Source organism: Pelodiscus sinensis, chromosome 1 (assembly GCF_049634645.1).
Source record: "Pelodiscus sinensis isolate JC-2024 chromosome 1, ASM4963464v1, whole genome shotgun sequence".
Lineage (NCBI taxonomy): Eukaryota > Metazoa > Chordata > Testudines > Trionychidae > Pelodiscus > Pelodiscus sinensis.
The window spans coordinates 264,581,376-264,869,733 of record NC_134711.1 but is presented as its reverse complement, the minus strand read 5'-3'; the positions used below and the strand labels follow the sequence as shown (position 1 = coordinate 264,869,733).

General features: G+C 43.0%; 1 protein-coding gene across 4 annotated transcripts; it reads right to left on the bottom strand.

Moving 5' to 3' along the window:
- Positions 1-128,806: 128,806 nt before the first annotated feature.
- On the bottom strand, positions 128,807-230,501 carry RBM26 (RNA binding motif protein 26). 4 transcript variants are annotated; one of them, XM_075918835.1, is made up of 22 exons: positions 230,102-230,499; positions 213,276-213,394; positions 205,831-205,967; positions 204,585-204,673; positions 203,473-203,690; positions 200,257-200,517; positions 196,458-196,697; positions 194,739-194,879; positions 194,204-194,344; positions 192,079-192,190; positions 191,306-191,465; positions 185,839-186,003; positions 183,168-183,299; positions 178,782-178,853; positions 177,408-177,536; positions 174,400-174,474; positions 171,533-171,703; positions 166,169-166,273; positions 152,140-152,349; positions 147,510-147,596; positions 141,652-141,765; positions 128,807-130,845 (listed from the first exon to the last, which is right to left on the bottom strand). In XM_075918835.1, the coding sequence occupies exons 1-22, from the start codon at positions 230,170-230,172 to the stop codon at positions 130,756-130,758; spliced, it is 3,039 nt and encodes a 1,012-aa protein (XP_075774950.1). In that variant the 5' UTR covers positions 230,173-230,499; the 3' UTR covers positions 128,807-130,755. The 4 variants fall into 4 exon arrangements, 3 of the variants coding, with proteins under 3 accessions (XP_075774950.1, XP_075774951.1, XP_075774952.1); XM_075918836.1 differs by lacking the exon at positions 166,169-166,273 and having other exon boundaries at positions 129,927-130,845; positions 230,102-230,501; XM_075918837.1 differs by lacking the exon at positions 177,408-177,536 and having other exon boundaries at positions 129,927-130,845.
- Between the last annotated feature and the right edge of the window lie 57,857 nt (positions 230,502-288,358).

Sequence of the window (288,358 nt, the reverse complement as noted above, 5' to 3'; positions counted from 1 at the left end):
ACTGCAAGTGCTCAGCCTCTTTTTGAATGTAGGTCTATATGCCTCTTCATCTGGGATGATTACTGACTGCAAATAAGGTGGCACTATGAGGATAGAGTAGGCACCGCAGCCTTCCCCTCTTTCAAGGGCATTTGTACTTCTGAAATCAAGATAGGACATAGTCTTGGGATTGAAGATGGATCCTGTCGGGCTTTATGAGGCAACTCATCAATGGCCGGGAAACAGATCATACAACAATGGTCACAATCACTTTGTAAAGAAGGAAAACCACTGACATTTCCCTTTGCCAGAATCTGTATCAACTTGGAATGATAAGGAGGCCATTAAATTGCAGTTTGGTATGCATAATAATAACATTTCCCCTTAGTTTCATCTTACCTATTAGCTGGCCAGCCTGCAATGATCCAACTTCAGTTCTTGTGATCACCTCATCCAGAGCCAACGAGAATTCATTGCAAAACCTCAGTCTGGATGCAGCAACAACTTGAACCAATGGGGACAAGTTACAGTCCAAGAGAAGGGACAATCTTCTTCCTACCTGGAGATGAAAGATGGCACTTCTTATTACTGGCACCATTTGAATAGTAGGTGCTCTGATACTAAGGTGATGGGTAAGAGTATAAAGCCCTAGACAAGGTCTATCTATAATCCCAAGACTATGGCCTATCTTCATTTCAGGAGTACAAATGCCTTTGAAAGGGGGCAAAGCTGTCGTGCTACTATCTCCCGATAGTGCCACCTTCTTGCAATCAGTAATCATCCCAGTTGAAACCCCAGGTAATTTACAAACTAGTATAATCTGTATTGGTTAGGACTGTAATTTTATCATCTATATTCATGTAAATTCTAGTGTGGATGCAGTTCCACTGACTTAATGGTATATTATACTGGAATATTTTATTCACCTTCCTGAAAGTGAGTAATCTATAAAGTCACCTTTATACTGATATGACTGCATCAAGACTAGAGGGATGTGTGAGAGAGAATTTGTTGTGTTGCTTTAACTCTGCTGAAATAGTTCAAGCATTACAATTATTGTGTGTAGACAAAAAAGAGGAACACACTAGCTTTCAGATAGACTCTCAAGTTTGGCCAGCTTTCTGTTGTGTTCCAGGTACATCCATTTTCTGACAATAAAACATAGGGTTAGTTGTTTTATTCCTTGCAGAAGTTGCAGCTCATCTGTAGCCTGGAAGAAGAAAAGGCAGGCTCAATAGGTGTGCTTCTGCATTTAAAATGTAGGTCAAACCACTTATATTTTAAGAGAGACAGGGGCGTGAGAGTGCAAGGGAGTTAGGGTTTTTAGCCAATCAAGGATATTTTGTATAGAATATATAACTTGATAACTTTATGAATTGAAAATATTTTGGGGGAAGGGACAGAAGGGGAGATTTGCATTTGTGCTGACAACTTTTGAATCAAATTTAGTCCAATGGGATTTGAAACCGCTGAGATATTAAACCTCAAAAGAGGGATTTATAACAGAAAGGCTGACAGAACTTTAATTATAGCCAGTGGCACTTTAAGCATACTTAAATGTACTACGTTTTCATAAGGACATTATAAAAGCCAAAGGGATAGCGGTCACAGATTAAATTGTGCTGGAGTAACCATTGGACTATCTAAGCCTTTGGGCCATTTTTAGGCTGATGTTGGCCTAACTACAGATAAGAAGTCAAGTAGCTGAGAATCTAGATGATATCAAAGTACTAAAAAGACATCCTCACTTTTTTTTCATATTTATTATCCTCGTGCATATTTTTAAAAAGTTATGTGAATTTGGTATTCTTGTTTTGGGATGTACTGGACTCTTGTTTCACAAAAATATTAACAAACCTCTTTGTAGAATGGGAGATCAAGAACTCATATTGTCTATCTCCATGGCCTTTTTCTAGGTCAAATGGTATTTAACAGGGAAAGAGTGGTTGGATGGCCACAAACGTCCTGCTTACCTCTGAGAGAAAGGGAGCCATGGCAGGGCTACCAAATACAAGAGTGTTACATGAGAGTATGACATTCAGCAGAGCTGCATATTGGCTTTACACTTGACATTTTTGTGTATACTCTGGCAAATACGGTTTCCCAAAAGTAACACATAGGAAACAGATTCAAGTAGGCAGTGGGTCTAGTAATGAAGCATGGGAATGGGAATCGGGTGATATAGATGTAGTTCCAGCTCTGCCACTGACATGTAGTGCAGCTATGGGACGATTATGTAAGGCTATATGGGTATGTCTACACTGCCACCCTAGTTCGAACTAGGGTGGCTAAGGTAGGCATTCAAAGTTGCAAATGAAGCCCGGGATTTAAATATCCCGGGCTTCATTTGCATCTTGCTGGGTGCCGCCATTTTTAAATCCCCGTTAGTGCGGACTCTGTGCCCGTGGCTACACGCGGCACGGAGTAGGTAGTTCGAATTAGGCTCTCTAATTCGAACTACTGTTACTCCTCGTGGAACAAGGTGTACCGGTAGTTCAAATTAGAGAGCCTAATTCGAACTACCTACTCCGTGCCACGTGTAGCCGCGGGAACAGAGTCCGCACTAACGGGGATTTAAAAATGGCAGCACCCAGCAAGATGCAAATGAAGCCCAGGATATTTAAATCCCGGGCTTCATTTGCAACTTTGAATGCCTACATTAGCCACCCTAGTTCGAACTAGGGTGGTAGTGTAGACATACCCTATGGGTGCAAAAGGAGGGGAAAGTGTGACAGGAGCTCTTTCAGCAAAGATGCAAACTTTGGGTTAGCCATATACTAGGATTCTGTGTACCTATGCTTTAGGCTCTACATGTCCCTGCCTTACTTGCAAAGATTCTGTATATCTACCATACTGCATAAGGCAATGCAGAATCGTCTTCTTTACAACTTGGAAAACAAAAGCACAGAGCTTAATTTATTTGCTCATGATCCCACCGTGAGTGGCAGAATGAGGAATAAAACTCATCTCTCCCTGGTTCCTTTTCCTATACTATAACCCAATGTTTCTCAGCCTTTCCAGGTTGGCTACCTCTTATTCAAAATCACAAATTTTCACAACCTCCTCCCCTTTACATTTACTATAAAAGTAACAATTTAAAAAATGCATTGTTCCTACAGTAGCAATGATAAGCTAATATCATGTATTTGTGTGTGCTTTGAAAGGTTGACAAAGAATATATGAAGGATACTGATGTACAAGTTGAGGAACTCTGATATAACCATTAGACCACACTGCATACTTTTTACTGTACTTTGGCAAGTGTGTGAATGAGTCATGGGCATTGAAGTATGGGATTCTGTAAAGGAGTGGGTTGGAAAGCACAGGAAGATCTTGAAGAATTATTAACTCATATAAGAAAGAATTCCTATAGAAAGGTAAGGGGGAAATGACTGAGATTGAAAACAGCAAGCAGCTGGGCTCCACTTCATCAGCAGAATGGGAGAATCCCTAACAAGCATGCAAACTTTTAAAGAAAAACCTCAGGGTTTAGTTTAGTTCCAAAAGAATCACATCTCTATTCCTCCCTCCTCCACACCCTATGGTTGGCTCACCCACTTATAATGGTGGACAGACAGAAACAGATTATGTTTGTGGAAGGATGGAAACTCAAAAAGTTACTGTACAGGCCTCTCTAAAATGTTGTTTCCTCTTTCCAAACAAAACACTCTGTAGACGGTGCTGCATTTGAAGTAATAAAAAACCGTTTTTTTTTATTTCCATTGATTCACTTTGCATACATCAAATAACATTTTACAGCACACTGTTGTGCTGATGTAGATAGTAGAAAAGCACTAAGCATAATGTATAGGCCATGCAGAGTGATTTATTGAACTGGTTGGTTGGTGAAAAAAATAAGCAAAGGGCTAATCTGATTTATGATTCTAATTTTGTTTGGTCACAGTGTTACTTGCCTTTTTGTAGTACAAAAAGGATTAACATGAACGATAAACTTCAAAGAATCATTACTTCTAGCTTTTGTAAGAGAGCTCAAATCAAGTACTTAATTATAAAATTTTAAATCTATGATTTCCATAAATGTTATCATTTACTGTGTAGGCCCTGTTAAGAAGAGTCTTCTGAATATCAGCATAATATAAATGATCACAATAAATATCATAATGCAGGAAGCAAAAATAGAAATCCAACCTGTCCCCAAAATAGGGAAACACATGTATATACGTTATTGTGTACCTTAGCCTTCATAAAATTGTGATACCCAGTAACACAAACAAATGCAAATTCTGTCCAGAATAGGTAGCATTCTCTGAGCATTAACTGAGATAAAGTAAGGACTGCAGTTTTCCTCCAGAAATCAATGTCCTAGTGTAAGAATAAGATTTTGTAGTTATCTACAATAATAACCCCAACATTCTTATTAAGGAGACAAGCACAATATATTAACTTTTTACAATTATCAATCTCACAGTTTTTGTTATGTAAGTAAATTGTAATAGAGGTGTAGTGGATTCACAGTTCAACAACAGGTATGGTCAGTATTTAGAGACTAATATCTCTACTTACCTCATACTCCCAGGGTTTTCAATCTCCAGTACGAACAAGAAAGCATATTGAATAAAGAGCTTCTAAGGAATCTTCTTTCTACAAATAATAAAAGGATAACTTACTTTACAATACAAACCATTACGCTGTCAATTGACATGCATTACTGCCTGCAATTAATGCAGCCCAGGATTAACATGTTAAATTTTTTAATGCATTAATCGCAGGTGTTAATGTTGCACTGCCCCTTTGAAGTACCACTGTAGTGCTTCAAAGGGGCAGTGCAACGCAGAGCCCAGGATCAGTTGGGGACTCCCTAGTTGACCCCATGCTCCACTGCCCCTTTGAAATGCGCAGAGGTGGCATTTCAAAGGAGCAGCCACCTCACAGCTGAGCTGGGGATCAGCTCTGCAGCAGCTGCCCCTTAGAAATGCTGCCTCCATGTGTTTCAAAGAGGCAGTGGACCCTGAGGTCAGCTGGGGACTCTGCAGCTGATCTTGGGCTCTTCACAGCATTTCCCCAGAACCCAGAATCAGCTGCATGGAGCCCAGGATTAGCTGGGGAGTCCCCAGCTGACCCTGAGCTCCAGGACTGCCCCTTTGAAATGCACACATATATCTAGGAGAGCGAGCAACACTGTAATTGTCACATCCCCCCCCCCCCACACACACACACAGAGGTGGGCATGGCAAGTTCAAAAATCAAGACAGACCTAAAAACCTGCAGTAGAATCCTTTTTGGCCCCAAAATAAAGATTGTTTTTACAAACTTAGGCAGCCTTCCCTATGACTCCTAACTTCCAGTGCTGCAACAACATGTCAGACAGCCCCTGGGAATGAAATCCTGCATTAGCTACAGAGCAGCAGCAGGACAATCTTCCATGTGCACTGCCTTGCCAGCATTCCTCAGGCCTGATCAGGGTGGGGACATGGACAGGCTGGGGGCAGACATTTCCCACCAGGGCGAGGGAAGGAGAGGTAACAAGATAACGGGAGTGGCCTTGTTTCTTTCTCTAACTCTCCAGCTGCCTCTCCCTAGTTCTTCCCCTTTTCAGACCCGCCACCTTCATATTCCTCTGCTTCAGTCCCTCCTTAATTCCAGTTTACCCTCCCTACTACTAACTGCTGCATCATTTAATATAGGGTCTATACCAAAACTTCTTGCTCTGGTAATTTATTGCATTAAGTCACATTCCATAGCACTGCTCTAAATTAATATAGCAGAGAGACAAAGGATGTGAGGCAATATCGTTGATTGGACCAATTTCTGTTGATGAGAGAAACAAGCTTTTGAACCACCCAGAGCTCTTCTTTGGCTCTGGAAAACACTCACCTTGTCTCTCTGACATCCCTGGCTACAACTACATTGCCTACACTAACGCAGCAGGTCTGCATTAGGGGTTTGCACTGTGATAATTATATCAGTGCCCCCCACATTCTCACATCCAAAGAATATGGTCATCACGCTAGAGCAGGGACCTGGACAAGAAACTATGGAGAAACAGGAACATGTGAGGAGGACTGAAGGTGAAGCCGTGCAAGAAAACAAGGAGGCAGGAAGGAGCTAACTGGTGTATGAGGATATTAATAATGCCAGATTGAAGGAATACAGAGAATGTAGAAGCCATGAGTAAACAAGAGAGGGCTGGAGGAGACTACAACGGTGCAGCAAACCTTCTTCAGAAAAACAAAGTCCATAGTATTTATTGTTAATACCTCAGTACATTGAAAAGTGTATTTACCTCTTTTCCTTGTGGTGCTTTAATGAACATTGTCCTATAGGATTGCTTTATAACACTAGTTAGTTTCATTTGGTGGCCCCTAGTTCTTTAATAACTTTTCCTTATTAACTTTCTCCACACCACTCATGATTTTATATACCTCTATCACAGCGTTTTGCAAACTATGGGTTGCAGTCCGGTACCGGGCCATGGGGAAAAAATAACAGGCTTCAGCGTGGCTGCCGGTAGGGGAGCAGAGCAGGGAGGGCTGGAAGGAGGTGGTGGCGGGGGGAAGGGAGAACCGGCTGCCGGGAAGAAGGGTTAGGGGCAGCGGGGCTGTCCCGCGAAGATCAGGGCAGGCGGTTGGGTGGCCGGCGGAAGCAGGATTAGGGGTAGCAGGGCTGTCCCATGGAGATCCAGGTGGGCGGGAGGGTGGGCAGTGGAAGCAGGGTTGGAGGCAGCGGCGCTGTCCCGTGGAGATCCAGGCTGGTGGGCGGCAGAAGCAGGGTTGGCGGCAATGGGACTGTCCCGCGGAGATGAGGGGGGCAGGCTGGCAGGTGGTGGAAGGAGGGTTGGAGGCAGTGGGGCTGTCCAGCAGAAATCGGGGAGGGCAGGCGGCGGAACCAGGGTGGGACAGGGGGTCGGGGGTCCTGGCCAGGGGAGAACAGGAGGAAGAGGACGATAGACCCATCTACAGGAAGCAGGGCTGGATGGGGGCAGCTGGGTTGGTGAGGGGGGGTCATCGGGGGAGCGGAGCTGACCGGGGGAGATTGGTGGGAGGTGGGGGGAACTGGCCGCCGGAAGCAGGGCTGGACGGGGGCAGCAGGGCTTGACTGGGAGATTGGGAGAAGTCTGTGTGGGGGGGAGAGAATGGGACTGACCTGGGCACATGCAGACCCTGGCAGAGGAGTGAGTCTGCCTGGGGATTCCATTTTGCCCCCCCCCCCCATACCCTCACTCGAGTAGTTGCGAACTGCCTGGCAGGTAGGCACACTCAGGCAGCATGAGCACATCTACCAGCCAGACAGTTCGCAGCTAAGGACGGATACACCTAATTATAATAAAACTTACCTAATTAGAAAATACTAGACATTTTATATGTCTGGTAATTTCTAATTTGTTTCTCAGACAAAACCCTCAAATATCAGATTGTCCGGTACAAAACCGGACACCTGGCAACCCTATCCCTCCTTGCACACTCCCTCCTGGACAGCTACCCTACCCCCAGTCTGCTCCTGCTCCCACCTCCTGGAGTGCCCATGCAGCGCTGGGTCCCCCAAGCCCTGGCTCAGGCTGGGTGGAGGATGCATCTGAGTGAAAACTGAAAATTTATTCATTTTTCATTCTTTTTTTGTGTGTGTTAATATTTTTGGGCTGCAAAAAACAGTACTAAAAAAACCAGGTTCCAACTAAAGTAAAAAGTTTGGGAAACCCTGATCTAGCCAGCTTTCTATTCATCTTACAGTCCATTTATCCAATCCATATTCCCTTAACTTGCTGGCAAGAATATTGTGGGAGACTGTATCAAAAGCTTTGCTAACACTGGCATTGGGGCTTTGGGAGGCCCAGAAACAACTTATTTGAATATTCATTTTGTTTAATGAATATGCAAATATGCAAATGAATGTACTGGTCCTCCAAACGCTCATGAATGGATTTACTGGTCCCCGTGTCAAAAAGTTTGGGAACCCCTGCTCTATCATATTCCCCCTTAATCTCCTCTTTTCCAATCTGAAAAGTCCCAGTCTCTTTAATCTCTCTTCATATGGGATCTGTTCCAAACCCCTAATCATTTTAGTTGCCCTTCTATGAACCTTTCTTAATGCCAGTATATCTTTTTTGAGATGAGCCCACATATGTATGCAGTATTCCAGATGTGGGCATACCATGGATTTATATAAGGGCAATACGATATTCTCCATCTTATTCTCTATCCCTCTTTTAATGATTCCTAACATCCTGTTTGCTTTTTTTAACTGCCTCTACACACTGTGTGGACGTCTTCTGAGAACTATCCATGATGACTCCAAGATCTCTTTCCTGATTAGTTATAGCTAAATTAGGCCCATCATATTATATGTATAGTTGGGGTTATTTTTCCCAATGTACATTACTTTACATTTATTCATATTAAATTTCATTTGCCATTTTGTTGCCCAGTCACTTAGTTTGGTGAGATCTTTTTGAAGTTCTTCACAGTCTCCTTTGGTCTTAACTACCTTGAACAGTTTAGTATCGTCTGCAAACTTTGCCACCTCACTGTTTACCCCTTTCTCCAGAACATTTATGAATACGTTGAATAGGATTGATTCTAGGACTAACCCTTGGGGAACACCACTAGTTACCTCTCTCCATTCTGAAAATTTACTATTTATTCCTATCCTTTGTTTCCTGTCTTTTAACCAATTCTCATCCATGAAAGGATCTTCCCTCTTATCCCATGACAACTTAATTTACGTAAGAACCTTTGGTGAAGGACCTTGTCAAAGGCTTTCTGGAAATCTAAGTACACTATATCTACTGGATCCCCCTTGTCCATGTTTGTTGACCCCTTCAAAGAACTCTAATAGATTAGTAAGACATGATTTCCCTTTACTGAAACCATGTTGACTTTTGCCCAACAAATTATGTTCTTCTACGTGTCTGACAATTTTATTCTTTTCTATTGTTTCAACTAATCCATACACCGTGTATTTCTGTGCGTACTCCTCTGTGGCTTTGGAAGACCTTGTGCTAAGTCTTCTTCAATGTATTGTTGCACATTTTCTCATTTCTTTCATCTAAATGTCAATTCTATTTTTGCATTTCAGCATATTTCATCAAAGTAATTATTCCTTACTCCCTTTTAAATTCTTAGTTTGCATATCAAGTATTTGTCTCATTTCAGAGAACTCCTTGAAACTTGTTCATAAAAATGAAGACATCTTTAATATTTACTGTTCACAACTTAGTACATTGCAGAATACCACCTTCCATTGTGGTGTCTGAACAAACATCCTCCCTTTAGAATTGCTTTTTCACATGTTAATGACTTCCTCAGAGATGTCTGTGTCTTGGCAGATTTGTCAATCAGTATTATATTTATACAGATACAACATCAAACACTATAAATTTACATGACAAATAGAACTCATATCAAGCAGTTACAGAAGTCAGATTTCTCAATCATCAGGCCTTATAATGGAAAAAAATCTACAAATATTCATTCAAATGCAAATGAGAATTTTAAATCAACCTTATTCATGACCCATTTGTATTTGATTTCCTTGAGCATTAAAACACTCAAGCAAAGATTCATGAAATACATATTCCCAATTACACAAATATTCATCAAAAGCAAATTTTTACATGAATATAAGATTACACAATATGCATTGTATTGGTTATTTACATGATCATCCAATCAGTGACCAGAAAAAAATATTTAATTACCACTGTAATTAAAATACATCATGAATTTTGAAGGGGATATTCACGTGTAACATTTGTAATTGCTGCTGTGTTGGCTAGCTACTTTAGTCATTAAATAAGAGAACAGAAACAATAGTATCAGATATAGCTAATTAGACAACAGTGGGAATTTTGGAATTGCAAATAATCACAATGAACTGCCAAAAACAATCTCTATAGATTAAATTATTAACTCAAGAAATCTGTGATCTGTTCATTGAAGAGTCATGAAAAAGTAAAAAGAGAAATTCATGAGATAATTCATTTTAATTGCTGCCTTTCTGAGAGTTGAAGTTAGCAGCAGCCAGGGCTAGGTTCAATATCTAGAAGCTCATTTTCAGCAATACAACACAAAACTGGATTGAGCCTCAACCCAGTAACCTGGGAAATTACACAGCACATTATGGGGAAAATGTCACTAGCAGGATTCATAAACATGACATCTAGTCAATGTACTTTTGCTTCCGGTCCTTAAGTCCAAGCAACCAAAGTTTATTTAATATGCCCTTCCTTTCTCCCTCCACCAAACCCTGCTCACAGTTGTCCTTGGTTGGTGAAAACCCAGAGTTCAGAATCTGTGAATCTGTGTAAGCACCAGGCTCTGTGTCCATGCCCTGTTTTTAGCATCAGCTGCCTTTCTCTCTATACCACTGCTCTTTGCTCCACTCTACCCACTGCCCTGCTAGCCACTCACCCCTCTCTCTGCTGGCTGCACCACTCTGCAGTTTGTGGAATGTCTTGAGGTCCTACCACATATCACTGTCCTTAGAGATTTCAGATGTCAGTGGGAGGCTCACTACTAATGCAAATTGAGCATTTTCTTCCATGAGACACTATCCCGAAGCAGGGCTAATGCCTAGGCTTGTTTATCAGGGATTTCAGCTACATGGACAACTAGGCTCTCAGTTGAGTCTCAGAGGGTGTGTCTACACAGAAAAGTTATTTCCGAATAATGGCCGTTATTCCGAAATAAGTATGCGAACGTCTACATAGCCATTCCATTATTTTGAAATAACGGACAGCTTATTCCAACTTCTGTAAATCTCATTCTACAAAGAATAATGCCTATTCCAAAATAGCTATTTCGAAATAAGGCATGTGTAGATGCTCCATTTCTGCTATTTCAAAATAGCCATTCTGAGTTATTCCTCCCTGGTGCTTCCTGGGGCTTTACATCGAAATAGCACATCTACATTAGGGAAGCCTGCCTCGGACTAATTTTGAGGATTCCCTGCAGTGTAGACATTCTATTTCAAAATAAGCTATTTCAGAATAACTATTCCAGAATAGCTTATTCTGAAATAACTGTGCAGTGTAGATGTAGCCTCAGTTGCCTTTTTTATTAAACATTGGAGAGAGGGAAGGTCAAATGGTATCTTGGACAGGGCCCACACCACCAGGTACAACTACCTTTCCCCGCCCTTTCTCAACACCAGTGAGCTTTGGCACCCCTGTCCCCTGCCTAGTGAGTGTAATTTAGTTGAGGGCGAATCCTTCAATCAGAATCATTTGCCAACAGCAGTTCTGCCTGCATACAACATGGGTAACAACCCTTTGATAACCCTTCTCCAATAACAAACAGACTAGGGATAACCCCAGCCAAAAGTGCTCATTTGGTCAAAGCAGCCTCATTATGCTGAGCACCAGGAAGGCTGCATCCATGCAAACAAGGTTAGCACCTGAAGTCCTCTTCCTCAGCCTCAGCTCATCACTAGGTATCAGAGAGAGCTCATTCAGCCCCTACTGCCATAGTTATAGGAATGGACCTGAACTAAAACCCCATATCAGAACATTCTTGTACTTTAGGAAACTTCTGATATAAAACCCACCTCTTCCTTCAAGGCTTCATGAGGACTACTCAACTGATTTTAGGGACCACAATTAGTAAAATAGGACTAGCTAGCTGTAGAAAAGATATGTATGTTTGTTTACTCCAGTGCAAGAAATACAAAATTGTTATATTAGTTTTGATGGAATATAGTTAAAACTGCTAAGATAACCCAGACACTGTTCAACATAAAGCAGTTTTAAACAACATTCAGGGGTTGATATACAGAGACCTCAGCCTGCTCAATATCATGGTAAACACACCAAAAATCCTTTTAATCTTTTATTGAAGATACAGAAAAGAAGGAAAAACAGTTAAAGCATTTGACATGTAAAATATTAAATAAGGTTTTTATTTCAATAATAATCCTTGTTACCTTTCTTTCTAGTAGTAGAGAGCTTTCAAAAGGGAAAAAAAGCCTTTTTAACAGTCTCTAAGGGCATGTCTAACCTGCCCCATATTTAGACTATGGGGGTTTGAATTGCAAGAGGAACCCAAAGTGTTCTGTTGCAACTCTCTCATGTGGTTGTTGTGGGTGAGGACTTTAAGATCCCTAGCTTGCACTATGTCTTACTAGATACATACAGGCAGTCCCCGGCTTACGTACAAGATAGGGACTGTAGGTTTGTTCTTAAGTTGAATTTGTATGTAAGTCGGAACTGGCCTCCAGATTCAGCCGCTGCTGAAACTGACCAGCGGCTGACTACAGGAAGCCCGAGGCAGAGTTGCTCTGCCCTGGGCTGCCTGGAATCAGCCGCTGATCAGTTTCAACAGCAGCTGAATCTGGACGCCTAGGACAGAGCAGCTGGGGCGCTGCCGGGTAGGTCCCCGCAGGGGCGGCGCTGCGGGGACCAACCGGGCAGCACCCCAGCTGCTCTGTCCCAGGTGTCCCCAAGTCAGGCGCTGCTGAAACTGATCAGCAGCTGATTCCAGGAAGCCCGGGGCAGAGCAACTCTGCCTCGGGCTTCCTGTAGTCAGCCGCTGGTCAGTTTAAGCAGCGGCTGACTTGGGGACACCTGGGGAAGAGCAGCTGGGGTGCTGCCTGGTTGGTCCAGTAGCGCCGAGGAGCGGCGCTGCAGAACCAACCCAGCAGCCCCAGCTGCTCTACCCCAGGCAAGAAAAGCCTGGTCTGCTGGGGGGAGCACTAGCTGCGCCCCCCAGCAGACCAGGGAAACCCGGACGGCGGGACCGCGGAGATGCGTCGCGGTCCCACCCGCATCCTCCCCAGCTTTGCTCCGTGTCTCCCTAGTCTGCTGGGGGGTCTCCAGGAAGACGAGGAGCAAAGCGGCGGAGGGGCTCGGGCAGCCGGGCAGCCCAGGCGCGCCTGAGCTGTCCCGCTGCCGGCTTCCCCCGAGGCTTTGCAAAGCCGCGGAGGGGCTGGGGCTGCGGTGCAGCCCAGGCGTGCCTGGGCTGTCCTGCTGCCGGCTTCCCCCGAGGCTTTGCAAAGCCGGGAAGCCCAGGCACTCGGGGGAAGCCGGCAGCGGGACAGCCCAGGCGCGCCTGGGCTTCCCAGCAGCCCCAGCCCCTCCGCGGCTTTGCAAAGCCTCCGGGGAAGCCGGCAGCAGGACAGCCCAGGTGCGCCTGGGCTGCCCGGCTGCCCGAGCCCCTCCGTGGCTTTGCTCCGCGTCTTCCTGGTCTGCAGACCAGGGAGATACGGAGCAGCTTTTCTCGCCCCGGAGTACACAGGCGGCGGGACCATGAGGTCCCGCAGTCCATGTCCTCCGGGGCGAGAAAAGCCCAATTCATAACTGTGGATCTGACATAAGTCGGATCCGCGTACGTCGGGGACTGCCTGTATAAGTTTGTGCCCATAATGTCCCTATGGGAAAGTAACAGAACCACACTTGGGTATGCACTGCTATTCACACTCCAGATTCTGAACTTGTCAAGGCTCCTTCTCCACTCTGGCACGATAAATGCAGAAGTGGGGGCCCACAAAAGTACCCCAAAACCTTATCTTCCAGGCTTTGGTAAAACCTTTCCCTCAAAATCTTAACCTAGATTTTGGGGATAAAAACTCCGTTGCCACCACCCAAGTAATGATAAGAAAATGAGGGGAGACATCACTTGGGAAATCTCACCTCTAAAGTACAAACCAGGACACAAAAATTAACCAATACCAGGTTAAGAAAAAGAAAAGAGAAAGAACTTTTATCATCACCACAATATTCCTGTTGCAAGCATAATGACTGGACGGTAATGTCACAAAGTAATATACTCACGGGGAATTCCACCATGGGCCCAAACTTAGCTGTAAAGGAGATCCATACCCATTTTAAATACACAGACATCAGAACCCATTTCCCAAACCATAAAACAATAAAACCTAACGAATTTATCTAAACTTTACCCTACTTACAGAAGAGTGAAGAGTCTATTCTTGGAGGGAGATATTCTGTCTGACTCCCTCAGTAGCTGGAGAGAAAACTCTCAGGACAAAGGAGGGAAACCCAAAAATTCCTTTTTCCTAGTTTGAAATTCCTATCTACCTTCCTATTGTCTGAATCTACATGACTTAGGTAAGGTTGACCCCTTAGTTTCCAGGCTGCTGGCTAACCCTCATGATCATGACAAAACTGATGGGCAGTTTAGACATGCTCTTAATCACTCTTTTTTTTGGAGAACAAAGAAATTAGTTGACATGGGTTGGAGTTGTCATTATTCCTGTTAAAATCAAAGCCCTTTGCTAGGAGGACAAAAAAAGACAAAGATAGAAAATGTAGCTTCTGTGTCCAGTGCTGACCTTTACTCACAACCTCACTGCTGGAAAAATACATGCCCAGCATACAGGTTTTAACAAGCCACTTAGGGACGTAGCACACTTGTACCCATTGGGCTGTTTAGGGTGTTGCATTTAGCTGCCTTTCTAGCCACAGGCCTGTAAGAGTGTCATAACACATACAGGGTCACTGGCTCAGCCAGACCATTATGAAACAGAAGGCAAAAGGAGACATGGAATCAAAAGAAATAAGGTTGAGACAGAAAAGGACACATGGGGTATGTCTACACAGCAAAGTTATTTCTAAATAACTTTACTAGCATCTACACAGCCAAACCGCTATTTCAAAATTAATTTGAAATAGCAGAGCACTTATTTAGAATTTGGTAAACCTCATTCCACAAGGAATAATGCCAAATTTGAAATCGCAAATTCAAAATAAGCGCTGTTTAGACACTTATTTCGAAATAGGGGGCTTCCAGTCCTTCCTAGGTGCCCTGCTGGCCACTCTGAGCCAAACCAGGAAACCTGCTCTCCTCCCCTCCCCCCCAGCCCTGGAGCCCTTAAAGGGGTAGACTCTTGCCACAGTGCCTGTGCCAGCTGCAAGCCTGCCAGCACAGATCCAGCAGTCGCTGCTCCTGGCCCAGCATGAGCCCAGCAACCCACTGGCACCTAGACCTCCACCACTCCCCAGGAGCAGTCTGGCAGCTCCCAGGAGCCTGCCAGTGTCTGCAAAAGGCGGGCACTTTCCTGGTCCAGGGCGGAGATCATGGAACTCATTCAGATTTGGAGGGAGGCCTCCAATGTCCATGATCTCCACACTAGACAGAGGAACGTGGCCATCTATGGGCAGATGGCTGCCAGCCTGGCCACCAAAGACCACATGTGCACCCAGGAGCAGGTGCGCATGAAAATAAAGGAGCTGCGGCAGGCCTATGCCAGGGACACAGGGGCCAGCTCCCAAACAGGGGCTGACCCAGACCTGTGTCCCTATTATGATTCCCTGGACCGTATCCTGGGGGGGCAGACAGTCCGTGCCCCCTAGGTGGTCATTGACCTTGGGGCAGAGGGTCCTGACTAGGGCATAGAGGAGGAGGAGGAGGAGGACGACGATGATGGCCAGGAGTCACAGGAGACTGGAGGGAGCGTGGCACTCACCCAGGACCCCTGAGGCATCACAGCAGCCATATCACCAGTGTCGTCCGAGGCCTCCGTGATATGTGAGTGCCATCACTGTCCCCTTATGTGGGGGTGGGGGGAGAAGGAGACCAGGGACCGCACATGTGGGCATTGCTGACCACTTCTCTTGCTTCTCCACAGCTGCAACAGCTGCGAGTGCAGGGCTCACCACCCCGCCCAGGACATCCTCCCGCATCCGGGCCAGCAGGGTGACCCGGAACCAGGAGGAGTACCAGCGGCAGCACCTGGGGATCCCGTGAAGGCAGGTCTGCATCCTGGAGCACTGGGTGCATGAAGACCTGAAGCTGCAGCGGGAGAGCTGGTGGAAGCTCCTTGCCCAGGGCCGTGCCATCTGCGACCACCTGCAGACCCTGGTGCAGAGATTGGTGCCTCTTGCTGCTCCAGCCCCTGTTGCCGCCCCAGCTATCGCTCCTCCTCCCACTCCTGCTCCCCGTCCCGCCTCTTCCTCCCCACACGCCCCACCTTCCATACCTGCTCCTCCCTGGGGATGCTGAGGCCCCTGCACCCGCAGTGCTGGGAGACAGGTGGACCAGCAAGACCCCCAATCCTGAGCTTCCCCTCCCCCTTCCTCCCCTTGCCTCTCCCTTCCAGCTCCCTCCTCCCAGGTTTACCCCTCCCCTTTCCCACCCGCTTGCCTCCCCTCTCCCGCCCTCATTCCCTCCCCACCCCAGTTATGTTCAATAAAGAGAGTTTGTTTTTGGCAACACATGTGTTTTTATTTTACATCAGGAAAGAGAATTAGGGAGGGGAAAATGGAAGGACGTGAGAGTGGAATAAGGCACAAGGCCCCAGTGGGACACACCAGGGAGACTTCACTCCTCCGTCTGGAAGCTTTCCCGCAGGGCCTCCCGGATACCGACAGCCCCCTGATGGGCCTCCCAGCTGGCAGCCATGCGGGGCTGCACGTACAGGCCAGCCAAGTGGTCAGCCTCTGCCATCCAGCCTGGCAGAAAAGCCTCCCCCTTCCTTTCACGCAAATTGTGCAGCACACAGCACGCTGCCACCACATGAGGAATATTCCTCTCAGAGACGTCCAGGCGGGCAAAGAGGCATCTAAATTGGGCCTTCAGCCGGCCGAAGGCACCTTCCACCACAAAGCAGGCCCTGCTGAGCCTGGCATTAAAGGCCTGCTGGGAGTGGTAGAGGTATTCCGTGTAGGGCTTCATGAGCCAGGGTTGTAGGCCACATCCCCCACATCCCCGACCAGGCACACAGGCATGTCCACGTCCCTGACCCTGATGTGGTGGTCAAGGAAGAAAGTCCCGGCGTGCAGCCTCTGGCACACGGAGGAGTTGCGGTACACCCACGCGTCATGTGCTTTGCTGGACCAGCCCACATTAATGTCCAGGAAGCGGCCCCAGTGGTCAGACACAGCCTGTAGGGTGACTGAGAAGTATCCCTTCTGGTTTATGTAGAGGGAGACCTGGTGGTCCGGGGCATGCATGGGGATGTGTGTCCTGTCAATTGCCCCCCGCAGTTGGGGAAGCCCAGGACACCAAAGCTTTTGATGACCACGTCCACATCAGTGAGGCAGATGACTCTGCGGAGCAGCTCTCTGTTGATGGCCTTGACCACTTGCAGAGAGACGCTCAAAATCAAGAGTCACTGGGGTGCCAGGGTGGCTGACAGTGCTCCTTCCCCACCACTGCCCTGCACCCTCTCCCCAGGAGCAACCCCCCTTGCAATCCTGGCCACCGCGGGCAGTCTGTAGTGTGGCTGGGACAGAACAAACCCTCTTGGGGAGGGGACTTGCACCACCTCCCCCCTTTTCCCTGGGGCAGCTCATCCCCTCCTTGCCCCACACCCCCCCAGGCACAGTGTCTAGAGACTGCCATACCTGCATGAGCACTGCTCTGATGGCGGATCTCCTTATGCCAAATTGGTTCCCCACGGATCGGTTGCTTTCCGGCATGGAGAGCTTCCATAGGGCGAAGGCCACACACTTGTGGAAGGGAATGGCGGGCCTTATGTGCGTGTTCCGTCGTCGCAAAGCAGGGGCGAGCCACTCACAGAGCTAAAGGAAGGTGTCCTTCTTCATCCTGAAGTTCTGGGTCCATTGTTGGTCTCCCCAGCGCTCCAGGACAATGTGGTCCTACCAGTCCTTGCTGGTGTCCAGGCGCCAGATGCAGTGGGGCCCACTGGTGTCCAGGCACTGCTGCTGCTCCTCCACAGCCCCTAGGAGGGTCCAGAAGAGGGCCTGGGGTTTGGGCTGCAGCAGATGCTGCGAGGCAGACTCCAGCAATTGCTGCCAGGCTTGCAGCAAGACATCCAAAATGAGAACCAGAGTGCCCAGGTGTAGCTCTGGCTCCATGGTGCTGAGTGCTGAGGTGTCCCGAGGCAGGGCAACCAAAGCAGGCAGAGACAAAAATGCTTTGTTGTCCCTCAGCAAGGTAGGCAAGCAAGCAGGGAAACCTGAGAACCGGCTCTCCAGGGGGGTCCCTTTAAGCACAAGCCTCAGATAGCCTCAGGCAGCAGCCCCACAAAGTAACTACTGACCTGATGCCCGACTGGAACTGGTTTCAGCTGGCCTTAAATGCAATTCAGCATCCAATCAGTGTGGATGCACTATTTCGAAATAGAAAAGTGCTATTTCGAAATGCATTTTGTGTGTAGATGTGTTAATGTAGACGTACCCATGAGGAAAGGGGGTCTGATAAAATCTCACATCTGTGGTGGGAGTTGGGACTCAGGTGAAGGTGATGATACCGTCTTAGTCTCTCTCTGGCTCAGTTGAATCAGGGCATCTCTCGGGTTTAGAACAAAGAGGGCCCAATGTCACCGGAGGTTTTAGTGAAAGCAGGCAAGACAATAAAGCTTACTGCATAGCTGCTTCTTCAACTAATTTTTCCATTTTTTTCTTTTTGTTTTTTGAGGGTTTTGTTTTTTGTTTTTTGTTTTGTTTTTGCTAAGAACCCCAGAAATATGTAATGTCATGAGCTTTTGTGGGTAAAACACACTTTATCAGATGAGCTGGAGTGGAAATAACAGAACCAATATAAGCACCAGTTCTACAATTGATAGGTACTTCCCCCGGATCTTCTCCCCCTGTCCTTATAAATATCTTGGTTCTGTTATTCCACTCCAATTCATCTGATGAAGTGGGTTTTACCCACGAAAGGTCATGACACTACTTTTTTTTATTAGTCTCTAAGGCTACGTCTATACTGCAATGCTATTTTGGGATATCCCAAAATAGCTATCCTGCACCTTCACAGCAAGCCCGTTATTTCGGGATCACTATTCGAATATCCCTGTAAACTTCATTCCACAAGGAGTAAGGTATGTTTTGGAATAGCGGGTTGTTTTGAAATTTGGCACTGTGTAGTCAGTGCAAAATTACGAAATAAGTTATTTCAAAATAAGGATGAAATAAGCTCAAATTGCGTATCTTATTTTGAATGAAGGTGCAGTGTAAACGTAGTTTAAGTTGCCACAGGACTATTCATTTTTAAAGTTACAGACAAACACGTCTACCCTTCAGACTTCTCACCACTATAGGAGATGAGACACATCCATTCTGAGTTAATTAGTACTGTTGTCAGAGTCCCATCTCTGTATTTTTTTTTTTATTTTCTGCTCAGCATCTGAGGAATTAAGTTTTACCTTATGAAAGTTTTAGTCTTAAGTACCACTGGACTCCTTGTTATTTATCAATAGGTCCCTATACATACACCTGGAACACACCACTATTTATTCCTACCCTTTGTTTCCTATCTTTTAAGTGGCAATGTTTTCAGGATCATCTAATGATCCTTCAGTTATCTGAATGACCAGCCTTTTGTTATCTTAATTACCCTGCCTCCCTTTGCTTATAAACAAGCTCCCTGTACTAAAGGCAAAGCTGGAGGCAGCACAAGCCCTGTGACAGGTAAGACCTGTGTCTGGGGAATGTGCTTTAAGCAGACTTCAAGAATGAATTTCCAGGGTTCAAACTTCAGGAGAGCTACATAACCCTCTAGCTCCCTCCCCAATGGCATTCCTGTTTCTCACCCAATTCTGCCTTCCTCCCAGAGCACCTCCTCTCGTCACTCTTCCTTGTCCCTCTGTGCACCTCCTGTATGCCGTGGAACAGCTAATCCTTGTGGGCAGCAGGTGGGAGGCACTGGAAGGAAGGGCGAGAGGAGCTGATTTTCTAGGCTGCTGGTGAGTGGGAGGCACTGGGAAGGAGAGGGGGAGCTAGCTGTCAGTGGGTACCAAGCACCCACTAATTGTTTTCCATGTGTGCTCTGGGCTGGAGCACCCACAGAGTCACTTTGCTTATGTATGCCTCATAGGCATGTGCAGGTCATTTCATTAGGGTGTACACCCAAATAATTTTTTTAAACGTACTTTGACCCCCCCATTAGCCACACCCCTGACCATGTTAACCATGCCTCCTGCCCCCCATTGGCCACACCTCTGGAGGTAATACTCTCCTGGAAAGATGGACACATTACCAGAAGTAAAAGGTGTCATGTGACCCTTCCTCTAAGGATTTTTCCCAACATCCTCTTACCAATAGGGATTAGTTTGCCCCCCCCCCAAACTCCCATCATGCAACTATCCTGCAGTTGCATTACCCCAATGTGTGTGACATTAACTTAGGGGCAGAGGGGCTGGGAGAAGTGTTCCCTCTAAGAGTTTCCTCCCATGAGCAGAATGAATTTTGTGTTGTACACCAGTACTGAGTTCATGTGGCTTGTTTGCATGTGCCACTGTGGCACCCACGTTATTAATAAATATCTCATAAACCTCTACCTTTTCCCTCTGCTGCCATGTCTCCTCCCCTTGCTCGATCAGCTCCCCTGGTGCCCCCTGCCCCCCAACTTCTCACCCTCCTTTGCTGTCTTGACTCCTGCCCTTCTCACTGCCCTCAGCCTTCCTGAGACCTGCCCCCTCCACTAGTCCTTCACTCCCCCTGTACCCAATCTTCCAGTAGCCCCACTCTGATCATGTGAGCTACCCCTCCTCCTCATCCCCTCTCCTAACACCTCCCTCTACACACCTGCCCTGGCCCCTCCCCTGCAGGTGTCTGCCTTTCTGCTTCACCCCAGAATCCTCTGGAACCTGAACCTTCCCTTACCCCTGCACCCTCCTGCTGCCTCCCCCTTCCCTCACTGCCCTTGCCCCCTTTTTCCCTGATGCCCATCCCCTCACCACCCTCTGCCCCCATTCCCCGCATGCCCGTGCCCTCACACATGCCTTGCTCTATCCCCGCCTTTCTCATGCCCACCTCTCCTTTCAAGCCTCCCAGCAGCTCCCCCTCCCCCTCTAACCACCAATGCACTCTAGAAGTAATAGGAATTGTCTAGCACAAAGAAGAAGAAATATTAACACATAAACCAAGGTAAAACTTTGGGATATTAAGAGAAATTACTTTAAAAGGAGGATATTAACTGATAGTTGGGGCTAATAATGAAGTACAATCCTTTTGATGAAAGAAGGGTTATGTCTACACTGCAGAGTTTTTCCAGGATACAAGAGGTACCCCAGAGAAGCTCTGCTATGTCCAAGGAATATGTCTGCTTTTCCAAAAAAAAAAAAAAATTCAGAAAAGCAGATGCATTTTCCAGCATCCCTGTAAACCTCAGACTACGAGGAAGAAGGGATGTTCCAAAAGAAGGGTTTTTTCCCCGACAATTTGGCCCCAAGTAGATGGGCCAAATGACAGAAAAGCCTCTTTCGGAAGAAAAGCAGAAAAAAGATACACAAATTGTGGTTCACAATTTGCGTATCTTTTTCCGACTTTTCTTTGTAGTATAGACATAGCCAAACTTAAAATGCCTCCGATAAGGGAAGCATTAAAGACCTTCATTATGCGCCCTTGCCATCTACTGGATACCAATGGAAGCATCAGAGAAACTAAACGTTGAAATCTGAGCACTGGCCTGGCATGTTTACAGAATGAATGAACCAGAGGGTGGCCCCCTCCAACGAGCTCTGCAATTAGGGCAGCTGGAAACTGAGGTCACCATGCTCCCTGCAGAGATGACTGAACCTGAAACAAGATGCTGCAGAACTGTGAGTGCAACGGACCCCCAGACCAGCAGTGTGGAAAAGGTCTCTTCACCATCCCAGGGATCAGAGAGTAAGTAGTAGAGGTGAGATTTCATTTCAGAGACCGTATTTCTCTTTCTATTCATTAACAAACAATGGTCAGTTATCTTCCTGACTATGCCTTCTCCAGTGATACCTCACACAGCCATCATTTCAATTTTAATTCCTTTATACTTCCAATCAATTGGCTTCAGAGATTGGAAACAATTGTTTTAAGCAATTGCTTTCAATATTCCAAACCTGACACTTTCGGACCAATCTAGTGAAAGACACGTAACCACACTCTTCAGAAGGCCTTACCAACTAGTTCATCCTGGGAAGTTCCATAAATGTGCTAGATACTAAAGCATGGGAATCACTGATCATGAGTAAATGCAATAAAAACGTGTAGTAATTTTCATTGTTCTTGATATAAGTACTGAGCTTCAACTCTAGGTCAATGATAACTGCATGCAAGGCTATAGTGTATGTATAGTAGATACTATTCATTGTGCCTACATTTGAGTGGTGAAATGCTGACTATATATTAATGTAGTTCTGAGCAAATTAATAAATTGTTGGTTGGTGAAGAATAAGCAAGTGTCCTGATGGAAGAAATGTTGTTCAAATTAAAAGTTGACCTGAAAAGAATCGTAATGGAGTCTATTATATACTGACAATCGTAGTTTGTTAGATTTTAAAGCTGACACCTAGTAGCAAATGTATACGTTGACCCCCCTTTCATGCTGACACAGGTTCCACTCTCTCTGCCAATGGCTTACCGAGGCCCACAGCTTAACGTATGTAGAAAAAGATCTAAAATTGGTCCAAAATGGAAAAAGACGACTTTATTAATAACTGTTCCAGTAACTCCGCCTTTTCCATCATTTCCATTCTGCTATGTCAGACTTCATACTTCTCTACCATTTGTAATTGTCCACCCTTTTAGAAAGTTTCTAGATGATAAATCACTCAATGTCTGCAGGGATTTTCCTACTACCCCTGCATCCTATGCTAAATTCTATAGAAAGCTTAAAATCTACCTGTAAGCAGAATAACTTTCCCTACTATATTTCATAGTTCTTTGGGATAAATCCTACTGGTTTCATCCCTATTCAATTTTGTAGGATTTTTCCAGAAGGAAATTTAAAACAAAAATGCTTATGGCCATAAACAAATGACTGTAATGGCCAAGAATGCCTTCATACACTCATCAGAAAACAGATCTATGCGTGCACCATAGGATTCCAGATAAAAAATTGGAGGTATAGATTCGATTGATTCTCTTATACCACCACCTACCCCAAAAAATTTCAAAATACCCTATAAGGTGTGGTCTCACACTTTTTCTAAAGACAAAATTCTAAATTAAATTTCTCAGTGACTTTTTTTTTATCTGAAACCATTATTTTAGAATATGAGGTATCCTCCATTTTGCAAGGAATGAGGTGGAATCCTGCCCCCTCTTCACCTTTTTGAATGAAGTTTTTCTTTTGTTATTTCAATGACCATGAAGGTTTTCATTGAAAAAAGTGGCTGTTGTCAAAACTGTTTTTCTAAGAAAAATTGTGTCAAAGAAAATTTCAACCAGCTCTCATTGCTAGTTTTTAACTTTCTCTGAGGTATCAGGATCAGGTAACAGCAGGATACATAAAGTCAATAGTCTTCTCTGCTATGGTAAATTTGATGCTTCACTGAACACTTTGGTGCATAACAAAGCTCTTCCTTTTCTTAACTAACCGCACACATCTCATTCTTGAGCTTTAATTCAAAACTAGTCAGAAAGTGTCTACCTTCTCCCATGCGCTTGAAGGAAGGAATATTACCTCTCTAACCCCCTTAAAGGACCATTAAACAATCAGCAAAGAAGATTTCCAAATAATGTTTCTCCTTGTCCCCTACAGCTATGCAAATGATCTTTTTTATAACACTTTTCAATCTAATTGACACTTGTAATAAAATTCTGCCTGTACTGATCAATGTTACTTTAGAGTCATCTCATTCTGTCCCTTTTACAGGGTGCCCTTCAGTTCAAATGTCTTCCAGACTATGGAGGTTATAAGATTCTGCCACCAGAAACTGGGGGTTACTTCTTGTTTTCTAGATTGTATTGCACAATTTGGAGAAATGTTTAATGAGAAAATAGATTCCATATATTGTGGAAACACCATCAGGAGCTCAACATGCTAACTTAATCCAAACTATACCACGTTTTGAAATAGACAAATCTGGTCCCCCTGCTGTTCCTTAAGCAAATTCTGGCTTTATTTGGGGCACTTTTCTTGGAGTCCTCACACTATATTACCTATCAAAATAATGACATTAACTACTGAAATATACATCAACTGTAAATGGGCTCTACTAAGCAAACTGAATATTGGTCACCCCAAAATAGCTATATCGTCATTTGCAAATGTGTATTAATTAGTCTATGCACAACAGACCATCACAGCCTTTTACAAGAACATTGCAGAAGTCTTCTAAATGGAAACAATCTAAAATTTGCAGCCTGGAAAACCCTTTAAGCATCAGAAATAAACTGCATGAGAAGGGACCCAACACATAAGTTACCTGGAAACTGGTGTATTACTTCCCCCTTTCCACTCTACAGGGAAGCGTAACCTGCATATCAAGAGAACCCCACACATCACCCTTCTCAACCTGCACAATCTATACCTACTAAGGGAATAAGAAGATGGTAGAGGGTCATAGACCATACTTAAGCAGTGGAGATTATTTAAAAAACAACAGGTTTTCCCACGTGACTTTTAAAATTATTTTTATCAAAAATATATTTTTAATGAAAAACCAAAAATTGAAGTAAAAAATATTGTTTTTCAAGTGAATTCAATGAGTGTGTCTACACAGAAATGTAATCCCAAGATTAGTAGGATTCATGTCAGCTAAACTTGGGCTAGAGAACCCAGGACTAGAGCAGCTACACTGTTGTTAACCATAGGTTAAGAATCTTCTAACCCAGGCTCAGTCTTGAGGTACTGGCATCCATGCTGCAGCACGCAGACTGGAATCATATCAACTATATCCCAGACTTCTTAGCGCCCACCCAAAAATGTGGCCACTTGAGCCTGTTACCAAGAGCCTCTATGGGAAAACTCTATTGCCCACCCTTACATTACAGAAAGGTTGCACAGCTTGCCAATGCAATGGTTAGGTCAGTGAGCACCCAGCTACCTGAGCCAGCGGTATAGAGGAAGCTCTTTTTCTTGTGCTTTCATCTGTGTCAGGTAAAAGGCAGAGCTTCCAAGCGGTGGTGGTGAACATGCTGGGAGTGTTTTCTGACCCACCAAAGCCTTCAGTAATATGAGTCACTCCAACAGCTCTCTGCACAGCTCTTTCCTTCTCCTGTAGCCACAATTCCTTTTCCGGGAACTGCAAAACAACTGCAAAACTCCTCCTACTACACTGAAACCCTGTCTTCAAGCTGTGCAGCCAGCCTAAGCCTTTCCCTTCATCAGGTCTTTCCTCAAATCTGGAGTTCCTCAGTCTTTGGCACTCGACATTCTTGTTGGCCCTGTCCAGTATGAACGTATGTTCATCACGGAAACACTTCCTCTTGGAACAGTCCATGCAGGTGCGCTGAACCAGGCTTCTGCTGCAGTTGTGAGCAAGCTGCGGCTGCTCAGCAGCCAGTAGAGGTCAAGAGGCCTGGAACAGGACAAGACATGGAGAAGGGGTGGAGAACCTTTCTTGTGTTGGGGGCCACTGACCCACAGAAAAATCAGTCGGGGGCTGCACATAAGTGAGAAACAAACAAAAACCCACCCCTCACCAGTGTGGGCTGCATCTGATCTCGGGCCTTAGGTACCCCACTCCTGACACAGTGAGTCATTATCTCAAAGAACTCACTGCAGGAGCATAAAGCAATCCATGTGGAATTTCAGGAACATAAAATGACACGTTTACACACTAAATTCCAGTATAATGTGAGAAGGCTGCTTCAGACAATGGAGCTCCCTGGGCACATCTTGCTGAATCACTACAAAAGGGATGTGGGCAGAGTGGTAAATTAAAAATGCAAAGCTTCTTTTTAGATTTTTGAAAAAAAATCAAACTATTGAGACCATCTCAATAGGCATGGGAAGGAAGTGCTGCTATTCATTGCTGTGCTACAAAAGCTTTTTCTATGATTTCAGGCCTTCCACATTTTGGAGGATGTAACAGTTCTTCTGGTGCCTTACTAGCAAAGGAAGATGTTATTCCAAACTGCTGATGGGAAACAGAATGCAACAGAAGCATTCAAATGTACAGTCCATTTCAGTTAGAATAGTCTGGGCAGCCTTGAGGTGACAAATTAATTTCTCCCCAATATGATTCTGGTTTGCAATTTTGTCAAGAAATGTGCTGAGTGCTGTGGAGTTCTTGATGTCTGCATGCAGCCATGACAGGCTAAGTCATACGGAAGCTTAACGCAGCATCCTGTGGAGCCCTTCATGAATTCTGACCCGATCCTGTATGTTGATAGCTGCAAACTTTTCCTGAAGTAGGAGCACTAGATAGGCATCATGTTTTGGGGAAGAGCATATTTTCCAGGGCCACATCGGCAGCCAACCTACTCACACCACTCACAGATGAGTGAGATGTTGCAAGAAGTACATACCTCCCACAGATCAGAGTTAATATACAGTATTAACTGTGATAAATAAGTAAAAACATAGGTATAAAAATGTTGCTAGTTCTTTTTCAGGGCTCAAAGTTTGGCTGAATGTGTTAATTTTTAACTGTATTCTACTACTTTTCGGCTAACACTGCTGCAATGTATCTAACATCACTTCTCAGCCATCAGACTGTTAGCAAAGCACGTTAAGTATAACAGTAGAGACATACGGTAAAGTAAGTAAAAAAAGCTTGTGTGTAAGTAATGGAGCTTAAATTCTTAATTTAAAATACATATATTTATTTACTCACTGAGTAAGTGAACTCCAACAAAATGAATTTGTAATACATTCCTGTCTAGTTTTATTAGGATTTGTGCTGTATATGTAATGGAGAAATAAAGAAAATATATTGCAACATCAACCAAGATTATTCACATACATAAACTTCTATGTATCTGTTCAAGCTGCAGAGAGAATGTACTGGAAAGCATATTACAACAAGCAGAAAAGACTGTTTAACCTTTCAGACAAATCTAAACAATAAATGTCAAAAGGAAAACTGTCAAATATTTTGCTCGCATTTCTCCTGCATCATAAAATGTTCTGTCTTGTTTAAACAATTATGAGCACTCCCTAGCACCTTGCTGCAGAGTACCACACAGAGATTTGGTAAAAATAATGTACGAGTTATGAACGCGTTACAGACCAAATGCTTAGCCATAACTCAAAATGGTTGTAACTCGGAGCCCATTGAGTTACATTGGACTGCACTGTTTGTAAGCGCAGGTCGCGTTCATAACAAGGAGCCCGCATTTATGACTGCTTTGGTCGTAAGTGTGGATGGTTGTAAGTCGAGGTGGCCATAAGTTGGGGACCAGCTGTATTCCCAAAATAACCTATAGCAGAAAATGGCCATAAACAATAATTTGCATGCCATTTCAGTTTTCCTCTAGTATGCATTTACAGATGTCTTCCATGTAACTCTATCCAAAGGCTTGGTGTATGCAAATTGCTTTGCAGAAAACTATTTTTAAAGTTTTTTTTTTTTAACTAGAAATTTGTGAAAGGACTTACAAATAAGAGAAAACTGAAAATTAGAGAGAGCAAGAGAGAGAGCGAAAGAAAGAGCACACTGCTGTGGACCACAGTTGAACTCAGGTGTGTGTCCCACACTCATGGCCCAGCAAACCTGCCCCCTTCATGTGTGGTACAGCCAGTGCCATCCTAGGTGGGTTCGGAGCCTGGGACTACCATCCAGTGGATGAGGTACAGGACCCGGGCACCTCCCATGCCACAGACCCTGCTCCGCTCCACCCTTTCCCTCAACTCCCACTCCTGCCTTGCCCCCTTGCCAAAGCCCCCCTCCCAGGAGCAGAGCAAGCTGGGGCATTACCAGTGGGCCTGGCGTGGAGCAGCAGCAAGGGTTCACACTACCCCTACCCCTCCCACACACACAGCAGCAAAAGCCAGTGCACCCAAGCAGCTTGCTATGCTTCCTTCCCCCGACACCTTTTTCCAGCCACTGCACTGCACTTCTCCACTTCTCTGCAGCAGGTGGAGCCGGGGTGCTCTGCTTCCTGCTGCTGCTGCTATGAAGCTGAGTGCAGTGGGCTGGGAGAGGGCGGCTGGACATGGCAGGGCGGAGCAGGCTGCCTGGTTGCTCAAGCTCCTGCCACCATAATGAGTGCGGGTGGGCTGGGCCCCTGCTACCACCCCGTGCCAGGTTCCTTGGTAATCTGCAAGCCACCCTGGAACTGATCCATAGGACTTTTGAGGCAGCTGCAGTGCCCCTCCCCCCGTCCCAAAGTACTGGTCCCACTAGCACTGAACCCTCTGCGGCAGTGTGAAGGAAGGTGTAAGATTTGCCTCTTAGTGAATAAAATGCTGTATTTAAGTTCTGTGGTCAGTCTTTTATTTACCCTAGTTTATATGATGGTATCATGAGCTGCATTGTATTGTATTGTATTGTATTGTATTGTATTGTATTGTATTGTATTGTATTGTATTGTATTCTTGGATCTGGACTTCTAATACTCCAGTCTTCTGAGGAAGTGTGTTGTACGCATGAAAGCTCATGATACCATCTACATGTTTTGTTAGTCTTTAAGGTGCTGCTAGACAATTTGTTGTTTTTTAGGTTTTTCCAGTTACAGACTAAGGGTATGTCTATACTAGCCCCCTAGTTCGAACATGGAGTAACAGTTAATTCAAACTAAGGACTTAGTTCGAATTGCTGTTTCACTGCTGCGTGTAGCCGTGGGCAGTTAGTCCGGACTAATGTAATTTAAAAATGGCGACTGAATGGGAACATGCAAATAAAGCCCGGGAATATTTAAATCCAGGGCTTCATTTGCAACTTCGAATGCCTACATTAGCCTCCCTAGTTCGAACTAGGGGGCTATTGTAGACATACCCTAACTCAACTACCCCTCTGAAACCCAGTTTATATGCTTGGTGAAAAACCTATTGAATTCAACAAAAAAGATTCTTGCTGATTACAGCAATATTTGGATCAGGCCTTATTATTTTTCTCTTATTACAGTTGATGAGGGTTTTACCAGCCATCTGGGTTGTTATTTTTATAGCAGATATTGATTAAATGGATGATATGGCCCATGAAAGGAGCTAGATTTGCAAGCCTGTGTGGGAAGGTGTGAAAGTTCCACCACCGTGACTTGGAGAGTTATTCAACCATCTGGAGGGTTGTGCAAGGTCTCAGTCTATTCAGCCACTGGCCTCTTTGCTAAGTTCAATAGTAGAAGGGTCAAAAGTTTAAAATGTTAATGAGCAATTGAAAAAGGTCTCCCTCCCATTTTTCTGACAGCTTTAAGGATTATTTCTTTTACATACAATGACATAGTAGTGCTGAGCACATTCGAGGGAACGAACCCCTCTCCCCATAGAGCTTACAGTCTACCACCTCTCTATAGGGGTACGTCTAGACTACAGGCTTTTGTCGACAGACGCTTTGTCGACAGATACTGTCGACAAAGCGTCTGTCGACAAAGAGCATCTAGACTACATCCAGTTCCGTCGACAAAGCAGGCAGCTTTGTCGACATGAGAGTGTAGGCACAAAGGACAGTGTAGATGCAATAACACTTTCTGTCGACAGAACTCTGTCGACAAAAGGCGTTTTTCCTCGTAGAATGAGGTTTACCACCGTCAACAAAACTGTAGTGTAGATGCAGGTACAGTTTTGTCGATAAAAGGCCACTTTTGTCGACAAAACCCTGTGGTCTAGACACACCTTAGGTGTTTATGCACACCCACTGTTAATTACAGTGAGAAATGAGAGACCACCAACTCATTTCTCATGGACCATTGAACAGCCAATTCGATGGCAGCAAAATGTTCTGAATTCTTTTGCCAGTCCTCTAAGACATTTAGTCCCCTTTTTATCTGGTTTTTATATCCAAAATCTTCAGGTTTACTACATTGTGATATCCCGTCTCACTAAATACAACTTGATTTGAGCTAGTTCGTGTTCCTTTACAAGGAGAGAGACGAGACAGCTATGGCAGCAGGGACTCGTATTTTGGCCTGTGAACAAGCCATGGACATGCAAAGACCTACTGATGGGAAATGGGAAAATTTACTGAAATATAAACATTGAGGGGAGAGAAATGTCTAAGCAGCAGGTGTTTCTAGGTTGTTCCTGTCCCAGTAAATGCTCACCAAGGCTCCATTCCAAAGTTATTCTCTTCCTGAGGTTTCCCTCTATTGTTAAATGCCACCACAACATAAACCTTAAAGATAATATACAGCCTCAGCTTTTCCTTGAACTCATCCGTTAGTAAAGATTCTCTCCTGCGTTCTGTCTCTGTCTCTAATTTTCTATGCCTTCAAGAGATACTCAGATCCATTTCATACTCTGAGATTGCAACTAATAGGACACACTAGGGCTGATACCACAACAGATCCACAAATCAGAATGATTGTGTTTTACACCCATTCTTCACCAATGTATATGATTTCACACAGTGCAAAGCAGTGGAAAATCCATCTTGCACTCTAAAGGCTTCTTTAGAAGATAGTCATTGAGATCCTGAATACACTAGGAAAAAAGTTGAGGAAAAAATAATTAGTTGTTTTTTCTAAACTTGCCAACCCAAAAGTAATTTAGGATAAGCTAAATTCAGCATTATTGCAGGCAAGGGCATGTTATTCCATTGAAGCCAATGAGAGCTGCACTCATTAATTCCAGGTCTGAATTTGGCTCAGATCTGCCTGAACTGCTGCAGTCCTCAGTTTCCTCCCATTTGTCCCATCTCATTGCTGCTTAAACTAGTTCAGCTCCATTGGGTTTAGCAGCATTTTAAAATATAGTTATTTTCTGAGAAGAAGAAAGTCCGGAGAGTAGCTGGGCTAGCAGAAAAGCCTAATCAAGACTTGGGCAGGGGCAGGGGGAGATTCTCAGGTTTCAAAATAATAAGAGTTCACTGATATAGAATGTTTTTGAAGTGGTTTCCTTGTTTTCTGACATCTCCACAAGCTCACCGGTAGACAAATGAAGGGATTCTGAATGAAAAAATTGTGACTGTTTGAAAAGCACAGTATTCTTCTGTTCTGAGATTTCTCTGTGGGCATTGCCCAGAAGTGAAGGGAATTCCTAGACTCCACGTGCACACCACTCACATCAATTATTTAAATAAACTTCAAATGAGGTTCAACACTCTAAAATATATTTATTTGCACAGAAGAAGATTGCTGTACGGTGCCTTTGAAGCTGCAGCCATCTGCTCCTTTGAAAAGAAGGATACTACCATGGCATTTACCACCTTTTAATGTACAGATCAGGCTCATTAGTGGTTCACTAATTAGTGTGCACAATTCATCAAGCATGACATGCACACTACACCTAATACATTGTTGTCAAATCTGTATCTGAAACGTGTCCTGAAGATATCATTGGAAAACTATCAGAAACTCATTGATCATTAATATGTTTGCATGATGAAAGTATGGCAGGTGTACAAAATTATGAATATGAGCTAGACGTATTTTGTATAATGTCAAGAATGCATAAGTACCTTAGGTAATGTGTTTGTCAGACAGAGATAATTAAGGCACATTTATATAATTTTAAAAAGCCATCAACTGATTATAAGCCTCTGAACTTCAAATGATAAATAACTGTCTCAACTGATTGCATACAATGTTATTGTATTATGAAAGTATCAAGTAACTAATGTCTTTTAAGTAGCACCAGAAATGTATACTCACCTGGGTATTCCTGGTTTCTTAGATTAATATTCAATTTTAAACTTTAGCAGATTTTACTATGAATGCTCATTCTTAGATGCTAGAGGATTAGGGCTCCAGGTAGCTCAATTTAAAGCAGGCATATTGAAAACTTTCCTTCCTAGCAACCTTCCTCCTCTCCTCCACTAATTTTCCTCCTCAGGCAGCTGCCTCATAGATAACTGTTGATGCTGAATTTTAATATCAAAACAAAGTTGGGAGTTAATAACTTTCCCTTAATCAAGTGTTTCAGCATTAAAAATTCTGACTTCCCCCTCTTCTCACCCCAAAGCTTCCAACTCAGCATTTTTACAAATTGTGAACATGTCCTAATCTGAGATTTTGGCATCATTGCAACACTCTCCTCTTGCACTTAGCCTGTGAAACCTGGCTAGCATATGCCCTTCAATGAAGCTCCAGGATAAAATCATGGTGTATGGAGTACAAAGCTATTGTATCAAACAATGTAAACACTGCAATTGTAAGAATCATCTTCTCATGTTTAATTTGATAAACACTAGTTTCAAATCTCCTTTGCTTGTGAGCACGTTTAGATCATTTGGGGTATGTCTACACTACAGCGTTATTTCAAAATAACGCATCTACACACAAAATGCATTTCGAAATAGCATTTTGCTATTTTGAAATAGTGTGTCCACACTGAGTGGACTCTGAATTGCATTTAAGGCTGGCTGGAACCAGTTCCAGCAGGGCACCAGGTCAAGACTAACTGTTGCTGTTGCCTGAGGCTATCTGAGATCTGTGCTTAAAGGGACCCCCCCCCCCCCCGAAAGCCAGTTCTCAGGTTTCCCTGCTTGCTTGCCTACCTTGATGAGGGACAGCAAAGCATTTTGTCTCTGAGTACTCTGGTTGCCCTCACTCGGGACACCACAGCAACATGGAGCCAGAGCTGCCCCTGGGCACTCCAGTGCTTCTCTTGGATGCGTTGCTGCGAGCCTGGCTGCACTTTCTGCAGGCTGCTATCCGGGAGGCCCATTGGGGGCTGTCAGTATTCAGGAGGCCCTGTGGGAGAGCTTCCACTCTGAGGAGCACTAAGAGCCTCCCTGGTGTCTCCCGCTGGAGGCTTGTGCCTCATTCCTCCCTCACGACCTTCCACTTACCCCTCCCTAACCTCCTTCCTGATGTCAAATAAAATACACGTATTTTCATGAACACAAACTCTCTTTATTTAACAAAACTGGGGGGAGGGGGATGAAACTCTGGTGAGACTGGGGAAAGGAGGTGGGAGAGGGGAGAAGAGAGGGTGGAAGAGGGGAGGAGGAAACCTGGGAGGAGAGAGCAATTCTTAGAGAACAATTCTTAGAGAGCTACTCTTGTTAGTCCTAATAGCAACATACAAAAACCTGTAGGGGAACACTTCAAACTCCCTGGACACACAATTGCAGATCTAAAGGTAGCCATCCTGCAGCAAAAAAACTTCAGGACCAGACTTCAAAGAGAAACTGCTGAGCTACAGTTCATCTTCAAGTTTGACATACTCAGCTCTGGACTAAACAAAGACTGTGAATGGCTCGCTATCTACAAAAGCAGCTTCTTCTCTCTTGGAATTCACACCTCCAGATCAGCTACTAGAAGTGGGCCTCATCCTCCCTGATTGGATCCACCTCATCATCTCCAGCCTGATTCTGGCCTGCATATTTATACCTGCCTCCAGAAATTTCCACTACATGCATCTGACGAAGTGGGTCTTTGCCCATGAAAGCTTATGCTCCTACACTTCAGTTAGTCTATAAGGTGCCACAGGACTCCTCGCCGCTTTTACAGATTCAGACTAACACGGCTACCTCTCTGATCCTTGTTAGTCTGTATCTGCAAAAACAAGGAGTCCTGTGCCACCTTAAAGACTAATATTTTGTAGGGCACAGGTTTTCATGGGTAAAAACCACTTTGTCAGATGTATGGAAATCACCGAGGTTGGGATGGATATTATATATACTAGCATATCGAGAGAAGGAAGAAAATTGCAGTTGTAGCGCAATAACAATTCTATGTCCTTATTCAGTCCTAATTTGTTAAATTTTCAGATTAATTGCAGCTCTGCTGTTTCTCTTTGTAGCCTGATTTTGAAGGTTTTTGTAAAAGGATAGCTACTTTTAAATCTGTTTCTAAGTGTCTAGGAAGGCTAAAGTGTTTTCCTACTCGTTTTTATATGTGACCTTTTTTGCTATCTGATTTGTGGCCATTTAACCTTTAGCACAAAGATAGTCCATTTGGCCAATATACATAACATAGCTGGCACATGATGGCATATTCATGCCTTCCCATCAACAGCTGGGAGTGAGTCACATCCTACCCTGACTGAATAAGCCTTGTTGACACTGATTAGTTATTGTATAGTATTCATCTAAACATGCCAATAACATTTTTCATAAACTTGAATTGATTGTAAGTCAACTTGAGAGTAAATGTGAACTAATTAGCATGAGGTATTTTAAAATAAATTGAATGGATGGGGAAAATCTATTTAATTAAACACCTGTTTGCTAAATGAGGTTGGTCTCATGTGATAGCAAGCCTGCAAGGTTAGATGGACTCCAGGTGAATGGTCTCTTATCTACTGACTTCTTGTTAACAATCAAGATGGGATTCCAGAGTCTTGTATATTCTTACTTTTTCAGTGACAATGCTTATGTCTTTGGACTGAAAGACCATACCACTCTTTATAAACTATTTGTGACTATCAGTCTCTGCAGCACAATACTTGGAAATAGAACTGGTTGAATAATGGACAAATTCACTACAGGTGATCCCCAACTTACAACTGCCCAACTTACGACGCCCCACATTTATGACCATTTTTTTCATGAGATAACTCCTAAAACTATCCTACATCTGCAGCTCACCTTTACGACGACGTACGACGCAGACTCCATGTGTCATCCCAAAACAGGAAATGCACAAAGTCAGTCACACCTGCCAGCCTGCAACTGCTGCTTGAATTGCGCAGGTCTCTGCCACATCTGTCTTCACTTTTTAGTTATTTTTGTGCAATATTTGAACTATTTAGTTTAGTTTTCCTCTATTTCTGTAGTCAATTTTGGTATTTTTAGGGTATGAAATGGGTCTCCACAAATGGAACTGCCATTTATAATATTGCGCCTATGGGAAATAAGGGTTCGACTTACGACGGCTTGACTTAAGATGGTTCTCCAGGAATCAATTAGGTTGTAAGTCTGGGGTTCGCCTGTATAAGCATTATTCACAACAAAATCCACTGGTACATATAGAATTGCCTGCTTGAGTTTTATTGAGCTAACCCAAGGTGTGGAGAAAACTAAAACTTATGGCACACAGCAAAATGAGATGAAAGATTAACAGGATGTGCTAACGGGAAGTAAGATTTATATTCAGAGATTTTTAAGGCTAAAAGGGATCAACATGACCATTTAGTCTGACCTTCTCCTTAATACAAGCCAAAGAATCTCACCCATTAATCTCTGTGTCAAGACCATGATTTCTGTTTTAACTATACCTCCTCTTTTGAAAAAATATCCAGTCGAGATTTAAAGGCATCATGAGATAGAGAAAGATGTGGGAATGGGATTTTCTGTTCTTCCATCAGAAGTGGGCAAGAATTAAAATCTGGAACAACAAAGCAGGACGCTACAAATAAGAGAGAAAAAGTTCTGCAGGTCTCACTCACAACAGGCATTCAGGAGCCACACAGAGTAAAAGACAACTGAATTCAAACAAGTTACAAGATCAGGATGAAGGCATTTAAAGAAAAATAAAATGGCTTCTATGAAAACACAAGAGGAATTAATCCACATTGCTAGGATCTCAGAACATTTAAATTTGTAGGTTTAATTATATTTTTTGTAAATCTGATTTCCGATATACAATATTAGGCCTTGGTGGGGGGAGCTTTCTGAAATATATCCAGAAATAACAAGAGAGAGACCTTTGGGAAAGGTTACTGCTTCTTCATTCCTGAAAACAGTCTGAGGAACTTGATGTTTTATTTCCCTATAAAATACTCTTTTAAAAGTGTGATGATGTATGACTGAAACATGACCATTTATATAATTCGTATTGCCACTGTTAAGGTGTGTCTACACTGCACCATTATTTCAATATAACTAGCATTATTTCAAAATAACAATGTGAGTGTCTACACGGTCATTCCATTATTTTGAAATAATTTTGAAATAATGGACAGCTTATTCTGAAATAGCTATTTCTAAGTAAGGTGTGTGTAGATGCTCCACTGCTGCTATTTTGAAATAGCCCCTCACCAGCACCATGCTAAGGATACATCTATACTGTAACACAATTTCAAAATAACTAGTGCTATTCCGAAATAACCTAGTCTGTGTCTACACAGCAGGCAGTTATTTCAAAATAGTGTCAAAATGCTGTCAAGCTGGAGGGCTTCTTACTCTGGGTACATCTACACACCAACATTATTTTGAAATAACTAGCATTATTCTGAAATAACTTAGTGCATGTCTACACAGCCAGCAGTTATTTCGAAATAATGTCGAAATACTGTCAAGCTGGAAGACTACTTACTCCAACTCCTGTAACCCTCCTTGTACGAGGAGTAAGGGAAGTTGGAGGAAGAGTGCTCTATTTTGAAAAAAGTGCCGTGTAGATGCTCTAAATTTCAAAATAAGCTACACAATTGACATAGTTCAATTTGCATAGCTTATTTTGAGGTAGGCCCTGCTGTGTAGATGCACTCTCTGACTCCTGTAATCCTCATTGCACAAAGAATAAGGGAAGTCAGAGGAAGAGTGCTCTGTTTCAAAATAAGTGCTGTGTAGATGCTCCCTATGTCAAAATAAGCTAATTCTAAATAAGCTACGCAATTAACACAGCTCAATTTGCATAGATTATTTTGAGTTAAGCCCTGCAGTGTAGATTCACTCTAAGTTATTCCTCCCCAATGCCTCCTGGGGCTCTAAATTGAGATAGCACGTTTACATTAGGGAAGCCTGTCTCGGACTAATTTTGATGCTTCCCTGCAGTGTAGATGTGATATTTAAAAAATAGCTATTTTGGAGTATTTCTTCCGGAATAGCTTATTTTGAAATAAGTATGCAGTACAGACATACCCTCAGATAACTGCAACAAGTCTTATACAAAGTATGTCATGGAAGGTATCATGTATCATCTGCATATTAAAAATTACAAATATTGACTATATAGTTGTATTTTAAACGTGTTTGCTCCTGTGGTAATATCCACAAGGTAATTTACATCCAATTTGACCAGCAAATGGCAAACAAACCATTCAAGTTGATAGCCCATCAAAGAAATCTCACAGCAAGACACAGAAGTCTGTGTCCACCTGGTGAGCCGCTTCTTGGACACCTTCACCAGAATATGGGTAATGGCTACTTCTACGAATAATCAAGGGCATGTGACTAGTTCATGTGACCCTGGACTCCACCATGTGCCTATAATTTCCCACAAACTAAAACTGAGAGCAGCCCCTCCACATTTTCCATTGTCTCCTTCCTGTTCTGATCTCTGGACTGACACTAAAAGGAGCTTTCCAACCAATGCATTAAGGACCTTCCAGTCTTTTGGGGATTACCAGAGACACTTTATAAACCAGCAGTTTATTCCATTATTGATACAAACCAGAACTTTGCAATGATTGTACGTATATGATTTATTTTACCATTTTATCTCGCTCTCTCTTTTTTTCTTATAAATAGACCTTTAGATGTTAGATACTAAAGGACTGGCAACAATATGATTATTGGATAAGATCTGAGTTATATATTGACCAGGCTGTGTGGCTGATCTCTTGGGATTAGAAGGATCCTTTGTTTGACAAAAATGTTTTCAGATAACCACTCGTCATTAAGTTCTGTGTCTGGGTGGTGAAACAAGGCTGGGATGTTTAGGGAGACTGCAGTGTGGACTTCCCATCAATGAGGGTGGTGACACAGATATTTACTTTTCTTTCTGGCATGGTATCATATATATAGTAGCCCAATGTCTGTGACTCTGTAATGCTGTAGCGTTACGAGTCACCTCTGGGGGGTGCTGTTGCCTCACGCCATGGCGCTCGGCTGAGTTCTGCACCGCTCAGCTGGGCCACCGCGGAGGAGCAAGCGGCACAAGCGTCGTTTGGGCCCCACGGTCCCCATGCAGCTGCTTGCACCGCTTGCTCCCTCTCAGCGGCCCAGCTGAGTGGCACAGAACTCAGCAGAGTGCCACAGTGGGAAGGGAAGGGGAAGGGGGTGGGGCGGTGACTTACACAGCCAGGGGGCAGGGCTTGGCCGTGTACATCACCCCCTCACCCCCTTTCGTCTCCCGCCATGGCGCTCGGCTGAGTTCTGCACCACTTACCCGGGCCACCACTGGGGAGTCCAAACGGCCACTTGCTCTGCTTGCTCCCCCGTGGCAGCCCAGCTGAACAGTGCAGAACTCAGCCGAGTGCCACAGCGGGAGGGGAAAGGGACAGGGTGGTGACGTACATGGCCCTGTCTCCTGGCCATGTACGTCACTGGGGTAGGGTAAAAAAAAAAGGACACACTTGATCCGGAGCGGGATGGGGGAGGGACTGGCCGAGAGAAGAGTGGGGCTGGCTGACAGGAGGTGGGTGGAGGTGGGAAGCAGAGCTGAGGGGGAGGTCAGAGGCAGTGTAGCTGGCCAGGGGAGAATGGGTGAGGGGCAGCCGGCGGGAAGCTAAGCTGGTCAGGGGTGGGAGTCGGGGTCAGCGAGGCTGGCTGTGGTAAACCGGGAGGAGGAACTGGCTGGTGGGGGGCGGGGAGCCGGACTCACTCGGGAACATGCAGATCCCAGGGTGCTGCCTGCCCTGCTAATGTTCCCAGCGAAGCAAATCCAGTTGCGGCTCCAGCACATGCTGGAACAGCGCTCAGGAGCAGGGTCAGAGCTTCCCCTGCTTCCCAGAGGCAACTAGAGGCTCCCAGTGCTGATCACGCCCTGCCTTCCAGCCACTCCCCCGTCTGGTGCCCAACCAGAAAATACCGGACATTGTACATGTCCGGTATTTTCTGATTTTTTTTACCGGACAGAGGGCCTGAAAACCGGACTGTCCGGTAGAAAACTGGACACCTGGCAACCCTACACATCACTGCCCCGCCCTCTTTCCCTCCCACCATGGTGCTTGGCTGAGTTCTGCGCCGCTCAGCTGGGCCGCTGCGAGGGAACCCAAATGGCTGCTTGCCCCGCTTGCTTCCCCGCGGCGGCCCAGCTGAGTGGCGCAGAATTCAGCCGAGCACCACGGCACAAGGCGAAGGGTGGTGGGGCAGTGATGTACATGTCCAGGGGGTGGGGCCTGGATGAGCGTGCATCCTCGACAGAGGAGAGCAGAGAGAGAGAGAGCGGCAGGAGGGGGAGAAGAGAAAGAAAGAGACGGAGAGAGAGGCAGAAGGCGGAGGAGAGCTGAGAGGGGGGAAGGCAGTAAGAAGAGGGGGGAGAGAGAGAGAGAGAGAGATGGAGCGAGAGACTGGAGGCTCAGGAGAGAAGACCGATGTGGATGAGAGACCTGAAAATCCCATTTTATGACGGGCTAATTGGCTAGTATCTAATAATAGAATAATCACCAGTTTGGAGTAATCCTATCTATGTTTCAGAAGTTTGAATCTGGTATTCTCAGCTGTGCCCCAGTGAGACATGGTGACAAAGAGCTGCTGGATTGGTAAGACAGGATGAATTCCCAGAGCCACAGTAATGATGACACATACCCAGATTACACTACCATACTTGCTTTTAAGAGACATGATATGCGAAGACAAAATGTTGGCCTTTTTTCAGTATAATATCCAGCTAGTGAACAAAGGAGAACATATTTATGCTCAATTCTATTGAAAACATGAAAAGTACTAAAGCCAAGAAAGACCAAGCAAAAGAGATTATCAAGGCTTCTTTGGAAAGAAGAAACCACAATGGATTAATCCTGTTCACCAATGGGTCTTATATTTTTATTAAATTGATCCTGCATTGCTCTGAAGGGAGGTAACCCCCCCCCCCACCTCTGTGTGTTGTTTGGGGGAGACCAGAGGATCTGGCCTAGCAGAACAGGGTGGTGGGGAACCCCAAAGAGCAGGAAGGTGGGAATCAGTGGCATGATCAGCACACCAGGAGATAACCCTAGGGAACTGTTATGGACTTAACCTGTCACACTCAGCATCTTCCAGGAGGCTCTTGCCACCTCCGTTTTTAAACATTGTCATAATGTATACTTTCCCCACAGTGCAAAAATATGCACTCACTCTCTGTGTTAATCAGGAGTCAGTGTAGGTGAACACAGCACTGACATCCTCATGAGTTCCAAGTTAAAGAGACAAGCTAAAAAAAATCATGACACTGGCTTATCACATTTTAAAACATGTAGGCTACAACGTCTACACTGGCATGAATTTCCAAAAATGCTTTTAACGGAAAAGTTTTCCATTAAAAGCATTTTCGGAAAAGCGCATCTAGATTGGCAGGATGCTTTTCCGCAAAAGCACTTTTTGCGGAAAAGCGTCTGTGGCCAAGCTAGATATGGTTTCCGCAAAAAAGCCCCGATCGCCATTTTCGCTTTTTTGCGGAAAACAGTACTATGCTGTCTACACTGGCCCTTTTGGGCAAAAGTCTTTCGGAAAAAGACTTTTGCCTGAACAGGAGCAGCATAGTTTTTCCGGAAAAGCACTGATGATTTTACATGAGATCGTCAGTGCTTTTCCGGAAATTCAACTGGCCAGTGTAGACAGCCGTTACTTGCGCCAGCTTGCTTATCTGGTACATCGTACGAACTTTCCAAAATCCTAACTTTGTCTTTGTTTTGGTGTTCAAAACCTCTATCATCCTGTCAGTGGCTTCCACAAAGTGGCTTCACCACTGACATTCACCCCTTGAGGAGACCCTAAAGGTCCATCACACCTGTTCGTGAAAGTTTTCTTTGTTGCTGTTTCCGTAACCCCAAATGTTTCGTAGGACAGGGTGGTTAGCCCTGTGCCAAACCCCCAACCTGGAGGACCAGGGAAGAATAATCAGAATATTTTGGCCAAATAAAATTTCCAACGAAGATCTACTGTCTCAGTGTAAACAAGAAGACATGGCCACTATAATTATGAAAAGACGCTGGCAATGGATAGGTCATGTGTTACGAAGAGAGGACGGATCTATTACGAAAATTGCACTCCACTGGAAACCAGATGGGAAGAGAAAGAGAGGAAGACAAAAAACAACCTGGCGCCAAACGGTAGAACAAGAATTAAAAGACCATCATCACACTTGGGGAACAATAGGCGCTTTGGCCTGCGACCGACAGAAGTGGAAGGATTTTATTGCTGCCCTATGCGCCATTGGCGTAACGGGCAGTAAGTAAGTAAGTAAGTATAGACAGCCAGTCTAGACACAGCCATGAAGTTTGGCATACTTTTTATTTACTTTCTGGAGTTTGAGCCTTCAGTGGGCACTCACATCAGGGTTTCAAAGTTTTCTCTACAAATCTGAGAACTAGAAACTTTACAAAATTAATATTTAAAAAATGTAAATTCACATTATGTGATCTCATGATCCCAGCAGCTGAGGCTTTAAGAAAAACATCAACAATGGCAAAAAGTTGTAAGAGATGGCAACACTGTTATAATTTCTATATATCAGATCTGATTAGTAGGATCAGACTCAACCCCTAATGATAAAAGTGGCCAAAGAGTGTTCTACCTACCTGTCTCAGAACAGTGTCATGGATGCTGTTTAACTATAACTGCTATTTGTCCATTTAATTTGGGCTGTTTTTTTCTTACACTCTCTGTGATGGGGTACATTTGTCCCACATTAGACTGAGAAGGGTTAACTCAATATTGTGGGCTGAGGAAGCCATACTCTCTCAATTCCACTGGGAATGCTCCAAGTGCACTAACCTAAAAGAGAGTAGCTCAGTTCAGTCGGGATTGACTGGAAAGGAAGGACACACGCTGAAGGTTCCAGTTGGGGATCAACGAGCACCGTGGGAGTTGGAGATGCTGCAACCAAGGCAGATGCCAGGGTTCTCACAGAGGCTCTGCAGAGCCCAGAGTTGCTGGGAACAGTTCAGACCAGGGAACCCAGAAACAGTAGAGATGCCTAGACCTCAGCAATAGGAACTGTGGTAAGAAATACCCCAGGGAAATGAGAGAGTAGCCCAGTTAGTGAACCAGAACTTTGAGACAGTGTGTTTTGGTTGGACTCCCCCCATTCCCAACCCCCTGATGACTCAGTGGCATGTGCTCTTGCTATTATCAGGGCCCTGGGCTGGGCCAGGTAGAGAGAGAGGCCTTGGGACCTACATTCCCTGTAAGCTGCATGACTACACAGCCACACAGCTTTTAACAAGCCCCTCATAAAGGCTCAGAGCTCCCGCACAAGCAAGGAGCTCAGTTGAGTGGCAGCTCTGAGCAGCTTCAAACAGAGCTGCCTGCTTGAAAAAGAAGAGAGGGGAGTTTAGAGAGTCCCATCTGCATGAGGAGAGGAGGCAGAGGCAGAAACCCAGCACTGTCCTTGAGCTTCCCAGGCTGGGAAAGGGGGAGGGGAGAAGCTGACTGCATGGAATATGTGGGGGAAAGAGAGGATAAGTGGGTGTTGACATTGGGGTGAGGTGGAAATTGAGACTTTGTGCTGCATCTTCTGGGGTGAGGTAGAGGAGGGGGTGGAGAGTTTCTGCTACGTCCTGTCATTCCCAGCTGGGCTTTTGGTGCCTGCAAGTCTGAGACGCAGGATTTTATTCCAGCCCCTAGCTAGGCTGGGGGGAGGAGATTGCATGGGATAGGTGGGGGAAAGGAGATAGGTGGGTGCTTGTATCTGTGCACTGAGGTGGAGGTGAGGGGGAGCTTGTTTGGGGTGTCCTCATGATTCACTTGCTGCAGTCCAAATTGCAGTCCTCTCTGTCCCTCTGGGTTGGAGGGCAGGGGAAAGCAGGCCGCATGGGGTGTGTGTGTGCTGGGATATTTGATTGATTACATATCAAACAAAATTTACATAGGTGTTAATGGCTACAGGAACCCCCAGAATTTCTGACAATCCCTGACAAGCCATTCAGGCAGAGGGAGTCAGTTTAGACGATGGGTGGTCTGTCCAGACACGTGGCATGGTTACTTCTCTCTGGGAGTGTGCTAACTGCTCACAGAGGATCTGTGCTTTCAACAATGCGCTGCACCACTTGAGTCTGTATCATGAGGTTTTCTGCCTATAGATGGGCATGGTCACACTGGTCACAGACATTTAGGAACTGCTGATCAGAGGGCAGCCTTCCCTTCTTGTCATCTATGAAGGACCTGGCAGGGGGAGTTAAGTTGATCTGGGCAAATTGTCAGGGCTGAGCCATGGGCACCCTGATCAGCTACCAAGTTGCAGTCAGGGAATGAGCAGCAGGGTCAGGGTCAAGCTAGGTTAGGCTAGTCAGGGTGAGGCAGCAAGTTGCAGAAAGAAGGGTTGGGATCAAAGTGGGTCAGGATATCGGGGAGTCAGGATCAAGGCACCAGGTTACCAGCTGGCACTTCGCAGAGGGAGACACAGACCAGAATCAGAAGCCAAAGTTTAGGGTCCCATCTAGACAAGATCTGGAGCGGAAGCCAGCAGGACATGTGAGCCATGGCTCAGCTAGCCCCTCATGATGGCTTCCTACTTTATATACTAGCATGAGCCACACAGTGGGCTGAGGGGGACTACCACTGCGGCACCCGCTTCACAGTGTCATTCAGAAGAAATCCAGCCTAAGTTTCCAATGGCTATGGGGAGTATCAATCACCCAAAACCCCAATAGTCTCAGGTTATAATCCCATAGGTTCTAGCAGAGATGGTGCCAAAATGGGAATATGCAAGTACTGTCTCTTTCTCCCTCCCGCTCCCCCCCACACAGCAGGGGAACCTCATTTCTGCAGACCATCCACTATTTCCTGCAAATTGCTGAGAATCACAGGCCTGTACAGCAGGATACTCTTAACCACCTTGGAAGTTGTCATCCAAGTGTGTCCCACTGTGAGTTCACCTGCTCTGAACTGATTTCTCACTGACCATCAGCAATCAAGTGTTGCAAAAGACAAATTATGATCACTACTAGCTTTTCCACTGCCATTGCCATTCTCCTTCTGCTGCCCCTGCACTGGAGGATTGGGGCGAGCTCAGCATTTTCACATTTGAAAGTATTGCAGTCCATGTTTATCATCTCAAGCCTTCATTACAGTGTAGTCCCACCACTCAATGCCTGTTTCTCAGGCCCAGAAGCGCTGTGGGCAGTTGCTCTGTAAATGCCAGCAGCAAGTCAGCATTTGTATTTACCGAGTCAATCATCCATTCATCATCCTCAAGCCATCATCTTTCTCACCATGCCACTGGGCACAGTGGTCCTAATCATTGAAGTGCTGCAGCAACAGGAGTAGTTGTACATCCTGTATTAGGAATGGTCTTGAAAATTGTCCTGAGCTATGCAGGGTCCATATTTCTGTCAGAGAGTGGAGACTGTAAAATGGTGTGCACCACTGTGGACTTTTTTTAAATGGCATGAAAATTATGGGATGCAATAAGCATTATTGGGGGGACCAAGTGGGATTGTGGAAACCTGATGTCTAGTTCCCAGAAATGGATGGATCAATAGCTGGGTTTCCACAAAGCACTGCAAAAAATGTTCCACAAGGCATTGCGCCAGGTGGCAGCACAGAGCACATTGACATAGCCAGCTAGGATATACCACATTTTCTACGCAATAGAGTATACATTCAGTGTCAGTGCAGGAAGCTATGTGTGCATGTGCCCCTCGCGATATACAAAAGTCAGCAGTTTAAGCCAACGGAACTTATGTTGACCAAATTTTATACTATGGAAACACCCCCTATTGTTATAGGCACACCATCTTCCCGAACTAAGTTAGCTACAGGGACAGAAGCCCCTTTTCATCAAAATAGCTGTATTGACCCTGAGGGGCTTTGTTGGCATAACTATGTCAGTCAAGGGTATGTTTTTTCACACCCTAATTGATGTAATTATGCCAACAGAACTTAAGCGTAGACCAAACCTAAGACTGAAAATAGGAACTAATTAGTGGTGCTTAAACAAGCATTAATTGACTTAACTGTTCATATTTTCTGGTTTTTCCAGTTTGTTGTAGTGAGATGCTGTCTAGCAAACTTATTTCTAAGTTAACAAATGCAGTGCATGGACATTTAATGTAGTTTCTGGGGCTGTGGGTATGTTTCATTTTTCTCTCTTGATTATTTGGTTATTAAGCTTTCCCTGGTCCCGTGTGCTTGAACACTCATCTGCTGTTTCAATCTAAACCTGAAGTCTCTCCCTCTCATTTATACCATCATTTGTGGGCGCTTCCAGATGTTGATGAGTAGGCACATCAACCGCATGTAATGCAAACATATCACTCATTCAAATAATTGCTAATGTATTTAAATCACAGCTGAGGAGTTTAGGCAATTAAAGACACACTTAATAACCCTACTCTGCATGAAATCAGCAAGCACATTTTTAAATATTCAGTGATTTAATATACTTGCAACAGACACTTTGAGGGCTAGGTTCTCTCCTCTGTGAACATGGATTTATGCACATAACTCCCATTAAAGTTAATGGAGTTACACCGATTAAACCCTTCACCAAGCAAAGAATTTAGCTTCTTACAGGCTATTCAGTACTAGAGGGTGACTATCACTTCATTCAAGTGATAGTGTGTTTAGAATATGAAAATGGGAATTAGCATTGCTCCTATACATACTTTTACCACTGCTTCAGTGAGACATTTTGAACACATTACTTCACCTTGCTGTACCTCAGTTTACCCATTTATACAATGGGTACTACAATACTTTTACCTGCTTTGTAAGCATACTGCGATGCTTAGTGTTTGTAAAGCTATTTGAGTTATTTGAAAAGTGTGCAGAGGAAGGGTTAGGCTGGTAGCCTAGGATATGAGAAGCCTTGATGCAATTCCTCTGCCCCCTCTCCGCCAACTTCCTATGTGACCTGAGTAAATCACTGTCAGCTATCTCTACCTAAGCTCCTAACCTGTAAGATGTGGTGGTAAGAGCACTTACCTACCCAAACAGGTGTGGTTGGGAGTATAAATACATTACAGATTGTTCAGAGCTCAGGTAATATGGTAATGAAAGTTATGAACAAAATTCCCATGTATAGTCACTTTTATCTGAGCATCTCAGTGCAAAAGGCTATATATTATTATGATCATTGTAGCCTAGATATAAACAGACTCATGACTATTTTTGCTTGTGCTTTGACCACCTAATCCATGGATGAGAACACAACATGAATTAGTGTTGTGCAGTCTTTAGAAAACAGTGCTTCTTGGGTAATTACTTAGTCAAGATGGGTTTGTTTGTTTGTTTTTGGTTACTTTTTATGTGAAAGTAGCTGTGTGGCATTCCCCTGCCTCTTCCCCCAGCTACATTTCAGGGGACTTATGTAAGCAAGAACACACTGATCCAGAAATAATCTTAGAGAAGTAAGTAATTTTTCAGGACACTGTGATACTGAATACCATCCAGGGAGAAACTCCGTTAGCACCTGAAGTGATTATACATTTATGGGAGTGAGTGTTAAGTCAAACTGGATTACCTACAGAGAGCTGGAAACATTACTGAAACTATGAGATAGATGAGCACACCTGATCAGTGTGAATTACTGCACGCACAGAATTATTATACTTTCACAGGAAAACACATATCTGTATCTTATAATATTTGAATACAGTTAAGGAAAGAGTGTTACTTTAATTTAGAGTATACAGCTACTGACTTTCTGTGGCTCCCTAGGAATCTTTAGTTATGGAGCTCTTACCTATGAAAGTGGCTGCCACACTGGAATATTTGTAACCTTTAATAATAATCCCTTCCCATCTCTCTACTGTCAATAAGTTCAATGACACTAGACTGCCACATAAATGGAAACACATTTAAGATAAACTTAAAAAAAAAACTTACTACAAGTAAACTATAGAACTCAATGTCACTAGATAACAAATGAGGCTAGGACCTTATTAATCCAAAAAAGGATTAAATGTGTAAATAGACAAAAAAACAGCCACAATTACAATAGAAATCATAACCATACATATGAAATGTAGTGTGGATGCTCTATTTCGAAATAAGCAATTCCAGAAGATATCTTCCAGAACAGCCTTTTTCAAAATAAGCTTGCAGTGTAGATAACAAGAATTTTAAAAAAAAGATTTCCCTTTCTTTGGGCTTTTTATTAATACTTGTCTTGCCACACAAGTATTATGGCTGATCAAATTAGCCCAACCATTTCTCCACTGTTTTTCATCTGTCACTAAAGAAAGAGATATTAATTCTCTGAAAACGCTCAATGACAGGCAGGAGTCACTATTCTGTATCCAATTCTGGTCATCCAGTCTCAAAAAGGACTTGGAGGAACTGGAAAAGGTTCAGAGAAAATCAGCAAAGGTGATTAAGAGTATGGAATAGCTTCCATACATGGAAGGGCTAAAAAGATTTCAGCTATTTATCTTGGCACAGAGATAATTAAGGGGGGGGGGGGGGTTACAAGAGAGGCCTACAAAATCAAGGCATGGGAAAAGTAAACAGAGAAGTGTTTCCTCTCTCTCACAAAATGACTGATCACCTGGAAACAGGTTTGATATAAACAAATAGTACTTTTTCCATATAATGCACAATTTACATGTTGAACGTACTGATATGGGATCTGATGGACAAAAATACAAACAGGATAAAAAAGAACTAGATAAGTTACAGAAAATAGGTCCATAAATGGCTCTTAGCCAGGATCTCTGATTATCAATAACTGAGCAGGGAAGACATGGATTGATCACTCCAAGTTCCTGTTTTGCAGAGGTGAAAGCAAGTGGGTGCACACCCTGGTGCACAGAGCTAGCTTTTGCCACAGTTCAGCCAACAGGGAGCTATTTAAAGAGCTGGCAGGGACCCGAGTTGCAATACGACAGTACCGGTAAGAAATTTTAAATTACTTTCATTGCTACTGTTCTGTTCACTGCCACTGAAGCAATGAGACAGACTACTGTCAGACAGGATACTATGCTAGAAGATCAATTAGTGTGACTCAATATGGCATTTATGTTCTTATGGTTATAGAAGTCTTTATGTTTTAGGACCTAATCCAACTAACACATAGGGATTATGAAGAAATGTGCTGAATAGACCAATGGATTAAAATCTAATACCTATTTTAAAAATAATAACCTAAAATATTTTTGAGGCACATAGCCCAAAAGGATTACACAGTTTACAGAAATAAATGACCCAAATTCAATCTTTAGGAACATACAAGTAGATAATGTTTGTGGTTTTGTGTATTTACATATATATTGTTAGAAAACAACAATGTAACCAAATGATTCCTGTTTATAATGTATTCATCTCTCACAGAAGTGTATTGCAAATCACCTGTGACTAATAGAAAGCAATTATCTTATGTTAATCAGTATAGCTAATCACCAGTGATGCTTGGGAAATAAGTCTATTTGGAAGTCTCTATGATTGTCTTTTGTTCACCCAATGGCTCTGAACTATGAAGAGAAGCCTGGAACTATATAAAGACCATTGAAATCTGATGCTTTTTCTCTCAGATCTACTTACGCTTCATCAGAAGAAGTTTGAGTCAGAAGACTGGGATCTCCAAACCTCATTGGATTCACCCTGAATATGGACATTGCATTATATAACCTATGGACTAATTATGTAAGAATTCTTTGCAACTACAAAGCTCAACATCTGTTCTATGAATGTGACCTCAGAGCTGTATCCACGTGTGTGTGCTGATCTCTTTTAACCAATACTCACTTTCTCTCTTTCCTTTTTTTAATAAATTTTAGTTTGGCAATAAGTGTGTATTTGGGGCAAGGACTTGGGAACAATTTATATAGTGGTAGTGCTAAAAGTAATTGAAGCAAAAAGTAAACCCCATATATGAAGGAAACCACTTCAAGCCACTACAACCACCAGACGTGGCCCGAGGTGGGCTGCCGGTAGCTGGCACCCCAGGCGGAATGCGCGATCGGCACCCCCATGCCCTACGTGGAATGCGCGATCAGTATCCCCACCTCCACTGCTCTCAATGGTGACTTCATCATTGGGCACCCTGTTTAATGTGGAGCCCTAGGTGATGGCCGAGTCCGCCTATACACATGGGCCGCCCCTGACACCCACAGACTATAGTCCCAGCACCTGTGATTGGGGTAAGATCTGAAATATTCATTAACCTGGGAGGTAATGTGTGTGTGATCCTTTGGAGTTGGTCGAACTTTCTTATATGACGAATAAGATCTTCAGTGATTCTCATATTTGACTTGAGTGTCTGGGTGGAGAGAACTAAGGCTGGGTTGCTTTAAGGGAACTCTGTTGCTGGCTTCCAGGCAACCAGTAAGGTATTTCAGAAGCTGTTTTGTGCTGGGTTGGCAAAGCTAAGTATTGGAATATCTACCAGCTTTGGGGGATGACTCCCCCATTCTTTGCAATGCACCCTAACTCAGTGACCTCAGTTGGCTCCGCTGCAGTCCCAACCACAATAATGTATGGATTAAAATCTAATACCTAGATTAAAAATTCTAACAGAAAAGGTGAGCCACTTTGAACAAACTCATAGCTGGAAATCAATAAGACTAATGGGACTTGGTGTGAGCTGGCATCTGGTCTGCCAGTGTGGCACTCACATCCTGAGCAGGCCTTCTAACTACAGGGCAAAAGGCTACAAAGGAGGCATCAGCAACACCATCACCTACAGTTGTATTACACATGAGGCATGATCCTATAGCTGTGCTGTGAGCGTGCCTGCCAGGCTGGGGCCCACAGGCAAGAGGACACCTAACTTAAAGATCCTGCTGCAGTGAGAGTTAGATGCAAGGGATTCGGATGTATGCAGCTGTGCATATGCCCGCTGGCAGAAATTCTGGCACCTCGGATCTTTAGGAATCTGCTAAAGCAGCTGAGTAGGGGAGTTCGGAAGATTCAAATTTTGGAATTAGGACTCTAGGGAGGCAGTCAGGCACCTAAATCTCTTTGTGAAACTATCCTTGTTCACCTCATGAGGGCACATATAAACTACATGTCAGAGAGGGGGGATTCGAAAAAGGGTGTGCATATCTTCTTCTGATCTCACTTTGAAAGAGGATTTTTCAAAAGTGAAAGTAGTCTGGATGCGTTTTTTTCCAGAAAAAACCCTTTTTCGAAAAAAACCACATAAACCTCCTTTTATAAGGAAGAGCAGTTTTTTCGAAAAAGAGGTTTAAAAAAAACCACATCCAGACTACTTTCACTTTCGAAAGATCCTCTTTCGAAAGTGAGATCGGAAGATATGCAAATTCCTACGGAATTTGTGTATCCTCTTTTGAAAATTCTACTTAGTCTAGACATAACCTAAGTGATAAGATCAGTCTCATACAGTAGCTCTTTTCTAACTTCTCTCACAACTGGATCAGCTCTCACCCATATTGGTTTTAAGTATACACCTGCGTCTCCTAACTTCTAATCTGAGCAATACAAATTAGCTTGTAACAATTCCCGGTAGATTCAGCTACTAAAATACTATATTAATGCCACCTGAGGCCTACCTCCACAAAAAAGGATCTTTTAAACACAGTACTGCTCCCCTCAAACACTAGACATGACCAGCACCGAGGGGAATTTTCAAAGTCAGCCTTCCCAAAGGAAGAACTAAAGCAAACAGTCCAAGTCACTGAGTTCTCTTTCAAATGCAGAAAATGTCCTTGTGGAAGAGTAGTGCGTATTTTATGTTTTAAACAGCTAAACCTTTCTCATCCTGAAAATCTACAGCCATCTGAAGAACTACCAATTCGGTCTCTAAGGTTAAAAAAAAACCCTGCAATCTTTCATGAATCATTTAAAAATGTAGGGATTTAGATATCAAATTGCACTGTAACCACAGAAACGTTATCCCATTTCCATGTTTTGAGTGCCTATGAAGAAATGCATTTACCAACAAGCAATTACCAAGTGATCATAGTGTAATTACCTGCTGGAAGATTCTTCAGATAGGACACAGGAGGCCTAATTTACTGCTTTCCTAAATGAATACAATTCCACTGAAGTCAATGGAGTTGAACCCATTTATACCAGCAGCAAGTTTGATGCCAGGAACTCTCCTATTCTAACAGCACCAGGCACTTCTTGGTGATCAATGACACAAGGAATCTTTGGTTAGTGGACCCTTCAGAAAAAGGGGCAGAACTGAACTCACAAGCACAGGCTTTACAGCTCATAGATTCCTCTGATTTTAAATCCCCCTTCTTTCAAAGGAGGAGGAATAGCTCAGTGGTTTGAGCATTGGCCTGCTAAACCCAGGATTGTGAGCTCAATCCTTGAAGGGGGCACTGAGGGCTCTGGGGCAAATCTGTCAGGGATAGTACTTGCTGCTGCGGTGAGGGCAGGGGACTGGACTTGATGACCTCTCAACTCAAGGTCCCTTCCACTTCTGTGAGATAGGTATATCTCCATATATTTAAAAGGTATATGAATAGGCTGTAGGAGTAGGAAAAATACATATTATGGGAGCACTCAAAGACCCCAAAGCGTTTGGGAGCCCATTGTGCTGGACTAACACAGAAAAGAAACAATCCCCACCCTGGATTTTTTTCATTACTTTTATGGTACAATTACAACAGAAAGTAATGACCTCTGCACCATCAAACACAATGTCGCAATCCAAGTGTTTAAAGTACTAGTATAAGCACAAGTTACTAAATACAATGACAATGGCCCCCAACATGGCTCCTCAGCAGGTTTAAATGCAGGACCTGCAGTATAAAAAAAACATTGGTTCTACCACTTGAGTTTAAAAAGTGCCTTCTCAGTTGTAGCAGAGGTAGGCTCTCTATACTTTCTGTGGGTCAACCACAAAGAGGGCACAGGATATTAGCCAATGTATAACGAAACACATCCTTGCAGAAAGTACCTGCAGTCCAAATCTGAATTTTCATTGACTGAAGTATCTTTTCCAAGGTTTTCTTAATCTTCTGGTTGTTAAGGTCTTTTAGTTTAATCCAATCCAGCCCTTCACTTCATTGACCACTGCCTTCAATCCATCAGTGATGCCACTGAATTCCCATTAATCCACTACTCCCAGCATAGTCCTTTATGCTCTCACGTACCAACCCCACGTAAATGGAAAACTCTCCATTTTATCATCCTTCGACTCCCCTTAGAAACTCTGTGATGCCTGCAGAACAATGCCAGTTTATTATAGTTAAGGCAGGTGTCCAGATACATTGTGAATAGTGTGAATACGCTGGTACCTCACCCTGTCCAACCCCACCCATTTGGTTCACCCAGAAATCATGTCCTTATTAGCTTAGACATAGTAAGCTCGTTAAGACAGAGACTGATTTGCATGACACCTATATAGAGCTAGTGCAATGAGCAAGGGTCCCAGGTTGGTTGTAATTGTTGATGGCACCCAGAGAACATTTAAGGGAAACCCCTGAGGCCTTGTGCTTTAGGGGGAGCCCTAAGCTTCAGAGGAATCATGGGTAGAGGCGGGGCTATGGTGCTGGCAGCAGCAAAGGACCCAACCAGACACTGCCCCACTCTGTTCCACCCTGCTGGCTCCTGGCATCACTTGTGGGAGAAGGGAGAAGCTAGAAAGAGGTGGAGTGGGGAGGTTGGGGGAAGAGATGGAATGGGAGCAGAGCAGGAGAGGAAGAGGAGGGGTGGAGTGGAGCAGGGGAGGAAAAAACCAAACTGAGGCCAGGTCACTCATTGCTAATGGTGCCAGGCCCCTGCTATTCATCCCAGGCTACCCTGAACCCTGCTTTTCCCTGAAGCACAGGGCCCCCCAAAGCACAAGGTCCAGGGCAGTTGCCCGGGTCTTTCCTATGGACAGGATGACTATAAGCCCAAACATTGATGCCACGTTTCTAAATATTGGTGGAGCACAGGCACCAGGGGTCCATATACCTCGCCACCTATGGCAATGAGACTGTTAGACACGATTAGTAAGAAAAGTAAGAGTAATTACCCACCAGCTGAGCTCATGCAGCAGGGGGTATTTTAAGTTCTTTCAAAAGGTGGCATCACTGCCATGCTAGTGCATCTTGCCTAAGAGGAACTCTAGTGATGTCAGCCTCTTTTTGTCCTGGGGTCTAAGGCTGCAGCTTGACACACTATCCCTGAACCACTGGGCAGACTGAAAATGTCATTACAATCATTACAATTGGCTGACACTTTACTTACCATTTTGTTAGTTGTAGTGAGAAAAGGGCTTTCAGAGGCTGCTTCAGCAATAATGGAATCTTTTCCAGAAAGGGCACCATATCATGGCACAGTTGCTACTTTTATGGTTTGAATTTGTTCTTATACAATCAGCCTCACCTCAGTCCCTGTAAAAATCATGGAGGGGATCCTCAAGGAATCAGTTTTGAAGCACTTGGAAGAGAGGAAAGTGATCTGGAATAGTTAACATGGATTCACCAAGGCAAGTCATGCCTGACCAACCTGACTGCCTTCTATGAAGAAGTAACTGGCGCTGTGAACATGGGAAAGTCAGTGGATGTGATATACCTTGACTTTAGCAAGGCTTTTGATACAGTCTGCCACAGTATTCTTTCCAGCAAGTTAAGGAAGTATGAATGCGATAAATGGACTGTAAGCTGGATAGAAAGCTGGCTAGACTGTCAGTCCCAAAGGGTAGTGATCAATAGCTCGATGGCAGGTTGGCAGTCGATTTCTAGCACAGTGCCCCAAAGATGGGTTCTAGGACCGGTTTTGTTCAAAATCTTTATTAATGACATGCATGAGGGGATGGATTGTATTCTCTGAAAGTTCAGAGATGACACTAAGTTAGGGGGAGAGGTAGAGATGTTGGAGGTTAGGTGTAGGGTCCAGAGTGACCTAGACAAATTGGAGTATTGAACCTCCTCAGATTTCTTTTGGCCCAACAAGGACAAGTGTAGAGTTCTGCACTTAGGATGGAAGAATCCCAAGTACTGCTACATGAGAACATAAGAACAGCCGTACTGGATCATACCAAAGGTCCATCAAGCCCAATATCCTGTCTGCCGACAGTGGCCAGTGACCAGGTGCCCCAGAGGGAGTGGACCGACAACAATGATCAAGCAATTTGTCTCCTGCCATCCTTCTCCAGCCTTTAACAAACAGAGGCCAGAGATACTATTCCTTACCCCCTGGCTAATAGACTTTTATGTACTTAACCTCCATGTATTTATCTAGCTCTTTTTTAAACTCTGATATAGTCCTAGTCTTCACAGCCTCCTCTGGCAAGGAGTTCCACAGTTGACTGTGAACTGTGTGAAGAAGAACTTTCTTTTATTAGTTTTAATCCTCCTACGCACCAATTTCATATAGTGTCCTCTAGTTCTCCTATTATGGGAACTAATAAATAACTTTTCTTTATTCACCCTCTCCACACCACTCATGATTTTATAGACCTCTATCATATCCCCCCTCAGTCTCCTCTTTTCTAAACTAAAAAAATCCCAGTCTCTTTAGCCTCTCTTCATATGGGACCCGTTCCAAACCACTAATCATTTAGTTGCCCTTTTCTGAACCTTTTCTAATGCCAAAATATCTTTTCTGAGGTGAGGAGACCACATCTGTACGCAGTATTCAAGATGTGGGAGTACTGTAGTTTTATATAGGGGCAGTAAGATATTCTTTGTCTTATTTTCTATCCCTTTTTAAATAATTCCTAGCATCCTATTTGCTTTTTTGACTGCCGCTGCACACTGCGTGGACATCTTCAGAGAGCTGTCCATGATAACTCCAGGATCTCTTTCCTGATTAGTTGTAGCCAAATTAGCCCCCATCATATTGTATGTATAGTTGGGGTTATTTTTTCCAATCTCCATTACTTTACACTTATCCACATTAAAATTCATTTGCCATTCTGTTGCCCAATCAGTCAGTTTGGTGAGATCTTTTTGATGTTCTTCACCTGGAGGTGAATGCCTGGCTGCGAAGATGGTGTCACCAGGAGGGCTTCGGCTTCCTTGACCACAGGGTGCTCTTCCAGGAAGGACTGCTTGGCAGAGATGGAGTTCACCTTTCCAGGAGTGGGAAGGCCTTGTTTGGACACAGACTGGCTAACCTTGTGAGGAGGGCTTTAAACTAGGTTCGACGGGGACAGGTGAGCAAAGCCCACAGGTAAGTGCTGAATGTGTGGGACTGGGAGATGGGTTGGAAACGGGGGGGACTACGGCCTATAATGGCAAGGAGAAAGGAGGGTCAGGGCACAACAGGGAGGCAAGATCAAATCAGTATCTTAGATGCCTATATACAAATGCGAGAAGTATGGGTAATAAGCAGGAAGAACTGGAATTGCTAACCAATAAATACAACTATGATATCATTGGTATTACAGAAACCTGGTGGGATGGGACGCATGATTGGAATGTTGGTATGGAAGGGTACAGCTTGCTCAGGAAGGACAGACAGGGAAAAAAGGAAGAAGGGGTTGCCTTGTATATTAAAAATGTACACACTTGGACTGAAGTGGAGATGAACGTAGGAGATAGCTGTGTAGAGAGTCTCTGGGTTAAGCTGAAAGGAGTAAAAAATGAGGGTGATGTCATGCTAGGAGTCTACTACAGACCACCTAGCCAGGTGGAAGAGGTGGATGAGGCCTTTTTTAAATAATTAACAAAACTATCCAAAGCCCAAGATTTGGTGGAGATGGGGGACTTCAACTATCCAGACATATGTTGGGAAACTAACACAGCGGGGCACAGGCTATCCGATAAGTTTCTGGACTGCATTGGAGATAACTTTCTGTTTCAGAAGGTTGAAAAAGCTACCAGAGGAGAAGCTGTTCTGGATTTGATTTTAACAAATAGGGAGGAACTAGTTGAGAACTTGAAAGTGGAAGACAGTATGGGGGACAGCGATCATGAAATAATAGAGTTCATGATCTTAAGGAAAGGTAGAAGGGAGACCAGCACAATTGAGGTAATGGATTTCAGGAAGGCAGATTTTGATAAGCTCAGAGAACTTGTAGGTAAGGTCCCATGGGAAGCAAGACTGAAGGAAAAACAACTGAGGAGAGTTGGAAGTATTTCAAAGGGACGTTGTTAAGGGCCCAAAAGCAAACAATTCCGCTGTGTAGGAAAGATAGAAAATATGGCAAAAGACCAGCTTGGCTTAACAAGGAGATCTTGCATGATCTCAAAATAAAAAAGGAGTCATATAAAAAATGGAAACTAGGACAACTAACAAAGGATGAATATAGGCAAGCAACACGGGAATGCAGGGGCAAGATTAGAAAGGGAAAGGCACAAAATGAGATCAAACTAGCTACAGACATAAAGGGAAACAAGAAGACCTTTTATAAATACATTAAAAGCAAGAGGAAGACCAAGGACAGGGTAGGCCCACTGCTCAGTGAGGAGGGAGAAGCAGTAACAGGAAACTTGGAAATGGCGGAGATGCTCAATGACTTCTTTGTTTTGGTCTTCACCGAGAAGTCTGGAGGTGTGCCTAACGTAGTGAATACAAGCAGAGAGAGGGTAAGTTTAGAAGATAGGATACACAAAGAACAAGTTAAAAATCACTTAGGAAAGTTAGATGTCAGCAAGTCACCAGGTCCTGATGAAATGCATCCCAGGATACTCAAGGAGCTGATAGAGGAGGTATCTGAGCCTTTAGCTATGATCTTTGAAAAATCATGGCAGACAGGGGAGATTCCAGAAGACTGGAAAAGGGCAAATATTGTGCCCATCTATAAAAAGGGGAATAAGAACAACCCAAGAAACTACAGACCGGTCAGTTTAACGTCTGTCCCAGGGAAGATAATGGAGCAGGTAATTAAGGAAATCATATGCAAACACTTGGAAGGTAATAAAGTGATAGGGAATAGCCAGCATGGGTTTGTGAAGAACAAGTCATGCCAAACTAATCTGATAGCTTTCTTTGATAAGATAACGAGCCTTGTGGATAAGGGAGAAGTGGTGGATGTCATATACCTAGACTTTAGTAAGGCATTTGACACGGTCTCGCATGATATTCTTATTGATAAACTAGGCAAATATAACTTAGATAGGGCCATGATAAGGTGGGTGCATAATTGGCTGGATAACCGTAGTCAGAGAGTTGTTGTTAACGGTGCTAAATCCTGCTGGAAAGGGATAACAAGTGGAGTTCCGCAAGGGTCTGTTTTGGGACCCGTACTGTTCAATATCTTCATCAATGATGTAGATATTGGGATAGAGAGTACGCTTATTAAGTTTGCAGATGATACCAAACTGGGTGGGGTTGCGACTTCTTTGGAGGATAGGGACATAATTCAAAATGACCTTAGCAAGTTAGAGAAATGGTCAGAGGTAAACAGGATGAGGTTTAATAAAGAGAAATGCAAAGTGCTCCACTTAGGAAGGAACAATCAGTTCCATACATACAAGATGGGAAGCGACTGTCTAGGAAGGAGCATGGCGGAAAGGGATCTAGGGGTCATAGTGGACCACAAGTTGAATATGAGTCAACAGTATGATGCTGTTGCAAAAAAAGCAAATATGATTCTAGGTTGCATCAACAGGTATGTTGTAAGCAAAACTCGTGAAGTCATTCTGCCGCTCTACTCTGTACTAGTTAGGCCTCAGCTGGAGTACTGTGTCCAGTTCTGGGCGCCACATTTCAAGAAAGATGTGGAGAAATTGGAAAGGGTACAGAGAAGAGCGACAAGAATGATTAAAGGTCTAGAGAACATGACCTATGAAGCCAGGCTTCATGAACTGTGCTTGTTTAGTTTGGAAAAAAGAAGATTAAGGGGGGACATGATAGCGGTTTTCAAATATCTAAAAGGGTGTCACAAGAAGGAAGGAAAAAATTAGTTCCTCTTGGTTACTGAGGACAGGACAAGGAGTAATGGGCTTGAAGTGCAGCAAGGGAGGTTTAGATTGGACATTAGGAAAAAATTCCTAATTGTCAGGGTGGTCAAATATTGGAATAAATTGCCAAGGGAGGTGGTGGAATCTCCCTCTCTGGAGATATTTAAGAACAGGTTAGACAGACATCTGTCAGGGATGGTGTAGACGGAGCTTGGTCCTGCCTTGAGGGCGGGGGGCTGGACTCAATGACCTCTCGAGGTCCCTTCCAGTCCTATGATTCTATAGTCTGCTTTGGTTTTGACTATCTTGAACAGTTTAGTATCGTCCGCAAACTTTGCCACCTCACTGCTCTCCCCTTTCTCTAGATCATTTATGAATAAGTTGATTAGAATTGGTCCTAGGACTGACCCTTGGGGGAAACCACTAGTTACATCTCTCCATTCTGAAAATTTACCATTTATTCAAAGACTTTGTTTTCTGTAGGGGACTGTAGGGGACTGACTGGCTAAGCAGCAGTTTGGCAGAAAAAGATCTAGGGATTACAGTGGATGAGAAGATGGATATGAGTCAACAGTGTGGAATATTAGGGTGCATTTGGAGGAGCATTGCCAGAAGATCTAGAGAAGTGATTATTCCCCTTTATTCGGCAGTGGTGGGGCCTCATCTGGAGTATGCATACAATTCTGGGCCCCCCATAACAGAAAGGATGTAGACGCACTGGAAAGAGTCCAGTGGAGGGCAACCAAAATTATGAAGGGGCTGGAACATATGACCTACAAGGAGAGGCTCAAAGATTTGGGCTTGTTTAGTTTGCAGAAGAGTGAGGGAGGGGATTTAATAGCAGCCTTTAACAATCTGAAGGGAGGTTCCAAAGAGGATGGAGAAAGGCTGTTCTCAGAGGTGACAGGTGGCAGAACAAGGAGCAATGATCTCAACTTGCAGTGGGGGAGGACTAGGTTAGATATTAGGAAAAACTATTTCAGTAGGAGGTTGGTTACGTAGGAGGGTGGTTACCTAGATGTTTTTAAGCCATGGCTTGACAAACCCCTGGCTGGGATGATTTAGTTGATGTTGGTCTTGCTTTGGGCAGGGGGCTGGACTCAATGACCTCCTGAGGTCTCTTCCAGCCCTAGGATTCTAGAATTCTATAGGATTCCTGCATTCTCCCAGTGCCAAACTGAAAGCTATTACCTATAGCTTCATTTTTAAAATATAAGCCAAGCAATATCATCTTCATATTAATTTGTTCAATACTTCGGACACATTGGGAAGAAGATATCTCAGGTGAGTGTCACAGTCTCAGTGAGATGAACATAACCAAACAAGTTCCACTTTGCCATTCTATAGGAGTTGTGGGTATCTTCATCACTTACCCTTAGTACCCTTACTTTACACTTTGAACCAAGCTGTGCCCTGGTCTTTGGAAAGGTGCATGCTGAGATGGGTACAACAGGGTACATGGGGGTCAGGCCTTCTTTTTTCAGCTCATGCTTAGGCACTAGCCAACATAAAGATAGTGGGGGGAAAGGAAGGAGTTGGTGACACCATGATCCCACTGCCCTTTCTGCAGCATTCAGGTGAATCACCCACAGAGGGCAGTGCATGCTGTGAACTATTCCAAGAGTGGTGTGCCAGGCACATTCCTCTGCCCTCTTGGTGATAGTGTGCCTAGTGCAGGATCCATCTCAAACAATTCTTCAGTGTACCCACAATGTTCTATGTCTCCACTGTTCAACCTGATCCTACGCTGGTGCTCACAGTGATATGTTCAAGCCCCAGAGGTGGATCCAAATTTCCAAAATTGCAAAGTTCCAGAGGTTTAGACATGAGGGTTTGAATCAGGCCCGTTTCTGATTTTCAGCCTTGGACATAACCCAGCAAAAATGAAAGGGAAGAAATGAACCAGATTGTTCCCTGACATGGAGATACCTGAACAGGAAACTCCCAAAGTTGCAAAATGTCCACCAGATTTTCCTCTCAGAGAGTGGGAACAGGAAAGGGATTAACCCATAGAGCTCAGAAGAGCTGGAGGACATCAGGGAAAATCTATGGAGACTCCCTTTGCCTCCTTGCTGTCTCCCAATCCCCTTTGTTCCTGACTAGATGGAACATGTCCAAATGGCTCTCTGCAAGGTACCAAAGAGTTCATTTAGATTAATTGATTCCAAAGCTAGAAGAGACCAGTGTAATCAACTAGTCTAGCCTCCTGTACAGACCATGAAACTTCCCAAATTATACTTAAATACCATTGACACTTGAGATACAATCCCCTTTATTCCACCTAGGCAAGTTGGGATCTGCATGTGAATTCAGATTGGGTCGGGAAGGTTCCAGGCCAGTGTCTCAAGGTCTTAAATGCAAATACATTTGGTGCCAGTATTTTCATTTATAAACTTTAGGTACTAGACGGAGTAATCCAGAAACCTACAGTGTTCGGTCCTTTAATCCTATGACCAAGAGAATCCCTTAGTTTCCCTAGCCACTAAGTAGAAGTTTGAAAATGTTGCTTCCTTCACATCTATATCCCCGGAGCAAAATTAACTTACCCCTCTCTCTTGTAGATAAAACTGGAGAAAATGCGAAAAGCAAGTGATGTAGTGCTTGGGGAAACAGGGAAAGGGGATGTTAAAAACTGATATCTTATTCCCAAAGAAACAATATGAACTCCACCAAGCAGAAAAATGTGCATATGCGACTCTTAATTCATACTAAGCTATTTGTCATTTATAGTATTTTCTTTATAAGATACAGAAACCAAACTCAGTAGATAAACCAACAATATTTTATCTCAGAATGTTGTTTACAATGAAAAATAATAGGGGGGAGGGCGTAGAAAACCAGTTAAAGATTAATTGGGCACACTCTCCGAAGTTTATATCATGTTTGATTGTGGAAGCAATTTATTTTAATTTATATATTTCACTCTTCTGAAAGCTTATCTTACTTAATCCCTGGTGTAGTAAAAGAAGTCTAGGGTAAAATTTTTACAAGTGCCTAAACAATTTAGGATTCTAACATTGATTGACTTTCAGTGACATTCGGGTTGGATATAACTCCTCAGGTGGACCTAGTATGAAGAATAAAAGTAACATTATTCTACTATTATTAGTACTGGAATAAAGTCATTTTTATTCTGGGATAGCATCCACATGTGGTGTTATACTAGCATAGCTATGTGAATATATTTATTCCAATACATAGTTTTTTATGTATTTCCCCCATGTAGACAAGTCTTTAGATTGCCTTTTGAAAATGAGACTTAGGGACTTTTGAAAATCTTACCTTAGTGTCTAGTGGTCAAACTAGAAGACTGAAAACCAGCTGTCCTAAATTCTATCTGTAATACAAACATCCCACTCTCCCTACCTTTAATATCAGCAATTCACAGACACTTACCTTCCTTCCTCCCCCTTCCCACCCCCCCGCATCCTCCTTCTGTTCTGCAATGTGATTTGTCCTTTTCATATTTGTTCATTTTTTTAAATTGTATCCTTTGGTATATATGGTTGTGACTACTTTCTTCCACTATTTGATCTGAGGAAGTGGGTCTGGCCCACGAAAGCTCATCATCTAATAAACCATCTTGTTAGTCTTTAAAGTGCTACATTGTCCTGCATTTTGCTTCAACTACCCCAGACTAACACGGCTACATTTCTATCACTATTCTACATGCAAGGCACTACATTTAGCCGTTTGGAATGGAAATCCATCAACCATATGAAGAAACTCGCACAGATACAGACAGACATCATCTTTCTATCCAAGTGCAAGAAAATGGACATCGTACCCAAAGGACTGAAAGTGAACAATCCACTAAGATCAACATACTTCACTGACTACAGTGAAAGACTCTGCCTCACACTATCCAAGAAATTAAGAAACCACCTGATAAGTATTTTATACAAGAAACAGAAAACCATCAAGAATGACATTTCTAACTTAGATCGTCTCATCTCAAGACAAACATCCACACCGACTGACACCTTGCAAGACTTTTGTTCCACCAGACAAGAAATCTACTATACACACTTCTATTCCCTACAACAAAGAAAAGACAATAAATTTTCTAACCTGCTCCATACCACTGGCTACAACAGCAACTGCCTCAACCCACCGAATAATATTGTTAACCTCTCCAGCTACAAACTCAATCCAGCAGAAGAGTCTGTCTTGTCCCGGGGTCTCTCTTTCTGCCCCACGTCCCCCACAAACTGGATACAATTTTGTGGTGACCTTGAGGCTTTTTTTCGCCGCCTCCGTCTCCGAGAATATTTCCAAACCACCACTGAACATCAATCTGATCTACCAGATCCCCCCTACCAACACCAAAGGAAAAATAATTCTATATGGACTCCCCCTGACGGTCGGAATTACAATCTGGATTTCTATATACACAGCTTCCGCAACAACGCACAGACTGACATTATTCACAAACGACAACAAGAGACACACAATCTTAGCCGCGCTGAACACCATGCCATCCAGAGTCTCAAAAACAACCTGGACATTGTAATCAAACCAGCTGACAAAGGGGGTGCTGTGGTCATTATGAATAAGGCCGACTATAACCAGGAGGCAACCAGACAACTCTCGAACACCACATTTTACAAACCTCTCCCCTCTGATCCCACCTTGGACTACCAAAAGAAACTACACTGTCTCCTTAAAAGCCTCCCCACAGCTACTCGGGAACAAATCCTCACAGAATCACCTTCTGACCCCCAACCAGGATTGTTCTATCTACTTCCCAAGATCCATAAACCTGGGCACCCCGGACGTCCCATCATCTCTGGTATTGGCACGCTCACTACTGGTCTATCCAGCTATGTAGACACTCTTCTCAAACCCTTCGTAACCAATACCCCCAGCTATCTCCGAGACACTACTGACTTCCTAAGGAAATTACAAAACATCGATAACCTCCCCAATAATACCATCCTTGCCACCATGGATGTAGAAGCTCTATATACCAACATCCCACATGAAGACGGATTACAAGCAATTAGAAACACTATCCCAGAGGACACTACTACCAACCTGATAGCAGACCTATGTAACTTTGTTCTCACCCACAATTATTTCCGGTTTGAGAACAACTTATACCTCCAGATCAGCGGCACAGCCATGGGTACACGCATGGCCCCACAGTATGCTAACATCTTTATGGCTGACCTAGAACAACGTTTCCTCAACTCCCGTCCCCTTTCACCCCTCCTCTACCTACGGTACATCGATGACATCTTTATGATCTGGACACATGGCCAAGAAACACTGGAGATATTCCACAGAGATTTCAACAACCTACACCCCACCATCAACCTCAGCCTGGACCATTCTACACGAGAGATCCACTTCCTGGACACCACCGTACAAATCAACAATGGAAAATTAGACACCACTCTCTACAGAAAACCCACTGACTCATACAGTTACCTACATGCATCCAGCTCCCATCCAGAACACACCACACGATCCATCGTCTATAGCCAAGCCCTTCGATACAACCGCATCTGCTCTAACCCCACTGACAGAGACCAGAAGCTTCAGGATCTCTACCAAGCATTTATAAATCTCAACTACCCACCCAGAGAAACAAAAAAGCAAATTGAAAGAGCCAGACGAATACCTAGAAACCATCTACTTCAAGACAGACCCAAGAAAACCAACAATAGAACACCACTTGTCATCACCTACAACCCCCAACTTAAACCTGTCCAACACATTATCAAGAAACTACAGCCTATATTGGAACAGGATACCATACTCAAAGAGGCTCTGGGAGACAGACCCATAGTCTCCTATAGACAACCACCTAACCTCAAGATGATTCTTACCAACCACCACAGGACATACCACACTAATACCAACCCTGGTACCTTCCCTTGCAACAAACCCCGTTGCCAGCTTTGTCCACATATTCATTCTGCTGATACCATTATTGGACCTAACCAAGTGAGTTATAAGATCAAGAACACATATTCCTGCGCATCCAGAAATATAATCTACGCTATCATGTGCCGAAAGTGTCCGTCTGCTATGTACATTGGACAAACATCTCAGACACTTCGCCAAAGGATTAATGCCCACAAAACAGATATTAGACAAGATCACAAAGAGAAAACAGTTTCTTGCCACTTTAACCAGAAAGGACACTCTCTAAATGACTTAGCCACCTGCATTCTGCTACAAAGACCTTTTACATCTGCACTTGAAAGGGAATCCTCTGAACTGTCATTCATGTTAAAATTCGACACTTACCACCAGGGACTTAACAAGTCTTTGAACTTTCTCACCCATTATCAAGACAGTTTCCCCAATTATCACCTGTAATACCATTAACTCACAAACATCCCACTCTCCCTACCTTTAATATCAGCAATTCACAGACACTTACCTTCCTTCCTCCCCCTTCCCACCCCCCCGCATCCTCCTTCTGTTCTGCAATGTGATTTGTCCTTTTCATATTTGTTCATTTTTTTAAATTGTATCCTTTGGTATATATGGTTGTGACTACTTTCTTCCACTATTTGATCTGAGGAAGTGGGTCTGGCCCACGAAAGCTCATCATCTAATAAACCATCTTGTTAGTCTTTAAAGTGCTACATTGTCCTGCATTTTGCTTAACCTCTTAATCTAATTTTGAAGATGAGAAAACTAAGGGTAAGAACACCTACCTCAAAGGGATGGTAACAATTAATGAACTAGATTCTTAATGGATATAAATCAAAGTTGTTCTATGAAATTCCACAGAGCTAAGAATTTGGACTAATCTTTTCAAAGGACTAACAACATCATACATGGTACAACACGACAGATTATAATACGGATTAATATCACTGCACTTCAAAAACTTGTTTCTCAAGTACTTCTGATCTACAGAATAAAAATTGATGCTACTTTTTCCTATGAGGGTTTATTTTCTCTTCAGTTTTCAGATTTGTTTTTTTATAGAAAAGGCAAAAGTACTTTTTCAGTAAATTTTGAAGAAAAGAAAAAACCCCATAAAAACATTTTTTGTAAAATGAACAATCAACATTTTCCAGTCAAATTTAATTTCAGGCTTTTGTGTAAAAAAATGTGACTTGAAGGTATTAAAATTCTAGATGTTTCTTTCAGCAAGTTATCTTTACCTCCAAAGCATCTTGCCACAAGAGCTTATTATAGGAACTGTCATTTGGAAAATTCCCAAGCATCATTGATTAAAGTGTCATAAGAATGACCATACTAGGTCAGACCAAAGGTCCATCCAGTCCAGTATCTTGTCTGCCGACAGTGGCTGATACTAGGTGCACCAGAGGGAGTGAACAGAACAGGTAATCATCGAGCAATCCCCTCCCCTGTCACCCATTCCCAGCCTCTGACAAACAGAGGCAAGGGACACCATTCTGACCCATACTGGCTAAAAAGCACTTCCTTTGCAGAGTTCTTTGCAGTGTTTTTCATTTTCTGCAACTTACTGCTTTCTACTGGTGTATGAATTCCTATTTGAGTTTGGCAACACCCATATCTACATATTAAAATCTTTGCAATATATTTGTATTAGGTATACATTATTTCCTTTTTTTTTTTTTTTTTTTTTTTTGGAGCTCAGTCCTGAAAGGCTTTTATGTGTGAGGTTCCCATCCAACCCACAGAAGGTTTGGAGCTCAAGGTCTAGGCTCTGTTTTCTTAGTGGTCATTTGCCTTCTTTTCTTCCTCTCATCTTTGTGCCTTATTTAGCAGCCTTAGGTACCTGAAATAGCCTCCATGACACCAAAAACCTTCTTTCTTCAAGAAACTTCTTCAAGACCATCTTCTTGGATACCTTGTGTAATCCCCACAGGCAGAATCAAACCGGGGACTTCTAGAACTTAGTGCATGAGCTTCTATCAAATGAGCTAAAAGCCAGCTGGCTCTTAGCAAATGCTGGAGAGCAGACACATTATTCTCTCTGTAAGTGGTATCAGATGCACTAGATGAGATGGTACCCCACACCCAGTAGGTGTGAGAGTAACACTTGCAATCCATTAGACCTTTTCTCTTGTATATTTTTAAAGCACCATGCATGATTATAGTGTTATTCTAATGCCAAGAAAAAAGTGCATGAAGAGTTCAACTCCCTGTTTTCAGCTATATTTGGTTTGTGTGTGCACTTATTTGAATAACAGGCATAACATTGCTCTTTGGAAAGTTTATTTTAAAGCCTAATATTTTTTTCTTCGAACTTCTTCATGTGGAGCAACCTATAATTTGGTACTGCTGAGAACACATATGGAGTACTAGGTCCAGGTCTGGGCCCCCCATTACAGAAAGGATGTGGACGCATTGGAGAGGGTCCAGTGTAGGGCAATAAAAATGAGTAGGGGGCTATATAGCACATGACCTACAAGGAGAGGCTGAGGGATTTGGGCTTGTTTAGTCTGCAGAAGAGAAGAGGGAGGGTGGATTTGATAGCAGCCTTCAACTTCCTGAAGGGAGGTTTTTAAGAGGAGAGTCTCCTTTCTGAGAGGTGACAGATGGCAGAATGAGGAGCAATGGTCTCAAATTGCAGTGGGGAAGGTCTAGATTGGATATTAGGAAAAAATATTTCACTAGGAGGGTGGCTACTTAGGGAGGTGGTGGAATCTCCATTCCTTGAGGTTTTTAAGTCCCAGCTTGACAAACCCCTGGCTGGGATGATCTAATTGGGGTTGGTCCTGCTTTGGGTGGGAGATTGGACTCAATTGCTGGCACTTAACATTAAAAGGTTGTAAAACAGTTTTTAAACTAAGGGATGGGGGAAAGCCAACAGGTGTTGAGGAGTACCTGGATCGGACAGAGACATCCCTAAGGGGAGGGTCTATTAATAGAAATTCTCTATGGTCTAGTAAGGAGGAGAGGATGGAAGATGATATAGTATGGGTAAAATCAGATGAGAAACAGTCAAATAAAAACAGTGTCATTCAAACACATCAGGAAATGGCAGACAGCTAAATACAGTAAAACTCCAATTGTCCAGCATCCAGTGGTCCAGCACTCCCAATAATCCAACACCAGCTGGAACCCAGAAATGCTCTGGCCAGCCAGACAATTGGAGCTGTTGGTGGGGAACGGCGCAGCGAGGGGCAAACCCTCCACTGTTTTGGAGGAAGGCAGGGGAAGCCCTGCGCTGCCACTGAGAGTTTCTGGAAGGGGAGCGGGCTTCCCACCCCTCAGACTGCAGTAGTTATCGCCGAGCAGGGGGTGTGAGGGACAGTGCTGCGGGACCAAGCCGGCAGCACCCCAGCTGCTCTGCTCCACTGCCTGTCCACCGCTCATCAGTTTCAGCCACTTCCCCACGTCCGCCACTGCCGCTGCTGAAACTGACGAGCAGCAGACAAGCAGCAGAGCAGAGCAGCTGGGGTGCTGCTGGGTTGGTCCCGCAGCACTGCCCCTCACCCCCCTGCTCGGTGCCTGGCAGCACCCCAGCTGCTCTGCTCCGCCCCGCCGCTTCCCCAAGTCCGCCGTTGCTGCTGCTGAAACTGACTAGAGGTGGACAACTGGTCTGGGGAGCGGGGAGCCCGCTCTCCTCCCAGAAACTCTCAGCGGTGGCACGGGGCTTCCCCCGCCTTCCTGCAAAACAGCAGAGGACTCACCCCTTGCTGCCCCGTTCCCCGCCCACCCCCTGGACACAGTGCAGGTTCCAGCAGACCCATCACAGCCACCCACTGGAGTACCTCCTGATACTCCGGCATATCCAATAATCCGGCACCACCTAAGTCCCAAAGGTGCTGGATTATCGGAAGTATACTGTAGTGACAAATTTTTAAAGTGTGTATACACAAACATTAGGGCTGTGTCTACACTGGCATGAATTTCCGGAAATGCTTAAAACGGAATACTATTCCATTTTCAGTTTTTCCGGAAAAGGAGCGTCTACATTGGCAGGCTGCTTTTCCGGAAAAGCCCTTTTTCCGGAAAAGCGACCGTGGCCAATGTAGACACGCTTTTCCGGAAAAGAGCCCCGAGCGTCATTTTCGCGATCGGGGCTTTTTTCCGGAAAAGACTACTGGGCTGTCTACACTGGCCCTTTTCCGGAACAGTGTTCTGGAATAAGGACTTATGCCCGAGCGGGAGCAGAATAGTTTTTCCGGAATAGCGGCTGATTTTGTACAGTAGAGCATTGTTGCTTTTCCGGAAATTCAAGGGCCAGTGTAGACAGCTCGCAGCTTATTCCGGAAAAGCGGCTGATTTTCCGGAATAAGTGGCCCAGTGTAGACACAGCCTAGAAGTCTAAATAATAAGAAGGGTGAACTAGAGTGCCTCCTATTAAAGGAGGATTTGTTATAATAGGCATCACAGAAGCTTGGTGGAATGAAAACAATCAATGGGGCACAGTCATGCCTGCTAAACAACAAGTGGGGCCACTGAACATTCAAGATGCTAAAGGAGCACTCAAAGATGATAAGGTCATTGCAGAGAAACTAAATTAATTTTTTTGCTTAGGTCTGCACAGTTGAGGATGTTAGGGAGGTTCCCAAACCTGAGCCATTCTTTTTAGGTGACAAATCTGAGGAATTGCCCTGGATTAAGATGTCATTAGAGGAGGTTTTATAACAAATTGATAAACTTAACAGAACTCAAATTAGAAATTGTGGAACTATTAATGATGGTTTGTAGCTTATCCTTTACATCAGGGCTACTCAACATGTAGCCCATGGGTGGGAGCCAAAACAAAAAAATAGTCAATATAATGGTCTTCTGTTGATATGCGTTTTAGTGGTTAAATTCCTGGACTGTCATTGTTCATTAAAAGTGCTGTCATATGGATGGAAATTGGGTAAATTACATTATATGAATATCAGCAGAACTGACTTAAACGGGGCCTGTGTGTTGTGTAGTCTTGCTTTAATCTTTGTATTCATGCCCATCAGTGTGAAAGAAGCTATTTGCATATATTTTTGCATGCATATGCAACCACACTTAAGTTGCAGCTCTCAGCATGTGCTGTGAATATCATTGTGGTCCCCAGAGCTTCTACAGATGAGTAGCCCTGCTTTAAATCATCTTCTGTACCTAATGACTGGAAGATAGCAGATGTGATTCCAATACTTAGAAAGGGCTCCAGAGCTAATCCTAGCAATTACAGACCAGGAAGTCTAACATCAGTATCAGGCAAATTAGTTGAAACTATAGTAAATAATAGAATTGTCAGACACAATTTGTTGAGGACAAGTCAACATGGTTTCTGTAAAGGGAAATCATGCCTTACCAATCTACTAGAGCTCTTTGAGAGGGTCAACAAACATGTGGACAACGGGGATCTGGTGGATACAGAATACTTAGATTTCCAGAAAGTGTTTGACAACATCCCTTACCAAAAAGTTTCTTAAGCAAAGTAAGTTGACATGGGATAAGAGGGAAGGTCCTCTCATGGACTGATAACTGAAGAAAAGACAGGAAACAAAGGGTAGGAATAAATGGTCAGTTTTTAGTGTGGAGAGAGGTAAATAATTGTGTCCCACAAGGGTCCATGCTGGGGCCAATTCTATTTAACAGTTTTATAAATGATATGGAGAAAGGGGCAAACAATGAGATAGCAAAATTTGCAGACAATACTAAATTGCTCAAGATAGTTAAGAACAAAGAAGACTGTGAAGAGCTTCAAAGAGATCCCACAAAACTAGATGACTAGACAACAAAATGGCAAATGGATTTTAATGTTCATAAATGCGAAGTAATGAACATTGGAAAACATAATCCCAAGTATACATACAGAATGGTGGGGACTAATTTAGCTATCACCACTCAAGAGAGAGATCTTGAAATCATTGTGGATAGTTCTCTGAAAACATCTACTCAATGTGCAGCAGCAGTCAAAAAAGCAAATATAATGTTAGGAATCATTAAAAAAGGGATAGAGAATAAGATAGAGGATATCTTATTGCCTCTATATAAAACCATAGTACATCCACATCTTGAATACTGCATGCAGATGTGGTCACCTCATCTCAAAAAAGATGCATTGGAAAAGGTTCATAAAAGGGAAACAAAAATGATTAGGGGTTTGGAACAGGTCCCATGTGAAAAGAAATTTAAAAGACTTGGACTATCATATCATAAGGGGAATATGATAGAGGTCTATAAAATCATGACAGGTATGGAGAAAGTGAATAAGGAAAGATTATTTACTTGTCCCCATAACATAAAAACTAGGGGGTCCCCAAATGAAATGAATAGATAGCAGGTTTAAACCAAACCAACGGAAGTTTTTCTTCACACAGTGCACAGTCAGCTTGTGGAATGCCTCATGAGAGGATGTTGTGAACACCAGGACATTAACAGGGTTCAAAAAAGAACTAGATGACTTCATGGAGGTTAGCTCCATCAATAGCTATTAGCCCTGACAGGTAGGGGTGGTATCCCTGGCCTCTGTTTGCCAGAGGCTGGAAATGGGTGGCAGGGGAGGGATCACTTGATGATTCCCTGTTTTGTTCCCTCCCTCTGGGGTACCTGGTCACTGGCCACTGTCGGCAGACAGGATACTGAGCTAGATGGACCTAGTATGGACGTTCTTATGTTTATACATTTCCTTCATGTGTAAATCACAGAAATATAGGACCGGAAGGGACCTCAAGATGCCAGCTAGTCCAGGCCCCTTCACTAAGACAGGACTAAGTATTATCCAATCTAAACTATCCAACAGGTATTCATCTCCTATGTTCTTAAAAGCCTTCAGTTACAGAGATTCTTCAGCTTCCCTAGGTGATTTGTTCCAGTGTGTAACTACCCTAACAGTTAAGTTATTTCTAATGTCTGATCTGAATCCACCTTGCTTCAGTGTAAGCCCATTGCCTCTTGTCACCATTGGCATGAATGACACTACGTAGTTGTAGGGAGTGTGTGATGCTGGATAAATTATGTGACAGATATTGTGACCCACATGCAATACCTTTGGAGAGATCACTCTTTACGTTCATAGTGTTTTATGTATCATTGGGGGCCAGACATTGTATACAACTCCATGGGGAAAAGGCTATCACAGCCCCTCCAAGAACAAACAACCCAGGAGTGTAACTTACAGTCCCCGTGATTGCTAATAGCAAGAGTTGCCAGGCATCCAGCCAAAAAGGGATCCTGATAGCTCTGGTTAGCACTGCTGACTGTCTACAGTGAGCCCCACATGGCTCCCAGAAAGATTCCAGCATCTCCATCTGGCTCAGGCACAGGGGTGGCCACGGGGCTCTGCGCATGCCCCTGCTCCAAGTGTCAGCTCCATAGCTCCCATAGCCTGGGAGTCATGGAAATGGGAGCTGTGGGGTGGCTTCTTAAGGCAGGAGCAGCACAAGAAGCCACTTGACTGGCCAGCTCTGTGCACAGGAACCAGAGGGAGATGCTGGCAGCATCTCAGGAGCTGTCTGAGGTAAATGCCACCCAAAGCCCACACCCCCTCACATGCCCCAATCCCCTGCCCCAGCACTGAGCCACTTTGCATGCCCAAACTCCCTCCTGGGAGCCTGCACCTTTGTATGTGCCCCCAACCCACTGCCCTAGTTCTGAGCCCCCTCTCACACACCAAAAACCTTGACCCCAGCCCAGCACCCTCTCTTATTCCCCAAACACTTCATCCCCAACCCCACCTCAGAGCCCACACCCTCAGCTGGAGCCCTCACTACTCCCTGCACCCCAGCCCCCTGCCCCAGACTTGAGCTCCCTCCTACACTCTGAACCCTCAGCTCCAGCCCAGAGCTCCTTCTTTGACCCCAACCCCGTTCTCCAGCCTGCAGCCCCCTTCCACATTCTGACCCCCGAACGCCATCCTGGATCCTCTTCTATATCCCAACCCCCTCATCTACAGCTTCAGCCCAGAGCCCACATCCTTAGCCAGAGCCCTCACCCTCTCCTGTACCCCAACCACTGCCCCATCCCAGAGACCTTTCCCACATAACTAAATCTTTGGCCAGAGCCCCCTCCAATACCCCAAAGCCAATATCTCTATCCCCATCCCAGAACCCATACCCCCAGCTAGAGCCCTCACATCCTCCCACATCCCAGCCTCCTGCCCCACACAGGTGAAAATGAGGGAGGGAGGGAAACTGCAAGTGGTGGAGGAAGATGGGTGGAGTAAGGGCCTTGGAGAAGAGACATGACAGGAGTTTGTCCTCAGGGAAGGGAGCAGGGTGTTTGGTTTTCTGTGACTAGAGATCTGGCAATCCTAACAGCACCAGAAAGGTACCAGCCCCTCTAGCAGTTGGCATACACTGGGTTAAAGCTGCCCAGAGAAGACACAATAAAGAAGCTTTGGGCATAAAATGCTGAGTTTAACAGATTCAGGGCCTTCCTTCTAATCCAGAAAAATTATATAAACTTTGGTTTTAGGTTGGTTTGCCAAGACTCCATAAGACTGATGGGTTTGTTTAGTGTAAGCATAGATCTTTTTATTGCCTTTTATGCATTTTTGCTGTATGCTGTATGCTTTTTATCCTGAATAGAAGTAGTCTGTAGAAAAAAGAGCTGGGTGGTCACTTGTGACTGTCCTGAGAGAGAAAGCAAAGCACAGGGGCTGGCCTTTGCACAGACTGGCTTGCTGGGGATATCAAAGTGAATGAGAGGGGACTGCAGACTAAAACCTCAGTCTTGAGAGAAGGGACATAGATTCTTGCTCACAGGCAGGCCTGAGAAGTCTTGGAGCTGACCATGAAGAGGATCAAAGATGCAGTTACCCTGAATCTGGGACAGATGCATACCAAAATGGCCAGTCTGCTCATTTCACCACTCACTTGGATTTGAAGTTTGTACATTAGGAACGTGTGTAATAGCGCATCAGATTAAACATGCATTCCACTGAAAGAAATTTGCTTTTATTGTGACAACCGAAAAGAGATGGAATACTTACTCTCCAAATATTTTGCAAAGGGTTACCCTTACTGTTATCATGAAGAAAATCAGACTACGGTTTACTATTGGTCTTAGTTACAAAAAACATACACACACATCCCAAAACATCCCACACCACAGATGAGCACCCTGCTAATGAATCAGTCTCTGAATTCAATTTGTTGGCCTGTTTCAATAGCCTCAGCTGAAATTTGCCAGATTAGAATATGGCCAATATAGGCAGTTCTGTTTAGTAGAATGGCAATCAAGGACTTACGAAAACTGAGTCTACCCTGATTTGCACCAGGTTTTTAACCAAGTTGCACTAGCAAAAAGTAATATAATAGACTGGCAAATCAGGCTCATGATATGGAGAACGTGCCACTTCCCTTCCTCCTCTTTCTCCCCCATAAGAGAAAACACTACCACTGAAAACACAGGGGAGATGTGTAAAGAGCTAAACAAAGTAAGAAGCAGAATTCTTTAGCAAGTGGAAAGAGAGACCTGTGTTTTGACTTTTATTCACCCAAATAATGAAGAACGTGGATTCCTTGGGGAAACTAATGCAAAAGGAGCAACAGTCTCTTTCCTGTAATAACACAAATATACACATTTTAATCTCTGTTCTGCCTTTCATAATGCAACTACTTGCTTTTGACTCTGTGGCACTGTCACTAAAAATTAATTTTAAAAGGAGCACACATGACCGACTTGAGCCTTTGCCTTAATTTACTTTTTCACTAAGAGCTGAGAGAAGATGTAGCGCTGCTGAGGAAGGATGGACGGCTGTATAGTATATTGTAGGAGACGACAGTGTTAAATTAATCATGTTCTATCTGGAATTTGCAATTCTTTCAGAGATGCTCAAGACAGTATAAAAAATTTAGTGGTAACAGTGAAAGTAGGCAGGAGGTTGTGAAGCAGAAAGCTTCAGAGGGCACTTTAAATGTGAAAGATGCATTACAGTTTCGCACACATGAACAAGATAGCATGCCTTACTAAAAATATAATAAATAAGGAGTGTGTGCTGACAGATGTAACTGTGAAGGGAACTCTTTTCCAGGCACCATGTGTGATTGGCACCCCCTTAGCTTTTCTGTGATGTGACTAACTATGAAAATGTACAGTGTTGAAACAATGTTGCATTAAAGTCAACATGCCATTCTAGTGCTTTCAAAAATCCAGACAATGTACAGGAGTTTTCAGTATATGCAATAGAAATATTATGTCTTTTTCTCAGTCTTAATTTAGCTCTTATTTAATTTAGCCCTTTCAACCCTGTTTTTCCAGGGTCTGTGGTATCAGGGGTTTGTTTTGGGGTTATTTTTTTCCATGTATTTATTGGCTGCACCATCTCATCACTTGCTTCTGCTCTCCACGTCAGCTGCATAAGGTGCATGAAGGGAGATGTAAGTTATCCCGTTAGTGGCTCACTGCTGATCGTCTACTGTAATTTGAATTGATCAGTGCATGCTTGGCTGCAGTAGCAACTGAAGGGGAGACAGATGTGTAGGTTCTCTTTCCTCAGGTACTATTGTCTTCTCTGCAAGGGCCTTCAATGCAGAGCCAGCTTTTGCAAGTCTGCAAAACTTACAGCCATGTGCCCACCCCCCAATTTCAGAGTCCTACAAATGTAAACAGCAATCTCAACTTTCAGTTTCTAAACAAACACTATGTCATCTGTTCCTTTTGAAAATGTAAGAGGGTTGAAAGCTGGTCTCAGACTTGTTTTACAGATCACAGATTAGTTGCCATTTTCCCTCCAGGCCTCAGTACTGGCCTCTAGGTTATATGGAAAAAATAAAGGTCTCTTAGTTTTCAGGAAGATGCTCAAATATGTTATAGGAACTAGAGCTTCCCAGGCTATAGCTGATGGCATTAGAACTTCTACAACCCTTGTACCAGCTGACTAACGGCAATTGATCCAATGGCTCTGTGGCGTATGGACTGGTACAGTACTGAAGGGCCACAAAAAACACTACAACTTTTGGAAAGCCAGTGGGTGTGATGTGAGAAGGGCATATAATGTTGGGAGTGAGGAGGACTGCTGGTCTTGCTCCTTAGGGAATTGGAGATAGGAAGTCCCAGAAAGTGGGGCAATGGGAAAGTAAATTAAGCCCCAAGCAGATGGCTGCTTGTGCATTTGTTGGGGCTGCAAACTTCTGTGGAAGACATCATGTGTACAAGATTTCCTCAGAGAAACGTGTAACCCTAATCCCTCCTACACACTGCAGAGGCCATCTACTCCAACTAGCACTAATGAGAGCTGCAGAATCTTTAAAAAGCCATAAATGTTCTGTCTTTGTTATACTCTTTTTCTGCAAGAGTCCAAAAGGATTGAATATCATGGAAAAAATAGAAGATTTAACTGAAGTTCAAACTAGAATCTACTGGCTTGCTCATGAGTGGTGCTTGGCTGTTGTCTTAAAATTACTGCAACCATTATTACTGGCTTTGGAAAGTATCTGCCAAGATGCAAACAGTACAGTTAGTAGGGTACTTTTGCTACTAAGTTCAGAGAAGACTATTGCCATTCTCACTCTTGTCAATCTACTCTCGAAATTACTTGGGTCATTAAACAATATTATCTGGGAATCTACTGCAACAGTACTAGATCCAACAATATAAGCTATCAGAGATATCTATTGAAAACATACTGGAAGAAGCAAAGATTTCAGTATAGAAGTTGACTAATGAAGGCAATTATATTGAATCCTTAAGTGAGGAGGACAAGAAGTGTTTGTTAAGCCAGCTGAAGTAGTAGATTTGTAAGAATCAAATCTATGTACAATAGCAATTTCTAGATTCTACTCAACTTCTACATAGCTTTTGCAGATGCCTCTGTGATAAAACACTGACACAGTTGAGTGGAGAGAAGCTTTGGCAGCAATGGGGCTGCTAGAGGGAATATACAAAGAATGAATGAAGATTTTACTTCAGAATCTCCAGAGGTTGAACCCAATCTGTGTGCTGTTTCCTGATCTGAAAGAAGAAGAAATTCATTTCTTGCTACTTCCAGTCAAAATAGCTACCCTTGAGCATTCTTTTTCCACCCTGAATAGAACGTTGTGTTCTGAAAGCTGTGTGATCATGAGGAAGGACTGGAAGTACTAAACACACAAGAAATCACCCAAAATAATTCACTGCATTCAAGAAGTTAATTAATAGAGTTGTGTAAAATTACAAACAAGAAACCAAGAAGGATTCCGTGTGCTTCATTGTAGGCTTGAGTAGCAAATTTTAATTTCTGTGATAGCTTTAAAACATGAGTTAAGCCTAATAAACTTGTCATGTAACTTTTTTTAGTTTTTACTATGGTATCAAACAGATTACATTCACCTTCTCCTCCTGGTATATCCCAACAGCCCACCCCCCTTTCAATTCCTGGAGAAAACACTGATGGGTTTTATTTTTTCTCTTACAGTATCCTCTAACACCATCCTTATTTTTCCTTTGGCTCCAGTCCCTGGCCATCTCATAAACTCTTCCTCTCTCTTGTAGAGATTGACTTCCTTTTTCTTCCTCACTAACCCATTTTCCACCTGTTTCTCCTCCTCTGCAAACCAGTTGCTCAAGTTGATTTCACCACCACGAGCAGGTCTTTTTCCTCTGCCTTGCTCTCATGGTCACATTCTTCCACAGATCACCACCTCTTCTGCAAGTCTGCCTCGAGGTCCTTTCATTCATGAACTGTCCTCAAACCTTGAGTTTTGTTACTACTTACTCTCTCCTCTCTGGCATTAGACCTTCAAAACCCTGCCTCAATTCCATGGTCTCCAGGGGCATCTTTAACCCTTAAATCTTCTCTGCCATGAGCTCTATCACATGACATTTCATTAGTAAGTAGCTGGCATCATATACCCACAAAAGGAACAGGTGCTCCCTGCTTGGGTTACCTGTGAGCTACTGTCTTACCTAACCAAGTGAAGAGCTTTGCTACTGTGTGTCAGCTCCCTGAAGGTACGTCTAGACTTACTTTTGCTTTCGAAAGAAGATAGGCAAATTCAACAGTAATTTGCATATCTTCTTCCGATCGCTTTTTTGAAAGTTTTTTTTTTTAAAGCAAGCTTTTAGATACGTTTTTTTGAACCCTTCCCCCCTTTTTTTTTAAAGAATCTGTAAATCTCAATTTTTGAGGAGGACGATTTTTTAGAAAAGATGGTTTGTTTGTTTTTTTAAGAACTGCATCTAAACTTGCTTTTTGAAAAAAAAACTATTGAAAAAGCGATTGGAAGATATGCAAATTACCACCAAATTTGCATATCTTCTTTCAAAAGTGAAAGTAAGTCTAGACCTACCCTGACATACTAGTTCATCTTCCTTGTGTAACCCACACACCAGGGTTACACTTGTTACCAAACTCTTGAGAGCTCTGCCAGTCCAAACCTTATCTTGCAGGTGACCTCAATTCTTGAATTCCCCAGAGACTTCTTTCTGCAGCATCCAGTCCCTCTCACTAGACACTCATAGATATTATTACCAAGTTCACTGCCTCCAAATAGCCAGTACACACAACAGTTTGTTAGCTCAGGTGGATTATATACTTCACCTTAATACACCAAACAGAGTGTTTGTAGTAAAACTAAGAATAAAGTTTATTAACAAAGAAGATAGGTGTGTTTTCAAGCAAGGGTGAAAGACAGATGAAAGGGTTACAAACAAAACAAAAATGTCTTCTAACATCTAAAACTTATTTCTAGCAATATAGTTTTGCCTGTTTCTTAGGCCAGGTCTACCTTCAAAAAAGTTAAATTAACCCAACTACATGGCTCAGATGCAAAATTGTCACCCAAGTGGCATAGGTAAGCTTACCTACTCTCCAGTAGAGACAGTACCAGATCAATGGAAGAATTCCTCCGTCAACCTAGCTACCGCCTCTCAGGAAGGTGGATTGCCTGTGCAGATGGGACACTCTCTCCCACTCATGTAAGCAGGGGTGGACTGAGCATGGGCGAGCAGGCAGCTGCCCAGAGCGCCAACTGATGGGGGACACCTGATGGCAGCTGTAAGGTCTGGCACACACGTCAGCAGCGCTGGCCAGGCCGGGCTGGGCAGCCCATGTGCTGTGCGCCTCATGGGCGGGCCCCAGGCTGCATGCCAGCGGCCGTGGCCGGCCCGCGCATGCGCCATGCGCCCTGGGGGCAGGCCTGCACACCCTGGGGAGGGGAGGGGGGACGGGCCCACGCCCCACGGGTGGGCCTGCACATGCACCGTGCGCCCGGGGCGGCAACGTGCACCCGGGCCCAGGGCGCCGAAAGGGCTCGGGCTGGCTCTGCATGTAAGTAGTGTCAATGCTGTAGCATTTCAAGTGTAAACAAGCCCTCACTCACACCAAGGTGTCAGCATTCTTGAACTTGTTTAGTAAGAGGCACCACCATTCATGGTATAAAGTGCTGGCATCTTTGTTTTCTCAGGTGAAAGAGACCTCCAAATCTTTCAGTCATTCTTGATTTTCCCAAAATGTACCTGTGTGTTTAAAGAACTGCTGGAAATTCAGCTGTGTGTCCCCACTGGGGAGCTGACACTATGCTACTTTTGCAGTTCCCTTGTGATTTTATAGTGCAAACAATCATCCTTCAATCTTCCAAGGAAATGATGAAAAACGGTTTAACAGTGTTGTTCTTCAAAATGTGTTGCTCATATCAATTCTAAGTAGAGTGTGTGTGTGTGTGTCGCATGCATGATGGTCCAAAAGGATTTCCCTAGCTGCTACCCATCAGGTGGCCTATAGTACAACACCCTATATATGACCCTGCCAACATGACCACTTGCTGGCTACTCCAACCATGGGGAAGGAGGAGGGGTATAGAATATATATGAGCAACATATCCAGAAGCACCAACAGTTATAAATTTTTTCTTCTTCGAGAGCTTGCTCATATTTATTCCAATTAGGTGATTCACAAGTGTGTACCCTGGAGAAGGGGCCAGAGTCATAGTCTAGCTGATTCAAGAATAGTGGTTCCCAAAAGCCATGTCCTGCCATGATTTGTTGTAGGATGGCACACTGTGATGGGAAGATAAATACTGAAGATCAAGTTGCAGCTCTAAAGATTTAGTTCTAATAAATTTGCAAATGTAGTCCATGTCCAAGACTTCCATGAGTTTTAACTACATAGAAAATTTGAAATTCTTGGTTTTATTCCAGTATTAAAATCACTTGGGGCAAAAAATATATGTTGAGACACTTAAATTTTCAAACAATTCACAGGTTTATTAGTAAATTCTCAGAATACCCTCGTTCCAAAGAACCAGTGTCATAATTTTTAGGGGCTACATTGTACTCTGAATATGTTATGCAGGTTACAAAAGAATACCAGATGGGCAATGTGTGGTCCACAGACACATACTTTATATTACCGAAAAAGACCTGGCTATACCATCAATAGAAAAGAGTATTTTTCAGAAACAAAATACAAATATTCTCCACAAGAGAAAATAATACATGTTTGCCTGCCAAGTGCTACCACCTCTCTCCAATGGCCAGCAGAAGAAACATTTATTTACAACAGGAACATAAATTATTGGATGGCCTTTTAAAAAAGCCATTGAGACATTGTTTTAAGGAGCTACCATGGGGAAGTGGCAGAAGGTACCATGAGTAGGAGGCTAAAATATCATCAATTTTCCTCTCCTTCAAGACAGTTACAATCCTGAACTGCCTAAATAAAACAGAATTGCTTTCAGGAGCTGGTCACATTTTCTACTGGGGTACGGCATCTCCCTACCTCTGTCTTCAAGTTTTCCCTATAACCGAATAGAATAAATAGGCTCACCATTTTTCAACCCAACATATTTCTTCCACCGGGTAACCTGACTAACTGATTCCTAGCCTTTCCCCCTACTTACTTCTTCTCCCATGCAGACATCCCCCACACTTACAGCCCACAGAGTGGCATTTCCTTGTGTGACGGACCGGGCCATGTCTGGGCACAGCTGAGGGTGTCCACTCAGGGTGAATTGCTCAAATTAGGGGCTCCTTACAGCCCCCAGACTGGTGACCTCTCCAAACAGGCCACAAACCTGTCCTACAGAGCGCTTCAGCTGCCTGCCTGAAGCCTCATGAGCAAAACCCCTCCGACACTCCAGCAATATCCGTGCCCCAGATGGCCCCGGGCCTCAAAAACAGGTGGAGGGTCCTAGCACCCAATCCCACCTACCCCGAACAAGTTCTGTCCGGTCCCAAGAAATCAGCCACAGATCCCTGGTCAATTTACCCTTTGGACCTTACCCACAAATCACGCTGGGCCAATCCTTTAGCATCTAACAACTAAAGGTTTATTATTACAATAAAGAAAAGCATGAGAGTAAGGTTGTTAAAGAATAGTACATTACATGCATCGAATCTCCCAGTTCTTGATGCAGGCTCTAGCAGAGATGTTACAGCTGCTGGTTTAAAAGTCTTTGTTGCGCATCCTATGATCAGGATGGGTCCATAGGTCTTTCTGGCTCTTCGATCCCTGCATTGCTGCCTTTGGGATGAAGTGCTGAGCTGAAGACCAAGATGGAGTCCACCACATGGCCTATTTATCCCTCCTTCCTGGTCTCTTCTTGGCTACAGTAGGTCACCTGGCCCACGGCTTATTCTTGTGTCCACTGCTGGTAGCCCTTAGGTATGAGTCACCACTCATTCTTTAGGTGTGTCCTTGGCCCATTGAGTGCCATTGTCCCACTGGACCTTGCTGATTAGCATGTCCACAGGCCGGGCTCTGCCCACTGCTCAACCACATGCAGAGAAATATTCAGAATCTACACAGATTACAGACTCCTAACTACACACACAGACATTATACAAACACATGAACAGCATACATAGGATTAGTAGACAGTAAGCTTCTATTCAACACCCCACATGGCCCCTTTTATACCATTTCTGGGGCCAACACCCCCACCTATGGGTGCAGCAGTGACCTGGCTGCTCCCCTCAAAATCCAGTAACGTGACACCTTGGCCCTTAAGAAGGTTGTATTTCCACTCAGGATATGTCTACACTACAAAATTAGGTTAAATCTATTTAAAATGACAGTTAGCCTCTGTTTTCACCAAGGCAATGCTGCATGTCCCCATTACGCACATTCGATGGGCAGAACACATCCCCATTACCAGAGCACATCCCCATTACCAGAACTGCCTTCAGTACATTGCTCTGTGAATTGAGCAATGTACTGAAGGCAGTTCTCCCACATTCCTGGCAGTGATGGGAATAAGGAAGTTACTCACTTCGTGCAGTAACGATCGTTCTTCGAGGTGTGTCCCCGTGGGTGCTCCACTTCTGGTGTCGGGCTGGTCCCGGCGCCGCAAATCGGAGCTTTACAGAGCTGTGTGTGTGTGTGGTCGGGCAGCGCGCGTGCACTCTCGTTTCGCGCCTTTCATCTACCGCGCGCTGCCCGGCTCCCGCCAGTTCGTCTCACCGCCTATCTGAAAGACAGAAAGACAAGATTCCGAAGCAGGGAGGAGGGCGGGTCGTGGAGCACCCACGGGGACACACCTCGAAGAACGATCGTTACTGCACGAAGTGAGTAACTTCCTTTTCTTCTTCGGGTAGTCCCCGTGGGTGCTCCACTTCTGGTGACTCCGAAGCAGTAATCTCGGCTAAACGTGTGTTTCGGAATCGGTATTCTGAGCAGCAGGCAACACTGCCAAGGCTACTGCTGAGTCAGAGGCGAAGTGCTGAACAATTGCATAATGTCTTGAGAAGGTAGAATTTGAAGACCAAGTCGCAGCACGGCAGATGTCACGAAGAGGGACACCTTTCACGAAAGCTGTAGACGCAGCAACTGCTCGTGTTGAGTGAGCTCTAGGTTGCGAGGTGAGAGACTTCTTACGAATAGTATAGCACGTCGTAATACAAGAGACAACCAGTTTGGAAATGCGCTGGGCGGATAAGAACTTGCCCCTAGAAGGCCCCGATGTTGAAATGAAGAGGCGGTCTGTCTTACGTAAAGCACGGGTTCTGTCTATATAGAAAGCCAGAGCTCTACGGACATCAAGCGTATGCAGGAGAGCGTCTCGCTGAGATGCATGCGGTTTTGGGTAGAAGCATGGCAGAACGATTGGTTCGTTTATGTGAAATTCCGTACAGACTTTAGGTAGAAAGGTTGGATGAGACCTCAGTATCACTGATTCCGGGTTGAAGACTGTATAGGGAGGTGTTGACATTAGTGCGGATAACTCGCTCACCCTGCGTGCTGATGTTATGGCCAGAAGAAAGAGTACCTTCATTGTAAGCATCGGTAGTGGTACCGTGGCCAACGGTTCAAACGGTGGCCTAGTGAGGACATCAAGTACCAGGTCAAGACTCCATGCAGGTGGCGGAGGCCTCCGTGGTGGGTTGAGGTTAGCCAATCCTCTGAGAAATCTAGCCATCATGGGGTGAGAAAAAACTGACTTGCCTTCAACGGGGTAGTGAAAGGCAGCTATCGCCGCTATATGGACCTTAAGTGATGAAATGGCTAGTCCGGTTGCCTGCAGCTGGAGGACATAGTCCAATAATACATGCATCGGCGAAAGCAAGGGATCCAGGAGTTTAGGAGCACACCATCGTACAAATCTGGACCACTTTGACAGGTAAGTTTTCCTGGTGGAATCTCTCCTGCTGTGCAGGAGAACACGCTTCACCTGGTCCGAACAAAGATTCTCGGACTCGCTGAACCATGTACCATCCATGCAGTGAGGTGCAGAGTATCCAGCTTTGGGTGACGCAGGGAGCCTCTCTGTTGTGTCAGCAAGTCCGGTAGGCAAGGTAGTCGGCGCGGTGCTCGTACAGAGAGCTGCCGAAGGGTCGAGTACCATGGCTGCCTGGGCCATGCTGGGGCTATAAGTATCACTCGGGCCCTGTCCATCACAATCTTCTCGAGTACTCTGGGAATGAGTACAACAGGGGGGAATGCATACAAGAGTGATGTGCCCCAGTGAAGGAGGAATGCGTCTCCCAGAGAGTGAGGTCCCACTCCCGCTCTGGAACAGTAAGCTGTGCATTTCGCGTTGGCATGTGTTGCGAAGAGATCTATCACCGGAAACCCCCACTGATGGAAGAGAGTTAAGATGACATCTGTGCGGATCACCCACTCGTGGTCCTGGGGGAAATACCTGCTCAGTGCATCCGCTGTGGTATTGCTCACACCCGGTAAGTATGACGCGACTATAGAGATGTTGTTTCGAATGCACCATTTCCAGAGGCGGATCGCCTCTGCGCAAAGTGAACGGGATCGGGCACCCCCCTGTCTGTTTATGTAGTACATTGCCACTACATTGTCCGTGAGAATTCTGGTGACAGTACCTCTCATGTATACCTTGAAGTGTTTGCAGGCATGAAACACGGCCCGAAGCTCGAGAAGATTGATATGGAGCATCATCTCCATCGTGGACCAACGACCCTGAACTGTTTTTGTGCCCATGTGGGCACCCCAGCCGATGAGAGAAGCGTCTGTGGTTATCTCTCGTGACGGTTGTGGTGCATGGAAGGGGACTCCTGACAGCATGTTCTTGTGATTCGTCCACCATACTAGGGAGTCCTTGACATGTACTGGAAGTACCACAGTCTTGCGGATGCTGTGGTCCATAGGCTTGTAAACCGTGCTTAGCCAATGCTGCAGACACCTGAGGTGTAGCCTTGAATGGCGCACTATGATTGTTGTGGAAGCCATATGTCCCAGAAGCTGTAGACACACGCGTACCGGGAGCATTGGAGCTTGCAAGACTGTTTTTATCAGGTCTTGCATTACTTGAAAACGCTCGAGTGGAAGGTGGACTCTTTCCGACTGGGAGTCGAGACGCGCTCCTATGAAGTTTAAAATCTGTGTTGGTAGTGGGCGTGATTTTTGAGTGTTCACGATAAGGCCGAGGGAGTCGAACAACTCCTGAGTTGCGACTACCATGTGCTGAGCCTCTAACTGGGTGCGTGCCTTGATGAGGCAATCGTCGAGGTAGGGGAAGATAACGACTCCTATCCTTCGAAGATGGGCAGCCACTACCGCTAGTGTCTTGGAGAACACCCTTGGGGCCGAAATGAGGCCGAAAGGCAGGACCCTGTATTGAAAATGATCGTCGCCCACTACGAATCTGAGAAAACGCCTGTGCGCTATGTGAATCGTTACATGGAAATATGCGTCTTGCAAATCCAGGACTGCGAACCAATCTCCTTTGTTTAGAGCTGGCATGATTTTGGCCAGGGTGGTCATTTTGAAGCGCTGCTTTCGGATAAAACGGTTGAGACCCCTCAGATCGAGGATGGGTCTCCACCCGCCGGACTTTTTGGGAACCAGGAAATACCTGGAGTAGAACCCTTTGCCTCGAAATTCGTCGGGTACTCTCTCTATGGCTCCAATCTCGAGTAGGTGAAGAACCTCTTCTCGAAGAGCGGCCCCATGAGACGGGTCCCTGAGAAGGGATGGGGTGGGAGGAGTGGTAGGAGGGATTGATGCGAACGGGATTGTCAGGCCCGATGATATGACCTCTAGGACCCATCGGTCCGAGGTAATGGTGGCCCATTGATGAAGAAATGGCCTCAGGCGGTGGTGGAATAAGGTGGTGGTGGTGATTGCAGGCTTTAGAGTGTTGACCGGTGGAGATATGTTCGCGTCCTCTGCACGGAAGTCAAACCTGCTGCTTCTGGGAAGGCCGAGCAGCAGAGCGGTTCTGTTGTTGACGTTTGCGCTGAGGGCGCTGTCTGAATCTAGGCTGGTCGGATCCACGCTGCTGTTGCTGATGCTGCTGCTGCTGCTTATAGGGGAAAAAATCATATCTCCTCTGGAAGGGGTAGTATCGTCTGCGTTTAAAAGGTGACGTGTACATCCCCAGAGAACGGAGGGTCATACGAGAGTCCTTGCCAGAATGGAGGATCTCATCGGTAGTAGAAGCAAACAACTTCTGGCAATCAAAGGGTAAATCTTCCACTTTGGAGTTCAACTCCTTAGGGGCTCCCGCTGACAATAGCCAGGAAGCTCTCCTCATCGCAATGCCTGTTGCCATCGCTCGAGCGGCTGTGTCGGCAATGTCCGCGGCTATCTGAAGGGCTGTCCTACATGCGGTGAAACCTTCCTGGACAACCGATCTAAGGAGAGACTTCTTACTGTCAGGGAGGTGCTGCATAAGTTCCGGTAACTTAGAGTAATTATCAAAGTTATGGTTCGATAGCAGAGCAGCATAATTGGCGACCCTCAGTAGCAAGGTTGAGGAGGAGTAAACTTTCCGACCAAAGTGGTCCAATTTCTTTGTCTCCCTATCCGGTAGGGAATTCTTAAATTGGGGCATTTTGTTCTTGTGACGAACCGCATCCACTATCAGGGAATTCGGCTGGGGGTGATTGAAAAGAAAATCCAGACCTTTGGATGAGACAAAATACTTCTTATCAATTTTCTTATTAGTGGGCGGTATCGACGTTGGCGTCTGCCAGATATCCTGTGCCACTTCTAAGATGGCTTCATCTACCGGGAGTGCAATCTTTCTCTGTTGTTTAGGGTGCAGATTCTTAAACAACTTATGCTGTTTAGCTTGAGATTCAGTGAGCTGCACTTCCTGGGATTGCGCCACACGTTTAAACAGGTCTTGGAATTCCCTAAGATCGTCCGGTGGTGACTTCTCGCTCATAGACAACGGTTCATCCCTAGAGGGCTGTGGTGAACTGGTATTAGGGGACATATCCGGATCAGCTTCCGAGAGTTGCCCTTCCTCTAGGTCTGACATTCGTGAACAATGCGTGGGGGAACGAGAAGATACAGGGCGTCGTAGCGGAGAACGTTTGGAGATCTCCGAGCGGCCAGAGCGTGGACTAACTGACCTACAGGAACATGGAGACCTGCGATGAGATCGAGAGTGACTGCGATGAGATGATTCAATATAGTCCGGTCTATAACGATGGGTATAGTGCCGGCCAGACCTTGCAGGGGACAAGCGTCTAGAAGATCTAGTGCTGTCATACCTGACGTAATATGCACTTCTAGATGAATGAGTTGGTGATCGTGAGCGTCTCGCAGGAGAAGGAGATCTGGAATATCTCTGGTGTGAACAGCTACGCTCTCTATCATAATAGTGACGAGATGAGAGACTGCGGTGGTAATAACGCCCATGGTCTCTTGCGTGGTGCGTAGAGGCACAACGGTAAGGGGATGGCTCGTGGTGAGACCTTGGCGAGGTACTCTGAGAGATTCCCTGGGCATTTGATCTTTGTGTTGATGCTGCTGGCTGTGTAGAGCCTGGAGAGTGAGGGGTTAAGGGCTGTGAAGCAGACATCTGAGTATGGGCACGCTGATCCCCTGCCGGTGCTGAGGACAGCTCCCTGTGGGGGGCCGTGGTTAAAAGCCCTTCAGCAGCCGGCACCGATACAACTGGAGCCGCTGCGTCTGTCTCTTTAAGAAGCCCCGGTGCCGGGTGAGGATCCCGAGCAGGGGGCTGACGAGACTCTGAAGTGCCGGCCGGCTTATTCACTGACGGAGCACGGGTTACCCTCGAACGAGAAGTGCCCGGCTTGTCACCTGCGCTTGCCCGCGACTGCGGAGCAGCTGGCAGGGAGTGAGCAGGAGAGGCTTTCCTCTTTTTTGATGAGGACAAAGCCTCAGAAGGAGCCTTCCGCTTATCAGTGGTGGGGTCCGAGGCAGAGGATCCTGAGGCAGTGGGAGGCATGAGAGCCTTATCAAACAGGATCTCCTTCAGGCGACGTTCCCGCTCCTTGCGGGCTCTAGTCGTTAGGCTGGCACAGTGGGAGCACTTCTGGGGGATGTGAGTCTCCCCAAGGCAGCGAATGCAAGCCGAGTGACCATCTGACACCGGCATTGGTTCAGCACAGCCTTCACATTTTTTGAAGCCGGGGGAGCCCGGCATTTTGAATTGTGGGGACTGAACGTTACCGCCGGCTAAGTGCAGCCGCTTGTATGCGTCCCCAGCTTCTCTGGGTTAGTTTCCTTCTGTTTACTTTATCCAAATTTTATTTCCTTTGTCTTTTTTTTTTTTTTTTTTTTTTTGGTAACCGGAGCAGGCAACAGAAAAAAAACGCCAACACTATATATGTAGCACTGCTCTTACTCGGTTTTTTCTTTCTCTTTTCCTTTTTTTTTTTTTTTTTTTTTTTAAACCGCGTCTGCCAACGGGGCTAGACGCGCTATGTATTTTAACATTTAAAACTATGAAATTTCCCCACGGCAAGCAGCCGAAGGGAAGAACGGGGAAATTTGAAGAGAAAGTGGGGAAGCTCCGTCTGCGACCCAAGGCGGATGAGAAGAACTAGCGGGAGCCGGGCAGCGCGCGGTAGATGAAAGGCGCGAAACGAGAGTGCACGCGCGCTGCCCGACCACACACACACACAGCTCTGTAAAGCTCCGATTTGCGGCGCCGGGACCAGCCCGACACCAGAAGTGGAGCACCCACGGGGACTACCCGAAGAAGAATCTGGGGTTTTGACCAATGCTAAATGGGACAATAATATTTTTGCAGGTTGTTATGGGTACATGTCATCAGCTTCCCAGAATGCACTTTCCCCTCCCTTCCTCAATTCCTGAAAGCAACAGCGACTGTTTGCCTCCCTTGTCTTTTGGCATGCTCATCTGAACTCCTTTATTTTCACACAGCACTGCTGTGCCCTGTGTGATGTTGGCATAAATATCAATGTTTCTTCTGCTGGTACAAAGCTCTTTCTGCACAGGCCCTACAGAGCAATCAGATCCAGTATCTCCTGCATGCTCCATATCCTCCCTTCTCGTGTCCCTTATCTGAAACAACACAACATTCACAACAGAGCATAAAGTGCAGAAGTTTATGCCAGGAGCCCACTTACAGGTAGATATTCAAAACTCTGTATAAAGACCTGCAGGACCAGAACCAAGGTCTTGCAGACTCTGGGGCAACTGACACTCCCATATCGTGACCGATAGGTCATGTAGAGCCACATCTCAGGAGCACTGTGGAAATTAGGCACCACAGGAAGCACTGCACAAAGGGTTCAAAGCAACAGCACCCTGGTGCCTTCTGTCTGGCCTTTGCTTAGTATTTACTCTTGAAGGTGCTCTAAGTAGTTGTGTGGACAGCAGACTTCTGGCTGGTGATGGCTCCTGATCTCACCTTGCTTATCAGTTCTTTGGTCTTTGACACCAGCCTTACTTCAATCATGACTCTTGCCTCCTGCCTCCAGCTTGGTAACTACCTCTAATCTAGCCTGATGCTGACCCCACCTCTGACTCTTTTACCTAATGATTTCAGCTCTCACCACTATTCTGACTCCTGGTCACCAATCACCAATCATCTTGTGGCAAATTTTTGACTCTGCAACATCAGCCGAGAAGTAAACACTAGGACAGACTACCTATGCCCCCATCTCTTAAGCCCTGTTTAAAGATGAAATGATAGAAGTATCTAACAAATGTCAATGTAAGTAGAATTCAATGAGAACAACTTCATTTGGAGTAAAAACCATCAGTAAGAAAGGTCTCAAATACCACAGGGGTGTCTATATTTCACGCTAACACAGGTCATGAAGAAGTAGACTGGGTAGCCTAATAGAATTAGAAATGCAAGCTCTAGAAGAAGGTCCTGTTCCTGAAGAGATCCTGCATTTACTGAAATACTAGTACAGTAGACTGCCGATAATCCGGAACCTATGGGATTTAGGTGGTGCCAGATTATCAGACTATTGGGAGGTACTATAAACTGGTTATATATATACTGTATACATTATATACTGTATATAAAGTGTTCGTAACCCTTTTTATTGTACATACTGTATACAGAATACTGTAATGTTTTAGTTTTTTTAAGCCTTTTTTTTACCCTTTTTGCTCAGTTCAGCTGCTGCTGCTACCTTGTGACTCATTTTTTGCCGAAGCTCACTCACTAGGCTCTTGCCATTTTGATGCCGGACTATCAGGAGTGCCGGACTATTGGATGCCGGACTATTGGAATTTTACTGTACCAATAAAGTCAATGAGCCTACTCATGGGTCTCGGTTAAGCACTTGTTCTCCTTTATGAGCTCAGACACATTTACTTATTTCACTTACGAGTTAAGCCAATACCAAATAGTCATGTAAGAGCAGAAGGCGGCAAGTAATAAAAAGGGCTTCTCTGTTTGGCTGTGTTTATGTTTAATTTCTGGAAATAATGTGCAAAAGTTTCATGAATATCCCCTACGCAGGCTACTCCAACAGGGATATTTTACAGAACAGATTATATTTACGGTACTATAATATACGGCAGAGCAATACTTTATACTATGTGATAGAGTAATGTTCTTGTAACTCTCTAAACGCTTGCATAGCAAAACATTTAAGCATGAGTAGGCTTATTGATTTCAATGGAGCAATGTAAGCTTCAAGTTATGCCTGTGCATTGCAGGATCTGCATCAGAGGCTTATAAAGAACAAGCAGCCTTCAGTCAAGTATTTATATAATGCAGGTGAAGCTTGACGAAAACAAGTTTAATTTAAATTGGGTGGGTTTTTTTCAAAAAATTATTTACATTTTTCAGTATAGCCTTCAGAGTTTTAAAATGTGCTAAAAGGTACAATCTGCACAACTGCAAATTTTCTCAGCCAAGAGAAAGAAAAAAGTTAATTGTTTCAAGATTAAGAGACTTGATATTATTTAATACCATTAGCCACACAGCTGCTAGTGTTTACTGCAGATCTCTGTGTGTGCATGTTTGGCCTTACTTTCATCAAAGCATTTTCCTCTGAGTATTTTCCCCCCTTTTTGTGTAAGACACATAAGGGAACAGGCTAAAAACTGACTGATATTGTTTGATAATACGGTTGTTTGCATTTTGTTTGTTCTCCAGTGGATTTTCCTATAGCTGCTGAATTTTACTCATTAGTTTAATGGTGGTTATTTTGCAGATTTCTTTTATCCTGTATGTTTTTATTGAATCCTTATTCATAATGCTACAGCAATTTGAATGTTATTCATGATGCAAAATTTAATTAGATACTAAGTAAATGGTCCATTAAAATATTATTCAGATTGTTCAGGGAAATATTGTGGGCAAACATTTTCTTTGGACCTTGACTTTTTGCATTAGGAAAGGGAAGAGTTTGGAATGAAAGTTGCTATTTACTTTGTATCTTGGCACCTCACAAGTAAGAGGGTGCATCTGAATTACATGGCATTCCACTTACAGTGGCAGAGAGGAACTTGCCTAGAGGAAGCATGACATCCATGTTAGCGGATCAAGTCTAGATTATAGGATGCAATGTAGCCAAAGAAACCTTTTAGAGCAAATATTTCCCAGGATGCAGCAGAGTATCCCACTCTTTGAATGATGATGATGCACAAAAATAGCTAGTGCCAGATAATACCCACTGTGGGCAATGTCCCCAAAAAGATTTGAGCTGGAAGCAAAGATACACGTTGTGAGAATGTAACTATGGCTCCATTCACTAACAAGAGAGGCTTTAATTATACATGGGTTTGCACAAACAACTTAGTTCAGAAAGCGTTCAATTCACAAAGGTCTCTTTTTCTGCACTCGGGCTCCCAGTTCTAAGCAGTTTTGCAGCTATTGAAACAGCTGCACAATTTTTGATTTGGTCATGGATACTTTTAATGGGCACATAAAGTGAAGAGGAAAGGGAGGGAACACGTCTCTGCCAGCCCCACGCAGCACAGCGAGCCAGCTGTAGATCTGAAGAATGCTGAACAGACTTCATTCCGATCCGTGCCTGACTGCACTACGGAGTGGGGGCAGATAGCCAGCCAGCTGGCAGAACAGTTAGGAGAGGCAGAGGAGGGATTTGTTTGGGAGGAGGGTAGGACAATAGACAGGAACAGAATATAAAGTCAAGGGACCTCCGAAATCAGAATTCGGGGAGACTAGAAGTGTCTTTTGCTAGGGAAAGGAACAGGGATAGTTAAAACAATAGGTTAACACTCGCAGCTAGAGTTTTAGGGGCAGATGCTCTTCTCCCCTCTCACTCCACTAAGCAGGTAAATAGGCTATCATGAGGTGTAATGCTGATGTTCAAGAATGTCATGGTGTTAAAGATCAGCTTCTTCGCGCAAGTGTGTAACCATCCTTTTGGTCTGAGAGTTGCTGTAGATGCAGAATGCAGTGATATTTCTATCCCAAGGCAGATTTAAAACAATGGCAAATGGGATGTTTTATTCCATGGGAAAACAGGAGGTCAGAGTGCCAAAGAGGACTTCAGGGAGGGAGAGGGGGTTGCTGTTCACTGGGAGAGCCAGGAAGCTGGCCATCAGAACCACCCAGGAAGCAAGAGAGGGTGGGAGCAAGAAAAGCTGACCCAGGAATTAAAAAGGAATGCGAGGTAAGTCAAAGGAGTTGGGTTTTCATCATGCCTGGGAGACTTTTCTATGTCAGAGGGAAATGATTAGACAGTGAGAGCAGCTCAGTCCATAGTAAGTTTGGGGCAAATCTAAGTCTAGAAAAGCGCTTGATGGAACAGCAAGCCTTGCTCAGGAAAGATGAGGAGCCACCAAGAGATGAAACATTCTTTTACTGTTTTTACTGTTAGAGCAGTGAATTTCCATGCAGCTTCCCCAAGCATATTCCTTCCTTCCTTCCTCACTGAGCACAAGAACTCTGTGAGAACAGTCTCTGGGCAATCAGGATGCCTTCGTATTGTTTCTGCTTGCTTGCATGTTGCAAGTTTCCCATTCCTCATGCTTACCAGTCTAACTTCCTCCCACACTACCCTAACTGGACAAATCCATACCATCAGTTCTAGAGATATCACCTGCTCTATTCCTCTTCCTTGCTCCTGCAATCCTGTCCCCCTGGCCAAGAATAGGGATTTGGGAAGATGGAAAAGTTTGGGCTCTATAGCTAGCCCATTAAAACAGATTTGTAGGGGGCCAACACTGAGCCATTCCTGTGAAAGATTAAGAACATATCAGGCATGTTAAGGAGTGAAAAAGCAAAGAGGCAGTGAAGGAAGTGGCAGCTAACAACTCTAGCTGGAGATGCTCTTACTATCCGGCTAAATCCTCCCTTTGCCCACCTCCCTCCCCGCAAACACACACATGCAGAGCCAAACAGGCACTCTCGACTTACCAACAGACAGCAGCAGTTTTCTCCTGTGTGCACTCTTTCAGGTTTCAGCAGTGCTTGAGCAGAGCTGCTTTTAAATGTTTATATTTTATTCAGAAAGCTTAATTGGGAGTTTTTACAGCTCCTGATGAACCATGAGTAGCAAAAGGAAAAGTTAAAAGCCACTGGCAAATTGCTGCTGGCAAAGGATATTCAAACCAACGACCGATACAAAGTCACTTCTGAAAAACAACAGTGAGGCCAATGAAGTCCTACTTTTATGGCATTTGTATCACATTGATGTTAAGGATAAGGGTTCCCTCTTTTGCCCTCTCCCACAACATGCTACTCTGTTTCTATGGGTTTTAATCATGTATAAAGTATTCTTTTTTTTTTTCATTAACACTATCATAAAAAACATGCTGCAACATGAGTGCCTTATTTAATCCTACCCAAATGCTGCCTCTATGCATAGCACAGGTGTGGCTGACCTTTACTTTCCAGTGCTCAGTTCAGGGGCCATGCAATTGAGAGATAGCTTTGAGGTTGACAAAGGGAGAAGGGATTCTAGTAAGGAAGTCACCATCACTACTTAGAGGAAGAAATTAAGAGTTTGGAAGGGTCCCCGTTAAGTTTGCAAATGAAACCAAGCTGGAAGGGATTGCAACTGCTTTGTAGGATATGATCATAATTCAGAATGATCTGAACAAACTAGACATTTGGTCTGAGGTAAACAGGATGAAGTTTAATATGGACAAATGCAAAGTACTCTACTTAGGAAGAAACAATTCATTTCACACCTACAGAATGGAAAGTGACTGTCTAGGCAGCAGTACTGCAGAAAGGGATCTTGGAGTCATAGTGGACCAAAACCTAAATATGAGTCAACAGTGTGACACTGCTGCAAAAAAAGCAAACGTGATTCTGGGATGAATTACCAGGACTGTTATGAGGAAGACATGAGAAGTTATTCTTCTGTTCTACTCTGTACTAATTAGGCCTCAATTGGAGTATTGTGTCCAGTTCTGGGCACCACATTTCAAGAAAGATGAGGAGAAACTGGAGAAGGTCCAAAGAAGAGCAACAAAAATGATTAAAGGTCTAGGCTCTTCATGAGCTATGAAGGAAAACTGCAAGAATATGCTTGTTTAGTTTAGGAAAGAGAAGACTGAGAGGGGACATGATAGCAGTTTTCAAGTATCTAAAAGGGTGTTGACAAGCAGGAAGGAGAAAAATTGTTATCCTTGGCCTCTGATGATAGGACAAGAAGTAATGGGCTTAAATTGCAGCAAGGGAAGTTTAGGTTGAACATTAGGAAAAATGTCCTGTCAGGGTGGTTAAATACTGGAATAAATTGCTTAGGGGTCAAAAAAGCAAATATGTTAGGAATCATTAAAAAATGAATAGAGAATAAAACAGAGGATATCTTATTACCCTCTATAAAACCATAGTACAGCCACATCTTGAATACTGCATACAGATGTGATCACCTTATCTCAAAAAAGGTACATTGGCATTGGAAAAGGTTCAGAAAAGGGAAACAAATGATTAGGGGTTTAGAACAGGTCCCATGTGAAGAGAAAACTAAAAGACTTGGACTTTTCAGCTTAGAGGAGGAGACTAAGGGGGAATACGATAGAGGTCTATAAAATCATGACTGGTGTAGAAAAAGTGAATAAGGAAAAGTTATTTACTTATTTCCACAATATAAGAACTAGGGGTCACCCCATGAAATTAATAGGCAGAAGGTTTAAAACAAAGAAAAGGAAGTTTTTCTTCACTCAGCGCACAGTCAACCTATGGAACTCCTTGCCAGAAGATGTTGTGAAGGCTAGGACTTTAACGGGGTTCAAAAAAGAGCTAGATAGATTCATGGAGGTTAGGTCCATCAATGGCTATTAGCCAGGATGGGTGGGAATGGTGTCCCTAACCTTCTGTTTGTATGGATATGGATGACAAGAGAGGGATCATGTGATGATTACCTGTTATGTTCCCTCCCTCTGGGGCATCTGGTATCGGTTACTGTTGGCAGACAGGATACCGGGTTAGATGGACCTTTGATCTGACCCAATATGGCAGTTCTTGTGTTATTATGTGGAATCTCCATCACTGGCGATATTTATGATCTAGATGATGCTTGATCCAGCTGTGAGGGCAGAGGACTGGACTTGATGACCTCTCAAGGTTCCTTCCAATTCCAGTATTCTATGATTCTTGTGCAGACCTACCAGACACTGCTACTGAAATTCTCCAATCAGCAATGCAGGGACACAAGCACACCTATCATGAAGCACCCACAGAGACAACACATAAATTAGTAGTAACACTACCTGTACTATAAAGATGCAGAATGGAGGCACAGAAACTGAAATTCACACATGTACTGCAACTCCTTCTTGCCACGCCTCACATCTAGGCACCCAGAAAAATCACAGGAACAACACTGTCATCCCCAAAGCCCAAGTCAGACTACTTAGCTCCCTACGTAGTGAATGGGGGAGGCTATTCCACATGACACTATCCCAAAGCTCAGGGATAAGAGCTCTGCCCAGGGAGACCCATGTTCAGAGTCTCTCTCTCCTTAAGGCAGAGAGGATAATTGCCCAGATGAGAGCTCTAATCATTCAGCTAGGTGGGGGTAAGCACAACCTCTTCCCACTTCCTCTTCCTGCTGAATTCTAAATGTGACCTCATCAATCAGGCAGCCTATAGACTGAAAATTAAGCACTGCATGGGTTTCAATGAAAAGGTGCAGGCTCAAGCCATTTTTTTTCTTACTTTCATAACTCATGTGGCAAGTCGAGAGGTGCCACGGCTGTGAAATGAAAGCCTAGAGGTGACAGGGCTCAGTCCTGGCAAAAATTAAGCTCTGGCCCCATAAGCGGGATAAGAATTCCTCGGTCTTCCCCAGTTTCACACTGGGGTTTCGGCAGGAGACAGGTGTCCAGACACCTCAAGTGAGGCATTGTGCACATGCTCAGAGGCAGAAATCTAAGCACCTAGGGAATTTTCACGTTAAAAATGTAGGAATTTCGAGAGCTTAGGCACCTAAATCTGGAGTTGAGACTATCTCTGTGCATCTGTTCCAGAGAGATTGAGTGGCATGCTCAAGTGTACACAGGAAGTTTGTCGAAAAGCCACTTCCTGAATCTCACTTTAGTGAGATAAGAAAAATAATGATCCACTTGGACCAATTTAGTCCTGAGTCACAAGAAACATGATCAGAGCTAACAATGGAGACTGGCTTCTTAGAAAAAATAGACTCAAAATAGTTGGAAAGTGAATTGTAAATCCTGCTCTTTCCTATATTACCAGAAGAATCATTTCCCTGTCAGTTAGTCAAAATGAAATTCACTTAGAAGTAGAAATTGCTTCTAGTGATGGGAGTTACATTTACCTTAGCACACTGGAGAATACAGAGAAATGAGTATCAAGCTTTTGGGCAAGTTTTTTCCTTTCTCTTTGATTAGTTTTAGAAATGTTAGTTCTTTTCAGTAGCAAGAGAATTCCTCTCCTGGTGATTGCTCTGCACCTTCCCACCACGTACTGTAAGAATTACAGAAGAGTGTGGGAAAATGTGAGTTTCTTACCCATATTTTAGGGGCCCCAAATGAGCCTTAAAAGTACTTTTGTCTTACATTTTCATCTAGAGCTAATTATTAGTTAATGCCAGTAGTAAATTTTTTGCTGCTCATATAGCATCTAACATTCACTTCCTGCAGGTAATTATTCAACATTTTAAGAGATAGCATATTCAGATGTTAACTAGCAATTTTAAAACTGTACCCACAATGACCAGTCCATTGTCCCAGGCACAGCATATTTATAATCTAAGTCGACTTATCATTACATACAATAGAGCCAATCCTCATGTCAGTTTCACCAGTGTAAATCAAAAGTAATTTATTTGACCTTAATGGAGTTACTCCATTTGTTCCTCCCAAATCTCAGTGGCATCACTCTGGATTTACACTGGAGAAACAGAATCTGTCTCAGTAGAATTACTAGCAGAATGGGAGCAGATGGATCTGGTAGTCAAGCTCTTTTGCTGCTAAAAGGCCTTATGAAGAGCAATGTAAGACTAGTTCCTGGAAATCAAAACTATACACTATGATGCATATGGCATACATCTACTGTCTCCATTAATATGTTGCTGTGAGTGGTACTGATCAAACAGTAGCAGCTATTACATTATTTGGCATAGTATGACAACAGCTGATGCAATCCTAATAGAATATGTCTCATTACTTCAAAAATAAAAAACAATTAAAGTCTGCAATGGAGATCAGTAGTAGCTTATGTAATTAACATTACAACAGGTAAATAGCTCCTGACATCCTGAAATACTTCCAAATATTTCACAAACCACACACATATATCAGCACTGAAATACAACCATTTCTGGCATGCAGCAAATGGCACAGCACTGCAGAAGCACCAGGTTCACCCTTCTGGTCAATGGCATCAAAGCATATCTTCGCTTTCACAAGATGTGCTATGGGAATATTTCATAGACATTTTATTCCAAAAGGTCCACAAATCATTGACAATATCCACAGCAATCTTCAAAAGTATATAACTAGGGAAATATAGCCTAAACAGAGCTGATATAAAGGTGTGCGCAAAACATTGATAGTGGTACACAGCCAAGTTAGATGGATATATGGAATGGGATCTACAATGACCAGTTCTGGGTCTGGGTCTACTAGGTATCTTCATAAATGGTTTAGATAATGGCAGAGAGAGTACATAAGAACATAAGAATGGCCATATGGATCAGACCAAGGTCCTTCTAGCCCAGTAGCCTGTCTGCCGACAGTGGCCAGCACCAGTGCCCCAGAGGGGATGGACCGAAGACAATGATCAAGCGATTAATCTCCTGCCATCCTTCTTCAGCCTCTGATAAACAGAGGCCAGGGACACCATTTCTATCCCCCAGCTAATAGCCTTTTATGGACCTAACCTCCATGAAATTATCTAGCTTCTCTTTAAACTCTAGTATAGTCCTAGCCTTCACAGTCTCCTCTAGCAAGGAGTTCTACAGGTTGACTACATGCTGTGTCAAGAAGTTCTTTTATTAGTTTTAAACCTGCTACCCATTAATTTCATTTGGTGTCCTCTAGTTCTTCTATTATGGAAACTAATAAATAACTTTTCTTTATCCGCCCTTTCCTCACCACTCATGATTTTATATACCTCTATCATATCCCCCCTCAGTCTCCTCTTTTCTAAACTGAAAAGTCCCAGTCGCTTTAACCTCTCCTCATATGGGACCCGTTCCAAACCCCTAATCATTTTAGTTGCCCTTTTCTGAACCATTTCTAAGGCCAAAATATCTTTTTTGAGGTGAGGAGACCTCATCTGTACACAGTATTCAAGATGTGGGCATGCCATAGTTTTATACAGGGGCAGTAAGATATTCTGGGTCTTATTTTCTATCCCTTTCTTAATAATTCCTAACATCCCATTTGCCGTTTTGACTGCTGCTTATAAAGTACACTTATAAAACTACAAAAATACATTATTTAAAACCACAGAAAACCAAACAAAGGCTTGCAACAGTCTCCACCGCATTCAACAGTAGTGGATTTAGCCTAATAAAAATTATATTTGCTCTTCAATAAAATGCCTTCAAAAAAACCCTCTTGACAAAAGTCCCATTAAAATAATTAGCCTGTCAGTGTGCCCTAAAGCTCAGGTTTGGCTATTCTGGATGTAAGGAAGGGAACAAGTTCCAAAACCAAGGAAATGTTCTGTCAATAATTCTCTTTTGAGTTAGGGTCTCCACTGTTTAGAAGAGTCACCGGTTTTTTAGTTGGCTAGGCTGCAAACATTCAAGCTCTTTTAAATAAAACAGGTTGCTGCTCCTGGTTCCCAAGGATTATGTTAGAAACCTTCACTTGACCATATTATAGCTTCTTAAGCCATTCCTCTCCCCCAGCTCTTCATAGTCATAAAATATTAGAACTGGAAGGGACTTTGAGATGTCATCGAGTCCAGTCCCCTGCCCTCATGGCAAGACCAAGCACTGTCTAAGATCATCCCTGATGGATGTCTGTCTAATCTGCTCTTAAATATCTCCAGTGATGGAGATTCCACAAGCTCCTTTGGCAATTTATTCTAGCGTTTAACCACTCTGACAATTAGGAAGTTTTTCTACTGGAACTGCTCTACACAAAGCAACCTGACATATGCTGATATTTTGGATAGCATTTGGCCAAATTCTGTTTGGCCTGGATAATCTCCCCATTTCAGAAATGAAGAAGAGATCTTGCTCTTCCCTTTGGACAATGCACATTGTGCCAGCTTCCCCAAAGTAATATATGACCAAGGCTGTGAACACCATGTCAAGCAAAAGTTTAAACTGGCCGGTTGCTTGCAGACAACTGCTGGAGAAAGCCCTTGAGATACCTATTATGGGGAGAATGAGTCAGTGAAGACCACAAACATGGGAAAAAGCACACTGTGGGACCTCTTCCAGGGCACTTATTAGAGGAGGAAGAACTAGATTTAGCAGATAAAATGGCATGGTGAGGGCTGCTACCCTCATAGCAAAATAATAGTGTATAACTAGTTATAGAAACTACACCATGTACAGTCAATGCAGCCAGAAGGGGGTGGGGCATAGCTATCAGTTAACTGGTGACACCTAACTAAACACAAACCACTTTTATAACCATGTTCATGTTTGTCTAGAGGCCCTGTATACAGTGTTCCAATGTGCCCTTTGTTTCTTTGTCTTATTAGATTGTAAGCTCTTTGGGGAAGCAACCCTTGTCTATGTGTTTGCTTAAGAAATAGGGTACCAATTCACAGGAGCCTTTGGGAATTCCAGTATAGACACACACACAAATAGCACTCACTGAGTGAGGTAGTACCCCAAGATGAACGAGGGTGGCAGAACTGGGCACGTGGTTCTGAATAAGACAGCAGATGCCCATTACTGAAACAGCCAAAATGCTGCCTGTCAAAACAGAGGGGACTTGTCAGCGCTGTGCATGGAAGCTCATACATGGAGCCTGTGCTGTCTGCATTGCGAATGCCATCACAGCTGTTTCATGAGTACTAAAATTGTCTCAATTTTTTTCCCCAAAGAGTTGACATTGTTTCTCAAGTACATAAAAGCTTCATTGCATTTCAGGCTACCAATACCACCTTCTTTGGGAGTTAGATAATGTTAAACACTACTAAAAGTTGATAAAGAATCAAATTGCTGCCTAATTTACAAATGAACAGTCAGCTGGCATCACATTAAATGGCTGATCAGCCTTCAAAATTATTGTAGCCAAGTTTATTTTTTACATCATTTTTTAGTCTTTGAAATGTCAAATGCATGGATCTGTCTGAGCTACAAATGTGGATGTACATATGCAAGAGTGTCATCAATATAAGAGTTGAAAGCAACTTTACAAGGATTCATTACTAAACGTATCACTACTGTGCATAAAATTCATGAAGACAATATAACCAACAAGCCATAATTGGTTTAAATTTGGAAAAGAATCTCCATCTTGTAACTTACTATGCTCTTCAACACAGAATGGAGTCAGGGCCTTGTACTCACGTCCATTCTTCCCTCATGAATCTTTCTGAATCTAACTCTGTACAGATGTGTGCTGCAGAAATTAAGGCAAAATAAATAAAAGCTTAAAGTTGGGTTCTTAAGTATATATTCAGGCATCTAAATAAAATGGCCTTATTTTCAAACATCCTGAGCACCTACATCTGTAAATAGCGAGTTGATAAAGATGCCAGTAGAAAGTACTTAGGAACATGTGTTTTGTAAGATTACAAAACTACACATATTATGCACTGCAAATAAAGCACTTAATACCCAGTAGCTTCCACTGACTCTGTTAGGTGCTCCTGGACACTTAGCTCTTTTAGGTACTCAAATAGGAATCTACAAAGCTAGCTTCCAACATTCCAGGGCAGAATCTCACCTTGAAATCAATGGAGTGATGACAATTAATATCAGGTGAGGATCTACTCTTCATTTTTTAAAATCATGACTCCAGCTTCTATTTATTTTACAATAAGTCTCTAACAATTCTATTCCTAGGAACCATTTTCTTCCAACTAGTATAAACTGAATGTTAATCAAAGCAACAGTCTTCATAAGCTCAAAAGGCAGCATGAAATGAGGATTTCGAGACATCCAAAAAAATTGAATGACTTTTGTCATAAATAGGAGCTGCTAAGGGGAGACCATGCTTGACAGTGCAGCAGAAATCAAGGAACCAAGCTTGGAATTGACCTTGCCAGACAGCCAAGGGCTAGATTCCAAAATCCAAAGGACCTTCACACTAACAGCCGCATTGTAACAAAAAGCTCTTAGACTTGCCTGTAACATACATGTTCAAGTTCATGGGAATGAAAAAAGTTTTGGATGCATAAAACTGCTGGTTAAGAGGTTGGGTTGAAATTTCCCCCAGAGTTTAATTCCTAATGAACACCATGGTATTACTGAATAAAAGCATTCTCATCTACGAGCCATAAAGCAGGTGACTGTTTTCAGCCAGACATATTTATGAATTACATATATATGAAAACTAGGACTTCTTTGCACTAAGTATCCTATTTAAACAGATCATGGTGTCAGATTGTTTAGAGAATCTTAGAATGATGAGGTAAAATGTGTCATTTGTTTCTGCAAAATAATCTCAAGCACTAGAAGTCTGATTAAACCACCACACAGGAAGCAAGCAAACAAGTCATTTTCACCAATTATTTCTGAAAATGATATGAACAGGATTAGAAGGATGTATTGCAATGAGTCAACGCATGGGATTCTCCCTCATTAGGTCTGAAAGCATGCATCACTATGAAAATTGGTTGTTAAATAAAACTAATTTAACAAGTTAAACATGCACAAATTGCGGACTTTTTATTTCTATTCAGACACATAATTTATATTTTCATAGTAAGACCCCACTATAACCAATCACTTTAATATTTGCTTAGATCCCATTGAAGTCAGTGGAGCTTAACCGCATGCTTAACAATAAGCATGTGCTTGCGTACTTTAATGAATGAGGCCCAAAATATTAGCTTCCGTTAAATGTAATTTTTCAGGCGTTAACGTTACATTAGAAAGGAACTAAAGTAGTTCATACATGGTTTTTGACCCCAAAATGTTACCATCAAAAAAGTTGGCCAGATTCAATTGTCTTAAGAGACTCTAAAGTTAAATACACACACACACACACACACACACACACACACACACACCCAACCAGCCCTGAGGGGCTGATAGACTTGCCCGGCCCTTGGACAAAGTATGTGTGTGGGGGCAACTCCATGCTCCCCAAAGGGGCAGGTCTTGGGCAGAAGGGGTAGGGCTGGGGGCAGACAGCCCTCCCTGCTGCCTGGAGCACTGTGCCCCCCACCCCGACAGCTCTCCGTGCCCCCAAGAGCACTCTATGCCACACTGGCAGCAATTACAAGGGCCCAGCTGTGCAGGGCTCCAACCGCCATAGCTCTGGAGCAGCGAGCCCTTTCCCTCCTACCCATCAGTGGGCCTGCCAGGTTCTCATCTGTCCAGAATAAAAGATTCTAGACTTAAAGTACTAGAATAATGTACTATATTTTAGATCAAACTAAAGAATGCATCTTAGCGCCTACGGGGTCTCCAAATGTACCATTTTTAATGAGAATTGAGCTATTTTATTCAGTCACAGCATGCTGCAATTTATTGTTGCCCTAATCTAACACTAGTCTGCTCTTTTCAGATAATAAATATTCACATCTTTCTGTTCTGGCTACTTTTGATTTTTTTTATATATATAATTTCCTTTTCAGAACTCAGATGTTTGGTTTTTAGTAATGATGTAGCAGATATACCATGTGTGTGCACATACAAACATTCAGATATCTTTCCTGAACCTTTTTGAATTTTCAACATCCCGTTTGAAGTATGGACACCAGAACTGGAAATAATATTCCAGAAATGGAGTCACGCTTACATACACTGGTGACACCTCTGTACTTCAATTTTATTTCCTCTCCTGGAACATGCAAAGATTACATTTGCTTCCTAATACAAAGCATTACAGCGGGTGCTCATTTTGAGGTGGCTACCCACCTTGACTCTTACACTTTTCAAAATCACTGTTTTCCAAGAAAAACTTAAAAAAACAACAAATAGTCAAGTAGCATCTTAAAGGGCTACCAAAACAAGATGGTATCACGAGCTTTCATGGGCACAACCCACTTCTTTTCCAGGATACATTCTCCCATGTTCTAAAGTGTGACCAACATTATTTTTCACTAGATGTCTGACCTCCTATTTGGCTGCATTAAAATGCATGCTTTTCAATTGAGCTTGGTGTACCAAGCAACCTAGATCAATCAATATTCATTGTTAAATTTACTTCCCTCTTAATTTTTGCAATTAGTTTTTGAGCCTATTTTAAATCCATTTAATGTGTGCTACATTAATGTTGTATAGTGCTAATTTTAAAGATTAGAATGACATATAGTGCTATGCCAAGTGCCTTACAGAAATCCAGCTGTCAGCCCAGTTCACTAGCCACTTTCAATTTAATTACAAACAATATGACGCTTTTTTGATAAGGATTGGTTTCCCCAAAATCATGGGTGTCAGGAGATGACCATCACCTTCCTGTTCGCTCTCACCGAGAGACCATGCCCATGACCATCAGTGAATAATATAACAGCTGTCTCAAAACCAATTTATTAGCTGTACTAACAGGAACAAACTGTTTAATGAAAAATGAATTTTAAACAGTCAACATGTATGCCCAGGCTGTCTAGCAGCTTACTGTTCCCTGATGGTAGCCAGCTTCTTCAGAGAGTCCTGGAGATCAGTCCCCTTTCCCTGAATAGTTCCATCACAATTTCACCTTCTCTGGAAAGAAGGTGCTGCTTTTTAACCCAGCCAGATTCCCTTTCTTCTTGACAGTGCCAGGGTTTTTATCTTTTTAGCCCACACTAGTCTGGTAAGCTCAGCAGGTTGTCAAGTCTTACTCCTCACAATCAATGGCCCTCCCAGGCCCTGCAAGAAGCCTCAAGTGTTTACCACAGAGTGGCTTATCTTGAGCCATTATTTCCTTCCTGTTTATGTCTATACAGTCTACTATTGAACTAAACCAATATATTCATGCAGTAAACTTGTCAATTACCTGGCCAACACACAGTATTTATAAATTATAGAGCAACTCGAATTCAATCATACCATATTGATTGCTATTAATTATGCTCCCATCCTTTAATTCTTCGCCGTTTGTGTTCCCACTTTATCAGCACTTCTCTGATTTTGCCTGGGATTTAGACCACATTAACTGGCCTAGAGTTAACCAGGTTTGCTTCATTTATATTTTTTAACGCATTGCCATAATATTTGCTTTTCCCCCCACTGTTCTTTACACACTGCCTTTTATGTTCAAAATGAAGAACAAACAGCATCCTTCAAACAAATGGTCAGAAATTGAAGCAACAAAAATGTTAGGACATTATTTAAGAAGTCAGCCTTGCCTTCATAATAGTTTACATCAGGGGTGAAAGGAACTTAATTCCTTACAGGTACTATCCTATCACAACTCTGGTTCCTGCCAGCTTTTTTAATAGCTCCCTGCTGGCTTTTGTCGCAGCTCAGCTAGTTCTTGTTGGAGCTGCACACCTGGGCGCATCCCCTTACTTTCACCTCTGGTGTACATACTTTATTTTCTCTTAAAGCTATTTTAAATAGTAAATTGGTTGACTGCTGTTTTAACCACGCAGATAACTTCAACATAGAGTTAAATTGAGAAGCTTCAGAAAAGCCAATGGCATTAAATAAACCTCATGTCCAGATATGTGACAATCTATGAAAGCACAAGTACACTTGCAGTATTTCTTTTGAAATCAATTCCCCGCCTAACATGAACTCTGAGAACTGAATCAGACCACTGGTCATTTAAGCCATTAGGAGAGAACTACAGTACTGCCAATTCTTCAGTTTACGTAAATACTTAGGTTACTTGTGTTAAATCCAAGCCCTGGTATTTGTGACAGGTTGAGTCACAGAGAGCTCCTTGAGACTGTCACCTGATAGGCTGATCACACCACTGACCCCAACTTCCTGCCCTCAGAGGTGCCCCATCACCCCATCCTGCTGAGACAGAAGTTATGGTCTCCCCCAACAAGAGTTGGAGTAACAGCCTCTCCTCCCCTGGCAGAGCTCAGCTCTGGGGCTTGACATGGCACCTTGATGCACAGCTCCAATGGGATCAGAATCCCAGATAAATCAGTCTTACTCCGTATAAAAGTTGTACACTGGGAAAGCTCATAAGTTTGCTCCCTTTATCAATGAAAGAGATATGCATAGGTGTTGTCCACACTCCCAGGTAACTGGGTTTGATAATGAACAAAAATTATTTAATTAAGTATAAAAAGTAGGATTTAAATATTTGCAAGTGATGACAGATCAAAGGAATTTACTTAGCTAAAATCAAATACACTAGCTAAGCTTAATATGTTAAGAAAATTGTTACATGCAATCCCCATGAGATTACCCAAACAGTAATTTTCATAATCTTTTCTACAAGCTAGGCAGTCTCCTAGCTTGGGCTCAAATCCTTCCCCCTATTCAGTCCCAGATGTTCCCAGCCATCATTTTGGTGGTAAATTGGGTGTTTTCTTCCAACTCCCCCTTTATTTAGTTCCTTGCCTATAAATAGATTTGCCCAAGGTGGGAGTCCTTTGTATTCAGTTTCAATCCTTTCACGTCCCCATGGAAAAGTACTATTCAAAATGGGTTCCAGTATCAGGTGGCCTGGCCATGTCTATTGATAGGACCCACCATAATACCGGCTTACAGGAAAAACAAGATTACTTACAGATCATCGCATTGAGCCTTGGGCCATTAAGTTCCTCAAGTAACACTAACGGTTTTCACTAGAAGACCTAGATTAATAAACAGGTTTACACTTCGTACTTCTAAATTCACAGTCAAGAATGATACATGAACATAAATATACACAATCAGGGATTTACAAGCTCTTGATTGATAAGTTACATGCCTATTTTGCATAAAGCATATTTGAATTACATAGTCATATTCAAAACATATTTCCATAAAAATATGGGGGTGCAGTGTCACATTTGAAATAAACTTCCCTTCTAATATTAATTCAGGAGAACTGAATCGGGCCATCATCCATTTTAGCCTTTAGGAGGGAACTACTGCCAATTCCTCAATTTACATAAATATTTAGGTTACTTGTGTTAAATCCAAACACCAGCATTAATACATTTTTAAAAGTTGCATATGAAATGAAGACACTAATGTTTTGTAAGTAAAGCACATTTTATGACGATATCTCTCTCTAGCGCATCAGGAAGTATGAAGCTGTATGTGCAGCATATAGTACTGTGTTATTAAAGTATATCTTGCACAGTTTAAGTCCTATTAGAATAAAATTCCTTGATTTTCCATTGTTTGCAATCATTGAAACTTCCCCTATTCTTCCCAACATAGAAAGGAGTAAAAGTTTAGCAGAGAAAGAGTAGGAAAAAATATATGGAAACTTTTATTTAACAATTTATCATTTATTTTTTACAGCACCTTAACTTTTACTCTTTGCTTTAACTTTGAATTTCTCTGGCACACTTACTTTGTCCCTCTTATCAGCCTCAGATTTAAAACTTTGCACAGCCCAGGTCATAAATAATTCATATCTTGTTTTTTGCACCATGCAACCCTGAAGCAAATATAGCAAATTCCTGGTTCCTCAGCTCCTTAGCTTTCCCCTTCTCAGCAGCTCTTCCTTCCTGTATTCATCTCTGAACCAACCCTACTTCTACTTCTCCTGTTCTTCTTGAAGATTTCTAAATATCTGAACAGCCATGACATTAACATTCCTCGATGCTTCTGTTCTGAATCTTTCTCCATTAAATTCTGCCTGTTCTTTGCCATTTTGTCCTTAACTACATTATTTCAATAGGTTCCAGAACTTTTAACTTCTTTTTCAAAAAGAAAAACTGAATTGAGAGGGAAGCAGTTTATTCCTATTAAAGGAAAGTCATTCCTGTGACCACTACCCAAATGTACCATCCATAGTCTCTCTCAGGTGGCATTAACATTTTTTAAATTAAATTACTAAATGAGGGATTAACGGGAGAGACAGAGCTGATATAATAATTATGCTTACAATTTATAGAAATAACACACAAATTAGACATATGCTATGCTGCATAAAGCATATAGATTGATTTATGTAGTCAGAATGCAGGATAAAGATCACTTAAAACTAGGACAGAAATAACTATTCACAATAAAATGGCTGGTTACAGCATAAAGCAAACAGCAAACAGCAGAATTTACATGGGATTATGGAGAGTTTCCTGAATACACAGATCGGATCAATATCACAGCAGATTCCACAGGAAAACTAATGGAGATGAGTGATAAGAGGAGGTCAAGGAACAAAGATGATGACCCAGAAATTTTTCACCACCAGAAGTAGAACCCAAAGTATGTCTTCACAGCAGGAAGTATCAAGTGGATGTCAAGTAAGGTATCTGAAGAGAACAACCTGCAAGAACCAACCAGATGAAAGAACTTAGGGTATGTCTACACTACCCTCCTAATTCGAACTAGGAGGGTAATGTAGGCATACCGCACTTGCAAATGAAGCCCGGGATTTGAATTTCCCGGGCTTCATTTGCATAAGCCGGGCGCCGCCATTTTTAAATCCCGGCTGGTTCGAACCCCGTGCCGCACGGCTACACGCGGCACGAACTAGGTAGTTCGAATTAGGCTTCCTAGTTCGAACTACCGTTACTCCTCGTGGAATGAGGAGTAACGGTAGTTCGAACTAGGAAGCCTAGTTCGAACTACCTAGTTCGTGCCGCATGTAGCCGCGCGGCACGGGGTTCGAACCAGCCGGGATTTAAAAATGGCGGCGCCCGGCTTATGCAAATGAAGCCCGGGAAATTCAAATCCCGGGCTTCATTTGCAAGTGCGGTATGCCTACATTACCCCGCTAGTTCGAACTAGTGGGGTAGTGTAGACATACCCATATAGACAAGACCGGAGGGGGGGGGGGGGGGAATGGAGAATTGCTTCTCTACTCAAACCAAACAACTGACAAACCCACAAGAGCATCCTCAACTGGCCCAAATGAACAAAAACCCCAACCAAACCCCAAAATCCACACCATCCTCTTTGGGCACTCAAAAATAAGAAGAGTGGATAGGATATTCTTCAAAAGGGTCAGAAGGATAGCAGCAGAGTTTACTGCCTTTCGGGAACAAAGACAAAGGACATCACAAGAATAAACAAAATTCTGACACCAAAGCAGGTGACACTCCATTGGCAGTAATCTACAGTAGCACTAGTGACACCATAATCAGGTACCATTTCACTGACCCTGGAAAACTTCAGAGGTCTGAGAATGGAATTGAAGGAGAGGAAGACCTAGATGATTATTTTAGGAATCCTTCTCATCTGGAGCAAGAGAAGACAGAGGGCAAAAGACAGTGGAGGTGAACAGTTGGTTAGGTAAGTGGTATACAAGGTAGGTTGGATTTTTGTGGAACATTGGATCACCTGCTATGTCAAAATAAGGTTTTTGTATTTGACCAGATAGTACTTTTTTTTTAGATTTTTCAATAATAAATAAGTTTGAATAAGATGAGAACTATGCAGGGTCCATATTTACCTTAGTCAGACTCTTAAGTTGCTTCAAAAATTTTTCCTTTTGTGAACATTTGGGTTCCTTTCCACTAGAAAATATTCACGTTCTTCCCCTCATTAATGTGTCAGCCATAGCTCCATGCACAAATAAAGTCATTTTAAGACAGACATAGCAACCAATGTCCATCGAATATTAGCGTAGCTATCTGAAAAACAGAACTTTTTAAAGCTACACCACCATCAAAACAGGAATGTACAGAGTTTAATTATAATTATGTAACCCAATATGTATTATACCCTATATTATATTTCAATTTCCCCACACAAGGTACTGACCTGATATTGATCATGTACAGCTGTTGAAAAAGCCACACTATATGCATGGTATGTACAGAATTAATTTTAAAAATGGTGTTAAACAACTCACATTCCCTTGCAACTGCAAAGTTTGATCCTGAGATGCAAGGCAATTAAGTGTGTTTACGTGTTTTATCTTTCCTATGCCACCTGATACACAAAAAAGTTTCCAAAGGCCTCTGTCTCAACTGCTTGGCTACACAACCTTTTCAGAATACCTGATGGATGCCTGTCCTTTTTAGCATCTAATTACACTTTGTAAGGGCTTGATTACCAAAATGCATTAAACAATAATGAGATAAGGTTAATTTACATCTAGACAATAAAGTTGAAAAGAACAATATAACTGGTAATTGGTCTTGACCAAAGTAAATAAGGTGCTCCTTTTTATTTACATTTGGTTTTCCCCATAAACTGCCTACTGGGTTGTATGGAAGTAAGAGGCTAGCAAAAAACTGAATCCCCATCCATCAGTATTAATCTCACACTTTACTGAGGCCCCATCCATTTATCTTTCCGACACAAATTAGAAATTCAAGAGTTTTAACAAATGAGCCTGCAAATATAAACTTATTAGGCCATATATTTTTACTACACACTGTGCAGTGCCCTCCACAAAGCTGTCCCTTCAGAGAGTGTTTTCCTATTTTGTGTTATTGATGGCAGCTAACTAATCACATTTTTAATGTTGTCTTTGGGGAGGGCTGTTTGAGTGAATGTGCAAACTAAACTACCCAGAATAAATCTACCTTATTAAATGCTTGAAATTATGTGTCTTTTACGATAAAGAAACTCTCGAGCATTGTTACATTTGCTAACCTTCTTTTTGCAGAAATCAAAAGGCTGGGATTAATTAAAATAATACATCAAAACTGGGGTTTGTACAGAACATGTCTGTGTGTAAAGGAAAGGCCAAGAAAAATTGGTTAATTGGTCTCTTCATCCCTATTCAGTTCCCCTTCATTGAAATATCTTTAAGGATTGCTTTAAAACTAGACTTTTTGAACTAAACGCTGTAATAACCCAGGCCGTAGGAGAATTTAGTAGCAATTGGATAACTCAGGGAAAATACACTCCTCTTACAATGTCTGTCTTTTTGCATCCATCACCAAAGGTTATCAAAACTTCTATTTAACAGAGGACTTTAAATACACTACTCCACATTTCGCACAACTCCCCCCCCCCCCCCATTAATTATAACTGGTTCCTAAACACTTTTGCTAAATGAAAAATTCAGCCCTTCATCCGCTTTTAGAAGCAGGTATTAATCTAAGTGTCTTTTTGTGTTTGTTTTTAGAGACTCCAAAAGAACAAACCTGATTTGTGTAGACTTCACTACAAAGTCTTGCTTAATCTTTCTGCTACATGTTTCTCCATAGCCTTGACCAATGATATTTCTGCTGTTTTACCTCATTATTCTTAATGTTTAGCAAAATGATGTAATTACTTTAGAATCCTTTATTACTTTGTTAAGAAGCAGGTTAAATCATTTTAACCAATGATCAGTAGAAATGCTAATTGCCTTTTTATTGCTCCCTTCCCAGCAGCAAATACAAACATGGGTGAGATCTAGATTCCCATCTTTAAATATCAAGTATATGAAATGATGCCAAGATGTGAACAGTGGGAGACAGCAGACTCAGCTCAACCAGGATTTTTGCGAGCACAAAAATATTCCAAAGGGTGTGCTCTATCGTCTGCTCCTGAATCCCACTGAAAATAAAGAGAACCATTTCCAGATCTCACATGTATGGGAAATGCAATCTTAAGAGTTATATATTTTATTTTTTATACCCAGAATTAATATTACATGTACTTGCTTATATAAGTGGGAAAGAGAGAATGTCAGTTTTACAAACAAGAAAACATAACAGAGCTGAAACAATATTGGTTCAGAAAAGCCAGACACACATACTTAGACCCTCTGGCTCCCTGGGTGCTTTACATATCTAGGTTTGCCAGATGGTTGAACCAAAAATACCAAACACCCATCCCCTCCCCCTCGCAAAAAAACAAAAACAAAACCAAAAAACACCGGGGATAAAATTCTGTTGAGGAAAAAAAAGGGGGAGGGGGAGATCAAAGTTATTGAGCCAAAAAAAAGGGGGGGGGACTCCAAGACTTAAGGGGGGGGAAAAGTAAAAAATAAAATAGCATTAAAACAGCATGGCCCCTTTCAGAGTGAGTGCAGAGTTAGAATAGGAATAGGGGAGAAGTTGAGCACTAAGACCCAGGGAAGGCATTGCTTCCCCTTGGTCTTTAGGTTTTTTGCTGGCAGCCATTTTGTGTTCTTGTTCAAGCCAGAACTTAGCTTCCCTGCAGAACCAGATAAGCATGGGGTCCGGGTGCGGAGGGCTGGGAGTGTTGGGGGCGGGGGAGAGGGGGAAATCAGAAAATACCAGACATTTTATGTGTCCATTATTTTCTGAATTTTTTTAATGGACAGGAGGCAAAAATACCAGACAGTCCGGGTCAATATCGGACACCTAGCAACCCTATATCTATGCCATCTTTGCACTTGTCTTGTCCTTAGGATGCTACAGACTGATCCAGGACCCCATATAAAGGTACTATAAATTATATCACTTCACAATGACACCTTGTAAGAATGCTGGTGGGGATTGCTCAAATGCAGTATGGGTTTGACCACACCCTCAACATGCCCTCTGCAATAAGAGAGGCTAGTAGAGCCAGCTATGCCAGATTCAAACCACACTGGGATTTTCATAGCAGGGATATTCCACAGCTGCCCATTTGAGGAAGCATCCTAGTGTAGCCCAAGGTCCAGTGTGTTTCAGCAGCAGCCCTGGGAACTACAAGTTGTGGACTACAAACTGTGGCATGTTGGGAGAACTTCCTGGTTCCCACCAGAATGTGCCCTCTGCCCCAGCAGGGTCTCAGCAAGGTCTGTGCTAGAAGCAGCACACAGGCTGCATGCTGAGAGAAGGGGCTGCTGAACAGTTTTCCTCTTTTATGTTTTTTACAGAATAAAGCCTGTTCCTGGTGATTTGTTGGAGTGGGTCTGGTCTGAGGTGCACTCACACATACACAACGCAGAGCACACCAAGCAGCCTCAGGCCTACCCCTCCCCACCCCACCCCACCCCACCGGTGTAAGAAGTCACACGCTTCCCCTATGCTGAATAACCTCACACTGGGCTAGCCAACAGAAGGGGTTACACTAGTTTTTTTGTTAATCTGGTGGAAATAGGTTTTAGCACAGGGAACGCTCAAGCCTATAAAAGCTATACACCAATTTTTAATTAGTCTGACCGCTTTGTATTCATGGGCACTGGGTAAATGTAGGACTGGGAGAGGTAAGCCCCTAACCCCAGACCTTCTGCCCACAACTCCACTCCCACCACAGGGGCAATCCTCCAGCCCTCACACAGGAACCTCCCCAGCCCAGAGAGGGCATGTGGCCCCAGCCTCCCCAGTGCCCATAGGGAAATTGCACTGTCCCAGCATCAGCATAGATGAAGCCGGGCAGTTTTGCAGACACAGAAAGTGTTCTGGGGATGGTGTGTGGGCAAGGCCACACCTGGCAGTTTGGGAAGGCATTGTTGTTGCTCCAGCAGGGGTCATACGTAATGCTACTTATAATTCTCCAGGCTTAGACTCTGCACTAGAACTTTCTACAAGTTATTTTGATTGTTTTGTCAATTATATCCAGTGGGATCTTAATTTCAAAGCCATTGTCCTGAATCAGCTTTACTAGATGCAGTCACAATTTTAACAAAATTATTTGCTGTTCATATTTGATCATTACTTTTTTAGACATCTGGACATAGTTTACAACATTTCACAGGTCCCGACGATATTTATAAGAACAATTATGTGCAACACTGAGTCATTGTTCACATGTACAGTCTGTTATTAAATATAATATGCTCTACAACTATTGTGATAGTGAAATTCTATGGCTTGTGTTATGCAGGAAGTCAGGCTAGATAATCATAACAGCCCCTTCTGCCTTATAGTCTATGAATTTCAGGGACTTAAAGTTATGGTTTAGCATACCTTCAGCTTGAAGTGCCTTATTACTTAACAAAAAGGGAAAAAAGGAAGCAGATTCACGCTCACAATATAACCCAATCAGTTGACCAACATTTTATCTGTAGGATGTCTTTGTTAAACCATTTCTTTAATTTAAAAAAGTGAAGACAATTACATCATACCTATTTATTTGCTACACACAGATCCAGAGAGAAAATATATGACCAATCTCTACTGTAATAATCTTTTTTCAATATTTGAATATATGATTTTTCCCTTTGCATTCTTGGATTAAGCTGTAACCAAGACTTATAAAAGTGGAGGGACAAAAAAGGCCTTATATCAGTGAGCATGTGGTGTTTGGCAGGGAATTGTTTTTCTTTTACATACTAATTAATTTCCACAAAAGGATTTACCATCTGTAGCAAAACAAAAGTGCGGTTAATGGAAGTTTGTTTATTCTGCTAGCCCGCCGCAGAGACTGAGCAAAGGGACAATGGTTATTTTCCCAGGTGGACCTGGGAAAATGAGAAAATCCCTGTGAAATACACAAAGGTACTAACAGACGCAGAGGAAAGAATTGTTGTTAACCAAACATCAATAGCTATCTAGTAGCAGGATAAATGAAAGTGGTACATTTTATTGGCGCTAAGGGAAAACTGCACAACATCTAATACTTTTCCAAAATTTTAAACAAATTATTTTAGGCTTTGTTCTAAATCTTTGTGTTAGATTTCTTAAAACAATATAGCAAAATTAGAAGCAAGAATGTTTAAGGAAATAGTTTAAAAATGAAAAATAGGTTTTTTTTTTTTTTTTTTTTTTTTCCAAAAACTAAGTACAATGTCGGTCCACCCATGGAACAAACAGAAAGAAGCTCAAGCTCTGAATGTCTTTTGTCCCCCACCTGGCTCTCGGTTTTGTCCCCAAATTCCAACTTCCCATTTTTTTATTTTACAAACTGGATATTTGCCTTAGGTTTCACTGGCCCAAAGATGTCACTAGTCAAAATCTTTTCCAGATTTATATTATAATCTTGCAGGGAAGATAAATGGCTGCTCCTTTGTGAGAATGTGAGAAAACCTCCAAGTCTGTTACTTGGAGAAGAACCTTATCCTATTTCTCAGCATTCATTCCCCCCACCATCAACACAATGTATTCTTTAGACTTGTCACTATCCCTAAACTCAAAGAAAAATGCTTATAATCTATGGTAGTCCTGGGGGACTGAACCTTCCCCCATCTTGTGTCTCTAATATCCTGGGACTGATACAACTACAACCTTGAAAACTGGAGTCTGAACTCATTTTGTAAGCTACGAGACTGTCAGAAATGACAAATTCCATGATTTTTTGTGACCTTTGTGAGTTCAGAACTTCAGCCCATCAGCCATGGGCAGCAGGTTTTAGACTGTCAGACTTCTCCTTCCCCAGGAAGGCAATGAGGCTTGGGATCTGCAGGACAGATCAGCTACAGATATTTTAATTGGATTCCTAATCTTCTCTTGGTCCATTTAAATAGGCCTAACATTGCTCTAAAAAGCTTTTGGGACTGGGAATATGTTAGATCAGAGACCAGCTCTACCCAATCCACGATCCACAAAAATTTGTTCATTCAGGAAATTGCAACTACCAGGAGTCAGGTTGAAGCTGGGAAGACCAGGGAAGCAAGGTGCTCACTATAAAGAGGCTAGACTAGGGAATAACTTTTAAATGAATATCAGACTGATCCAAAATCTAATCTTCAGGAATAATGCAAGCCAACTTTTTGTGAACAGCTTTCCCACAATTATGAGATTTAAAATAGCTGGCACTTCCTAGTTTCTCAGGAGATGAAGGTATAGAGATTGGAATATATTAATGGCTCACCAGTTCCTCCATTCTGCATTTCTTGTCTAGAATTTGTTCATGTCCTTCAATTTTCTCTTATGGTATTGACATACTATGGTGATTGATCCCTTTTAAACCCCCTAAATATAACAGAATATCTACAGATCAGGAATTACATGGAAAAATCATGTGTGTATTTTATATATTGTAAGCAAATGGTAGAGTCAAGAAAGAGGGCAAGCATGAGCTGAGCAATGGAAAGCTGTTCAGACATGTTACGTTTTGAGGAGGGATTTGAAGGAGACAATTAATATGGCATGACTCACCATAGGCAAGAAAAATGTTTTGGGCACAGGGGATGGTACATCACAAAAGAGAGAGACACATCTGTATGAAAAGACAATCTGGAGTACCAATGTGGCACAAGAAGGACTATATGACTAACAGGAACTAAGTGAGGGGTGCCATTAGCCTCTTGCAGCAGGTCTAGAAAGACACAACTAGAGACCACTCTTCCAGTTTAGACAGTTGAATTATGAGGGTTAAAAGACTTGTGGGCTCTGGTTCCCCAGCGTTACAAGCAATATCATTGCTAAATGGATCTGCTTTCTTCTGCTCCTTCCACAGTCTAGGCCAAATTGTGAAGTTCTTCTTCGGTCCTACTTGGTAACTTTGACCCAGGACTAGTCCCTCTGAACCTTGCTTTGAATTGAAGAAAACAAAGACATAATAAAAAAACTGTTATATTTTCTGTCCACCCAAAATACTGCCACTTTTATCTGTAGGGAATTTGTTTTTAACTATATATACAGACAATTATAAGGTCAGCATGTATGAACAGCTTTACTGAAAACATAACACAAAATCTTGTGTTACCCCATAGTTGAAGAAACAAAAACGGACAATTTAAAATGTAAATCTACAAAATCAGTAAAACCCATTTTATCCTGCAATACCTTTAACTTTAAGTATATGTGTAAACACTTAAATATAGACAAAACAGAAAAATGTTGAAAGCTAAAAATGCAAAACAAGGAAACGATAGAAGGCAAACACTCCAAAGGCAAATCAGAAAAATAAAAATCCTTATTTTGCCAAATACACACAGATTGTACAAGCCCTAATTAAGGACAATAGTCTTCACATTCAAAATGGGGTGTGTGATTGTGACATTCTTTATAGAGAATTTCCTTACTTTGTTAGATTTTTTAATGATATTCTTAACTATTGGTATGCTACAATGCAGTTTTCCAGACAAAGGCACATTTGAAGTATATCCACTGTAGATACCACAATGATAGATAACGTGGATGTTAATGGCATTTTCACATAGTAAATCTCAGATCACAGCTTTTTACTGATGTTTGCCACCATTTCAATTAAAAAAAAAATCTAACCAGCATTAGAAATTATAGTTTTAATTGGTGACACGGCAACATACAATTATGAGAAGCAAAATATAAACTGTATAGGTAAATTACAATACAGTGAATTAAAACAGAAAGAGACAATAGCAGTTACAAGCATGTTTGAAAAGAGAAGTCACATAACTAATATGATTTAAAAAAAAACCAGATAATACATATAAATACTTGATACAACTCTGTCATACTTCAAAAGGATCATACAACAACAAATTGCTATTTAAGATGAATACAGAACATGTGCAATAGCCTGTGATAAATTATCCAAGCATGAGAATTATTTTAAGACACTGTGCAATTGTAAACAGAAAATCTGAAAAGAACTTTCCATTTTGTTACAAAGCATGTTGCAATTGTATGCAATCCAACTCATACACATTTTCAAGGGTTATGGGAAAACAAGATAAGATAGCAAAATACAAAGGCATATGCCAGTACAAGACCGCAAAATCAATTTAAGGAGTGCAACTGCAGTTGTCTTTCCCAGGTTTTTAATTATGTGTTTGTTTGCCATGTTGGCCTAATTTAGTCAAGTAGATGAGCCAACATTAAAAGCTGGTAGGAGAGGTAAGTAATCCCCAGGGTGGGCTGTTTGTGCACAGAGTTTAAAAGCTACATGTACAGAACCAGAAGCCAAGGCAAATTTGAGAAGGGGGTCCCACATGATAAACAGTGAAAAGCCAGCAAATCAAATTTTTCACAATTAGTTGAACAACAACTGTGACAGGTTCAGCGCTTAGCATTTTCATTTGTGTGCTCAAATTTGGTTATCTGTCCTCTTTTATGCAAATGTGATGTGACAGGAGAAGCTGGGAGCACTCATGCAGGCCGATCACTCACAACAGGGGCTAGGTCTGTATAGCTGAGAGGCCTGGATTAAATGGACTGAGTGCTGATGGATAAATGACATGAGCATTGCTGAAAGCCTCATGAACTGATTTAAAACTTCTAAAGGATGATGCCCAGAACATAAATTACACTTTATATACTGTATCCTAAACTGTAAAAAATACAGGAAAAAAACCCATAAACTGCTACCAATGAATACCAGCATTTATATTTTAGTTAAACCCCACATGCTTATTTGCTCATTAAGAAACAAAAAAAGTTATGACAACTGCCTGTAATAATTGTTTATGCATCTTTCTGAGTATATTGTTCACTGTGGAATTTTCTCATATGTGTAGAGGCCCAGAAAGCAAATTATTTAATTAAATCATTAAACTACTTTGATTTACTGGATTATGTCCATTGAAACACATGCATTAGTACACAATACATTCACACCCTGTATGTGTAAGTGGCTTAGCAAAATAAAAGATTGGTCAGTGAATTCTACAGAGCTCCTGATGATACAATAATTAATATGACTCATAATATCAGAATGAATACTTATACATGAAGGGATAAAGAATCATAAAGGAAGGAATTTTCTAGGTATGGCTCCCTCTTGTTGGCAAATTGGAAACTGCACAGCAGTGAATAATTAAAAAATCTTGCTGAGTGCACTGTGGTTTTCTTTATGCTGGGTGAATTTTAAAGACGGCTCATGACTTTTTTTGGTTATCTCCTCTAAGAGGGTGGATCACTAGTGTGGCCTGAGAGCAGAGATTGTCAGGAATTTCCCAACTGTTTTGTTGGAAAACAATTCATTGGAAGAAACTTTTCACTGGAGCATACTAGTTTACATTGAAATTTTATCAAAAAAGTTCTCAGTTCCAGGGTGGAATTTCTGAGAGAATGGGGATCTTTTTCATCTTTTAGTGAAAAAACTAAAAGATGGCTGGTCCTGATGAAAAATATCTCAAATCATGAAAATTGTCATGCCATGGGGAAACTATTTCCCATTCAACTCTGACAGTCACCCAAGATTAATGTTAAGAACATAAGTAAGGATGGGACAATTTAAATATAATGGTTTGTTGTTTTCACTTCAAATTTAAGTTGTGCATTTAACTTGTCTTCTTCCAAACTAATTTCAAGAAGTTCATAATCCACTTCACACTCCTGATTAAGTGTAATAATGGTTATACTTCTCTCTTTCTGGGCAATTTACATGGCTAATTGCTCTTTGCACATTAGAAAATCTCAACCATGACCATTAAATTTTACTATAGCTTCTGAATATTCACAGTTTCAAAATTGCACATTATCAGCTTCGTGAATCACAAAATGAAAAGTGCATAATACTTTTTTTTAATAAAAAGTGGAGTAATTCGATTTTGCCCTCACCTATAGCCATATAAATTAGAAGCAATTCCACTGAAGTCAATGAAATTAAACTGGTGCAAGGCATGGCATATTCAGTGTACTTTGAACAAACTTGAATTCCCTGTCAACTAAATCAGACATGTCAAACTCAATTGTAGAACAAAGAAATTGTTTTGTTAGTCATCTATGGGTTTGAGTATATATTGAGCACTCTATTTATCAGAGCTCTCCATAGTCCTGCCACTCCCTCAGCCAGACAGTCACCCATGGACTTCTGAGATCTCCAGAGGCACCCGAGCTGAGATTTTCCTGCAGTCTTTCTATATGGCCTCCCTGGCCACAATTGGTTGCTTCTTCCAGCGGACACTGTAGGCTCCTTGGAGGACTTTTCTATAGCTAGGAGTATTTGCTGGGATGGGGTATGGCAAGGCCATAAGCCTCCACTACAGGGCTCTGAGGTCTGGTCCAGCCCATCACAGGATGTAACAATGCGAAGGGAGAAAAATTGATTTCTGTAACCTCTGATGATAGGATGCAGGAAGGGAGGTTTAGGTTGGACATTAGAAAAAACTGTCAGGATAGTTAAATTCTGGAATAAACTGCCCAGGGAGATTGTGGAATCTCCATCACTGAAGATGATCATCAGGGATTGTTTAATCTAGATGTTGCTTGGTCCTGCTGTGAGTGCGGGGGACTGGACTTAATGACCTCTCAAGGTCCCTTCCAGTGCTAGTAGTCTATGATTCTATGATTGAAAGGTCTAGTCTGCTTCTAAGACTGCACAGAGAACAGTACCCAGTGTCATGGAGATAACTTTGACATTTAAGTATCTGGAAAATATTTGCCCAGGGGCTTTGGGAACTTTTATCCACATTATCAGTGAACTCTGATCTCTACATTTGGTCCAGACCACAGGGAGATCAACAAGAAACTAGGGGAAACAGATCAGGAAGTCTGGCACCATCACCAAAACTACTGCACCTTATATTTCCAAGATGTACTGGTTTCCTTTCACATGAATCTCACTTTCTCCTCATTCTCTAATTTTTCTTGCATACAGATAGAATTTCTAAAGTTTTATTTCACATTTTCCTTCTGTGAATGTGTCAGAGGTGTCCTAAGAGAGGTCGGTAGAGAGTCACATTTGTTTCAGAGGTAGCAAAACCTTTGTTTCTCAAACAGCAGGATCTTGTAGGTTAGAGGGAAAGGAGAGAAGCCATGGCAGAGGGGGGAAAAAATCCCGAGATGTGCACGTTTTGCTATTTGAGACAGAAAGACTGGGACTGAAAGCAACAAGATACCTTTGAGACACATTCATGAAGACTGAAATTTGCCTCATCAACCTTCCGAAACAAAAAAGGCCAGGAAACCCAGCTCTGGTTTTAGAATGGCAGTTAGCAATTTGATGAGAATAATCTGAGACAAATCTGTGTGCTGCTATGAAAGGGTCTACACTAATTACACACGAACTCTTTCAAAAACTATTAAGCTTACTTGTAGTAGATAAAAATAATCTTGTGGAATTTTTTAAGGAGCTATGATCACCTAGTATTTGTTAATTCAGGATGACTCCAGAGAGCAATTCACAAGTTTCTACATTTATATTTTTAAGGTCATAAAATGTGAACTTTAGTAACTGTTACAGCTAATCAAACTGCCATCAATCCTGCTTCTGACTACTGTAGCACCCGCAATTATCTTTAAGAATTACCTTAAAAAGCTTACTTACAGCTATCACTTAAGTATTCAATCTTATAAAGCTGTCACCGATATCCCATACATTGTCAATTTTAAAATATTCCACTTTGTTTTCCTGTGTTACTTGCTTATGCCCATACTATTTAAAAACTGAACATATTAAAACTAAAGCTCTTTCTCTCTCTAAAATAACAAGATCTCATAAAACTTTGTATATAATTTAGTGTTTTAGGGGAGGAGAAGAAGGGAAGGAGAAAAGAAAGAGATAAAAAGGCAGGCAAACTAAAAATACAAAGTGTCCTGAAAGATGTAGTGACAAAACAAAGTCATATGCGGACACACGACATAGGGGATACACAGTCATACTTCAAAAATAGAGAAATGTTTACATAGCTTTTAAATATTTATTTAATATAAAAATAACAAATATCCCAATATCAAAATAAAGTGATACAAGCACTTTAGTAGTAAGTTAATACAAGGTTGCAAATGCTAACTTATAAGTGAATGACATTGTAGTAACAAATTGCAATGGTGATTTCTCATGTAAATTACATTTTGTGATTAAAAATATTCAACTATAAAAATGTTACCTCATTTTATCATGTTTTAAAGATTCTGGTGAGGACAGCCTCCTACACCCAAGTTGTTTTCCTGCAATTCATAGCAGGAAACATCTCTTCCTACCACTAGGTTCACTAATTGGCAACAGTAGCTAGCTTTCTGTTACCCTCATCACGGAAGACAGAAATCAGCACCATTCTTATTGCTCTGATCTCTCTTTCACTACACTTTTATTTTCAGAAAAAAGAATCTGGAACCACTCACTTCTTCTAGTATCAATAAAAAAATAAACAATATGAGGCCAGATTATGAAAACTGGGAAATCAAAATTTCCAGGCCAAAAATTACATCTTTTAGGTTACCAGATTAAAAAATTCCATTCAGGTGGGTTTTATAAATTGACAAAGCAAAATTTTGTTAAAAGAAAAAATGTCAGTAGTTTATAGACCTGTGCTCAGATTTCTTTACATCAGAAAGATACTAAGAATTTACTTCGCACCTTAGTGAAAAAAATTTTTTTTCAGAAACATCGCTAGAGACAGAAGCAGTGTTAGCTCCTTTCTCCATTCCATATAAACATTCCTTACCAACTTTGAAAGACTACCAGTAGATCTAAAGACTAGGCTCAGAATCTACAGTAATTGAATCCTTTACTTATTTACTGAAACTTCCAACAAGAATCTCATTTGTGTTTTTTAAAATCACAATAAAAGTATGATATAATATTCCTTTGGTCAGCAATTGTCAACTTTTTCCATTTTGCAGTCTTATGTCAGGAGAAGAAATGCGCTTCTGTCCATTTAGCCACAGAAAAGAAAGATAGTCATGACCTCCTGGTTAAGAAATCAGCGTGCTCTGGGCACTGGAGCCATACAGTAAGGTATCAAGCCACTAGACAGTCTCAATACAGCTGAACATAGATTCTGAACACTGGGCCATCTTGATTTTATTCTGGCAAAAATTAGGGCTGCAAGATATAAAGTATGATCCAACATTCTCCTCAACTGTATGTGTATGAGCGATTTATTACCAAGAGCAAGTTATTCGCAAGATCTTCAGGACTGCAATTACTGAACCATGGCAAGTCAAACATTTGTTTGTGGGAGATTATACAGGAAATTATTTATGTCACATGAAACAGGCTCTCAAGTAGGAACAAACATTACCATAAGGATTCCCAGGCATATTTATTAAAATGGAAATACCATATGATCACAGAAATGTGGGAAACTCGCTAGTGAACTGACCTCTGAGAACTCCAACTGCACTACATATAATGAATGTTATCTGTGGTGGTCTTTGGGAGCAAATAAGGCAAAGTCAAAAACTCAAATCAGTGCAGTGAACAGAAATGCTCTGTAAGCAGAAATAAGCGTTACCAGGGAAGCTCGTTATTCTTGGACACCCAAGCTGAGATCACCTTTTGCCATACAAACTTTATTACTAACAGTACATCTTACTGAGGCATCCAATCAACTTGCTGGATGTTGTAAAATAAAATAAAACAGATAAAACATATTGAAGCCACCTTACAATATTAACTAGAATACCAGATTATTTTATCCCTATAGTTTGGTAAATTAAATAAATACGTTCTGCTTCACTACTGATGGATATGGCAGGAAAGGAGACTGACAGGAGCTGGGTACTTCTACAACATCACCTAGCACTGTTCCAGAGAACTCTGACTAGTTTAGGCATTAACTACTCCCTCATGGAATCTCTGAGCAAGGTTAGATTGTGGAAAAAATATCTTAGTTCTGTTTATATTACACCTAACCCTTGCCATCAGTGGTGCTGTTGCTTTGGTGGTGTATTATACATTCAATTTTTGCTTTAACCCTGGGGCATGTATTGCACAAATGAAGAGGCGATCTTGAAAAGACGCTAACACTTAATGAATGTGTACATAAATATCTACATACCTGATTTATTTGGATCAAGAAAAATATCACCCTGGTGATGAATCTACAATTTCATGCCCAACAGCAAAAGGTAAGAAAACTGTAACTGAAAGATGAGATCACTCATGACTCCTTTAAAGACAATCTCTATTCTGTAACTCTAGACAGATTTTCAAACGTTCTGAGGTCATGTTGCATGGTACATATTTGGAACTTAAAGGTTAGAGATCAGTAGAGACCCAGGTTACATAAAAACAGCACCATCTGAATGAATTCATGTAATCTTACAGCATAGTGCAACTCCAGTAGAAGAATCACTAGTTAATGGTCATTTAGTAACTGGTTCTTCAAGATGTGATACAGATGTGTATTTCCACATAGAAGTGTAGAGGCAACTGAAGAAAGGGCTAATGGTACTAGAGGTCTCACGTTCTTTGGTCTTCTGTAGAGATAAAGTACTAGGAGCAGAGGCTTTGTTAGACTCTATTGCAATCAATGTAGAAGAGCTGGTTCTCTCTTTACCACCTCTGTTCAACTGACAGTACTGATTTTCTGGAGCCTGAACTCAAGGTTCTTAGGTATAGTGGTGGGAGAGATTCTTGAGGAACCTGCAGCCTTGTTTGTACTGAGCCGAATACTCAGTGAATGCTGAGGCTCTAGACCTGGCCTGGGATGATGTCTCTATGGTAGATTCTCTACCTAAGGGATCTGAAACTCATTCCTAGAGATTATTTGAAAGGATTCCAGCAATTTCAACTTTGAAGCTCAAATGCAGTGTTCTGCTGAGGAAGTTGATGTGGTCAACCTAGCTAGGAGCCATTATGCAGGAGAGAGATTCCTGGTCTGAAGTCAGAAACTACTCAGAGAAAACTCTCCATCCAGAACTAGAAGAAGTTTCAGTTCCTGGTTCTTTCTGACCCTCAATTGTAATTTGAGGCAGAAATGACACTTTTGAGGGACATGTGATTCCTTGAGAGAGTAAACAGTGGGAATGTCCTTCATTGACTGGGACAGTCGCTTGATATGAAAGAAAATAAACCCAATTTCAATTCCCCTGAAGAAATAAAAAAAATGGATGGCAACAGCTGGTATCCAAAAAAGAAAAACATGGCTTTTAGATGGGGGAAGAGGGAGAGAAAAGGTTTAGAGTTAAACTAAAAGAGAAGAGAGAAGGGATTACTACAACTATGGAAACTCTAGGTACTAAACCCTATACAAACAGGGGAAAGTATACAGCTGATATAATATAAAATTGGATGCTGCTCAAGTTCTGTCTCAGACTGACAGTTTAGAAAGAACTGATTGGTTCATCCATGCAACATTATATAGCTCTGGTTAAGGACATGGGACCAAGAGAACTCATGCATGGCCAAATGGACACTGCTACCCAAAATCTCTGACACGTAGGGCACGAATACACCTTCAGTGGAACATACCTAGGAACACTACCTGAAAAAAGAATCACACTAACAGTAACTGATCTTTCTTCCTTTTTCAAGTAAATGCAACTATATATTCCATATAGATAATGCACAAGCAGTACCATCCCTGGAGACTACCTAACTGCAGGACTGTCTTACCAAAACTTTCATCTGCTCTGGCAGATGTGATAACGGCACAGTGGTGCGAAAATATATGTATGGACAGCCACTCAACAGCCCTGCAAATGTCCAATATTAAGAAATCACTGAGGAACATTATGGACATTGCTTGCACGTTCATAGAATGAGCTTATACCTGCTGAGGAGGCAGAGCTGAAACTATTTCATATGAAGTCTTGATACAAAATATTATCCATGTAAAGTACTGAGACCACTTGAGCCGCACATCACACGAACAGGCCAAGCAAAGCATGCAACAGTTTAGTCCTGTAGAGATAAAAGGATAGACATAGCATGATATATCTCTGGAGATGAATGCAACTTAGGAGAGAACACAGGTAACGATCACACCTGGTTCAGATGTAACTGACAAACCACTTACGATTTTGGGTGAAGTCATAAAGTCACCTTGTCCTTGGAGAATCACATGTAAGGAGGCTATGCCATCAGTCTGTAACTCTCACTCTGCCCTACAGATTACTGTTACCAGGAACACAGTATAGAGGAACCAGCTCTCAGACTGGAGAATGGCAACATTAGGCACTGAGCCAGAGACCCCTGTACGAACTGCTAGATGACTACCAATCAAGGCATTCCCAGAGCTCCATTAATAGCCCTTAATGTGGGTCAGGTGATGGAGAGCAGCAGTAGGAGGAAGATACTAACCTAGACATCAAGGAGTCCCAGGCTTCAGAAGATAAAGGATGGAGCCAGCCTTGAGGCTGCGAGCAACTGCTCTGCCTAACCCATAGCCCAGAACTAAGAGAACTGTCACTGATGGCAGAACTGGTACTGCTTGGCATCAAGTACACTTCATTATTTCAGGGGCAAGAAGCAGTGCTGACCCCAAAATCAGCAGTGGTACTGAGGTGACTGTTGACAATGAAGTGAAGGGTGGTGATTTCTCCACAGTAACATCAGCAGTACCAACAGTAGGATAGTGAGCAAGTTTATGGTGCTAATGTGGTCCTATGGGCCTGACACCAGCCACATTTTCACTGACCGGAAGGGAAACACTGGTGTGCAGTGCTGACAGATCCACTGGTTCAACAGTCCATCCAGACAATGGTACTACAAACACAGCCTTGGAAAAGTCCTGGACCCAGGAAGGGGTCAGGGCAGAAAAGCAGATGTCCATCGCCTCCTGGTACATTATTAGCACAGAAGCAGATAGCGCTGACATCGCCCTCATAGGTACTGGACTCCACAGACATGTCAGGGCTGCAGCCAGAGTTGATGAAACAAGGTGACACACACCCGTTGTACAGTACTGGGGCAGCAGTTAACAGGACCTGTTCCATCCTGTCAGCATTCACACAGTTCCATTCTGCACTTCTTCTGGAGGAGGCAGGCAAGTCTTCACACACACTGAAGCAGCCTCAGTTGGTCCTGAGAAACCTTTTCCTTGGCACACTCAACAGAGTGACTCCACTTCTTTGAAGAGATGCTGGATCCTGAGCACAAAACAGCAGTACTCCCAGAACCCAAGACTAGCCTCCAATCCAATGGAAAGGCCAAAGCAGACTGTATTGTTTGTTCAAACAGGTGCTACTTAGATGAAGATTCCTCATCATCAGAATCCATTTTATGAATGAAATCAAACTCTACTCCTTGTTATGTGGCTCATTGTTGAGTATCTTCTAATGACAGACAATCTTTAAAAACTGATGAGGGCATCACCAGGGAATAAACTAATTCCAACACTCCACTAATGAAATGTATAAAATTTAAAAAGTCATCAGAGAAAAGAGAAAAATTGGGAGGTTAGGAAATAGAGCTCCAACTCCAACCCTGGATACACAAGGAACTAAAGGAGGTCAAGGCTGGGACCACCTATAGAGCCAGAGGATGGAATATGAGAATGATGCCTGGACATCACTTCTTACAGGTACTGCTAGGTGAAGTGCTTCAGTGCACTGGGCATGCACACCCCTAAATGAATTCAAGACAGCATCTACTAAAAAAATGGGTATTTCATACCTGAAAATTTGGTTCCTGTAAATTGCTTTGCCCCAGTCCCAGCAAATAGTTTAAAAACCAGCTCCCCTCGCAGACTGGCTGCCTGTCACCCCGTGCTGCTTCCTCTTGATAAAGAGGCAGCAGCGCGGGGTGGCAGGAGCCCCTGTCCAGGGGGAGTCTGAGTTCCCGGACCTAGCGTGAGCTGGAACTGAGCCTACCCACCTGGCTCCTAATACACTTTAAATGCAGAGCTGCAGCGCGGGTAGGTCCCAGATCCTATGCAAGCCGGGACTGAGCCAGGCTGCCTGCCTGCCCAGCTCCTAACACACTTTAAATGCAGAACTGCACCAGTGGTAGGTCCCAGAGCAGGACTAAACCAGGCTGCTGACCAATTTGCTAAAAATGTACTGGCAAAGGGCGGGGGTGAATGAGCACAGTGTATAGCATTTACCGATAAACTTTTGCTTAACGGTTAATCAACTATACTATTACATCCCTACTTGAAATGTGTGTGAATTATTTATGCTCAACTATCTGTTCCACCTTGTATTTAGGTCTGGTTCTGAGTACGTTTCACAAAGCCGAAGAAGAGATCTGTGTAAACTTAACAGCTTGTCTGTCTCACCAATAGAAGTTGGTCAAATAAAAGATATTACCTCATCCACTTTGATTCTCTAATTTCCTGGGACCAACATGGCTACACCAAACTGCACATATAAACAGATCATATTTCTGGCTGGGATGTGACTTTAGTTCTGCACTCCCTGAATATGTACCCATTCCAGAGCTGTCTGACAGCAGATGAAATAATCTGTTTACAAAAAGCCTGGACAAATGGGAAGCAATAGCTTAACCTATTATCTTACTGCAGTCTTCATCAAAGTCTCAAGAAAAATACAATAAATTAATTTACAGAAAGGAAGAAGGTGAGTGGAGGGAAGGCAGTGTGGGTCATCCTGACAGATGGAAATGCTTCTCAATCTTATCCAGATTTAAGTGTGTAGGACTACACTCTAGCCTTTGCTTTACAAGCACGAGTAACCAGTGCTCATTCACAAAAAAAAAATTCTGTTGCCCTGGTAGCGATGGACACACTCTTCTGCTAGAAATGCAAATATTAGCACGAGCAAGAAAAGCTTGAAATGACAGCACATTACTTTCAGTTTTTGGCTGTTTCACTTGTGTACACATAGTGCCCTCTAGCATTCAAAGGAAAAAGTGCTGCACCTCATCAATCCAAAAAATAAATATATAAAAAAGTTTCACAATCGCAGAAGGAAACTTGAAAATGTTTTGAAAGAACAGGATGCTGTAATGGAAACAACATTTTCCCAGCTTTTATACAGAATTGTCCTGCAGAGCTGTTCCCTGAAGGCATTTCAGAACTTTTCTATACCCTACCTATAGCAGATCTGAACTAACAAGATGCATATTCTTGCCATAAGAATATAGACTTTTAGATGCAATCTAACGCATTACATATCAAGACAAATGTGTGTCAAATGTCTTGTATTTCCATACACAGAAGAGAAAATTTAGTCCAAACATTTTTTTATTAAATAAAATACCGTATAAACTCAGGACTAATCTGTGGTCTGTACAATATGTGAAACAGTTTACATCACTGGAGAGCAAATTATTGTATAAAGAGGTTTACTTTGCCTCAAAGAGAGGTGACCTTCCATATATCTTAAGATGATTTATCCAAATTCTTTTCCTAATCTGGAAATACTTTCTTCTTCCTTTACAGTTAGAAGGGGGCATTATAGAAGCCTATGAAAACCATGAGTCACCATTTATTGATAAAACAGACAAATTGCTTTGATGCTCTTCCAAGGTCTGAAAAGAACTAGCTTCACAAATGACTAAATATTAGATATGAAACGCACTTCACAGTGAATTGTTAAAGAAAGTCCTACCATTGCTTATTAAGAGGGCTATCACACCTCTAATTCAATGGTCTCCCTGTTTTTCTTTATGAGATTTGGTGATATGAACACCCTTCCTCTGTAGCATTGGGCACAGATCACAGCTGAAGGACTCTCTGCATGTTGGGTCCTTCAAAGTATTTGAATGCTTCAATATCTTTGATATAGGTGAGAAGATTATTCTAAGAGGGGTGGTTGAGATTCTGTGGCCTGCACTGTGAAGGTGGTCAGACTAGATGATCATAATGGTCCCTTCTGACCTTAAAGTCTATGAGTCTAAGTCTATGAGTCTATGAGAACAGATCTGCGTTTTAGAAGAAAATAAATTGTGGTCAAGCTTCCAACACACACAAAAAAAATCACATGTGAGTAAGCAATCTACAACAAAGAGGTGTTGTGAGAATTAGTCTTTGTAAATAATACTGAATAAATGAAGTAAGTACTATTAGTCACTTCACAATAAACATTTTTCCAATATATGTACTAAAAAGGCTGAAGTAGAAGGGAAATAGCTGCAATATACACTTCATTTTAAAAAGAAATCAAGTCTGAAGAATTACTTCCTCCATTTTGTGCATTTCCATCTGTTGATAGGAAAGGGGTAATATACTGTTCATACACCTGTGCAGTTAACATTGTAGGATGTAATCTTGCACAATCGTGGTCACAAAAAAGAAAAAAGGTGAATTACTCTATTGGAGTGTGATGGAAATCAGGAACACAACGTTACGTCAATAACACAAAGTAATTCAGGTTCAGGTAATATGCAGTTTCCAAGACATCACCAGGCTCTTGGCATTACAAGCCCACTAGAAAAATGAAATCCTGACTCATCTGGACAAAGAAAAGAAAAAAAAATGCAATATTAACTTTCAAGTTTAGGTGCTGATTATGTAATAATAGTGCCAAAAAGCTTGCACACTGTGAATTTCAAAGCAATTATCTATTGGAGAAAATATAAACTTAAATGACTTGCAAAACGTTTGTTTGACAATTCATTCACTAATGATTCAGTTAGTTTTAAATGGTTGAAGTGAAATTTATAAATGCAAATTCCATGATATTTGGTGGATAGATTCAAAATATGGTTAAGAATAAAATGATAGATGCAGAAAGAAATATTAAAGATAAAATCTTGTGACACAGAAAAGTTTCAATTTCTTTGACATTCATTTCCTGTTACCCAACTTCAATAGTTTTCCCATTTTCTTTCTTTTAACTCAAAATTTGCATTGAGTTACATCTTTGTATTTTTCTGCCGTAAGTCCTTTGTTGTCTAACATCTACAAGAAAGAAAAGTTTACCTTTTCCTTTAGAAGTTGGGAAAAGTTTCCTGGAAAAAACTAGGCAATCATTCTTGGTGTTTCAGATTAGCAAAATCCATCTGTAGAACTGTTAGATACAAAATAGGGCAATTTAGCTAAGCACACATGCATATATGAGCAGAATCATATTCAGGAGGATCAACCCAGTACGGAAATGAAAATTGTGAGACTGCTGGGTTGTTTGATGTAAAACACAAGGCTGCTCTACAAGAGAGAGACTTCTAGTGATGACTTTCAACAGTTATCAGACTGTGTAAAGGGACAAAGAGGACTCTGGTGGTAGGCAATAGGCAGGAACCAAGAAGATGGCAGACATACATGGTATATAGGTTGGAGCAAACTATAAGGTGTCTTAAAACTAAAAAGGACCACTTCAAAAGGATTCAGAAATAAACAGGAAACCAATTTAGATTGTGGAAGGGTCTATCTTCTTTTATGCTAAACTATACTTATTATAAGTTGTACCTCTCTGGTTTGACAACATCCATGGGCCACTAGGACCACAGATGTTACTGGACCAGAGAGCCCAGCAGCTGGAAACAGTGACCAGCTGGGAGTTTGGTGGCAGAGGAGTGGCAGCCGGGAGCCTAGCCTGGGGCCAGGAGTGCAGCTGGGCCAGAGCTGGGATCAGAGCTGGATCTGCTCGGGCCAGGAGCAGAAACCAGTAAGCCAGGGTCAGGAGCCAGGTCACCAACAAAAAGGGAAACCTGGATGCTCAACTGGGAGGCTGGCAGCCCGCTTGAAGAGACTGGAGACTAGTAGCAGAGGGGCCAAAATTGATCTCCCCTGGTCCAGCAAACTCCCTTGTTTAGGACCAGTCAGGTCCCAAGGATGCCCGACGAGGGAGGTCCAACCTGTATTATAATTGGGAGCTGCTGGGCACTAAACACAAACAGTGGCATTCTCTAGTTGGGGGATGAAATAGCGGTGCTTGTTTCTTTAATGTGTGTGAAAGTGGGCTGAAGCTCTGTTACCCTGGTATAATTCAGGAACTGGAAGGAATGTGACAGAAAGGCAGAGTACAAATACACTACAGCAACAATTTTTTTCAACTGCATTCTAGTTCTGGAGGCACAACATTCTAAGTTATTCACAGGAAGACTATATGTCTAAAGGGATTAATAGGAAATGGAATCTCACACAGACTTGTAACTCAAATGAAGTCACTCCAACTGAGCAATAACCAAAAGTCCTGACCATCAGATAATTAGGTGAAATAACAGTTTCAGCTTCTTTGAAAATGGATCAATATAAAAAAAACTACACCGTATCACCATCACTAATTTGCATTATGGGTGGAAGTCAATAAAGAGGAAGATTATACCATCATAGAACAAACTACTCAATCTAAGGAACATGCACACTCCTCAATCTGTAGTACCTGATATGTAGAAAAACACAAAACTTGAGTCTCCCAACATTTCAGTCCAGCATCCTTCAGACTGGGACTCTTCAGAAGTACTAAATTTAAAAAGTAAAAATTAAAAAGTTTGTATATACTCAATGAAGTAGAATAGCTCATTCAGTGTGCTGGAGAGAGAGAGATCTTAAATTACTTTATTTTGCTTGAGGTTCAGTAAAAAAAAGGTTATGACAAACATTAAAAGTTATCAGAAATCAAAGCAGACAATTATGAAATTTCTGTATAAATTTAAGTTCTATAAAAAATGATAGAACACATTTTTGCAACGTGTGCATACAGAGTAAGAGAGCACACATGCATGCAGTATGAAAAAGAACCGGAATTCAGGCTTACAGAACTAACCCATTTCTCCCTTCAAAAAAATACCCTCAGAACACAGAACTAGACAGCTACTCTCAGAGACCCTCTTACCTCAGAAATGGTACTACTTCTACTTCCCTTCAACTCTTATCTTATGAATAAAAAGGCTCCTGGAAGAATAATGATGTTCCAAGAAAAGTCTTACAAAGTGGTAATTTGCTCCCAATTAAATGAAGAATATACAGTGGAAAAATATTATAAGATCCCAACTACCACCTCTGCACCTGTCTGATGAGGTGTATTTATATTACACTTATTTGCAGGCTCATCGATACACAAGGATTCCAATAGCTGATATGCGTACAAAAGACCTAAGGAGGAGACAAAAATCTACTTCAAGGGATGTGAAATACTTTCTTTTTGGGTGTAGGAGTTTACTTATTTCTACAGGGTTAAGTCTTAGGGTGTTTCCCCTTTCAAGAAGAGAAGGGCTGCAAGCCTATGAAATCAATGCAGAACATAAGCTCAAAGTTCTATTAACATTTCCCATATTTATAAGTTTTAAAAGCTAATTGAACAGACCATAGTATGGACTGGTCATTTGCCAAATGTAGTTTTAAATACAAAAATTATTTACAAGGTCAAAGGAGATTAATGTATAGGCTTAAAATTCTTAACACTATAATACCTACCATTCATTTTTCTTAATGTATTGTTCTATGTTACATTTCTTTAGTGCATATATCTTCATGGGATCAAGTTTTCTTGTACAGGTCCACAGTATATGCATACAAATGGTCTTCTTATTCGTGAAAAGTTATTCTATTTGAAGCAGTTTTGATTTGAATTACATTATCAGTTTTAAAATTTAAAATAGGTTTCCAAGGTTTTTACGCAGCAAAATACAATTATATAATCACCTAAACAGGAGACTTCGCAGTTCAAGTTATTGTTTTTTATATATTCAATATAATATAGTTGTAAAAAAAGACAGTGATTATAGCTCCTTTTGTGAATATGGGGGTGGGGTCACACCATTTGGAATGGTCTTTCTTTCCTTTTTTTTTTTAAACCATTATCAAGGACCATTGTCTTAGCTTTTTTGGTTATTGCTTTTTTTTTTCTTTTCTTTTTCTTTTTTTTTCTTTTCTTTTTTGAAGACCATTCCATTTCTTTATTTTTTTAAACATCTTAAAGTCATAAGGACTTATATGCAAAGCAGTCATACACTGTATCATTAAAACCCATACGTAAAATACGTACACAAATCCAACAAAAGGCTAGTACATAGTAAAGCCTAAGCATACTACTATGCAATATTATGAATACATAACTTTAGAGACTTCAGTTTAGTACTGTTATCTATTCATTTCTGAAAACATTCACAAAGATTTTAAATGCAAATTTTCATTCCATATCTGGAATGGAACAAAAATTACCTATGTTATAACAACTCTTGGTCTTTTTTTTTTTTTTTTTGACCAATTCATTAAATTACAAAGAATCCAAAGAATTCTCTAACTCTCAGTAGAAGTATGTAATAAAAACATTGCATATGTTCCTAATAAGATGTCTTTAGCAATCATTTACTGAAACAACTCAAACATGAATCGCGCAAAATACAGGATTGATCAGCTGCTTTTCATCTATTTCTGAAATCCAACTTCATCACATTTACCAAAAAACTTTTAGTACAAACACGCAAAAGTACATTAGGTAATACTAATGCAATGCAGGTACAGTTCCAGCACTTTCTCTGATCAGCTGAATCATCTTCTCCATGAACGAGATTCATTATCCTCTTCCTCTTCATCGTCATCTTGAAGCAATGAGTCATCAACCAAGGATTCTTCCTGAAACTTTAAAAGAAAAATGTGTTAGGCTTCTTTTCAGAGAAATGAAAACCGACTTCTGCTACACAGAGTTTAATGTGAACAAAGATTTTATGCAGACATTCCCTTTCTTAATGTGAAAAAGAGAAAACAAATATTTACTTCTAACCCTTTTTTTCCCTTCAAGATGAGTTCATGAGCACGCTCATGGTACTGCACACCAGGTGGCACCTAAGGGTTGAACCTTCTCTAAGCAGTGCCTGCTGATGTACATGTGCCCTCCCCTCTTCCTTCCAATCCCTCATTCTTTGATGGGTCTAATCTTTCAGAGGATGAGGCTACATAAGCTGCACTGAGCCCTGTACTACTTCAGTTCTGAGGATATGTCTACACTACAATGTAAGCTGAAAGTTTAAGCTCAAGCCTAACCCCCTTTACATCTAACACACAAATTGCACTAATCCAAGGCTCACATGAGGATGGAGAGGTAGAACCTGTGTCAAGGGTTCAAGTCCTACTGTTTTGCAGTTTGGAGACAGTCCCACTGGACTCACATTCTAACAGTTAAACAAAAACATCCCACAGCCTCAAGGGGCGACTGCCTTTGTCTCTCAACAGCCAAGTTTGGTAGACAGTCAAGTGTTCCCACACTAACCAACAAAAAAAGGCTAGAGCTGACACATTTTTGACGGTACTAGGAAGCCTTGGATATGAGTGGCTGACATAGTGACCCACAATGCAGTACAAAGGAAGGAGTCCCAGTTTGGGACCCAGAGTTCAACATTTCCTAATTTCAGTTTACGAACGAATGTTGACATCCTATCCCTATTTTAAGAAATCCAGAGTCTGGTAACTCTAATTCTACTAACAGTGAGCTTACATTACAGTATAGCTATAACCTGAGAAAGAAGAAAGGTGGGGCTGAATTGTGACTGTGAAGAATTATAGAAGTCTGGTAACAAGTAAGTAAACTTCATTTCCTCTTTGAGGGATCTGCATATTCCTACTTAGCAGAAGTTTGAAAAGTAATGCTGAAAAATTCTAGTCATAGGAATGGAGACTTAATCAAGTAATAATTGAAACACTGCTCTCTCAAATTTGGCAAAACTCCACAAGAAAAATTAAGTGTTTAGTGAAAATGTGCACTGGCTTGCAAGCAGTAGCCTTGCAAATTTCCCAAAAAAGAATATGTTTGAATAAAGCAAAAGATGCTACTATAGCTCTAGCAGAATGAGACACTACAAACAGCTCAGGAACTTCAGGTAACTCATAACACTGAAAAATTCCTCGTTTAACTCACCTGGAAAATCATTTGATTGGACATGCTATGATCCATAATCATTTGCCTAAGAAACACTCTAGATGGATTCCCAAGACTTTTAGTTCTATCTAAATAGTATGCAAGATCCCACCTAGCATCTCAAGCATGAAAAAGACTACCCTTTATTAACATGAGCTTTCAGAAAGAAACTGCTCAGTCACTTTCATTACATTCTTAGAGTGGGTTCAAGAACATTTGTAAATGTCAGGTTAACTATCAAGGCACGTGCCTTTCTGCATGTGATTATCAGTGATACAATTAAAATAAAGAACATGGTTCAAAGGATGACTTCATAAGCACAGATGAGTCCAAATTAAGATCCCAAAATGGACAGGATCCTTTCGAAAAGCATGTGTTATATAACTCAGACTCCTAAGGTCAGAAGAAAGCATCATGATCATCTAGTCTGACCTCCAGCACATTTGCAGGCCACAGAAGCTCATCAACTCCTGAAATAGACCCCTAACACCTGGCTGAGCTACTGAAGTCTACAAATAACGGTTTAAAGATTGGAAGTTACAGAGAATTCACCATTTATACCTGTTAAACCTTAAAGTGGCCCATGACCCTGCTGCATAGGAAGGGTGAAATATTGCCCTCCTGCCCCCCCCCCCCCCCCCCCCAGGGATGCAATCCATCTGGCCTGGGGAAAAATTCCTTCCCAACCTCAAATAATGGCAGTTAGACTCTAAGCATATGGGCAAGACTCATCAGACAGATATCTGGGAAAGAATTCTCTGGAGTAACGCAAAGCCCTCCACACCTAGTGTCCCATCTCCAACAGCTGGCAATTTTTGTTACTGCCAGTCATTGATGGCATGTGATCCATTGGGGACTCTCTCATCATACCATTCCCTCAATAAACTATAAGCTCAGACAGGGTGCTACCCCACTACGCCCCTTGGAAGGCTGTTTCAGGACTTCACACCTCTGACAGAGAAACCATCATCTAATTTCAAGCCTAAACTTGTTTATAGACAGTTTATAGAAGTTAGTTTTTGTATCCACAATGGGGCTTAACTTAAATAACTCCTCCCTCCTTCCTATTTATCCCTCTAATATATTATAAAGAGCATCATCAGCCTTCTTTTGGTTAGGCTAAACAAGCCAGTCTTGTTACATAAGGCAGGATAATCTCAAGAATGAAAAATCTAAGTAGCCCTTGTCCACACCTGTTCCAGTTTGAATGAATGTATCAAACATAGGAGACTGGAAGTGCACGCAGTATTCCACATGAGGTCTCACCATTCCTTGCATAATGGTACTAACCCTGTCTCTCCCTTGATACATCCTAGGACTGCATTAGCCTTTTTCATGGCTGTATCACACTGATGACTCAGTTTATCCAATGATTAATCAGTACATCCAAGGTCTTTCCCCTCCATCACTTCCTCTGGTTGTAAAGAGGCAAAGTGACCACGAACATAAAAGTTTTTCAGTATATTGTCTTAAGATTCATGGCAGCATAATAGTATGGACATATTGAAGAATCGTTAGAGCTATTAAAACATGAGGGCTGCGTCTAGACCAGTGGCCCCACCCCTGGGCATGCAGCACAGTTGTGGCACCAGTCCCGGGAGTGCGGCGCCTGGGTGGCCCGGCGCCCAAGCACGTGCGCGGCCCCGTCCCCGGGTGCTCAGCCTGTGAGAAGCCTCGCCCCAGGTGCCCGGCAGCCCCAAAAGGTTGGGGACCACTGGTCTAGACTGGCATGATTTTGGGCAAATATTTTTAATGGAAAAGTTTTTCCATTAAAAGTATTTGCGCAAGAGAGCGTCTATACTGGCATGTGCCTTTGCGCAAAACATTTGCTGTTGTGCAAAAGCATCCATGCCAGTGTAGATGCTCTCTTGCGCAAGAAAGCTCCGATGGCCATTTTAGCCATTGGACTTTCTTGAGCAAGAAATTAACGTTGCTGTCTACACTGGCCCTCTTGTGCAAGAATACTTGCGCAAGAGGGCTTATCCCTGAGTGGGAGCGTCAGAGTATTTGCGCAAGAACCACTGATTTTGTACATTACAATGTCAGTGTTCTTGCGCAAATACTCGTGGCCGGTGTAGACAGGCGGCAAGATGCAGCGGAAGGCGTACATCTTCTGGTCTTCAAAGTATCTCTATTTTTATGTTGTCAGCTATAGAGAAAGTTAAACTTCTTAAAAAATACATTACATTTCAGAGCTTTTGCTCAAGTGGCTCTTCATATTTCCATATAGGGATACTATCCCACCTCGTGACACCTCATGTAAAACCTTCTTCAAACAGTATGTGCTGAATTGCACTTGTGTTCCATGCTATTTCTCCGTATCTGTGAATGTTCTGAGAATGAAGCTATGTAAGCAGTGCTGTGTCCTTATACCACCTCAGTTCTTTTCAATCACAGTGGGAAAGAGAAGTGAGCTGCCCTGATCCTTCAGATGCAGGGCATTCTAAATTCCTTGTTTGATTTATAGTTGTTTATCTCTAGTACAGTTAGTGGGAAATATGTTACAATATAGATAAAGTATACACATAGCAAGGTAAGTTCCTTTGTGTTATGGAAGAACTGCAGAACAAACACAAGAAAGATTTTAGATTCGTTTGGCACTCTGCCGTTTTCTGGATATTGTACAAAGCACATAAGGCTTTTGAAATGTCTGGGCAAGGTACACTAGCTCTCTGTTGTCCACCATTGCTAAACTAACTTCAAGAACCTATAAGAATAGGCAGACCATGCTGTCAGTTACTGTTGCTCAACAAAGCTCTGTCCACTAAACCGTACAGCTCTGGAAGTTCATCAGAACAGCAAAATGACTGATTTGGCTTTGGTAGATTTCCCAGAAAGGAGACCTCAACCTGTGCAGGGTTCTGATCCTCTGAAGAAAGCAACGCAAGCTTCAAAAGGCATTGGAGAGAGCCTGTCAGGCCAGTCGAGGAACCTAAAGCTGTGATGGTTGCAGATGCATCAAAACAGAAGTTCATCAGTTCTACAAGTGACCTCGCCTCCTGAATGAAAAGAGGAGTGAAGGGGAAGAAGAATTCTTTCTCCAGATCCACGTATGCCTTCTCTCAAGACTCTAATAGGATCTCTGGGAAGATCTCTCATCCTTTGTTCCCTCTTCAAACGCCATTTTCCCTAACCAATTTGATGATATCCATACCCAAGAACCTCTTGCTTCTCCTTCCATGTATGTGTTCCCAGATTCAAGCTACTGGAGAGTCTAGCATCTACCGTCTTCCTATCCCTATTGAGCTCTGCCAAAATAATTTTCAAATTATTCTCTTCACAAACAGAGAAGTGAAGATTCCTTTGAAAAGGATCCAGTGGCCTGTTAGTCCTCTGATGTGGTTCCTCCATTCATCAGTGCAGACAGGAGTACCTGATTCCACAAAAATTGAAATTCAAAACAAGAAAAAGGGGCTCCTCTTTTGAACTAGAGCAATTATATTTATCACCGGACAAGCACATGTGTGTGGCTTTGGTATCCTCCCCTTCTGAGGATGCCTCCATGCTTTTGAGGCCTGTATGGTGGACATGCTGAACTTGCCTTGGGTGACTGTGGAATAGATCTTCCATACTGTATTTTAGGAGTTACCTTCATGAATAAGAGATCACTTAATATTTTGGATGGCTGGCAGTAGCCTGCTAAGGCCATTTGGTCAACTGCTGCTTCACAGAATCATAGAATTACAGAACTGGAAGGAACATCGAGAGATCAAGTCATGTCCTCTGCACTCATGGCAGGACAAATCTGTGTCTAAAAAGGTAGTCTACCAGACGCCACACAATGCACTCTTATTTCCACATTCATATTTACAATATGCAAAAACACAAATCACGGATGGGGGCAGCTGCTAGTAACAGGTTTATGTCACGAAAAGATCATTCTACCCTACTGGATAGAAAGGGAAGGACGATATCTGCATTTGGGAGAAAAGTATTCTCTTCCTTTTCTCTGGAAATCAAGAGTACCTAGTTACCACGCAGTGATAGCTTGCTATCACTTCCACCTGAAGAGGAAATAAGACTTTGTGCAAGAGCTGCAGAGAACAAATGGAGACTGGCTAAAGCTTTTCTTACAGAAGGATATGTAGTAAAGCATGACCATAGGGCAGTGGTCTCCAATCTTTTTGCACCCAAGATCACTTTTTAAATGTCAGGACAAGCCAAGATCTACCTTACCCCTTCCCCAAGACCCCACCCCTTCCTTGAGGTTACACATTCTCAGGGTATGGCTACACTGCCGCTTTTTTCTGATCCTCCTGTTGTAAGAGGTTTTTCGACATTTGGCCCATCTAGATCTAGAAAGATAGAATACCAAAATTAAAATGAAAGAGTAAGATGAATTTCAGAGAAAATGTAATGATTCAAATGGGGGGTATGACTAGAAAACTAGTGTCATTATACCTACTCCAACAAAAAGTGGACATTAATAATCTCATGACAAAGTCGACAGGATCTATATTTAAGTCTCATCCAACAGACTAAAACTATTAAAATCCACTGCCTAATGTCATTCTGGGGTGCTGGTTCAGTACTATCTATGGAATCACCTAACCACCTTTTTTGTCAGATAGGGTATTATTTGTGCCCTCCAAACATTCAACTTGCCTGGCCCTCTTAAGTCTTACATGAGCTGAAGTCAGTCATGAGGCAAAACCGGAGGTTCGCTATATCTGTTATGGATAATGGAGCTTGTAAAAAAAGTCATGAATAATTTGGTGAACTGAGTGTTCATACATACAACTGAGACAGTCAGGTATTTTCAGTTTACATGAGATGTGTGCATGGAAGTGAGAACCATTTATTATAGAAACAACTAACAATTTCTATTATTGGTTGGGATAATTCCGAAATTGAAAGGAAAATGTAACGTAGAATCTTTCATGCAATTTGATGACCACTGCATTTTCTGAAATGTTATTCTAGATTTTGTCTACTTAGGAATACAGCATTATATTTCAAATACCCATAAGTGCATAGGCTAGAAGTAATACAGAAGTTCTCTCAAAGGAAAAGCTGACATTTAAGGAAAACAAAATGCTCTAAAGATTTTTGATTGAAAATCCATTATTTATGGGAATTTATTAAAGGAAAGAGGGGACTAGTTCAGTAATCACTGGAGAGAATGTAAATTAATGCAACCTGGTTAAGTAAAGAGGATAAAAGGGCAAGTTAAGAAGGGATGGGGGGGCGGGGGGAATGGCATAAGAAGTTAGATTGCTTAAAACATACATATACCAAAATCATCCTGGTATGGATATAATATGGGTAAAAGACTACCCAGTTGGAAAACTGAACAGAAGACACTGAATATAAGATTTCACGAACTATTCCAGCAATGGATAGTAGAAAAATTTTAGGAAGCATACAAAAGCAATGAATCAGAGCAGCAATGGGAAATCTAAAGTATTGAGTAGGCCACATCAGTGGCCTTCCTTTGTCTCAATAGATTGCAGCGGTGGGCAACCTGCTGCCCGTGGCCCATTGAGATTTCACCTGCAGCCCACACACCCCATTCTTGCTCTTTTCTCCCATGCCTTTTGTGCACTGGGGCACTGAAGCCACACACTGCCTGCTCTTCCCTCCCACTTCCAGAGCACCATCAATCTGCTGAATGGCGCTCCATTCCTGCTCGTCCTCCTCCTCCCCTCTCCCACAGCTTGAACAGCCGAGAGAGAGAGAGAGAGAGGGAGGAGTAGTAGTAAGTGAGGGGCTTCAATGCCCAAGAGATGCATGGGGGAAGAAGAGCAGATGGAGTATGCAGGCTACAGGTAGAATCCCAGTGGGCTGCATGAAGCTTGCACCAATGAACTAGAGCTTATGTAAGAACAGATTTGATAGAAGACATGCCTCTAACTTCCCTTCTATATTGGACATTGGATTGATGTCCAAAACAGGACTCAATGTCAGACTTAAAGGGAATATTGGGGAAAAAACTTTGATTAAAACAATAACACTGCAATGGATGGGAGGGATACTATGGATGTTAAGCAAGTAATTCATTAATAGTGCAGCAGGGGTAGCTCCCGGGACACAGCACAAGCCAGGACTGAGCCAGGATGCTGGCCCATTGGCTCCTAAATTACTTTTCATGCAGAGCTGCAGTGGGCGTAGCTCCCAGGCTCCGGCGTCAGCTGGGACTGAGCCAGGCTGCTTGCCTGCCGGCTATCAAATTACTTCTCATGCAGAGCCACAGCGGAGTAACTCCCAGGAGCTAGTGCAAGCTAGGACTGAACCACGGTACTGGCCAGTCCACTAAAAAATTTACTGGCAAAGCCCGGGGAATTGGGAGGCTGTGTGAAGCCAGTAGCATTAACAAATAAGCATCCACTTATCAGTTAACTGTTTAGCTGGCTACACTATTACATCCCTAAGGGGTACTACCCTTTTCTAAACATCCTGGCATTCAGTAACTAAAGGGTTAAACCCAGAATAGAGGGTAGCCAGAAAGTGCTGACAGGGAGCCAGGAGAGCCAATGGGAAAAGAGGGAAAGATTTTTTAAATGAAATAGATTTTGCCTGTTTCAATTTTCCCTTTGTGTGTGAGTTTAGAGCAGGAGCTGGGGAGAGAAAGATGGACTGAACCAAGAATAAAGGCATGCATTTTTTTAGTGATATCTATGCCTAAGGAAAGACTGAACCCTGGAATAAAGGTTATGTAAGTGGGTCAGGTTATTTTCTTTGTATTTAGTTTGGTTAAACTCATCTACTTAACGTCTCTGTACAGTGTAACTGAAAGTGAATCCCAGAGAAGCAATTCTCTATACTTTAACTTTTTTTAGTTGCTCTGTAACACCTAGCAAGCAAGTATGATTTACCAAATATATCTTTTTTGTTTTGTTAATAAAATCACCTTTTTAAGTCTACAATCTAATTCCTGTGTCCATATGGCTAAACTGATGGTCACCTATTAAGATATTACAGTTTATTTTCAAACTCTCCTAAAGGGGAGTTAAGTGCTCAGGGTTACCCCACAGGGAGAAGTTCTCAAGAGCAACTTCCTGACTTAAAGGGGTTTTTTGCATTTGCATGGTGCCACCGTCCATCCAAGGTCAGGGAATCCGTGGCCTTGGGTAGTTTTAAACAGAAGCCTTTAGTGGCAAAATATTTCAAGGTCTTTTGCGGGCTCCCACCTTTTATACTTGAAGTGCCAGAGTGGGGAACAACCTTGACCAATGCAAAGGATCACCAAAAATTAACTTCCAAGTTGTTAGTTCAGTCCCAGGAAAATGAATATCCTGCATCACACCTTCTCTACTTTTGACGATGATAAGTTAGAGAAATCTCACCCATTCACTAAGCTTTCCAACAGTTTGTGAATTATGTTCACAGGAAAACACCAACATGTAGCTAGCTGGTCTCAACTTTTTTTCCCTACCAGTCACAAAGTAGGTTAAAAAAAAATATATAAGAAAAAAAAACTGCACCTTTACAGGAAGCAAAATTCTAGTAGCTCTCCACAACAAATCAGTTTTGGAGGAAAGACATTAGTCAAGTCTCACATTATACTTTTTAGTTATAATGTATCAGAATATTTAAAAACAGAAATGGGAAAGATCTAAGACAAAAATAACTGAGCTGGTGGAATGTTGAAACAGACCTAATTTGAAGGAAAAAAATAAAGTAAAGCTTAAAAAAAAATCAAAATTCTAGAAAGCCAAGAAATGCAAAAAGAGATTACTTCATAATTCAGGTGGCTTATAATTATCTCCAATTATTGTCTTGAGCATGAACCATGAGTTCCCCTGAATGTTTGTATGCAACAGTGCTGTTTTGATAAATTCCTAAATAAAGCATCAACATTTTGTTCTTTGCTGTGAAAGACATTACTCCTGATAGAAGAGGATGGAGGATTTAAACCAGTGACTAGCAACCTGTGACACCCCTGTCTGCCCCTCTTGTGCACTAGGGCACTGGACCCCCCTGCATTTCCTACTCCCCCTCCCCCTGCACTTTCGGAGCACCAGGATTCCGCTGATATGCTTTCTGTTCCCACTCCTTCTCCCTCCCAAAGTTAGAAACTCATAAATTAGCTGTTCCACTGTAGAAAGTGCAATGGCACTCCAAAAGTGCTGGGAGGGAGGAGGAGGAGGAGGACATGTGGGGTTCCAGTGCCCCAGTGCACGAGAAGTGTGTGGAGGAAGGGGAGCACACAGAGGGTCCCATGGGCCTCAGATGGAGCCCCAATGGGCCCCGGGCTGTTGAAGCCCTGTCATGATCAGAAGGGGTGCTGACCAGCACCCAGTGACTAAGTGGTTAACTCAGGTACTTAGGAAAGGTGTCAGCTAGGGTAATCAGTAGGGCAATCAGCCAATAACAATGCAGGTAGGAATTTCAAACAGGAAAAGATGGTTTTTTCCTCTCTCTCTCTCTCTCTTTCCTTTGTTTGAGAGCAGTTTTCTCCAGGTATTGAGGGAGACAGGAGATGTGTTCTGTCTCGAAGAACTGACTTATTGAAATGTGTAAATAGGGAAAAGTTCAGACAGTCAGGGTTTATTCTTTTCCTTGTTTGGAAATCATATCTCAGCTAGCTAATTGTTTTTCTCTATTATAACTAAGGCTTACAGCTCAGGGAATTTCCCTGAGACAGAGTCGGAGACAGAGACACACAGACAGAGAGCAAGCGACTGACGATCTCAAATTGTGGCTATTTTCCACCTAGCCAATTTTCTATGCTTCCAGCAATAGGTATCTTTTAATAATAAAAGTTTTCTTTTTATTCTAATTAACCGGTATTGGTTGATTGTTGTGTCCTTAGGACTAAGTAACTAGTTACAAGGACAAAGTCCATTGTTGTCTGTGGATTCCCTCTGTTTTTCCCAACTCCAAGCAAAGCGGAGGTTGGGGGCAGGGAAAGTGATCTCTTCCCTGATTTTCTTGGAATCACTTGGGTGGTGGCAGCAAAGAACCAGTCTTGGGTTTTGTGTCTTTTTTTTTTTTAATCTCAGGACTGAGATTGAATACATTGTCTTTGGGAATTACGCATAGTGTCAGGTTGGGGGATGGAGCTGTGTCAGGCCCACTGAGATGAAAGGCCACTCACTATTCATGGTTGCCCATGACTGACTTAAATGAACAATAGCAATGGCAGTATGGAGAAGGCTAGCTTAATAGTAGTACAGACAAGAAAATATCTATTAGGTGATCAAACTAAAAGCTACATCTCAATGTCAAGTGACAGAAAATAGACGGCACAGCAGAAGTTGGCAACCTTCAGCACTTGGCCCATCAGTGAAATCCACTGGCGAACGGAGAGATATTTTGTTTATGCTGACCACCTGCAGGAATGGCCTCACAGTTCCCAGTGGCCACGGTTTGCTGTTCCTGGCCAATGGGAGTGCAAAAAGTGGTGGCCTTCAGCCCAGGCAACTTCTCTCATGATCTGCCAATACATTACTCTAACGGGTTACAAGCTGATTGTTACCAACCTCTGTGGTACAGGAACAGACTTGAAATCAACAGATGATGTCTACATTTAGAAAGAAATATATATTTATTCATCTTGTCAGAAAAATCAAAAGAAAAGGCTAACTTACTTCCTCTTCATCTGGTTCAGTTTCTTCTGTTTCAACAGCAGACATATTGGTAACTGGCTTATTCCATGCTAACTTCAAATCCTGTCCTTTGAATCGACATCCATGAAGAGCAGCCTGAAGCAAGTTAGAAAGTTGTTAGTTTCACAATATTTTATTTCCCTTTCAGTTGATCAGAAATCAAAAGTAAACAAACACTAAGCATTCACTGGAAAAAAAAGTTACTTTTATGCATTTATAAAACTGATCTATGAGCAATTAAAGAGTTTAAAATTACATAAATTTAATAAATACACCATTACAGAGTACAGATGTAGTGTTAATCAAAATGCAAGTAAACAAAATAAGCTTAGCAACTAATTAATCAATTCACAATGTAGATAGCACACTGTTATGAACACCCTACTGTATTGTGATCTGTGTTTCACACCCTTTAAAGATTGGTACAAATTGAAAAAACATTTAATTCACTTACTACAAGAACTCAAGCATTCCACAAATACAAATGATTCAATGTAACAAAAATTAAACTTTGTGATTATAACTTATTCTACTGGAAAATGTTCCACTTTGTCCAAACCTTTGTAATTGAAATGTAAAAATTTTATCTTATGGGATATTCATGCCTTTATTCATGCCTTTCTAAGTACCAGATGCATTAAGTGGCTGCTTTGGAAATAGTATGTTCAAATTAAAGTAACATGAACTAGCATAAATCAGCGTTAGCAACATTCCAAAATAACTGTCATGGTCACAAAAGATTTATAGTACAATCTGAAAGTACAGCATAATGTGAAATGTAGAAACAATTACATGTTCAATGACATCTGAACATGAATTGTGTGATATTGAAGTCCCCAGGTATAAATTTTAAATCTGTACATATAAATTTATGATAAATTTAAAAGATTCCATGCCTATTAAAATGCAGCTCAGGAGTTTTTTGTTCATGGTCTCATCACAATGTCACCCAACTAGAATTTTTATAAGTACTTATACATGACATTTAGGTTCAGAAACAACTTGTAATCTTTTGAAGAAATTACTGCTACATAAAAATGCAACATTTTACAGCTAGGGAATCCTATACTCGCTCCCAGACTATAATGTCCACCACCATAAAACTTAAGCTTTTTTTTTGTCAAATGTAAATTATTAGTTACATTTTCTTCTGAATAAACTGCAAAGCTTTTTTGATTCAACTAGTTCTGCAACTAATCTTCATTACTAATCACTACACTTAAAACCTGATTTACTAACAAGCACCAAACAATCTGAAATCCAACATGTTTTTGAATTATGAAATTAATCTGATTGTCTTGGAAAGTTCTATATTTAGTGAATGTGGGAGGGAACTATGCAACAGCAAATTCCTATTTCAATAAGTTCAAATGTCTTCTTTCCATCATTATGTAAGAATATTGCCATATGAGCTTACAGTGAAAAAGGCTCATAATGTTTACTGTACGGGTGGGGTTTATGTTCAGTTAACATTATATGCACTTTATATTGCTTACATATAAAAACGGTGTTAAAAGAACATTAACAGTACCAAATCAAGCATTCAAAATTAAGGCTGTGAACAATCTGGCTCCCTTGTGAGTATACTTTATGATATAGACTTTTGTTACACGGTGATATACTTTTTTCCCCACTGGATCCTTGCTGTGTTCAGTGGACAGCTGCATGACATGAAATAAATGAACTATTCAATATTTATTTTTATCATCAAGGTGATAAAGTGTCTGAATTCCAATTGACTGAAGCAACTGAATCAGGTGGTTGTACATATTGTTATTGTATATAAAAATATAACAAGATCTTTTATTGGTCCTAGTCTAAAGATTAAACTTGAACTGGATAATCATTTTGAACTACGTGTACAGATCATGGTATACGTTTACATTATAGTGTAGAAATAAAGCTGTGCTCATAATCTGTACTATAATATTCAGCTCCACCTTGCAACAGGCAGTTGGTCAGCTACACAGGGAAAGGCTAGCTCTAAGCACCTAGCAACTTTACACTCCAGGAAAGCACAGGTGACAGGACATTAAGTTAATGCAAAAACACTGAAACAATTTGATACTGAAAAGAAAACCCCAGTCTGGGAAAATGAAGAAAGGATGGAATTTCCCTCACTACAACTCACCATAATCTGAGAAATTTAAAACATAACAAAACACCACTGTTGAACACTGCTAAAGGGAAAGAGGTTTGAAGTGAAAGCCCCTCCAGAGCTGAAGAATAATTTCAAAAATGTCTTATTGAACCCTTGATCTCTCCTTTGGCCTATGGCAGGGATGGGCAATAATTTTTGACAGGGGGCCATTTCAGAAAATTTTAAGTGGCCCTGGCCTACTCCAGAAGAGGTAGGGGTAGGACACTCCCGTGCTTCCCCGCCCACAGACCCTAACTGGTCTGCGGGTGGGGAAGAACATGAAGTCTTCACCCCGGATCTCTCGGACAGAACCGCCAGCTGTTCAGAACAGCTGGCAGTTCCCTCTAGCCACCTATGTCCCTGGCAATGGGAGGAGACTTTGTACGCTCTCCCCACCACCCCCATGTCAATCAGGGCCTGGGAGCAGGGGAAGCATGTGAAGTCTGCCCCCGCCCTGCAAGGGAGCACTGCACTTACGGTCATCCACCAGCTGAGCAGCAGGTGGCAGTTGACTAAGTGTCAAGGCCCTTGCAGGGCGGGAGGAAACTGCATGCTTTCCTCTCCCCCAGGATTTGGGGACGAGGGGAACATGCAAAATCTCCTCTCGCCATGCCCTAACCCTGCAAGGAAGTTGAGATTCAACTGCCAGGGCTGACTCTAAGCACCACATACTCCTCCATCCCTAGGCCCTGATTGGCAAGGGGGTGGCAGGACCTCCGTGGGCCAGATCAACCCACTTGGTGGCCTGAATCTAGCCCATGGAGGCCCTTTTGCCCATCCCTGGGTTATGGGGTAATTTGTAAACCTGAGCAAAAGCAGTAAATAACTTGTATTAGAAAAGGGATATTAATCTAATAGGTAAATGTAAAATATGAGGCTGTGTCTATGTTTAGTTTCTCTACAACTTGAAAGTGTTTATTTCCTTTCTAACTTCATCTTTGAACCTGTGATTTTTCCATTAAATAAACATTTATTTTTACCCCAATCGGGCCCATGTCGGGCAAATGGTGCATAGTGTGTCCCCAAAAGAGAAACAACAACTGGGGCGCAGGTTTCATTCCTGTGGGAATGACAAACAAGATGTGAAAAATCAGCCTCTGGTACTTAAGAGCCTGAGGAAGATGGATCTTGAGAGATTCAGAACTGGAAGGGCTACTGAAGTCATGCCGTGGTGAGTATTTAAACCACAGAAAGTTATATGACAGATGGTAAGCACACACCTGGACTGGTTTGAGCGATTCCCCAAAACCTCAAAAATGCATATGTCCCTAGATTTGTCTTTTTGGCAATCTCAATGTGAACATTTCCTAACTTTTGAACACTTGATTTTTACTTTACAGGTCATTTCCTAAATTTTTGAAACAACAACATTAGATCCCATTACATAGAATCATATTTACAATATATAGGTCATCACTAAGTGCGCTTCCTATACATTCTAACATACATACCAGACCTATGCATTTCTATAGCTCTATTATAATATCTAAACGCCTCTGTCTTTAATGTATTTATCTTCAACACCAGCTAGGTAAGGAAGTACAATCATCCTCATCTTACAGTTGGGGAACTGAAGCACAGAGGGAACTTGTCCAAGTTAGGGATGTTGAAGATTAATTGACTATCCAATAAGCATTTGATTATCGGATAGTCTTTTTACTAGTCGAGTAGTCAATTCCCCCTGCCCTTGCTGCCTCTATGAGGCAAAAAATGGGGGGGAGGGTATTTCAAAGTGGTAGTGCTGCACTGCCACTTTGAAACCCCAAGCCACCATTTCAAAGGGGCAGCCGATCAGCTGTGCGGTGGCTGCTCCTTTAAAACGCCGCCTCCGCGCATTTCAAAGGAGCAGCAGAGGAGCCCAGGGTCAGCTGGGGACTCCCCAGCTGATCCTGGGTTCCGTGCAGCATTTCCCCAGAACCCGGAGTCAATTGGGGAGTCCCCAGTTGATCCCGGGTTCCAGTGCGGAGGGGAGCCCAGGATCAGCTGGGTTCCACGGCAGCTTCCCTTTTGAAACGCCAGGGGCAGCATTTTAAAGGGGCAGCTGCCGTGGAGCCCAGGGTCAGTTGGGGACTCCCCAACTGACCCTGGGTTCTGGGGAAATGCTGCATGGAGCCTGGAATCAGCTGAGGGATTCCCCTGCTGATCCTGGGCTCCATGGCTTTGAAATGCACAAGAGCCCCCGCTGGGGACCAGTGTGCATATCAAAGCAGGCATCTGTTTGCAGACGGGAGTCAGTGGGCTTTACCTCTGGCCCTGGGATGTAGGTGAGTTCCACATTCCTTCCTTGAAATGTACAAGAGCCCCAGCTTATTGACTAGTCGACGGAAATTCCATCGACTAGTCAATTAACCACATTTTAACATCCTTAGTCCAAGTACAAACAGAACATTTGTGGCAAAGAGGAGAACCTTACTTTCCTGATTCTCGTTTCCTAAAGCACTACCCTGGCATGCTTCCTCCCATTTAGTTAAATTAACATTTAGTAATTTCATTACATGTTTAGAAAACAGTAATATTTATGAACAACTTTCATACTGATGCGTTACTCCCTCATCTGGCACCCTTGGGACCTGATGGGTCCCAAATAAGACGATTCGCTGAACGAGGGGAAGTCCCTCCCAATGTAGCCCCATGTTGCCCCCAGCTAGGATTCCAGTCCAGCCCAGCCCAGCCACTGCCTACCCGGCTGTGGCTGCTCAGGTTGGAGCTCTGTGGCTTCTGCCGAGGCCAGAGCTCTGTAGCTGTTGCTCCTAGAGCTCTGCGGCTGCTGCCAGCCTCCTGCTATCACCCAGACACAGGGGCCAGAACTCCCTGCTGTGCCACCTTTCCCTCTGTCAACACGGGGCTCCTGGTTGAGTCGCTACTTCTCTCTCCCCCTACCACTCCTGCTCTGCAGCCCAACCTCCTTATACCTATCGGACCAAGGATGTTGCCACACTAGAGTCCCTGTTAAGAGAGGCACAACCTGTACCATAAGCAAGCATTATAATTTCATTTTAAAGTGAACTTTATATTCTGAGTGTATTAAATGTGAATGCATGGTAAACAAAGAATAATGCATTCGTTCCCACATTAAATTTCAATAATCACAATATGTATAATTTTTTAGAAATGTTGTCAAATTAAGAAATCAATTATATATATCCAAAACAAACTTCTGGGACTGGATTTACCCTACAAATTCCCAAGAAATCAAATTTCTATAAAATAAGGGTCATGGGAAAAAGTACATAAAGAAAATCCATTCTATAACTTGTTTCATGATTCTGCATTTCTGATATAAACTAGTGAAAAACAATCAGGCTGTTTGGATCTGAGCTAACTCTTGTGGGCAAAAATAGGAAACAATGAACAGATAGGGTCCTGTCAAATCAAGACTAACTCATGAATTTGTCACTGAGGGGGATGTCTTGACTCATGCAATATATATGTTATACTTTTAAGTAGGTCAGAATTTCCTTCTTCTTAAAAGATTTCAACTAATATGCTGGTTTGAAGATTTTTTGAAAAATATGTTACTCAATTTCATCTAAAATCAAGCCTCTGTGTTTGTCAGCTGCCTCTTTGATAAATAACTTAAAAGGAGTCACCACGAACTTCAACTGCTTTGAAATTACGCTTAATTCTTAAACTGAATTAAATTTAAGTATAGCTACTATGAGATCTTTTTAAAGTATGAAAGTATGAAGAATATACTTACGGCTTCTGCTTCTGCTCTTGTCTTAAAAGTAATCACTGCATGAAGAGAAGAATCATCTATCTGGCAATCTTCAATTTCACCATATTGCTTTCAACAAGAGAAAATGTAAATTAATTGAACTGTCCCTCTTCTACAAAAATGCTATATTAAAGGATCACGTTAACTTGAAAATTATATAGAACCTGAAATGATGCACACTTAAAAGACCTTAATAGTTAACTTATCTTTGTGAGAAACACTATATAATTTTTATATTCTCTTCTAAAACACTGAACACTATAGTATTTGGACTCCCTTATACTAATGTAACGTATAAACATGAATCATAGCTCTCTTTCTTCATCAGAGCCGGAGACTCAATCAATCTCTTAGAAAAATGTCTGCATGAAGACTCAAGTCACAATGTTTCCAGGTGAGAAGACTCAAATTCCGTCCTTATTTTCAGTGACAGCAAGTTCTAGAATGGAAGGTAATCTACCAAGAAAGCTCTGTGCTGGTGCCTAATTAAGCATATCTTGGGGCTCCATCACAAACATCTCAAATGATCAAATCTGAGAAGATGGTGTGCATCTAGATATGGTCTCAGATTACTGATATCAGGCCTGCTCAAGGATTTATAGAAGAGCAGATAATATGCATACTAACACAAACTACATGACAAACTTAAAACAAAAAATTGCTGAGCAAGTGAAATATGATCTCACCATATTTTCCCTCAAGTGGAAGTATTCTGGTCTGAAACAAAGTTTCAAACACATACGAAAAAAAATAAACACTTATGTAGAACTCCATCGGCTACATGACCAAATTCCAAAGGATTATGCACTATTTTTTAAAAAAATATCATAATATTGATGTGTGTGTGTGTAAGGATTTTTAAAAATAGTGTATATGCCTTTAAATATTCAGCAGCACAAAAGGATGGATTTTAAGGGGTTTTTCCCCTTCCAACTGTTATCAAATTAAATTGTTACAGTTTGCAGGAACTAAAAGGGGGACAGAGGTCAGAATATTATTTATTGAGTGGCTGTTGAAGTTCAAAATTCAACTGTTATAATGCTTAAAATGCAAAATGTCTACATTGCTTGTCAAAAATATACAAACCAATATCCTTACATAAAACAAATTCTCAATCAGTATTTTTCTTCCTTAGCCTAATTTCCACTGGCTCATACGTATATGGTAAAACTGATGTTTACCTATGTTTACATATAAAAATCTAATTCTTCCAATCAGGTATTATCATGTGCTGCCTAGCACCAGCAAATTACACTCAACAACCAAAATTAGACCAAAGTATTATGATATATGTGAGATTAAATTACTACGTGTACAGGCAGAACACAGTAGGGTCCTAATGTACACTAAAGCCCAAAATCTCTGCCATGGCAAGGAACTGATTGAGATACATCAAAAAGAAATTGACAAGTGAGTCACATCCATGCTGCCTAAGGAGCAAGAAAACATCCAAAGTCAATTGCCAATCTGATACTGGAGAAAATTCCTTCCAACTCTCTATATTCCTGAAATACTTTTATTAAGAGAAATTTAAATTAGTTATAGGTGACACTATCAACAATTAAATCTTTTAAAACAGAGAAAAGCCAAGTGATAGGAGATGTGAACAAACCAATGCCCACACAGCATGTTTCCACGGTCAGATGCAGACTCCACCTCTTTACAAGGAGATTATTTTTGTCCCCAGATGAGGAGACACTAAACACAGTACATTAATCTACCCCGTAGAAGAAGGCAAAATCTTAAAGGTGACCTGGCAAAGGTTTTTTTTGTTATTTTTTTTAATAGCACTCATGTCCACTTATATTTTTAAGTCCTAATAGATTTTTACCCACCACCGCCCAAAACAAGTCTTTTCTTCCATCTTTTATTCTGCCTTGAAGTTGGTGTTTTTCAAATACATGCCTTTACTTTGGCAGTTTGTGTAACTTTTTTCTGTAAAACAATGACATGACAAACCCCGGTTTAAAGATATGTTCATTACAGACTACAGAGTTCTCTCCTCCTGCCCCAAACTATCTGTACAGAGAGGCAGCAATTTATCTGTGTTAAAAATACAATCTAGCAGAGTGTAAATTAAGTGAAATTATTATTTGCATCTGCTTGCAATACATATAGCACTGATGTAAGAGGGGTTGGCACTCAAGTTCTCTCACTGGTTTCTCCAGAGGAAAGGGGCAGAGTTTTTTAAAGTATGATAAAAACAGAGGCAAACACAGCTCCTCATAGATATTAGTTGGAATTAGTTAAAAAAGAAAAATCAAACAAACTTTAGAGGCCAACTATAACCACAACTCCAGTAATATCAGCAAATATTCAGCCTTAACATATGCACACAGGTTAAATATGAGGGCTAATTTTCCAATATATTAATACCAAAAGTGGTATAATCATTATTAATTCTGATTCATATTTGTTTTAATGCTTAGAAGAGGGATTTAAAATACTCTGTTTTAACTGAAAATCTAAATGTAATATTGACTAAAGAGTCTTACCAATGATCCCATAATAGCCAATGTTCCAATAATAATAAAAAGTAATTTCAATACATCTTGTATTCAAAATAATTGTCTGGACTCATCTTTGAGAGTTCTGTAACACTGATATATAATTCGTTTCACAAAATGAGCATGTTTCTCCTTCATTGCAGGCTTGAAGAGAAGAGACATGGACGCTTTTTACCTCTTGTTTGACTTACAGTCCACCTACATTGTATGCATATGTAACATACTACTGACAAATATAAACCCAGTATCAAATTTTGAACTGCAGACCTAAAATTAAGAAGCTAGTAAAAGGCTGTATTAAAGGAATTCTGGCTCGGCCTGCATGCCATTTTGGTGACAGAGTTTTGGGAGAGGTACTAAGATCCTGAAATAGTTGTACAGTTCTGGTCTGTACTGTCAAACTCCAAAACTCCAAAAAATTGGGCACAACTCACTGGAACAGGACTGTCAGGCATAAATGAAGTTGAAGTAACTGAATCTCAAAAAAGGATATTTTTGCTCTGTTTTGTTGCAAAACAGATGTCAGTTGAAACCAAGACATTGTAGCTATGGAATTCCTTGTAGCTATAGTGTTCTGTGGTTTAGACTACCTCAAGAATTGGTCCACGATTTTTTTCATTCTTTTCTCCTTCAGTTCTGGCAAAAGCACATTATCAGTTATTTTTCTTACTATTACTACCTCTCTAGTAGTAGCTTGCTAGGGAACTGAAGAATAGACAATTGATAAAAAAAAAATACCCTCCAGATTCTCTCCCCGGTGTGCACAGCATCCACATAAACAACAGGAAACAAGTTAGAATCACTTCTGATTCTTTCCTTTTTCTCCTATGCTGCTTTTTTGTGCACAGGCATATTATGTTATTCAGCTGTTTCTAAAGATATCACCAGATTGAGATAAATTCACTTTTTTCCTTTCCTCACCTTGTCTGAAGACCTTCCATAGTTTAGAAACAGGATGCTCTTTTAAAAGAGAATCTACAGGCAGTCCCCGGGTTACGTACAAGATAGGGACTGTAGGTTTGTTCTTAAGTTGAATTTGTATGTAAGTCGGAACTGGTACATATTGTAGGGGAAACTCTAGCCAAACATTTTTTTTAGTTTTGGATAGCATAGGGAAAGGTTAACTCCCCTCTAATGTTTGTTTTGCTGTCTGTTCCCCTGTTCAGAAAATTTCACATCTATTTCTGTCCCTGTGACAAACTCAGGACTAAAGGAGTAACTCATCAAATACCAAACAGCTCTGCACCATGCTTTGAGCTAATAGCTTTATTTCCACACACCACCCAGGGTTCTAGGAGGAGGGTCCTTTTTTTTGCTAACACAATGAGGCCAGCACTTTGTTTGTTTTGGTGGAGTCTTTGTTTGCCCAGGGAGCCCAGTATGTATAGGGGGAGGAGGGGCGGAGAGGCTGCTTTTGTCTGCTGTTCCGCAGCCTGTTGCTCAGGGGAGGGGGCAGCCTGTTGCTGGCAGGGGGGGAGGGGGAAGGCGTGCAGGATGCGAGGCCGCGGGGTGGGGGGCAGCGGGCGTGGGGAGGCACTTTTCCTCTGCCCGGCAGCTCTGTGGGATCCCTGTCCCTGTGGCCAGCTGCTGCAGGCAGAGGCCAGTTGGAGCCAGCTGAAGAGGAGGAGGAGGTGGATTCTAGGACCCAGGTGAGCGAGCCCCGGGGACGCTGCTGCGCTCCGGGAGCCCGGGGCATGTATAGAGGGGAGGAGGGGCAGAGAAGCTGTTGCTCAGGGGAGGGGGCAGCCTGTTGCTGGCAGAGGGTGGGGGGGGCAGCGGGCGTGGGGAGGCACTTTTCCTCTGCCCGGCAGCTCTGCAGGACCCCAGTCGGAGCCAGCCCGAGGAGGAGGAGGATCCTAGGACCCAGGTGAGTGAGCCCCGGGAATGCTGCTGCGCATGTGCGGGAGTTGCCTCACCCCGTTCGTATCTAGGGATCCGACGTAAGTCGGATCCACGTAAGTCGGGGACTGCCTGTACTTTAATATTCCTTGGAGTTAATTAAATATTGGATTCTAGTTCATCAGAATCAGCCGTAAGAAATTTTCCCCTACACTAACTCAAAATACCTACATCCAAAGAGAATAAATACTCAAGTTATTACATACCGCAAAATGAGGAAGAAGATCTTCTCTGTCACTTTCTGTGAATGCAGAAATTTCCAGTGCCCTAGGTCGATGATCCACTACTGCATGAACTGAAACCCCTCTTCCACGACCCCGACCTCGTATTCCTCTGCCTCTGCTACGTGATGCACCTCGACCTCGTGCATTAATTCCTCGACCACGACCTGAAGAAAGAATTCCTCGTTTGGCAGCCTAAAAAGTTTAAACATGTATTATGTACATATTAATATGCAATTAAAATATAATCCTGTTCCAATCACAACCTTTGCTTAATGTCAAATTCTGAAGATTATACTTAGCAAGAGTAACTGACCTAAGGGTTTTTTTTTTTTTTTTTTTAAGATGACCCTCTTCAAATTAAAATCACATTTGTCCTCAGAAAGCATTGTGAATGCCTTTATGATTTTGAAAAAAAGAAACCATTCTCTGCATTGTAACGGTTACATGAGATGTGCTGCAAATGGCTTTCACTTAAGTATGTGAATGTACTCCATGTATTTCATACAGAGAATCCCATGTAGCAGCAGCTATCACCATGTACCCTTTATTGCTTCATGCTAAAGGTATGGAGCTGCCCTGACACTCGAGCTCCTTCACACCAGCATCATGAAGAATACAATCTAATACAGACATGCAGGAGAGAAAGTCGTGAAACAGACATGTTCAACACATCGTGAAGAACAACACTTACAATGCAGATAAGTAATAATTTTTTCTTCATTGAGTGCTAGTACATCTATTCCTCTTAGGTGGCTCCCAAGTGATGTTGGGACAAGGAATCTGAAGAGAGACTGCAGGACTGTTCTTCCAAAGTTTGAGTCAATTACAAGAGGCCCCCTACTTGCGACAGCCTGAATTCTGACTCTCCCCACTCCCTGCACTTACAACCATTTTTGTAAGTGCGGAAGGGGCCCAAAACCTCTTACATCCTCAACCTGTGTTTACGACAGCGCATGGCGCCTATTGTAAATGAGGGCTCAAGTTACAATGCCCCCGACTTGTGACGCTTCTCCAGGAACCAATCGCGTCACGAGTCGGGGGCCTCCTCTATACAGGTAGCAATAATCACATGATACTTGGTAAAAGTATGCACGGATGCCCAGGTTGTTGTCTTACAGATGTCTTCTATAAACACAACTCTCAAGAAGGCAAAGGAAGTTGCTTGAGCTGTGGTGGAATGAGTTGACACCTTTGAAGGAGATACAGTATTTGTTAAATCATAACTTCTTGTTATAAACTGTTATCCAGTAACAAAGTCTCTGAGCTGATGTCATCTGCCCTTTCATTCTATCTGTACAAAAAGACATGGAGATTAGCTAAATGATTTAGTCCTGTCTATATAAAAGGACAACACACATCAGATGTTTAACATATGGAGCCTTCCCTTGTCTTATGAGTATGAGGCTTAGGGGAAAAATGTCAGTAAATGGAAAGCTTGATTAAGGTAGAAGTTAGACATCACTTTTGGAATAAATACTGGGTGTACCCTGATGAAGACTTTAAAAGGAAACCGTATACAAGTGATCCCACCATTAAAGCCTGCAGCTCATCTACTCTTCTTGTTCATGTAACAGCCACCAAGAAAGAAACTGGCTGACCGGTAGGTTAACAGGCAGGCTGTTAAAGGCTCAGCGGTCCCATTAAAAACTGTCAATACAAGGCTCAAATATCAAGGTGGAATCAATTGTTTAACTGGAAGATGGGGAGCGGGAGGAAGAGGAATACATTCTGTTTACCTCCTTCAAATATTGAACCACCAAGAGTCAGAGAATTCCAAAGACATGTATAGGAGGATGGTCAGTGAAGACAGCAGTTAAATGTTCTCTTAATGAACTAACAGACAGGTCAGATTCTTTAAGATGAAGAAGGTAATCCAAAAATTCCTGTATATTTCTGAGGGAAAGTGGTTATGAGCCTCTGCTCAACATGAGAAAACTCAATTTAAAGAAGTAAGCTCCCCCAATAGACAGTTTACAGCTGGTCAAAATAATATTTTGGACTACGTTAGACCAACTCTTTTCCCTGTTGTCTAGATAAGCTGTCATATGATCTCTGCCTGGATTTGGTTGTTAATAGTGATTGTACAGAGAGTCTGTGTAGATATGGGAAAAAATATATTGCCTCAATCAAATATGGGCTACCTCTACCCAATTCTGTTTCATTTTGAGTAGGAGTGGTACTTGAGGAACTGCATACTTCAGAGTTGATTTCCAATGAAGGAGGAAATCACGTGAAAGCATATGGACTCAGACTTCCTCTAAAACAGAGCTGAAGGCTCTTTCTGTTCTGTATTTTTGTGAACTGGTCCATATGGATAATCGAATACTTGCAAAAATTAAATCTGAGTATGTTACGCCTCTCATGGCCAGTTGTGATCCTCCTGAAAAGTCCCAGTGAGGTGGTCTGCTAGGACATTCTGAGCTCCAGGTGAAATGCTGACAGAGTGATTTTATTCTGGATGCAGGAGTAACATACAACAGTATGGATATGTAACTTCCTTGCCTCTTGACATACTCATCCATGTCGTCTCATCTTGCAGGAGTTGGATAGTGTATGCTTTGATTCAAGATAGGAAGACTTGAAAAGCTTTGTGTACGGGTCATAGCTCTAATATATAGATGAGAAGTGATGTTTCTTTCTTTGACATACAATTTGGTTACGTCTACACTGGCCAGTCTTGCGCAAGAACATATGGAAATGAGATGCAGCAATGAATCTTGCCGTTCCTCATTTGCATACTTAATGAGCCACCATTTTTGTGCAAGAAAAAAACCTAGACTACCCTGCTCCTTCTTGCGCAAAATGGTGGCTCATTAAGTATGCAAATGAGGCATGGCAATATTCATCTGGACAGTGTAGATGTAGCCTTTATGTTTGAGGCTTCCAATGAGATCCTTACTCTAAGAGGGAAGCATCAGTAGCTCAAGTCATGGATGGAAAAGGAATTGAAGAGAACAGCACTGCTCTATAATCACTAGTGGGATTCTTCCACCTCTTCAGTAAGGTAAGCATCCTAGAAGTTATGCCAGCTATCATGTCCAACAGATGATTGGTTGGGGGTTAAACAAACAACAGCCAACACTGTTAACATCTGAGAAAGTCTACAATGCCAAGTCAGTACAGGATGTGGTGTACTCCAAGTCTCATACAAGATGTCATTGATGTGTTGGGGTAAGATTGTAGACTCCTGCACAGGCCCAGGATGACTTGAAATGTGTTGTGAGGCAGGCATGCCATTGCCATTATAAAATCAACATTTCCTCCTTCCGCCACACAGTAAACTAGATTATTTGAATGGAAATGGAAAGTAACTTGTTTTGGTTTTTTAACAGGTCCTGCTGAACAAATAAAGATTGAATCTGCAAAATGCTGATTTCCATCTGATGCCTAGAACTGCTGCAGACCAACTTACTGTCCAGATAGGTGACTAACTTGATGTCCAGCCTCCTGAGGTGCCATGCCACATGTTTTTTCTTGGGGCAAACGGAAGGACAGTACATTAGAAAAGTTGGTCCAAAATCAAAAGTCACAGAGACTTTCTGTGGTCTGGTTCATTTGCCACATGAAAAAAATATCTTGGACCTCAACAGCTATTAGGATGTAGAAATAGGACAATTACTGCGAAGGAGGATATGTGAAACAAGTTTGTCCCTGAAGAGAGACTTCAACTGGACTGTGTCACTGGGACTTGTCTACATGAACACGTAGCTCATAGTGCTGACATATAAATCTCCCCTGAACAAGCCAATCTATTTTGCTTTGATACAAGAACAGATTAACATGTACTGTAAAACTTTTAATGCATGGCAATAGGAACCACATCAACACTTACAGCCTAGCAGGATAGCGAGGGGTGGGGTTACAACCCCGTTTACTGTAAAGTAAGTATTTGTGTAGATAAACTCCCTGCCCCCTAATACTTAGGAGTCAGTGTTGTGAGGTAATGGATTTCCAAGCACCAAGAAAATTGCTCAATTTGTCCCCAAAAGGAAAGGGAAGAAAAAGACAGACCTTATATTACTGGTATGTTTCTATCTTGCTGGCAGTTAAATGGACTGCTTCAATCCTGCTAACTGCTGTTTAGTCAATTACTAAGAAGCATATTATCATAAGTCACCTCCTCCTTTATGATGTGAGATGCTTTTTGGCAGAATATCTGGGTTGGTAGAAATGTTGCCATAGTTGTTGCTGTGGTCTATATTGCTTCATTCAGGGGTCTGCCATATAGATCCCTATTGAACTGTCTGTCAAGTGAGTCCTTAAGGCTATGTTAGACCTAATTTCCACTCTTATCTGTCAAAAAGACTGAGGACTTGCCCATTGAGGAATATGCAATGATCTCTTGCACTTCTGCAGAAATGCCCAGGTTCTGAGGCCAAATCAAATCTCTTCATACCATCGTGAAACAGTTTTTAGGAACAAGAGCCCTGAATGCATCCAGAAGTCTGCCCACTAGTTTACTCATGGAGTCCCTCTATATATACTCATATTTAAATAGACGGAGCTAGTGGTTAGATATGTACAACTATAAATTCAAGTAGGACTATATTTTCCTGCTAGTTTCATTAGTGTTTTTTCTTTTGGTACAGTGAGCAAATGACTTGGGAACCAGCATTTATGTGAGTTGTGATTACCAGGAAGCACAAGGTGAAATGTAAATAAAATTGCTCATAAGCCTAAACAGGGACCTAAAAACATTCATCAAACCTCTTCGCTATCAGTTCAAGAGTCTTGGCAAGTTTTTATTAGCGCCTCATTAACAGGCAGGATATTCTAGACACCAGCAAAATATCACAATTTGCTCTGCTTTTCTAATAAAAACAATAAGAGAGGTAGCTGAGGTAGTCTGATCTTACTAAAACAAAAAGAAAAACTGTGTAGCACTTTAAAAACTAACAAGATGGTTTAATAGGTGATGAGCTTTCATGGGCCAGACCCACTGGCCCATGAAAGCTCATCACCTATTAAACCATCTTGTTAGTCTTTAAAGTGCTACACAGTTTTCCTTTTGTTCTAATAAAAACAGGCATTTATCTCTGGATTATCACAATATTTAGTGCAATTTCCCTATACCTGTGTTCATAGAGTAGAGACTGAAATTGTAATGTTTCATACAATTGAAATTCCCTCCAAACCACTCGGCCCTAATAAGCTCGGTCACTATGGCTGGGTGTGGAGGCTAATATGTGCAGAGGTGCTTCAAAGCTGAAGCATCAATAAGCATATTTTACCAACAGTTTTTATGGGAGTAAGGCAAGTAATTTTTTTAATGTATCTTTTCCCTTCCCTTTTGGTAGTAAATCTACTGGGACATCAGTCTGTTTTTATTAGCAACTGCTGCCATTGCAGCCTCAAGTGGTGCCCCCTCCACACCAATGGAAGATAGAATCAGACACTATGAAAACTGGAAGGATCTTGAGAGGTCATCAAGTCCAGTCCCCTGCCCTTATGGCAGGACCAAGCACCATCTAGATCAGCAGTGGGCAATGATTTTTCAAGGAGGGGGGGGGGGGCACTTCATGAATTTCAGAAGTGGTCACGGGCAGCTCCAGAAGAGACGAGGCCAGAGACTTTGAGTGCTCCCCCAATCACAGACCCTGACTGGCCAGGGGTGGGGAAGTGTGTGAAGTCTTGTGCACAGCACCTAGAAAGAATAGCTGGCAGTTCCTTCTAAGTGCCGTGCACCCCGGCGGTGTGAGGAGATTTCCCGTGCTCCCTCCAGCCCTAACTGGCCTGCAGGTGGGGGAAGCATGCGAAGTCTCCTCCCGCCCCTGGAAAGGAGAAGAGACTTTGTCTCTCAATTAGCCTGGGGATGTGGGAGCGGCAGGGTGGCCTCGGGCCAGATCCAGCCCTCCGAGGCCCCTTTGCCCAACCCTGATCGATGTTGATCTAACCTGCTCTTAAATATCTCCAAAGATGGCGATTCCACAATCTCCCTGGGCAATTTATTGCAGTGTTTAACCATCCTGACAGTTGGGAAGTTTTTCCTAGTGTCCAATCTAAACGTCTCTTGCTACAATTTAAGCCCATCGCTTCTTGTCCTATCATCTGAGGTCAGAAGAGCAATTTCTCTCCCTCCTCCTTTTAACACCCTCTTCGGTTCTTGAAAACAGCTACCATGTCCAACATTCCCTCTAAGCTGTATGACAGCTTAGAGAAGATCCAAAGAAGAGCAACAAAAATGATTAAAGGTCTATGTCACGGGCTGACTCTCCAGCCTGGTGCCCCCAGCCGTCCGCCCTGTGAATTAGCTCTCTTCCCTCGCTGGACGCCTCTCTCTAGGTGGTGTCTCCCTGCATTTCTCCTTGGTCACAGCGTCCTCCTCCAGACACTGCCCTCCAGCAGTGCCCTCTCCGGTCTCTCTGCATCCCCTTCCAGGGGTGGGGTGGACTTGCTGCCCCACCAGGAAGCCTCCTGCTTCCCCAGCAGTTAGGTCCCTGCTACTCTCTGTCCAGAGCCACAGTCAGTTCTCCCACTCCCTCCAGGAGTCCTTCATTATACAGCACCCAGCTGGGCCCTAATTGCCAAGACCTGCCTCAGCTGGGGCTTTACTCTCAGCCCTTGCTCAGGGCTGGGGTTTGCCCTTAAAGGGCCAGTGCAGGGCAAGTGCCCTGTCCCAGTCTAGAAAACATAACCTATGAGGGAAGACTGAAAGCATTTGGCTTGTTTAGTTTGAAAATGAGAAGACTGAGAGGGGACATGATCAGTGTTCCCTCTAAGCTGCATGGCAGCACAGATTCACAGGTGATAAATCAGCCCTGCCTAGTCAGAGGCTCAGGGCTCCTGCATGGAGCTGACTGACTAGGCAGGGCTGATACAAATCCTGTGAATCTGTGCTGCCAAGCAGCTTAGAGGGAACACTGATCATGTCCCCTCTCAGTCTTCTCTTTTTCAAACTAAAAAAGCCAAATGCTTTCAGTATTCCCTCATCTAGACCTTTAATCATTGTTGTTTCTCTTCTCTGGACCTTCTCCAATTGCTCCACATCTTTCTTGAAATGTAGTGCCCAGACATGGACACAGTACTTCAGCTGTGGAAGAAGGGAAGAATGACTTCTTGTGTCTTGCTCACAACATTCCTGTTAATGCATCCCAGAACCACATTTGCTTTTCTTGCAACAGTGTCACACTGTTGGCTCATATTTAGCATCTGATCCACTATTTCCCTTAGATCCCTTTCAGCAGTATTCCTTCCTAGACAGTCACTTCCCATTCTGTGTGTGTGCAACTGGTTGTTCCCTCCTAAGTGGAGTACTTAGCATTTATCCATAATAAACTTCATCCTATCTCAGACCATTTCTTCAGTTTTCCTAGATCAGTGGTCATCAACTTCTCAGCCCAAGATCACCTTAAGATAATCTTGTAGATAAACAGTCTATTTTTTAATTTATGCTAGCTACATCTAAAATTATGTATATACAGTAATAAAATATGTTGAATTTATACTGCGCAAATCTTAAATCAAGTATTTATAATTATACATTTTGTTCTCTATTCACCAAGTCTCAGTGTGACACCTATAACAGAACATTAGCTGCCAGTGCCTTGAAGTCTGGGTTGTAGTTTGAGATTGCTAGTCATATATAGTCCGTCAGATGGGCATCTGGCACATAGATGTGATGCTTGGATTTGATTACCTTCATATGGGAGAATGTTGCCTCACAGAGGCATGTGGAGCCAAAATAAGCCTTCACTTTGAAAGCATATGATGACAGAAGCAGGTATTTTTCTCTGTTTACAAGTCTCCAAAAATCCCTGTCCTTTGCTCTGACTTTCAGTTCAATATCATTTCACATAGTAATTATCTCAATATCAACTCACTGCTTTGTGAATCTAACACCTGATGGAATTTGGTAGCCAACCTGCCAATGTCTTCTACTTGAAGGAATGGATTCAAGACAAAAATGACGATTTGTTTCATCACATTTAATTCCTGAAATCACCTCTGAATTCCTCTGCTAATTTCCTCAGATGTGCACAGAAGTTTTCTGGGTGGAACCATTTGTGTCTCTGATTTCTTCCAGTATTCTCTCCAGACTCCGGAAGTGATGCAGAATTTTATTCTTAAATTGGGAAAACCGCAGGCCCAGATTCAATTTCAACACATTCACAGCACTGACCATATGTGCTAAGTCTGTCCTTTCCCTGCAGTTCACATCTCAGCTTGTTCAGTTTTGATGTTGTGTGTGTTAGGAACCTGAAGTCTAGCAACCATGCACTGTCTGACAGCTCACTGCACACTCCATTCCTTGATTTAAGAAAAGTGTTGATTTCAGGCATCAGATGTAAAAATCTTTGCAGGACTTTCCCTCGACTTAACCACTTCACATTAGCATGGAGGATTATTCACCGTAGGCAGCATCGAGTTGGTCGAGTAAGGATTTAAAGAAGTGATGTTAAAAGGGTCATGCTCAAATCGAGGTTAAAATCTTAACTTTCATTACATGACAGAAGTCTATAACTTTACTTGCTAATACTTGCTGGTGGATTATAGTGTGATACATATCCTCACTTCTTGTTCTCTTTAAGAGGCAAAAGGGTGAGAAGACCCTCTTTAGCTGTCATATACTTAAAAATCACACACACAAAAACAATCAGCTGGGTTTTGTTGGTCATGTTGACAGATTCATCGAACAGCAGCGAGAAGCATTTGCAGTCCTTCAGGTCCTGCTGTAGTTGTTGACAGACGTCTTCAGACAAAGATCTCACTTGTCATGCTACTATGGAAGTACCAAATGACATGCTTGGAACTGCTGTCATTATTTCTTCTTTGTTTTTAAAATCTTTGAATAAAGAGTCAGAGGCCACAGTCATTGTTTCTTTAATTACTTTGCCATCTGTGAATGATTTCTTGTGTTTTGCCAGCATATGGCAAATGTGAAATGATGCTTCTGTGCAGGCCTTGCCTTTTGCTGCTAGTTTAAAAAATGACTGTTGAGCTTTCAAAATGGCCTTCAATTTGTTAATTTTCTTTGTACGAAGCATGCTGTTCAAGGGAAAATGGTCTTTGAATGTACTATGGATTGTTGTGTGGTATCACTTCAAATTATCCCTTTTACTTAGTGATAAACCGACGACATATAAGGCTTACACTCTTATCTTTCACATTTGCAAACAGAAATTAATTTTCCCATTCCATGTGGAAGTTGTACATTTTCGATTTCTTAGGTGTGCCAGGTTCGTCACTCATATTATCGCCAGCCAGGGATGTATAGCTAAAATAAAAAGTAAGATAGCACTTTCTACCAAATTTGGGGTATTTGTGTTTTGGTACAGTGTGGTGACAGTATTGTCAGGGTCAGACTGAAGACAGCTTTTTAAAGCTGATTGGATTTAAAATTTAAATTTTTCGTGATTTATTTGTGCATGGTAGTCAGTAAGGTCTGTTGGAGCTGGAACCCAGCAGGGACTGCTTCACCACACCCTGGCTCCAGCTGGAGCAAAGAGAGGCAGCCACCCACTGTCACGTGGCCCAGCCAGCTGGCCACAGCATTCATCTCACCGAGGCTCTCCCAGAAGAGACAGCCTCACTGCGCCGTGTTCCAGATGGGCTGGAGCAAAGAGAGGCAACAGAAACTTGACTCCAGCCCATCTACTTTGGGTCATCAGGTTCCAAAATTGACAATCTCCCCTGCAATCAATCAGAGAAGCACCGCCCTGAATGATTAATTGATTTTTCTCCACTAAGCTGATAAAATTAAATTGATGAAAAAGAACTCAGCAATCATAACTTCCAATTTCAGGGCCTGATCCAAAGCCTTTTAAGATGCAGATGTCGAAGACTGGCCACAAGAGCACTACAGAGTCTCACTAGCACTGTAGACAGGGCTAGTCAGGCCCTGGTTTCAGGACTTTGAAGGCGACTGGACAACCAGGCAAGGACCTTGCACGGTGCCGATTAACCACAGCGGGGCGCTCACCAGCAGGTGGACCCATTACACACTTCCTCAGACCACATTCATTTCTAAAAAGGCACGATGATCCAAGCAACCTGATAACAGAGAATTTGACCTTATTCTTAGACAGAAGATGCAGAAACACAGAGAGATTTAGAGACTGATAAGAGGCCCAGAAAATCAGAATAACCAGAATTGATACAGCCAAAGAATTCAGTCAAGTATAAGCTTGCTCCCTCTCTTTGTTAATACAGGCTGAACCTCTAAAATCTGGAACTCTCTGGTCTTGTAACATCGGTGGTCCTGCTGTACCAAGCCCTGTCAGGCCAGGTTCAGCAGCACAGCCTGGGCTGAGCTGGCAGTGGGGAGTGCAGCCCTAGCCGACGCTGGAGGCAGCAGGGCTAAAAAGCCAAGATCATAGACCTGGCTAGTGCAGTGGGGAGGCAGACCCAGCCGGAGCTGGAAGTGGGGAGTGCAGCCAGACCTGGAGGCAGTAGGGCCGTTCCCCGGGATTGGGCAGATGCCATGAAGGGCTGGAGACAGCTGGTCTGGTGACGGAGCTCAGCTGCAGCTGAAAGCAAAGCCTACAGGTGGGTGGGGAGCTCTGACCTTACCTGGTTGGTCAAACTACATAACTGGTGACCACTCAGGTCCCCAGGGTGTTGTACTCCTTGCGGATATAGGGAATGGAAATAGAAGATAAGCTTTATAGAAAGCGCTGATGCATATCATACAGGAAGATAACCTTCAGGAAATCTGGATCTCTCTTCACTTAAACTATGCAACAGGATACATATTGAGTGGTCCTTGAAGCCCCAGTCTATTTACCAATCACCCCACTTTCTTAGTAAAGACTATACTACCAACTGGTTTAGAGATTGCAATACTGCTCGAGACTCAGCCTATAAAAGAGTGCCTTTCCCTGATAACTTGAGGGCTGTTAGATAAATCTGAACTCACAGACTTTAAGGTCACAAGGGACCATTATGATCATCTAGTCTGACCCCCTGCAATCTAGTCTGACCCCCTGCAATCTAACTCTAATGCATCAATCCTAAAGTATCACTGCTGAGCAAAAGAGACAATGTGTTCCTTGTTTCCTCATATACAGTCATAGTATTGTTAGTCATAGTATTGTGAGTAAGCAAAGACTTCAGAACCATTCATACCAATTTACTCTACAAAATGTGTAATTTCCCTTTCTAGAAATTCCAATCGTCGTGCTTATAAATCCAAACACCTGGAATAGATCCAACAGTTAAAATGGCTATGTAATTAAGCAAATATGTACATACTGGACATAATGTGTACCTTTTTTGTCTCTGCAATTTAGTAGCACAACATATGGTAAAAGTGGCTTGCTTACTTCCTATTAGGAGAATCTGTTTTCAATAACTTTTAACTTTGCCAATTTTTAAATATTATTTTCCGTGTCAGATGTCTGCTCTCAAGCTAATTTATTTGGGAAGCTTCTTTTTATAAATTGAAAATAATTTTTGTTCCCTAAGACTATCTCTCAGCGGAAATTAATATGAAAATGCTCTCAATCTTGCAATGCAAGTTTCATTCATATCCCTCATATGAGATGTAAATAAGAGTGATAATATGTTTGCCGCAGCGAGTATTTCAGAAGTTTAAGTTTTACAGATTATCAGCAAGGCTTTACACTACCATTTCCAAAAGGAAAATGTAGGGAATTAACAGTATTGTCCCAGCATTCATTAAAAAGAAGCCCACAAATGCTAATTTTCATTTTGGTTATAGAAACTATATTAATAAAAAGGGAATTATAGTTTACAGAGTACAACTGAGAGCAAAACTTGTCAGAAATAGTTTACATAGTACAAATGAGAGGAAAGCTCTGTTAGTCAGCAATGGAATAATGATCAAGATGCAAGTGAATCATAATAGCCGCCTTCCCTTCAGTTTGGTGAAAATCTAGCATTTTGCATAGTGGTAAGCAGTTATGTGAAATTTGACAGCTTTAATGTATGTTCTTAGTAATTTATGAAAGTATATTTATTTTCCTTAGCACTTAAAAATGTATTGTTTGAAAATGGATTCCATTCCCAGGTGGTCTGCTCAGTTTAACTACTGAGGCACATTTTATCAATTGTCAGTGCTGTACACCAACTATAGATGAAGAGCAATCTATATTCTATTTCGATACGCTATCAGCAAAACTTTCCATTAATTTTTGATTGCAGACCATTAAGTCTTGAACTTATGTTAAAGAAAGGGTTACAGTACCTTATAATATATTCAATATAAAGAAGTTTCACGTCCCTGAGCATTTTAATATTTGTCAGAAATCCTGAATGGTACACAAAATTGCTGCATAGTGCGTGATATGAAAAATAAAAAGGTTTTTTTTTAAGCTGGTATGATTTTTTTAAACAAGTTTTTTTCTAAAAGGTATGCAGGCACATTTTTTGTACACAGAACATTTATTGAACCAATTCTATTTACATATAGTTTTTGTAACAAATTTAATTTCAGGACAGAAATGAACTGACAGCCTCTTAAAACTACTAGAGAAAAATATTGTTTATCTCTAGCACCCTTAACACTTTGGTTAATATTAGGCTATTTTTAACATGCTGGCATTCCTTTAAAGGAGGTGACCCTATATATGTATAAAATAAAAGGACTCAAAGCTTTGGCCTTTCTTTATATGCATCCACAGCACCACCTACAGACAAATTTTTTTAAAAAAATGCAAACTAAATAAATTTACCTATAGCAAATCTATAAATATCAGGTAACAATACCCTTTAAAAATCTTTAAGTGATTCAGCAGCTGAGCTATCAAAACTGATGACAGCCAGAATGACATACCTCAAGTCCAGAGACTGAAGATGTGAAGTGTCCCTGCTAAATGCCCTAAGATGAAATGTTTACAGTAGTGTTGTAACCACACTGCTCCCAGGATATGAGACATATAAGGTGGGTGAGGTAGTATCTTTTATTGGACCAACTTCTATTGATGGCACAGACAAGCTTTCAAGAGACAAAGAGCTTGTCTTCAGGGCTGGAAAAAGTAATCAGAGTGTTACACATAAATACAAGGTGGGTCAGATTTGCTAAACATATGGGATAAAATGTTTCAAGAGACCAGTTAGAGTGAAATAATTGTTTGGTGATTTCTTGTATGGGTTCTACTGTGGGACAGTATGTGACAAACTCAATTTGTCTGACTGGTGGTTTGCGTTTTTTCCATATTGAAGCCATCTCTGTTGAGGTATTTGGATGACTAGTTCTATTATGTGATCAGCTGGTCTGGTGGAGTATCCTTGTTTGGTGAAAGCAATTTTAAGTGTGTCACAGTGTGTATCCTGGACTTTTTCCTCACAGCATATGCTGTGGTAAGTGACTGCCTGGCTGCAAAAAAAACAGATTTTGGGGGGTCTGTGGAATGGTGCCTGGATATAGGGAAGTAAGCATGGTGATGCTTGGGTGTCTTGGATATAGCTGTCTAGACTTTAAACATACACACTCACACTCTCTCTCTCTCATATCTCTGAGCCACAAAGCAATTCCTCACAAAGCAATTCCTCCACAGTGGATCTCCTTAGTCCTCACCCTCAAACAAAACCTGCCAAAAACCATCCAAAGATGAGTCTGGGGACTTAAATTCATAACTTTGCTAGAGACCAAATTCAGAGGCTTAGAGACACTTGTTTTATGGCTCATTATACCAATTTATATACCACAAATTCTATTCCGCCCTCCACCATGACTGCACAGGTGTTAACTGCCCACTGTCCTTTAACTTGTTTCCAACTAGGTGTCAACCACTAGTCATGCTTAATACTTTGTCCTACCTTGGATTTATCTGCAACACACAGATTATTTTTTGCAGATTTGAAGAACCACCTGGTGTAGCTTGGAAGCTTGTCTCTTCCAACAATAGAAACTATTCCCATGAAAGATGCTACCTCACCCACCTTGACTGTAGACAATAGGATTGTATACTACTTACTAAACTAAGATTACACTTGAAACTTTTAATTGCATAACAGATTACACTGTAAACTAACATTCAAACTGAGCAAAATACACTTAATGAAAGCTTTTCTAACACATGATTAACTAAGGAAATAAAAACAAACATACTTCAAGTTGCAGTTCTGTGTACTTTCTTCTTAGTTCAGCCACTTCTTCCCCAGCCTGCATTTTCTTGTACAAATCAAGCTCAGTATCCAGTAATTCTTTCTGCATCTGAGAAATTGCCACGGTGAAGTTATTAGTTTATACATCTTTTACTCCTGAATGGGGAAAATACTCCTCTGATAATTACTAGGGTTTTGATGGCCCAGAACAACACAGTTAATAGTGGGAAGTCAAAACTGGCTATTTTAAAAATAAACAGAGCCTTCAAATGAATTAAACAACACAATGTATCAGAAAATGTACACTCTCTCTCTCTAGCTCTAGCTGGAGAACAGAAATCTAAACCAAGCACTGAAGAAAGGGGTTCAGAAATTATATGACGGGCTTTTCATTTTTGCTTATTACATTATACAAGTGCTGTAACTTAGCACAATTTTTGCTACTATGTTGGGTATTGTGAGCAGCCTCCGAAGAAGAATGCATGAAGTTAGAAGATTAAGAAGAGCAGATCATGACTGCGAGGTAAAATTCTGTGTTTAATAATGGGAAGTCTTAAAAAACTTGGTGTTATTGCCTCCAGTTCTGATTTAATAGATAATAGAATTGGGTGTGTCTTCTTTTAAAGCAGGAGTTATCCCAATAGTGGGTTGCAACTTGTGGGGATGACCTTTCCCCCAAAATCTAAAAAGTTCTGTAAAACATAAGTCAATAGATTTTAAATGACAAATGAATACACTATACACCTCTAATGCCAACCTCCTTTAATACCAAAGTATTTTTGTAATGCAAGAACCCCAAATGGTACGTCACTGCAAATTAAGACAGGACAAAAGTATCAGCACTAGATTACTTGTACTTCTGATAATGAAACAGTCAGTCTCTTTGTGTATGTGGCTTTACCTTCCAGAACATAGTACAGCTGAGGTCAGCCACGGCTTGTGAGCTGCATGAGGGGAAAGTGAGGCTCGCGAAGCCACCCTTGTGCCCCTAAAAATGGCCCCCAGCTCCCTGTGCTCATCGGGGGTCTTCAAGATGGCGACGGTCAGTGGGAGCCTGATGTGGCCAAAAAGCCTTGAACTGCGTTTCTAAAAGGGGCAGTCCTTGTTGTTGCTTGAGCAAACGTGGTTGGGGACTCTCTTTTGTTCAGCCCCCGCCCCCGGCTCTTTGCGCTATATGCACAACTATTTTGACTCTTTGCCTGTAACAGGTTGGCCACCCCGACATAGTACATGAACCATTAAAAAATTATATATGCATCTATTTCAAGTACCTATTCACACAAATCTTGACAAAATGTGTCATTGGACTGAAAATCATACATGTTGGCTGTAATTTTTGAGGCTTAGGAGCACATATGAGTTTCATATGATCATGTACCATTTGTCAATATTTATTGGAGTCTGGGTCTGATTAATGAGTGATTTTGAAGCATGGATTGGTTTGTGAAGAAATCCAGGTCTAGAAATTCCAAATCATGCCTCAAGGAAAAAATAAAATGCACAATAAAAAAAATAGTTTCCAAAGTTATAGGTCATTAGGGGGCTGCGCCCCCTGCTTGCTACACTCGCCAACCCCCCCATCTACCCCTGCTACAGCCAGATTGTGGCCTTCCCTCCTATCTGTGCTGTAGCAGGAGAGGGGCTGCCACCAGCCCTTCCTGCACCTAGATGGGGGCTGGTCTGCAAGGCCTGCCCCAGGACTGGGGCCAGAGACAGGATGCTGAGTCGAGATGGGGATTAGGTCCCAACTGGGCAGGGTGAGAGGTAGGGGGTACAGTGAGAGACAGGGGGCACAAAGAGGGAGGGTGCATGAGCAAGCTGGGGGCAGGGTGTCTGGCCAGGGGTGTGCAGCAGGGGAGAAGATGTGTGAGGTGCTGGAGGTGCAGGGTTTGAACATGAGTGTTGGGGGGAGGGGGCACTTCTTTTCATGTAGTGTGCCACTCCCAGGCACCAGAGGCATGCCACACTGCTCCAATGGGGAAGCCACCTCTGGCCCCACTTCCACTTCTGGGTCCGGGGCCCCAAAGCTCCGCGACCCAGTAGGGAGCCACCACCACTGCCTGATGCTCCAGCCTTCCCCGACACCCTGCCCCCCGCCCCACAAGTTTAGAAAACCAGTGCCAGCTTCTGGGGGTGGAGGGGAGGGAGAGGAGAAAGCCTGGAGGCTCCACACTGGATCCAACTTGCTGGCCTGCTAATCTTGGTGGGGGGGAGAGGCTGGATCACCAGGCAGTAGCCTGAGCTCCTGGCCCACGGCAGTAGGCAGTTCCCCAGAAGTAGAAGCAGGGCCAAAGGCAGCTGGATGGGAAGTGGGGGATAGGGGAGCAACAGAGCTCACTGAGCGCCCTGCAGCCATCCCCCAACATGGCCAGTGTTTCCCCTTCTGACTCTGCCAAGGCTGGGAGGGCAGTGCAATGCAGAGTGACATGATAATGTCACTATCGTCCCGCAGGAAAATTCTTGTCAGAGAGAGAGATGAGACAATTACCAAATTGAAAAACGGTGCTTTTGATAAATATTGTTTTGCAGGCATGTCAGTGATATGGCTGTGAATGTCACAAAAACAACTGTTTTCAAAACTCATGAAAAATGATTATTTAGCAATTCAAACTCCTGAGATAAAGACTCAGTTGCTTCATAACTACTGGAAGTTTCTGAGTGTATTGCTGATGCTTCTATTGAAGACTGTTTTGTAAAGCTGTGAAAGGTCCCTCCAACATCTCAGGAGACAAAGATTTCTACATTTAGCGGGAGCAGTGTAATGTAATCTGCAGAGACTTCATACCAAGGCAAGGGCAAATACAATTCACGGACTGGTCACATATATCCAATGAACTGAATCTAATGTCTTCTGCTTCCAGGACTTCATACATTTCCAAGCTTTAACTACTAACAAACTGCCTTAAAACCTGTGGCTAATACCTTCATGAAATTCTCTAAGCACCTAATGCTACATACTGAATGCTGTTTTTTCCTGCAGTTGCCCAGATGCCATGGGTTTCTTTTATTACCTTGTTCATAATGCAGCACTTTGACAAGGCAGACTGCTAACCTTTAAATTTAAAGTGGAAATGGAGTGCAGTTTTTTCTTCAAGATGGAGTCTCTCTCCTTTCTGATATTGTCAATACTTCTCTTGTTTGACAAAGCTTAACCTGTCTTGCAGACTTCTTTGGGCACCTAGCGAAGTGAACTATTCTCGTCTGGCTTGAAATAAAAAATGTTCTGTCCATGCAAAACAGATTAAAATCATTCAGCAAAATACTTGGAAATAAGTCTTCTTGAAGTGCTTCATCCTGTTTCAGTCTTCAAGGAAAATGAGGCGCTCTAACAAAAACTTATAATTCAGTATTCAATCTTAATTCAGACCTGCTTGTAGAGCTATCTTGTTAATTACTCACAATGAAAGACAAATTAATAATTCTCCTGTAAAAGGACCCTACATTTGACATTTTCTAACCCGGAATTCAGCAGATTTTGTCTATTTTTAGAGTTTTAGTCAGATTGCTTTTCAGCTTTGGTTTAAAAAAAATCCCCAAAAGCGATGCCATCAACTACGTAGCAAAATTATTTAAGACTATTTCTGCAATTCAACTTCATGGAACATCTTTCGTCAGCAATACAATTCAATTTAACAAATATTTTTGTAATTTATCTCCATAACTGAGATCACTTTTCAAAACCTCAGTTATTTCTGGTATGAAAAAGTTCACCCTACTTGTTAGGGAAGGAGATTTTGGGGGAGGGAGGCATAAAACATTTCTTGGTCACCAACTTGGTCACCAATTCCAAAAAGACTAGGAGGCACTACTGCCACCAAATGAATCCTTTTCCTAATAGAGTAGTTTCAGGGGTTTAGTAAAAAGAACTCAGGGTGATAACTAACATTTGTTTCAGGAGCAGTCACACTGAAGCATAAATCCAATTGCCAGAATCAATTATTATTTCAGAGATTAAAGTCTGTCATCATCCCTAAAGAAAAAAAGTGCTGTGTCATAAAATTGTACTAGCATAAGAAAGGGATCAAGTTATAGGATGATGTGCATTTTTCACTTAACACATAAGTTTGCGTGCTAGTATCATTTATTGTATAGATACTACTTTTCATGCTCATATCTATCTGTTAAGTAATAAGTATTTGTATTTTTTTCAAATATGATTGCAAATTTAAAACTGATAATCCTTCAAGATACTTCATGTCAGACTGGATTCTTGAAAAATCATGAAGTCTTTGAAATAACATCCAAAACTAAAACTGTAGACAAGAGAATCACATTCTTCAGGACTGAATTTCTGAACTTAAACTGAAACAGATATAGATTGGCTGTTACCTTACAGAAAAGTACCTAGTAAACTCAGCACAACTAATGAGTTTTTTTCTGTATGCATCTGTATCTGATAATAGGGTAGAACAGAAAATGTGTGATTTACTTCTTTAGACTGACTTGTTTAGAAGATTGTTTTAATTGCTTAACACAGTTAATTTCTAGGAATTCGAAAATTATTCAGTTACTCTAAACAACAGGAACTGAAGATTGTCCTAGAAATAAAGTATTATAAGTGTCTCAAAAAAGATGATGTCAGAAAGCAAAGGTTTACAGGCCAAATCTAACTCTGGGAACAACCAAAATGAGTGATTAGCCTTCTATAGCAACAACAACAACAAAAGAAACCACCGAAAGAAATTTCTCTCCCAGATAAAATCTCATTATGATCAGTGACTAAGAATAAATACAATGACACTGTCTCCAACCTAAAAAGTATGGCATATGGGAGATATTCACAGTGAGAGATCTATAAATACCTATGAAGTATGTAATACTATGATAGCCCACCCAAATGACAATTTAGTTAGTTATAATATTGTATAATTCAATCAAGACGTGGAGACACAAACTTAAGTCTAGTCAATTTCACGAAGTAGTAATTTGTTTCTTGTTCTAAATCAACTCCTACAGTGAAAAATTCCTTTTATTTAAAAAAATTCATTTCCCCTGTTACTGTGTGAAAGACCCACAATAAAAAGGAGAACATGACTGACTATTCAATGGAAGCAGTGAAACTGACTAACAAAGTGCTGTCAAAGATAAGAGAAAGGAAAAAAAGTGGGAAAACATTTTTCTTCTGATATATTTCAGATGTACTAAATTTAGGTATACAAATAACAATAGTAAAAAAACATTTTCAGACAGCTAGCTGGATTATAAATTGACAGCATCCCTTTAAAGTACAGGGAACAAATAGAATAATCTTACTGAATGGTAAACTCAACAGAAACTAAGAGCATAAATCGAGAAAACCTCAGGTTTTGAGCGCAATTACATCAGCAGAATACAATTATATAACTTATAAAAAACAGAAATTGAGTACCTGAGCCTTAGTTTTCATGCTTTTCAGAGGAGGAGCTCCAGATGGGACGCCTTTTAATTCATCTTTTAACTTCGTAATGCTATTAGTCAAAGTCTCCAGTGTTTTCATTATTTCTGCTTTGTCTTCGGCCTTCATCATGGCTTTATTCTTCTCCAACTTTGAAATAAGAATCTGTCCAATTTAAATCAGTTTTATTATAATTTGGAGGGTTAATAATGTATTTTGTATTCTATATGCAATTGTGGGTTTTTCTGAATGTGCTCATTAAAATGACACACCAGAGAACAGATTAGGCTTTCAAAATCAACATGATTATTGATATAGTTTACATTCAAGTAAATGGGTATATTTAGCTATTACTTTTTGAAATGATTAATGAGGATCTTATTAAAAGGGAATTCAAATTCTGCAAAAGAGAGATCAACATGCAACTTTTTCAGTTCTACCCTATCTAAATGTTGACTTGTCCTTTTACCTTCTCCCTCTGATGGTTCTACGCATCCTTTCTTGTACTCATCTCAACAGCTCTTAGGGGAAGGAACTGTCTGTGGCCATGCCATTAATACAAAAAAAGGTATTTTCCTAATTAGAATGATCTAATTCAAGTAAAAATCCTAGTTAAGACAAGACAGTTTGCAGCAGAGATGTAAAATCCTATCTAAATGGTTAACCGGTTAAACATAACTAATTAAAAGGGGACAAGCAGGATGGAGCAGCCCCTCTGTACACGCAAAGCCTGCTCCAGCTGGCTGATGGGCACGGAGCTGTTCTATCCCCTACCAGTTCATCAGAACCAGTAAACCTGTCCTGTTAAGAGTGAGGCTTACTCGTTAACCATTCACTTCCCTAGTTTGTAGTCTGCAAATGAGACAGTAGGCCAAGTTAAAGACTATGGGGAAAACTAACTCAACCTGACTATTCATGTACAAACTATTTGGATTATTACCACAATTTTAACTGGAGTCACCCAACTCGTTAAAAAACACTGTTTTTTCAAACAGAAGACAAGGGTCAAGTCTGTTTCTACTTAGTGCTATACACATTATTAGTGAATATTTGAGTTTAATAACCTATTACCACAGTTTTCCTATAGGTCAAGGTTCTATCTACATTCAACTTTTCAGTTTCAATTTTAACCTCAAGAGCTCATATTTGTTAGCACTGATTCACTGTTTGACAACAACTATTTTAGATAAAACTAAGTTTAATTATGATCACTAATGTTTGATCTGCAATCAATTTAGCTCATAACATTTAATTTTAGATCCCTGGTTTACAAATCAGACTCCCCAATAGCAATGGAAAATGATTATGTGGGGAAGCAGAATGATGTAGAGGATACAAATTCCAAGTTCCTAGGGCTCAGCAAAGGTAACTATACTCAGGTTTTCATTTCAAAGTATTCCAAGCCAGATGTTGGCTGAATTTATGTTTCCTATGAATGTATTTAGGGGTATTTGATGGGTTCTGTAAGAAAGTAGACTGCTCTGCATAGGTTTCCAGGGATACTTGATATCCTTGCATGTCATTATCAACTGTGAAGTAAAGGACACAGCAATCAGGTTAATCTGTAAACAATTTTTTTTCCCCCTCAAGTACAAATCTTGGAGCCACTGTCCTAAAATTTCCCTAGATAAAATTAAGAAGCACATGAAATGCTCCTTCTTGAAGAAAACATCATTAGAAAAATGCAACAAAGTGCTGAGGAGCAGTGCCAGAGCACGTGAGTGCCAACATCAGGGGTGGGCAATACTTTATTGCCAGGGGCCACTTCAAAAATTTTTTGAAGTGGCCCCGGGCCACACTGGAAGGGGTGGGGCCAGGGTGCTTCTGCCTCACCTCCCCTCTGCTCCCCTCCAACAGACCATGATTGGTCTGGGGGTGGGGGAGACCCTTTGCCCTTCCTTCCTTCTAAGCACCCATACTGGAAGTGGGAGGAAATGTCTTGTGATCCTCTTGTCCCCAGGCCAATCAGGGCTTGGGGGCAGAGGAGCACGCAAAACCTCCTACTGCTCTGCCAGGAGCACACAGTGCTTCAAAGTACCGCATGCTCCTGTCAGGGCAGAGGAAACTTCGTGTGCTTCCTCCCTGCCCCGGACTCTAATTGGCCCGTGGGCAGGAGAGTGGGCAGGATCCGGCCCATGGAGGCCCTTTTGCCCTCATCTGGCCAACAAGAAGCAGCATCAACAAAAACTGGCCAAGGCACTAAGAAATATAGATGCACCATCAAGAAGAACAGCATGTTGAATACAGTACTCCAAGATACTTAACAATCAGAACAAAATGCCGAACAATTCTGTAGACAAACACAGAGCTGACAGACTCAGAACATGAATAACAAGTAACCAGAGCATGAATAAAAGTACTACAGCATTTCTTCCTCTCTCTTTATGCAGCTGACTACAAGAAAGGACACCAAGAAAGAGATACCTATAGAACAAGGCTGGCAAGATGGTCAGAAGTAGCAACAGCTGGAAATCTGTGTGTGGCTCCTTTGCTGACCACCATCAAGAAAGACCTGGTTGGAAAGTTCTAGGGACTTCATGATAGGGAAAATGTAGGAAACTCAAACATTGGCCCCCACTAACAAAAAATTTAAAGATAATCAAATCCGACACCGTCTAATGATGAAAGCATGAGAACCAGACACCAGAACACAGTGAGACACTGACCTTTTTTGCATTCAGATTTATGGATGAAAAGCACTATGTAAGAGCTAGTATTATTGTATTTTTATATTCCAATAATTGCAATTCATGATTATGATAAAATCATAAGAATAGTTGGAGTTTCTAACTCAGACTGTCAACTGTTACTTTTATTATCTCTGCAGAAAGCTTCAATCATAGAGCATCTAAATACTTCACCTTTTGAGTTTCAATGTGTTTTTCTAAGATCTCCTGCTTCTTCTTTCTCACATCTTGCTGAAGTCTTAGTGCTTCCTAGGAACATAAAATAAAATTACCAAAAGTTCATAAGATTTGGAATCAAGAATTCTTCAAGAAAATATCAGGTCACTGAATAAACTAAAATAATAAGTTTGTCTACTGTACTAAGTGATTACAAAAAGAAAAATTCTGACAAAATAAATTCTAGTAATAGAAATAAGCTCACCTAATGTACTAAACGAGGGATATCAAAGCTATCCTTAGGGACACAGTATATCAAACATCAGGGTTAGTGATGGATCGGATAACCAGACTTAGTTAAACAGTTGCCAAGAAAGCTTCAAATTTTGTTATCACTTACTTAGGACTAGGGTAATCATGTTACGGATCACTACCACGGTGTGAAAAGCAGAATATCATATTACAACATCAGAAGAGGAATTTTGGTATATTTTATAGTGCAACCACGAGTGTATTGCAAGAGTTCAGACATGTAAGGGAACTATCCTAGATGCAACCATATGCTGAGTCCTACAGTAAATTAGACAGATTTCATAGTACAGACTCAGGCCAGAAACTCCAAAGTTGATAGGACTTTAAAAAAAAAAAAACTTTTAATAACATCACCAAAAGCTCGTTACCTGGAAAGTAACCTTATTACTGATTAACATAACTTATAAGGAACATAACTCAAAGTTTTAAAAGTGGATTCTTACCATATATTTAGGGTCCAACCAAATTCATAGTCCATTATGGCCAATTTAATGGCCACGGGATTTAAAAACTGGTCAATGCCATGTATTCAGCTGTTTAAACCTGAAATTTCAGTGTTGTAACCATGGGATCCCAACCCAAAAGGAAATCAGGGAATCACAAACCAGTTGTAAAGGGGGGGGGCATCGGGATTGTCACCATCACTTCTATGATGCCTTCAGAATTGGATTCTGAACGAAGCAAACACAGGAAGTTCCAGAAGGTAGAGTGAGTGTGTGGGTCTGATTCCCCCTCCTGCTGACAGGGCAGTTTGCAAGGGAGGGACAGCTGCTATCTCCCAGTGAGAGGTAAGAAGCCCCCTTTGATGGGGCCCTCCCAGCAGCACAGGCAAGGTAAGATCCAAACCAACAAGTCTCTTCCAGCTGCAGGAACTTCAGGCTTCCACCAGTTTCAGACAGTGTCCTGCTGCAAGGGGAGGCACCCAGAAGTACGTTTGGTCTGGTCTTCCTCCCCCACTCCCCCTTCTACCACTAGAGCAGTTTGCAGGTCAGATACAGGTCCTGTCCCTTCCCTGCCCAGTCAAAGGTAGGAAGCCCCCTTTGACAGGGCATTCCTAAAAAGACAACATCAGATTTCATGAGGAAGGGCTTACTGCATGGTCCTATTCTGACATGAAATTGGTAGGACCTACATATTTTTATGAATACAGAGGTATAAAAAGGAATATTTGTCCACTTCAGAATTATATTACTATATCTGTAAAATACTAAAATATCTGTACTTGGAGGAGGCAGCAGGGGAAATGCCAGAGCTGTTATTTAGCTTCTGTTGCAGCTTGAAAGAAATCAATCACTTCCTGCTCTCAAAAAAACAGAATGGGAGCAGAAGCTCATGTTTCAGCACATTTTCAAGAAAAGCTAAGGAATTTTATACAAATATACTTCATGAGGGTGAAGGAACAAAAATCTACCCTGCACTTCTGAATCAGCATTTCCAAGTCAGCCAATAGCTGGACTCACGCTGCAAAGTGAATTACCTTATACAGAATGCAAATGTGGCAACAGTTATCAAATACTAATATTAGTGTTGTCTCTTTTTCATCCAGAACACCCACCTGACTTCTGACTGTTCAGAATATCAAAATTGCTTTACAGTGTATGATCATGTTCTCCAGAGGCTGCAGTCCATAAAGGATTATAAACATAGGAGAATGAGGAGAGGGGAAGGGGAGACAGAAAAGGCAGATGGGGAAAACTAAAAGGAAGACAGGAAGAGGAGAGTGTAGGTACATTTGACATCAGTCCCAACAAGCCATCGATTTCTCACGGGTATTGTATTATAATAAATATACATCTCTTCAGATAGCAAAGAGCAGCAGAAAAAGTGTACCAGCAACAGGGCAAAACTTGTTTGTCTTTAAGACTTAATGAGTAAGTCACTATGAAATATGGATGTTCAGGCCTTCTGAAAAATCAGATTAGGTCTGTATAATGTTAGCACTCCAATATCAAAGGCAACTTGAAAATCTGACCTGATTTTCAGGTGGCATGCAGTTGCAAAGGCACAGATCTCTATAGCTAGTGTCTATTATTTACACTCTCTATACACAAGTTATGTCATCCTCATTGCTTTTTATGAGCCTACATTCCATGGATTCAACTTAGTTGTTATGAACTCGACACATTTAATTCTATATTTAGTTGACGTAAATTAGAAAAGTTAACTACATGAGCATAAAGCATTTTTCAAACCTAATGTTATCTGAGATAGTCTGTCCCATTCAGAAATTAGCATGCTTTTTTGCTTTTATTTTTCATGATCTCAAAATAAAATTATGAGAACTTCAAAAGGCAGTCTGAATTAAAGTAAAAAGATGGACAGTTTTCAATCGAGGTGAATATACTTGCTCAATTTAAAAAAAACAGAGGTCAGTTTCTAAAAGGTATGGAAGGCTTGGAAGATAACGTTAGGGTTGTTTTGTTCAAGAATTTGTGTCTTGAACTTGAGATCCTATTTTCATGAACACTGCTTCAGGTTTTGAATTCCTATAGGATCTTATATTCCTAGAAAACATACTAAAAAAGTCAACAGTGGGAACAAATGCTAAAATATTTCCTAGTCCTTCCAACAACTACATTGTTATTAGTGAAGGTCATTTGATTAACTTGTTCCATTTATGCTGTCCTCAAGAAATACGTAGACATTATTTCTACCAAACAGAGAACTCCTAAATGTACTTTACCCCATTTTATGAAGAAGCATATTTACTTTACCTGTTTTTTCTTCTGTGCTTCATTAGAATCTAGCATGGAAGTGGAAACAACAGGCAAAGATTTCTGTGCTGCTTTCAAAGCAGCAGGATTATATACAGTTTTTGTCAAGCCAGTAGAAGTGGACAACACCTACAGGAGGAAATCATTCTATTATCCCCAGTTGTTGATATTTTTTCTGAAGAGTTTTTCAAAATGTACTGGCTTTTCTACAATACAGATATCTTCTGCCTCCTCTAATTATAATTCATTACCATATCAAAATTTGAAGTAACAAACATGTTCGGAGTAGCTTGGAGCTAAATGATTAACAAAAACATCAACCATCTACTTTAGCCTGTTAAGCTACCTTGGAATTGTCACTTTCAAAATTAAACGAATATCACAAAAATGCAGGTATGACCTTACTTGACTCATCAGCAGGCCATTTATATAATAGGCATTTATATAACTTCAGTATAATTTAGGGTAGTAAAAATTAAAATCTGCATGCTGATTGCTGGCAAGTCCACTGGTCAGCCATGTATTCCACTACACTCTTAATACCAAGAGAAAAAAGCAGCAAAAGAAACAGCAGAAAGGAAGGAATGACAAGGTCAGCTGTAAATTAAAGAGGGATTAACAACTGAAATGTATCACAAAAAGATCTGGATAACTTTATGTTACTATTAACCCTAATCCTTCCACTGGGTAAGGTTTTCGAGAATGGAAGCGTTGAGAGTAGAAAAAAAAAATCAGTGTTATTACCAATGCCAATTGTAAAAGAGGTGCCTTCAAAGGGCATTTACAGATGACCTAAAATCATGTTTTAAAAAGTAACAAAATTTCACACTCTTCTGAACTACATTTCTAAAAATATCTTCAGGACAGTCTGCATCACAAACAGGTAGGGACCCAATGAAAGAAAAAAAACGCTGGTATGTGCCGTAAATCCAGTCTTATCCCCTGAACTTTCTGGCTACATAGAAACAAAGCTTAATCAGCAGCAATAAAGAGACCAGCCCCATTCCTCAAATATTATTTTAAAATATATTTGCAGTTTAAGTTCAACCAAGTAATGGGCCAAGAATTTAGGCTCTAGATTTTGAAAGCCTTTCTGTTCACACAAACTTTTGGTGGTGGAAAGAATATATCCCAATTTCTCAAATTCAAAATGAGCAGTAGTAGAACATGCCCCACTACATTTTATTCCTATTGCAATTTAACCATTCATTAAGCCAAGTACACTGTATACTCTCTCAGACTATTTTTGGCAGTTGTTATAAAATCTAACAAACAAAATTAAGGGCAAAGTTCACACAAAATTAATTTTGTATCAAGGATACAGCTGATAAACCATTTTGAACAGAAGGAATAATCAGGCATGTATTTTCTTACCTTCTCTGTAGCTGAAGTAGGCGATTTTGACACAAAACCCAGTCTATCCTTCACAGATAATTTAGTCACATTCTAAGAAGAAGAAAAAAATTGTTCTTTTTCAACTCTATGTAATCATATTTATGTAAGTCTATAAATAAGTACTCAAGTTTTAACTGTACAATGTTGAATAAAGATTATAACAGATGGGTTCACCCAAGATTTTTTAAGATCTAAAAATTATCAGATTTTAAGTGTAACGATTCAGGTAAAATGGTATTCTATGTTTGACTATAATAGTTGGTCTGGTAAGATAACTTAAGCACTGATTCCAAAACTGGAAGAATGGACATACTGGGTCAGACCAAAGGCCCATTTAGCCCAGTACCCTGTCTTCCGACAGTGGCCAAATACACTCTTTGGCCCGTGGATGCTGCAACTGGATATATCTATAGGCATTTATAAGTAAATCACAATTTAAAAGGAAACCCTGCTCCAGTTGGCACATTATAAGCTGCAGTTTGCAGTCATCAATTGCAAAGAGCCAATTTCAGGACTTGTTCATTTTGTGAATTCTAAACTAAGGTTTTCTTCTTCTTTTGGAGCATCCAGAGAAAAAGTATTGTTCATGTCAGATGGTGAAAATGTCTACTTCTGGACATGGATCCCAGACCTGAAGAGTATTTAAAGGCAGAGATTCATCTTTAAAACCTCCAGGACTTACATTTTGCGTTATGATGCTTGCCTCCTTGTATTAAAGAGTTATATACATTTATTGGAAACCAAACCCACAAGTTGATGATGTGCTTGTAATGCTGCTGGTGAGCTGGCAGAGATATTGACTGCCAAAAGCCTGAAGCATCTATTAGATCTGTTGATTTGTAGCAGGTGAAGATTTCAGTTTCTTCTACAGAGAAGTTAAGTACTATATTAACTAGGTTCTGATCTATCACAAGCATGTGTTAATGATGGAATCCCCTGAAACAGTTCTCCAAACAGTCTAACTGTGAAGGCAAATAGGACAAAACCCATCACAGGATAGTGCCTCAGACCATTTTCATAACTGATACAGTTGAACAACCAGTGTTTCCTATAAGCCGGGTTGGGGAATAATTTTAGAAGGGGGGACCACACCACAAATTTTTCAAGTGGCCCTGGGCCATCCCAAAAGGGACAGGGCCTTGAGACAAAGGGGCAGGGCCAGGACATTTCCATACTCCCCACCCACAGACACTGATTGGCCTGGGAGTGGGGCAGTGCATCAAGTCTTTGCCCCTGCTCCCCGACCTGAGAGAACCGCCAGCTGTTCTGAAGAGCTGGCAGTGCCCTATAGTCACCTGCGCCTCTCGTAATGGTAGGAGACTTCATGCACTTCCTCCTCCCCAGGTCAATCAGGACTTGGGGGAAGTGGAAGAGTGCACCAAGTCTCTTGCTCCCTGCCCCCGCCCTGCAAGGGGCATGCACCACTTAGAGTTTAGCTGGCAGTTCACTTTAAGTGCCACGTGCCCCTGGCAGAGGAAGAGGCTCTGATCAGTCTGAGGGTGGGAAGCAGCAGGGCATCCACATGCTCGATCATCCCACTTGGCAGACTAGATCAGGCTTGCAGAGGCTCTATTGCCCACCCCTGTCTTTGGACACTTCCATAATTGCCTCATCTATGGGCACTGCAATTCTGTCCTGGGATGATGGGCGAATATTCTTTAGAAGACAGTGCTGTTTCTCAACTAAAGTAATTTTATTTCTTGGGAGGTGGTGACACTCTTAAAAAGATCGTGAAACTGTTTCAGGTCCGCTGTAGTATGTTCATCTTCAGGGGCTATCACCTCCTCAGGAGGGGAAAAGGGGCTACCTTGTGACTGCACCAGTGGAGTGTCGTCCTGATCGTCTGGTAATTGACCGTCTTCCTCCTCTAAGTCTGGTATGGATCCCATAGTGTGGGATGGTGAAACTGGCAGTAGCCTTTTCTGTGAGGATGGGGCAGCGGAAAGGTATTTAGGCGGTGCCCAATACTCCCAGGGTGCCCAATGCGGCTGGTAATAAGGAGGTGGATATTACCAGCCTGACTGCAACTTAGGGTAACACTGGCGTGCTGTGTAGCGATGGGGTAGAAGATGAATGCTGCAAGGAGTATGCACTCCTCTGGTCATAACTGATCTCCCTTGAGCACCCGTGTCCATATCGTGGTGGTGAGTAAGATGGGTACGGTGCTGGAGACTGCTCCCTTGATGGGATTGGGGAGGTTTGGTTTTGCTCACTACCACTTTCCCTGAGGCCCCTAAAGTTTGTCTTTCCTTTAGAGCCAGTCTGGTTTGTCTGTGGGCTGAGAGCCTGCAGTGGGGGAGGCACTAGAGAAGCTGCTGCGCTAAGCGGATGTGCCAAAGATCTGCAGGGCTGCTCTGTGGCTGGCTCCACTCCCCTAGCTGGTGCCGCATGTGTAGGCGCTTGCTTTGGTGCCAGGGTTTGTTTGCGTGCTTTCATCATTTTGGAGGATAAGCGCACAGCTCCCGTATTCATGTTCGGTGCCGGAGCAGGTGATTCCAAGGCAGACCTCAGCACTGTTGAGATGGAGATGGCCGCCACATCTTCCCTGGTTAATCTGGGGGACGGATCAGGCAGCAAGGACCTGGCAGGAGAGACCCTGGTCCTCTGACATCCTTGAGGTGTCAGGGAGATTGATCTGTGCTGGGGGGAGGGAGGTTGTCACTTGATCCCCTGAAAGATCTGCCATAGGTTGTAAAGCCTTCTCCAGAAGGGACATGCAGAACCTAAGCTTTCTTGATCTGACTGACAAGCTCTTGCAATGCTCACAGTTTTGTGGGGTGTGTGACTCCCCCAAACATCCAAATACAGCAGCTATGACCATCTGAAGCTGGGATGGGTTCGCTGCAGTTACGGCATTTCTTAAACACCTGTGAGCCAGGCATATTTGAGGCATTGGCGGTTGGGGGGAAGGGGAGAGGCTCTTAATTCAACTGTTGGCAAGCTTGTACATAGAGACTGCCATTTTATGAGATTTGATACTTTTTGTCTGTCTGTCTTTCTTTGGAGCGTAACTGACTGGGGCAGAGAGAAGCCACTGAAGTGGCTAGCACTGAGGGAACAGAGTGTCCCCCGGTTGTTTTTGTTTTTCTGTTTGAACTGGAAATAAAGTAACAAGGCGATCTATAATTGAATGAGGTCAAAAGGTTGTGACGAGAGTAAAATCTTTCTGTGAGGAGAGAAGCGGCTGAGGTGGCAGCTGAGCTCCATCTGTGGCAAAGGGCGGTAGAAGAGGAACTGAGGGAAGGGAGTCGGGTCGCATTCAACTGTCAAACCGCCAGCAGTGCTAGATGCTTGCTGTGCATGCGCGGCCCGACTGCTAACTGCTATGAAAAAGTCTCCGATCCTGTGGCTCTGGGGAAGACCTGTCACCTACAGTGGAGCACCCATGGGGACATCACCCAAACAAGAAAAATCCATTTCAATGACATGTATTGTGCGCGCACAGATGCAATATAAAATAACACGTGACCTCTTAACATTAATTGCCACAATAAATATGCAAATTATATAATTTCCATAACAAATATGCACGTTTCCATGGCCGTCCGCCAAAAGTTTTTAATGAGTTTGCCAGTCTGCAGTATAAAAAAGGCTGGGAACCACTGGTTTACACTATAGAAGCAATGTTGCAGTACTGCAGCTGTAGCACTTGTTGAGTATAGACATTTTCAACACATTATAAAGGCTATGATGCTTGTACTGATAGTTTGGCTCCAATCCTGCAAGTCGATGAGGCCGTATGAAAGCATAATGAATTGCAAGAAAGCGGACTATTTCCACAGCTTCAGCTGCAGTCAACGAAGAGAGACTGGACGAGTCAATTTGATTTCCTATTTATCTTGATTTCCAACACATATTTTGCCACTTAAAATAAATGAATGATAAACTCAGCAGCTAAAAATTGCTCTTCAAAATGAGTTCAGAGGCACCTCCATATCAACCACTATGTGGAAACTCAATTTGGCAATGCAACAGAGATCACTTTTTTTTTTTTAAATAAAAAATCCTAGCTAACTTCAAAATGCTAATAAAACTAGTTTTTTTCACTGAATATTTAACATGGACAGAATGTTTAAGTTTTTTTAAAATGTCATTGAAAAACTGGCAATATTCCTCTGCAGTGTTGCAAACAACCAAACTAGCCAAATATCATTAGATTTAGAAAGACTCTCCAGAAATGTTACTCATACAAAATTGGATACATTTTAATATGGAACTTTTTAGATGGTGTCCTCTACAAGTACAATGACATTTTTCTCTGTACATATATTTTTGAGCTATGAAAACATTACAAACAAATCATGAGGAATGGTGTTTTTATTCAACTATCTAATGTAGACATTTCTCTAGATAAGCTATACATACCTGAGCAACTTCTGCACTGGCACCCTGAGCCTCTGATGGCTCAATATTACTTACAGGTACAGGACCTAATCGCTCTTTGACCGACTGCTTCACTACTGGTAGACTGGGCTGCTGAACTAAAGGCTGTATTACCTTAAAAAGAAAAACAAATCTTAAATTGAAGCCTACTAACATTTTAATATTAATAACAGAGGACTGCTAGCTATGTACACCAATAAAGACAAAACGAAGTTGTTAATGTTGCTTTTTAAAATTTATAGTATTTCTTTTCTACCATTACAGAATTTTATCCTTGCTACTAAAAGAAGCACCTTCATTGACTAACTGCATAGCATGTAACTAACTGGATTTATCACTGGTGGGATTTTTGTGCATAAATGCATATTCTCACATATATATGACCAAACCTGTGCTTAAATGGATACCCATATACCTCAGACAGCATGCCCAAAAAGGGACCATCATGATCATCTAGTCTAACCTGAACATTGTAAGCACGACATCACTATACCTCTCCTGCTATAGATTGATAGCCACTAGCTGAGTTACTGAAGTCCTTAAATCATGATCGAAAGACCTCAAGTTAGCAAAAAATGACCAAAACAACAAGGAGTCCTGTGGCACCTTAGAGATGAACAGATTTATTAGAGGAAAAAAACTGTTAGTCTCTAAGGCTACGACTACCCTGCAGCACTATTTTGGGATACTGAAGGTATCCCAAAATAGCTATTCCGCATCTTTTGAGCACGCCCATTACTTTGAAATACCACAGGCTCACTATTCTGATGTCCCTGTTAACCTCATTCCACAAGGAGTAAGGAGTATTTCAGAATAGCAATTTATTTTGAAATAAGTGCTGTGTAGACAGCGCCAAATTTCGAAATACGCTATTTCAAAACTGACTTGAAATAAGCTACACGATTTGTGTAACTCAAATTGCGTAGTTATTTCGAGCTATGGATGCAGTGCAGACGCACCCTAAGATGTCACAGCACGCCTTGTTGCTTTTGCAGATACAAACTAACATGGCTACCCAGAGACAAAAAATTACCATTTACTCTAGTTTAAAAGTAGATATTGTCCTAAGCCCCATGTTGCAAAGGAAGCTTGCCTCCCTACCCCAGAGCTTGTGCCAATCCAACCAGGGCATAAATTGTTTCCAAAACTGCAAATATGGAAATCAATTACATCCTGAGCATGTGAGCAAGATCAACCAGAAACACATGGAAGTGTGTTGACTGTAGCAGCTCAGAGTCCTTCCCATCTATTGTCTGGCAGTTTGGGATGTTTACTTCTAGCAGTCAGTAGGGTGGAGTGTCTCCTTTAAGAAGTTCCAGTTCACTTTTTCAAACTGGTCTCTCTGAAGTCTGCTGATTTTATTAAGCAAGATACATTTCTTTTAATATACATTCTTGAGATAATGCACGCACTTTAATTCTACATTTAAGAATAGGTTTTTTTCACCTTATTCTAAGGGCTATTTACACTGCAGGATGATGTCCCTTTGCTGTTTTTAAGTTGTGCTGCTAACTAGGGATGTTAGCATATTGTCCATTACACCATTAACCAATAAGCTGGGAGCCTGCCTCAAAGTTGCATTGGACTGCTGGCTGGGAGGTAGCTAAGATAAGAACCTTCTGGCCAAAGCCTACACCTGGCACCTCACCCCCTCCCACATCCCAATTCCCTGTCCTAGGGCACAACCTAAACCCCTATACTCTCTCCTGCATCCCTCCTCCAGGTCAGATCCACTTTTGCACCCTACCTCTATCCCAGACCCTTAAATTCCTGCATTAGAATCATAGAAGAGAGCAGCCATTGGATAATTCCCAAATTCCACTAAACAATTAAGTGGATTTAAATTAATTTGACGGCCCTCCCATAAAAATTATTGTGCACCCATGGCTTAGTAGAAACTTTATTAGGTTCATCAGGCTTCTATTAAGCCAAACTGGGCTCCCCTGGTGATTAACAATCTAACAAGGCTATCACTATGGGTTAAGTCTTAGTAAATTCTCCACATACCTGTTAAACTCTGCAGGCCCACACAAACAAGAAACTATTAGCCCATAATTTCTCTCCAAATCCCATGTTCTCTAAAAGCACACCTCTGATGTACTCTCTCCTTGCAAAGGAGAGGCACATTCCTGTGTTTCTACAGGAGCACCTCTGTACAGAAGTATATTCCACTACACTTTCCTACAGGAGTGAGTGCAAACATCAGGAAAGGAAGCAGGAAAAACATGAGATTTTGGGAGTGTAAAGAAGAACAGAGATACTCTCCATAAAAATGAGATGCATACAAGAAAAAGACTATGCCAGCTAAAAAGAATTAAGTCATTTAGCAGAGCAGACACTAGTTTAAATACCTGTTTTATCTCAGAAGAACAGAAATTACACGGATTGAAATATTCCACAGGTTACACAACACCACCTATGTAAGACCACCATGTGAGCCTTATTTTGTATTTTGCTAATCAGCTCTTGAACCTCATGCTTGAGATCCAAGAGCAAAGCTCTATTATATAACTTCTGAATTAAAATCAATTATGCCTAATATTAGTTATTGTTCTTTCAAAATATGTCTCCTCTATTTTCCAATATTTTAATTACAAAGACAAATTTTAACAAAATTAGATAACATTCTAATAAACAGACTAAACCTCTTTACCTTCTGCATAGTAGATGGCATTTGCGGAACACTGCCCTCTCGATGCCAATAGACTTTAATAAAGCGATTATTTAATACTGCTTCTGTGCTTGATATAGCTTTCTTTGCTTCTTCGTGTGTGGCGAACTGGATAAGGGCACCTTCTGGATCACCATGATAGGCAACCTAAGATTTTATATAGAAAAGTCCAACTTAGAACACAGCAGCTCCTATAAATCATAGTGAAACTGGCATGTCACTATCATAATTAAGCCATTATTTTCAGGAGCTCAAAAACTTCCAACTGAAATTCACTATGGATTAGGTATTTGGTGTTCATGACTTTAGCCTGAATTTATTTATAATAAACAGTGTAGACATTAGTTTGGCTGTTTTTAAATTGGGAGACAAAGAAAATTTGGTAATATGAGATCACTTATAAACGTTTAAATTGAAACAGAACAGTTTTTAAACAGAAACCTTTACATACACAAATAATCCTTACTAAAGATCAGTGCAAGCATAATAGCATGAGGTTCATATACATCAGCTTTCTGATTTAACATGATTTCAGTATATATATTTTTATGCAAGGAAAATAAGCCTGTTTTCTTTTCAGTCAGTTAGAAATATATGTTAAGCAATCAAGCCAATGAGAAATGTTATTAGTATCTTCCCATGGTATTATTAAAATTTCACCACCATCACACCTCCCAAGATTTTCATTTATTTATTTTGCATTTTCAATTTAAAATATCCCAAGTTTCGGCAGCATATATAGCTCAGTAATGCCCAAGATACATTAGATTGCAATATAAAAGTAAATAAACATCAATCACAGTAAACATACACATTTAGAAGAGTGAGTAGAATGTACACAGTCACTTAGAAAAAATTCTGTCTCTTCCAAATAGCGGAGAGAAATTACTCAATAGTCCCTCTTCTGGAATAATACAGTTTATTCAGTGGCAGCATCATAACTATGGTTATAATCAGGGATGTGAACAGATAACCAGGTAAGCATTATCCTTACCAGATGATGCTTACTGGGTACTGGTTAACAGATGCCCGGGGAGCTGCCTGCAGCAGTAACTTCCTGTGACAGTAGCCCCAAGGCCAGGGCCCTACTGCTGACAGAAGCAGCAGCCCCAGCTCGAGACCAGGGATCCCACTTAGTTGTTTAAATGGCTAACCTAAGGGTACTCAACTTTAGAAGCCCCAAGGGCCACAATGATACTCACAGCACATGCTGAGGGCCACAAATTAAGTGTGGTTGTATATACATGAAATAGTTTCTTTCACACTGACGGGCATGAATATACAGATTAAACCTTAAGCCACGGTGCCAGACCCAAACCTGGCCAGTGTGAATCAGTCAGCCCCTCTCAGTCTCTGCTTACAAAGCCAAGCAGCCAGCACTTCCCACAATGCCCCGGCATTCCCAGCACCTCCTCCCTGAGGGCTAGAAATGCCGACACCTTGTACTAGTCTGTGCCAGCCAGCCCGTCCGCTTGCATCTTTCAATGTTCACTCCACCTGGGAGATGCCTCGCCATTATGGAGCGTATTCCCAGAGGAGGCCATGTTCAAAGGATCCCACCCGCGGACCACGTGGAAACCCAAACCATAATGCGGCCCACAAACAAATGGACCACGTATTGAGTAGTCCTGGGCTGACCTAACATTTAACTAATCAAATGGGATTTTACATGTATGGGTATAATAAGAAAACTGCGTGGAAAACTATATTGGCGAATTAAAACGTTATGCATAGGCCAATTTTAACAAAATGAATTGCTTTGAAATCTGCTTTTTCCAGCACAATGATGTAAATGTCAAAGTGTGCATTAACCATAAGTATAATTTATACATACTATAGTAAACTTCTGATAATCCGGCACCTTTAGGACCCAGAGGTGCCGGATTATCAGATATGCTGGACTATCAGAAGGGGGGGCTATGAGGGATCTGGGGTGGGGTGAGGAGCATGGGGGGGGAGGGGCACTGCGGGACCAACCCAGCAGCACCCCAGCTGCTCTGCCCCAGGCGTCCCCAAGTCAGCCGCTGCTGAAACTGACCAGCGGTTGACTCCAGGAAGCCCGGGGCAGAGCAGCTGGGGTGCTCTGCCCCGGGCTTCCCAGAGTCAGCCGTTGGTCAGTTTCAGCAGTCGCTGACTTGGGGAAGTCTGGGGCAGAGCAGCTCCAATTGTCCGGCTGCCTGGAGCACTTCCAGGTGGTGCCGGACTATCAGGAGTGCTGGACCACTGGATGCCGGCCAACTGGAGTTTTACTGTATACAGGAAAAGGAAAGATGGAATCCTTGTAATGGAGAGTGGGAGAATCTTTGTAATTCATGCTCCTGAGAAACCTGAGGAGTTGTGAAAGTTTCCAGAGGCCAATGGTAGGTAACGATATACAGAAGAGCTTCTAAGCACCAAATGGCAAGGAAAAGTGTAGGGACCCAGCAACTATTCAGAGCTCCTACATAATGCAAGCCAAGGAAACATGGAGCTATTGCAGAAGTTCTGAACTCTGTTCCACACCAATATTTTGAAGGCCACAAGGAAATTAAAAGATACACATTTCATGTCAAAAAGCAACTTTATCTGAAACTTGAAATAAATGTACACATAGTAAAGACGGTATAAAATATTCAACAAAAGTGAGGGAAGATTGCTAAATGGTCAAACACCCTAATATTTCACAGTTTTAAATAAATGCACAAAAAGTATAATCACCGGGAAGGCTGAGGGGATTATGGAAAATTCTATACCTAGTCACTACAGGAATTATGTGGAAAAAGTATCTTTACCTGGTGTCATGTCTGACTAGAAGACGATCATTCTGATTTTAATGCTTAGTTATAAATGCATTTTGAACAACTTAAAGAATAAAAGCCAAAGACTTCAAAAGTAACATGGGCACCTAGAAGTACTTTTGTTTATTCACCGTGTTAAATCAATCACACTACTTGCTTAAACTATGGGACCTTTTATATATAGGATGTAAGGAACACAGTTCAGATAAAGTCAGCAGAGTTTATTGTATATATACTAAGGTTGGAGAGGGCAGACTGGGCTGTCTGCCTCATAGGAGAAAGATGGATGCAGAATGTTTTCTATATAGTACCAGTATACATGAAGATACTGTATTTTGTGGTCTTTTGTTCACAATGTGAAGTTGGGGCAAAGAAAAGTTGGTACATGGAAAAATTTGCCAACACAAGTTAACTTTAGGATGGTCTGTGTACTACACATGGAATATGCAGTGAAACATAACAGAGGGCAGCAATCAGCATCTCCCATCTGTTTTTTGAGACTGGGTTCTAGAGCAGACAGAACTGATATTTCACATGTATATTTATAAACAGTAATGTATGTGACTGTACTTTAATAATCACACATCAACACTCAATTGTTCACATTTTCTATTTTTAAATATGCTTGGTCAAAAAGTCTAACAGTCCTCTGTCTATGTGCCAATGTCAAGAAACAACCATACTTTAATTATGGACATTTATCTGTTTCTAGTTGAGAAATCCAGGACTTGTATACTTTCTGCTTATCTGGAAAAATTATGGAAGGTTAGGAAAACAGCACTATTGTAACAGCACTATATTATGTACTTCAACAGTTAAGGAGGGAAAGGAACATTAGGTCTCACTGGTTTTTAAGAGTTTTAAATTATTTATCTCAAGTGACAGAAAATATCTGCAGGTCTTACTTAAAATATAAACCTCTGGAGCTTTCATTTTAAAGACTCAGGAATCTATCATTTTAAAAAAAGGAATCGCTTTTTACGCCTTAATCATAAAGCAGCAAAAAAGAGCACAACTGTACTATCTTCTTATTTGTGGATTTCTTTAATATCAAGAAGTTATCCAGAACACTTCGTGGCTCTTACCCAGGCCTGGGCAAAATATGGCCCACCAAGCTGCCGGATCCAGCCACGCATCTGGCCACTGCACGGCTCTGTTTGAACAGCTGAGAGCCCAGGGAAGGGGGCAAGGCTTCACACACTGACTCTGCCCTTAGCACAATCCCACTGGCCCATTTCCAGCCAATGGGAGTTGCATGCTGTCAACAGGCAGCTTGCAATGCACCATCCCTCCTCCCCTCAGGCTCGTAGTTCTTCAAAGACCACATGGCCCCTGAAGCCAATGTGAGGCAGGCAAGCAGTCTGCTTGAAAATGCTGCTGTCCAGGAATCAATCAGGTAAATCTCCTGACCAGAGCCTGCCTGGCATACCAAACCTCTGCCCCCATATCCCCTCCCAAATACTGCACCCCCACTCCATTCCTCTGCCCCACAATCCACAGGTCACAATCCACTCTCCTGTCCTAAGTCACAACCCAAACCTTCTGCCTGTCTCCTCCACCCATATTAGGGATGAAAGTGATTAGATAACTAGAGACTTAACTAGTCGCTTTGTCCCCACCCTTGCTACCTCTATCAGAGAGTAGGTCTAGACTAAATGTCTCTGTCGCCAGAGGCATGTAGATTAGGCTACCAGACAAGGCTACCAGACATAGTAAAATGAAGCGGCGATTTAAATAATCACCGCTTCATTTAAATTTACATGGCTGCCGCGCTGAGCCGACAAACTGCTGATCAGCTGTTTGTCCACTCAGCACGGTAGTCTGGATGCGTGGAAGGCGACATCAAAGGTATTTGTCGACCCCCCAGGTAAACCTCGTCCAGACTATCGCGCTGAGCCAACAAACAGCTGATCAGCTGTTTGTTGGCTCAGCACAGCAGCCATGTAAATTTAAATGAAGCGGTGATTATTTAAATCGCCGCTTCATTTTACTATGTCTGGTAGCCTAATCTACATGCCCCTGGCGACAGAGGCATGTAGTCTAGACGTACCCAGAGAGAGGAAGCAAAGGGGAGGGAAAGGGGGGAAAGAAGAGCAGGAGCCAGTGCCGGAGGGGGGGATTGGGGAGGGGGGCGGACTTAAAAGCCAGTTGCTCCCAGCACCATCTCTGTGGGGGAGGGGAGGAGGGGGCACAGCGCGGAACTGGCAGTGCTTCTGCCTTTGAAATGTAGCAAGAACCGTCCGTGCTCTTGCCACATTTCAAAGGCAGAGGCACCCTTATCGACTAATCAAATAGTCAATGCAAACTCAACTGCCTATTTGATTAGTTGATTAATCTAAATTTAACATCCGCAACCCATATCCCCTCCTAGATCCTGCACCCCAACCTACAACCCCTTCTGGCCCAGGTCACAACCCAAACCCCACAACCCCATCCTACATCTCAGTTCCGTCCCAGGTCACAACCCCATCTTGCCCCAGGTCACAACCCAAAACCCCTACACTCCAGTGACCTGGGACAGAGGAAAACTGCCTCTTTCACACAATATCCACCCCAGACCCGCACCTCCTCAATTAATATCAAGGAAGAGTGCAGCCCTTAACCACTGCCCAAATTCTTGGGAGTACCCCTCCCTCCCCATCAAAAATTATTGCCCACCTCCTTGCTCTTACCTGTAAATTGACTAAGTTGCCAAATTTGCTGAAGTGCTCGTTAAGTTTGCTGATATTGTTAAGTTCTGTAGGAACTTTCCTCAACTCAAGCTTTGTATTCTCATTTCCAAACTGCACCTTCTTCTGGAAACCTGGACTGTTCGTTCTGTTAAAGTTTTGCCTGAAATAAAATTAAAAATCAATTCAGACACCAGTTTAAATATATTTTATAGAATTTTAAGCAATAAGTTATTTAAAAGAACTAGCCTTGAATATTTTGCATCTAGTCAATTCAAATTTTTATTGTATTTCTCTCCCAAGTCTGTAAAATTAAAATCCTGCCTGATTGAAGAAAAATCTGACGCTAATACACTCCTGACATTAAACAGCTGTTTTTGTGAGGAAAAGGTGGTAGATTGGATAAAATTGCATACTGATAAGTTTTCAATGTTTATCTGCCCTAATACTCAAGTCAAAACAATATGTATGGATGAGATTGCATATGTAAAAAAGAGAAGCCCACTTGGCAGGTAACTTTTCAGAACCTCTCAACTTAATCTAACCTTTTAAAAGGCCAGTTATTCTTAAAAGGAAATAAAATTAAAACTCATCCCAAGTTATTACACTTTAAGATAGCTGACCCTCTGCATCACTCATTCAAGCATAAAGGCTCTTAGCTACTAAGTACATCGTAACCTCAGAGACACAAACATTTTAACCAATTCATTTCACAGTAGGAAACAACAGCTCCCTGAAATTCCAGTAGTGCCATTAAACTGATGGTGAGTACTCACTTGTCAAACCAAGCCTTCTTTATAGGAACTGCTCCATCACCTGCGCCAATTGATCTTTTCCTGGACTCAGAATCCACCACTATCCTCATACTACTTTTATTAGGAGGTTTTTCTGTATACAAATGGGAGACAATATTAATTTTTTATTTGTATTTCCTGTGAATTTTGTTGTAGTAAGGCTTGTTGTTCACAGCTGTTAACTGACTTTAGCCTGAGATTACAAAGATGCCTTCAGATTTTTGAAATATCAACTTCTGTATGTGTTCAAACCCAAGGTATCAACTACCGTATTTTCCGGCGTATAGGGCGACTGGGTGTATAAGACGACCCCCTATCTTTTTAATTAAAAGATAGGGTTTCATCTTATACCCCAGCGCCCCTCCGCCTCCTTTGCTCCCGGTGTCCCTGGTCTGCTGGAGATGGTCCCCAGCAGACCAGAGGCACCGGGAGCAAAGCCGCCAGGAGCACCTGGGCTGCCCCCCCCCCCCCCCCACCGCCGGAGCCCCTCCGCAGCTTTGAAAGCCTCGGGGGAAGCCGGCGGCGGGGCCTCCCAGGCGCTCATGGGCTGCGCCCCCGCCGGAGCCCCTCCGCGGCTTTGAAAGCCTCGGGGGAAGCCGGCGGGGGGGCATCCCAGGCGCGCATGGGCTGCGCCCCCGCCGGAGCCCCTCCGCGGCTTTGAAAGCCTCGGGGGAAGCCGGCGGGGGGGGCATCCCAGGCGCGCATGGGCTGCCCCCCCGCTGGAGCCCCTCCGCGGCTTTGAAAGCCTCGGGGGAAGCCGGCGGGGGGGCAGCCCATGCGCGCCTGGGATGCCCCCCCGCCGGCTTCCCCCGAGGCTTTCAAAGCCGCGGAGGGGCTCCGGCGGGGGCGCAGCCCATGAGCGCCTGGGATGCCCCGCCGCCGGCTTCCCCCGAGGCTTTCAAAGCCGCGGAGGGGCTCCGGCGGGGGGGCAGCCCATGCGCGCCTGGGATGCCCCCCCGCCGGCTTCCCCCGAGGCTTTCAAAGCCGCGGAGGGGCTCCGGCGGGGGGGCAGCCCATGCGCGCCTGGGATGCCCCGCCGCCGGCTTCCCCCGAGGCTTTCAAAGCCGCGGAGGGGCTCCGGCGGCGGGGCATCCGGTGTACAAGACGACCCCCGATTTTTGGGGGATGTTTTTTAACATCAGAGGTCGTCTTGTACGCCGGAATATACGGTAGTCCAGCATTCTACTTAATTCCCATATTGTCAGTTAAAGAATATTCTGCCTATACAGAAAGTTTCCTCCTATCCTCAGTTTATCAATGTATCTTAAAGAACATAAGCTCATTTCTATTGCCTCTATTAGAGAAATGTTTATACAAAGGCTAAGTGCAACAGACAGCATCTGTACTGAACCTAGCCTGATCACAACATTCTGTACCCTGCTCTGATCCTGCCACTATGTTTGTAGGAGCCTTTAGTAGTTGATGAGATATCACATGCTTGGACATGGCAGATAGGGCACTACTGAGCACAAAAAACTAGCCTCTCATTATGAAGGGATCTTGTGACTATGGAAGAGGATCTACACTGGGAAATTCCACCCCAAATATACATACCTAAATTTGGACTGTGTCCATCACCTCCGAGTCTTAGTATTTACTTGTCTTATTGGACTGTAACTTCTTTAAGGCCAGGATTGTGCATTCCTATATGCAGGCAGGTTCATAGTGATTTGCCAGTTTTGTTATTAAATGGCAGAAAATTCCTGAATTTGTCTCAAGATGTATTAAGTGACCATTTACAACAATCAAAAATGTGAAATCTCGACAGTATTGTAAAAGATTTCAGTGTATTGGTTTTCTTGAACCTGCAAAATAATGGGGAAGACTAAAGGTCCATTTAGCCCAGAAGCTTCCCTTTGGACAATGGCCAATGCTAAGTGTCCCAGAGGAAATGAACAGAGCAGGTAGTCATCTAGTGATCCATTCACTGTTGCTCATCTCCAACTTTAGGCAAACAGAAGTGAGGGACTCATTTTAGTAGAATCACAGAAAGAGTTTTATAATGTTGATAAGATTTCTAACATCGTAACTCTTGTTAGTTACCACAATTTATATTATCATTAATGCAATAACACCAAGACCATGAATAAGAAAATGTTTAACATACCTCTGGGGGGCAAATCCATATCACCTGATGTAAGTCCTATCAAATTAGGCCTTTGGGCATGCACTCTGTGCCTGTACATGGGCCTTGAAGTGTTTGTTATACTTGGAGCTTCAGGATTATAGGCATCTGTGTCATATGTTTCTGATAATAGACAAAGAAACTGTTAAGTTAAAATTACTTGCAGATACAAAAATCCAAGTTCTCAATAGCGTAATGTTAGTGAAGATTAAGATGAGAAATGGCACTCTAGTGAATACCCAAGCCAAGTTTTAGTAAAATGAATTTTAATTTTTTTTCCCCATCCCGATATTCTGAGTGCAAAGTTTCAGGACAGAGTTAATATTCTGAAAGCAGGATTTCAAACATGTGCCACAATGTGACCTTAAGAGTTAAGAACCTACTCTTCCCCCAAAAAATGTAACATCTGAGCACTATCACAAAACTGCATTAACCAATATTTTTCTATTTTGCAAAAACTGAATATAATAAATGCAGAAAGTTGTATGTGATTGGGTGCAAAGGGTCAGTAATGCACCTGTTGCGAAGAGAGAAGGTGGAGCAGGAGGTGGCTGGTGATGAATACCAGTTGTAACAACAGTGGGAACGGAACTGGTTGCTGAGTTTGGGGGAGCATCCATGCCAGCAGGTTGTAAAGGTGGAAGCGGAGGGGGTGGTCCTGTCAAACCATAAACAAAAATACTGCATTAATGTTTTTATCTACTTGACAGTGGATATAGCTGTCCCACAGGCACCTATTACATGTACAAAAGAAATATGTTTGAAAGAAGTGATTACAAATAAGTCAAACATTCTACTGAATTGCAGTTAGTAACCTTAAATGCTGTATCTGATATCTGTCCAAACAATTTTTACTAGTCGTATTTTACGTTCCATACAGTCTACAGAAGCTTTATTTTACTGAATCTGTAATATCTAACTTGTCTTTTTTTTTCTTTTTTATACAACATAATGTTAGGAAAATTAAATACATGAACAGTGGGTGGACAATGAATGTTTGATCTTATGAACACTTGCAGACACACAAAATTTGGAAGTTTAATAAACTATTCACATGGTTTTCTCTGGTAGGTGGATTCCAATAGTTTACGTGCCAGTAACAAATGGTTTTAACATGATGTTGGCCCACCCATCCATTTTTAGTATTAAAAATTGAGTCTGGCAAAAGACACTCATCAATAACGTTATCTTTGGAAAAAGGGGAATAGTAATATTATCATTAACAATAACATCAACAATTTGAAATTGATGTATTTTAACAGTGTGAAATAGGTTGAGCTATTAACTGTTCTTGAATAGTTCCCCAAGATTACTGTGATTTGTACCTCGATGTGTTTTTCCCCTTACTCAATAACAGAGGGAAAGTTACAAAACCAACATTATGCTAAAAGGTGAGTATTCAAAGTTGCCTAAATGGATTGGACACCCAATTCCTACTAATATTACTAAGAAAAAGGCATCTAAATCCTAGGCAGCTTTGAAAATCTCAGCCAAAGCACGTACAAATGCACAAGATTTTTTTTTAATCCCCTCACCCATTCTATAATATTGGGTATCCCTAGTAAGGATGATAGAGTTTAATCAATTAACCATTTAACCGTTAAGTTGATACTATTTGGTTAATGGCCTCAGTTAAACTCAGCCAGCTCCCCAGGAGGTAGCTTTCACTGCAGCAGGGCAGCAAAGCCTCCTCCTTGAGAACTGGTCCAGCAGGGGCTAGCAGCTCCACTCCCAGGGTTTCACTGCAGCATAAAGCTCAGCTGCAGGGCGTGCTGTACACGGAACCATGTAACTACTAAGTTTTTTAGCAGATACATGGTTATTATAACACATGATTTTTAACATCCCTAATAAAAATAGAAGCAACATTTCTCAGAGTTTAACTTTTGAATTTGCCTGTGTTCTTTTTAAACTTAGATAGTTCACATGAAGGGCTCCCAAAGTGCTTTGTGGAGTCTAGAAGTTCTCTCAGAAGCTGGATGCTTGAAGTATGGAGATCAGGTGTTTCAGAAACAGTATCATTATAGCCCTTGAAATTAAAACAGCTTGCCATGAAAAGAATCCATTTTACCCATATTAACACACATACAGTACAGAGTTCACAGATTAAGATATGCAAATCAGAGTCCTAAAAGCATTAAAAAAACCCTTCTTAATGTCATTTATTCAATTCAATACTGAATACAATCAAAACAACATGAAGGTATTTTGCATCTTAAGAAAAATTATTTATTACCTGTAACAGGTGGAAGACTAGGTGGTAAAGGGCCTGGAGGAGGTACGGGAGGTCTAAGATTCACAGGTGGAGGACTTAAAATTGGTGGTGGGGGAGGGAGTCCAGGAGGAGGTGGTCCTTCAACAACAGGGGGCTGTGCTGGAAAAGGCAGAATGCCAGGCAGATTCACATCTTCTACAACTACTGGGTCACTTCCATGATCAAAAGGACACATGTCTCCTCTCATACAGAAACCCTTTTCTGAGAAATAAAAAAAAATTAAATGCTACTAGCAGTTTAACAGCTGAAGTATGATCTTTAATATACCAAATATTCTGCACATAATGCAGCAGTAAGAAAGTTAAAATCTTTCAACAATATACTTAAAAATTAGCATGTGAACATCTTGACACTTAGCATGACTTCTATCCACTCAGTTTACAAACGGTCTATGTTTGAGAACAAGCACCAAAGTTTCTAAAGGAACCACCACCATAAAAGCTTAAGAGGTTCTTTCTCCACTTCTGTATCAATTTCTAACAAAGAGGAAAGACAGAAACCTGGATATTATGAAATAGTGTCAGGAACTAGGGATATTAGATATCAGGTAATGGAACAGTGGAGTAATCACATGAATTCTTATCAGTTGTTTGACTATTCTATAGTCCCAGGGTGCGAGGCCAGCAGCCACTGCAATCCAACCCCACTCCCGGGGAACCCCCTGCCACCCTGCACCATTGTATCTGTATCAGTGCCACGCAGGAGCTGGTCCACTAGGGGATCCAGTTTAAAAACCAGCTCCCCACGCAGACCAGCTACCTGCTGCCCCGAGCAGCTGCCTCTGATACAAAGGCAGCAGCCTGGGGAGAGGGTGGTCCTGCTTCGAGGGTAAGGAGGGGGAGAGAGGGAGGCAGTGAAGGAAGCTACTTCAACAGCAGCCCCTGTCCATGATAGAGGCAACAGTGCAGGGCGTGGGGGGAGGCAGCACCATGAAGCTGGTTCTCGGAGGAGCCAGCTTAAACAGCTCCTGCTCCCCACCTTGCTGCCTCTGATTCAGGGGCAGTAACGGGGGGTAGGGGAAATGCGTGTAATCAACAAAATTAACCGATAAACCTAGGCTTACAGGTTAATCATATAGCCAACCACATGCTAACATCCCTATCAGGAACAAGAAAGTATAATCATGGATTTTCTCCATGTAAAACCAGCAAGTTCAATGCAAACTTTATGATGTTTTTTCACTAAGTGCAGAAGAAGCTGGTACAGGTTAGGAATGTAAAATCCCATTTAGTTAACTGGTTAAGTTCAACAGCTTTACCAATTAAGCCAGGGCTGGAGAGCCCCTGCTGGCCACAGACAGGGGCTGCTCTGGTCAGGTTGGAGCGCCCCTGCCCGTAGTGCATTTGGGCTGGGCCCACTGTGGATGAGAGCTGCGCTGGACCCACCACGGACAGGAACTACTCCAGCAATATTTAACCAAAAGCATCAAAATACTTTTTTACAGTTTACTGACAGCTGACCTGAGGGTAGGAGGCAGGAGCAGGCTGGGGGTGCGGGTTCTCAGTGGAAGGGTTGAGTGAGTGGGCTGGGGGTGCGGGGTCTCAGCCAAGTGGGTGTGACACAGGCCTGGAGGTGAGAGGAGGGGGAGAGGTGCGTGGCTTCCTCCCTCCTTCCCTCGGAGCACTGGAGAGGTAGGAGGTCATGCGGGCTCCCACCCCCCGGCGAAGGGTGATGACTTTACTCTATTTTCCTATAGGAAACGTTTTTTTCATATAGAACAAGGGACATTATATACATGTAAGAGTACATAAAATAGTGTTTGGTATTTTTAAACAAGAAGGCACAACATACAATGAAAGCTTTTTTTTCTCCTTTGGTACAATGTTATTGAGTCTAGCAATATTCTCCATAAGAACTGTTGGAACAACTGCTCAACATAAGTAATATCTATGGGCAAAATAAAAGACTCAAGCTTTAAACTTCCATTTTTGCCATTAGCAGATAAGGGTGGAAAACAACACTGTGCCCAGCTTAATTTCAGGGAAACTGATAAAACAAACTAGAAAACTCAGGAATTAGGATTTCATTGTTTCACTAAAGAAGTTAGATTAGGAAGAAGAAATGTGTCTGGTAAAAAAGATAATAAGGGTGTTACAAGCAAGTTCAAAGAAGCAGAAAATCTACTCCAGGTGTTAAGGCCAGTATAACAGAACAATGTACAGTAAAACTCCGATGTTCCGGCATCTGATGGCCCGGCACTATCAAGAACCTGGAAGTGCTCCGGGCAGCCGGACCATTGGAGCTGCTCTGCCTCCAGCTTCCCAGATTCAGCTACTGCTAAAACTGACCAGCGGCTGAATCAGGAAAGCCGGGGGCAGAGCAGCTGGAGTGCTGCCAGGTAGGTCCCGTAGTGCTGCCCCTCGGGGCTGCGGGACCCAACCCGGCAGCACCCCAGCTGTCCCCGATTCAGCCACTGCTGAAACTGACCAGCAGCTGACTCCAGGAAGCCCGAGGCAGAGATGCTCTGCCCCGGGCTTCCTGGAATCAGCCCCTGATCAGTTTCAGCAGCGGCTGACTTGGGGACACCTGGGATAGAGCAGCTGGGGTGCTGCCGGGTTGCTCTGGCAGCGCCAAGGGTTGGCGCTACCAGACCAACCCGGCAGCACCCCAGCTGCTCTGCCCCAGGCATCCGCAAGAGCAGCTGGGGTGCTGCTGGGTTGGTCTCGCCACGCCAAGGGTCAACGCTACCGGACCAACCTGGCAGCACTCCAGCTGCTCTGTTGCAGGCGTCCCCAATTCAGCCGCTGCTGAAACTGACCAGCAGCGACTGTATCAGGGCAGAGCCGGACTATCGGAAGGAGGAGATATGAGGGGTCTGGGGTGGCATCCCCCCTACCCCAGGCCCCTCATAGCCCCCCCTTCCGATAGTCCGGCAAATCTGATAATCCAGCACCCCCTGGGTCCTAAAGGTGCCCGATTATCGGAAGTTTACTGTAACCACTGAATTAAGTAGTAAGCATTACAACAGAGAATCAAGTCCAAGGAAAAGTATGAAGACTGAGATCCTAGTATCAGATTTTAAAATGGACAAAATACAGGAAGATTAAAATAACAATTACACTGTTATTTTCAGAAAATGATTGGGCTATTATCTGTTATATTGTCAGAAGACTGAAAAGCAATCCCTAGGGGACCACAAACAATGAGAAGAGAAAAAAATTAGGTTCCAGCAGTCATAACTTATTAAGACAATAACTTAGAAGTGAAAGTACACAAATTCATACACCTGCAAATATGGAAGTTGAGTAGAGAATCAATTTCTAGGGCCGCGGTCACACTAAAAAGATATACACGTATAGCTACACTGACCAACTCCTAGTTCAGAAGCAGTTTAGAGTTACAAAAGCACTTTTTTACTAGGGTAACTGAATATACTCTAGGGCTTTTATCCATATAAAAACGTTGCAAAAAAACCCCACTCCTATATCAGACATTACTATAATCAGAAAGTTTTGAGTGGTAGAAAGTGAGAGAACCAAAGTAAAACTAAAGATCACCAACAATAAGTTCATGTAAAAGAACAATGCCACTTACGCGAAAGGGACAGAAACTATGATAAACCAAGCAACAAGGTTGCTTAAGTGATTAAAAAAGCTGTGTTTCACTTTTGGAATTTTGCTAAGGAAATAAAATTGAAAATGGGATGTAGGAGTCTTTGGAGTGAGTACTAAAAGAAAAAGGGAGTGGCAGCTTGGAAAGGCAAAATTACAGCAGTGATTGGCCATTATTGTTGCATATATGTTTAATTATCTGAACTTACCATCATAGTCTCTGCAGCGTTTCTTTGGCAGCGGGGGTCTTCCATATGAGTTGTGGTCCAACTGTTCTTCATGGAATTCTGACCAACTTTCAGTAGTGTTATTACCATGATGAGTAGGAGCAATTACTGTAATAGTGCTGCTCAGTGTAGGGACAGGGTAATGGCCAGATGAAATGTTTGTTACAGACGCAACTGGAGTATAGTTGTTTTCTAATGGATCTGTTCTATCCAAATCATATTTTGGCTTTCCCAAATCTCTTTCTGTAAATAATAAATAATAATAATAATAATAATATTCTTAGTGTGTTTTAGATATAGCATTATACTGAATGATGAGGATATACATCATTAAATGGAGAATTGAATTGTCCGTTGGGGTGGGAGTTTTGTGCGCAAATACTGTAAAGTAGAACTTCATGTAGAGTTTTATAATGCGTAGGACCCTACCAAATTTACAGACGATTTAGTCACTTTCACAGCTAGAGGATTTTTAAATTATTCAACTTTAGATGTTTAAATCAGAAATTTCAAGGTGTTCTAACTGTGAGGATCCTAACCCAAAATGGAATAATGGTAGGATTGCAAGTTGTTGTTAGGAAGATTCATAGGACTTCCACCCTCAATTGTGTACCACCGTCAGAGCCCAGATCTGAAGGCAGCAGTCACCAGCCTTCCTAAAGCTAGAGATTGTTCCCGGACATGGACGTTGGAACAAGCTGCTAGGAACACCTCATCTGAGGGCTTCTAGCTGCTAATCCCCTAAGGGATTAACACAGGGGCAGCAGGGTGGGAGCCCCCAATGCAGCGTCCCTAGTCCCAGCTGGAGCTGTGAAGGGACAGAAACCCTTAGACCAGAACACTGAACCTCAGCTGAGCTGCAGGGGAAGGAGGCAGAAGCCCCTAGCACAGGAGACCTGGGCTGGTGGGAGCTGCAAGCTGCATTGCTGCTGAGGCATGTGGCTTCCCCCTCTCTGGTGCTCTGGGGAGAGGTCACTCAACTGCCCAGCTCTGTCCCCTTTCCCCAGCCCATAATCCCCTATTAGATCCACATCGCCAGCCTGAGCATCCCTCCAGCAGCCACCACGTAGGAGGGGGCTGCCAGAATTTGAACTCAATCACACAACTCCTTTGCTGTCCGGGGCAGAGGAAGAGAGGCACGTGGGAGAGACGGGAAGGACTGGGTGGACGGAGGGGGATTTGTGGGAATCCAGGGGCTCTCGAGAGCTCGGGTGGTCGGAGGGGGGGGAAGGGGCAAGGGTATGTGGGAGCCATGAGACCTCTCAGGGGCTTGTGGGAGCATGCAGGAGCCGCACAGCCTTGCGGGGGCTCAGGTGGAAGAAGGGGCATGCAGGCGCCATGGGGGCTAAAGTGGGGAGGAGGGGCGTGCAGGAGCCGTGGGTGCTCGGCGGGGGCACATGGGAGCTGCACAGTCTTGCCCCTCACCAGCACAGGGCAGGAGCCACGTGCCCTCTTCACTTGCAGCTAAAACCGCATGACCTCCTCCCTCCCAACCAGAGGAAGAGGCCTGGGTACCAAGGCCCTGGGTACCAGGTCAACCGCAGCCCCGGCTCAGCCCACCCCCCCAGAGGCAAAATAGCTGGGCCAGCCTTGGTCCCATCCAACCCCTCCCCCGGCAGTGGCTGGAGCGGGGAGAGCTGGTGTAGGCCAGGGCTACTATGCCTCGACATGGCCCTCCCTAGTGGCTGGAGGGGAGCCAGGACTGCCTAAGCCCGGAGAGGAGAGTTGGCGAGCATAGCAAACGGGGCACCACCCCCTAGTAATTACAAAATAAAATATAGAGGTTTCACTTCATAATCCTCAAATTTAGCTAGATGTGATTTAACCTTCCTATTCACAACCCTGTTTGTAAAATAATTTTGCTCTCCTTTATGGATGTTAAAAACAGTTATTTCAGTGGTTACACACGGGGGCAATGTAAGGGATGGGCATTTCCGCAGGAGCTGGTATGTGCAGGGACCCATCAGTTAACCGTGTAAATGGTCACACTTTCACATCTCTGCTCTCCTTTAAATTTTAAGCTTTTCCCACTAAAACTGATACACACCAGTGTAGTACACATAAAATACACAGGAAAACTGAATAGAGCACTTGTATCACTTATGAATTAAACCTGAAGGGATCTGTGTAGCTTAAAAGCCTGTCTCTTTCACCAACAGAAGTTGGTCCAATAAAAGATATTGTCTCCAATATCCCTGAGTAAAATAGGTTAGCACAATAAGATTATGAAATACGACTGAGTACTGTGCTAAGGCAGCAACAAGAAAAATGAAAATTGCTCTTTTCAGTTCAATAGTGATTATATAAAAATATATTATTTATAAAAATGAGGATGCATTTTCACAACTTGTTAAAGCAAATCCACAAGACAATCAACATAGGGATGTAAGCGACTAGTCAACTAATGGATAAGCAGGAGCTCATTAGTTAGCACTATCAACTAGTCACAACCCCCTATCTGTGGCTCTGCAATATTAAGAGACAGGGGAGCTGGTTCATGAAGACATCAGCACGGTCCCTATTCCGTGGGTCACAGGTCAGCCCACATAACCTGCCCCACTGCCGCTCTGCATTACAGGGGACAGCTGGCTCACCAGTCCCTTCAAATGCAAAGCAGCAGCAGGGGAGGTTATTCATGCTGACCTGACCCATGGGAGCAGGGACTGAGCTGGCATCTTCCCACCCCAGCTCACCTGTCCATTGTAATGCAGAGCGGCAGCAGGGGAGGTCATGCTGGGACCCACAAGCCAGACTGAGTGCTGTAATAGAGATCCTTATTGACTAAGCGAGTAGTCAATTAAAAAAATATCTACTGACTACTCCATTAGGAAAATAACCACATTTTAACATCTTTAAATCAAAAGCACTTTCAAAACACAATGGCCAAAATTTCCAAATCTACGGCCTAAAAATTCAGTTTCTAAACCCATTTAATGAAAGTAACGTGAATGTCAAAGGCGCTGAGCACTTATAGTTCTCATTCACTTAAATTTGATATGTTGAAGTACACCAGAGCTCTGAAAAAAAAATCAGGATAGTTGTTGCCTCAAATAAGGATTCTGAAGCCTATCTCTAGGCATCCAGGTTTTAAAGTTTTGACCTACAGATCTGTAGATAAGTAAATTAAGTAAACAGCTGCTGTACTTTAAGATAAATATTGTTCTTCCATCAACCCATATTTTAAAGACCAACACCTACCTCTGCTTCGTGTTCTACTTCTGCTCCTGCTCCTGCTCCTGTCCCTATCCCGGTCCCGCAATCGCTCCTTACTCCAACTTCTGCTTCGACTCCTGCTGTAACTCCGACTCCGCCCTCTTCTTCTGTTGTACCTGTCTCTATATGAATCTCGTCTAGGGGGGTTCCGGTCATAATCTCTCTTGCGAGAACGTTCATCTTTTTTTCTTTCATCACGGCTTCTAAATATTTAGGGAGTTAATCATTATTTTAAAATAACATTTTGTAAAGCTAATTTAAATGCCAACTAAAACCTTGCAATGGTTATTAAAATCTCATCAAAATCACACACAAAGAAACAAAACATACTGGAAAAATTCCTAAATGCTTAGAAGAGGAAAATTAAATATTGAAATTTCCTGCACTGTAATGTAAAGCGTGTAATAAGTGCAGGTATTAAAAAGCCCATTTCCTACAGAATACTCACACATATCTGAAGTTGATGCTATATTTGTTATTGATTTTTGTACATTTCTGATTTATTTTGAATATATGCCTTTAACAGGATATTTAATGATCGGTCCCCTCCTTTCTTCCAAAAAGACTTGTTCAATCATCTATGTAATTTTTGTGTGTATAAAAGCCTGTTACCCTATAAAGAAAATTAGGGGAAATACTGCTTTTGTGCCAGAACTTATTTTCTCAGTAGGTCATCTTCACCACAGTAACAGCATCACAACAACTGAAAAGTTGCTGAAGAGAATGTTAGTTCTACATTAAACAGAGTATACAGATTAAACGTCACAAAAAGATGGGATATATGTTGTAATATAACCATTTTAACACTCAAATCTGCTTTGTAAATATTGCTTAAATTGAGTCAAGATTATTTTTAGTTAATAAAAATTGAACATAGTTTGCACTGTTATTTGTAATCTGTACTTTTGTCAGGACTTCATATAAAATCCATAAGAGAGTTTGCTTCTCAAGTACTCTATTAACATTTAAAGATGCATATCACCGGAGAAAAATGAAATTTGATATATCACCACCCCAAAGGAAAAATCTTTCAAAATTTAAGTCAATATAAACTGGTTCTTGATATAAAGCAAGAATCAAACCAAGTTTACTATTACCTAGTTTCTCGGTAACGAGAGCTTGACTGAGGAGGGCTGTGATTTAATCTTCTAGAAAACTTTTTTTCTCTTTCTTCCTCTTTAATTATCTGGATTTTGAAATGTAAACATGAAATCAGAGATAAGCATAACACAAGCCTTTTTTTAAAACAGATAAACAGAATAAATGAATCTGAAATTCAGTTTTGGCTAAGTGAAGCGAGGCCTAAAACTCAATTCAATGACATCTGTCTGTAACATGCTAACTTATGAAGACTGTACCTGATCTATCCCAAAATTTAAGGGAATCTTCTAAGCAAACAGTAGGAAAATCCTATTACTTTGATGACAGCTGGAAACTTGAACACCGGAAAAGCCAGACTCCCACAATGGCTATTTTCATCCCCATTAGCTGAAATGGGCCCAGAAATAACATTACGCATCAGGACTGAGGTGGCTGGACAGGACTGGAGGCACACTGTTTGGGAAATACTATGGACTGCTTCAGATCGGAAACTTATATTTAACAAGTTTAAGAGATCTGCCCTTTGACTCTGTTCACACTACATCGAACTCAAGAGTAGCTGTTACCTTCGCCCAGTCAAAACTGTTACAAAATGGGCGCTGGTCAAGAGGGAGAGAGAGCCAAAGTAGGCAGAAGTGCCAGAGGTTACAGTTAGGATTACTGGAAGGAGGAGTGGTAACTAGAGATAGATAAAAAAATTTTACAGAAATTTGCATATTTGGGTTGGATAATATATTTCACAAATTCACTTCAATTTTGCCAAATAGTTTCAGTCAGAAGATCATGAAAAAAATCTGGAAAACATTTTGACATTTTCTAAATAAGATGTTTCAATTTCTCTATTTGAAACAACTTTTCATTTTGAAACTGCCTTTAATTTTAATTTTTTTAAGTAAAATTGAAGTTCAAAACTGAAACATTTTGTTTCGTGTAAACCCACTTTTTTCCTCTCTCTCTCTCTCTTTTCAAAAACACTTTTTGATTTGCTGAAAGTTTTAAAAATTCATTTTCCAGTAGACCCAAATGGTGCAACTGCCTCTTTTACCTCCTCCCCCCCGCCCTTGGCAGCCCTGCCTGCAAAAACAAATGGGAACTGTCAAGAGGAAGTTTGTGACAAGAAATTGATAGAGAGAGGCTGCTTAGAGATCTTAATGAAATTTAGGATTAGTGGAAGAATCCTGTAAAAATTGCTACAGGTTGAGAAACAGAGATTGTGTTGCAAAGTATGATTTAAATTCTTACCTCTTCCTTTTTAACGTCTTTTTCTTGATGTTGGAAAAATTCTACTTTTAGGCTTCCTGATGATGGCTGCTCGGGCGGAGGTAGATAGCTCTTGGTATTTACAGCATCAAAAAGTTTTTCAACAAATATCTGAGTCTCTAAAGAATAAGTAAACATACTCAAGTAACAAATCTTTGAAATTAAGAACTTGATATTTAATGCTTTTAGTTTTAACCAAAATATTCACTAAAATGTTTAATTATAACAAATTAACTCAATAAAAAGCAAAATGCTCTTTAAATCGATATACTGTCTAAATACCTGCAAAGTTTAAGGGAAAAACACAAAGACAACTAGAAGCCATGAATTAATTCCTCTAATAAATGGCTATTTAAACACACTGCAATCCATTTAGATATAATGAAACTCTGTCCCTTTGCTTACATTTACAAACCACTGAATACTGGTACTATGCTTTCACTGGCAATGAAAATAATGGATACTAATTAATGTTCAAAATATACAGCTCACCAGGAATTGTTTGATAATAGTGTAAACTACACTGCTGAAGTTACTTAACCTAAATGAAAATATTTTTATGTAGCAGACTGCTTTCCCCCTTTTATTTAATTGCTATAGTCATTAAAATTTAAATTACTTTAAAATACAGAACAATTCAGGCAGTGCAAACTTTGTATTTAAAGAGCAGTTTTGATAGGACCATATATGCACACTGTACTTCAAATAAGGTACTGTAAAACATTTACAGCTGAATTTTCATACCTGGGCATTTATTCTGACCCAAAGAGTTTAAAAAGTAGCACTTTAACACAACAGGTGTAAGAGCAGCAGAACAGATATAGCTAACAGGTATAAACAGGACTCAATGGAAGTTTATAACAGGAGTTTGGGGAATGGGGCATATGTAGTATTCTGTTTTTGTTTTGGTGTTTGTTCGGGTCTTTGATGGGTTTAATTTGCCCCTCTTGGCAGGAATTTAGGGTAAAAGGCTACAACAGGTACAGAGGCTGTGACTAAAACGAGGAATGAGACAATGAAGATGACTGGATATGGAAGCTGCAGAATGTACATGATCCTAGGGCAGGTACCTGAAATAAGCTTCATATGTATGAAGTGCTACTTGATAGAGCTGACGGAATTGAAGACTTGCCGTTTAGAGATGGAGGTAGGAAACTACTGTTGAGTTTCAAAGGGGTTTCAAGCAGATGATGAAGCAAAGGAAAGATAAGGATGAAGGGAAAAGTCAAGACCAACAGGTGAACACTGAAGAACTCAGAGAGGAAACTGCTGGGTGAGGAAAGTGATCAGTAGAAACATGAGACTACAAGAATGAAGGAGAAATAAAGCTCAGGAACAGGTTTGCTGAGCTAGATAATAAAAGAGGGGCACAGCAGACTGCAAATGAAGGAGGGAGGCCAAGGAATAAGAAAAGAAAGAGAAGTTACTCCATGCAGTAACGATGATTCTTTGACATGTGTCCGTCCCCCCCCCAAGGGTGCTCCACTATTGGTGTCAGGCTCATCTCAATGTCATGGATTGGAGATTTCAGAACAGCGTCCAGTCAGAGATGCGCAGTGTTCCCACCTTTGAAGCTAGTCCATGCAGCCCAACTCCTCTGTTTCTTCTTTGATTCCCTCCAGGCAAGTTGTTAGCGCACAAAGAAACAGGTAGAAGGACGGGTAGTGTAGCACCGACGGGGACACAAATCTCAAAGAGCCATTGTTACTGCACGGATTGAGTAACTTCTCTTTCTTCTTCGAGTGATGTCCCCCTGGGTGATCCACTGATGGTGACTATGTAGCAGTGCCCAGTTAGATGGCAGGTGGGCTTCTTCTAGCTGTTACCAGCTGTGCAGAGGATGGCTGTAGCTACTGCGGCATCTGTTGTCGAGCATGGTGGAATTGTATAGTGCTTCATGAACATGTGGTTAGACGACCATCTGGCTGCTAGACATATTTCTTGGAGTGATACGCCCGAGAAAGGCCTCTAACGTTGTTATGGCTCCGGTGGAATGAGCTTTGGGAGTCATCGGTAGTGCTCTATTCTGGAGTAACACGTGGTAATACACCATGTTATCAGTTTTGATATGCGCTGGGAAGAAAGTGGTTTTCCCTTGGATCTTTCAGCTATAAATATGATCAGTCTCGGAGGGTACGTCTAGACTAGTGTTTCCCAATTTTATTTGGCCGAGGAACCCTTTTCAGCTTTTCAGAATTTCAAGGAACCCCTAGGTTTGTCAAGCAAAAAAAAGGGGGGGGGGAGGACCCACCAATTCATGAAAATCCCCACAAATCCATGAAAATCACATTCCTTCCCCAAGCCCCCCCCCCTTCCTTGAGGCATCATCTGCTTTGTTCCTCTCCTCTCCATCACTTGCTATCCCCAGCCCTTATACACTCTCACTAGGTTGAGACAGGAGGTGTGGGGTGGGAATGAGGGATTTGGATGTGGGAAGGGGTGAGAAGTACAAGCTCTGGGAGGGAATTTGGATGCAGGAGAAGGGGATGTTGGCTTGGGGAGGGGGCTCCAGGCTCAGGAGTGTTGGGCTCAGGTGGAAGGTTGGGGTGCTGAGCAAGCCATGGGCTTGTGGATGTGAGGGTGCAGGAGTTTGGGCTGGATATGTGAGGGACTCAGGGCAAGAAGGTTCTGAGTATGACGGGCTCAGGACACAGATTTGGGGTCAGGTGGTGCAGGAGTGTTATGATGCTGCAGTGAGATGGGGGTTTGGCCCCAATTGGGGGCTTGTTGGCCAGGCTTCAGTTTTAAATAAAATATGTCAACCTCAAAAAGTTTTAGCATTGTCTCTATTTATGAGAAGGGTGACGAACCTGTTTTGAGTCAAGGGTCAGTGACCCACAGAAAAGTCTGTTGGGGCCACACAAGTGAGATGCAAAAAAAACCCCAATAACCCTCCAAAGATCCCCAAGCCTCACTAATGTGGTCCTAAATGTGCTGGTGGGAGCAGGGGACAGAGTTCTCATGTATGAAATCAGGGCTTCTTGCGCAAGAACTATGATGCTCCTGCTCAGGAATAAGCCCTTTTGTGCAACTGTTCTTGCGCAAGAGGCCAGTGTAGACAGGCAACATGAATTTCTTGCACAAAAAAGCCCTCTGGCTAAAATGGCCATCCGCACATCCTCGGGCAAGAGAGCATCCACACTGCCATAGATGCTCTTGTGCAAAAGCACAGCTCGCACATGGCAGTGTGGACGTGTTCTTGCACAAGAACTCTTGTGCAAGATGTTCTTGCGCAAGAAACCGCCAGTGTAGACATAGCCTAAGAGTTTCCTCACATGAGCAAAATGAATTTTGTGTTGTGCACCAGTACTGAGTTCATGTGGCTTGTTTGGATGTGCCACTGTGGCACCCAAGTTATTAATAAATATCTCATAAACCTCTACCTTTTCCCTCTGCTGCCATGTCTCCTCCCCTTGTTCCATCAGCTCCCCTGGTGCCTGCTGCCTCCCAACTCCTCACCCTCCTCTGCTGTCCTGACTCCTGCCCTTCTCACAGCCCTCAGCCCTCCTGCAACCTGCACCCCCTCCACCAGCCCTTCTCTCCTCCCTGTTCCCACTCCGATCATGTGAGCTACCCCTCCTCATCCCCTCTTCTAACACCTCCCTCTACACACCTGCCCTTCGTCTCTCCTCTGGTGCTGGTCCCGCCCCTGCAGGTGTCTGCCCTTCTGCTTCACCCCAGAATCCCTTGGCACTTGCACCTTCTCTTACTCCTGCACCCTCCTGTTGCCTCCCCCTTCTCTCACTGCCCTACATCCTTTGCCCTCTTTTCCCTGATGCCCACCCTCTCATTACCCTCTGCCCCCGTTCCCCTCATGCCTCTGTGCCCTCACACATGACTTGCTCCATCCCGGCCTCCCTCATGCCCACCCCTTCTTTCAAGCCTTCTCCCAGCATCTCCCCGTCCCCTCTCTAGCCCCCGATGCCTTTACCCTCTCCCCATCACCCTGCCCCCCTCCCACTGACACCTCCCCTCCTGCCTTCTTCCTCATTGTCTGGCATTTGTTTCTCTTCTACCCTGTCCCTTTGGTGCCTTCCCCTCTCCTCCCCCTCCGCACAAGCACCTTCCTCTCCTTGCTCTTCCCCTTCCCCTACCTTCTGCCTTCCACTTTGTGGAGCTGGAGTCTGCACTCCGTCCCCGGACTCCGAACCCGCAACTCAGCCATACAGCGCAAAGCAGCGCCCAGCAGTTTTAAAATCCCAGGCCCTTACATTATGTCACTCCCAGGCATCTCCCCGCCTACCGGCTTGAGCACGCCGTGCAGGGCAGCAGCAGCCAGCAAGGGGAAGCTCAGTGAAGGTTGCGCATGGTGGGATCAGTCACAGGGGAGAGATGCTCTGGGACCGGGGTGGGAGGACGCATGGGGGGGGGGGGGGGCCAAGGCTCGCTCTAGTTCCAAATATTGGTGGAGCATGGGCACCACGAGCCCATACAACTCGCTGCCCACGCCTCTGCTGGCTAGCCAGTTCTTTGTCTTTCAGAGGAGGCGGGGGAGTGCCAGCTCCTCGTGGAACCCCTAGCTTTGCTTCGCGGAACCACAGGGTTCCCCGGAGCACCAATTGGGAAACACTGATATAGAGGCAGCAAGGGACTAATGTACAGTCTGATGGGGACTAATTTGGCTATGACAAATCAGGAAAGAGATCTTGGAGTTATCGTGGACAGTTCTCTGAAAACTTCCTCATGTAGGGATAACATATTAAAGTATTAAAAATGATTCCCCCAAGTGGAAGTGACTCCGCATAATTTGTTCCCCACAACTTAAAATCTAAGTAGCATAAGTTTGTTAAGTAGAAGAAGCATGTAAGTGTTTAGATTTATTATTATTTGTTAAGATTGTTAAATGTTTAGATTTATAATTATTGCCCCTCTAGAATATAATTTGTTAGGAATGTAATATTAGCTCATAACTAAAAACTGTTAAATATAATACTATGTAGCCAGAAACAGCTCCCCTCTCTGTGTCCCAGGGCATGCTCAAGCTTTTGCAAGGGGCTGCTTGAAATTGACATTGCAGTGATACATTGTAACAATGCATTGTCAAGCCACTAACTCTGCTCTGGGAGCCAAGCCCTGTAATTGACTAAGGGCCTTGTTACATAATTGACGCTATTTCTCTTCAAAGCATTGTGAAGCAATTAACCTTAATGGTAAAGTGAAACATTGTAACTATAACAGTAACTAACTCAGCACTCAGAGAGAGAATGTTTTAAGAAATGCCACCCAGAAACTTGTGACTTTATGTAACTACAAATCTTGTATATGTACAGTTATTATTATACAAAATACTGTATGTGAAACATTAATTAGGGAATGTATGTAAGAGAGAGTGCTTGGACGATGAATCAATGGTTTTGAGAGGTGCCAGCCTGAGAATACAGCAACAAAGGACTGAAGAAGGCATCAGGTGCCAGTGCAACCAAAAGGTGTCAAGTGGAGAAAACCAAGTACTGGAGGTCCACCCTATGAGATCTCTGACAGCCACCCTGGACATCAGCATGATGCAGCAATTAGCATAGACTGGCATAGGAAGAAATTCCTATAAGAACTGGACTAAAAGACTATGGAGTCAGAGTCCAAGGTTCTGCTGCCAGTCCACCAGGGGCTTCAGATGAGCATCTGATCAGGACTTCGCTCCCCACTACCATCACTTGTGTACAGAATACCTAGCCAGTATTCTGTCACAAGCAACTTCCAGGCTGGTAACTATAACAAATACACAGAACCTGAATGAATGGATGAATGATTGAATGAATGCTCATATATATAAGTGTATAAGGGTTAAGTAGTGATAGGAATAAGTAGCTAAACAACGTTGTTTGCTTCTATCTTTTCTTTATTCTTATCTTTACAATAAATGTGGCTTTTTGCCTTATCCCCCTCATAAGATCCTGCTTGCATTTATTGGTACAACACACACAGTGTGGAGCGGCGGTCAAAAAGGCAAATAGGATGCTAGGAATTATTAAGAAAGGAATAGAAAATAAGACACAGAATATCTTACTGCCCCTGTATAAAACTATGGTACGCCCACATCTGGAATACTGTGTACAGATGTGGTCTCCTCATCTCAAAAAAGGTATTTTGGCCTTGGAAAGGGTTCAGAAAAGGTTAACTAAAATGATTAGGGGTTTGGAACGGGTCCCATATGAGGAGAGGTTAAAGCAACTGGGACTTTTCACTTTAGAAAAGAGGAGACTGAGGGGGGATATGATAGAGGTCTATAAATCATGAGTGGTGTGGAGAGGGCGGATAAAGAAAAGTTATGTAGTAGATCCTATAATAGAAGAAATAGAGGACACCAAATGAAATTAATGGGTAGCAGGTTTAAAACTAATAAAAGAAAGTTCTTCTTCACACAGCGTGTAGTCAACCTGTGGAACTCCTTGCCAGAGGAGGCTGTGAAGGCTAGGACTATAATAGAGTTTAAAGAGAAGCTAGATAATTTCATGGAGGTTAGGTCCATAAAAGGCCAGGGGATAAAATGGTGTCCTTGGCCTCTGTTTGTCAGAGGCTGGAGAGGGATGGAAGGAGACAAATCGCTTGATCATTGTCTTCGGTCCACCCTCTCTGGGGCACCTGGTGCTGGCCACTGTCGGCAGACAGGATACTGGGCTAGATGGACCTTTGGTCTGACCCAGTATGGCCATTCTTATATTCTATGAATCTGGACTCTGTGCGGTGCTGCCCCTTTGAAACACCACTACAACATTATCGGCATCGGCGCCATTTGAGCCCTGGGGAATCTGGGTCAGACTGGCCTGTAAGAGAAGGGCTGGGATTTGTCTGGTGTTTTGTTGGTACCAGAGGCTAAAGCCATGCCAGGGACAGCGACGGTGCCAGCTGCACCGCTGGTGCCGGCAGTGCCTTTGCTAATTCAGGGTCCTTGGTAGGTCCCCTTTTAGATGGCTGGGAAGCTGACCTCACAGGCTGTTTAGAGTGCGTCTTAGAGCCTGTTAATGAGGAGGCTTGCGCTTTTTGAATGCCTGAGGTGCCTGGTTCATCTCCCTTCCTAATTCATGACAGGAGGGAATGGGCTGGTGAGGCCTTTGGTTTTTAGTGCGCCTTTTGCCATGAGGGGCTTGTAAGATTCCCCTGAGGGGAGGTCACCTCCGAGCCTTTATTGCCCCCACCCCATCCCACCCCACCATGCGGCTGGGGGTCTAAGGCTTTGTCAAAAGCCAGCATGTGGATTCTAAGCTTCCTATCTTTGCGAGCTCTCGCTGTCAGGCTGCAACACTGAATGCATTTTTGTGACATGAATCTCTCCTAGGCAGCATAGGCACTCACTATGGCCAGAGGCATATTGCTGTTTTATGGTTAGATTTTATAAATTATTTTCTTTATGCATCTGCATTAATTGCACTTAACAAAAGCTCGTAAGATAAATAACAGGCGAGCCCATGAACATTAATAAGACCTCTTACCCTTTTGAAGAAATACATCCAGCTGATCAACACATAATGCCTTCAGCTCTTTCTCACTTTTATCCTTCTTTACCAATGCAAGAACGTATTTAGCTAGGGCTGATGGATCTGCATCACATCTGCAAATAAATGACCAAAATATAGAATTCAGTAATGACAAACTCAACATTTCCCAAACATAGCACAATGTACATACATGGGACCCAATTATTCTGCTATTAAAGTCAATAAATTCACAGCCATAAGAAATGTATCACAGACTCTGAAATCTGGTGTTATATGTACTTTTACCCTGTAGTGTACAGATTCCACAGGGGAAACCAGCATTTTCCAAACTAAGAGTCCTGACCCAAAAGGGAGTTGTTAATGGATTATAAGGTTATCATGGGAAGTGGTGTCATGGCTTTATCAAGTGTTTGTTACATATGACAGTCTTGTGAATACCTAGCCAAAGAGATCCAATAAAAGAGGTGAGAATATAATATTTCTAATATACCAAACATTCAGAAGTCATGATATACAATGGTGTTCACCATTTTTTGCACGTTTTTGAGTCTCTATTTCTGGACCTTAAATGGTTACTGAGAAAACTTCCAGAACATGCTCACATGCTGCAGTAAATTCTTGAGTCTGCAGAAAAAGCAAGAAGGCTGAAACAACAGCTCTGATATATCCCACATCCATATGCAGTAGATCCTCAAGAGTTACCAACAGCAATATTATGATTGGTCAACTACACATCTCATTTGTAACCATAAGTACTGTGCTAAATGTCAACTACTAATAAAGCAAAGGGAAAGTTTTAAAAGAGATTTGACAATTTAAGAAAATTATTCATTTAAATTAAGATGGTTAGTACAGGATTTTTCTTCTACATAATAAAGTTTCAAAACTATATTAAGTTTATCTTCAGTTATAAACCTTTGAAAGAGCACTTTGTTCAGTAATAACCTCCATTCCTGAAGTATTGTAACTGAGATTCTACTATAAATGAAATGCTAATGCTGAAGGCCGTCAGTTTATATATCGGAATTCAATTCAGATTGCAACTATTCTGAATTGAAAGACCACACTTATGACTTACATAATGCACTAGAGGATATACTGAAAAAAAACTGTGGTGACACCAAGATCAGAAGGGATACAAGAACTCTGGAGGTCAAGATTAGAACTGAAAACAACCTTGACAAATTGGAGAATTAGTTCACACTAAAGATACCAAGATTAAGTTCAATAAAGACAAATGGAAATTCTTCATTTAGAAAGAAAACATTAAATGCACAGCTACAAATTGGGGAATAAATGGCTAAGTGGCAATAGTGCTGAAAAGAATCCAGTGATTGCGGGGAATCACAAATTGAATACAAGTTAACAATGCAATGCAGCTCTGAATAGGGACAATATTCTGGGGGTTATTATCTGTCAGAGGACGTGAGGGGCCAGACTATAACAGAATTCAAAAAAACTTGATATTCAGAGAATAGGTCCATCAATGGCTGAATCACCAGGATGGGCAGGGATGGTGTTCCTAACCTCTGTTTATCACAAGCTGAGAATGAGCAAGAGGGAATCACTGTTCTTTCCTTCTGGAGCACCTGATATTGGCCACTGTCGGAAGACAGGATACTGGAATAGATGGACCTTTGGTCTGACCCAGTAAGACCCTTCTTATGTTCTTACTCACAAGACTGCCATATGGAAGACCTTGGAGATAACAGTTTCTCTTACTAGTACAAAGCAGAGGTGTCGGCTGAAGTAGTGTGTCCAATTCTGGTCAGAACACACTTTAGGAAAAATGTGAAAAACTAGAGACCAGATGAGAACAACAAAAATTATAAATAAATTTAGAAAACCTGCGAGAAGTGAAAAAAATTGGGCATAGTTGGTCTTGACTTGAGAAAAGAAGATTGAGGGGCAAGTCAATAATCTTTAATATGTTCAGGGTTGATACAAAGACGATTATAATAAATTGTTCGCCATGTCCACTGAAAATGGGACAAGAAGAAAACGGGACAAGACAAGCCATTATTTCAAAATAACTTTACTAGTGTCTACACAGCCAAACTGCTACTTTGAAATTAATTCAAAATAGCAGAGCGCTTATTCGAATTTGATAAACCTCATTCCACAAGAAATAACACCAAATTCAAAATAGCTAATTCGAAATAAGTGCCATGTAGACGCTTATTTCGAAATAGGGGGCCTCCAGCCCTTCCCAGAGTGCCCTGCTGGCCACTCTGGGCACAACCAGGAAAACTCCTCTTCCTCCCCCCTCTCCCTGGAGTCCTTAAAGGGGTAGAGTCTGTCCACAGTGCCTGTGCCAGCTCCAGGCCTGCCAGCCCAGAGCCAGCAGTCACTGCCCCTGATTCAGTGGCCCCAACATGAGCCAGCAAGCCACCAGCAGCCAGCCCTCCACCGCTTCCCAGGACCAGTCCCCCAGCTCCCAAGAGCCTGCCAGGGGCCGCAAAAAGTGGGTGCCTTCCTGGTCTAATGCGGAGTTCATAGACCTGACTGAGGTTTGGGGGGAGGCCTCCAATGTCCATGATCTCCACACTAGACACAGGAATGCGGTCATCTACAACCGGATGGCTGCCAGCCTGACCACCAAGGGCCACATCCGCACCCAGGAGCAGGTGTGGATGAAAAGCAAGGTACTGCGGCAGGCCTATGCCAGGGCCACGGGGGGCAGCTCCCAACCAGGGGCTGACCCAGACACCTGCCCCTATTTCAATGCCCTGGACCACATCCTGGGCATGTGGCCCCAGCTGGCTGCCACACAGGGGCCTTACCCTGTTAGCCACATGCATCTGTGAAGACACATGACATTCTCCTGACTCTGAGGTGGGCACAGCAGGACACCCTCCCTCCACAAGGCCACTCTACACAGAGGCAGGGGACATCTCCCCCTCCACCACCCAGCCACCCACTATATATATAGCACAGGGGCATGGGTGTGGTTTCCAGGTAGCTCCCACTCCCGGGGACAGCAGAACATTCCGAACATGGTCTCTGTGCAAGCACATCAGCTCTGATGGTGCAGGGCTAGGTCATCCCCGCCTTGCAGAGGGGGGCTGGGCTTCACCCACTGTGTTCCCAGGGAGAACTGACCACTTCTCTTGTTTCTCCACAGCCGCACCAGCTGCACATTCAATGCGCACCACCCTGCCAGGGACATGCTCCCACACCCGAGGGCTCCGCAGGACCACCCGTACAGTGGAGAGGTACCAGCAGCAAGTGGGGACACTGCAAGCCCTACACCGCACCCTCCAGCACTGGGTGCAAGAAGACCAGCAGCTCCGGCGGGAGTAGCTTGCCCAGGGCTTTGCCATCTGCCAGCACTTGCAGACCCTGGTGCAGAGTGTGCTGCCTCCTGCAGCCTCCCCAGCTGCCCTCCTCCTCCCACTCCTTCTCCCGCTCCCGTTTCTCCCTCCACCTCCTCCATACACTCCACCCCTTCCCCACCCTTCATCCCGTCCCCATGCCCCCGGGGACTTCATTTTTAACAGCTGATCCTGGGCTTCCCCCAGCATTTCAAAGCAGCAGTGCCGGTCTCAGTGTGGTGCTGCTGCTTCAATGCTGGGTGTAGCCCAGTATCAGCTGGGAACTCCCCAGCTGACCCTGGGCTCCATGCTGCATGCCAGCTTTGAAATGTACAAGAGTCCCCAGCGGCAGAGCAAAGAAGAAGCACAGCATGGAGGTTGGGGCCAGTGTGGGACTCTGAATCCCCTGTTGTCCCCAGGCTCCATGCAAGTGCTTCCGTGCATGATGTGGAGCTTCTAAAAGGTTTGAAACCTAGAAGCCTCTGTTAATTGGCTGAGCCTCAGTCAGGGGGAGGGGCTACCAGAGCTATATAAGCCGGTGACTCAGCGACCAGGGAGCTTGTGAACAGGAACAGCTAACAGGAGAGTTTGGAGAGGGAGTTTAGAGGGGGAGGTTAGAGGGCACTAGTGACTTCGGGCCTTCTTTAAAACATAACTCTTAGAATAATCTATATTCCAGAGGTTTAAAAAGAATCCCATTTACACCTAAACTTATTCATTAGAAAAATGGAGACAGAAGCCCAGCAGCGGAGTGGGGGCTATCCTGTTTATTGCATCGAGTGTAACATGTATGATTACCTGCCCTGTGGGAGGGTGGCGTATGTGTGCACCCGTTGCAAGGAGTTCCTGATCCTCAGAGACCAAGTTCGGGCTTTGGAGGCCAGGGTGGCTAAACTGGAGGAGCTAAGGGAGGTAGAGAGATATGTTGATGAGTCTTTCCGGGACACTGTAGTACTGTCCCACCTCCAGTCTGAGAGCCCCAGTGCTCTTACGGAGGATGAAAGTCTCAAGGGAACAGGGCATTCAATGGGAGCAGAGGGAAACCATCCCGTAGTTGGGACCCTCCTCCCAGAGGATGTTGCGGTATCCTCTCACACTGAGGATACCTCTGAGGAGGAGGGAATGCCAGTTAGGAGGAGGCAGGTGTTAGTAGTGGGTGATTCGATTGTTAGAAACATAGATAGTTGGGTTTGTGATGACCGGGAGAACCGTATGGTCACTTGCCTGCCTGGTGCAAAGGTTGCGGATCTCTCAAGGCATCTGGATAGACTTATGTGTAGTGCTGGGGAGAAGCCAGTGGTCGTGGTACATGTCAGAACCAATGACGTAGGGAAGGGTAGGAAAGATGTCCTGGAGGCCAAATGTAGGCTGCTAGGAAAGAGATTGAAATCCAGGACCTCTATGGTGGCATTCTCGGAAATGCTTCCAGTTCCACGCACAGGGCCAGGTAGGCAGGCAAAGCTTCAGAGTCTCAATGCATGGATGAGACGATGGTGTAGGGAAGAAGGGTTTAGATTTATTAGGAACTGGGGACACTTCTGGGAGAGGGGGAGCCTATACAGGAAGGATGGGCTCCACCTAAACCAGGGTGGAACCAGACTGCTGGCACTAAACATTAAAAAGGCCGTAGAGCAGTTTTTAAACTAAGAGATGGGGGAAAGCCGATTGGTGTGGAGATGCACGTAAATCGGAGGGAGACTTCTCTTAGAGGAGAATCCATTGATAGAGACTCTCTAAGCTGTAGTCAGAAAGAGAGGAGGGGAGAGGACAAACCATGGGCCAGAGCAGACAAACAACCGCATTCAAAGGAATCCAATGCATCAGGGAAGGGCAGACAAATAAGCAGTGGCAAATTTTTAAAGTGCTTCTACACAAATGCTAGGAGTCTGACTAATAAGATGGGTGAACTGGAGTACCTCGTATTAAATTAGGAGATTGACATAATAGGTATCACTGAAACCTTGTGGAATGAGGAAAATCTGTGGGACACAATCATACATAAATATAAATCATAAAATATATCGAAAGGATAGAGCAGGCCGGGTGGGTGGCGGAGTGGCACTGTATGTGAAAGATAATGTAGAATCAAATGAAATAAAAATATTAAATGAATCAACATGTTCCATAGAATCGCTATGGATAGAAATTCCACGCTCCAATAATAAGAAATTAGCAGTAGGGATATATTACCGACCACCTGACCAGGACAGCAATACTGACATTGAAACGCTGAGGGAGATTAGAGAGGCTACTAAAATAGAGAACTCTATAATAACGGGAGATTTTAATTACCCCCATATTGACTGGATACATGTCACCTCAGGAAGAGAAGTGGAGATAAAATTTCTCAATGGCTTAAATGACTGCTTCTTGGAGCAGCTGGTGCAGGAACCCACAAGGGGAGAGGCAATTCTCGATTTAGTCCTGAGTGGAGTGTAGGATCAGGTCCAGGAAATAACCGTTACAGAACCATTTGGGAATAGTGACCATAATATAATAACATTCAACATTCCTGTGGTGGGAAGAACACCTCAGCAGTCCAGCACCCTGGCATTTAATTTCAAAAAGGGGAATTACACAAAAATTAGGAGGTTAGTTAAACAGAAATTAAAAGGCACAGTGACTAGAGCCAAATCCCTGAAAGCTGCATGGAAACTTTTTAAAGACACCATAATAGAGGCCCAACTTAAATGTATACCCCAAATTAAAAAACATAGCAAGAGACCTAAAACAGTGTCACCGTGACTTAACCACCATGTAAAAGAAGCAGTGAGGGACAAAAAGGTATCTTTTCAGAAGTGGAAGTCCAATCCTAGTGAGATAAATAGAAAGGAACATAAACACCGTCAAATCACGTGTAAAAATGTAATAGGAAAAGCAAAAAAAGATTTTGAGGAACAGCTCGCCAAAAACTCAAAAAGAAATGACAAAATGTTTTTAAGTACATTAGAAGCAGGAAGCCTGCTAAAAAACCTGTGGGTCCCCTAGATGATCAAGCTATAAAAGGAGCAATCAAGGATGATAAAGCCATTGCAGAGAAACTAAATGATTTCTTTGCTTCAGTCTTCACGGCTGAGGACATTGGGGAGATTCCCGAATCTGCACCGTCCTTTGTGGGTGGTGAATCTGAGGAACTGTCCCGGATTGAAGTGTCATTAGAGGAGGTTTTGGAACAAATAGAAAAACTTAATGTTAACAAATCTCCGGGACCGGATGGCATTCATCCAAGGGTTCTATAACAACTCAAATGGGACATTGCTGAGCTATTAGCTGTGGTTTGTAACCTATCCTTTAAATCGGCTTCCGTACCTAATGACTGGAAGGTAGCCAACGTGACACCAATATTTAAAAAGGGCTCTAGAGGTGATCCTGGCGATTACAGACCGGTAAGTCTAACTTCAGTACCGGGCAAATTAGTCGAAACAATAGTAAAGAATAAAATTGTGAAGCATGTAGAAGAACATAATTTGTTGGACAAAAGTCAACATGGTTTCTGTAAAGGGAAATCCTGTCTTACTAATCTATTAGAGTTCTTTGAAGGGGTTAACAAGCATGCGGATAAGGGGGATCCAGTAGAGATAGTATACTTGGATTTTCAGAAAGCCTTTGACAAGGTCCCTCACCAAAGGCTCTTGTGTAAATTACATGGCCATGGGATAAGAGGAAAGGTCCTTTCTTGGATTGAGAACTGGTTAAAAAGACAGAAAACAAAGGGTAGGAATAAATAATAAATTTTCAGATTGGAGAGGGGTAACTAGTGGTGTCCCCCAACGGTCAGTCCTGGGACCAATCCTTTTCAACTTATTCATAAATAATCTGGAGAAAGGGGTAAGCAGTGAGGTAGTAAAGTTTGCAGATGATACAAAACTGTTTAGGATAGTCAAGACAGAAGCAGACTGTGAGGGACTCCAAGATGATCTCACCAAACTCAGTGATTGGGCAGCAAAATGGCAAATGAAATTTAATGTGGATAAGTGTAAAGTAATGCACATTGGGAAAAATAACCCCAACTATACGTACAGAATGATGGGGGCTAATTTGCCTACGACAAATCAGGAAAGAGATCTTGGAGTTATCGTGGACAGTTCTCTGAAAACTTCCACACAGTGTGCAGCGGCGGTCAAAAAGGCAAATAGGATGCTAGGAATTATTAGGAAAGGGATAGAAAATAAGACACAGAATATCTTACTGCCCCTGTATAAAACTATGGTACACCCACATCTGGAATACTGTGTACAGATGTGGTCTCCTCACCTCAAAAAAGATATTTTGGCCTTGGAAAGGGTTCAGAAAAGGGCAACTAAAATGATTAGGGGTCTGGAACGGGTCCCATATGAGGAGAAGTTAAAGCGACTGGGACTTTTCAGTTTAGAAAAAAGGAGACTGAGGGGGGATATGATAGAGGTCTATAAAATCATGAGTGGTGTGGAAAGGACCGATAAAGTTATTTATTAGTTCCCTAAATAGAAGAACTAGAGGTCACCAAATGAAATTAATGGGTAGCAAGTTTAAAACGAATAAAAGAAAGTTCTTCTTCACACAGCATGTAGTCAACCTGTGGAACTCCTTGCCAGAGGAGGCTGTGAAGGCTAGGACTATAATAGCGTTTAAAGAGAAGCTAGATAATTTCATGGAGGTTAGGTCCATAAAATGCTATTAGCCAGGGGATAAAATGGTGTCCTTGGCCTCTGTTTGTCAGAGGCTGGAGAGGGATGGCAGGAGACAAATCGCTTGATCATTGTCTTCGGTCCACCCTCTCTGGGGCACCTGGTGCTGGCCACTGTCGGTAGACAGGATACTGAGCTAGAAGGACCTTTGGTCTGACCCAGTACGGCCGTTCTTATGTTCTTATATGCACAATGAGGCTAAATTAAGACTCTAAAGTATTTAGGATCTTATACCACACATTACTGTAGGTTCTGAACTAAGGACGTAAGCAACTAGTTGACTAGCAACTAGGAATGTAATAGTGGTTAACCGATAAGCTTTTGCTTATTGGTTAATGCTATAGACTACAACCATTTTCCTCAACCCCCACCAGTGAATTTTCAAGCAGGCTGGCCAGCAGCCCGGCTCAATCCTGACTTGCGCTGGTTCAGGGACCTACCTCCACTGTGTTTCTGCATTTTTAGTGTATTAGGAGCCAGGCAGGCAGCCCAGGCTCAGTTCCAGCTCACACTGGGTCCAGGAGCTCAGACCCTCCCTAGAAAGGGACTGCTGCTACCCTGCGCTGCTGCGGATCAGCTCCTGCCTAGCACCCTGCACTGCTGCCTCTGATACATTGGCTACAGGCCCCGCCCTTGGTGACTATAGAATTGTCAACTAACCGATAAGAATTAATGAGATTACTCAACTATTCAATTAACCAGGGCTCGCCGAACCCAGCTATTCCGGATTACAAGTGCTTTCGGAAGATTGTATTATTTTGTCGAGCCCTGCAGTTAACCTGTATTTAACTCGACTAGTTGCTCCCCGGCCCTCTTGCTGCCTCTAGTATAGAGAAGCAGCAAGGGAGGGAGTAGGAGTCGGTGATGGTGAGGGAAGCCAGCTTAAAAGCAGATTCCCCCAGGACTGTCTCGGGGCAGAGCATGACCAGGGAATCAGATGAGGACCCACTAAATCGAATGCTCAGGACACCCCCGCTTTGCGCCGGTATTCCTCACAGTCACAAGGGAAACTGATGGGAGCATTTGCACCCGTTAGCCTCCCACTGTGAAGACAGAGTCAAGCTCAGGTTAAGGTATGTTGACTCCAGCTATGGTATTTACACAACTGGAATTTCATATCTTAAACCGGCCTTCTTGGTCTAGAATAAACCTGGCCTAAGAGTGAAGATAATAACAATTTTGAAGTATATAAGTGATCGTTACAAGGAGAAGGGAGAAAAGTTGTTCTTAGCCTCAGAGGATCAGCTCCTGCCTAGCACCCTGCACTGCTGCCTCTGATATACTGAATTACAGCAAGGGAGAACATTAGGAAAACCTGTGTGTCAGGGATGGTCTAAATCAGTGTTTCTCAAACTGTGCTCTGTGGAGCCTTCTAGGGGCTCCATGAGGTTGACAAACTGGAAACATCGATAGGTACAACCAGGGCTTGACAATTAGTGTCATCTACTCGCCCATGGCGAGTAGATTACAAGCCGGCACAGCTGCACAGCGCAGCCTGCGCATGTGCAGCATGCTGAACCGTGCAGCTGGCGAGCGGGGCTCGCCGCCGCTTGATGAGCCCTGGGTACAACACATACAATCAGTGTACTGCTGGGGCTCCGCATAAATTTTTCCACATGTAAAGGGCTCCGGAGCCCAAAAAGTTTGAGAACCACTGGTCTAAATAATATGTAATCATGCCTAGAAATGTAAACGACTAGTCGACTAGTCCCCCTCTGCTCTTCCCTTAGCCCCCGCTGCCTCTATCAGATCAAGACAGCAAGGGGGGAAGAAAGGGCGGATACTTAAAAGCAGCAATGCCGCACAGAGCCCGGGGTCAGCTGCTCTGTGTGGCGTTGCCACTTTGAGGGTGTGTCTAGACTGCAGGGTTTTGTCGACAAAAGTGGACTTTTGTCGACAAAACTATACCTGCGTCTACACTACCACTGAGTTCTGTCGACATAACGTCGACAGAACTCAGCAGTTTTGTCGACGCTGGTAAACCTCATTTTACGAGACATAACGTCTTTTGTCGACAGAGTTCTGTCGACAGAAGGTGTTATTGCACCTAGGGTTGTGTCTAGACTACAGGGTTTTGTCGACAAAGCAGCTTGCTTTGTCGACAGAACTGAATGTAGTCTAGACGCTCTTTGTCGACAGAAGCTTTGTCGACAGTACCTGTCGACAAAACTTCTGTCGACAAAAGCCTGTAGTCTAGACGTACCCTGAATGCCACAGGGAGCCCAGCGTCAGGCTCCTCACAGCGCCGCTGGGGCTCCTGTACATTTCAATGGCAGAACGCTGAAGTGCTTAACAACTAGTTGATAGAAATTCCATTGACTATTGAACTAGCCAACTAATCACTACTTAACATCCCTAATCACGCCTTGAGCGCAAGGGACTGGAATAGATTCCTTCTCAAGGTCCCTTCTTATCCTATAATTCTACGGAAAAACATATGACAACTATTCTGCAGCATGAACATTGTTACTCAGGAAAGTGAAGGAAGAGACAAATTCCTTCATCAAATACTGAACCTGAGGATTACATTTTAAAATTCCAATACAACACACTACCATCATTACTGGTAAGATGTAAAGAACCTTAGCTCAGAAGACAGGGAACAACCGTTGCACACTTCCCATTTTTTCAGTAAGTCTTTTAGAATAGATGCAACATGCCTTTGGTGGCAAATGACTAGGATACATCACCAAATTTGGTCCAATGGGTGGCTCATTAGCTTCCCCAGCCCAGGCCAGGAACTCACAGGGAGTGCAACACTGATCCACATTCCATCAGAGAAGTTACATAAAAACTCAGGTCCCTAATATTAAAAATCCAATCATGCTCAGCGTACCATGCTTTCTTTCTAAGTCACTAAAGCAGTCTCAGTTAACTAATCTACCTCTAACCAACATAAGTCCTACGCTCCCAGAGCCAGTGACAGAATGTGAAACAAGTGGGGAGCTGGGACCCCCCTCGCAAACAGTGGCTGCTGCCAACCCACGCTTCTGACTCTGTATCAGAGGCAGCACAGCAGGGTGGCAGGCAGCAGGTCCACGACGGGAGCTTGTTTTTAAACTGGCTCTCCTTGCAGTCCATCACCCGCCTGGCACCCTGCAATGCTACCTCTGATAGAGAGGCAACAGCATAGGATGGCAGGGGGCTTCCCGGGAGCGGGGCAGGAGCACACTGGCTGCCAGCCCTGCCCCCGGGGATGACTGAATAGTCTAGTAACTACAAAGATTTCATGTGGCTACCTGACTATTCAATTAACCAATAGCTAACATCCCTAATTAGCAAACTTGATGATGTAATGCAGGCCCACTCAGCTTGCAGCTTCAACCACTGAGTTATATCCAATGTCCAGATATCCAAGATCATGTTTTGGTAAAAGAGCAGCGTTAAGACAAAGTAAATTCCCAATGTTACTGGATACGAGGCCTGGACTACTTTAAAAAAGTTAGATTGACCCTACTCTATCACTTGAGAAACATAGTTAAGCCAATCTGAGGTCCAGTGTTACAGCCATTAGGTCAACAGTTAAAATTCTCTGCCAAACTAGCTACCACCTAGGTTATGTCTAAACTACATTCCTCTTTTGAAAGAGGAATGTAAATGAGGCCGATCGAAAATTCAAATGGAATACAGATTTACAAATCTCACGCTTTATTTGCATAATCACGTGAGAGCGTTTTTTCAAAAAAGGGGTTTTCAAAAAAGAAGCCACCGTCTAGACGGGTTCTTTTGAAGAAAAAAAAAAAGCCTTTTTTCAAATGAACACATACACCTCGTTTTTTCAGGAGTATGGGTTCTTTCGAAAAAGATTTTTTTCCCCCCGAAAGAACCCCGTCTAGAATGCAGTTTCTTTTTCAAAAAACCCTTTTCTGAAAAAGCACTCACACGATTATGCAAACGAAGCACGAGATTTGTAAATCCATGCTTCATTTGAATTTTCTATTGGCTTCATTTTCAGTCCTTTCAAAAGATGAATATCGTTTAGACGTGCCCCTACTGGGGGAAGAAGGAGGAGATTAATTTACACTGTAAGCGCTACAGAAGCAAGTTGTAAAGCCCTAAGACAGACATGCTAATCTTTTGCTAGTATTGATATAAAAACACTGTTTATATTACAGCAGGGCAGGCAAAATGTGGCCCGTGGGTCATAACAGGCTCACCAAGCCACTGGAACCAGCCCCTGAAAGCCTCAGTCAGGCTCCTTGCCTGTCCCACTTCCACACACTGCTCAGAGCATCTTTCTGAAAGCTGTGAGCCAGTGGGGAGGGAGGGAGGGAGAGACTCTGTGTGCTGTCCCCACCCCCAGCACAATCTTGCAGCTCCCATTGACTGGTTTCTAGCCAACGGGAGCTGCTTATTTGCATGCCAGGTAGCACAGAAACTGCCCCTCCCCCTTAGGTCTTGTAGTGTTTAAAGCCATACAAGGCCCTTGCAACCAGTGCAGGGCATGGAAGGCAGGGACCCTGGCTGAAAAACCTGCTGGGCTACTGGCTAGGAGCACACCCAGGTTAAGTGCCTCCCAGCCAGAGCCTGCCTCTAGCACTCAACCCCTCCTTCCAGCTCTCTGCCTCTCTTCTTCCTCATTCCCTGAACTCCTGTCCCAGGTCACAGCCCCCTTCCAGAACTTGTACCTCAATCCCCTCCCTCCCAGTAACAACCCAGATCCCTGCACCCCCTACCACACCCTTGCCTCAGATCACAACCCCTTCCAGCCACTGCACTCCCTCCTGCACCATTCTCCAAGTCAAAAACCTCTCCTGCACCCATACCTCCTCCCAGATCCTGAACCCCCTTTCTGCACCACAGTCTCCTGCCACAGGTTACAACGTTCTCCTTCACCCAAACTCTCTCCCAGATCCCACACTCCAAGTTCCCTTCTGCACCCAACTTCCATCAGAGATACACCTCCTCCATTAATAAATATCATGATGGAGTACTGCCCTTGACCACTTACAAATTCTTGGAATGGCCCCTCGTCAAAAATTATTGCCCACCCCTGCATTAGAGCAAAAGTATAATGAAGCTGGAGTATATATTGCATTTCAGTATCTATTAGAAATGGAAACAAAAGCTTTCTGACATTCCAGAGATAACTGATAGAGTTAAAACATCACAGAAGGGAATACTAAGATAGCAAGGATGTACAAGTCTTTCATTTTAAGACTGTCCAATCTTTCAATGTTTTAGGTGGTATCCTGCCACAACCTTAAGGGTCATTAGACCAGGCCTGGGCAAAATACAGCCCGTGGGCCAGATCCAGCCCGCCAACCCACCGATCCAGACCACGGAGGCAGTGGGGAGCCCCAGGAACGCTCTCCTGCTTGCTCTGTGTGCAGTGCAGAAACACGGCTGCAGGGATCCATTTCTGTTTTAAAACTGGATGGAGGGAGGGGGGCGGGGAAAAGTTTCAGAAGCCCAATCCCTTTGGACAGTGTCTGGCCATAAACCAGCCAATGGGAGCTGCTTGTTGGAATAACAGTCATCCAAGAAGAACCACGCCACCTCTTCTCAGCTCAGTTATAGTGTTGACAGGTGTCCAGTTTTGAACCAAACACTCCAGTATTTGAGCTTTCTGTTCAGGAAACAAGTTGAGAAAATATAAATGAGAAAATATAAATGTCCAGTATTTTCTAAATAAGATGTAATGTAGATTGTGATGTAATGTCAAGTATGTCCGGTATTTTTGTTGAGACCATCTGGCAACCCTACTCAGGTATTCAAAGAAGCACATGACCAGGCAAGCAGGCTGTCTCAGAAATGTTTTAAGCTCTGCAAACCTTAGCTCTGCAGGCAAGCTAGTTTGGCTGCTGGCTGGTAAGTCTCCTGGCCAGAGCCTGCTTCTGGCACCCCAGACCTTTCCTGCCCCAACTCTCTGCCCCCCCATATACAAACCCTTTGTCCCCCCTCTTACACCCATACCCAAATCTGGAACCCCTATCTCCTGCCCCAGATCACAGTACCCTCCTACCCTAGGTCACATCCCAAACCCTTGCACTCCAGTCCCCTGTCACAGGTCACAACCGCCTCCTTCACCCAAACTCCCTCCCAGACTCCAGTCTCCCTCGAGCACCCCAATCCCTTACCCCAAGCTCTCTTCTGAACCCAACCTCCATCCCAGACCCCACATCTCCTACATTAATATCATGGAAGAGTGTGGCCCTCAATCACTTTCCAAAATCTTGGAGTGGCTCCCTGTCATAAATTATTGCCCACCCTTGCATTAGACAGTTGTTTTGCTAATTCTATTAAACAGCAGTGTGGAGCAGGCCAAACTACTCAACTAATTTATGAATTTACAAGAGTTGTGACTGGGTATGAATTTGAGCAGAGTTAATTGAGAAAAGTAAGCAATATAGAATTGAATGAGAGTAAAATGGGAAAGAAAGACTTGTTTAGACTAATAATGATCAGAGTGCTCTGACGGATTCTTTACCATGAAATATTGTAAAAATGCATGTGTGCGCGTGTGTATGTATGTGAGAGAGAGAGAGATTAAACAAACTGTTAGAAGTAGTTACAATACTAAGATCCCACAGCACAACGAAAGGAACACTTTCTATTTTAATGATTCTATGCCTTTATGGCATACGAACTCTATTTTAATTCATATTTAAACAGTAAGCTTTTTCTATAAATCTGAACTAGCAAACCAAACAAACCAACACAACGATTCAAAATCCAAAGGGAAAAAAAATATCTGAGTCTTAAATCTAGTATGGCTGAAGAAGAATTTAATTAATTTCAATTAAAAAAAAAAGATATATTTATGCTATGAGTAGGTGAAAATTAAAGAACCATAATTTTACCTAACTATCACTATAACTGATATTATAACAAGGTTGTATATTTCCAAACTCTGAGACTGCTGATAATAGAAACTCCAACCTTTTTACAAACTGGTCGCTCAGACTCAAGGAAAATGAAAATTTGCTTAGACCAGGGGTGGGGAACCTCAGGCCCAGGAGTTGGATGTGGCTCCCGAGGCTCAGCCCTCCCCTCAGCACTGACGAGCACACTCCAGGCCCCCCACTGGCCCACCACAAGGGCGGAGTGGAGCACACAAAATCTACTAGGTTGGGCCCCTCCAGACTCTGGTGTGCAAGGGGAATGTGGGGAGTGTCTTTCTCCTCAGTCTGGAGCCACATCAGTGAGGGTTTATTTGGCTAGATTTGGGGGGGAGGGGGGTTCTCACTTGTGTGCAGCTCCTGACTAAATCAGCAGCCCCAAGCCCAACAAATGTTCCCCACTCCTACTCTAGGCTGTGTGGCTGCACAGCTGCCTATTAAGCCATGTGCAGGGCTCAGGGCTATGGTGCCGAGATATGCCTATTTCCAAATCCCGGATCTGCAGTGGCTGTTGGAAAGGCACCTCTGCCTGCTGGCCTCAGTGCAGAGCGGCCCCAGACTTGTCACAGCCAGGGAAGAGGTGTCCCTTCCTCAGCCCCCATCCAGATCAGCCCACACATACCAGGGCCATTAAGTGAAGCTTCTCATCTGACCATGAGCTTCTGCATTCAGAGAGCTGGGGGTAAGCCTCTCTCCCTGAGGCAGCTTTCACACCCTACAAATCCCTCCTTCCCATCTGGAGCACTAACCGCCCCCCCACGACCGTGCCTGAGCCTCCTCCTGAACCTCAAACCTTGCACTGCTAACCCCAGCCCAGAGCCCTCAACCCCCACATCCCAAACCTCTGTCCCAGTCCTTAGTCACCTCCCACGCTCTTAACGCCTCAGCCCACCCTCGCCATACAGCATCCATACATGAAGTGAGTTTTGTGATGGGCACCAAGATGGTCACCATGTGTCATAGATCACCACATAACAAAATTCACTGTACACATGGACATAAAAAAATTAGAGGGAACACTGCTGGCGGTCCCATTAAAATGGGATTGTGACCCACTTTGGGGTCCCGCTCCACAGTTTGAGAACCACTGCTGTAGTTCATAAGCAGCTGGAGACAGTCTGCATTAACCACAGGGTAGGTCTGCACTACCGTTCCCTCAAGTTATCTACGCTCAACTTAATCCCCTCATTAGTCCACTTTGAGTGAGCGCCACCATTTCGGGAAACAACTGGATCTGGTGTCCACTCCTGCACTACACTCATTCACCTGTGGCACTATTACCTATTCTACACTACTGCAGATAGTTGATCTAAGTTATGCAACTTCATCAACATAAATAATGTTACCCCTCTGAAACACAATACCCTTCAAACATAAATAATGTAGCTGAAGTCCACATACTTAAATTTATTTACTGTCTTCACTGCAGTAAGTCAACAGCCGATGCTCTCCTGTCCACACTGCCTATGCTTCTGATGGAATACTGGAGTTGACGGGAAAGAATTGGGTGGTCTGGTGGTCGATCTATTGTGACTTGACTCAAAGCAAATCCGAGAGATCCTAGGGGTTACCCTAGTTATTCACCTGGGGATTACCCCAGTCACACACACAGGAGCAGGAGGAGGGTGTCACTTTCCTAGGGGTAGTTACCCCATTATTCACGTGGGCTGAGGGAAGTGTTATCCTAGTTATTCACATGGACTGCGGGAGGGGGCTAACCAAACCAGTCAGATGGGCTCTGGTGGGAGGGGTATTTCAGGCCCTGACGGAGGGGTTACCTTGGTGACTCAAACAGGCGGGGGAAGGAAGGTGTCAGGGCCCGGAGGGTTATCCCAGTCACTCACAAAGGCCCCTGTGGGGGAAGTGTCAGCTCCTCAGGGGAGGTTACCCTGGTCACTCACATGGACTCGGGGGGGGGGGGGGTCAGGCTACAGGGAGGATTACCCCGGGCACTCACAGGGATGCGTCAGGCCCCGGGGAGTTACCCGGTTACTCACATGGGCTCCAAGGTTTTGCTGAGCCAGGATTTCAGCGCCTCGAAGTTTTCTATGATCATTTTCGCCACCATCCAGCGCGGCCCGGGCCCCCCGCCTCCCTGGCGGCAGCAGCAGCAGCGGCGGCGGCGGCAATTCCGCCCCGCCCCCAGGCCGGATCCCGGCGCCTCTGCGCCCCGCGCCCGGGCTCGGTCTAGATCCCCGGGGACGGGACGGGGACCGACAGCGCGGAGCGCTCAGAACCGGGCAGGATGCCCCCTGCGGGGCTCGCTCCCGCCGCCGCCGCCTCCTCCCGGGAGCTCGGCCCAGCGGCCGCGAAGATCCCGACGCGCGAGGAAGCTGCCGGCCGCACGGAAGAGCCGAGCCCGGATCGTGGCTCCCGAAACGCGCGGACCCCGCCCCTCCCCCTTAGCCGCAACACGAACAGGTAAGATGGCGGCCCTGAACTATCGCGAGAATATTACAGCCTCGCGAGGGCAGGGAGAGCGCTGGGATTGCAGAGGGGGCGGCGGGGCTGGGAGAGCGCGAGCAAGCAGGGCGCGCGGGATTGGGGAGCGTGAGTGCGCGCGCGAGCCGTTCGGGGGCGGCAACGGGCCCAGAGGCTGCATGTCATTGGTGCGGCGCTCGGGCTGCTCGCTCAGCTGAGTCCCGCCCAGCGAGTGCTGCGGCTACCGGGCGTGCTGAGTGTAGGCGGGGGGAGCAGGCGTTATGCTGGGATGTGTTGGTGTCCCCAGGATTTTAAATGGGGGGGGGAGGGCGTTTGAATTTGCTGGAGAGTAAAACAGAAAAGTGTCTCCCGTCCCGTTCAGCAGCTGTAGCTCATATTTGGAAATGATCTCCCAGAGGCAAGTTGGCCACCCCAACTCACTGCGAAACAGCTACCCCCTTCCTGGTGTCTTGCAGCATTGCACGCTCCAGTTTGTGACTTGCTCCAGTGCACCGCCTTCGTCTTTAGTGGCTTTTCCTGTGTTGGCGTTTCCAAGCCTCCGTGACAGGGCTACTCAACACGTGGCCCATTTGCTTGCAGCCCACAGTGCAGTTTGGGTTTATGCACACAGCCCTTTGAACATGGCCTCCACTGGAACACACTCCATAACAGCAAAGCGTCTCCCAGGCGGGGTGAGCGCTGAAAGATGCAAGTGGACAGGCTGGCTAGAGCAGACGGGTACAGGGTATCGGCATATCTAGGCCCCACAGAGGAGGTGCCGGGAGCGCCCAGGCATTGTGGAAAGTGCTTTGTATTCATGCCTATCAGTGTGAAAAAAGATTTATATATATATTTGTATGTATATACAACCACACTTAAGTTGCAGCTCTTGGCATGTGCTGTGAGTATCATTGTGGCCCCCGGGACTTCCAAAGTTGAGTAGTCCTGCCCCATGACATGGTCTTGGTCAGGTAGAAGGTAACTAGTGTAAGAACACTCAATGAGCGTTCAGCTGTAGCTATTGTCACTTGGAGTAGCAAGAGATTAATTCCTATGGCTTTTATCCCAGGAAACAGCACACATTGGGTTCAACCACCAGTTGTGATAAACAAGTCTTTCAAGGCCATTCTTGCGCAAGAATCCACAGGGCGTCTACACTGCCCACCCACTCTTGTGCAAGGAAATTTACAGTACGGCGTGGTAAGAGAGCGCTTCTTGCGCAGGAGCTACGCTCTTTTTTAACAGGTGTAAGCCCTCTTGCACAGGAGCTCTTGCGCAAGAAGGCAGTGTGGACGCTCGGCAGGGATTCCTTGCTCAAGAAAGCCCTCTGGCTAAAATGGCCATCGGAGCTTTCTTGTACAAGAGAGTGTCCACACTGCCATGGGAGCTCCTGCGCAAAAGCACAGCGCGCACATGGCAGCGTGGACGTTTTCTTGCGCAAGACTTCTTGCACAAGAAGCCGCGAGTGTAGACATAGCCTCCATGTTCAAATTTTCTATTCTGTCCTGATCACATAGCAATCCCATTGCTGGTAATGCCTCATTCCACTCAATTGTCAATGTTATATAAGACCATCATCTGTAAAGGCTATCTAGAGGAAACAAAGATTTAATACTGTTGTAGCAGTTTCCTAGATGGTATTGTTTAATGGCCCCAGTAATTTCAACAAAAGACTTAGATGAGAGAGAATGGTAAATTCTTCTCTGAACTTAGCAAAAATAATCCACATACCTCACTTCTTAGATCCATCTCAGTAGCTACTTTCCAAAACCAATAATAATGGTTACAATAATTTTAAGACATGGATGGTTCATGAAAAAGCCAGTGGGTTTTCCCAAATAAGGATGTTAAGGGGCAGGTAATTGGCTAATCATGTAGACAATACAATTTGTATCGACTACATGATTATTCGACAAGGGAAGGCCTCCTGTATGTGCACAGCCACCTGATGGGCCTGCCGGATTGTAGCCGTGAACGGCTGCTCATAGGCCCTGCCTGAGCGGTACACCTCCGTCCCCCACCTTGGCAGGAAGGTCTCCCCCTTCCTCTCACACACATTGTTCAGGACACAGCTACCACGTGAGGAATATTGTGCTCCCCGAGGACCAGGTGGGTGAGGAGGCATCTAAAATGTGCCTTCAGGCGGCCAAAGGCACCCTCAACCACCATGTGGACCCTTCTCAGTCTGGCATTAAATGCCTGTCATGAAGGGTTGAGGTGGCCAGTGTATGGCTTCATGAGCCATGGCTGCAGGGGATAGGCCACATCCCCCACCAGGCATACAGACATGTCCACATCCCCGACCCTGATGTGGTGGTCAGAGAAGAAAGACCCAGCTTGCAGCTTATAGCAGACGCTAGAGTTCCTGAACACACATGCATCATGTGCTTTTTCTGACTACCCACATCCCGATACGTGCATTGGACCATCGAGCGGCCCAGTATGTTAATCAGAAAAGCTACTTTTCAGTGGCGCAGCAGGCCCTAGTCGATCACCAGGGACACTTTACAGACATTTTTGTCGGGTGGTCAGGCAGGGCACATGATACCCAAGTCTTCAGAAACTCCTGCCCGTACCACAAGCTGGAGGCAGGCATATTTTTTTCCTGCCGTGAACTTGCTGTTAGGAACATGCAGATGCTACTCTGCATCGTGGGGGACGTGGCCTACCCCCTCATGCTGTGGTTGATGAAGCCGATATCGGCCACCTGAATCCCATCAGGGACCAATTTAATGTCCAGCTGAACTGGACCAGGATTCAGGTGGAGTGTGCCTTTGGCTGCCTCAAGGTGCCGTCTGACCCGTCTGGATGTGGGGGAGCACAACATCCCCGAGGTGGTCGTGGCATGTTGTGTCCTCCACAACATTGTGAAGAGGAAGGGGGAGGCCTTCCTCCTAGGGTTGGGGACAGAGTCAGAGTAAGAAGTTCTCCAGCTTGACAGTATTTTGACACTATTTCAAAAGAACTTCCTACTGTGTAGATGCGGTCTAAGTTATTTTGGAATAGCGCTAGTTATTTTGAAAGAGTGTTGCAGAATAGACGTGCCCTGTATCTGATACTCATTCTCCGAATAACCAAAAGAGGCCACGTATTCCAAAAAAGTGTCCATATAGGGATTTTCTCTATGCAGACAGACCCCAAGTTACCACACTGCAGAGCTTTAGTTTTAGCATGGCCGTCTACTGGTTACAGACTGAGGCCACTAACTTATTTTGCATAAGCCCATAATGAAAATTATTTAAATGCTACAGACTTTGGATGGATCTGGACTGATGATCTAGAAAACAAAGACTCCATATCCTTTAATGGGTGATCTCCCATTAGTTTATAGTTGACACAGGGGATTCTGTCCCATTCACCTTCTCGGCTGCTTGGGGAAAAGGATAAAAGGTGGCATGGCTGGAGAAATGAGGATGTGGTTAGAATGTTTTTGTGCCAGGCTGATCTTAGGCTGTATTTCAGCTCTTGTGAGGCATATCTAAAGGGGCCTTTCTGCCCCGTCTCTCTGTGGCAGTATTTGGGGTCACAGAGTGTACGAACGCCACTACTACTGTTACTTGGACACGCATAAGGTAACGGTGTTTCCTAATTGGTAACTAGCCAATCAGCCTAATTAACCTATTGGGAGATTACAGATGCGGACCCTCTCACATATCTATTCACCGCGTAGTCTGTGGAACTGGCGCAGAAATAAAAACCTACAATTTGTTTAGATTTTAAAACCACAGGACTATATTAACAAAGAAATAATAATTGAACATACACTCCTTAGGGAAGTCCCAAAGAGGAAAGAAAACACAAAGTCTTATGGCGCAGGGACGATTGTTGAGGTGCTGGCGACCTATGAGCCTTTGGTCCTTTCGGGCCTCAGGTGAGGAACAGCCAGGAGTTCCTCGATGGATGTCTCAGGGTCAAAGCTGGCGACCTCAATCCGTTGGTCCTTCGGGCCTCAGGAGAGGAACAGCCAGGCGTCCCACGAAGAACTGAGAAGAAATGCTGACTTCACCTTCCGCGAAGCGTGATTCTTCAGGCTCTTCGGCGCTGCTGGAACAGACGATGGTAGAATACCTATTCTAAGCTACCCTAACCTGACTAAAAGGAAAACTAACTAAGTCGCGACGCGCCCGCCGGACAAGCTCGACGATGGCCGACGTGAGAGGACCGACGCGAACCTGACGGACAGACTCAACAATAGCTAACCTAACTAACCCTATCTAAAACCTAAGGTAGGGAATAGACCTTCCGTCTATCCTTAAGAGAAGAGCCTAGGCTGGGATGCTCAACCTAACTAAGCTCGACGCCCCGATGCAACGCTTCAACCACCATTGCGTGGACTTATAAAAGGTGAGCTAATGAATATTCATGAGCATTCCACTTTGAAATGATTGGTCAAATTGGAATGCTCATATGCATAATTTTAAACCTATTGGTCAGGGGACCATAACAAATTAACATCGAACTTAACAGGTAAATTTCAAATATGAACAGACAGGTAAACATTATACATGCAAGACATGTGGTACGTGACATATCTTACTTGAGCCATGGCTCCCCAATTGATTGACAGTTACCCTTTGATTGACAGATGTTATAGTAATGGGTCTCCACAATTTAAGGCACAGGCATACATATTATGAACTCATCTGAGCAAGGTTGTTACATTTCCACTCAATTACAGTTGTTACATTCAAAACTGATACAGGCACCATATTTCAAGGACAGATACATTTTAATTCTGTTACACTACTATCTATCAGTGACCGAGGTCAGTCTGTCTCCCCTCCCCTCCTCCAAGGACAGTACAGCCTAACAGCCAAAATCCATAAAATAGCCCTCCGTTGAAGGGCAGCATGGCCTAATGGCCAGCACCAAGGGGACTGTTGCTAGACAGAGGAGATAGGACAAGCAAGTGTGGGGAGCAGGCCTACCCCCACTCAGCCAGGTCCTAACTCAGGGCCCTTGCAGTGTTGAAGTGGTCCGCCACTAGCTCAACAGGAAATCCCATCAAAATATAGCAAGCTCAGTTGGGTGGGAGATGCCACTCACACACCCTCTCTGGATCACTTCCTGTCATCTCTGGCATTGGGGCAGTCCACAAAGCTCCTCGGTGCAAGTCAGTCTTTGGGGCTCCAATGGCTCTGAAGGCTCATTCCAATCTCATAGCTCTCCGGCTCCCACTGTCAGGATCTGCAGATCCTGCTGCAGGTCCTCCATCTCCATTGTCCAGCCAAAACTGAACTGAATTGCTCCCTTTTATATTAGCCCAGCACTTGGAGAACCTCTGCCAGTGTATTAACCCCTTCCAGCCCAGTGTGAGATATACACAATCCGTCACAGGGACCCAAGCACATATGCATTCATTGAGTTAGCCCTAGCAAATGGGGCAAAGTGTGAAGAAGGTAAACTATGTCACTATGTACTATTCCACAGTACACAGCAAAGCTTCGCTCTCCTCAAGGCTGCACTCTGCCTTCTAGAACTCTCTTGTGATAATGCATATCTATACCACACCCAACATGGGGTCATGTCTTAATTTCACTGTCTGGTCCTCAGGGATCAAGCAAACAAACGTAGGACATGATTGTGACCTGTGCTATATGTATGTGCCTGGGAGGAGGGAGCCTAATGTGCTCCTCCCCGTCCAGTCCACCTGTGACACAAGTGACAATAGTTGAGGGAGAGCACTCTCTGCAAAGCTGTTACACACTATCCAGGTGAATGCACCAGAGTGGGAAGTAGGCAAGGCCTGTATTCTGCCTTCTTTCCCTCCTACCAAAATGCTAGCCATTCCAGCTGAGCTAGTGCAGAGGGAGAAATGATCTTTACAAGGTAGGGCTGGTGCAGATTACATCCTCTCCTAGAGCAAGAGGGACACTGCCAAATCACGGTATGGTCCCTCATCTGCTCCAGGGAGTGCATCTAGACAAAGTCATACTCTAGCCCAATTAAAAAAAATCAAGGATGAACTATCACAAACTGTACTCCATTCATTTACTTCAAAACTACTATTTAACTTTTAAGAATTGATTTTGTAAGTAATTGTTTCTTTGAAATGTATATGGAGAAATCAGCAATCTGAAATGACCATTCAGTTGAGTAGAGCAACATAAATCACTTTTTATCAGATGCAACAGAAATTCCTTCTTTTAATATAGATGGAGAACTATAATCCATACATTTAAGGATACTTTGGAAGAGGTTTTTATTGTTGTTGAAAGTTGCCTGGTAACTGTGAATTCTAGGAGAGATTAATCTCCATTGTATTTCATATTACAATATTTAACGTACAGAATTATAAAATAGTGAAGTCTCGGTTATGAGACTTTCCTACTACACTCTAGAAAGTAGGGTGATTCTTGCCATTTTTTATTTAGATTAGCTGTTTGTGGGAGTTACTGGGTTTGTAAACTAAACACACTGAAAACTGAAGACATTTTATAGTTCTGGCTGAAATATTCTTCATAAGCAATTTGGCAAATTTAGTTCTTTTTTTTTGTTTATAAATTATGCACACAGTTCATGTTGAGAATTTTTACAATGGATTTAATTTTAAAATATTTAAAATTTAATTGAGCAGCCACTTTGCTATATTTTTTTAATCTCAGGGGTTTGTAAAACCTGAAACAAAGCTTGTGATTTTACACAGTTTTATCACTTTTTATTTGATATTGCTTTTATTTTTTCCCCTTCATTTATAATGGAGTTGAAATGATTTCTGATTTATGAACAGGCCCCATTCATCTCTGGAAAGTGTTTGCTTAGTGATCTGCTGCTTCAGAGCCAGCAGAGGGAGCACAAACATTGTTTATTATTGATCATGCATGCTTGCTATTACAATTATTACTATTATTGATCATGCATCATCTGAAGAAGTGGGTTGTGCCCATGGAACCTCATGATATTATCTATATTTTCATTCGTCTCTAAGATGCTACACAGGACCACTGATTTTTTAAGGTTTTTGTATTGATCATGCAGTAGCCTTTACTGGGTTTCCTTGTTTCTCAGGCTCTGTCTACACTATAAGGTTATTTCAAACTAAGCTATTTTGAAATAATAACTTCCAAAATAACCATTTTGGAATAACACATCCACACCGCAAATCCCATTGAAATGGCACAGATCTATATCAGAATAGAGCATTCACACTTATTGGAGGCTGAATCGCATTTAAAGCCCCCTGGAAGCACTCCAGGAAGGGCATCAGGACAGCAGTCACTTCCTGTAGCTGGTGGCTAAGGCTATCTTAGGCTTGTGTTTAAAGGGATTCCCTTCTACAGCTGTGTCTCAGACCCTTCTCCATTGCCTACCTTCTTTGGGGACAGCAAACTCACACTACGTGCTCTGTTTGACCTTGCAGATGCCACAACAGTCCTACCATGGAGCTGGACCTGCTGCAAAGCAGTGACAGACTTTTGGACTTCCTGCTACACCTCCTGGTACAGTTAATGCAGGCTGCCTTTGTGGCACTGCAGGACCAAGACGGGCAGCTGAGACTGGGGCACCTCCTCACCCCAGCCCAGGCGCTCCTCATACTCCATAGTCCCCTCCCTCTTCCCCAGCACAGCATGTACCACCACTTCTGGTGCCAGCACACCAGTTCCGACTGGTGGGACTGCGTTGTCATGGAGCGGTGGGATGACCAGCAGTGGCTCTAGAACTTCCGCATGCAGAAGGACATATTCCTGGAGCTCTGTGAGTGGTTTGGCCCTGCTTTGCAGTGATGGGACACCCTCATGCAACTTGCCATCTCCCTCCAGAAGTGCGTCACCATCACATTTTGAAAGCTCACCATGCTGGAAAGCTACCGCTCTGTGGGGCACCAGTTTGCCATCGGGAGATCAACTATCAGGGGTGTGCGCATGCAGGTATGACTCTCTTGCTATTGTCCTAGGAGGGTGGCAAAGCACAGCAATGGGTTCCTAAAGGAGGGGGGTAGAATCTCTGTCCCTAGAGGTTCTACAGTCCTGGCTTCACAAAGCCCTGCCAGGGAGGGAGTAGTTTGGCTTGTTCCTGCTGTGGGAAGGGGGTTGAGCTCAGGGACCTCCTGAGGTCTCCTGCAACCCTGGGATTCTGTGTTTCTATGTTTTTACAGGTGATAAGCACTATCAATGCCATCCAGCTGTGCAGGGTCATCACCCTGGGTGACGTCAACTCCCTCATCACTGACTTTGCCACCATGGGCTTCCCCAACTGTGGGGGAGCCATTGACGGCATCCACATTCCCATCTGGGCCCCCAGCCACGGGGCCTTCAGCTACACCAGTAGGAAGGGGTACTTTTCAATGGTCCTGCAGACCCTCATGGACCATTTGGGCCACTTCATGGACATTGACGTCAGGTGGTTGGGGAAGGAGCTCTATGCCTGCATAGTCCGGAACTCCAGCCTGTTCCAGAAGATGCATACTGACACTTTTTTCCCTGACCACACCATCAGGGTCAAGAATGTGGACATGCCCATCTGCATCATGGGTGATGCAGCCTCCCCCTTGCTCCCTTGGCTTATGAAGCCCCACACAGAACACCTGGACTCCATGAAAGACTGCTGGAACTGCAGGCGCAGCAGGTGCCACGTTGTTGTGGAGGGTGCTTTTTTACTGCTTCAAAGCGAGAGTCCAATGTCTCCTCACACACTTGGACCTTGGCAACTGAACCATCCCCCAGGTGGTGGTGACCTGCTGTGTTCTCCACAATCTGTGCAAGAACAAGGGGGAGACTTTCATGACAAGGTTGGGGGCAGAGGCAGAGCAGCTCACCAGTGCTTTTGAGCAGCTGGGCACCACTGCCATTCAGCAAGCCCATCAGGACTGTGCGCATCCGGGAGACCTTGAGGGAGAGTTTCAGCTGAGGCCACCTGTGAGACACTCCCCTGGGACTCCCCACGAGGTACCTTTGTGCCTTTCCTCCCTCACCCCTCAATACCCTTCCCCTTTCTTCCCATCTTCCCCTTCCCCTGCAGATAAAATAAACCAGACATTTTGTTTTGGAACAATGAACTCAGTAATTTTTATTTGGGGAATATATAACTGCCCAAGGGAGCAAGCACTCACCCTGCCTTATGTGATGTGTTCCCCTGTGTTTCTCTGCACCCTTCTGCAGGTCGTCTGTGCCATCAATGACATCCTGCTCCAGAGAGACATCTGCCTGCGCGACATGGAGGCTACGGTGGCTGGCTTCACTGCCCTCGGGTTCCCCAACTGTGGGGGAGCCCTGGATGCAACCCACATCCCCGTCCATGCCCCGGAGCATCGAGTGGCCCATTTTATAAACAGAAAGGGGTATTTCTCAATTGTACTCCAGGCCCTCATGGACCACCGTGGCCGCTTCCTGGACATTTATGTGGGCTGGTCCGTCAGGGCATATGATGCCTGCATCCTACGCAACTCTGGCCTGATTGGCAAGCTGGAGGCAGGCACTTACTTCCCCCAGCGGGAATTTACTGTCGGGGACGTGCCCATGTCCACATGTGTTGTGGGGGACCTGGCCTACCCCCTGCTGCCCTGGCTAATGCGGCCCTACACGGGGTGGCTGGACCACAACCGGGCCCAGTTCAACGACCGCCTCAACCGGGCCCACAATCAAGTGGAGTGCACCTTCAGGCATCTGAAAGCCCGGTTCTATTGTTTGCTCACCCGTCTGGAGATGAGTGAGCGGAATGTCCCAGAGGTAATGGCCACGTGCTGCGTGCTCCACAATCTCGTGGAGTGGAGCGGGGAGGCCTTCCTCCCGGCATGGATGGCAGGCGAGGGCCAGGCCTTCGAACAGCCCCGCACAGCTGCCATCCACCAGGCGCACCATGATGGGGTACACATCCGGGAGGCCCTGATGGAGATGTTCTCCCAGACCCCATAGTAGGGTCGCCTCTGTCTCCCTTTGCATCTCCCTCCTATCCCCAACCCTTTCCTCCTTCCCTCCCCTTACCTCCCAATAAACAACCAACACAGGTTTTTTTGGAACACAACGTTTGAACTTTTTATTTACAATGGAGACGGGGGAGATGTAGGATGGGAGGAGGGGGAGGCTCTCAACTGGGAGAGAAGAGGAGGCTCTCAACTGGGAAGGGGGAGCTACTGCTGGGAGGGGTGGCCCCTGCAACTGCTTCTGTGGGGGCAGACCTGCACATGGGGGTGAGGCCACGTCGGGGCAGGCAGCACAGCGAGGTGGGCAGGAGGGGCAGGAGCAGAGGGGCCATTGCGGGAGCAGAAGGGGTGGGAGCAAGAGAGGGCACGAGCCTTGCTGTGGGAGGGGTGGCGGGTGCATGGCCAATGTGCGTGGTGAGGGTGGAAATGGCATCTGCCATGTGCACTCACTGGGCCTGGAAGGGGCCCCAGGCCTCCTGGCACGACTGCATGTCTGCCTCTGCCCGTTAGACGGCCTGCACATGCCGCCAAAGGAGCTGGTCCTGCTGCCGGACCTGCCAGTTTGGTGGTTGGGCGGCTGGGGGTGCGGCTGCTGCTGCAAGACTGGAGGGTCCCCCGCTCCTGCTTGGTCCTGCTGCAGGGAACAGAAGAAAGCATGGGAATTCCGGAGCTGTCTGCAGGTATGGAGCGTCCAAGTGGCCACTAGGGCTTTTTTCCGTTTAGACTGCTTTTGCGCAAAATGTCTTGGCTGCCTGTCTACACTGGCCTCTTGCACAAGAACACTTGTGCAAGAGAGCTCATTCCTGAGCGGGAGCATCAGAGTATTTGCGCAAGAAGCACTGATTTCTTACATTAGAACGTCAGTGTTCTTGCGCAAAAACTCACGGCCAGTGTAGACAGGCGGCAGCTGCTTTTGCGCAAAATCTTGCCAATGTAGACACAGCCTCTCTGTTATTGAGGCAGGGAGGATAAAGTGTTGTTACCCTGTTTATGTGAATCAAGGACAATGGAATAGTGGAACTGTTTATGACAGAGGGATTAGCCATAAACTAAGTAGCACTCGCTAGATAAGGGGCATGGGTTCCAAATCCAGTCAAGTTGAGAGAGGCTGGGAACAGGTCTTTGTACCTGGTGGTGGGGCCCTGTCTGAGGGCCTAAACAACACCGACTGCACCCCCTCCTATCTCCACTGTGGAATATCAGAGCTAATTTGGATTCCATTAGGAGTCTAGTTGCGAGCTGCTGAGCTGACTTCACTGTGGGCCAATGGAGCACTAGCACTGAAGCTCCTCTGTTATGAGCTGAACTTGCTGAAGAGCTGAAATCACTGTTGCTGTGGGGAGCCTGGCGCTATACCATTGCGCTACTAGCAGAGCAGCTTGCGGGGACAACCAGCAAACGCAGGCGGCCAGCAGAGCAGTTTTGCAGGAACAACCGGCAAGCGCAGGCGGCCAGCAGAGCAGTTTGCAGGGATGACCGGCGGGCGCTTGTGGTCAGCAGAGTGGCTGGCGGAGACAACCGGCAGGCAGCCGATAGGAGTGGCAGCAGGCAGCCAGTGGAACAGCTGCAGAAGCAACCAGCTGGTGGCCAGGGGTGTGCACTGATATGGCTGGCAAAGCAGGGCAGTTCGTGGGACGGCTGAGGCTGCTCACGGGACAGCACGTGGAGTGTGGCGGAGTGACTCGCATTGCTGGAGGCAGCAGAACCCTACGGAGAGGCGGAGCCATCAGCAGACCATGTAAGGTGTATCAACCTCCGCCCCACTCCAGGTTGCGACGGTAACACCCTGCCAGGTGAACTTTTGAACTCTGGGGCAGCACTGACCCGGGGCATAGACTCTTGGGGTGTTGGACTTTTGGGGACTTTGGGTGATTCGTGCCTGGGGGGGTCGGTCTTTGCTCATGTTTAGTCTATGAATCCAAGTTGTGGTGTTTTCCCAATTTAATGCTGAGGTCAGTTACCTCGTGTTAATAAAGATTTGCTGCTATACCAAGGCTCTGTGCTTGTGAGAGGGGAAGTACTGCCTCTTCGAGGCACCCAGGGGTGTATGTAAGACTTCCCAGGTCACTGGGTGGGGGCTCAAGCCGGTGTTGTATTGCCTTGTTGGGAGGAGACCCCTAGATACTGAACCCGGCCCTTCCTGCTATTAATTCGGCCTGGCAGAAGGGTTACAATAACATTACTGGTAAAAAAGAAATAATTTTGCGCTATATGCTTAACCATTTTAACTTTCTCCTTATACTTTTATTTTATAAACAAACTTTTAGATATTGGGGACTAAAGGATTGGCACCCACGTTATTGGGTAAGATCTGGCTATGCAGCTGATCTCTGGGGATTAGAAGGACCTTGTATTTGATTAACGTGATTTTAAATAAACATTTATCATAGAATCATAGAATACTATGACTGGAAGAAACCTCAAGAGGCCATCGAGTCTAGTCCCCTGCCCTCATGGCAGAACCAAACACTGTCTAGACCATCCCTGATAGACATTTATCTAACCTACTCTTAAATATCTCCAGAGATGGAGATTCCACAACCTCCCTGGGCAATTTATTCCAGTGTTTGACTACTCTGAGCCCATTGCTTCTTTTTCTATCCTCAGAGGCCAAGATGAACAAGTTTTCTCCCTCCTCCTTCTGACACCCTTTTAGATATCTGAAAACTGCTATCATGTCCCCCCTCAATCTTCTCTTTTCTAAACTAAACAAGCCCAGTTCCTTCAGTCTTCCCTCATAGGTCAAGTTCTAGACCTTTAATCATTCTCATTGTTCTTCTCTGGACCCTTTCCAATTTCTCCACATCTTTCTTGAAATGCAGTGCCCAGAACTGGACACAATACTCCAATTGAGGCCTAACCAGCGCAGAGTAGAGCAGAAGAATGACTTCTCGTGTCTTGCTCACAGCACACCTGTTAATGCATCCCAGAATCATGCAGCCTATGGAAGGCTGACGAATGCCCCAGGGGGTCTGTCCCATGGAGACCAAGACCAAGATGGCTGCACACAAATTCCCTTATTCCCTTTTCCTGCCTCCACAGAGGTGACAGGACCCAACGCCCAGCTCTGCCTGCGTCTGCCCCTATGACCGGCTGGAGTTTTTAATTGTGTCTGGTTCTGCTACAGCAACAGGAGGAGTCAGTTTAAAGCTTAAACAGTTACAGGTTTATTAAAGGGGCTTATAAAGCATGTGGTTACAATGGCTATTGTTCTACTTCTTAACTGCTAGCAAATACAGATCTTAAAATGGTTACAAAGAAAAAAGGAGATAGAAAATAAGGGTACCAAGTGACAGCTTAATCTTTAAAGAGCTCTATTCTATGCATGCACTAAAAACAAAAGGACACAAACGGGTACAATTTTTACCCCCTTATGCGTCTCTTGATTCCAACGTGTCAGGCCAGGATTGGTCCCTCAATTCCTCGGAAAGACTTGGGAGGCAATTACCTAACCCGACCAGCAGGTAGATGGTAGAGTGATGCTCAGAGTGAGTGTGCTGCTGGACCCATCTTTATATTCGTGGGGTCACATATTTCTCTTTCTTATCTATGGTGCCAAATGGTGCTGGGTCGTCTTTGTGATGCCAGTTCTTACAAGGGAGTTGTGAACTCAATTTACACTTGTAAGAGAGATAACTAAATTGGGAGTACTGGGCATTCTTTTCTCAGCGGGAGATTCCTTTCCCAGGGATGGCTGTGTGTGATCGTATCAATATAGGTGCCAACCAAGGGCAGTTCTCGCAGCCTCTATGTCAGCTTATTGGCTTGATCACCGTCTCGTATCTACGTTTACAGTTATCCAGGGTCAGATGAGCCAGCATATCAGGGCCTCTGTCAAGGCTTCAAAGACTATGCTGATTTTATTGCTCTATGCTCTGTATGCTCCAGGCACCTCAGAGGGGCAAGCTAGGGGCAATACTTCTCGCATTTGTATATAGGCATCTAAGATCCTGATTTTCCCTTGCCTCCCAGTTTTGCCCTGACCCTCCTTTCTCTCTGCCATTGTAGCCCATGCTCCCTCCCATTTCTGACCCATCTCCCAGGTCTCCATCTTCTCCACTTACCCGTAGGCTTTGCTCACCTGTCCCCATCGAACCTAATTTAAAGCCCTCCTCACTAGGTTAGCCATTCTGTATCCAAATAGGGTCTTCCCTATTGTAAGGTGGACGCCATCCCTGCTTAGCTGTCCTTTCTGGAATAGCATCCCATGGTCGAGGAAGCCAAAGTCCTCCTGGCGACACCATCTTCGCAGCCAGGCATTAACCTCCAGGATGCATCTGTCTCTGCCTGGGCCCCTACCTTCGACAGGAAGGATCGAAGAGAATACCACCTGCACTCCAAACTCCTTCACCCATACTCCCAGAGCCCTGTAGTCACTCTTGATCTGCTCAGTGTCACACCACACAGTATCATTTCTGCCCATATGGATGAGTAGCATGGGGTAGTAGTCAGAAGGCCGGATAATTCTCGACAATGCCTCTAACATCTCGGATACGGGCCCCTGGCAGACAGCATACCTCCTGAGATGAAATGTCAGGGCAACAGATGGGCACCTCCGTCCCCCTCAGAAGAGAGTCTCCGACCACCATTACCCTACGTTTCATTATCATTAAGTTTAGTGTCTGAGTGGTAAAACGGCTGGAATGCCTAAGGAGATTACAATTTGGAATTCTTGGTAACCAGTGTGGTGAAACAGGAGTTTACTTTTGCTACTGACTTGGCATATTTTATGGAAGAATAACAATCATCTTGGGTTGCATCTGCCCTATTTCTCAGCAGTTTCTTCTTATTTTGGCATCCTCACCTGTAACTCACTCTGGCATAGTGACAGTAACATGAAGTCCTGCTCCTGCAGCTCTTAGACAGCTGAATGAGGAATGCAGGAACAGAACCCCAAATCATCCTTGAACTGCTCTTTAAAAAAACTGGATATTTTAAAGTTATGTTAGGTATTTTGATCCTGGTCTTATTCTAGAATGATCAGAAATAACTGCCTCTCTTGCTCATTTAACTTCCCCATATTCTTGCTCCTTACTGCTCCCTTTGGATAAAACCTGGCCCATTAAAGTCAATGGGAGTTTTGCCATTGATTTCGCTGGAGCAAGGATTTCATCATTTGTCTTCTTTCCACACTTTTGGTCTTAAGGCTTCTTTCATATCAAACTTTACATGTTGAAGACTGCTGAGCTTATTCCCTCAGGTGCACTTTAGAAGTAAATTTTCTTTGCAATATTTTCTGTAGGTGATCTAGTCACTGATATCTTCATACACAAAGTTAATATAGTGGTTTTGTTTTTATTTTGTCTAGAGTGTAAACTCCTCAAGGCAATGGCCCAGGTAATCTCTATAAATATAATAGTTCAAAAGAGGACTTTGGTTGACATTACAGAGACTGTTAGTAAGGATGTTACTCAAGGACTTGTTCCTTGTATTTTATTCTGTGTGTGGTATGTAATAAACTATGTATTGAAAGTCATACTGCTGTGAGACTGCAGCATAAACATGTTCACAAACTGTTTTCTTACCTTTGTTAAATTCTCTGGGCCAAATTAATTCCTAGTGCAATTCTAGCACTTGCGGAGTTACATCAAGGATTTATTTTGTTTTGAGTCTATTTACCTGTCTGTAGTTCTATTGCAATGAAATTACACAGTGAATGAATTTGGCCCTGTCTCACTCTCCATCCATGAAATTTAAAAAAAAAAAAAAAAAAAAAAAAAAACATGACAAAGAGGGGATGTAGTACATGGTTATCAAGTGTTATTGTCATGATGAGATCCACTGTCTTCAGCCTCATCCAGTGTTTGGCTAAGACCAACACACAGGAGGAGAACCACTGATCAAATCTAAACCCAAGCATGACGGAGTCTGTTAGTGGAAAAAGGAAGGCATTTTGAGGAGTCTGCAGCTAAAGTGTGTAGTCTTTTTTGGTTGAGAATATACACCCATAACTGATCGGTTGATTCAGTAGTTTAGGAGTACTATTGGATACATTGTGGATGCTGAGCTCTCACACAGTAACTATTCTTCCTGGCCTATGTTATACATGTTTTCATCACCTTCCAGCTGAACTGTCAGAATACTAGCCAACTGATAGTGAAACCATCAGCGATTTAAAAGAACAAACATAATTGTGCAGTGTGGGTTATCATTAGTATATCAAACCTGTGTTGCATTCACTATGTTTACCTTCCCAGGGAATAAGAAGTCAAATTCAAGGCCACAATCTATCTTCAGGGCTGTCAATGACTCAAATACAGGTTACCTAAAAGATTGTCTAAAGACCAAGGACAATGACCATGATCAACAACTTCATTTCTCAAGCATAGTGGAGCTTTCTCAAGGGTAAAGATCATGTATGCTGGAGACAATGCTTAGTTAATACTGGTCTGAGAGTGAACTCCTGCAGGAACTCTGGGTATGTCTACACTAGCTTGGTAGTTCGAGCTAGGTAGGCAAATGAGGGCAAGCGGAGTTGCAAATGAAGCCTGGGATTTAGATATCCCAGGCTTCATTTGCATCTTCCCGGGCGCTGCCATTTTTAAATCCCCCTTACTCCGAACTCCGTGCCCGCGGCTACGAGGTGGAACGAGGTGTACCGGAAGTTCGAATTAGAGATCCTAATTTGAACTACCTACTCAGTGCCGCGTGGTTGCCCTCATTTGCCTACCTAGCTCGAACTGCCGAGGTAGTGTAGACATACCCTCTCACAGGAAGAGTGTAGAAAGAACTCCCACAGGAAATAAGAACTATCAAAGATCTTGTTGCATTCTGTTTATACTGCAAGGGGCACTTCTGTGACTTTGTCTTCAGTAATAAAACATGTAGCACATCAGACAAAAATAAAAATGAATTTTAAAAACTAAATTTTCCTCCTAGGGAGAGGAGGGGAGAAAGAAAGAAGAATCTGTGACATATCTAATCACATCAGTTAATGTACTTCTGGCAGTCACTCAAATAACAGGGTAATGGGCATAGTAAAGAAACCTCAACATAATATAATCTCTTTTCCCAAGTTTCTGACTGAGGCATAAAGGTTGGGATCATCAAACCAATATTATCTTCTTTCTGAACAATGTACTTCTTTTGTGATGTTTGTTTAGTATATACACATGTGAAAATGGCACAATTTTAGAAACATAAAATTGAATCAAATATATGCTGAATTAAATGTTATATTTTTGTCACTCAGTGGCATATATACAAAGAGGGTGATTTTTAAAGTCTGTTATGTTGCCATCTAAAAGTAGACACTTGTACTAGAACTCAGTAAATAGTTCAACTAAAAATAGAAATTACCTACCTCAATGAAGGGTTTCCATGAGGAGAAGATACTTCCTATTAATATACTAAGATACATGAGACTTAATTTAATCTTGTGAAGGAGAGATACAAACCAAAGAAAAGAGCTCTGAATGGGAGGCAAGGGAGCATGTTCAAATATCATAAGAAAGCTAATATGTCAGCTAAAATATTACATGAGATAAAGATATATTTTGTAAATCTCCAAAAAAGTTGTGTGAAATGTATTCATTAAAGACTTGGTGAAGTCCAGTTTTGCCATTGACTAATAGGTCAGGATTTCTCTTAGGGTACATCTACACTGCAACACTATTTTGAAAAAAACCTCTCTATTCCGAAATAACTTACTCCACATCTACACAGTAGGAAGTTATTTCGAAATAGTGTCAAAATTCTGTCAAGCTGAAGGACTTCTTACTTCAACTCCTGTAACCCTCACTGAATGAGAAATAAGGGAAGTCACAGGAAGAGTGCTCCATTTCAGAATAAGTCCTATGTAAATGCTCCCTATTTCAAAATAAGCTGTTTCAAAATAAGATACACAATTGAAGTAGCTTATTTCGAGTTAAGCCATGCAGTGTAGACACACCCTTAATCCCTTACATTTTCAGAAAGTGACAAGTGATTTTGGGTGCTTCTACTGTTGGTTGCCCATCTGGATACATCTTAAAGAAGGCTGATTTTTCAGAGGTGTGTGTCCAGTACATTCTGATTGCAGCATTTTCTGGAAATCAGGACCCTTTAAGGCATATCAGTTTGGGCACCCAAACTGGAGATATTCAAAATCAATACCGACTTTTGAAAATGCATGAAGAATGTACAATGAATATCATTTGCCCTTTTCAAGGTTCCAAAGTTTGTGCAATTAGAAAATGACTTTTAGAAATGCATCTGGTATTTGCAATGTTTTGGCAAATCTTCTGTGTGAAGAACATAAGAACAGCCATACTGTGTCAGACCAAAGGTCAATCCAGCCCAGTATCCTGTCTGCCAACAGTGGCCAATAACAGATGCCCCAGAGAGAGGGAACACAACAGGTAATCCTCATGTGATCCCTCCCCTGTCACTCACCTCCAGAGAAACAGGCTAGGGACACTATTCCTACCCATTCTGGCTAATAGCCATTGGTGTACCTAACCTCCATGAATCCAGCTAGCTCTTTTTTAAACCCTGTTAAAGTTCTAGCCTTCACCGCTGTAGCCAGACACAAAACCCCATCTTGTTTTTCCACGAGCCCCATCTTGTTTTTCCCCCCCCCCAGAGAGCAAGAGAAAGGCAGTCAGCCTTTGATGCCCTGGGAACGCAGGTGTGGTGCCTGTCCCTTATTCTACCATAAACAGAAACCAGACAGTAAATGGGCTAGCTGACGACTGGGAGGCCTCCCGTCGCCGTGATGGCTAGTATCAGTAATTGACACGCCTGCACTGTCTCGGGAGAGGAATCTTCGCCCATCACATACCAGAGGTGCCCATTGTCTGCATCTTCCCAGGTGTGAATTATGCTTTGCACCCTTCGTGGGAAACTTGGCATTCAAAGCCATTTTTCCTGATTGGCCACTTGAGACCAGGAAGAAGCCCATGTGACCCAAGGGGTATAAAGAGGGTTGAGTTGCCCACCCAATTTGAGCTCCAATCACCTACACCTGCTGGCAGGTATTGATTGTCTCCCGAGGTCCGTGGGACGCCCAACCTCGCCCTACTTCTTGCCGAGGGATTGAGAGAAAGACGCTGGCCACGCCAAGTCTGGAACGCAGGGGTGAGAATTGTACCTGCAATGTGTTTTCTTTATGTGTACACTCTAATTGTCTCTCTGTTGTAAGTTAGTTACTTTATTATAGTTTCCTTAAAGTCAAACTGCTTCATTTCTATTGTAAATCACCGTTGGTAAGGTGATTTAGCTATAAACTTTGGGGACAAGTGGGGTGCCCTCATTCACTTATAAAATATATATATCTATATACACTGAACCAAGTTTCTTTATTTCTTTTCTCTTTCTTTCTCCTATAAATAAGCCAGTGCGTGTCAAGCTTCTGACTTGAACCCGTGCTGCTGTACCCGAACCGAACACAAACAAAAGAACTTCAGCCGGTCATAAAGGGACAGATATAGGGAGAGCTTGGGCGTTTGAATTTGTGTCACACCCAGGTGGCAAAATTCAGTTGGGGCGCTTCTCAGTCTCCCCGAGGCTGCCCGCTGCGAAGGAATTATGAAATTCTAGCAGCTGAAATCTGAAGCGTAATAAGCTCTCCCTGTACACTTATTGGGGCGCCTTTCAACCTCTTCCAGGTTGCCCACTGCAAGGGACCCCCGGTCTCAGCAGTTAAAGTCTTAGGCGTATAGTACACACATATTATAGGAAGAGCTTGGGCGTTTGAATTTGTGTCACACCCAGGTGGCAAAATTCAGTTGGGGCGCTTCTCAGTCTCCCCGAGGCTGCCCGCTGCGAAGGAATTATGAAATTCTAGCAGCTAAAATCTGAAGCGTAATAAGCTCTTCCTGTACACACTGGGGCATCTGTTAGCCTGTTTGGCTACCCTCTGCGACGGGACCTCGGTCCTAGCAGTAAAGTCACGGACGTTAAACTACTTTTCAGGGTGCCCTCCAGCCTCCTAGGCTGCCCGCTGCAACGAGACTCTGTGTTTCAGCAGTTGAAGACTTGGGTGTAATACACACGCACACACTGCCCTGACCGTCGGCTGACAACCGCATCCTCTGGTAAGGAGTTCCACAGGTTGATTGTTCAATGGGTGAAGAAAAACTTCCTTTTGTTTCTTTTAAACCTGCTGCCTATTAATTTCATTTGGTGACCCCTAGTTCTTATATTGTGGGAATAAGTAAATAACTTTTCCTTATTTGCTTTTTTCCATACCAGTCATAATTTTATAGCTCTCTATCATATTCTCCCTTAGTCTCCTCTTTTCTAAACTGAAAAGTCCAAATTGTTTTAATCTCTCTTCATATGGGACCCATTCCAAACCCCTAATGATTTTTGTTGACCTTTTCTGAACCTTTTCCAATGCCAATATATCTTTTTTGAGATGAGGCAACCACATCTGTATGCAGTATTCAAGATATGAGTGTAACATAGTTTTATGTAGAGGCAATAAGATATTTTCTGTCTTATTCCCTATCCCTTTTTTAATGATTCCTAACATTCTGTTTGCTTTTTTGACTGCTGCTGCACACTGAGTGGATATTTTCAGAGAACTATCCTCAATGACTCCAAGATCCCTCTCTTGAGTAGTTGTAGCTAAATTAGTCCCCATCATATTGTATATATAGTTGGGATTACGTTTTCCAATGTGCATTACTTTACATTTTTCAACATTAAATTTCATTTGCCATTTTGTTGCCCAATCATTTATTATGGTGAGATCTTTTTGAAGCTCTTCACAGTCTGCTTTGGTCTTAACTACTTTGAGCAGTTTGGTATCATCTGCAAATTTTTCCACCTCACTGTTTACTCCTTTCTCTAGATCATTTATAAATAGGTTGAATACGATGAGTCCCAGGACAGACTCTTGGGGGACCTTTCTAGTTACCTCTCTCCACTCAGAAAATTTACCATTTATTCCTACTCTTTGTTTCCTGTCCGTTAAAGGATTTACCCTCTTATCCCATGACAACTTACTGTAAGAGCCTTTGGTGCGGGACCTTGTGAAAGGCTTTCTGGAAATCTATGTCCACTGGATCCCATGTGTTTGCTGACCCCCTCAAAGAACTCTAGCAGATTAGTAGTGCATGATTTCCCTTTACAGAAACCATGTTGACTTTCTCCCAACAAATTATGTTCATCCATGTGTCTGACAATTTTATTCTTTACTAGAGTTTCAACTAATTTGCCCAGTAGTGACGTTAGACTTAATGGTCTGTAATTGCCAGGATCACCTCTAGGGCCCTTTTTAAATATTGGCATCACGGTAGCCATCTTCCAATCATACTGAAGCTGATTTAAAGGATAGGTTACAAACCACAGTTAATAGTTCTGCAATTTCCCATTTGAGTTCTTACAGAACTCTTGGTTGAATGCCATCCGGTCCTGGTGATTTGTTACTGTTAAGTTTATCAATTTGTTCCAAAACCTCTTCTAATGACACCTCAATCTGGGACACTTCCTCAGATTTGTCACTTAAAAAGAATGGCTTAGGTTTGGGAATCTCCCCAATATCCTCAGCTGTGAAGACTGAAGCAAATAATTAATTTAGCTTCTCCACTATGACTTTATCATCTTTGAGGGCTCCTTTAGCATCTCGATTGTCCAAGGGTCCCACTGGTTGTTTAACAGGCTTCCTGCTTCTGATGTACTTAAAAACATTTTACTATTACTTTTTGAGTTTTTGGATAGCTGTTCTTCAAACTCCTTTTTGGTTTTTCTTCTTATATTTTTACACTTAATTTGACAAAGTTTATGGTCCTTTCTACTTTCCTCACTTGGCTTTGACTTCCACTTTTTAAAAGATATCTTTTTGTCTGTCACTGCTTCTTTTATCTGGTTGTTAAGCCACGGTGGCACTTTTTTAGTTCTCTTACTGTGTTTTTTAATTTGGGGTATGCATTTAAGTTGGGCCTGTATTAAGGTGTCTTTGAAAAGTTTCCATACATCTTGCAGAGATTTTACTTTTGTCACTGTAGCTTTTCATTTCTGCTTAACTAACTTCCTCATTTTTGTGTTGTTCCCCTTTCTGACATTAAATGCCACAGTGTTGGGCTGCTGAAGTGTTTTTCCCATCACAAGGATGTTAAATTGTTACATTATGGTCACTATTTCCAAGTGGTCCAGTTATATTTACATCTTGAACCAGATCCTGTGCTCCACTTGGGACTAAATCAAGAATAGCCTCTCCTCTTGTGGGTTCCAGAACCAGCTGCTGCAAGAAGCAGTCATTTAACGTTCAAGAAATTTTATCTCTGCATCCTGTCCTGAGGTGATGTGTACCCAGTCAATATGGAGATAGTTGAAGTCCCCCATTATTATTGAGGTTAATTTGATAGCCTCTCTAATCTCCCTTAGCATTTCATAGCCATTATCACGGTCTTGATCAGGTGGTCGCTAATATATCTCCCTACAGCTATAGTCTTATTATTGGAGCATGGAATTACTATCCATAGAGATTCTATGGAACATTTTGGCTCATTTAAGATTTTTACTTCATTTGATTCTACATTTTCTTTCATGTAGTGCCACTCCCCCATCAGCACTACTTGTTCTGTCCTTCCGATATATTTTGTACCCTCGTATCACTGTGTCCTATTGATTGTCCTCATTCCACCAAGTTTTCATGATGCCTATTATAGCAATATCCTCCTTTAAAACTAAGCACTCCAGTTCACCCATTTTACTATTTAGACTTCTAGCATTTGCATATAAGCACTTTAATAATTTGTCACTATTTATCTGTCAGTCATTTCCTGATTTGTTAGACTCTTTTTCATTTAATTGTGTCTCATTTGATCTGACCCATACTTCCATCCTCTCCTCCTGACTAGAATGGAGCATCTCCATTAATAGAACCTCCCCTAATAGATATCTCTGTCTGGTCCATGTGCTCCTCTGCATCAGTCAGTTTTCCCCCAGATGTTAGTTTAAAAACTGCTCTACAACCTTTTTAATGTTAAGTGCCAGCAGTCTGGTTCCATTTTGGTTTAGGTGGAGCCCATCCTTCCTGTATAGGCTCCCCCTATACCAAAAGTTTCCCCAGTTCCTAAGAAATCTAAATCCCTCCTCTATACACCATCTCTCATCCACACATTGAGACTCTGAAGCTCTGCCTGCCTACCTCGCCCTGTGCATGGAACTGGAAGCATTTCAGAAAACACTAACATAGAGGTCATGGATTTCAGTCTCTTTCCTAGCAGTCTAAATTTGGCCTCCAGAATCTCTCTCCTACCCTTCCCTATGTCATTGGTCCATAAATGTATCACGACCACTGGCTCCTCCCCAGCACTACATATAAGTCTATCTAGATGTCTCGAGAGATCCGCAACCTTCGCACCAGGCAGGCAAGTCACCATACGGTTCTCCCGGTCATCAGAAACCCAGCTATCTATGTTTCTAATGATCGAATCCCACATTACTAATACCTGCCTTTTCCTAAGGACTGGAGTTCCCTCCTCTGGAGATGTATCCTCAGTGCATGAGGATACCATAATATCCTCTGGAAGGAGAGTCCCAACTATGGGATCATTTCCTTCTGCTCCAGTTGAATGTTCTCCTTCCCTGAGCCTTTCATCCTCCTTAACAGCACAGGGGCTGTCTGACCAAAGGTGGAACAGTTCTACAGCATCCTGGAAAGCCTCATATATGTACCTCTCGGCCTTCCTTAGCTCCTCCCATTCAGCCACCCTGGCCTCCAAAGCTCCTATGTAGTCTCTGAGGGCCAGGAGCTCCTTGCACCGAATTCACACATACACCACCTGTCCATAGGGCAGGTAATCATACATGCTACACTGAGTGCAATAAACAGGATAGCTCCCACTCTCCTGCTGGGCTTCTGCCTGCATTGTCTCCTACTGCTACTTAGGTTATTGATAGGATTTTTATTTAAATCAGGAAGTGTTATTTTTAGTTTAGTTTGAAAGTTTTAAAGAATAGCAAGTGTAAAGAAATCACCCCCTTCCAACTCCCCCTCTAAATTCCCTGTTAGCTGCCCCTGTTTGCAAAGCTCCCTGGTCACTTACTCATGGGCTTTATAAAGCCCTGGCCTTTCTGATAGCCGCACCCCCGGCTAAGGCTCGACCAATCAACATTCTAGATCCACATTAAGAAGTTCACAGCTTCCAACTGCCAGCCACAGCACACGGCCCTTCAAACAAACAGCTCGGCACTTGAATCCCCAAACAAACAAACCAACAGACAGATAGACAGACAGACAGACAAACACAAGCTCAGCACACAGTTTTTCAGGCAACTAACAAGTAATCCCCAAACACACACTACAGACTGCCACTTATCTCAAGGGTCCCGTATTCGCTCCTCCTTCACCTGGATAACTCCCTCTCGAAACTCTGTTAGCTGCCCCTGTTCGCAAAGCTGAAGACATTTTAGCCTGTTGATTGCTCATGGGTTATGCATCATGAGGAGTCAATATTTGCCCATCACTTATTTGGTCATTTAAGTTACTTTGTATTGTTCTGTTACCTAACTGCATGACCTTCAACCCAGAAACCAACAAAGATTTCAAGAAGTCCAAGCAAACATTTTCAGTGTGAATAACTATACCTATATCCATTCCCAGGAATATTTGCACTAGTACTCATGGCACTGCCACTTATGCAAACATTCTTGCATACAAAAATATGCTTGTAAAATATATATGGTAAATGGAGTCACAAACACTTTTAAAAAAATATTGTATTGATTTTCGCAGAGAAGCCCTCAAGTAGATAAATCAGTACTATGAGCAGGACATTTAATAAAACTATCATTATTAGTGTAAAGAGCTTTAAAAAGGAAAGAATAATCATACTTTTTTGTCATATGTTCCAGTTATCTGCATGACTCTAGAACATACATTGGGAGCAAAAAGAAAACAGAAATGATTTGGTGTGGGCATAGTATGTCAGTGAGAAATAAAATGTGAAAAACAAGTATTTTCTGAATATGATCAATCTGAAAAGTTAGCATGTGTGAAAAACGAATGTCAGAAGTTTTAAACATATTGCCAATGAATTATCTACTACTAGAAGATTTACCGAGCATTGCTTGGGTACTTCTGGGTAGCGGGCTGGAAATGTAGGGGATGCAGGAGTCAGGGTTTGAGGGTGTGTGGGGGTGCTGGAGTCAGAGTTGGGGGTAAGGAGGAGCTCAGAGCAAGGGTTGGGGCGGGTGAAAGAGTCCTTGTTTGGAGGTGAGGAGGGGCTTAGGACGGAGGGCTGAGAGTGTGAGGGGAGCAGGGGCCATGCTGGCTGGGTAGCAGCTCACTGGGACTGGAGACAGCAGGTGCCTTGCTTGCCAGGTGGGTGGCTCCTTGGGGCTGGCTGCAATGGGGACTTGACTGCCTGGGTGGCAAGCAGGAAGCTCACCTCCATCTCTGCCCTCTTTACCCACTTAGGGTTATAGCTGTCCCAGTTCCCAACTCTGGCTCCTTGCTTCCCTCTTGAGGTCATTACATAGTATAACTGTCCCTGCTAGTAGCCCCCTCCCTTTCTGTGTTAAGAAAAACAATCACATTTCAGGCACTTCCCATTGTCCTGGAACAACCTTACCCTTACCTTGCTTAAAGTTATGATAAGAGGAAGCTGCACACCAAATTTGGTGGTCCTAACTCTGACTGTTTAGGAGTTCTTGAACAAACGCATGGATGGACAGACAGACTCATTTGCTCGCTTGCTCACAAAGAAACCTTCTCAAATATATAGTACATATATTTGACAGAGTTTGTATGTGTGTCTCCGTGTCCATCTGTTCATTCAAAAACACCTTCTAAACAGAAAGAGTAAATTCGGTATACAGCTTCCTCTTATCATAACTTAAAGCAGGTTAAGAGTTTGGTTATGCCAGGAAAAACGGGATGTGCCTGGAATGGGACTGCTTCTCATAAAACCACATAGAAAAGAGGCAGAATCACCAGGCAGGTGAGAGCCGTCTGGGACTTCTCTAGCCCCAAGGTGCCCTTTATGTAGGACAGGGTAGCTGAAGCTACCCGATTCTCAATTTATATGGGAACATTGCTGGCTGTTCCCCTTTGTCAGGGAGCGAGGGGAAAGTGCACCATTTGCGGCATTCTTTACTCTGGCTGGAGAGCGCATGGGGCAGACCAACCTGGACCAGCCCCTCCCAGGGGACATGCACCAGCGGTGCCCATTGAAGCTGCAGAAGTCATGGAGAGGTGCTTCTCACCTGCCGTGGTGAGAGAGGGCAGGAGTAGTCCTCATTCCCTGGGGCAGCCTGCATACTGAACTCCTCATCCCTAGTTCCACCCCAGAGTAATGATTTAAATGAAGCATGTACATTTTCATTTTATTTTCCAAAAACCTTAAAATTAATTGAGTTAATGACCCTAGGAATGCTGGGTAAATCTTCTAGTTTATCTATAACTTAAAAGTACACATTACAGAGAAGCAGCTGCAGAAAGGTAAAGCCTTGGGATTTGTTTCAGAAGCACCCAGTATACAAGATGGGTCCTTATGTCAGACACCTTTTTTTTAGATAAGCAACAAATTTTATAAGAAACGGTCAACGGTCATGATTAAGCATGAAAATTTGACTCCTACCACAACTGCTATAATGTCTTTGGATCTGAAATACCGTACATCCTTGTTTAACCAAAATTTTCAGTGGATGACCAAAACCTTTGTATAAATGGAGTTTCAGATTCTGAGGGAGCCAGTGGGAAGTCCTAAAATGGTTTCACTCAGGGTTCTCAACTTTGGAGTGTGGTGAGTACACCAGCTGGCTTTGAAGGCTGGCCAGCTCTAAGTGGGCTATACGAGTTAAAATTTGACCAGATAAAGCCAGTCAGTATTCAGATACAGCTGGCACTTTCATCCTGACACTTTCATCCAAGAGTACAGTACAGCCTTGGCAGACACAATCTAACTAAATACAGTTATACCTAACTAAAGTATGATAAGCTAACATTATATTCTATTTCTTTTTTCTAATTTCATAATAGAAATAGCATCCATTAGACTAATGGGCAAGCATCTTCTGCAGCTATTCTCAAAGATGTGGCCAATCATGTTGGATTTTTGAGAGAGACACTTCACTAAATGTCAGTGAGTTGAAAAAAAAAAAGAAATAAACGTAATATACTACCAGGATCATATTTTTAAAAATCCCAGACAAACAAACCTGTCCTCTAAATTATCCTTAATACTAACTTTTTGTCACTGTGAATATTATTTATTGAGTCTTACCTCTAAGTTCTATACAGATATGGAAATGTGACCTTTTCCCAAAGGACGCACCATTTTGTTTAAGCACAGACCAGACGTTTTAGATTCAGCTGATATTCTGAGACTAAGGCTACATCTACACTATAGCCTCTTGCGCAAAAACATATGCAAACGAGGCAAAGAATGGAATATCACCACGGCTCATTTGCATAATTAATGAGGCTCCGTTTTTGTGCAAGAGGCTTTTGCGCAAAAACCCCCTCTTGTGCAAGAGCTGTTCTTCCTGAAAAAAAATCCAGAAGAACAGCTCATGTGCAGGAGGGGGTTTTTGCCTTCCTCTGGCACCCCAGACCCTTCCTTCTCCAACCCTCTGCCCTCCCCCCACTCAACATACCCAAACCCTCTGCCCCCCTTGAATCCATATCCCCTCCCAGATCCAGCACCCCAGTCTCCTGCCCCAGATCACAATCCCCTCCTACCCTAGGTCACATCCCAAATCCCTTCACTCCAGTCCCCTGCCCTAGGTCACAACTGCCTTCTTCACCCAAATGCCCTCCCAGATTCCAGTCTCTCTTCTGCACCCCAGTCCCTTACCCAAAGCTCCCTTCTGTACCCATCTTCTGTCCCAGATGCTGTATCTTCTCCATTAATATCATGGAAGATTGTGGCCCTTAACCACTTTCAAAAATCTTGGAGTGCCTCCCTCTGTCAAAAGTTATTGCCCACCCCTCTTAAGAGAAGAAATTTATTTTAAGAGATTTCAATGGAGAGAGGGAGATCATTGGGTGCATAGACAGTGGGAGGCTGTTCCACATTACAGGCAGTGCCTGGGTTACGTACAAGATAGGGACTGTAGGTTTGTTCTTAAGTTGAATCTGTATGTAAGTCGGAACTGGCGTCCAGATTCAGCCGCTGCTGAAACTAACCGCCAGTTCTGACTTACATACAGATTCAACTTAAGAACCCCAAGCGTCCCCAAGTCAGCTGTTGCTGAAACTGATCAGGGGCTGATTCCAGGAAGACTGGGGCAGAGCAACTCTGCCTCGGGCTTCCTGTAGTCAGCGCTGGTCAGTTTCAGCAGCGGCTGACTTGGGGACGCCTGGGGCAGAGCAGCTGGGGTGCTGCTGGGTTGCTCCAGTAGCACCGCTCCTCGGCGCTACTGGACCAACCCAGCAGCACCCCATCTGCTCTGCCCCAGGCGACCTGATTCAGCCGCTGCTGAAACTGACCAGCAGCGGCTGAATCAGGACGCCTGGGGCAGAGCAGCTGGGGTGCTGCCGGGTTGGTCCAGTAGTGCCCAGAGCGGCGCTGCAGGACCAATTGGCAGTGCCCCAGCTGCTCTGCCCCAGGGTCCACAACAAAAGCCTGGTCTGCTGGGGTGGGGGCACACTAGCTGCACCCCCCCCCCCCAGCAGACCAGGGACACAGAGCAAAGCCGCAGCGGCAGCAGGGTGCCACTCCTCTGAGGCTTTGCTCTGGCAAAGCCTCAGAGGCGCGGGACCCCGCCGGGGCTGCGGCTTCGCTCCCGGTGTCCCTCGTCTGCTGGAGCTGGTCTACAAGCTCTGTTTCTTTTTATTCATCTGAAATGTTATATGAACTGCTGTTGTCATTTGATCCTGGAGAAGGTTGAAAACATCATTATGCAATCCTGAAAATAAAGCAGCTTGCCAAGTGAATACAAATGGATGAAATGGATATTGGATATTTTGGTAATGGAAGAGTTCACAGCTGTGCTTTGAAAGATGGATAGCAGTGTTACTGGTTTTAATTTAAGAATATATGATGGAATCTAAGTTCAATGCAAATAAGCCTGTAGACTTAAATTTGTTCTTTATTAGATCTGTTTAATCAGTTGTGCCACATAGTAATTAGCTTGTATTTTATCCTAATATAATGTACTAAAACCCCAGGTATGGGAATGCATTCTGATATGTTGTTGTCAGTCTGATTGGCATAACAGAAAATACCTCCTATTCTATAGGGATTTGTTTTGTGTCATAACGTTACAATGTGGAAATTAAAACTACAATCATTTTGTAATGGTTTATAAGCTGTCAGATTTTAAAATAGCCTAACTGCATCTTAAATTAGTTTCTGAGATTTGTATGTGTGTTTGCTAAAATTTAAACTTACTATTTTGTCAATGTTTGTGGCTATAATAAAACATGAAATACATTTGATGATAGATTGATTATCAGAACACTAATTTACATAAGCTATTTATGCTTATTACTATTGTTGCTGTAGTTTATATTTTGTAGTGCCTTAAGATACCAACTCAGATCAGGGTTCATTGTGATAAACTGTACTAACACTTAGCATGAGATGAGCCTTGCCCCAGAGAATTTACAGTCTAGACACATAATGGGTAGAAATGGAAATGGAGTCACAGAAAAGTGAAGTGACCTCAGGTCAGCTGCAAAGCCAAGAGCAGAACTCAGGTTCATGATTCCCAATATGGAACTCTTTCCACTAGACTATGCTGCCTCTGTTAGTTACTTAAATTAACACATTTAATTAATTTCCATTTTAATTAACACATTATTTTATTTGCTCATTACTGAATTCACATAACATAATTCTGACAGTTAAGACACTGTTACACTCCTTTTTATTTACTAATTGATGAGATATCAATTACTTACAGTAGTGTCATACATCTTTAGTGAATTTCCTTCTTTTGACTTACTGTCAGCAATTGTTTGAATTAACATGAAAAAAATCCAGTAATTAAAAAATATAAACTTTGATTGTGCAAGCTTAATACATCAAGTGAAACTAGTTTACAAGACATTTGGTTGCTGTATACATTTTTGAGCATCCATACATTCCTCAACCCCATTGCTCCTCTTCTTTCTATGTAAAAAAAGGCCCCTATTCTGCAAACACTTGTACACATGCTTAACATAACTGCTGTAAGTAATTCAACTGAAGCCAAAGAGAATACTCCAACATTTGCCTAGCTTTACTTGTGCATTTGTAGGATAAAGGCCCAAATGATTAGAAAACTACTTAACTGTTTCTATTGATAATCAAAATTTAAAAGTACTCAAAGATAGATAAGTGCTGCTAACTTCTTTGAACTAGGCTTAATAAATATGGACTAGTGAATAAATATTAAAAACATTTGTGATATGTTGTTTTAAGGATATTTACTTTGTATATTTAAACATATGATGACAATTTGTGTTTTGATGGTTTATAAAGCTTTAACTTTTTGAATCTCAACATCTATTGTCATAAAATAGTTGTCCAACCCTCCCTATAATTTCCCAGAACTGTGAACATTCAAATAGGTAAAAATCTAAAATGCTTAAAGCCATAATTTTTCACAACTTGGATAAAAATTAAAAATTAGTCCTTTTATTCATTTTTAATGTAATTCTGCTATGCCTATGTATATGTTGTATTTGCTGCCCAAGTCAACAAACTTTAGTAAAGAATACAAGCCCTGTGCTATAAATAAAGTTGTACTTGCAACATTGTTATCAGTTCATAAGCTTTATCATATGCCAAAAATATTTTATACTCTACTCAGTTTACCTGTTCAACAAAGCAAGTACTAAGAGTTATCTGAGACTTTTACTAATGTTTTATAGTGCATCTTTGAGAATCTTCAGTAAAGTGATACATTGAGAAGGGTATTGAAAAAGAAATTACTTAAAATAAAGGCAAGTCTGGCAAATAGGTGCTTAGCCAGCACAGAACTGCCATGCAGCTAAACAGCCTATAAGCACATGTGAAATCATGGAAGTGTACTCTATATGCCTCTCAAACGTGAGTGGACAGTGGAAAGATTTAAAAATAGCTGAGTAATAAAATCTTAACAAGGGAAAGTTGTGCAAGAGTTTTATATATTGTCTCATATTCTAGATATACCAAGGAGTTGATTGAGTTACGTGCTCTCAGTGCAGTAACTGTGGGCAAATGGAGTAGCCATACATCCAACTTATGCTAAGGCCCCATTCAGGCAAACATGCATGGACATGCTTAAGTGGAGTTCTGAAAAGAAATGCTGAATTGGGTCTTTAGATATGGACCTGTTTTTACTGGGAGAGGGAACGTTGGCCAAGGCACTAGGGTTCCCCCATACTCTCTTTGAAAACTCCCATAGGAACTTTAATGTTCACTAGCTCAACTAGAAAGAACTTCAGTGACATCCCTCATCTAAAGGATTGCATTGATAGCCCCATCTATATTAAGAAAAGCCAGTTCTCAGGTTTCCCTGCTTGCTTGTATACCTCGATAAGGGACAGCAAAGCATTTTTTCTCTGTGTGCTCTGGTTGCCCTCACTTGGGACACCATGGCACTCTGCAACATGGAGCCAGAACTGCCCCTGGGCACTCTGGTGCTTCTCGTGGACGCGTTGCTGTGAGCCTGGCTGAACTTTCTGCAGGCTGCCATCCGGGAGGTCCATTGGGAGGTTGTCAATATCTAGGAGGCCCTGCGGGAGAGCTTCCTCCCTGAGGAGCACTAAGAGCCTCCCTGGTCTGCCCCGCTGGGGGCTTGTGCCTCATTCCTCCTTCATGTCCTTCCACTTACGCCTCCTTAATGTCAAATAAAAATACATGTATCTTCATGAACAAACTCTATTTAACAAAACTGGGTGGGGGGAGGGGACGAAACTCTGGTGAGACTGGGGAAAGGAGGCAGGAGATGGGAAAATAAAGGGTGGGGGAAGGGAGGGGGAAACATGGGAGGAGGGAGCTCGAAAGGGGAAGCAAGGGGAAAAAGAGGGAGGGAAAGCTCAGGACTTGGGGTCTCGCCAGACCAACTTGATTTTCATGCAAACCTGCTCCTGGGTTCACATGTGGCCTTTGGTAGCCAGGCTAGCAGCTATCCTACCATAGACGGCCCCATTCCTCCATCTAGTGTGGAGATCATGGACATTGGGGGCATCCCCCCCAAACCTGAGTAAGGTCCATGATCTCCACCCTGGACCAGGAAGGCGCCCACCTTCTCCGGGCCCTGGCAGGCTCCTAGGAGCTGGCATATTGCTTCTGGGGAGCAGTGGAGGGCTGGCTCCAAGTGGCTTGCTGGCTCATGTTTTGGGGCCACTGGGTCAGGGGCAGTGACTGCTGGCTCTGGGCTGGAAGGCTTGGAGCTGGCATAGGCACTGTGGCCAAAGTCAACCCCTTTAAGGGCTCCGGGAAGGGGAGAGGGAGAGGAGTGTTCTTAGTTGAGGCTGGAGTGGCCACCAGGGCACCCTGGGAAGGCTGGAGGCCCCCTATTTTGATGTAAGTGTCTACACAGCACTTATTTCAAAATAGCCATTTCGAATTTGGCATTATTCCTCGTGGAATGAGGTTTACCAAATTCAAAATAAGCACTCCAGTATTTCAAATTAATTTTAAAATAGCAGTTTGGCTATGTAGACACTAGTAAAGTTATTTTGAAATAACTTTGCTGTGTAGACATACCCTTAGGGAATAATAATTTTAGAGTATGACTGGAAAAGTCTAATTATAATCTGGGTAAGGCTTTTCATCTGTTTCACTAGCAGGATAAGTGAAAGCACCATGAAAAAAAAAAAACCTCTCCTTATACCCACAACTATCTCAGTTCCTTATCAGTATTTTGTAATTTATGATAGGGTATTCATTCCTTATTCATATACATACTCCTTCAATATATGCAACTGCATTCACCTTATCTGATATTGATCCTTGTCTATCCCTCTAGGTTATTTTAAATGTTTTTACTGTTTTCCTTTATAGTCTAAGTAACAACATTGTTTTTGTATTAACAGGTTAATGCAGAAATCTGATATTGCTTTCAAAGTGTAGGTGTTTATAACACACTTTCTGCTACTATCTGGTGTATTTAGTCTTCTAATATTATTGCCTCCAGGTGGACGTATGTCTTAGTTCCGGGGATGTATATTTTCTTTTGAAATTTGTTTGCATTTCTAATTCACTACAGGCTGCAAAGTTAAGATTTCTGAGCACTGAAACAAGAACCAGTTACCATTTTCTGAATCTAGTTCAGACATGTACAAACTGTTTACATGTTTATTGTTCACTGTAGACTTATTACACATTGACAGATGAAGTCTGAACTAGACTGTGCCTGACAATTCTAGTTTTATCTGGTCAGAGTTGTGTATCAGTTATGTATAAAAATATACTGTGTTAAGAACAAGCTAATATCCACTAAAATAACATAGGTTTGCATATAATGAGGCCCTAAAGAACTTATGCATTTAGTCCCACTAAGTAAGCCCATGATTTAGCAAGATATGTAATTTATACACATTAGTAGCCCCATTGCAATCAATGGAAATTGAGAGCACTCAGGAGTTTTCTGGAGATGCTCACCATCTTAAAGAATCAGGATTGTTATTTAGATCTAAACATTTATGTTTCAAGAGCTAGGGGGGTGTTTGAGTCTGGGTTTTGGGGTTGAGCCCATTCCTATTTGCATAAATGGGAGAGGGAGGAAGCAAAAAAAGTGGCAGGAAATAAATGGTTAAAAAAAAGAAGCAGCAAATATCAGAAAGGCAATTAATCTTTGAAGACTGATCAGAGACAAATATATGTTCAGATTCTCATCTGAAGAAACTGTTCTCTTCTTCACTGTAAGAAAAATCATTCTAAAAAAATTGTCACTGCCCCTCTTTTGGGCCCTGATCTTGCAAATATTTTTGGATGTGCATAATTTTACACACTGTAGGTAGCTTCACTGACACCATTAGGATTACTCACAGGCTACGTCTACATTGCGCATTCTTGTGCAAGAAGATATGCAAATGAGCCTTGGTGATGGATATCGCTGCACCTCATTTGCATACCTAATGAGCCACCATTTTGCGCATGTAGCTTTTGTGCCAGTGGGGGCAGTCTACACTGCTCCTTCTTGCGCAAAAACCCCCTCTTGCGCAAGAGCCATTCTTCCTGAAAATAAGCGGCAGAACGGCTCTTGCACAAGAGAGGTTTTTTGCGCAAGAACGGGCAGTATAGACTGCCCCTTCTTGCGCAAAAGCCCCTTGCGCAAAATGGTGGCTCATTAGGTATGCAAATGAGGCGTGGCGATATGAGGCGCAGTGATATTCATCACCAAGGCTCATTTGCATATCTTCTTGCACAACAATGTGCAATGTAAACGTAGCCACAGTGTGTAAAGTGAAACAGGTGTATAAGCCTTCCCCAGGCCTAGAACCTTGTTGAGTAACTTCATGAAAGAACCTTAGTTCTTTTCTACAACTAATTTTTCTCTGTAACGTTATCAGTATGCAGGCTTTATTGTATGCCCAAAATATATGGTTTTACTCAGTTTACCTGCTTAACAGAGCAAATGCTATTCAAAGTTATTTGATAATGTTACTAATGTTTTATAATCTGACAACATTTTCTCTTATGCCTTCTTCATCCCTGGGATTTGGTCTGATTTCTTCTGTTCAGAGAAGTACTCATTCTGCACTGACATGCTTCAAATATCTGCCTATTGCTTACTATAGGAGACAGTCACTTTGCTACCACATATTTTCTTTGCAGGAGTTTTATTAATCAGTCAGCAAAAGTAGCTTTATGTCAGGTACACTGTTCTAATGTTTAGAATATTACTTTGTAGTGTTGACTGTCAATTATCAATGACTTTGAGTGGGACTTAATATCCTGTGTGTTCCCATCATTTGAGGCTTGATTATTAGAAACTAGAAAATGTATCGGGCATTGCTCAGGTCCTTCAGAGTAGGGAGCTAGGAATGTTGGGGTGAGGGAGTCAGAGTTCGGAGTAAGAGGTCTGGGCAGGACATGCAGGGGTCAGTGCAGGATGTGGGGGTGGATGAGGCAGGGTTGGGAGATGTGTGGGGGGGGCTCTCAGAAGGTTGTGGGAGGGGAGGAGTCAGGGCATGGTGTGGGGGCTCAAGGCAGGGTGTGAGGGGTGGCCACTCCTTGGGGCTGGCCTGGGGCAACAGGGACCATGCTGCCCAGCCAGCAGCTGTTCCAAGGGTCCTGCCTAGGGAAGCATGGGCTATGTTACCCAGCCAACACCTTCTCCCTGTGACAGGCTGCAATGGCGGAGGCCATGCTGCCCAGCCAGTGGCTTCTCCTGAGGGGTGCTTGCTGCCCCTCCTTATTCAGTCTAGAGTATAACTGTCCCTACTATCAGAGCCTTCCCTTTGTATTTGATGAAAAATTAATTCCAGGCATGTCCCATTGTCCTGGCACAACCAAACTCTGACCTTGCTTTAAGTTATGATAAAGCGAAGCTGCATACCAAATTTGGTGGTCGTAGCTCTTACTATTTAGGTGGTATTCTCGAACACACACACACTCTCTTTCAAATATATTGTGGATGTAGGATTTAACAAATTTAACCTTTTAAATAGTTCTTTCTATTAGAGCTATTAAATAATTGAATTTATTAATAATAAATATTGATTGAAATTTTGGTCAAAATTTACAATTTTTCACCATGATGAGTTATTTGACCAGTTTTAGGTAATGAATACCATACTTCAATTGTGATTCTTCTCATGCATAGCAAAACTGAAAAACAACATTGTCATCATATTGCAAGAATGAAGAGATCAATTTGCCAACACAATGCTGGAGTGGAAGTGATTGGAGTTACTCAAGAGATGAATATGGCCCATTATCTCTAAGTATGGAACTCTGTGGTTTCTTTGTTCTCTAAATTATATCATTGCCTTTGTGGTATACTTGCAGTTATGGCTCACCCAAATGATAAAAACTGGTATTAAAAATGCATTCTGTAGATTGCCTTGGATATTTCTGATAAAAGAACAAATTGGTATATGAAAGTGAGAATTCTGTGCATCTATTTGTGTTGGCTCTCACTTGTACCAAGTGTTGTTGATTGTATTATTATTATTCCCTGTAAGGAGTCTAGGGCAGCAACATGGTCTCCCTCTGACCTGGAGAGGAAGTTCCCTCTAAGACCCCTTGGTGGGCAGGTCCAGCCTCACTCACAGGAAGCAGGACCCAGAGTATAAGAGTTCAGCACTCACTTGGAGCCCAGCAGCTGAACAAGCCAGATGCTCAGCTCCCGCAGCAAAGGGCCCAACCATGTCCAATGACTGGACTGGTGCACCTAGACCCCTGAGCTGGAACCGATGGACACACTGCCAGCACCTCCATCCCCAGCTGACCCCGAGGAGCAGTGCCCGAACCATATAGGCCCCCAGGGGAACTGGGAAGCAGCTCTGGGTCAGCCGACCCAGAGCAGTGGAGATGGAGCTCGGGTGGGCAGCATGTTGTGGCTTGGATTCCCGCTAACCCATAGACCTGGCTTGGCATGTTGCAGTCTGGAACCCTGCCGACCCAATCTAGAACACTGCTGCCACCTCTCCCCTTGGGTGGCAGGCTTCCCCCTGTGAGGGGCAAACCCCCTGCGCTTGTCGGCTCTCTGCTAGCTAGGAGACCTGACCCCTGCCTGGCTGGGATCTGGACGGAGCCTTAAACTGTTATCAAGCCACTCCTGGTAAACTTTTGTCTTTCCACCCTGCACTGACCCAGGGCTGGGCCTTATAAACTGCTTGGTTATAGACTGTGACATTGCAATTGCCCTTTAGCAGAACAATAGCTGATGTGGTCTCTTTACAGCCCCTGACATTTTTGTTAAAATGGGATTTCAGAATGAATGTGTTTAATATTTTAAATCTAGTGAGACATTCTGCACTTTCTGGGACATGCAAATATGACCCAGTTTTCCCCAATTCTAACTCTCATGAGAGCTTCTCACTCATGCACGCACTATAAACATGATACTGTGGACAAAATTAATTTCCTATGCAACTCTCTTTACAGTGCAAAGTAATACAAGGGAATTTAGCCCTGTGTATCATGTCAATGATTAGCTTTACTACTACAAAAGTAGAGAATGAAAACTGGACAATATGGTTTCAGACTTCTTATTTAAGCCATTTTGCTTGATGCAATCAAGCAATTAGGATTAGTGAGATGTGAGCACTACAGGTGAGAATGTTAATTTCAATTTACTAGCCAATCTTTTGATCTATTTTTCTCATTTTATTGATTTATTAGGTTGTCATGTGAGCTGAAAAGCTTCAAATGTTCTCCTGATGGGCAAAAAAAATCTAAGTGATTTAGGAACAGAATCCCTCATCATAAAATGCTTTCTGTAAGTCTCTGCCTCCCTGCTGGTGTAAAATGATGTGCCATACCTGTATGTAGAGCCCTGTGTAGATGAAAAATGTGTATCTGCATCTGCAAAAACGAGTTGCAGATATCCATATTGACATTCATGGATGCAGATACTAGTAGACAGAAAGCAGATATCTGCAAATTTGCAGAGTTCTAGATAAAAAATGTCTGTCCATATACGCAAAAATGAGCTGCAGATATCTGCATCCACATCCCTGGATGAGAATACCCAAGGATATAAATCAGATAGCTACTGATTTGCAGGGCTCTCCCTGTCTGGGCTGGCATACATGAGCGAAAAAAAAAATCACAGAAAAACAAACTGAGTTTGAAAAACAACTTTTGTCTTCTTTCAATGAAAAATATAAAGCACTAAAGTCATGGGACCAACTTCAGCTCTGGCATAAACATACCTTAAAAATCAAAAGAATTCTAAATTTTTCCCATTCTGCTACACATAGTCCCTCTCTCTGTATATATGCATACATACACTATGGAGATCTGAGACTATATTTAAACATCCATATTAGCTGTATTGGTTTTTAACTATTTTGGGCCAGATGGCAATATCCTAATCACATTGGCTGTGTCTAGACTGCATCCCTTTTCCGTAAAAGGGATGCAAATTAGACCTATTGCAATTGCTAATGAAGTGGGGATTTAAATCTCCCCCGCTTCATTTGCATAAAAATGGCTGCCGCTTTTTCCCAGCTCGGCGCTTTGCCGGAAAAAAGTGCCAGTCTAGACACGGATCTTTTGGAAAATAAAATAAGGAATCTTTCGGAAAAGGCTTTATAAGACCCCAACTTTCCCCCAAAATTATATCCCTTGTCCTGTTTTCTCCCCCTCCTGCTCAGATCAGAATGATAATGAATTATGTGCATCTCTCTAAACGTGGAAATAGTTGAATTAGTCTCTTTCATGTGCCTGACCATTCTTTGCACCTTACCTCAATCCCAGCTGCTGTCTTTGCTCAGTGCAGACCCAGAGTTCAGAAGTACATTTACATAGTTCATCTCTCCCTGGGTGAGTAAAGAGGCAACTTTGTTCTGCTGCTTGGGCACTCACTTGACACTTCTCTCTGCCAGCCACCCTGCTGGCTGCTCACCAACTACTCCTGCTCATTGTTCTCACTGTGCCTCCCTGCCAAGCTCTCTGCTGGTTGCTCATCACACCTCTCCACCAGCCACTCTCCTGGCTATTTATTGCACCTCTCCATCTCCTCACCAGCCATTCATTCACCAATTGACTGTTAGTCACCTTCTGCTTCCACCTGCCTTTCTGATGTTGTCTCTGCACATAAGTCTTGTAGTAATTTTCAGCTCTTTGCAGGTTGATCAGTAACACTGTCCCATCTCAAGTGATTTCACCTGTCACAGGCCCCTCCCCCCTTCATGCTTTATGAAAATTGGCTTATGGTTATGAACAGGGCTCGACAAACTATGTAATCTACTCGCCTGTGGTGAGTAGATTACAACCCAGAAGAGCCGGGTTTGGGCAATCTGCACATGCGCAGAATGATCTGCTCATGCGCAGATTGCAGGACAGCATGGCTGGCGAGCGGGACTTGCCGCGGCTCAACGAGCCCTGGTTATAAATACATATAACTCAAAAATGCTTTATGCAAAATACCTCATGGAATATATCAATTTTAATGTTTAATGTCTATATCCTATTTTTGTGCATATATCGTTCTTGTATGTGAAGTTAGAAATATGAAATGTGAAGCTGTTTATAATTTGAAATGTGCTAATGATGGCTATTACTGATGCCCTGGATACTTAGGCCTCAGTTATCAAATCAACAATCTGTGAATAGTCTTGTTTGTCCTACAAGTCCCAACTGTGGTTAGTCCTAGAAAGACATGTGACCATGCCACCTTGTACTGGAATCCATCTTGAACCTGATATTTTTCCAAGGAATTGGGGGATGCTAAACAAAAGGTTCCCGTCCTTGGGGAAAATCTATTGAAGCAATGGAAAGCAATCAGCCTTTGTCTTCAGCTGGCCTTGGGAACTGCCTGGCCCACCCTAAAAGAACACAAAGAATTTTGAATAAGATGTAAACCCAAGTCTAAAGATCAAGTCTAACTTGAAGTTATTTACTTGAGATAAGAATATCTCTTTAAGGTAAGAATTTGAATGTAACAAGTTTTTAAGTGGATGAGAACTAGCTACACGTTTTGTTCATTTTAATTTAGTAACTTACTTTGATCTGACTGTTTTCACTTGTAACTATTTAAATCCTACTTTTATACTTTTTGTAAAAATACCTTTGTTTATTATCAAGCCCAATGCAAATAATTGTTACCTGGGAGGGGAATAACCACTGTGCATATCTCTCTTTCATTGACAAAGTGGGTGGAGCTTCTGAGCTTTCACTGTGTAAAACTTTTATGCAGGTTAAGTTGGATTTATTTGAGGTTTTGGTCTCTTTTGGGGGTTGCAGCTCCGGGATGATGAGCTCTTAGAGATGAACCCTCCTGGAGTTGAACTGGTTCAGTGTCTGTGTTGTTCTACAGGGGGCAGAAACATTAACCCCAAACCTGTGCCTGGGATTGTCTGGGGGTGACCAGAAGATCTGACCCAGCAGGACAGGGTGATGGGGATCCTCATAGTTACACCAACCATACGTCCTGGATTTTCCAGGACTGTCCTGATTTTAAATACTCTGTCCTGGTGTCCCCATCAAGTAGTGAAATGTCCTGGAAATCCCTGCTGCACATTTCACTACTTGATGGGAACACTGGCTACTTTGCCACCCACTGCCCCAGCACCACATGCCTCCCTCCCTCCCCCCACTGTGGGACTGCCTCTGGTGCATGGGGTCCCCAGTCTGAACATGCCACCTCCTCCTCCTCCAGGGTACTTGTTGGTACAGCAGCTGCCACAGCTACCGCTGCCAGGGAGCCAGAAGGGTCTAAGACAAAACCTGGTGGAGCTGCTCCCAGACCTCCATGCCTTGAAGCTGTTGCCTCAGCCTAGCAGGGGCCCCACAGAGCCAGATTGGGTGTGCTACCACTCTCTCTCCCCATGCCTCTCCCTACCTCTCTGGCAGTGAGCCTGGTCTGGTGTGGAAGGTTGGGGTTTCTTCACTCCCCACCCTGACCTCTGAGCAGGGAGCTGGTACTGCAGCCTTATGGCTGTGCCAGGATCCCCGCTGTGTTTGGGTAGGCGGCTGAGCTCCCTCCCCCTTCCGACTCCCCTTGGGGAGCGGCAGGGAGCCAGGTCTGGAGGGGAAGGTCAGGGTGAGTTTCCATTACCAACTGGTGGGCAATGGAAAGGTTTACATTGGCTTGTGGAATCCCTGGCTCCAGCCTCCTCTGATTAGTAGTTAATTGGAACCAGTAGGCAACATCCATTAAGAGGACCATGGAAGTCCCATGAAATTGTGGGATAGTTCTGGATGATTCCCAGGCTCTGAGTCAAATAGTGCTGCATCTACACTGCAGAGTAATAGGTCTTAGATCCTGGATCTCATCTGGAATTGAGGTTAGACCCCCTAGCATTGCACTGTCATGGGACCTTAGGTCTGGACTCTGGGTTAATGCAATTGCAGTATATTTGCATGGGGGATGTCTATGGGGCCCAAATCCATTCCTATAGGTAGAGGATGGTGGGAGCAGTTCTTAGAGGTGTCACATGACACCCTTTACTTCCGGACATGTGTTCATCTTGACCCCGGAAATACTATCCCAGGGGTGGAACTATCCCAGGGGTAGCAGGTGGCTGGGACCTAAGGGATCAGGGGCATGGCTAATGGTTTTAGGGGGTGTGGCCAAGGTGTCCCTATTTTTGGTTCAGAATATATGGTCACCATAGTTATGAGGTTCTTTCAACTGAGGTTGGTCCACCTCATTTGGGACAGGTTAAGCAGTCCTGTTTTTCTGTATTCCGAGAATAATTACAACATTAGTAACCATGTTTCACTACCCTGCATTTAGTACCAAGGTGATTTGTACCCAACAGTAGCCAAAGTTGATCACATGGACACCACTGTGTCTGCTGAATATGCAAGCAGAGCAGGAGCAAACTGTATTTACATAAGCACATCCAAAATCTTTCCCCCAGCTAGCTATCAGGGAAGCATTCATTCAGATCCTGCTTACATCAATTTAGGCCAATTTAGGCCAATTTTAAAAAGGGGAGCCAAACGGTTGGCTCCTACATCCATCTTTAGGCCCCTGTTTGATTATTGAAAGTGTTGTGCACCTGACTCTTACTGAGATGTGTATCCCTGTGGGTAAACCCAGCCCAGCGCTGCTGGATCAGAGCAGGTGGGCCCAACTGAGCTAATTAAAGGGAACAGGGTTATACCTTCAGCTGAGAAGAATTGTCAGAGGACAGGAGTTATTAGGACAGTCTGTGTCTGGGGAGTCGTGCTACTGGAAAATAAAGCTCACTTAACTCGTGTGGTAAAATAATCCCTGGAGGAAGGAGCCCAGTGTCAGAAAGATAGCCCTGGGGTTGTGGTTCCAGAAAGGGAGTTGAGAAGCTACCAGAAGCAGGATCATGAGCAACCTGTGGGTGGGAGCCATTCAACCCAAGGACAAAGTATGAACTGAGGATTTTTTTCTGTTTGTTTTTATTCTCTTATGTTTGCACAGTAAACATAGGCTGGGTATGACACTGTGTACTTGGAAGCTGCGGATAAGCCTCGATCTGATAAGATCGATGGAAGTTTCTGGGTGTTCAACACTTCTAAAAATCTGGCTATTTAACTGACACAATATAGATTCAGTGCCTATCTTGAGGCACTTTCTTCTGAAAGCTTTGGTCTACATATTTCACAAAGTACTAGACATGGAGATCTTTTACAATTCCAGGCTGCAGAAGGATCTGCTGGCTCTAGGGTATGTAGCCAGCCCTCATCTAGTGAACATGCTTGTTACTAACTGTACCACATGCGAGGCAGCTGATGGTGTATGCTGCTCCTCTTCAAAGTTAGTTCAAGATCTGTGGGATTAAAAGCTCTTGGCATTAGCTTTGGCTGTCAACTGATCATTGCGTTCCAGAAAATGCTCTTCCAATTGGTTATTATGCAATTAAAACATTTTGATTAATACAGGAACATTCTGTTTATGGTTTTCACTGCACAACACTTTTTTCAGAGTTCATGTGTATAACTATATTTGATGAAACATCAGCTTTCAGCCTACAATTGATTACCGGTATGTTTTTTCTTGATTTCAAATATTTGTAACAGCTAAACAGTATGGGACAAGTTTTGCCTTTTGATACATAGACACAATGCCTATGTGAAGAGTTGTTGTATGGGCAAAATTTGGGCCTACATACCAATCTGAGGCAATCTAAAATCTCCAGAATGCTTTAATATATAAGAAAGAGCATCAAATATTTATTTTCTTGGTCAGACAAGCTCTTGTAGTCTTCCATGTATTACTTCTGGATATGAGTTGCTGGCTCTGAATCGGCGGTCTGCTAAGGAAAAGTTGTTTCTGCAATCAAAACAGTGTTATACACACTGAGAAACCATTAAGGCTTTTTCCCCCTTTAAATCTTATAATGGGGTTTGTGGTTTTCTTCAATATGGCAGACACTATTTATATTTTGTATTTTGACTGACAAAAGTTAACAAGCTGACAGTTAGTATACAATCATCTCAAAATGTCTCTCTATATCCTTTTCATCCTGCCAATGCTAAATGTAGGAAATAACCCCATATGATGGCTATTAATTATTTGTCCTACAGTTGTAATTATGAGTTTGCATTAAAGACTTGTTTGGGCCCTAATTAGAATATGGTGTACAGTACTGCTCACAACCTACTAGGAAGCATATTATTGCCTTAAGCCCAAATTTTGGTACCCCACACACTTCTTGAGCAAGAGGCTTGTGTGTTGAGTAGAGAACCTGACAATTCAAAGCAGTGCTCAGAGTATTTTGTGATAGTAGCAGTATCTGTGGCTTGTTAATATATTGCATCTCATCTGTGCCTACTGTTTAATAGTTTGAAACCTGCCTAAAAAAAGATGTTATACACATAACTCTGAAAAATGTCCATGCTTTGCTAAAGTACTCTTGCAGTGGCAGATTAATCAAGCAATGCAAAATGTAATCATGGCATCCTATAGTACTTATGCCCCGAGTGGTGTGTATCATGGTACTTACTTTTCATCTTTGATTTGTTTGTTCTGAGACAGTTGTAACCAACCTCTTCAAGTTTCTAAGATCTGTACTTTTTTTATTTGTTTACTACTCTGTGAATGATTGTATTTATCAGTATACAAAAGAGCTAGTTGTCACTATGAACTTATCATTTATATCCCCAGGAAAGTGTTACATAGATTTGTTCAGCAACATAGACAATTAAATAGAAAATGCACACAATCTTGAAATATGGAAATTGGGGTGGGATGAGGTAGGGAGAACAACTGTTATAATGGACTTTGGATGGCCCTAGCATATGAGATTTGGCTGAAATATGTGCAGTGAAATCACTGAGATGCTAGGAGGGAGAAGAAAGGGAGAATTTCATCAAGCTACCTATATTCTCCCATGATGAGAGAATATGCTGTGTCCTAGCATAAGTTAGTGCAGCCTTATGACTCACTTACTCCCGGATGCCCATGATGCAGAGGGGCTATTCTGGCTGTGAGGCCATATGGATAGCCATGCCCACTTTATCCTGGAAATGTCCTGTGTGCTGGGAGAGGATTTGGTGTTGGAGCTGCTATGGTAACTCTATGCCACTCAAGGTTCCCCTAAAAAGGAGAAATCCTCAAGGGGTTGTGGCCACTGGCTTTATGACTTTGTGCCATCAATGTATCTGAAAGCAACTGGACTAGATTTGATGATTTGGTTCTTGTTGTGAAGTATTCAAACTTGAGCTGGATTTCCTATAGTTCAGATGTAACTATTACTTTACTGTATATAAAAGACCTTTCTAAGATAGAAGTAATGGTATGAGTTGGGGAATGAAAATTGAAAGCAAAGGGGTTTTTTATACCAGCAAACAGGAAAATGTTTGTTGTTGTCTGAACTTCGGACAAAGGGTATTTTTTTAAAAGAAGGAAAAAAAATCAAATACTAATATGTACTTAGCAGCTGTTGTTGTTGTTTTTTTTAATCAAAGGTGAAATTGAATCTAGTTTGGTCTCGAGGTACACATTGTAGCTCTAGTGCAGGAATCAGGGAAAAACAGGCACCCCTTAAAGGAGTTGTAATGTAACATTGTTTTTTCTCATTTTTCTTTGTAATTAAGGACTTCTTTATTTCCCTTCTCACTGAAGTTAACTAGGAAGCCAGACTTAACCTTCGCTTCATGCAGAGCTAGCTGCTGTCTGCCAAACACACACCATATAGGCATGTCAGTTCAAGTTTTTGCTGTCATTGTGTAAGGATCCCAATCAAGTGTGCATGAGTGTATTGTTCTCCTAACTTCTTCCAAGCAAGATGTTAATAACAGATCAACCCTTTTGAATTGCCAGGCCCTAGGGCAACTGCCTCTTTGGCCGCCCCTCATTTACCTCCTCAGTGGGCTTGTAGGAGGCATTTCTATTATGGAATTGGTGCATCAGCCAATGAGTCTCTGCCCTAGCACTAAATCTTTCGGAGCTACAAAATGTCTTAGAGAATTGCCTGCCTAAATGATATTCTATCGACTACAGGTGGACAATCAAGGATTCCATTTTCCAAAATACCTTTCAGAAATGAAGTCAATCATCAATAGGCTGGTTTACAAGAGACACTATCAAGAAATACTCTGATTCTGTTTGAGGGGAGGCTTAAGTCCAGGATCCCGGTCAGATGCATTCCTCATACCATGTTCTCCAGGGATGATGTACACTTAGTTTCCCATCTTTCTGACTGAGGGTTTTGAGAGATATAAGACAGGATTTGATTACTATCATCATAATAGCACCTGCCTGGCCAAGACTGTGTTGGTGTTTAGATCTGATGAGCTTTTCATCTTGCATTTTAGAAACCTTACCTCCTAATATCTCAGGACAATGCAACTGCCTGGATCCAGACTCCCCACATCTCACAGCATGAGCACTGGTTGGGCAAGACATAGAAATATCTTGCTCTCTGCACATCTAGGCCATGTCTACACTAGAGATTAGTCTGGATTTACTGAGTTTGACTTCTGGACACCCGATTTTACACATTCAGAGTTCTGGGTCCTCGCTACTGGGTAGAATCGAATGTAGTCTGAGGCAGGCTCTGTTCACGTGAACACACTACCTCAGATTCAGAGCCTCAGGAAGCAGTCTGGAAAGCTGCAGGAGGCTTCCCAGAGGCCAATAAGTTTGAATTAGCAGCACCACAGCATCCACACTGTTATTTCAGACTTATAAGTTCAGGAATAGTATTATTCCTTATGAAAAGCAGGACTACCGAGTGCAAATGTTGTGGCCTCTTAATCCATAATAAAAAGCTTAGTAGTGTGGACACATTATTTATAAATTTAACCTTGGCGGCAGGGGAGAGGAGGCGTAATTTTCAGACTAAGGTCTTAGTGTAGACTAAGCCCTCCAAACAGTAAAAGCCATTCCACTAGACTGGCACATGCTCGGCCTAACTAACAAATGTCTTACTCTTGACAGCAGCACTGACTCCCAAATTCCACAAATCCTGGACTGTCTGCTGACATAAACACTCAGTATTGTCTACTAGCTCAGTTCAAGTGCACTCAGAAGCACCAAATAATAATCAAAGCACACTGAAGATGCAGACTACCCGGGCAGATTGACGAACCCTGAAGCTAGAGGCAAGCACCCCTTGATAGGGAACCAATCACAACTTTCGCCGGAAAGACAACACCCAAGAGGGGTTGTCAGCATACTGGTATTAGATGACCATGAGAACAACTTCTTCCCAATAAGCATATGTCGTAGGAATATTGATTGTGATACTGAATGACTAGTTACAGCCTGACAAAGCAAAATGCATAGACTTGCATGGAAGAAAAATCCTATTAATGATGGGGTGTCTTATATGGTTCTTCAGGTTCTGTCTTGCTAGGATCACGGGAAGCATCAGTCTGGACTGAAATGAATCTGGCTCCTTCCTCGCACCCGACCTATTTGGCCAATAGATTGGGCTGAGCAACAGACTGGTAACTATTTCATCAGCAGGATGTGTGTGTAAATGCATATACTATTTTGTTACATTATCAATAAATGCGGCGTGTTGCCTTATTCCCCTGAAAAACATCCTGGCTGTGTCTAGACTGGCAAGTTTTTCTGCAAAAGCAGTTGCTTTTGCAGAAAAACTTGCCAGCTGTCTACACTGTCCGCTTGAATTTCCGCAAGAACACTGACGATCTCATGTAAGAAATCAGTGCTTCTTGCGGAAATACTATGCTGCTCCCGTTCGGGCAAAAGTCCTTCTGTGCAAAAGCTTTTGCACAAAAGGGCCAGTGTAGATAGCTCAGATTTGTTTTGTGCAAAAAAGCCCCAATCGCGAAAATGGCAATAGGGGCTTTTTTGTGCAAAAGCGCGTCTAGATTGGCACGGACGCTTTTCCGCAAAAAGTGCTTTTGCGAAAAAGCATCCATGCCAATCTAGATGCTCTTTTCTGCAAATGCTTTTAACGGAAAACTTTTCCGTTAAAAGCATTTGCGGAAAATCATGTCAGTCTAGACGTAGCCACTGTGTGCTTCTTTCAAGCATAACACTGTTTTCTAATGTTCATAACTTTGTATTTATCAATTATTTGCCTCTTGGTGGCATTGACTGATGCTTTAAGATACTCCTTAATGGCCAGATAAGTAGGCCAAGAACACCTGATCATCCTGACTCTTGTACTTTTATATCTCTGCAGTGTATAGATTAAAGTGATAAAATCAAAGAAATTCATGTATGCGGTGACATTCTCTAGCTATTGGGCATACAAGCCTATCCTGGCCAGAGATCTTAGCACAATGGCTGATTATTTTGAATACAGGAAATTTAGGCCTAACCTGAAAAAAACATGGTAACCATAAAATGTCTAATACGTACTCAATGTGCATTTCTGCAGTCAAAGTGTCAGTCATGCGTTTAATCCAACATATCTTCGCACTACATTGAACCAGAGTTTGACCTTTCAATAACATCTCAAGAACACCTGCGGTAAGGTCAGGTTTCCTGTCTCCCTTACCAGAAAATTGGCTGGAACATCATGAGGCTACAGTCCATGGATCTTACGAACTGCAACAATTGCCTCAGTATTTTGTACACCAGTGTGGTCTTACAGCAGTCACACTAAACTCTTTGATGCTTAACTCTAATGCTTATGTGCATAGCATCAGGGATGCTTAAATTGACTCTAGTTGACTGGTTCTGGGTCCTTTTGCACATCCAGCCTCCACAATTAGAAGAGCTGCTCAGGCATTTAACCATGCCAATGCAAATGTGAAGATCCAATTGCACAATAACCTTCAAAACCCACCAAAGGCAAGATTAAAATCCCACTAACATTTATGGAACCACACCAAGACTCTTAAATCCAGCATTGATACTGAAGCTCATTGGACAGTCACATAAAGCATTTTGACTGCTCAAAACAGCTTATTGTTGACCCTGCCAATGAACCACCAGGTTTTGATATATCAGAAAGGTTGGTGCAGGTTGAATCTGATCAGTACAATTCATTAAATGGAAAGTGAAGAGCAAAACCTGTATGAGACTGTGACCACCAGGCACAAATGATAGAGCGCATCAAATCTGAGTGTCGCCCTTCTTTTATTTTATTTTTGTGCCGGGGGTCTGAAAGTAGCTCACTGCTGCAATAATGTGCTGGCTATCAAATCTAGGTATAAATGTGTGGTTGTTGCTACCTCCAAGGCTTATGAACAAAGATTTATCATGTGTTCCATATAATAAGATAACTGTTCATTGTTTGCTCTGTAACTAGAGCAAACCAGTCAGGAGAGCAGAATTGCCAAGTATGAAATGCCATTTTGACATGGGTGGTGGTGGTATCTTCTGCCCAACAAAAGGCCCGTAAACACAAGACAAATCATCAGAGGATGACAAACTCTATCTTCCCCTTATAGTCTTCCATGAAGAGGGGAGGAATTCAGTTGCAGGTGTCAACAGCTGAACATGCAGCTTGAAGCAGAAAATGGGAAGGAATAAAAGGCCTTTACAAGAAGAAACAATCTTTTATGCTGCACGGACTCTGAATGGCAAAGTATATTAAGCATAAGCAAAAGATTCCCAGTTTTTGGCATGGTTTAGCGCTAAAGCCATGGTTCCCTACCTTTGGTCCGCAGACCCCAGCGATCCACAGCGGTACTGCAGGGGGTCTGTGGAAAGTTTAAAAGAAAGGATTGGGCCTACCAACTTTTCTTTTCTTCCCTTCCCTAAGAAGGGGAGAGAGGGGGGTCAGTGAATTTTTAATAGATTGAAAAGGGGTCCAAATACTTGAAAAGATTGGGAACCACTATCCTAAAGGATATACAACATTTGTTTGTTGTAGAAGCTTGTATTACCTTTTCAAATTTAAGACTGGAACTTAATTGTGTGTACATCTACGAACTTGTTTTAACTTAGTTTAATAAGGAAATGAGTGGTCATTTACAATCAAGTTTTTCTTTGGTGTGAGATCTATGAAGCTATTAACCTCCAGTAAGTAACTGGGAGTAATCTAAATATTGTTATAACTTTTTTTTATGTAAGGAGCAATCTATCAAAGGCAAGTTTTGCCTAGATGGCAAAATAGATCCAGGTATCCATGGGGACTGGGGACTCCAGGAATGTGGTGTTACAGTGCCTGAAGTATTAACACTTGATGCTCAGTTGGTAAAATTTAACAGTAGAACTCACAGCCAATTTGAAGTCTATGCTTTGCTTACTAACAGTCTGCCCTGAAGTTGGTACTCATGTTCTTGAGCCACTCACTGTAGGACAGCTTGGCATAGGTAATTCAATTAATTGTTATAGATTAGAAGGCTCCTTCAGTCACAATAGCGCACAACTATTTGAGGCTTATGACTCAGATGGCCTCTTGTACATATATGGTTTGCAAAACTCTTCAGGACTCATTGGCATCAGTTACTTCTATCAGTAAGCGTGCCCTCTGTTCTCGTCTCCCTAGTTGATTGGGCCACTCCAGCCAAAGTATGTGTAGATGGCTTGTTTGCCTATCCAGAGCCGATTCTCATGCTAGGAGATAGATGCTTCAGCTCTGGGATGGGAAGCCTCCTGGGTTCTCTACAAATGCAGGGTTTATGGTCCTCAGAGGTCTTCCACATCAGTGTCAAAGAATTGGAAGCTGCTACACAGTCATGACAAGCATTTCTATTTCAGATCAGCTAGTTCTCACAGACAACCTGGTGGCAGTGTTTTACCTCACCAATCAGGGGCAACCCTGCTTTTCTTCTCTTTGTCAAGAAGCAACTCTATTTTGGGAGCAATCTGTATTGCCAACTCAATAGATCTAGAATTATCTTAGCTGCCAGGTGCAAGGAATGACCATACGAGCAGATTATTTACAAGTCATCACAAGAGCAATCTTCCACGTCATCAGGAATGGTATCTTCCAAAAGGGTCATGGGTTCGCCCCTTCCCCCCAGCAGACCTATTCACAACAAAGTCTAATAAAGTATCAGCAGTCTTGCTCCCTAGAGAGTCACAGTCTAGATTCCATAACAGATATATTTTTCCTGATGTTGCCAGGCAGGCTCCTCTATTTCACCAATCCCATTCATTTACATGGTATTGCAAAAGATGGGACGGGACCAAACCACAAGTCATACTTATAGCTCGTCAGCACCAATTCTCTACTCTCCTAGCACTGACAGTGAAATTGGAGATTTCACTTCCCCTGGACTTGGCTGAACTTCCCTCATGTGGCACCCTGGGGATCTGGCCGGTGCCAAACCCGGAGCATTTGCCAAACCATGGGAGGTCAATATTGTCTAGCAGCATTACCAACTACCAACACTTCAGCTGCTTACTGGGCTCTTAGAAGATATTTAGGGGTAAATTAGAGCTCTTAGAAGATATTTAGGGGTAAATTAGAACACTGAGAGTCAGGACTGGTGGCTATAAGCAAACTCTTGGGACTATGGGAAACTTAGCCACACCTATGATAGTTAAAATCATGTTGGACCATACATATTGCCAGACCAGAGAATGATGGACCAGAGAGGTTAAACTTATACATTGTTATTACTAATGAACAAAAGGATGAATTAGCTGTTTTTAGATCTGGCCATTAATTTCATTAGATTAGGTTTAGAAACACTATCAATTCAAAGGTGCAAATGGTTGGAATGTTTGGGCGACACTTCAGCTCTGGAGCGATTTTTTTTTTTGAGTTAATAATGCTGCTTAGTTTCAGTAGGTGGGCCTATGACCACCAGATCCTCGGATGGTGGAAATGATTGTAGTAGCATTAACGTCAATGCAGCTACATTGTTTTACATTAGGTGAAGATCGGCTGAAGTTCTTTAAACAAGTTGTTGGACTGAGCCATTGTGGTGACTTATCAGTGGGGATAGGAAACATCAGCATTACAGCTTCACTGGTGTTATGGGTGGTCCTGGCTCCATCCCATAATTCAGTCCCTCTCTTCTGGCAATTTTCTGAAAAATCCCTGTTTCAAACAACACTCCTGGACACTAAGGCTACGTCTAGACTGGCCACATAAGACGGAATAGGCATGCAAAGCAGGCAAGTCAGAATAGGGAAATCCGCGGGGGATTTAAATATCCCCCACGGGATTTAAATAAACATGGCCGCCGCTTTTTTTCCGGCTTGGGGAAAATCCGGAAAAGAGCGTCTAGACTGGCGCGATCCTCCGGAATAAAGCCCTTTTCCGGAGGATCTCTTATTCCTACTTGCAAGTAAGGAATAAGAGATCCTCTGGAAAAGGGCTTTATTCCGGAGGATCGCGCCAGTCTAGACGCTCTTTTCCGGATTTTCCCCAAGCCGGAAAAAAAGCAGCGGCCATGTTTATTTAAATCCCGCGGGGGATATTTAAATCCCCCGCGGATTTCCTTATTCTGACTTGCCTGCTTTGCATGCCTATTCCGTCTTATGTGGCCAGTCTAGACGTAGCCTAATGGTATAGCTGTCGAGGAGTCTCAGAATGCACCAATACAACCGTTGTTGAAAAGAGTACTGTATACAGTAGCAACAAAATCATTTTGGAAGGGTAGAAGGGAGAGAATTGTCCTGTGGGCCTGCCAAAACATTGTCAATACACTAAAAGATCATTTAATAAATCTGAGCAACTTACTTCTTGCAGTGGAAACACCCACACAGTGTTATAATAGTTGGATAAAAAAGGTTAAATGATATATCAAGAAACGGCTTGGAGTTTAAGCTTTTAGTCTGAATTTTCCTTGTTTTTGTAGCTTAACTTGAAACAAACAGAATTATTATTTTTTAAATTATTCATTCAAAACAAAAAGTCTCAGGGAAAAAAACCTTCCATGTTACAGATTTTTTTAAGGCAAATTGTCATCTGAGAAGCATGGCTTGTAATACAAATGATGAAAGAGCCTTAATTTAAAAGCTTTAAGAGATACTACTTTGAGAACATAAACACTTGTAATAATAAGTGCCTTCTACAGTTTGAATCCAGCCTGAAGAGTGGCATATTTTTTGGTACTTCATTACTTGTGACTTCCATAAAAATAACTAAGGGTATGTCTACTCTTGCACCCTATTTCGAAATAGGGATGCAAATGAAGACATTCAAAATAGCAAATGAAGACGGGATTTAAATATCCCATGCTTTATTTGCATAATTGCGTTATGGTGCTATTTCAAAATAGCACTATTTCGAAATAAAACGCACTGTGTAGATGCGTTATTTTGAGAGAAAACCCTTCTCTCAAAATAACCCTTATTCCTCATAAAAAGAGGTTTAACAGTTATTTTGAGAGGATTTTCTCTCAAAATAACACGTCTACACAGCATGTTTTATTTCAAAATAGCGCCATATATGGTACATATAAAAAAGGGTTTATTCTGACTCACTAGACAGCCCAGCTATGTGAGTAATGTACTTCTTTCTCCTCTCTTTGGCTACACTTTCTTCCTCTTCTGATGCAATAAAAAATAGCCCAGAATATACTGTAGCATAAGTGACAACTACATAACTTTGAGTCATTTCCCTAGTGGAATAACTTCTTTCTGTTTCATCCTAAATTAATGTTGAATATAAGTGGAGTTACACCAGAGGTTCGTCTGACTCTTTGTGTTGTGTAATAGCCACTTCTCATGATCAAGCTGTGAATTCAGGAACTTTGGTACTAATACACAGAGCTTAAAAAAGAAATGCCATTATAATTTGATCCAAAGCCCTTTGAAGTCAATGGGTGTCTTGCAGTCCATCCAAATTGTAGTCCATCCAAATTGTATCATCCACCTGAATTTAACTGTCTCTCTAAAAGTGTAAAAATATGTGCAACTAGCAGGTGAGGCCCATTGTTAACTGTGCAAAGTCATTTTGCATAGATGACGCTTATAGGAAAGTTCAAGAAATTAAATATATGTAATAGAGATTTTTATCAATGTGCTTGCAAAAGGGAAGTAAAAGGACAGTTTTCAATTTGTAATTTGTAAACATTCTTCATTTTATTTAATAATTACCATATATAGTAAATTTGAATCAAACTTCCATTACTTTTCCTGAAACTAATTTGAATTTTGTGATTTGTAACAGTAAACATTTTGTTTGCACTAAAATGACAGCTGAATAGGCAATTAAATTTTAAATTTATTAGCAAATATTTGTCATGAACTCTAATCATAATAGTCATGACTTATTTTTGTTTTTCATCTGAAAAAAATATTTAAACCTTTCACCCAGCATATTCTGGTGTAAAAAGTAGTGCATTTAGCTAAGTTAAGTAGCAGGATGGTTTATACAAAATTTGATATCTGTAGGTAATTGCAAAGTAAGAGAGGGGTAGCCTTGTTAGTCTGTACTTGAAAAAACTTTTAAAAACAATTAATAGTCCTGCAGCATCATAGAGCCTAATAAAAATGTAGATGGTATCATGAGCTTTTGCAGGCACAGCCCACTTTCTTCAGATGAATGGAGTTTAAGAGGTCCAGGTTCCAAATAAATAGCAGAGAAAGAGGCTACATCTAGACTGCAAGCTTCTTTCAGAAGAAGCTTTTCCGGAAGAGATCTTCCAGAAAAGCTTATTTCGGAAGAGAGCATCCACACAGCAAAAGCGCAATGAAAACGTGATGTGCTTTTTTGAAAGATAATGTCCACACTGATTGGACGTTATCTCACATTTAAGTTGTGATTAGTATGGATGGAATGGCCACCAGGGCACCTGTACTATTTCCTGGAGGCCTCTTTTTTCGAAAGAACTCCCTCTTCTGTGTCTACACATGCCTTTTTCCGAAAATGTTTTTTTGGAAAAAGGCTTCTTCCTCATAGAATGAGGTTTACCTCTGTCGGAAAAATCCCTCCGTTCTTTTGACTTTCTGTCAAAAGAACTCAATGGCAGTGTGGATGCAAGTATTATTTTCCTGGAAAAACAGCCGTTTTTCCGGAAAAACGCTGCTGTGTAGATGCACCAAGAGAGGGGATGGTGAGGGAAAGGAAAGGAGGAAAAAAACGGGAAAAGAATAGTCAGAGTGTCCACCCTAAATGAAGTTAATAAGAGTGGGTTCTAAATACCCATCATTTGGCTTTTTATGTCATTAGGATGTAGAATGTAGGGGGTAATCCAGTTAAGGTCTTTGTTTAAAGCTCTATTGTAGGTATCAAACTTGCAAATGAAATTAAGCTCTGCTGCTTCCCTTTCAAGCTTGTTTTTGAAATTGGCTTGTAATAATATGGAAACTTTGAGATCCATTAATGAGTGCCTGGGTATGTTAAAATGTTCTGCAATAGGTTTCTGTGTGTTACTTTTATGAATATCTGATTTGTGTTCATTAATCCTTCATTGTAGAGACTGTCCAGTTTGGCCAGTATATGGTACATGGCACAGGGGCATTGATGGCATATATCACACTGGTGGATGTGCAGTTATATGAGCCTTTGATGTGGTGATTTATGTGGTTAGGTCCTGTAATGTCACTTTTTTATAGATGTGTGGACAGAGTTGGCTCTGGAATTGATTACAGGGATGGGTTACTGGATGAATATGATGGAGGTGTGCTGTGTGGTTGCTGGAAAGAATTTGTTTGAGGTTAGGGGGTTGTCTGTAGGTGAGGATTGGCCGGTCTCCCAAGGCATGTGAGAGTGAGGGGTCATTTGCCAGGATAGGTTGTAGATGGTTGATAATGAGTGACCCGCCAAGTTTAAAATCAGGTATCTTCCAGCCCAGATAAGAAGGTAGTTTAAGTTTGGTTAAGGAAATATATGCATGATGTCAAAAAAGGCTCTTTTACTAACAAGTACGAGAAAGGGCTAGAATACAAGTGATAATCATGGTGAGCATATTTTCTGAACCAAAAATGGGAACACTTGATATAAGGGCCCTACCATGAATCAAACATTAGTCACGCCACCTGACCTTTAAGGCCCTGCCTGCCTGCCTGAGGCAGTCCCGCCCCTGGGGGTAGTACAGCTGGGGTCAAGATGGACACATGACCAGAAGCAAAAGGTGTCATGAGACCTCTCAAGAACTCCTCTCACCACCCCTCTACCAATTGGGATGGGTTTGGGCCTCATAGGAGGTGCTGGTGTGCTGTGGGGAGGTGATGTGGTGTGGTGTGTGTAGGGGCAGGGTGTGTATGACAGTGCTGTGCCTGTGGGCAGTGCATGTGTATACATGTTGGTGGCACTGTGTATCTGGAGAGGGTGTGTGGAAGTGGTGAAGTGTGTAGGGGCATGGTGTGTGGGGTGGTGGATGTGCTGCTGGTGCTGTGACTAGAGAGGAGCTGTGTATAGTGGTGTGTGGAAGTGGCAGTATGGGCAAGATACATGTATGTGGTAGTGTTGTGCACAGGGACAGGATGTGTGAGGAGGCTCTAGTGGCACAACAGGGCCTGAGGGGACTCGGTGTGGCCCTGTGCACTGGGACAAGGGCTATCATGGGGAGCTGGTGCTGGCTCTTGGCTGCGGGGGGGGGGGGGATCTCTGTGCCCCATGAACTGGGCTGGTGCCAGCAGCTTGGAGCAGAAAGCCCAGCTCACTCCCCTGACTTGGCAGTGGCTTCTGGCAAGTGGCCATAGGCAGGAGCTGAGCAATGAGGAGGTGGGGTGGAGGCTGAGCTCATGACACTCTGGAGCACTTGGGGCTGGGCAGGAAGGACACCCACTTACATCGTCTTATGACAAGCTTTTCCCCTCCGCCTTTTCATCACTGCTGATGCACCACTGCCTACTAATCATTCAATTGAAATTGTATTGTTTCATATACAGGCGAGCCCTGACTTACGACTGCCCAACATACGACTCCCCACATTTATGACCGCCTTGCTTTGACTGCTGCCCTCCCCCGGCACAGCCCCCAGCCAGCTCTGGGAGCACCTCGCGCTGCGGACTACAACTCCCAGCAAACAAAGCGGGCCAGTAACAGAACCCCCATTTTTATCATTGCATCTATGGGAAAAAAGGTTTCAACTTACGTCAGTTCTCCAGGAACCAATTAGGTCATGCGTGCAGGGGTTGCCTGTACATTTTGGCTGTGATTTCAAATGGACTCAATTTACAAAGTTGAAAAGTATTTTTCCTAACTATCAGTGCTGCACATTTCAGACCCCCACAGGAGTCATCAAGACAGATGTATTGTCCAAATGCAAGAATATTTCTGTAGAGGACTGATTGGATGACAGTGGCTGAAATGGCACATGGTGAAGAAATTCATTTTTTAATCTCCTAGTTTCCCTTGTTGTGTGTTAGAATAATTAAAATGCAAAACACATTCAAGATCCATTTACTTAAGACCCAGTGAACTCTGAAGTTAATGAGAATGGAGAGCTCATTGCAGATCTGGCCTTTACAGGCTTTAAGGGAAGACTGGCAAAAGCTTTTTGAAATTATTTTGCTTCATCACTCCCAATGGATAGATAGTAGTTACTTAAGTTTACAGTGTTTGTCAAAAATTGTGCACATTTAAACTCAATTAGTTTTAAACAATACTGTTTTAGGTTCAGCCTGTTTTGAGATTTGTTATATGTAAGTTGCTCATATTTAAAATCTCATCATAGGTCTGTGACCAGAACAGGTGGTTTTTGCTTGGCAGCTGTAATGAGCAAGCTTTCCCCCTGGCCTTGCACAAATGCAACTTTTTAGATCATTTAATTTTAACTAAAGTGCTTGGCTACGTCTACACTGGCATGATTTTCCGGAAATGCTTTTAACGGAAGTTTTCCGTTAAAAGCATTTCCGGAAAAGCGCGTCTATATTGGCACGGATGCTTTTCCGCAAAAGCACTTTTTGCGGAAAAGCGTCCGTGGCCAATCTAGATGCGCTTTTCCGCAAAAAAGCCCCGATTGCCATTTTCGCGATCGGGGCTTTTTTGCAGAAAACAAATCTCAGCTGTCTACACTGGCCTTTTTGCGCAGGACTTTTGCCCGAACGGGAGCAGCATAGTATTTCCGCAAAAAGCACTGATTTCTTACAGTAGGAAGTCAGTGCTTTTGTGGAAATTCAAGCAGCCAGTGTAGACAGCTGGCAAGTTTTTCCGGAAAAGTGACTGATTTTCCGGAAAAACTGGCCAGTCTAGACACAGCCCTTATGTATCTGTTCTGTGCTATCTTTTAAAATGAGTAGATTTCAGTATAGGAAGATATGCAGCCTTTTCTTCCATTATAAAGAAACATTTTGTGATAATTGAGAAAGGAACGTAAGGATTCATTAGTTTTAAGGCAAAATAACTTTAGCTTTAAAGTGGTCCCCCTCTCCCCTGCCCCCCTAGATCTACAGCAGTGTTTCTAAAATCTCTGCCTTCTTCCAAGGCAGGCACTGGTCACTGGTACAGACAGGTGTGACCCTCAGGGCGGCTTTGCCAAGCCCCCAGCTGTTCGCTCTGAGTGCTGCAATTCTAGCAGGGGGCCAGGAGATCGCGAGGCTCTGTGCTCGGGACACTTAGATTCAGGCCATCGGAGCAGCGGTGGGGGCCTTTGGCACCTCCCCCTGCCAGGGCCAGGATTCTCTGCCAGGCAAAACAAAGCTTTGGAAGGCAGAAGCAGGAAGTTCTGAGGTTCCCGCCCTCCAACTTCCTCTGCGACACCACTTCCCAGCCTTGCTCCTCAGCAGCCCCGACCCAGAGCCCCCCAGACTCAAAGGCAACTAACATTGTGCTCAGTCTGTCCCGTATGGACACTCCTAGTGACTGCCCCTGCTGTGAGGCTTTGCTCCTGGTTCCTGTGTGAATGGTTCACACAGGAATTGTCTCAGGTGAGGGTTTCTGCCACTCCCTGAGACAGGTTTCATGTGCAGCAAAGTCCTGGGGATGAAGGCAGGTTAGTTCGTGCCCCTTTGCTTTGGGAAAACACCCCACCCCACGCAATGCTTCTCGGCTATTCATACTGAGCCTCTGCAGGAGCAGAGCTGGGAGTTGGGTAGCACCAGGCCTGAGCACAGCGGCTACGTCTACACTGGCCCCTTTTCCGGAAGGGGCATGTAAATTTCAGCAGTCGTCGTAGGGAAATCCGCGGGGGATTTAAATATCCCCCGCGGCATTTAAATAAAAATGTCCGCCGCTTTTTTCTGTCTTTTAAAAAAGCCGGAAAAGAGCGTCTAGACAGGCCCCGATCCTCCGGAAAAAGTGCCCTTAAGTAAGAATAAGAGCCTCCGGAAAAGGGCACTTTTTCCGGAGGATCGGGGCCAG

Coding starts and splice junctions, on each gene's coding strand:
- RBM26 (XM_075918835.1), bottom strand. CDS start 230,172: ATGGTGGCGAAAATGATCATAGAAAACTTCGAGGCGCTGAAATCCTGG. Junction 192,191..194,203: donor TATGGATTTGCCCCCCAGAG/GTATGTTAAACA, acceptor ATTTGTATACAG/AAAAACCTCCTAATAAAAGT. Junction 171,704..174,399: donor AACACATTGAAACTCAAAAG/GTGAAGTATTTA, acceptor TAAATTGGACAG/ATTCTTATTTCAAAGTTGGA.